General features: G+C 38.3%; 2 protein-coding genes across 5 annotated transcripts; both read right to left on the reverse strand.

The window, feature by feature from the left end:
* Window positions 1–2,174: 2,174 nt before the first annotated feature.
* Window positions 2,175–116,903, reverse strand: LOC114477912 (nuclear factor of activated T-cells, cytoplasmic 1-like). 4 transcript variants are annotated; one of them, XM_028470601.1, is made up of 10 exons: window positions 88,254–88,600; window positions 79,865–80,951; window positions 77,795–77,954; window positions 65,193–65,395; window positions 61,899–62,071; window positions 59,875–60,015; window positions 49,230–49,285; window positions 46,635–46,767; window positions 33,679–34,350; window positions 2,175–3,760 (listed from the first exon to the last, which is right to left on the reverse strand). In XM_028470601.1, the coding sequence occupies exons 1-10, from the start codon at window positions 88,357–88,359 to the stop codon at window positions 3,705–3,707; spliced, it is 2,787 nt and encodes a 928-aa protein (XP_028326402.1). In that variant the 5' UTR covers window positions 88,360–88,600; the 3' UTR covers window positions 2,175–3,704. The 4 variants fall into 4 exon arrangements, with proteins under 4 accessions (XP_028326402.1, XP_028326403.1, XP_028326405.1 ...); XM_028470602.1 differs by lacking the exon at window positions 88,254–88,600 and adding an exon at window positions 85,922–86,055; XM_028470604.1 differs by lacking the exons at window positions 77,795–77,954; window positions 79,865–80,951; window positions 88,254–88,600 and adding an exon at window positions 116,874–116,903.
* A 102,518-nt stretch (window positions 116,904–219,421) lies between these two features.
* On the reverse strand, window positions 219,422–232,823 carry sall3a (spalt-like transcription factor 3a). The gene is made up of 4 exons (XM_028471346.1): window positions 231,790–232,823; window positions 222,087–225,227; window positions 221,481–221,818; window positions 219,422–221,043 (listed from the first exon to the last, which is right to left on the reverse strand). The coding sequence occupies exons 1-4, from the start codon at window positions 231,869–231,871 to the stop codon at window positions 220,612–220,614; spliced, it is 3,993 nt and encodes a 1,330-aa protein (XP_028327147.1). The 5' UTR covers window positions 231,872–232,823; the 3' UTR covers window positions 219,422–220,611.
* Window positions 232,824–288,358: the final 55,535 nt, after the last annotated feature.

Genomic DNA, 288,358 nt, shown 5'->3' on the forward strand with positions numbered 1-288,358 from the left:
GGTCAAACAGGGGAGAGCCGCCCAGGCCTGCCTTCCATCACTACGGGGATTGAAGCCTCATAACTTTGCTGAGTGGAAAAAGTGCAGAGGACTGGCAGGTGGTACACAGGAGCGTGGCACAGCTCCCATGGTGAGGAGCCTTTTGACTCATAAGTACCCACCACTAACAATACTCTCTGGAAAACACAGGCCTCTGCATGCACACACACACACACACACACACACACACACACACACACACACACACACACACACACACACACACGCACACACACACACACACACACACACACACACACACACACACAACAGCAGCCCGTTGCCTTTAATCCTGCAAATGTACATTGTGGGTGGGAGAAATTACATTTTTCTTTATTCTTTAAACGCTTCCACCCCTGTGACTCATTGTCTATTTTTTTGCTCAAATACAAAACACATTTTAATCTTTCATATTCCACTTTATCTCAGTCCAAGAAAATATACAGATCTTTAATGATTTTTAACATGAATTAAATTGTTTAAAAAAGCATCCTTCACTAAAAAGTAAGTTAATAATAATAATAATAATAATAATAATAATAATAATAATAATAATAATAATAATAATAAAAACCTAGGATTTATTTTGACATACGTTCATTTTCAGGAGATGGTTGGTGAAAAATTCATAATTATTAAATTATAAGTAATACATTATTAACGAATTAAAGGGTGCACCCAGTAGCATTTTTAGTTGGTTCAAATTTTAATGATTTACGAACTTAAATTTTAAATATATATATATATATAAAAAATGGTGCTTAAACAGTATATTTAACAATATAGTCTAATATTTTAAGATGTTTATGGAATAATGGCAGTGATTCAGCATGAAATGTTAGCAAGGTTGGGGTCAATTAAAATTGTAATTGATAAATCAATACAATTATGGCATAATTGTAATTGTAAAACTATGTTGCTGTCATAATCAGAATTTAATTGTAATTGAGTTCAGACGATTTAGTTTGTAATTATAATTGCCATACAAATTCTATAAAAAATGTGAAATATGATTTATAATAATTTAAGGCAAAACTGGGGAACCATGTTACATTTCTACACATATGAAGTTAACAGTTATTAAAAATATGTTTCATATCAAGCTTTCCCACATTTTACCATTTAAAAACACATTTAATCTAGGGGTATGGTGACAAAAAAAAAGGCTCAGACGCTCTCACCAAAAATATTAAAAACCTAAATTTTCATTGATTAGGAAGCTTAACAAGGTAACCAATAGAATGAAAAGAAGTGAGAAGATAGATATTTGTTTTTAGTGTATTTTACAGCTGATTTAAGACCCATTATCATAAGCAGAACGCTAACACAAGATAAACGTGAAGTTTCACTAAATTATTTATTTCAGGTTCAGTAATTGTGATGAATTGTAATTGAACTTCAGTACTTGAGAACATAATTGTAATTGACTTTCTGAGGATAAAGAAATAATTGTATTTTAATTTTAATTGGAAAAAAAATGCTGGTCACTGTAATCGTAATTGAATTGTGATTGAACATGGGTAATTGAAAGCGTAATTGTAACTGAAAATGTAATTGACCCATCCCTGAATGTTAGTTCCATTACCTGTTTATTTATTTTTAGTCTTTATTTAGTCTCATGAGCACGCTGAAGATGCTTTACTTATATTAATGTTTAACAGAAGTAGAGGTCGACAGATATGGGCTTTTCAAAGGCCGATGCAGATACAGAATTAAAAAAATAATAATTCAGCCAATGGCCAATATACTTTTTTTTCAAAGCACATTGATTATGAAAGACAATTGAAACACTCATATGATATAAATGTATCTTAACGTTTATTGAACTTTATTCCTGTACACAAAAAGTGGTCGATATTGAAAAAAGTCCACATATCGGCCCGACACATCGGTCGACCTCTAAACAGAAGGGGATGTACATTTTCTTGCTGCCAAATTGCAAAAAAAGTGATACGTTTTGTAGCAAATTATTTTGTGCAAAAGTGAAATCAGTGTAATTAAAAACACGTTCTTTAATTTAAAGTTCAGCTGAAAAGATTGGGCCATTTTCTCATGTGGAACAGTCAACACAAGTCATGGGTCACCATTGGGTCATTTATTAATTCCTTTTTGAGAACACATTAAATGCACTTAAAACACATTTCAATTTTTCATAAATATTTAATATTAAAGAGAAACTCGTTTCACCTTGTGCCCACACAGAAACGCATTACAGAGTTGCAATAACTTTGTAGACAAGAGAAATTTTAGTAAGGCACAAAATAGAAATTATATATAGTTCAGGCATGCTACTATAGTATAAATCTAACCTTGTGTTAGAAAGATTATCTGGAAGCTAAATAGTTGCCAACATTAGTACTACATGCATGCTACAAACAACCGGTAACATAAAAGAGGCTGCAGCTATAGTGGAGAAACAAAGATGTTAGTATGTAGACGACTACAGCGGAAACGTGTCATTATATTTGGTCTATAAGCAAGACAGTAAAGTGCATTATGTTACTTTTCCCCATGTTTGATCAAGGGAATTACAGAAAAGGGAAACTAGTGACAATAACTTCACCAAAGATAAAATCCTTTGGTTTACACCAATCAATTATTGCCAGTTGTTCAGTAAAAGTCCATTAAGTCTCCCAGATGGTGAGTCTACCTAGATAACGTCTGTGCCTATACACACTCAAACCTGCAGTGCAAGAGACAAATACATAGTCCACAAGGAGTCTCATTCAAACCCAGCACGTATGCATAACTTTGTTGAACTAAATCTCATCAACGTCAAGGAAACCAACTCTGTTCATTTTCATAACCCCCTGAACACCCGCAGCTGTTGTCATAGGATATGTAATGTATATTTCCTCTGATTGTCTCTGCATCTTTACGCTAGGATCTAGAGAGAGGACTGGAAGACAGGGACAGTGTGATAACCAAGAGGCACCAAGGTGACATAATGTAGAAGAAAAACATCAGAAGCGGAGCATGAGACGAATAGTAAGCAGTTACAATGAGCGTAAGGCGTAGATATGTTCAATTACAGGTTTATACAAAAGAGTATGTCACAAAACAATAAGTATAAATGAACATATATAGCAAATAAAATACAATTTGGATCTATTAACATACACCCTACGTAGTTCCCAGCCTTTTTCTTTTTTAAATTCTGTTAATCTGTAAACAAGTCTTTGAAATGATACAAAACGGTTTGCTCGTATAAAAACCTCTACTTAAGGTTACATTGAACCATCTACTGTCATCAATACCACTGCTGTAAGGCACTGATCCAGTTGTTGTTGAATGACTGTACAAAAACATGAACTCAAGTGATGAAACTTGACTTTTAATCGTCCTCTTAGCTCGTCCAGGTATTAGCATACCCATCGCTGTCACTCTGTCAAGACATTAAAGTAACTCAGTCTCATTGAGCTGGTTGGTCCACGATAAAGATCTGTTTGGTATTTAAGGCAATTGTTGACGCCAACTTTGCCCCTGAAATCACTTGCTCTCTCTTCTTTTAGAATTTCAACATGTTTTTACAGATGATGCCTTGCCGGTGACTGTCAGATCTTGAAGTAACGAGGAGCTGATGATGAAGAGATGTGTTCTTCATCGTCTGGATCTCTGCTTTCTAAGTGGAGGCTGCTGTTTTTGGTGCGAGTGTCTGTAGATGTCTACGCATGTGGGTGCACAGAGATGCTGGACAGGTCGTTCCGGATGATCTCATTAACTGTGAAGACAAAAAGAAGGAGTACATAAATATCATTTATCCACATCCAAATAACTGTTGAGATCATCAATGCCTTGCTCAATTCCAAAAGTAAATGGCTTCAAAGGGGTTGTCAACTTGATGCTCTGCAGGAACTACACCAAAGGCTAACCCTGTTTGCATGGTAGCAATGTGTCTAGCCTTTCTATCTGACTGTAACCTTATTAAAGCATGATTTCATTAGGTTTGGAAAGTTAGTTCAGGAACAGAAATGTGTGCTTGGAACCTGGTGGAATAAGTTCAATTCCCAGTTGCAGCAGAAATAGAATCAGAGGTCAAATCAAGGTTTTTCAGGAATTATTATTTTTTTCTGTCAGGAAATTCAAAAGTTATTTTACGTGAAAAACCTGGTCCGAATAAACGAAACCTCAATTTGAAATAATATTCAAAAAGCATCAAAGGGAATCAGCAGAATTCCTCTGAAGAAGACTGACAGTTGACAGTCGAGACATGTCAGGAGATTACATTTTTTTTTTCCTGAAAAACCTTGTCGGAATCAACGAAACCTCAACTTAACATGGCTCCTCCTGGGTTTCAGATTCAGACGTTATCTTAAGATGTTATGGATTTTACCTAAGCTTTCAAATCTAAATGTAATTCTTGATATGCATTTTCACAATAATAACATCCTAATGAAGACTGGGCCCAAACTTGGTCAGACCACTAGCTTCATGCCAAACATATTATTGTCATCAGTTACTCATATCAGACGCATACGCCCATCCACATTTGAAAGTCATCGTCTTGTCTTTCCTGCTCTAGTTCCTGTTGCCCGCGCTTTTCCCACAGTCGGGCAGACTGGGATCGGCTCCCAGCCATTATCTATTCTGTGTTCTTTGGCAAAACAGACGGAAGTGACACGAGAAGATGGCGAGGACCCCGAGACTTGTTGCCCGACACAAACAAGAAGTGTCGTCGTCGTGGAACTGGCTGTGATAACGGGATGCTGGTGTGGAGACAAACAGCGTCTGGTGAAATCGCCACCACAGCCGAGACAGGAAGTCCACCCACTCTGAAGCTCAAAGCAAGTCTACAGCTCGTTATCACAAGATACTGCTTAGTGATTGGTGACGCATCAGCAGTGATGCACATGCACAAACATAAATCTGGGTGTAGAAAAGAGCTTGTTACAGCTGCTTGTTACTGGTACAAAATAGAATTGAATATTATTTCATTTCTACCAATTTTATTAAAATGAATGTAACCTGGTATTTTATTTTGAAGGGGTGTAGTATCACATTTTTAACGAAGAAGTAAAATTTTTACGTACTTATAAAATGAATTATATACTTCATACTTTTATACAATTTATTATTTTTGTATTGCATTTTTTGTTCATGTATTGTTATTCTGCATGTTCTTCTTTCTTCTTCCTCTGAGGAAATCATCCTTCTCATGCGTAGATGTGAAAAATACCACAATTTCAAAAACAGAATGTTTTATTTTCTACCAATTTTATTAAAATTAATGTAACTTGGTCAAGGGTGTCCAACTTGTGGGTCAGGACCACAAAAGTGGGTCATGAACCTGTTTTTAGTGGGTCACAGGCAAAAAACGTATTTTATTTTGAAGGGGTGTACTATCACAATTATGGCAAAGAAGTTAAATTTTTATGTACTATTAAAAAGAATTTTCTCTGCTTTTATACAATTTATCTGCATTTTCTTCTTTATTCTTCTGAGGAAATCATACATCCCATGCGAAGATTTTTGGAAAATATCAGAATTTTATTTAAAAAAAACAGATTTTTTTTGTTTTTTTACAGCATTATTAATTTTGCCCTCATGTGAACAACTGGAGTCATTTTTTAAAAATCAGTTTTTCACTTAAAGAGCCAATAAATCATTGTCAAAAACAAATTGCCAACATCTCCATTTTCCTCCTAATAAAGTTGGGTTGACCCTTCCCTATAGGGAGGTACTGTATGGTGACGGTCACAAATAAGCAAAATAATGTATTACTTCATTTTTTTTGGTAAAAAAAAAAAAAAAAAAAAAAAAAAATCAATGATGTGGCAAAACAATTGCACTTGTATAGTGTTAACCTTAGATGACATATGCAGAAATGGTGGGATGGGGGAACAAATAAATTAAAAAACTGAAAAATAATGAATCATCCTTGGAATAAGACAATGATTTTATTGCTATTGTTAAAAAAAATGGGCTTCTTTAATACTACTACTAATAATAATAATATTAATTGTATGCAAACACACACACACACACACACACACACACACACACACACACACACACACATAGACAAAGACTGGTTGGGACTCATCTCCCTATCCGAGAGGAACTCCCATCGGAAAAATCGAACATGTGCCAATAGTGTGGCTGTTTTCGACTTCACTCTGCCTCAGGCGGCTAAACATGCATTTACATGCTAAAGTTATTTTTAGCTGTGCCAACAGGAGGCACAAAGGAAATGCAAGCGCATGTTGCAATTAAACGATCAAACTAAAGCGTCTCCGTGCAACTTCATCGGGTTGAGAGGACAAGGTGAGAAAAGCGCTTTAGGTGATTCTGACAAGAGACGGAAAACCCCATTTCTTGGCAGCTCAAAGCCACAGATGAAGAGAATTTACTGTTACTTTCAAACATAAAGCGGATCGGTTTTTAGTCATTGCAAAAAAAAGAAAAAAGTGACATTTCTTTCACCCACATATCACCTTATCGCACATTAAAGTTTCCAAACAACTTTCCATTATTGTGACCAATATTGTTCCATGTGCGACACTGAGAATAACAGAGAGCAGAAAGGTGAAAGGCTGACCTGTGGGTCTGAGTTAATGCGCTCAGACTTTTAAAAAACGCTTTAGAAACAGGATGTGGCCAACTTTTACCCTGCAAACACCATAATGCTATTTATAGCCGCTTAATGGGGTGACGTGACATTTCAGGGAAATGAGAGACACTTTCAAAAGTAAAGATTGATTGTTTGAAACAAACATAAAACAAGTCAAACCATTTAAAAACTACTTCACACCCCTGACTCTGTAACCTGACTCAAACACGTAATTTTGCTCTTTTTTTTGCACATAATTAAACTGTACAGTTGAGATTTTAAATATGTATATTTATATTGTTTTTAAAAGATGTGGCTTGTATAATAGATATTGTTTGCATATCTGTACTTGTATATTAAAGTATTTCTGATTCTGATTCACCTCACGACTTTTTCATCTGAAATGTCTTCATCCTGAAATATTCTACATTTTAAAGATAAACTTTACTGCAGTGTTGAATGGGGATTTACCTTCCATTAAATGACTAGATAACCACAAATATGCAACAAAAGAAAAGGGAGACAGACATGCTGGGGAACATTTTGTTCTGAGTGGAATTTGGCTTTGGAAATTGTGCTGCTTTTTATAACGTAAACAGACAATCAATCTCATGAATACGTACGATATGTAGCTAAAGACGTCTCTAACCTTTACGACGAATTAAAAAAAAAAAAAAAAAAAAAAAAAAAGAGCATCATTATTTGTAATACTGCATTTGCCTGAAGCACAATCTCTTGATATGCCTCCGAACCACCACTGGGAACTTGATTTGTCGGATTATTAATGGAAAGCAGAGACTGGGAGGAAAACTGCTCATGAATAAACAAAAACAGTGGAAAGTCGAGCCTCACAATATTCCCTCGGTGAAATAAACTGAAAACAAATGTGAGCTGCTAGTCATAAACGGGGACATGCTGCATTACCTTCGCTGCCCACATACTCCTGACCTGTCAGGACTGAAAGGTAACGCTGCCTAGTAATGGGATCTATTTCAGGCAGGTGGGAGAGTCTCACAAAGAAACACATTTAAATGGACAATTAAGCTTATTTGTGAAAGGCCTACAACTGTCGGCAGCTCGTTGCTAAACCTCGACTCCACTGGGCGTGACAGCAGGCTGAAAAAATGTTGACCTTGCTAAAACAACCTGTCTGTATCAACTGTGATGGAACATGACTTTTGCTGCTGGAGCTTCAACTGCACACGCAGCACGTGTCTAAGCATTACAGGTAGCTGTAGGGCAGGGCCGTCACACTCGTTTTAGTTCAGGGGCCAAATACGCAGCAGCTTGATTTCAAGTGGGCCCCCAGATTTTATGCGTGAAAAAGAGTAACTTGAACTTTATTATGCCCTAGTTTGCACTTCCACGTATACATAAAATACAAAATATGTAAGAAACCAACAGTATTCAAAACTGTGTTTCCATCACCCGTGGAAATGTGCAAAATCTAAATAGCGCAATAAAAACTGGTAATGGATTTTGAAAAAACGCTAAAAATTTTTTACGCTTTCATGAGGAGGAATTTCAGACGTTTTGATATTGAAATGTGCCACAAAAGCGCTATGGAAACACTTTTTCTGCAAATACACGTCACAGAGCGTGACGTACATGGTCACATGACCACTTCTCTATGGGAAAACATGACGCTATACATGTAGACAGAAAAGGAGACCAGGAAATTTTTCAGCATTATACTTAAAAGTTATAACTGCCACATTAGACGTGAAACGACAAAGGAATACGAAGGAGATTTGGAGCGTCCATCTTCCTGCAGCGGGATGAGATTTCACGAGAGTTACGAGGCTCCAAAACAACCTTCAATGGAAACACGTTCAAAGCGCAATTATACTTTGTTGACATTTAGAAACATTGCTTTTATTTTGCAAAAATCTGGAATGGAAGCCCAGCTAGTGATACATATCAGTCCTAACAGGATCTTCACTTTAAATTTCTAGATTTTGTGACCAATTTGTATTTAATTAAGGGAAATATTCTGTAATAATTAAAAAAAATTGAAGGATTTTATAAGTTTTTTTTCCAACAGTTTCACTTTAAAAATGACTGCCATCATGCAATATAAGCAAAAAATTGTTGCGTTTCATTTTCACAATAATTTTTGTTTCCTCTGTCATTTTTACTTTCTCCCATGAGCCAAATTGGATGATTCAAAGAGCTGAATTCGCCCACAGGCCATGAGTTTGACACATGTGCTGTAGAGCAGGGGTTCTCAACTGGTCTCACCCTGAGACCCACATTTTGCCATGTTGATTAAATCGCAACCCACTTTTTTTTAGAATTCCACCAACCAATATTTAGTATTTCAAAAACAAACATGTAATATTTTTTTAAACATAAATCTATACGTTTTCCTGCGCAACATTCACGTCAAAATAAAAGTTTCTTTCAAAATAAAAGACAAGTCCAACATAAGAGACATTAAGTATGTATTTTTGACCAGCTGTCTTCGACCCACTTTTGGGTCCCGACCCACCAGTTGAGAATCACTGCTGTAGGGGATCTTTGATTTTTTTATATAGGAAATGCAAAAGTAAGATAACAAGCCCAAACTCTTTAAAAAGCAGGAAAAAAAAAACAAAAAACTTGTGCATCAACCTTGAAAGTTCAACAGAAGTAAACTTCTGTCTGGCTACAAATAAAACAACAACACACCAAAACAAAGAAGTCGTGATTGAAGAACTTGGCCTCCCTGTTATCCAGTAATCCAAGCACAGGCGTTATGACTTCATTTGGCCACTTTGAGAGTTCAGTGAGAACCTGACCTGCACTGGGGATTTAGTTAGCATTGTTAGAGAGGAGCAGTGTGCTTTGGGGTTCGATAACAGCCGGGCTTCCTCAGAGAACAGAGGATGCCCTGTGGTCTGAAGAGATGCCGCGCCAGGAGGCCTGAGAGCCTCTGGGAGGTTCCTGCTGTCGTAACACGATCCTCCATTCGGTGGAATCAGGCCTGACTGGCAGAGATTGACTTCATCTATACCTCGGTGCTCTCAGCTGACTTTCTAAAACATGAACTTTGAACTGGAGGTTGTAACAGCAGCTTCCTTGCACTGACTCCTGAGTCTCTTGATACTAAAAGAGTGGAGGGCACCTTCCTGATCTGCTCTTACTTTCACTACATGAATAAATTGTAGCTGTGTTGAGGTCAAGGACCTTCGCTGTGTCGCTACGGGAGATATTTCCTCTGCTTGCTCGTACCTCCTGTAGTAGCACATACGCTCTGTGAAAACCAAGAGGTGGCTTCCTTCCATTGTGGAGCTCAGACTCTCAGCGACAGATGAGGAAGTTGGTCTGAGTCATCGAAGCTTTTTCAAGTAAACACTGATAAACACTGGCATCGAATCTGTGCCGGAGCAGAGAGGGAACAGGGGGAGGCTAAATGTGAAGCAGACTAAGAGCTAAACCTCATCTGAACTTGTCCTTTCATGTGAAATTGATTTGCTGGAGAGGCTAAACTAAAGCTCAAACTTACCAGCGAGAGACAATTGAATTTCCTGCAACATATTACTTTTGTTTACCCACTAGATCAAATTTTCTTTCGGATCCAGCAGAAACACTTAATGGACAATTTGCTGCCTCCTCCACACGCAAGGAGCTCAGACATCATCGCTTATTTGGCGCTCTAAGCTAGCATCATAAATAGGGAGCCAGTCAAAGGTCAGCGTACACACGACACAAGCAGGGAATCAAGACAGAGTAAGTGTAGAAATGAGAGGCGGGAGGTGCGATCATTATTCCTGCAGATAAACTCAAATGAAAGGAGACAAAGCGTTCCACTTATGTTTCATCCTGATAAAGTGCTTCATAAATTAATCTGAGCCTCGCAGGTAGACAGCTCCTAATCCATCGCAGGAATCCCTTTGGGCCTAATGATGTGATGATATGGACAGACAGCACATATCATTCCCACAGATAGGCTGATGTGTGAAGCCCAAGGCTTTCCCATGTGGAACCACTTAGTCTCCTCGACTGACAGTAGACGTGAACAGAAGGACGGAGACAAAAATAGCTTTTTTCTATTGTGTCTTACCTAAATCTGACAGATGCACTCACCTGTCTTAGAAAATTAATTCTAGAATAAAAAGCCTCTAGCTCCTTACTGTATATGACCTCTGTGAGGCTCCTTTTATTCTACAGCAGGGGTCACCAACCTTTCTGAAACTGGGAGCTACTTCATAGGTACTGTATAGTCTGAAGGGCTACCAGTTAAAAAAAAAAAAAACTTCTTTAAATACTAAATTTTCATGGTTTCACTTTAATTAGAGGTTAAGATAATAAGGAAGGCTATCAGTGACTTAAAAAGGTAGCAAATGTTGAGGTTTCAACATGAAACACTTTTTTCTCCTAATTTATGCAATCTAGGGTTGGGCAAAAAAAAGATTTAATCGATTTATCAAAAATTTGTAGATAAAAACAACTTATTTTGCAAATTCGAGTTAAAAAATATATATACACATATATGTATTTTTTTTAAATACACACACATATATATATATAAACATTTTTTTTTTCACCACAGTTTTTTCAGACTTTTTGAAAAAAATTGAAAATGATATCGAAACTCAAATTTTTCTTTAAAAAAAATCAGAGATTTTTTTTTAGACAAAATCGCCCAGCCCTAATGCAATCTTTTAATTTTTGTTAAAATTTAAAAAATAAATATCTTATATATATCATATTATATCTAACCCACCACTGACCATACACCAGATCTGCAACACCTAAATACATTTGTCACAATGTTTCAGTGAGAATAAACTTTTAAAGATGGTTAATTTAATACTAAAACTTCATCAGCAGTATTTAACTTTATAAGTACTGACTACATCTGTCATATTCATCTGTGAGTTTGAATCCTTTAAAGTAAATCAGACTTTAGATGAAGCTCATTGGTGACTAAAGCTCCTGAGGACCCCTCACATGGTCCATGAGGGCTTCCTGGTGCCTGTGGAAACCATGTTGGTGACCACTGTTCTACAGTAAGTCTGAAAGGTTTGTAATATATGTTCATAAAAATGTATATAAATTAAGATGTATAAGCTGCAGAAAGCAATATATCAAAGATAATTTGCTCAGAAAAAGATGTTAATGGTTGAAACTTCCACTAGACAGTTTGTTTTGGGCTCCACTGTTTATTGACATTGTCGGAGAAGGTTTTGCGCATTGCATTGTGGGATGTGGAGTCGCGGAGGCGGATGCATAAAAGGGATCTAGCTTCAGTCTGATGTCACGGGTATTACCGAGAACAAACTAGAACAAAACTGTTCTCCTTTTCTGGTGAAGAAACAAGAAATCACGGCAAGAATGGAATAAAAACACTTCATTCTTGCAAATGATCTTTGATTTATTGATCAATAAGACTTACACGGTAGATTTTTTTTTGATGAAATATTGTTTTTGTCCCACAGCTTTAACATTGAACTAAAAGCAGCAAGAATTCCTCAGTAACGGCCTCTACACAAACCTTTCTATGCAATATTCATTTCATATAGTTACAAACATTCTAAACAATAGGGAAGGTGTCACGTCAATTATATATTTGACCTACAATTTATCAATGTTGTTTCTGTGCTATTAAACTTTTAAGACTGATGTGAAGCTCTCTATATGCCAAATATATTTCCGTTATCACTTTATTTTAGGAGCCTGCATCAAAAGCTATGGACAACATCCTTTGTGAGACAATTCCACATGTTGATGATGAAGACGAGAACATTGTCAGTGTGTAAAGGAATTGGTTCGCTGCACAAATGCAAAGAGACAGAATAAACAGTACATTTAAATTGTCGATATTTCTACTGATGTTTTTTGGACAAAGATCACTGGCATTAGACGAGCAGGAAATGCTTTCAGATGAAGAATGAGCCATATGTGGACATATAAAATGTAATCTAAACCTATGCCTCCCTTTACAGACAACCTGGCCCAGCAGAGAGAATGCACCATTAGTTGAAATTAGAAAAATGTATCAGCAAATGATTATTATTATTTATAAAACTATTGCCCCAAATGAGAAATCTAAAGGCAGCAGCTGTCATTGGCTACGGTTACAAGATGTTTTTTTAATTCGGAATTATTTATTCCGAATTAAATCATTCAGAATTAAAGTGTTCTGCTTCATGTTTACATGACAATAGTAATACCTGAATTGAGGTTTACATGGAAAACTGGTTTATTTGGCTTTAGGAGCAGAAGGGAGAAATTAACTAATCACTGGTAAAAAGCCCAGTAAAACAATAACCAAGAATAAATAGTTTCTCCCTGGTAAAGACAGTAGCTCTAACAACTGGTAAAATGATAAACTGGTGATATTACAGCCTGTGAATGCAGTACGGGGATGCATTTACTCCGCCTCTGGGTCCTAGAGCCAGATCCGTGTGTGTTTAATACAGTAAGTCCGCGTGTGTCCGTGTGAAAGTTTGCATGTTTATGCTTCCGTCCATCCACTCTTTTCATTATATCCATGTCTTTTAAGGCTCTTTTAATTAAATAGTCTTGGCTTTAGTCCGGACGATTAACTTGGATTATGTCGTCATTGCAGTAAATTGCGCATGCGCAAAATGACCCGAACGAACTTAAAGCGGAATTAAGCAAGTTAAGTGTTTACAAGAAAGAAGAATTATCTAATTCGGAACTAAAATCGGAATAAACCAGCCACTTAATTCGGATTTAAGTTTAAATCAGAATTAAATTAGCATTGGGAATTATGTGTTTACATGGTCAGTTTAAAGAGCAATCAACTTTTATTCTGCTTTAAAGAGGAATTAAAGCTCCCATGTAAACGTGGCCACTTAAGGTAACCACCGCTGACGTGCCTTTTCTGGCCGCACTGGGGCAGAAGCTTTGTTTTTCATTTTGCCTGGTGTGCTCCGTCTCTCACCCTCTTACCTCATTTAATGAGCCCCCTACTCTCCGCCCATTTCCTCTCAGCCCAGGAGGCTGAGCTCTGTCTCCAGGGATGATGGGGAGGGAGGTGTTTTTGTTGCTGCCACTGCTTTCCAGTGTATCACTGACTTATCTAAATTTGGTAAGAAGCTACAAAGTGCACCGTTTGTAACAGGGTGTAATCAATAACTTTTTAAAGCAAGATGCTTGAAGCCAATTGATAATAATAAATTATGTGTGCCTAATATTTAGTTTTACTGTTCACAGTTGTAGGAAATTGAGCATATCCTGTTTACACAAGCCATAAGGTGAAGGAACCTACACCCTGTGCAGGTTGCTAGTCAATAATAGGCCAAATAAACAAAAAAGAGACAGAAAATCCCATTCAGATTTCAAGACTCACAAAGCTTTACTGTAGTTTTACTAACACACGGCGTCTTTCTAAAATCGAGGTTCAATTCAATTCAACTTTATTTATAAAGCACAAATTACAATAAAAGTCATCTTGAAGCGCTGTCAAAATACAAAATTCGTGAGAGAAAAAAAATAACCCAGGTTCAGAGGTGGCAGCCATCTGCGTCGACTGGTTAGGGTTAGTGGACAGAAGGATGAACGGAACAGGATAGAGAGATAGAACATCAGAGTGTCCCAGAGTAGGTTGTATCTGAAAATAAGGTATCCACCTTGTCATGTAGGCTGTACTGTAGTAAAGTAGTGTTATGGGAATAACGCCCTGTGTGAGTGAAGAGATACCTGTAGCACTTTATGCCATACTCTAGTTAGTGGGTATTTTAAGAGACCAGTTTTGACTGGCGTGTATCTTGGCTGGAAAATGAAAAAAGCCTCGATTATTGGCAGGACTCTTCGAGCAGTTAAGACACGCCGATTCCATACTGTATCTCCGAAGAACAATCCATCCTATGCTAACTAATGACTCAATACTCACTATACCTCTCTGTTTACAATTCTCTCAATCAAACCTACTCGCCACAGATGCTCGTTTTTATAGAAGGGGGCGGGGCAAACAGTGGTGGTTTGTGATGTAAGAAGCCACTAAATGTCACAAATCTCCATTCTCAGCCAATAGGAAATTTCAATTGTAAAAGCTGGCTTTCAACCAATAGAGGGCAGTCACTCTTCCATTTTTACAAACAAAAAAACGCCAGATTAAAAATGCTTTGACTAAAATGTCAAGAATTGCTAAAGTATCAATCAACAACAACTCCATACACAAATAGATTTGTTTTCAGCAGAAAAAAGTTTGGGGGTTTAGCATTCGGTTGGTTAAAGCTGTCTATTGCACAATATTTTGCAACAATAACCTGATCATCAGGGTATTAGAGGAAATGTTTATTATTGAAGGGTGTACCCCCGCCCAGCGCCCTATGAGAGCCGGAGATTGGCACCGGCAGACCCCCGCGACCCTGTTAAAACGGGAATAAGAGGGTATGAAGATGGATGGATGGATGGTTTATTATTGATTACTTTTTTAGTTTAATATTATGTAATTTATATAATGACTGGATAAAAAAAAAAAAAAAAAAAAAAAACACTTTAATTCATATAAAAAAAGAAGTTGAATATGTCAAACTCCTTTTCCCTGTTTTGCACTGTGCTCTTTAACTGTGAAAGGAAATATTTTAGATTAGCATTTAACTTTTTTTCATAGTGTTTCCAAACCGGGACATTATTTTATCTTATCTTTTTTCCTTAAGTATAAAATGCACATTCTTTTTTGATAAATACGTTGACTATTTTATTTCCTGTGGGTTAGACTTTGGGAGAAAACCTGAAGCCAAACCAGTTGAGAACTACGGCCTTACGTCAAGAAAGTCTTTTTCAAGATCTCAAGCCAAATGCTTTTTCGACCTCATTTTTTTCTTGGAAAAATTGCCTCAGAAACTCCAAAGTTTTAAAAAACCCAATCATAAAGGATAAAAAGGTACATTGAAGCTAAGTAATATAATGTAAAAGTAATACACACTAAACACACACATATGCACTTTGTGAGATATGAAAGCAGACACATTAAAAGCCTTTGCATGGCTCATTACCAAAGAGTTTACTGTAAAATGACACAGCCTGATAAACCTGTGAATGCTGGGATTGATCCTGAATTAGAAACGTATGCTGGTGCACGGAGGCAGATCCAGACGCCTCATGACTTCACTGGTTCTTCACCGCATCGGCACACGGCACGAGGAACGCGAGCATATTGAAATGATCAGACTTCAGTGGGGTTACAATTTTTTGGCTGTGCATTTGGCAGACCTGCGTACGTTATGATTTACAACTGCATTTGTATTCTGCTTCTTTAAATCACCAGCTGCCTGTCAGCTGGATCGTGGGATTTGAAGAATATTTTTATTTTCATTTTTTAAAAGAGAAATCATGCGCACCGTGTCCACAAAGTTTTACCTCAGTGAGGGCTTCATTTTTTAATAATCCATCATAGTTGGATGGTTCTTTCCTGTTGTTTTGTCTCTGTGTAGCAGTCTGTCATTGCCTTTTTAACTCCATCGGCTCAATGAACATTAGAGTAATTGCTCATGTAGATAGATTATAACTTTTGATCTTTCATATTGAACATAGATCCACGCGGGCTTTCACTCTTTGTTTCTTATTGAATGGAAAGTTTTCACCTCAATTTATATCATATTTTTGTCTCTTTTTTTCTCTCTCTCTTTCTCTAATTTATACCCCCCAGATGTGTTTGAACCAAAGAGAGATTGATTAAAACTGTTGGCTGTTGACTCCAAGATCAGCCCAGCTATGTTGAATCCTCAAATCTTGTCCTGATTCAAAGACAGAGAGGAAGACGTCTCCTTCAACCACATCATGAACTTGTTCCTTAAAAGTAATTTGAAAGGTGCAGAGAGGCACTCATAGTATCTGCTTTCCAACATCTTCTCTTTGATTTTTATAGACAGACAAACTGATCCATCTGGACATGTAAGGTGAACAATGGGCAGATCAACCACTAAAATTTATGAACCCAGAAATCTTTTGAAGACACATTTTCACCTGCTTCTGTTAGCCACGTCATAAAGAACAAACACGTCACGGAAGAACATTAGGGAAGCCCGCAATTAACACCTGCATAATTCAAACTGATCCTTTTTGACTATGATAAGCAAATCTAATGTTAATTTTGTAGATATAAGGCTTCTAAATGTCTAATAGAGGAGAGTATTTGCATGTTCTGAGGGTATATCCGTTACTAGAAGAGCATTGAGAGAAGTAAAGACTACAGAAATACTTTAAAAGGGCACTATAAAGAACTTGGACTAGATGTGCGACATCTAGAGGTGCATCTTGCACTCCCCTCCATGTACAGCTTATAACAGTACAGCTGATGCTGCACTCAACACAACTTGGAAATCCACATTTTCCAAGTTGAAAATTCCAATCTCCGTCATCAAACGCTAAACATCGAAATATCTCCCAAAACTGGCTGATCGAGATAGCCTTCACAATAAAGACATTAATGTTTGTGTGATTTGTGAGGGCAGAAATTCCAGAGTTCTGAGTAGCCTTGAATGCAGCATTACTGCTGCTGAGGTGTTTCTCTGTTTCCACACTTTCGCCCCCACCTGCTCCACGCCCTTTGACGTCATCCTATCAATGCCTTTAAGATAGACAAATATTTTACACAACGCCTCATGGTATAAAATGCTGTAAAACACTTTTAAATGTGGAAAAATAATCCATTAAAGCAGTGTTTTTCAACCACTGTGCCGCGGCACACTAGTGTGCCGCGAGAGATCGTCAGGTGTGCCGTGGGAAATTATCCAATTTCACCTAATTGGTCTAAAAAAAAATTTTGAAAACATATTAATTATTATCTGCAAATAATATACCATTGTCGAGTGTCCGTGCTGCAGTAGTGAATAAAGGTGCGTGCACACCGAACGCGACGGAAGCGATGCCGTTGCCTTAAATCGTCCCTGATCGGTAGTTTGCACATAGTGGTGCTTTTTTGTCAGTCCATCATTTCATCGCTCCAGCGACGCGATCACTAGGGAACTGTGTGTGTGTGTGTGTGTGTGTGTGTGTGTGTGTGTGTGTGTGTGTGTGTGTGTGTGTGTGTGTGTGTGTGTGTGTGTGTGTGTGTGTGTGTGTGTGTGTGTGTGTGTGTGTGTGTGTGTGTGTGTGTGTGTGGCCCCGGTAACAGGGTAGAGACAGAGAGAGAGAGAGAGTGTTGATGACGTCTTTTTTTTTCCTTCTTGCTCCGCTTCTACGGTTAAATGATCAACTTAACGGAGATATTAAAGGATGACTTCACTCAGAATGTGTTTGATCAGTAGTTACTGTGGTTTTAAAGAAATTTACCGCTTCAATTTTGAACCTGATACTTTGAGGAAGTAGAACAGCCTCCGCTGCAGCCGTCAGCACTGAAGCGGGAGCGGGAGGGAGGGGCTGCTGCCTCCGCTCTACAGACAGTGGAGGACGGGAGATATCGCTTCACGTCGCTTAAAAAGTTAAAATTTTTCAACTTTGATCATGCAAGTCGCGTCGCTGAGGGGGGGATAAATTGACGTTGCGTCATTTACATTGATTTTTAATGTAATCGCATCGCTTCAGTCACTTCAGTCGCGTTCGGTGTGAACCCACCTTGAGAGCGTAATCCCAAATATTATTGCTTCTGTCATAATAAGCACGATATTTCTGTGTTCCTGGTAATTAATAATTTTGGACAGAATTAGAGTTTGCAAAACACTTTGACGTTTTCTACTACCTTTAAGACCACATTGTTGTTTCATTTGTTATGTTCAAGCTGTATTTTTGAAGTGGACATGTTAAGTGCACTTTTTATTTGAAAGAAGAAATACAAACTAGATAGCGCAGATGCGTTTCGAGGGCGAAACGCCATTTTTGACCTTTGACCCAAGATGGCTGACTTCCTGTTTGGTTTTGGGCGGGGTCACAATGTAACTTTTTGCTCATTCTGGGGCGAAGACTACATGTGGCGATTTTCGTGCAAATCGGTCAGACCTGGCGGTCGTGTGGTTTCATCGTTTGTTTTGGCGGCGAAAACGCACGCATAGCGTGCGTTTTCTGTCCGTTTTTTTTCACGCCACCAAATTATCAAATTTTTCGCCAGGCCTGAGGTGCGTGCAAATTTCGGTGAGTTTTCGGGCATTTTTAGGGGGTCGAATTAGCGATCAAAGGCGGGCGGGGTATAATAATAATAATAATAGGAAATAAAAGCGAAAACAATAGGTTCCTCTGTCCCATTCTGGGACATCGGAACCTAATGATGATAAAGTCCTTTATTCTTTGTGTTTATTTGATTCCTATTCAAGACACTTTGATGAGAATGGCTATATTGTTAATATAGGCTACAGAGTATCATTTTTTAACATGTTGGTGTGCCTCGTGATTTTTTCAATGAAAAAAATGTGCCTTGGCTCAAAAAAGGTTGAAAAACACTGCATTAAAGAATAGACAAAATTCCAAGAACTATCCTAAAATGCAAATGGGTATCGTACACGCAAGTACATACGCTCCGCCACAGTATCTGCATGCCCTCGTCCATCAAAATGCAGTAAAGTGAAGGACATGTGAATGCAAAAGTGGAACAATTTTTCAAAATAAAACTTCCAGAACATAATGAGGGCCTGATTCCTGAGACTTTTAGATATCTCGCTGCTCCAACACACCTGAATCAAATGAATGGCTTGTTATCATGCTTCTGCAGAGCTTGATGTCAACGCATTGGTTTCAACCAGGTGTGTTGAAGCAGGGACACATCTGAAAGTCCCAGGAATCCGGCCTTCGAGGACTGGAGTTGCCCACCGCTGCTGTGAAGGAATGTTTAAACTCTAGTGCAGTCAATAGAAGAGCACTTTCTAGAGCGTAATCTCTAGTACAGTTTGAATACAGCGTGAATAATGGCTTTAATAAAGGCCATACAGTGAAGCAAGTGCACCAGACAGAACTTTGGTGTGAGTAACCGCTGTAGCTCGCTGTCGTCTCTCACTCTGTGCTGTGTTTTCCAGTCGTGGTTCATTCGTCTCATGCACAAACCAACATTTTCCGAAGGTTTTCGCATTAACTCGTGTCATACAGAGGCACATCTTACCATGTTTTTTTTTCAAAATAATTTGTTTAATGCCCATAAAGAATGTAGATTTCAGGGTATTTGGTGTTTCAGAAGCAGCAGAAAAAGTTCCTTTTTTTTGTTGTTGCTTGTGTAGTTTTTCTTTATGCCATTCTTTAAACAAAAAGGCTTACTGGGCAACAAAGAGGCTACCAATTTGTTAGCATGTTGTTTTGAGCAGAAGTGAGCTCAGTTGAGTGTAATCAGAGAGGCGGGGGAGCAGTTGAGGTTTATAGCTACCATGGGTCATATGTCAACAGTAGTACACTCACAGTTCAGTGCTTATGATCATTCCCTCCCCTGAAGTAAACTCATTCACCCACTGCTGGCTAAGTCTCTGCGCTGCGAGCGGCCACTGGTGGGAGAGGAAGAAAAGGTGATCTTTAACTCGGGTCGTGTTTTTCTTCCTTTTACTTCCAGCGTTTAGGCCTAAGAATCTTGGGGCTGGTAAAATCAGAACAGCCGTATGTTACTTTCACTATGTCAGATTTTCCCCTTTTTCTTAAATGTTGGTTGTGTGTCTGACTCTGTATCTTCCATGGCTGACATGTTTTCTCGCATGTTTGCTGATGCGTGTGGGCACATTAATAGGATTTAAAAGATTAAAACGTAATCTTTGTTCTTCGTCATTATGGGACTGAAAAGGAATTCTGAGGTATCTATCAAAAATGGGTTAAAGCCGTTTGTTTTTCAAGACACTGAATTGAGTCAGAGCATTTCTTTAGATCAGTGGTTCTCAAAAGTACCCCCGTACCCCCATTGTCCAGCAACTTGCTCAGAATACAAAAAAAAAAAAACAACTGTAGAGCATAATGATGAAATTAACGAGTGTTAACACACACTTTAACTCATTCACTGCCAGCCATTTTCAGAGCAGCCAACCCCATATTGCCAGGCATTATATAGGATTTTCACTGATTATTTTGTACTATGAAAATCTGAAATCTGAAACCAGATTCTGAAAGATAATTTTCTTTCTAGCTCGTTTTGTTCTTCCGCAATCAGCAGTTGAATAGAGGCAAGTTTCACACAAATCGCCAGTTTGTGACAAAAAGCTGAAAAAAACGGCTTTTTCTGAAAAAATCTCTGAAAAGTGACTTTGAAGCAATTTTTGTTTTTTTGCTTTAGGGACACCTCAACATTAGTTTCCTTCTATAAAACTACAAAAACAACACTGAGACCAGGCTTTTGATGGCCACATTATTATTATTTTGCTATCTATGTCAGAGTTGAATGGTTTTCTCAATAGTCCACTTAGGTTCCACACATGCTCTGGTCGAGTGTGCGCTGCTGTGCGCTACTGGAAACTTCAGCATCAACTCTCGTAGCGCCATTTCCTGTCTTGCAAACTCCTTTCCTCTCCTTCTGAGCTCTGCCCATCACGGGTGATCTCTCATCCAAAGGTGCGCTGCTACCACCTAAATGTCACCAATTGGTCACTACATCATGATAGAAGTTAGATATTCTCCTCAACGTTACTAAACCAAAAAAACCTCTTTAGGCAGGCAATGAGTAAAATAATCTAACTTTGTAGAAAGTTTTTATCATTTTTGGTCCGTGGGACATGACCTGAAATGAGAAATGTTCATGACTGTAACTTTTAACTAAAACTACATATTTTGAAATCCCCTTATTTTCATGCCTGTTTTGTTGATTTTCCACTCTCTCTCAAGTGGCCCGTCGTGTCACCGCAAACCCCCATTTGAGAAACACTGCTTTAGATAATGTGCTTCAGAAACTTTCTCATGGATTCTATGAAAAATCAACATCATGCTTTGTGTAAAGTATTAAGAATTACTTTAACATCATCTTAGGTGTTTAGTGCTTGTAATACCTCTACCTGTATACTATCAGATGATAAATCAGTTTACATTTTTATAAAACTGCTCTTTTTTAGTTAACAAACCTATTGATCTTTAAGAAAATCCTTGCATTTTAAAGTTCTTTATACTGTCGCTATAAGTGTTGCCAATTATGTAACAGAATTTTTTTTTAATAAAAAATAAAAATAAAAAGTCTGTATGCATCATTTGTAACAATTAACAGAACAATGGCTTTGTTACAACCTTACACAATAAAAATAAACCAATTAAGCATAAGCAAATTAATACTAAATTGCAGAGATGGGCAACTTTTATCACAGCGGAGGCTACAATACAGTGATAACCTGATTTGAGGGTCACATTATTGACATTAATGTCAGCATTTAGGAAAATTACCAATTTGTGTGTTTTCAGATTAGTCGTAGGGCTGTGGCTAGGCCTGGGCAATATATCAATATTCAAGACATATGAAGTTTTATATTTTGGTGATATTTAAAATTATAATATCGCCTTTATCAATCTATTTTTATTTTATAGCTTATTTTGTATTAAAACACTCGTTTTAGGAGTCACTACTTTTGCTACTTCTCAGAACAGCCTGAAAAAACTGAGTGCGTTCTATAAACCAGACCTTCCATACTACGGAACGCACTCACAAATGCTTTATGGAGTTATAAATATGGAGATTTATATTGAATATCGCCATTTTGAGAAAAAATATTGAGATATGAGTTTTGGTCCATATCGCCCAGCCCTAGCTGTGGCATTATATTATTGTTCTTAAAGAGATTTTAAAGGAGCTTTTGTTTTACCCTGACCATTACTCTTCTTTGCCTTCATGCATTCCTCCACTCTCCTGACTTTATGTCCCTCCTCCCTCTTCTTTCTGAAGTATTTGCTAATGGAAGGGACGCAAACGCTGCCAAAAAAATAGCAAAACCCAGCGGCTTTCCCCAACCTGCCAGGCTCGACAAGGCTTCTGACATCCGTCGCAACAGGATACCATTACAGTGAGCTAACAAAGTTCAAATACTTGGGAAGCCATTATCATGTGGTCTGAAAAGAAGACCTGTGCCTGTTTACTGATGCCACAGGTATTTATTTCCTTAAATACAAGCCACTCAGTGTGGCTAAATAGTTCAGCTGTTCTGTAAACCACATTCAGCATTCTGTGGTTGTCGGAGCAACATCACACCAGGACAGGGTGCCAACTACGACTGTAGTCCAGAAACAAGCACTGACCTTTGACCTCTGTGGAGTATCTTATATATGATCACTGTTTTAACATTTGAAGCCTGGATGAAGCATATTTTAGCTTTTTCTTCAGCGCATGCTAGTTGGAGAAGGCACGGCACATCATGCGCTCCATCAAGGGATCAAAAAAGAGAAGAAAAAAAAAAAAAGAGTAAAATGAGACTAAAACTAAAATTGATTTTTGCTGACTAAAAATGTACTAAAACAAAAGAAAACCAAAAGACTGAAACATGTCTTTAATTAAATCCAGTCTGACTATAGATTAAAACAAAATGTAATTTTTTTGGTAAAAGTTAACATTGCTGTTCACAGATCCACAATATTTTTCAAAGTTTAACATATCACAGTAACTCATTTTCCATTTAACTATGAAGACAACACATTTTTCATGGCCTATTTCTAATAAGATGCAGGCACAAATTTCAAACATATACACACAAAACTTTGTCATAACAACCAAACTTTAACAAATTATAATAATAACAGCAGAGATTTTACACGCTTTAGCAAAACCTCACAAACTATTTACTCTTTCAGGATCATGTGCTACAAATATTGGCATTAATCACACATACATAACCTGGACCATCTTGGGAGACACACATGACAGAGAGGAGAAACTGATTCTGCTTGAGTCAACAATTTTGAATGAATGAATAAAAATATAAATAATAGAAAAATATATTTTGAAATATATGTTAACATTTTTTTTCTTTTTATATTTTGCCATCTTTTCTCAACTTAATCTGCTGTTTCTGCCACTACAATCTACCAAAAGCCACGCCTCTACTTTTCTGCATTGCGAAACATAACAAGGTCGCTTCTGGTCGCATTGATATAAGTCTATGGGTCAGGTCAGAGCCAAAATCATATTTATCTGTTTGCTGTTGTGACACGCGGCCATGTTTCCGTGCACAGTTCCGCATTCACTTTGATTGACAGTCTCAAAAACAGGAAGTCGAAGCCTATTGGCTGGGCGCACTCAGTAATCGTTTCCATTTGTATAGAGGTCTATAGGACGAAGGAGGGACTTATATACATTAATGTATATTAATGACCACCGGCAGTAGACCCTAGTAAAAGACTAGTTAGGTATTTTTTAGCATTTCAAAAGATTCATACATAAACATAGATTTCTGGATATCAGCTTTAAGGCATTCTTTTGTGTTTTTGTTTGTATATTTTTATGTAAAAGGGAAATGAAAGTGTTTTGTGGTGTCACATTCACATAACATAAATGTAACTTAAAGTAGTGTAACTCAGTTACATTTTATGTTATATTTTTATGTCTGTAACTAGTAATACAAAATGTATCACAATTTGAATAGTAACTTGTCCAACACTGATCGCGGGGCAGCGTTTTCATGTTGCCAAAAAACAAATGAACGTCTCTACACGAGAGAGATAATATTCAAGAATGATCAATATGATTTTTGGTGGAAAATAGGTCATATGTTTTTTTAAACCCTGCAGTATAAGCTTGAATCGGGCAAAACTACACAACAGGACATCGTTATCGGCAATGGGACAAAAAAAAAAAAAACATCCAAACAGATTTTTGGGTTTGTCAAAACTACAGTGATTTCTTTTTTTTTTTTTTGCCAAATCCTGCTTTTAAAATCAAACTGTATGTAACAAATAATCTCATCGTCTATACCTACTTATCCTGAACAGGGTGGCAGGGGATGCTGGAGCCTAACCCAGCAGACATAGGATAGGACACCAGGTTATCGCAGGGGGTTGACAGAGACAAGTTCGAAGCCACCAGCGGGACTTGAACCCATGATCCCTGCACTGAGGCAGCAATACACACCAGTGTGCCATAATCAGTAGATGAGGCTTGAAATATTGCTACAGGCTGTAACTTAATGATCTCCATGTTATGATGCAGCTCTATTATCACAGATGTATGAAGGAAGGTCCAAGCAAAGCCACAGGCCTTGTCTGAGTCCTCACCCGCTGGGATCAATGCGGCCCAGTGGCTTTTCAACGCATGTTTCCTTAACCTCAGAATGTGAGCCACATAAACCACCGCCTCTAAAGGGCTGCGTCAGGAGAAACTAAGAAATGCATGATGTATGATGAAATGAAGTCAGCTTTAATGAATAGACTTTAATGTGTCTAAAGAGGGAAATATCTTGCGGCTTTGCTTAGCCATAGACTTTTTGATTGTACTGTTTGACTTAAGTACTTCAGTTCATTCATGCAAGACAAACATATTTCATAAACAGACTTAAGAGTGTATAACTCATCACAAAGATAGGTATACATCATTTAAAAAAATACCGTACATTTGTATCACATTTTTAAAGACTAGAAAAAAAGCCAAATAGTTCAGACATAATTTAGATCAAAGGCTGGGATCAGATTGTGATGGTTTCTAGAACTCCGGCACAAAAAAACCTAATGTTTTTCAGTAGTTTAGCTGTTCTTCTTTTGGGCCGACATTTCTTTTTTCAAGTACTGTTGATATAATGACGAAACAACTGGATCCCACACCAGATCTGTTAACTTACAGGTTGCCCACCCATGAACTCACAGACCTTGAAATGCCAGGTGTTGTTGTAAAATCTGAAATTCTAGGACTTATTGTGGTAGCACTTATTACTAAACCACTAATATTCCCAGGAGTTTTACAAAAACATGAAAAGTAAAATAATAATTCTGAAGGTGGAACAAGGAGGAAGACGAGAGCCTTCCAAAAAGAAACTGGGCTTGGGGCACGATTTCAAGAGGACTTCCACTAAATAGTAAAACATCAAAATACAGTACACGGTTTATGAATATCCAAATTCATTTGCTTTTCTTACAGCACAATATTAGATGCTCATGGCATTGGCAGACGTTAAATATTACCAACTCTTGCAACAAGGTGAAACGCTGAGTATGCAATTCCCAATTTAAGCTCTTGCCCTGATTTTTGAGCTGCTCCAGGGACTCCAACATCAGACATTTGCCTGATATGATATGTTGTTCTATCATAAAGTGTACATTTAATAAACTGTAGTGTGGTCATTTTAAGATGAAGTTAATCAAATACATTAAATATCTTTTTTTCATTCAAGAGATAAATCTACTTCTCTACCCCTGCAGACACTCATCTTTTCTTTGGAGAACACTCCTTGATTGCTCTTCAGTTTGTACTAATAGGTGATGGGAGACAAATTTGTCTAATCCATGCAATAAAAATAATGGTTTTTTACAGTTAATGGGAAGAAATTGAATCAAATCTCTTTTTGATCTCTAAAGTCCAATTGTTTCTTGCAAAGCATCAGGAGCCAATGACTCTCAAAAGCCAATCTAAGCGCACCCACCGATTCACTTTTTCACAAAGCAATGAAAGTTCTCCGGCAAGCCCGAAACTTTTACTTCCTACCTCCTCATGAGCTGCCAGGAAAATGGGATACCTAAGATGAGCAGACTGCAAAAACAACAATAGTAAAATCCTACATCCTCTTTGTAGTCATTAATAATAAAGAAGCCATCACGCATTTTCTTGTACCTGTCAATACCACTATGTGTAGACGGAGACTATGTTCTTAGCATTGCACTTAACCACAAGACAATGACCTCTGCTATTAGCTTGAGCTTGACCTGTTCCCTGAAGGCCAGCGGGTTAAAGGTTGGGGTGTTTTGAAAGCACATGTACTCACTAACAAGGCTTCTACCATATACTAGCTAATAGAGATGAAGGCACACATCTATCGTCTCAATCAGAGGTGAAAGTAACGGATTACAAGTACTCACGATACTGTAATTGAGTTGCTTTTATGGGTACTTGTACTTTTTTGAGTGTATTTCTAAATCAGTCATTTGACTTGTACTTAAGTACGTTTTAAAAGAAGTAAAGTAATTCATTAAATTTCTACACACAACCGTTACTGAGTAAATTATTTGTTTTCAAATGACATTGTGAAACAACTAAAACTTAAATGACCAGACAACAATCAAATGCGACCAATCAGAGCCGACCAATCAGATTAAAAGTAATGCACGGCGTTAAAACAGCATTGAACGGAGGTAATTTTCTCGGTTTTAGAGTTCATAAATGTTGCTATACTTAGAGCGTGACAACTTTTTTTTTAAAATCTGGAATTGAATTATTGTACATTATGACAAAACTTTTATTATATACAGATGCCTTTGTGGAAATTAAATAAAGTTCCAATTGTGCAAGATCTGGTCTCTTCCTTTTTAAGTTTATAAATGAGATGTTTACTGTATGCAAGGGAACCGTGGCAAGATTTATTACCAACCATATTACAAAGTAATTAGTAACTTTTACTTTGAGTACTATTTATTTGAGCGACTTTTTACTTGTACTTGATGGATTGGATTTGGTTGTGAATAGAAATCCTCAAGACAGTTTTTTCTCTGTAGGTGGGGGCACGTCGGGGCAAAAAAGGAAAAGAGACTCGACAACAACTCTGGATTTAGTTTGAGAAAAACAAACCTCGTTGGGTTTCAACTGCACCTACACTCAATTGCAGAGGAAACAATCACACAAAAAATTACCCAGTAGCACAAAGCAATCAGTGCACTTATGTCAAATGTCAAAAATCAGCTGTGGCTCTTTGCGATCGGTGTTTTTCTTATTTTTTTTTAGGGAATAAGGGTCCTTTTGTATTTCTTCCTGGGGCAGCTGGTAAAAATCTGGCTCTCTGATTAGCGGGAGCTCTCTTGCTGCGTGCTGCTGCATTTCATGACATACCCCATCACAGCAGCAGCTAATGAGACCGGACACACAGCAGCAGCCTTATAGTACACTAAACCCATTGTTTACTTGAAACACAAAGTAGACAAAAATATACAAACAAAACAACACAAGTATCCTAACGTGGGATTTAGGGGTGATACTAAAACCTGGAAACATTTTGGAAACATAAGCTACTGAAGACGGAGTAAATTCTGACCAAGTTTATCATTGTACCAGTTGTTAGCGCCATTATCTTTACCAGAGAGCAAAAATTTTTTCTTGGTTATTGTTTTCCAGAGTTTAATAGGACTTTATTTACTGGCGGGTAGTTCTTATTGCATATTATTTTATTACTGTGCATAGATCCTGTTAAGAGTAGGAACTAATCACTGGTAAATAAAGCCCAATAAAACAATAACCAGGAATAAATATTTGCTCCCTAGTAAAGACAGCAGCTCTAACAACTAGTACAATGATAAACTTGGTGATATTAAAGTCTGTACATGTAGTACGGGGCATAATTTACTCTGTCACTGGTATGTCTGCGAAATGTTTCCGGATGTTACTGGCATTTAGCCCCATTTTCTGAATTTAACTCAACGTGTGGTTGAATGAGTCTGTGTGTGTGTGTGTGTGTGTGCGTGTGTGTGTGTGTGTGTGTATGAGATAGTAAGAGAAGAAAGAGCAGTATGATGTCACCAGGACTGCTTTTTCAGACATGACAAGCCATGGCGTCATTTGGAGTCTTTTTTAGGTTATTAGCACAGATAACTAGGCTAAATGTGACTCAGCTCTTTTTTTTTTTTTTTTTTTTAAACCAAATCTATAAGATGATGTCATTTCACTGCCACATTTTCGCCTTGTAAAGTACAGAAAGTAAGCTGCGAGTATAGAAAAGCTACAGAACTCTTCGTGGAAGCACTACCGTGACTTGTTAATGACAGTCAACAAAGCACTGAAGCGTAGCCTCTCCACCGGAGGACTACGCCAAGCTCATTTATAGCCATACTGCAAGGTTTCCTAGGTGTGATGGGAACAGGTGAAAACCAACGTTCTGCAGGGTGAAAACGGGTGCTCCACCCACAATTTGGCTCTAAAAAGAAGACGTCTCATAAAACTTCAGTGCCGAGACCAAAATCAACACATCGTGCCCTCACCTACAGCAGAGGGAAGAGTTGAACAATTTACAGTGGAGACTTTGTATTATAGTCAGGGGGGGGGGTTACGTCTCTTACCAGTTCCTTGAGGTACAGTAGCTCACGGCCGATAAGTTGAGTGATTTCTCAGGGGCTGAATAAAATCAGGGCTAGGCCAAAGAGACACATTTCCTCTGGCTGATGAGAGCCGGAGGCCTCAGTGCTGGAGCGTGGGAGGTGCAGCACTCTTGGGGAAGATCAAGTGTGCTCTTTTAGACTCCAAATCACCAGCCCCCAATTGCTGGTGAGGAACGCTTTTCTACAAGCCTGGTGTTAAATCATTGCTGCTGTGGTGAGGTCATCCGCTTGTCTTCCTTCTCTAATGGAGAGCTAGTGAACGCTAGCAACCTCCATATGGACGCTAAGGATTGCAAAGGCCTGGGAGCTGTGTTTTTTTTACCCTTCTTTATTTCCACCTGTGGCTTATTTGGAGCAAATGGAGGTACGCGATGGCACTACACTGGATACTTGAGAGAGCAGAAGAGAGAGAGAAATTATAAAAAAAATATGGACATAAATCTATTAAGCAGCCGCTAAATTTATGATTTTCAACTTTGGGGTCAGGACACTATATGGCAGACAAAGGCAACTAGCGGTCCTCTGTCTAATTTTGTGCGACCCCCAAAACAAAATTGTAATTCATGAAGTTGGACGTTAAAACATAACACAAAACTCCAGAAACACAGAAAACTACAGCAAACTGGACAAAAAGACAACTAAGACACACTAAACAATATGACAACAAAAGCAACAACATAAACAAAAGCACTACAAAAACACACAAAATGGCACTGAAATTGCACAAAATGAGAGAAAAACACACAAGACAACAATAACACAATTTTTTTTGAAAAAAACACAATGACTTAAAAAAACACACAATAAGGCAACAAAACATTGCCCTATTGACAAGAAAATAGACAAAATGAATTAAAACTCAAATTGTCTAAAACACCAAGAAAACTCTCACAAAATGACTACAAAGGCTACCCTTGGTTCTTTTCCTCTATTAATACTCTGTGCTATTATATTAAATGCTAACGTAAATGTTGATAATGTGGTCCTCGGAACAGAAAATCCCATTTTTTTGGAATATATATATATATACAGGTATATATATATATATATATATATACTGTATATCTGAGCTCAAACATGATTGAAAACTAATTCAAAATTCAAAAACTAATTAAAAAAAAATGTCTTTGGGGTCGCCAGAAATTCTTGACATCAAAATAAGGACATGACACAATCCAAAAAAGGTTGTGAACCACTGCACTAAATACTGTTTCTTTCCACTTATTTACAAAATGAGATTCTTTAAAATGTGTGTTATCACTCGTTCATTCCATCATTATGCTCTATAGTTGTAGTAAAATATTGTAGTTGGATAAAGAGGGTACTTTATGAAAAACTTTGAGAACCACTGATTTGGAGGATATGATAGAGTCGTGCTTTAGAGTGTAGATCCTTCAGTCATATGCCATTACATATGAACACCTACCACGGATGAGCTTACCACAGATACCCGAGTAGACGTTAGATGATGCTCAAATAAAGGCCGACTCACTGTCCTTGGTGAATCAATAGGCATTTTTCTGCATCCCTAATGCAACTGTAATCACTGGCTGAATACATTTAGCCATAGAGCTGAGATGTATTGAACTCACTAAAGTGACTATGAATATAGTAATGGGCTAGAGCAACAGTTTATATGCATTTGACCAACTTTCATAAAGATTAAATAACCCCAGGCAAACCTTTTAGGAAAGGTAATCAAAACTAGAGTTTTACTGTATTCAAATCTCTCTATAAAAGTAAGGACTCTCTGTCTGTGTGTGTGTGTGTTCCTCAAATATCTCTACGGATCAGGGTCAGACTGACCTGAGAGTTTCAACATGGCTGCTGCTTGGTTCAAGGGTGTGCGATGTCGGATTTGTTTGGACTGCAATTATACTGTTAGTAAATTATTTCATAAATGCCGCAAGCATTGTCAACTGGAGCCACCACGGTCACATGCACACCAAAGCCAATCTCTGCACACCGTAGCCACGTGGGCAACGGAGCCAATCACTGGAGAGCCCACCTCCGGAGTCAACGGACGCACCGGTGCTTCACGTTTGGACCTGCAGCGGTATATTGCTCCCATTCTGTGCATCGAAACTGAATGTTGAGATTTATAACAATAAACAAGTCTGGACTGATTGTGTTCCGGTCTGAAGGGATCCGGATCCGCGAGGACAACAAATTGGAATCGGAATCTGTGGATGTTTGTGTGTAGCTAGCTGCTATATGACACACTCTTAACGTAAGTTAACATTAGGCCATCAAATCTTCACTCTCTTAGCCCTATTCATTCTGGATGTCTGGATACTGTCATCACTCATCTGTAGTTAAGTTAGGATTAGGTACTACTCGACATAAAGCTGTGGGTGTATGTCTCTCTGAATATGTGTGTGTGTGGGTAAGTACACGTGCGCCAACCTGTATGTTTTGCATGATGTGACATGCATGAATATTACATATATTTAATCATTTACAGTTTATAATTTAAATGACCCTCACTATCACAAATCCTCACCATTACTGAACAATTTCTCACTCTAATAAAATCATCACTGTGCTACAACAGCCATCATTCTCTGTCTATCTTACCATTTTATAACTTAAAACAAATTATTCAAAACTTAACATGTTGGTTTAAACATACTGAAGGCTTGCGTTCAACACCAATGAAACAGCATAACATGATAGAAAACACATTTATACTTATTACAATATTCAACCATACATACCCTTTAATTATCCTCAAAACAGAAATCTAACCAGATTTAGCCTTCAAAACACTTTCAAATATCATGCTGTTGCATTACTGTTTTTGCTGTTTTTCAATCTCAAAAAAGCAAAAGGCACCGGTAGTACTTTCACATTAGTGGAATAGGGTTCAACTCCCTGTCCTTGCTAAAAGCCAAAATATATGAAAACACAACAATAGTTATGACTCTACACATTTCACAACAAATCTAAATGCCACCCATAGCAATACTAACAGGGATTAGAGCTTAGCATCTCCGCTTCACAGCATGAAGGCTATCAGTTCATGCTGGGGTTGACCTTACACCTTTCTGTGAGGAATTTACAAGGTCTAGGACTGGTATCCTCTGCAGGGTGAACCCTGTCATGTGCCCACTGTATGCAGGGATAGACACCCGCAGAATAGATCATGATAAAAAAGTGAATGATCAATGATAAATATTACTTTAAGTCACTTAGTAGATGTTTCTTTTATGTAATAAAAAGAAAATAAAAAGAACAAGATTCCAAAAAAATTGAAAACTGTTTATAGAGTGATAAACAAACTACCTTTCACTCTGTTGTCTGTTTATGAGCTAAGGACTAATGTGACTCATCAGGACTGACAGCTATGCTGACAACAGTATTTCAACTCAATTACAGTTCCACAGCTAAACTCCCCTGGTCCCCTCATGCCTATTACCATTCTACTCCCAGAGCTGTTGAGTGAAGTGCGTAAGAATCACACTCATTTATATGTGAGTAAGTGTTCTTACTGTAACACACACACACCCGTACAAACACATACGCACACTTTGTCAAAACAACCAAATCGCACAAACATTGTTTGTATTGGTTGTATCAGATTGTTTTCCTGCCATAAACAGCACTTGAGGCTTCATGCATAAGGCAGGCTTTTTCTTAATGCAGACACAGTTGATTTTACTGTAGCGGGGGACACAAAAATGTGACAGTCTGAGGGCCACATTATCACCAACCTGAGCATTAATAAAGGGAACAAAAAGGTTTGTGGATATTTTCCTGTGATTTTTATTAGTAGTAGTTTTTCATCTTTTTGTGTGTTTTTGTTATATTTCTTGTATATTTCTGTAATTATTTGGTGTATTTTTCTTTTGTTTTGAGTGTAATGCATTTTTTTATGTATTTTTGTCATTGTTTTATGTATTTTTCTGTATTTATATAGTCATTTTGAGTGCTTTTGAAGTAAATGTGTTTTTACTGTTGTTTTGTGTATTTTTGGAGCAACTTTTGTACGTTTATGTTGGAAGCTGCACAAAAACAAATAGAGGGCCACATTTGGCCCTCGGGCCAACGGTTGTCCATGTCTATCTTAATGTGCACATCACGGCTACGAAATTCTGTGGTTATCTGCCCCTGTTGATGTCAAACCATTGGAGAATTGATAGGCATTTACGCACAAACACACATATTCACACGTTACTTTACTAGACAAAATGTGTAAAGGAAATGTGAGATGACCTTGTCCAACATGGACGTGTCCCACTCACCTATACATATTTCTCATGATAAACACACATTTTAATGCTAAAACTGAAAATATGCCATTATTGGGTGCAACAAATATGAACTGACGGTATAGGTAAAAAACTGCTGCGCGCACAGATAACAGGTTGCTGACCTGAGCAATGGACACAGACATGGAAGGCAATAAACCCAACCATCTGGTCCCTTGGGTGTGACTGATTTCATTGCTAAAGGGAGAACAGTGACCCCGCGGTCTCCCTTGATGACGACAGAGTCGCTGTGTTGACTCCAATGGGAAAAGAAACGGGAAAACAAAAGCCTCTGGCTTCTGCCTCCCAGCATCCCTCCCAGAAATACAGGGGGGAGGAAAGACGGGCAAACGGTCCGGTTCAGGAAACCCCTACCCATTGTTTTGCTTCCTTCATTAGTCGTTGTGTCAACAGTTTAGTTCACTTATGCGTGTGCCACTGTTTTTGTTCTGCTGCTCCCCGGCTGACCTCGGTGCTCTGATGTTTTGACAGATTGTTTCAAAATCCCATCAAAGCGATTACTGTTGTAAAGTCCAGCCGTCGAGTTGGACAACACAAGCTGGGCTCCATGGTACACCAAAAGCAAATAAATCTGCCAGGTCTAAAATTAAACAAATCTGCCGCCTGCATTTGGTCAGGAAGCTCTGAGAGGTGTAGCAGGGTGTGGTTATGAGTGAGGTCCTCTAGATAAGCTAATGGTGTTAAATGAAAGTGATGTGCTGTGTAAACAGCCGTTACTGGTGTGGACGGAAGGAACTTCAGCATACTCTTTCATCTAAAAGAACTCACCGTCATCAAGGTACATCTGGTCCAGTTCCTGGGGTTCCTGTTTGACAGCGATGGTCATTGAAGAGGGGCTGGCGTCCTCAGGTAGTTGGCAGGGTGAGTTCCCTTTGTTCTGAGATGAGTTTGCCGCTGCCTGCACCTGACTGGGGCTGTAAGCTGAAGCAAATGGACTCTCTGCAGGCCCACCAGGAGTGGATGGGTGGGATGCTGGAGAGGATGAGGAAGAGGGGCTGCTGTTGGGATAAATGGGATGGTAGCTCTGGGCTCCCGGGCTGTTGAGGCTGTTGGAGCTGCCATGGGAGTGAAGAATCTCTAAGGATGAGTTGTGGTCTGGTGACGGAGGGTGGCCTAGATTTGTGTGACCGGGGCTCTCTTGAAAGTGGGAGGCCATTGGACCTGATGCTGTTGTGTGAGTCGGGCTATTTGGCAGGCACTTGATGTACGCCACAGGGGAGAGATCGTGTAGAGTGGGACTGGAGCTGGGAGACGAAGATGGCATTGTGGCATGGCTCGGTGGACAGGGAGGGTAGGCACCAACTAGGCAGGCATCAGGATCAGCCACCGGCATGACCGGAGTGAGCCTGGTCTGATTGTAGTAAGGCTTTGAGTGCATGGAGAGCCCGACAGTCCCCAGAGAATCATAGTCATCATTGGGTTCTGTCTTTATTATCGGCACTGGGAGAAGAAAAAAAAAAAGAGAAAGAAAGGTGGGAGATGTTAAAAACGTGTGGAGAATCCACGTGGCAACCTGAGTGCTGGAGTCAGGCTGAGTAAAGCAGTGAGCAGGAACAATTTCCCTCCGTAATCCAAACAAACAACCAGTAGTGGATATGGGCTGTGGGTCAACTTGGCTAAGTACTCAGAGGAGAGAAAACCTTACACCCCCACCCAAACCACCACCCATCTTTACCACACTGTGAAGAAAAGCAAAAAAGGAAAGAAAAGAAAGAAAGAAATGATGAGTCATTAGTGTGGAAAGCCACAGCTGGTGTTAATCATGAATAAGAACTGTTTTCTTTCGACTCTCCTCCATCTCTGATATCCACTAAAAGTACTTTAAAGAAATGAGCTGCTGCTGTTGCTGCTGGAGAAGCCCGGGACCCCTAGGCTTTCTCCCCACTCTAAAAGTAAGTCTTGCTTTCACGAAGCAGGGATGGGGGCGATGATTTGATTTTGATTAGCGTGCCTGAGCTCCCTAACAGGCTGCAGAGCTACGCCTGCGGTTTGAGGAGCTTCAGACCTCGGCTAATGCAGGAGAGTGCCGTGACGCTCACCACTTGATCATTCTGCCTCCTCGCTTGTACTTTGTAGTCCAGCACAGACTGTCTCCTTTGTTTCCTGATTAGAACTTCTGAGTGACAAGTATCAAATAACACCTCTCGCGTGTCAAGAACAAAAGTGCCTGAAAAAAAGTTTCTCCTTCAAAAGCGGAGGGACCTTGATAAATTTTGGATAAACGACAGGTGGGATCGTCATTAACAAGCCCACTGTGGACTTATTATTGAAGCACATACGCACAGACTGCCAGCAGAACACAAACAGGCTGCTGTTAAGATACCCAGATGCATAGCAAAAGTCTCTGAGTCACAATGGACATACTGTTTCTCTTTCTGCACATTGTTAAATTAGCTAATGGGTGTGGTGAGCATTTAATGCCAACTGTAATGAGCTTTTGGCTAAACTCGCTCAAATGGACATCTACTAAAAGGCGTACAGTTGTCAGTATGAATACGGTGTTTGTATAAAACCAACAGGACTTTTTTGAAAACACAGATGAGTATATTGTATGACATTAAGACATATTTTTCTTCTGGTGTTGAAAGTGAAAAGCAATGAATCCTGCCTGTGTCCTCCAGGGTGCTGAGGTGTGCTGCAGTGATAACGCAGTAGTGAGCACATTTACGTCAACCCTGAGCTCTGGGACCTGGGTCAGAGTCTGGGGAAGCAATGTAGGGAGAGTCCCGTGATGCTCAGGGCTTTCATCTGTGCCGCGCGGGGAGTAGCAGGTTGGGCACATGGTCTCCACTACATCCTCTACCACCTCCCTGTGATTGTGTGTGTGATCTTTTAACCTGTATTTTCCTCATTAATGACCGACAAATCACTTTCCACTACAACCATTTTGGTTGTTTAGATTAGTACCGTACTCTGTGTTCAAATATAATTTGCAAAATATTTCTGATGAATATCTTTAGAAATAACAATTTACCAATAATACATATACAGTATGTAAAAATACTTAATATACTTAAAATACTCAGATAAGCTTTTACAATCACAGTACAGATTTAATGTTGATAGTAAAATGTATTTCTGATTAAAAAAAAAAAAAACATTTCTAAAGGACTGAAAAAGTGTCAAATTCACAACATTTTGAAAGCATAATTACTTTAAACCAACAAAGTAAAATCACTTTTCTAAATACCTAAAATATATTTATTCCAAAAGCTAAAAGCTTTGTACCATTTACAATGAGTTACTTCCTGCTTTGGCTCCACTGATCTGAATAAATTAGAGTTGTTTAAATGATATTTTTCAAACTGCCTTCTTCTGCATTGACAGTGTGACATTACATATTCAACTATAACATTGTAATGTTTCTTCTTCATTTTCTGACTGCAGCCAAAAAATAATGCTATAAAATTGACCTATTGCATTGTGGTAAATGATGGAAGGAGGTAAAAAGATGAACGGAAAGGAAGAACCTGATCAGGTTTCACTACCTGTTTAAACTGGAGCCACAATTTGAGCCTCCATCATGTTGCTGCTTCACAGAAACTATGATACCTGTCTTCTTTGAATCCAAATCCCAGGGGCCTCATTTATAAAACATTGAGTAGAATCTATACTAAAAGTGAACCTATGTAAAAAATCTGAAAATACAATACGCCAAAAAAAAAATCTGATTTATAAAACCACCTGCTCGCAATTTTCCCTTTATAAATCACAGCCCAGCTAGAAGTTGGCAGAGGTGAAGTCACTTCATGTTTCGCCATTGACACGCCCACATTCAACCATAAATGGTCAATGCAAAGGAGTTCATGAATAGGGCTGGGTACCGAAACGCGGTAAACGGTAGTAACCAGACCGAATGAGAACAAACATTTCGGTGCCCCGCCCCCCCCCCGGTCGTTGATCGTGACGTCAGTGCCGCTACTCATCAGATTCAGCACACCCTTTGCTCATAACTGATAGTGAGAGGATAAAAGACCACATGGAGTTTACTTAAAAGCTAAACAATGCACCGTTTGATAACTTACGTGACCCGGAGCCAAGCACATCAACAACAACAGCAGCCAGTGTCGACGCGCCCGGACAAATTGAAGTGAGTTCCGCTGCCAGTGTGATGCACATCATCACAGATTATAACAGCAGCCTTTCCTCTTCGGGTCAGTCTAGTAATTTAATGTCAGCTGATGGCAACCTGGCAAACACCGTTGCTAGTGTGATAACAACATATGAGCTGATCTTATTCTTCAACTCAGTGTTCGCTGACTTTCTGTTTAATGTTAAGCTCATAACAAGTTGTGTTTGTAGACAAAATGTTGAACCTAAGCTTTAAACACCAGATTTAAAAGGCACAGTTTAGCATTTACACAGGAATGCAACAGACTGGCTAGCTCAGGGGTTTACTTCAACCTGCGGCTCAGGAGCCACGTGTGGCTCTTTGACTCTTTCCTATAGCTTTAAAACAAAAAAAATTGAAATAAAGAGTTTTTTTATTTTTACAAAGGTTATTAACGATAATTGACAAATAAAATCATGGTAACAATATTAATCTCCAGTATTATATACCTTAATATATTATTGTTTTACTGGCTATTATTTAAATGTTTTTGTTTATTTATTATTTCCAAATGTTACTTGTATTTATATTATTTAAGGTAATATTGTTTTCAATTTGGCCCTGAAAATAAAAGGGTATTGTATTTTGACCAAGTGTATGCGGTTTAGTTTTTTTAAAAGTACCGGTTTAAGCACAGTTTAAGCACCGGAACTGTTTAAAAAATACAGAGTAGGCGCCGGGATCGGATAAAACCCAACTGATACCCAACCCTACTCATGAATGGTTTTTGCATCAAAACGAGCTGCTGACCAATGCGATTCTCCTAAAGTCTCCAAAGTGTTCGTGCGCCAGGTTCAGAGTTAGCGCACCAGTGCACACATAGTCACGCTACGGTTATTTTTTTATAAATCACAACCTTTGCCATTTTCAAGCACTGTTTTTAGCGTAATCAAGCTTTATAAATGAGGCGCCAGGTAAGAGCGAATGAGCCAAGCTAGTCAGGTTATTGACATACTTCAGTGACAGTATGTTACAGTAGTGAACACTGCTAACTTTTGTTGCACAAACTAAGCTCTTAATGAATTTCACACAGGTGCTGATCTGATAGAGCGACTGTTTTATACTCATTAGTTCAGACTTATTGTGATAATTGTCACATTTATAAAAGCAGCTTGTTGTAGAACGAGAACGTTTGTAGAAGCTACAGCTGTCAGCAGAAATATTTGTTTGGTTTTTGAGCAAATGTAGGATGTGCTTTAACTTAAAAAATACATTGAATCACTGTACAACACTACTTTGCTGAAGGATTGATGTTTTATTTTGTGAGGATGACCATTTTCACACTAATATTTTGTGTAGTTTGTGTTGTAGCCTGGCTAGATTTATACGGTTTATTTTCGTTAAATATGAATCCATCGAATGTTGTCTTTTATGAAGAAGTACTAAAAAGTAAATAATATAAATAGTAAATACTAAAATAGTAACTCGGGTTTGTTTTGATCAGACATAAGCCAAGTTTGTAATTTCTCCCACATTCAATGTCTTCACTCAGCAGAGGCCAAATACTAAAAGCAGCTGCTGGATTGTAGAAGTTTTAGTTCAGTGATTCTCAACTGGTGGGTCGGGACCCAAAAGTGAGTCAGGGACAACTAGTCAAAAAATAAATAAATACTTAATGTCTCTCATGTTGGACTTGTTTTTTCTTTTCCTTTTGACAGATATGCTGTAAAATGCATCTTGCACAGGAAAATATATAGATTATGTTTTAAAAAAAGATTTTATATGCGTGTGTTTTCAACAACTAAATTTGGGTCCCAGGGAGATAGTAGTTGAGAACCACTTTTTTAGTTTGTAAATCCATTTGTTCATACTTAACACTAGGGATGTAACGATTCACTCAACTCCTGATACGATTCACGATACTGGGTTCACGATACGATTCTCTCACGGTTTATTTTACAAAATGGGACTGTAGAAAAATGATGACTGAAAAATATTCCTTTATGTACTGTTTTCCTTTTATTTTTCATTGTCAAAAGAATCCCTTGATAAACTATCCAAAACAGTGCAATTTAACTAAAAATAAATCTTGAATGAAATAAATAAAGGAATAATACAAATGAAGAAGAAGCCTATTAATTTAAATTCTGGTTCTATAATAAACAATGCAAAACTGCATAATAGTTATTTTTCTCTTTAAAAGTGCAACTGAAAATGTATTTTGTGCCTTAACAATTGGACTTAAAAAAAAAAAAAACATTCAGTCATTTCACTGATTTACGGCAGATATTTGTTTGGACCAGCAGAGGGCGCTGGTAACCCAGTGGTCGGTTGGCATGCAGATATCTTGCAGTGAAGAAGAGATGCTATGCTAGCAGACAGGGCTGATAGAAAAACGTGACTTTTACAGATATTCACGTAATATTACAGATATTTTCGGTTCTACAGGGGTAAGGAATCATTTATTAACATGTTTAAAAGTAGAAGGCGGCCAGAAAGAAAGTATTAGCAGATTTTGCCCGCCGCCAAAACTTCTGGATCCGCCCTCTGCTGGTTAAAACAAGTACTGCGATTCAATTTTCACAGTATCGATGTGAATCGTGATACCTATGAATCGATTTTTAACTGCCTTACGATTAATCATTACATCCCTACTTAACACATATATAAATAAATAAATAGAGTTAATACTAAACTGACTGCTTGTACCCATGTGCAGTATTATAAAGAATAAAGTATGAAACAGATTATTATGCATGGCGATGCATCATGGAATCTAATTGAATCAAATCGTTGAATGATGTAATCATTTTGAAATTAAATCAAAGTCTTCCAAGATAAAAAAAAAAATGCATTTTAGTAGCAAAAATGACTCAATAACAGGTGGTGTCTGATGTGACACATCCAGCTGTGATGGTCACTGTGTGCTTAGGCACAGAATAGGTGAGACAAAACCCAAAGCTGCCTTCAGACACGACAAAAACAGTCCAGTCTCTGTCCGACTGTGCAAATAATTTACAACGAGCAGAACAATGTGTGCTTCATTTATTTTTCCTGCATGTGTCACAAAACATGTTCCTGGCGCTCGTTTCTCCAGTTCCAACCACAAACCGATGTGTTGAAGAAGGGGGAGCGGGCACTTGTTTGTGTTAAGAATAGAACTTGATATTATAGAGGAATCTCTAACTGGTCTGTAAAAATAAAGAGACTCCCAGAAATTTTCAGTGGTTGCTTCTTGTTCTTCTTCCTGGTGACGGTTGATTGGTGTATTTAGTAAAAAGTATTTCTTATTTGAAGAACTAAACGTCACATCTACAATCGCGCAAGACTGATCGGAATAGAACCTGGACGAGCAAGGTTCTTTAAGGGAGTCCAACAAAGTCACTTGTTTCACAATTGACCATTCAACTTTATATAGTACAAGCAATCGATCCACAAATACAGACTCAATCAACATGAAAAATAAGACATATATGAAAACTACTGTAACACTACCACAATCTAGTTAAATACAACAAAAGCCCACAACATCCAGGTCATCCGTTTAGTATCAGGCTGCAAATAAATAATCAAGAATAAAGTTCAATAAGTAGTGAATAGTCTTCTTTAGCAGAGCTGGGAATGATGGGAACACGAGGTTCTCACCGCAGGACTCAGCTCATCAGTTAAACGGTGTCACGTCTGTTAATAAGACATTACTACAATGATATTATGTGTATTATCATTGATATGGCTCTCATACCAACAAGCTATTCTCTCTCTTTCATTCTCTCAGACTTTGTACCCAACAATAAAGTGCATCAATGAGCTATACGCTAATCTAACACAATGAAGAGTTGGTGTTGATTGCACAGGATTAACTCTTAAAGCAGATCGCTTGGCTTTATTTGAGGAAAATTAAACTTGACTGTCTTTATCTGGTAACACTTTAAGTGAAGTTTTATACATAAAGGCTGACATTACGCTTAGCATGAATGAGGTGTCATGAAGGCTTTCATTAAGTGTCGTTCATTACCCTAACCCTACCTAACCCCACTCGATCCCTCCACCTAACCCCAAAATGCCAACATAGCTCCAAAGGTGTCATAATTTAGCTAACAACACTTAATGACAGCCTTCATGACACCTTATTCGTTGTAACGACAGATAATGACAGCGTAATGTCAGCCTTCAAGTAAAGTGTTACCCTTTATCTGTTACATGCTTATAAATAAATGTAGGACATTGGAATATTTATCATTCCTGTGAGAGCAGACACTGGCGATAAACTGAATAATGTCATTAAAATGGAATTATCCTCGTGGCACAGAAAAGCGTAAGAATGAGAAAACAGGAGCAATAGAAATTGAGCAGGTAAGTCGTTTGCTTTGGAATTGGATGGAGGTTAACAGATAAAGTTTCAATCCTGCTAACTAGCTAGCTCAGCTAGCTTTGGATAAACGCTCATAGTACATTGTTTATCTAAAGCCCACATGTTTTGCTAATTGACAGTTGGCTAATTTACAATAACCATGTGACTGGTTAATTTATTATAATGGTCTGCCATGGGACTGACATACTGGCGTGACATCACAAATACATTGTTTATATAAAAACAGGAGTGTGCCATATTGGTGTCATTGTCCAGTGACATTTACCGAAACTAAAACATTTGGACAATGAATGTGGTGTGAAAAAAAACTGCAAATGTAACAGTTTAATAATAAGAGCCAAACCTTTTATACATTATGGATGCAGGGCGAGAAGGTCTTATCTAATTATGTATGAAAAAGCTTTTTTTTATTACATTATTTATTGTTGTATAATTTCGTTCCCATACAAGTACATTCCTCTAAAATGCAGCTACTGGTGTTCAGCTCCGGTGCTTGCGTTTCACTCGAAGAACAACATGCTTGTCATGTGACCTAAATGGAAAATAAAGGTGGTTTTCACAAGCATCTGTGGCCCAGAGAGTGTTTGCTTCATCCTTCCGCTATTTCAAACAAGTCAGGCTATTTTAAGGCTGGAGTTTGCCTTTTTATAGAAAGGCAGACAGTGTGGGGTGAGAAACGCTCTGTGTAAACAACGTCACAGACCACATGTGTACTTGAAGTGGGACATCGGCCGGAAGAGGCTTTTCATACAGGCGGGATAAACAAAGTGATGACAACGGTGTACAAGTCTGTGTGTGAATGTTTGTGTGTCCCGAGCCCACCCCTGAGCCACAGTGATGGTTGTTACTGATTGTTGACACACACACACGCACACACACACACACATATCCTCAAAAGCAAAAAAAGCTTGACAAAGATTTCCTCGTTCTCTGATCCTGTACTCAAACTAGGAAATTATTACAGTAATTGTCACCAGTGAGGGTCTAATTAAAAAGATTATACACAAATTTGTGTTAGTGCCATGATTAGGGTTGGATAAATAAAAAGCATAAACATGTTTATCTATTCCCAAATGCCGTGTTAAAACCATTTTGGTGGATTACACATAAAGGAGTGTTTTTTTTAAAATGCTGTTTTGATAACTTAAAGCGACTTAACCACATAGACTCTACCTGTGTGTCATCCAAAGGTTGATATTGTGGCTTCTACAGAAACGCTATGGCTGAAGGCAAAAAAACTCAATCATTCACAGTAAGAAGGGAGTTTAAACACTTCGTAAAGGAAGTTTTCTGCTTTGCGCTCCAAAACCCACATTGTAACGCGCAGAACTTTTTTCAAAATTCAACTCACGTGACGTGTCAACAACTTGTGTGTTCATGGTGGAGTCAAAAACTAATTTTTGTGTGGAAACGCTTTCCTTCGACATTTGCTTGCGAGTACTTCCCAATCAGAGGATTTTCAAGAACAACTTTTGAACAAGAAACAGGAACAGTTTGAAAAAATGTCAAATGAAATTTATAGAATGGACTAAACAATGAAATAAAGATGTGTAATTCTATGTTAGTTTATAAGAAGACCTTAAAATTTTAAAATATCAAAGGTTACAATGAAAATTGATTGTTTTTGATTCTTCGGTTTAACCTATTATGTGTTTTGTAACTATGTACGAGTACTGATGTTTCATTGTGAATAATTTAGTTAATCCTATGACGGTACATGATAGGCAAAAATTCCTTTTTCGATTGCTTTTTGATAAATTATGTTATAAAAACATTCATTCGTTCATAAATATGAGTTATGTGGTTAAGCAGTAGTTAAAACACTGTCACGGGTGTGTGGTTTACTTTTAAAATCAGGTGGTAGTAAACTGTCATCGATATGTATTCTTTAGGTAAAAATAATGAATAAACAACAATTTGATTATTAATAAATAGGTTGCTCTGCTTGGGTTCTTCCTTCCTCTGATATTTTTCATGTTTTTTCGTTGGACTAGGACAGGGGTCTGCAACCTGTGGCTCTGGAGCCTCATGTGGCTCTTTGACTCTTTTGCAATGGCTCCCTGTAACTTAAAAAAAAAAAAAAAACTATTGAAATTTTTTTTTTTTTTACTGAGGTTATTAATGATTAATGACAAATAAAATCAAGATATAACAATTTGTTAACCTAAAAATAAATCATGTTGTGCAATGACTCAGCACCTTCCTACTTCACCTCCTGCAACATCTACAGACCATCAACTTTCCTGCACCTGTGGCTAACCTTAAGTTTTAAATCCCTGGTAAAATAAAAATAACTAAACCAACAAAAACACTATTGTGGAAGAAAATAGAGATTTTAATTGTGTGGGAACAGATTCATTTAACCACCAATGTGCAGGTCAAATATGCATGTTTTATGTGTGGCAAGAAATGAGTAATTAGCATGTGTTGATCACATGATCATGTGTTATCAAACTCAAGTTACTTTTTGTAGCCTTTTAAATACATTCAATTTAATTGCATTAAAAACATTTATATAACATTGTGTTCATGTAAACTGAGATGTGTAAGAATTTGAAGATGCAAGATACTGTTTTATTTCTTGACGTCAATTTATTTTATTTTCAACTGTTTTTAAGTTGCCGTGTATAGAATTTAATTCAGTGTATTGTCTTCATTGAGAAGGTATTTTTCGGCTCCAGGAGGACTTTAATCCAGGTGAGATGAGGCAAAATGGTTCCTTTGAGAGTAAAGGTTGCAGACCTCTGGACTAGAACTAACCATCCCACAGCCCAAGGGTTCCCCCATACTGCTTCCATAAACAATACTTGACTGTTTTAACATGTGGTTGACATAATATTAATACCACTAACATAACTAATTGAAAACATGATGATATAATATGATGCCTTCTGCTAAATCATGATGTCATCCCCGAAACCCATAAAACCTCAACATTTGAAGTTGCTCAGTTGCAGGTGATTGAGATGCAGTATAAATCATCTCATAAAGGGATCAAACTGACAATATATCTGTAAAAACTATGAAAATCATTTTTGCTATGAAGCATGAAGATCTTAAAAGTCGATTGTGTTTATTTCCTGATGAATTTACTACATTATCTTCCACTAAAATCACTAATACTCAGGAACACAACTTATTTATTATTAATTGTTTATACTTCGATAAACATCAATACATTCTAATCATTTATGAAAACCTTGAAAAGTAATGAACATACATTCAGCTTTTTAAGCTTCTTAAATGGGCAGTGTTGGCTATAATGTACTACAGCCATAGCTTGGTTGTGGAGGCCAAGCCTTCATAACAACGCCGCTTTTTGATCCTTCGATATCGACTCTTCCTGTTATTGTGAAGCAGAATTCATCAAGCGTTGGATTGTTCTCCCACTAATAATTAACGTCAGCTTGGGTTTAAGAGGTTAGTTTACCCTACAGAAGATCTGATGGAGTAATCTTAGTAAGATTTATTACACCCTGGTTAACATCCATGTGTAAAAAACGAAAAAAAAAAAAGTCTTACAATGAGAAAATACTTGTTTCAGCAAATCTGCTCCATTGATATTTACTGTGTATCTATGTCAACAAAACACTCCTTTTAGATAAAGGACTACTCCAACCAGCAAAGCATGTGATAGTTATTATTTAAAGTGTAAAGTTTTCGGATATTCTTGGTTGTGTAAATCTCATAATAGCTTCACAGCCATTTTGGCTGCAGCTCTTAGAAGTTAATTATTGCTCTTTGGCATGACGTTGGCCCTGCTTGTGTGGTCGGAGTGTATTTGGCAGTCAAAGACACAACCAGTGATCTTATAATTAAACCTGTGTTGATGCTGGGGGGGGGGGATAAAATAGAGACGCACCATAGAGCTGCTAAATAGCACTGTTGTGGGGGTGCAGCATGTATGTGAAGTGAAAGGGATAGGCTATATATGGCTCGTCTGTCCTGCACTGGCTCAGTTAGCCACAATGCACCAACAGGCATCTCCAAATAGGGCTCTGCTCCACTTCTTTCTCAGAGCTGCATCCAAAATTCTAATCACTTATCTGTTGCGGTCATGAATACATCTGCTCATAATCTAAATGTCACATCTTGTTAACAGCCCAAGGCCTTAAAACACAGCACATGCTATCCCTGAAGCAATAGACCCATTAGCCGCTGATCAATGAAAACAAGATACCTGTGTTTTGATCTAATTGATTTCCCTGTTTATCATGAGGGTGAGTGCAAATGCATGGTTGCTGATTGGAATCTTTAAACCTGCCAGGACCCTGAGGAGTCGGGTCGGTACGTTTTTGTGTTTTCGGAGCATCACTAATCCTGTCCTCAAAGTTGTAGGAAATAAATACATTTGCTCAATGAAAATTGACATTTGTATGTTCAGCATGATCAATTTTATTTTTATTAAAATATGTATTTTATTTACATCATAATATTATATAAATCATTCACCAATTCTGCAGCACTTAAAAACATTTGCCACAATGATTCAGTAAAAATAAATACTAGAACTTTATCACGTGCAGCAGTATTTAACTATACTAAATATTACCTAGATCTGTTGTGGAAAGTGACTCAGATGTTAGATGGAGCTCAGTGGTGATTATTATTGCAACAACACATCATCAGTAGGATAAAACTAACCTGGTAGTGTGAGGGCCCCTCACATGGTCTACAAGGGCTACCTGGTGCCCGCGGGCACAGTGTTGGTGACCCCTGACTTAAGATGATAAAATGTATCAAAGGATGTTTAGGTTTATTGGTGCAGTTGATAATCTATTTGTTCTTTTTGTGAACTCTTCTCTAAACTCTCAGCGATTCATTCTTAAGATTCCATTGTGAGAGTCGTCTATAAACACTGAGGCCGGGAGCACATGATAACACACTGAGGTATTCCTGCGTTTTCAGGTTGATCGATGAGTGACAAGGCAATTGCTCTCGCTGGTGGACTTTTGCACGTGTGTATTTTACACTTCATCGGAGCACAGGTGACATGGGGAGGTAGTCGGAGTGTGAACGGTGATTGACTTCTTTAAATCAACATGGCTTGGAGGCTCTGTCACTCAACACCAACACCTCATGGCTGCGGAACGCGGCTTTACTACAGAATAAACACACCTCATGTCTTCTGCTCTCACTCACGGGCTAAAGCCAAATGGCAGGTGAAACATCAAAAACATCCACTGAGGCTGACCGCTGACTTGTATGTACGTACTGTATAGGAGGTTAAAGAAGTAGTTTGTATGATGAATGCAAGGCACTGCATGGTGTCACTGTTAAAGAGGTGTGGGTGATGATTACCATTTGGAGGCAGGTAGGTGAAGCGCTGGTACTGGCTTCTCTTCCGCTTGCCGTTGCAGACGTAGAAGTTGACGTGCACTGGGCTTGATGTTCTCTGGTTTTTGTATGGTGGAATCTCCACAACAAGGGTGCACTAAAATAGGAATAAGAAGTTTTTCACTGTTTCCGAATCAAAACTGCGTATTTATACAAATACACACATAAACAAAAAAAAAAAACCTGTGACGAAATCACACTTTGATTTTTTGTGTCGTGCTCAGTCTTTTGATAACAAAGACCTTGTGCAGCACATTGATATTCAAATACCTGAAGTTATCATTGTTTCACTAAAGCATCTGGCTGGGTCTGATTTGAGCGAAACCACACAAAATGACAGAAAAAAAACACATCGTTAAAGGACAACAAAGATACACAAAAACGACTCCAAGAACACAATGACAGGAAAAATAAAACAAAAAACACACACACACACACAAGGACAAGAAAAATGCATTAAAGAACAAAAATAATACAAATAAAAAATACAAATTCAAAATAAATATAATATACAAAAGGAAAGCAAAAATACACAAAATGACTCCAAAAACACATGAGATGACAAGAGAAAAACACAAAATGAAAAAAAAACAAAGTTCTTACTTTAAAATTATTTTTACTTTCACTTCTTTACTTTTCTATTATTTCTATTGTATTATGTTTATATAGCACTATATTTCCATTACTATTTATTTTGTTGTTTTCTGGCTTCGAGAAATAAGTCTTGTTTTTATGGAAACATGAAAACAACAATAAAAATAAAAAACCTTTAACTTTAAAGAAATCCTGTTCAAAAAAGGCTCAGTTGTTAGGTTTTTAAACTATATCTAGTGTTCCTTGTATTTTGTTTAAATTAATATAATATATAATATTAGATCATTCTAAACCAATACAAGATCTGTTTTTTAATTATTTCTACTGTAATGTGTGCACTTTTTTTTTTTAATCCTTATTTATTTAACAGTATTTGACTTCTTTCTTTTGTGTTTATTATTTTTATTTGTAATATTTCTCGGACTTCTGTAACAAGTAATTTTCCCTTGCGATGAACACAGTATTTCTGACTCTGATAGTTATATTTTTCTCTTTGATTCACCTGGGGATGATCTGTATTTTGTGATCTTTCTTTGAATTTAAATGAAGCTCTATAGATTTGAGAATATGGCTTGCTACATGACTATAGACCTGTGGGGTTGCAGAGGTTAATCAACAGCTTTGTTTATTTTGCATCTGGCCTGCTTTTCAGATACATTTTCCAAGAGGAATCCAGACTGGGATGTGGCCCAAATGAGCTCATCTGGACTGTGTAGGTGCAGCAGCAGCAGCAGCAGCAGCAGAGCCCCAGAGGTTGGTCCAATGCCCATGTTTATCTCTGAGGTAACCCCAGGGTTTTAGCGGCCTGAGAAAGAGAGTGGTAGCTAGCTTATTTGTTTGCACAGCCAGGCCTATCTGTAGGAAGGCACAATCCCCCACCCACCCCCAAGACCATGGCAAGTCTGGACGGATGTGAACTGCATGATTCCTGACTAGTGAGTCTGATCCCTGGGATATTGTCACTCGCGTGTGGGTCTAAACAGGCCAGGGTGAGGACTTTTGACAGGAAGCAGGTTTTTGTCGGTCATCACAGTGTGTACAAAGGAAGGCTGGAGTAGAGCGGAGCGGAGGGAAAGGGGGGTGGAGGTGAGCTCAGCCCTGGTCTGCCCTCCAGATGATGAAAAAGTAAACATACAGGTGGCTGATTGAGTGGGCTGAGCGAGCGCATGCACATGCACATGGCTTTCCGTCTGGACTAACCAAGGTTAGTGTGCTCAGGACAGCCATAAAAACAAAGTCAGGCATCCAGACTGAAGTAGTTTAAAAGCAGCCTGGTAGAATTAGACAGCAGAAGAAGAAGACCAGTGTTTGGCTGCTGCTTCTTGTTTGTTAGATCCACAAATAAACACACAACAAATGTTGCCTGGCCATGAGCTGTGAGCACCCACTAATTTCCTTGCATCTGGGACTCTAAGCACCACACATCAGCTGGCCCTACAGAGCAATTAGACATCAGACATCATTACCTGAGTGAATAAACAACAACAGCACGAGAGCAAGAAGCTCTCTCAGTCGCAGCAGATGCATGAGTGTAAATCACCTCAACAACAAGCAAGGGAAGAGGAGTAGCTATGAGTGAAAGGCATCAGCATTATCAAACATACTGTTGCCATGTGCAACTACGCACATTTCACCTCTTTATCACAGACAGGGTGTTTAGTCCAACTGTCTACACCTCACCACAACTCGCTGCTGATTGTGGTGAGAGGCCTACGGTGTCTACGGTGTATTTTTAATGCATTTTTAAAGCATTGAATGAAGAGGTTTAGCAAAAATGATGATGGTCACAATTGCCATTTTCCCATCCTCATTGTCTTCCTTGAATTCTGTTCTGTTGCTTTCGCAAAGGTTACATCATGACGGCGACAGGTGAGGGTGAGATGGAGAGGAAAGGAGGAGGAGAAAGCCTCGAGGGAAAGTGGAACTGAAAACGTCAGCTGAGGCAGGTAGGTGAGAAGCACTTACAGGTTTGACAGAGTCCTTGTCCACTTTAGCTTCTGTCTCCCACAGATGATGCCCGTCTAGAAAAGAAAAGAGTTTTGTCTCGTCATCGTGCAGATAGATTATACCTCATATGGAAGGTAACTGTATTGGTCAGAGCACATTGATCATGGACTGTACGCTTTGGCTCACATTTAGCTCAATCTTTTCATAAAAACAGTTGATCATTTTAAAATTGGTCCATTTGTCATTGACTGCATAATCAAAGACAGTTTAATTCAGTGGTTCTCAAACTTTCTTGGCTCAAGTACCCCTTTCTCTTATTTCTGAATTCAAGCACCCCCTTTGTCCGACTTCAAATTTTTGCTCAGAATTCTATGAAAAAACAACTACAGAGCATAAAGATGAAATGAATGAGTGATAACACACATTTTAAAGAATCCCATTGTAAATAAGTGGAATAAAACAATAATTTGTGCCTCCTGAATGTATATATTTCTATAGTTTTTATCATTTCTGGTCATCCCTCACCTGATGTGGGGCCAAGACTGACCCTTGTATTTTCAGATTATGTTCCAATTAAGATCATTAAGATCATCCTAATTATTATGATTATCATTTCTAACAAAAAATAAACATCATAAAACTCCATATTTTTAATGTTTTGTTTGTTAATTTTCCACTTACCCCCTGTAGTACCATCAAATACCCCTAGGGGTACATGTACCCCCATTTGAGAAACACTGGTTCCATTAATGCTTTGATTCTTTTTGTTCTTTTGCTTTTCCTAAGTTCACAGACTTTGCAGATTTGGTGGATTTTGAGTTTCCAGTAACATTGACTTGCTTTGGAACTGTCACTCATGGCTGATACCTCCCTCTCTGTGATTGGCCCCTCCCTCTACACCAACTCCTATTTCCAGATAAAACCCTTGTGAATTCAATCAATTCACCTTTCACAAAAGCCCCGCCCTCGTTTTTGTGATGTCCGACATTTTCCTGAGTTGGTTTCATTTGGAATGGCTGTGCGTGTTAGCGAGTCTTTTTCAAGCAATACCTGCGCGATGTCCTCCAGATCCAGGCAAAAGGGGTTATAAAATGCTGTGGAGGGATATATTTAACATATTAAAAAAAGCAACGAAGGGGACATTAAAACTATTGAAGCGATTCAACGAATGGAAGCAGTAGCAGCAGCTCCAGGTCACAACTGACCTTTTTCATTCTTTTCACCTTGTTTACCTATATTTTTTATTCTAGGTGGGTTCCTTTATTTCTTTCAAACACAGACGCACAACCTGCACAATTTTTTCTGCTGTTTGTGTCGGCAATTCTTTGCGATCGTGTCGGTTGATACTGCTCTGAGCCACGGCACCATTGTTTACACACAAGATCAGCTGTTAGCACTCCGTGCTAATGCTACGCCAGCTTACACAACAAGACCCGACATCATCATGGGAAATGTTAGATCTATCTCCAATAAGATGGACAAGCAAGCAGCGCTAACCCGGCATTCAGGGACTTCACAAGATACGTGAATGTATGTCACCTTCTTTAATCAAAATCAAATCAAATAAAGCTCTATTTTCATTTTGCTGAACATACACATTAGTGCAGACAAAATGAAACAACGTTAAAAACACATCTCTCATCACTTCAGTTGTGTACATATGATTGGACAATTATTGTTTGTGGGTGGGGTTTTGCGAAAGGTCAATTGAAAGAAGAGAAAAACCCAAACTAAAAATGAACTGCCTATATCAACCCTATAACTAAATAGATGTTTTTCCAGAAGGCAAAAAGGAAGACTTTTGTTGACAAAAGGCTATTAATAACATTTGCCACCTCACGGTAAGTCCTGGTACTAATCTAATTCAGTGCCTTTAACTCTTAGTGCAAGCAAGAAAAATACTTGCATTTTTAATTCCATCACTGGTTATTCTCTTCTTGTTGTGGTAAAAAAAAAAGTTTTCCTTGCTGCCATGTAATAAAAAGCCACTGCAGCTGTAGGAAAGCCTGCAAAAGCTCAGCTTGCATTCTTGGGGTTTTCTTTCTGATTTCATGCCACACCTTCCAGAGAAAACACTCTGGGCTTTGCAAACGCAACCATCTCCAATCACAGTGATAGTTCTCTCTCTCCCTCTCTTTTCCCTTAAAGATAACTCATTAAGCCTAATGAAAACAGAAGGGAGAAAGAAAACTGTCTGTGATTTAAATCGGTGCTAACATCAGCTCATGGTCTGAATCTACACATATATAATTCCTGCATGATTTGCTGAGCTACGCTCCAAAATTCCAAAGCTAACAGATAAGCTAACTGATGTCAGTCTCTAGATAGATAACAGAAGTCCAACAGCTTAGGGAGATGTAAAAGTCTTGTTCCTCACTATGTTTTTCACATCATGTGGTAAATAAATAATACCAGCACGCTCGTCTTATTATTGGTGAGTTGTGGAAGAGGAGGCTCCTGGTCAGCTTTGTTATTCAGGGAGTGAGCATCAGTCGATATTTCTTCCCAAAATGACCACATTAAAATTCAGAAGAGCAGAAAAACAGACCAGGAGGGGATCAGATAAATGTTTTCTATTTAAACTGAGGGAAATAGAAGTTGCATATGGGGGAATGTGTATGGCTGAAATGGAAATGAAGTGGCTGACTGGGGAATAGTAGCTGCAATATCCCAGTGGAGCTTCCATAGTGCAGTGATAGCATGGATGTAGCTGGTGATTGGGATGCACGCAAGGAAAAAGTAAGGATGGGATGTTGAAAAGAGAATGAAAGGTCATTAGGAAAGAGCAAAGTCGTGGAGAAGGTCAGAGGAAAGAATAGAGAGCCGCGTTCCTCATGTTACGTCTCAGGGAACCTAGAGGGAATCTCAACCGCCTCCGCATTGGGAGACACTCCAAGAGGCAAACCTTCGACTTAGATTACATACGAGTAAACAAGTTTTTAGACTCTACATTCCTCTGGTTAACATTCCACTCATCCCTCACACCTTTACATCACTTTTCCTCCACTAAACCATGAATCCCATATTGAATATCAAACCAAAACCGATTCGTGTCAGGGCAACCAATCGCATATTTTGCAAGAGCTGGGAATGACTGATAACCACTGAACTTTCCATTCACTTTTCCTTCTCTGCAACATCTGCGAAATGCGTCTGTTGCCTACAACACCTCCTCTTTCACACAACCTCCACCCACGCTTAATGCACACACACAGATGCGGACACACGAATGCACGCAACCACGGTATCCTTTACCTCTGAGCAGGTCTTCTAATTCATATTAAGTCGAAGCAGTGCATGGTTTTTCAAGGAGTTGTATGTAGAACTTTGCCCCGTGTTTAAAAGCTTATGAACAAAGCTGAATTTAGTCTTAGTACTGAACAGTCAGTGAGTGTTTTAAGCACATGACTTACATCAAGATTTGATTCATAAGGGTTAACACCCGAATGTGAACAACCCACTCATCTATCAGGAAACAAGACCGCACACAGGGTGAGACATTTAAGAGTCACCTCTATTTCTGTGCTCTGGAGGATGTGTCATGTTGTATCCAACGTAGCAACAATTTAGCTGGGGTTGCAGTTTTTATTCAAACAACAACAACTATCATTGTTCATCTTTTTAGTCTGAAAAGTTCTAAAGAATTCAACTTGATCTTTTAAAGCCTGACGGATACTTCCTCATTAGGGATTCCCCAGACAGATGCACTCACATTGAACCCGACACAGAAAGACAGCACTGAACCCAGCTTCCACTGACCATACAGAGGTCATATGGACAAAAGGAAAAACGATTATACAATAATTAGACATCACTGAATAAACTACATATTTAGGGATTACATTTACATTTTGTAATTCACTTACTTTTACTCCTTTTCCCAAATGAAAAAAAAAATGCTCGGTGGATTTTCTCATAAATGATTCCAGAAGTCCAGCTGCTGCCTCTATCTGAACTGGTGAAACCGGAGTAATGCAGTTCTGCATCAGATTGAGAAGCTTTCATATAAATTTTGGTGTGACAGTAAATTTATGATCGTTTTATTGACAGGAAGTGCGTTATTATTGATGTATAACAGGTAAAGCCTGAGCCGACTTGACCTGTGGGGCAGCGGAGCGAGGGAGATGGAGCTCAGAATGAAATCCATTCTCTCTGTTGAGGATCCAGCCGTGTGGCTCGGAGTCAAAAACTGATCAAGTGACTCAAAGTGATGGCTTGGAATCATCTGGACAAGTACATTTGTATTATATTTGTAGGATGTATATAGCGCTCATGTGGAAGACATCAAAAGTGGCCAATGGTATGTTGGACAGCCTCGTAACAGCCACAGCAGGCTGTCAAATCACAAATCTGACAGCTGGAAATGTGGGGCAGATGTGTGAGATAAGATGGCCTTTGCCACCAAATCAAGAGTTTCAACGACGGGCAAACGAAACACGAAATATGACCTTTTTAAGGCGTAAACACTAATCCAAATACTCCTCACTGGGATGGTACTGACAGGTAAATTCTTCATTGAAGATGCAGAGGTCTTAGTTTTGTGAATTAGCAAAGCTACCAGATGTTCCACACACTACATGATCTTTTTGAAAAGGTACGTTATTTCACAAGCATAGTAATCAATTGTTTACTATTGTGAGCTATTGTTGTGAAAAGCTTGAGATGAAAAATGTTGTATATGTGTGTGTTTATTGAAATAAAGAGAGTTCAACTCAACACAGCTTGTTTATTTATAATTTAGTGTTTTATCCATTTATGGAAATTGCACCGATAATAAGGAAATGGCAGCAGCCCCAGGAATTAAGGAGAATTTTTTTTTCTTTTCCCAAATGAATGCAGATGTATCTAAAAGTGCACAACTATCAAGGATTGAATACATACTGTACACTGGGATGGGGGCTCCTTCTCATAAATATAAGGTGAGATAAACTATAATCCAGTGGTTCTCAAACTTTTTTGGCCCAAATACGCCCTTTTTCTTATTTCTGAATCCAAGTACCCCCTTTGTCCGACTACAACATTTTGCTCAGAATTCTATAAAATAAACACCTATAGAGCATAATAATGGAATGAATGAGTGATAACACAAATTTTAAAGAAATTAAACAGTATTCAGTGCCTCCCGAATAGATGTATTTTTATATTTTTTATCATTAGGGTCATCTCCTGCCTGGTGTGGGACCAAGACTGACTTTTGTATTTTCAGTTCATGTTCTAAGAATGATCATTTCCATCATCATTATTATTATAAACACTATAAAACCCTGCCTATATTTTTTCTGCTCTCATTTGTTCATTTTCCACTTTCTTCTCTCAAATATTCCCTGTGATGCCATCGTGTACCCCAAGGGTACACGTACCCCCATTTGAGAAACACTGCTTTAATCCACTGCAGGCATAGAAAACAGTTTGTGATAGACGAGTGAATAGTTGGATGAATGGTGAACTTGATCCATCACTATGATAGCAGACTTCAGGAAGAACCCAGTTTTTATTGGAGAGGAATAATTACCGAGGGGAATTGAGTGGACTAACCTATCCTAATGTTATATATCGGACTAGACTTCCCCCATCTGCAGATCAGGGGCTGTGTGGTGCTGTCGAGCTTGGGGCAACACTCCAATCTATCCAGATGTAAAAACCATCCGGTACACCAGGGAATTCCCTCCCCTCCCCTCTGAGTCAGTCGGTGCAGGCTTTCTCCTCCCCTCCACTCCCTCTGTTTATCCGTCTGACTCTCTTTCTTTTTTCCCCGCTGCCAGCGATCCTTCCATCCGTGGAAAGCGGGGCAAGCCAGAGCACACACTCCGATAGGTGCGTCAGGTATGGCTTCCTAGTCTCGTGCCAAGAGGAAGGAGTGTGAGCACTAACCACAACACTTACACAAAATCCACGCGCATGGAAAGCAACAACAAAAAGTCAAGCAAAGCAAAGAAGAAGTGGGGGAAGGATTCGGAACACCCACACTGTGAACACTGGAGGGACTACTGCTCTTTAATATAGGGAAGAAATGTCAACGTTTATTAAAAATCTTAAGTATTGCAACAAAAAAATGTAGATGCAGGGTATAATTAATCTATCAACATAGAGTTTAACTCTTCAGAACATTCACCTCCTCTCATATTGTAGGTGAAAACCCCCCATTATCTCTTTACTTTCTACTCTATGTAGCACAACCCAAGCCTTTAACAGAGAACGCTGGATTAGTGCCGATCAAACGGAAGCTATTTTTTCTGCCTCACACTTCAGTCTAAGGGTCTCGTCTTTTCCGTTTCTCCCTCTGCAGGGAATCCTGTGAGGATGATTCACTGAAAACACTTCCTACTGAACAAAGCAAACAGGCCCGCAGGCCGACTACTACTGTGGGCACACACCAACACAACAACAAACACAACGCACACACACACACACCCAGTGGATGCACAGGGTTTGCATCAGGCATCCTGTGGGTGATGAAGGAGAGCATTGGGGATGTACATGGTATTTAAAAAGTCCAAGTAATTATTTTTCAAGGCACATTAAGGTTTCCCGCTGAGCTCTGCTCATATGATATTGGAAGCTTCTTCAGGGAGTTCAAACCCTCCAAACAACAAAGACGAGAAAGTATGATTTCATATTACGTAGGCTACATATTTAGACATGGATTCCAACTTCTTAAAATAAAGAAAGAACCACATTACGGTCATAAGTGCTTCAGTGGTAAATCGTTTGTTTCACTTTTTCTTGCCATTGTAAACCAGAGGTCAATCATATCGATCACATATACATTCTGAACAACAGTCTAGAAAGCCCAATGACTAAAAATTACATTTTATATCAATCATACGGTGGCTGGGAAGTGTCAGGTGAATGCATTTAAAGAAATGAACACAAATGCAAACAGGTCACAACACGAATGCAAACCGGCCACAACGGAAGTGTTTCCGACGGACCGGTATTACAGTCGGACGGGTATTATGATATGATAGCCTGATATGAAAAATAAAAGAGTATCCTAATCAACTTTCACTTACTTTCATACGCATTTCGATGTCTTCTTCTTGTTCTTCTCTGTTCTGGTGGGTTAAAAACATCCTCCAGAAACGTGTCCGTCTGTAATACCGGTCCGTCGGAAACACTTCCGTTGTGGCCATTTTGCATTCGTGTTGTGACCTTTTTGCATTTGTGTTCATTTCTTTAAATGCATTCACCTGACACTTCCCGGCCACCGGGTTTCCGCAACGGAAGTGTTTCCGATGGACCGGTATTACAGACGGACACGTTTCTGGCGGATGTTTTTAACCCACCAGAACAGAGAAGAACAAGAAGAAGACATCGAAACGCATATGAAAGTAAGTGAAAGTTGATTAGGATACTCTTTTATTTTTCATATCAGGCTATCATATCATAATACCCGTCCGTCTGTAATATCGGTCCATCGGAAACACTTGCGTTGTGGCCGGTTTGCATTCGTGTTGTGACTTGTTTGCATTCGTGTTGTGACCTGTTTGCATTTGTGTTCATTTCTGTAAATGCATTCACCTGACACTTCCCAGCCACCGTACAATCAAAATGTTTTAACACCAAAGATACCAATCAAATGGAAAAACCATCGTTCTACTTCAGGGTTTAAACTCAAACATAGGTTATGCCGGCGTGGAGCCTGTAAAGAAATCAAGAGTGGCATTTGTTAATGGATTACTGACATAAGTCTATGCTAGTTTGACTTTGTCTTTTTTTATTGTTACTTCTATGATCCTTTTTTTGTGTCCCATTGTCTGTACACTGTATGTCATTGTATGTTAATACTACACATGGTTAAGAAGGCCAAGAGCATACTGTGCAGAGGAGCGAAATCTGACAAATTCAGAGCGAACATTATAAACTAAGATAATTCCTCCTTAGTGGGCCTCCTTAGTTTCCAAAAATGTAATACTTCATTTAAACAAAGCAAAAAATAATATATAAAGGTATAATTCCATTTTATCAAATGTAATTTATAAAGGATGTAGGTCTTGCTACTGTCTAACAGACAAGCTTAGGTTGGTCCAATTGTCTGAAAGTCAAGATGTTATTTACCGGTACAAATATTTTCATGAAATGTATCGGATTGTGACTGTTAGATATTACAATATGAGGGATCTTTTATTATTATTATTATTATGGGTCAGAACTGTAAATGCAAGCTGGCTTGGAAAGGATGTAGCTAAATTTGATCTTTATTTGCATGTCAATTTTACATTTATTTACATTCTACCTATTTATTTTTACAAAAATGCCACTGCAAAATATATTTGACATTTTAAAATATTGAAAAGTTTCCTTTATTTGTACTGCAAACAAATGCTACACCTTCTACCACAGATTGCTTTTAAAGTAATCTCATTACAAAGTGTTACAGTAAGTAATGTAACAGAGTGTTTAGGAAACACAATAATTTAGGGCTACTTGCATTCTTATTTTTTTCGTGTAGCTGTGTAAGATGCGCGTTACTCTAATTTGATTAGATTACTCGTTACTGGAAAAGTGTTCACAATAAAGTTATTTATCCAAATCACTGTAAGACCATATTTATGTCATTTTCCTCACGTTTTCAGCATGAGGACAACTCACATTTACATTAATATGACATTAATATTTTAGAAAAAAAGATATTTGTGTTTAGAAAAGTCATGAAAGACTGTCTATTTTATATCTTGTCAGGAAATACATTATTGACGTTACTGTTACAAATGCACTTCTAATAAAGTGAGTATTTGCAAAAATAGTTATTCAGTTATACGGTAATTCACATAATAATTCATGTTTGTTGGTTTACTTTAAACAAAACCTTCAAGGGGCCAAATTGGCCCCAAGTTTGAAACATCTGCTTTATAAATTCTTTGACTGTTTGTAAACATTGTGAAGTATTTTGGTGGGCGGGGCTTAGCCTGGAGGCAAAACCACAATTGTCTTCGTTTTTTTGAGCACGAGTGTCCACTGGAATCCTATAAAACTTCAATTTACGTAACTATTCCTTCTATTCTGGCACCCTAACACACAACAAAGCTGTAACATTACTAGCCTCCACAGTCTTTAGCCAACGGCGTTTCCTGACGTGGGCCATTAAGGGGTCTATAGAATCCCTCTACTTGAGGAAAAGCAGGGTGCGGAAGACTTCATATGATTCTTCACTACTTGAACAGATTGCCTGTAATCAAGTAACTTATTCAATGACAAATCTGTGATTTTAAAGAACTAGTTATTAAGCTTGTAGCTAATGAGAGACACTGAGTATTTGGAATAACGCCATTTAAAATAACGGCCTTAGGTAACGACGTTTTGTTCAGTAACGGGATAGCACTGCTATCCAAAAGCACCCCTGGCTTCATATGCAGCTCTAGTGAGGAGGTGGGTTAAAAACAAGGTGAGCGATTATGATTGGCTAAGGCGCCGTAATGTTTCATGGTAGCCAATCAGAGCCAGCGTTTTTATACATGTGCCAGCACACGCGCCACACACACAACCAGATTGGTGAACGTGGAGAAGTCCGATAAAAAGTTGTCATTTTTAAGGTGGCGATACAAACACTACTTTAAATTAATTGTGATCAAACGCAAGAACGTGCATGTGAAGTGTTCATTATATCCAGGAGTGAAGACTTTGTAAACATCCGTTGTAAGCAACTCACATTTAATGAAGCACCTCACGACACACGCATCTAAAAAATCTGAACTCTTTGACATAGATCAACTTTTTTTTAACAGTAACGCAAATAGTTACTTTTCTTGGTAATGAGTTACTTTTATTATAGAGTAATTCAGTTACTAACTCAGTTACTTTTTGGAACAAGTAGTGAGTAACTATAACTAATTACTTTTTTAAAGTAACGTTCCCACTGGATACACCTCATCATTATCACTTGATTTGTTGAGGAAAAAAGCCATAAATTAAAGCTTAGAGGCAAGACTTTTATACTTTATAGAGTTTTGCCCATATTTGTAGGTGACATCTGAAGACTATCGGATGTTATTGTGCATAAACAAGTATTACTTGTTCCTTGGCTGCTCATATTTATCAATCTGGAGAAACAGTGCTCTGCTTTATTGCTTTGATTTGATGTGTGTAACCAAGGAAATGACGGTAATCAGTCATCATCTCATACTTCGACTTGATCAGTACTGTTTTCACCATCAAAGCCGCCCACACAGGAAGGAAATGCGTGTTCAGAGCATTTGGGTGAAAAAGAAATCACCAGCCACAGGCCACTGGAGTCACTGTCTCGCAGAATGGTTGCAGGAGACATCCAGTGAGAGGTGAGTGAAAGGGGTTAACTGTCAGCAGCAGGGGAAGTGAAGGGGAAGGAGGGACTGCAGGGGAGAGAGGGAAAGTGAGAGAAAGAGACGTCGCACATGGCTCATTTCTTAAGTTGTGGCGAGCACCAGTGAACAGGCAATGGAAACTTCAGCAAATGTAAATATGCTTTGGTTGAAAATATAGTGGCTTAATGCACACCACATGTGTATCTCTGGCTGGCCCTGCTGTATTTTGACGGGAGGAGAGACTGAGGGACCGCAGCCAAGGCCGGGGGATGGGAGGGAGGGAGTGGAGGGGTGGGTCGGGGGGGGTTTGGACTGAGATTTGAAAGAGATATTAGGAAAGAAAGTGCAGGCCAGTAGAGATGCTCTGCTAAAGTGTGGCTCACCCTGTGCCTTTTCCACAAACACCACCTTGGACTCTGGGAGGAAGTTGAGGCCTGTGAGGAGCATCATTTTGCCTCCAGTGGCTGGAGAACTGTCCACGCTCTGCTTCTCCACCAAAGGAAGCTCCTGAGCTGAACGCTGGGCTGAAGAGAAAACAACACACAACGTTGGCCATTCATTCATCACATGTAGATTCCTATAGAGGTGAAAGTACTCACGCTACTGTAATTGAGTTGCTTTCATGGGTACTTGTACTTTTTTGAGTATATTTCTAAATCAGTGATTTGACTTGTACTTAAGTACGTTTTAAAAGAAGTAAAGTAATTCATTACATTTCTACACACAACCGTTACCGAGTCTGTAAATATGCATATATCGGTATCCATTATTCTTTTTTCTATTTATATTTGCAAGTTCTATTTTTGTTTATGTTCTATTATTGTATTGTTTATTTTCTCTTCTTTGCACTATTTTCCAGGCGTCTTCTGGGTTTTTCTGTGTGTTGCCTTCAGTTGTCTTTTTTTATTGAGCAGTCGCGATTTTCCCCACTGTGGGATGAATAAAGATACTCAAGTCTAAATTATTATTATTTTTGCTTCAAAATGATTAACAGAAATTGCGAAACTACGAAAAATGAAGTGACCAGACAACAATCCAATGCATCACATCATAGACGACCAATCAGATTAAACATAATGCAAGGCATCAAATCAGCATTGAATGGAGGTAATTTTCTCAGTTTTAGAGTTCATAAAAGTAGCTATACTTAGAGACTGAGAATCTTTTTAAATTTTGAATTGAAATAATTAATATACAATATAAAAATAATTTTATACAGATGCCTTTGTGGAAAATAAATCAAGTTCCAATTGTGCAAGATTTGGTCTCTTCCTTTTTTAAGTTTACACATGAGATGTTTACTGTATTCAAAGGAACCGTGGCAAGATTTATTACCAAAAATAAACTTGGGGGGTGAAAGTTACAAGTAAATTTTACTTTGGGTACTATTTCATTAAGCTACTTTTTACTTGTATTTGAGTCTTTTATGTATGAGTTACTTATACTTGTACTTGAGTACAATTTCAATCAAATAACAGTACTTCTACTTGAGTAGAATATATCAGTATCAGTACTCTTTACACCCCTGGATTCCTATCAGCTGTGAGAACTCAGCATTGCAGCAGTTTTTAGTGATGCAAACCTTAATCAACCTCCCAGAAATCATCAATACTTTTGACGTTTTTAGCCAACAGCTGTTCTTTCAGTGACGTTAAAATATGCATGATTGGGCCTCATAATATTATTACAGTCAGTCAATTATTCATTGATTTGACTCTGGCAGCCTTCACGCAACCACCTGTTTGACTTTAAATGGAATGAGACAAACTAGTCACTGTAAACCACACTCACTTTTTACAAATTTTTGACGCAATTTGACATCAATAAAAAGGACAGCTAAAAAAATAAATTAGATAATTTCAGGTAGTTTACTATGTAATTGAAACTCGTACTTGCACTTAGTTGAAGCTTGTGGAAGCAAATATTCTTTTATGATGAAGTAACCACAGATTATAATCCACATTGGTCCATAAACTCTGCTGCCAGCTGAGTAAACCTAATTGGCTTCTTCAGGTGCAAATAACATCACACCTTTATGCACAAAGAAATGACAGAAAACTGAGCTTTCCTTCAACGTATACATGCAACTGTGCCAAAGCTGCAGCTGGCAAAAGACCTTTAAAGACCCAGTGTGAATGGATTGGTTTTACCACGAAAGCTTGTCTATTTAGTCATAAAACATAGATTTAAGATAGATAATGTGCATTTTGCATCTATTGCCTTGATGAATGATTTGAATTATCTCATACTGTGGGTAAAATTACTCCATCAGGTAATAAAAGTCGTAGCTTAGTTTATTGGATTACATCAGTAGCTTTCCCCTTTTACTCATTGAGAAAGTCAAGTTTTAGAAAGCATTGCCAGTATAAGAGTTACGCTCTGCAAAAGTGTGTTGTTCAACACTTACAGCATTCAATGGGATTGGAAGCAGCCTGCAGGGATACCGTCCTTCCGTTGGGTTGGGTTATGTGCACGCGGAACACCAACCTAACGCGTGTGTTTTTACGTCCGATGTCTGTTTCCCCTTTACGAAGCTCAATGTCCGAGTTGCGCAGCTTTAGGATTCCTGCGCAGTCGATTCTAGGAAAGAAGCAAAAGAGACCCAAATGTTAGGACAAGTTTGGAAATTCAAAGAGAAATGTGTTCCCTTGAGAGAAAATTGAATTTCAAGAGATTCTTTATTCAAATTGAGACGCAAATTAGAGTCTCCTGTCACACCATTTTTCAACTAAAAAGTCCTTGAATGGCAAATTTGGATGAAAACTACTCAAACTATTTTTGCACGCAGACACAACGGTCTAGTCTGTATTGTCTCTCTTCACAGACTGCACAGTTCGCAATTTTTGAATTCAAAATAATAAAGTTAATTGTTGCCACATGCTGCAACTGTCTGTCTTCATTCATTTTATTTTACAGGTTGGCAAGGTGTAGAGTAGGTTACTTTCCTTCGTCTTCAGAGGAAAAAAAACACTCATGTGTAGCCGTGGCCTTCAATGAATTTAAATAAAACTCATGTGCCTGATAAAAAGCAAGGGAATACAAACGGGATATGGTTTGGCATTTTGGTTATTTTACATGATAGATTCAGGCTTTTTTTTTCTGGGAACACAGTGATTGTTAGATTTAATGGCACAAAATCTCCATAAATACAGTAAAAAGAGGCCAATGTAACACATTAAGTCACTTGTCTTTATTTTATTGGCATGGTCAAAGTTGGCATTCAGTTTCATTATTTTTTAAACTTTATCTAATCTGCACATTTGATCTTCTGCCTACTGAATTAGTTTTGGTCAATAATACTAGTTAGATCACATTCAATTCCAAAGTATGGCTAGTTATTGCTTCTAACCCATTGCAGTCATATGGGTAGGATAAATCAAACAATGTTTTATTTGGCTGAGAAACTAAAGAAATAAAACTAAAAGTTGAAGCTCTCTAAACATTTGGCTGCAGTTCTCAGTGCTCTACATCCCATTTACAGTTGGTTAGAGTTGGTTGAGAGCATAGTAATTAATTGGACATTTATTAGAACCACAAGACCGATGGTTAACCAGCCCTCCTAGATATGTAAAGCATAATGGATAATGTGGTAATGTTGAAAATAAAATGGCAAAGTGATGCAAATTGTTAAATCTTTAATGCCCAAGGCCACAGTCCAGGAAGAGAAGATCTATATGTTCCATAAATTTCATGATAAACCCCAGAAGTTAAAAACACATGAATCTAAATCTCCACCCTAGCAATGCATTACCAAACATTGGAAGAGTGGGAATTTAAAACCAAAATGGTGAAAGATAAATTAGAGGTGCAGGGAAAGGTAATGGCCTTATGTAACCTGAACTCACATACAGAGGTTTAGTTTGTAACACAAAGTTCTGGGCGGCACTCCAGTTATTCACGACTGCACAGTCTGAAAGGAGTCCGAGGACAGGAGCTGGTCCCTGGATGCACAGCAGAGAAGTCTATAGAGCTTTATATTAAAAAAGTGTTATTTTTTCTAAATGTAAAAAAAAATTGAATCACCTTTTGCTTTTTTATATGGCCTTATTCTGACGTCTGAATCCCAATCTGCGAGCAAAAACCACATTTCTAGCGTTGACCACTTCATGCTCCAATTGGAAGTGGAAATCATCCCCATACAGTATGTGAGCTTTCAAAACTAGATCTAATGGCCTCATTACCTGCCTTGGATTGAATTTGTATTCGACACATCAAAAATTTATTAAACAAATCTTAACACAACTGTTGTATCCTGGAGCCTGTGTCCAAGGCCAGGTAGACAGGTTATTGGGCTACCATTGGTCTAAGATGCTTCAATGGATGCAGACAATTTGAGGACAAACAACTCTCTGGATGTTTTTTTGATACATAATTGGTCTACTTAGTGAAATGTCTGCGATGCAGGGTATTCTCTGTTAGCTAAGGTTGGCTATAATTTAGCAAAATAGATTTTATGTTGTTGCAGAGCAGCTTGGTAGGTCTGTGGTAAAAGACTCTATGGGGCGGATTCACAAAATTTTTCGGGGTATTAAAACGTGTGCAAACGTCACTCCACGCGCTAAGAAAAGGTACAAACCCCAGGGAATCAGCACTGTGCGCCCACAGTCTATTTAGTGCATTTCCCTCTGATTAATATGTAAAGTAAGCAGATCTCATATGGGGCGCAAAAAAATGGGAGGAGGAAATGCAAATAAATGAGGACAGTGGGTGCAATGTAATTCATCAAACCAGAACTGTTTGTGGTGATTGTTTTATGCGCCGAGAAAGTACGATGCACAGGCAGGTGTAAACTCACACACAGAGATCATCTCCACTGAATGTTGACACAAAACACAGCGGAGATGGAAAAATATGCTCCAGTTAACCCAGTTAACCACTTATTAAATACACAATTTTCTCAAATTTCTCAATCAGAGTACATGCGGCAAAATTTACCAGTCTTCACTAACGTAACGTGACTGGTAAATATGAGTCTGACGCGACAGAAGCCCATGAATCACATTGAAGTACAGCTTGACTAGGTTGGCCCTTTAACGTTCTTATCTCGGCTATGGATTCAGTACAGATGGCAAGAATTAGCCATCTGTACTGAATCCATAGCCGACTACATGATAAAGTTCATACCGAAGCTCCATCATTGGGGTTCCCCTGTTTTGTTCATAAAATCCTTTTAACAACAGATTCCCACTTTTAAAATACTACGTACATTTTGAATCACTTAGTCATACTCAACTGCATCCATGAATACAATAGGACGTTGTTTACTGCAAGTTTTTTTAACTTCACAACAAACCCTGTCATGAACAGAAAGTTATTTTGAAACACTTTAATCAGTTTTGTTGTATCACTGCATTAATGAAGAGCCAGCCTCCTTCTGCATTGCGATGCATCCTAAAAAATGATTCATTTCAACAGTAAAGGTATTTTAAGAAACAAAAATCTACGAGAAAATGTGGGTGTTTTCTGAACACTTTCACAGCTTTGGAGATCATCTACAAACCTAATGATTAAACACAGATTAATTTGATTTAAGTCACCTGCCCACTCACTGTGTTAGAAAGTGTAAGAAATGAAACTATGACAAAGTTTGCCACACCAACCACACAGTGCACGGTTGGTGTGTTCCTTCAATAAAAAAAAGGGGTGCTTATATTTGTAGAAAGATGGATGGTGAACTTGTCTAGCTCTAATGAGCACTCACATGGCTTTCATGTTGTTTTCAGGCAGTAGAGGGATCTCAAGAAGTTTGGAGTTGGAGTGCATGACTTCATGGCTGGCGGTGGAGACCGTCTTGCCCGTGATGCGGTGGACCTGGTAGAAGGCATGTGGTCGCAGGAGGCGGTCGTCTGCGGTCCCGATGAACAGCTGCAGGGTGAGTGGCTCGCTTTCCATGTAACCGTAAAGCTGGCAGGAGAACAAAGGGAGCCAGGTGAGAGGCAACGTCAGGAGTGAGACTCGCGTCTCAGGCAGCCCCTCATTTAGGAAACACTGATTGAATGCACTTCAGCTACTGAGGGTTTAAGGAGTATTTAATGATAGTCCCGGACATAGTAGAAAAGGTTGTGAAAATACACAATTTTCCCTGTTTGCTGTTGAATGACTTAAAGTCCTTTTTTCGTGGTTTGAGCTTTAGTTACATTTATATTCCCTTACCTAAAGGTATAGAGAAAAATTTGCTTCTTTGGCTGGGATCATTTTTCAATGAGCCAAAAAGTAACAATGGCCTTTACAGAATACACGATAAAGATCAAAAAAAAAAAACCACACCCCAACCTCATAAAATGCTTTCACTTCTTAGGTATAGGAATACTGCCAATAATAATTTTCCACATGAATAAGAACCTCAGTGAAAATCTAAAATGAACACTGACTGTGTTAACACATTCTCTGTATCAGATTTTAAACCAATTCTATTGTCAATCTCAACTGAAGTATATTAAATGCAAAGTGAGTGCAGTATTACACTGAAAGTTTAAGCACATCTGATGCAAATATGTATGCAGACGAACCATCACACCCCCCTGCCTTTATGAAGCTCACAGACCACGTCCCACTGTGATGAAAAAGACTCCTGTATCAGAACCACCACTTCAAAAAACTCCCAGTTACTCCAGTGGGCCTCCATTAGCTTCTACTGCTTGGCCAATAAAAGATCAAATCATAGAAAAGAGAGAGAGAGAGAGAGAGAGAGAGAGAGAGAGAGAGAGAGAGGGGGAAAAACTCTCCATGCCAGGCACAGTTTGAGAGGCGGGTTCCACCATGCTTCCAATATAAACTGGGCATGCCAATTTAAATACAGTGGCAATATTGTTTTTATACCTACGTACAATATAGATTATTTATACATAATAATCATTGCATCATATTCATATTATCCTATTGTCAGTATCTTCATACTTCTACGCTAGAGAGGGGCGGCTTCTCTCACAGCGGGAGCCACAAAATTGTGATTGTCTGATCTGAGGGCCACATTATAAACATTCATGTTAACATTTGGACATACAGTGGGTACGGAAAGTATTCAGACGCCTTTAAATTTTTCATTGCAGCCATTCATTAAAATCAAAAAAAGTTATTTTTATTTCTCATTAATGTACACTCAGCACCTTATCTTGACAGAAAAAAACAGAAATGTAGACATTTTTGCAAATGTATTAAAAAAGAAAAACTGAAATATCAGTATTCAGACCCTTTACTGTGACACTCATATTTAACTCACATACTGTCCATTTCTTCTGATCCTCCTTGAGATGGTTCTGCTCCTTCATTAGAGTCCAGCTGTGTTTAATTAAACTGATTGGACTTGATTAGGAAAGTCACACACCTGTCTATAGAAGACCTTACAGCTCACAGTGCATGTCAGAATCATGAGGTTGAAGGAACTGCCCAAGGAGCTCAGAGACAGAATTGTGGCAAGGCACAGATCTGGCCAAGGTTACAAAAGAATTTCTGCAGCACTCAAGGTTCCTAAAAGCACGGTGGCCTCCATAATCCTTAAATGGAAGAAGTTTTGGACGACCAGAACTCTTCCTAGACCTGGCAGTCCAGCCAAACTGAGTAATCGTGGGACAAGAGCCTTGGTGAGAGAGGTAAAGAAGAACCCAAAGATCACTGTGGCTGAGCTCCAGAGATGCAGTAAGGAGATGGGAGAAAGTTCCACAAAGTCAACTATCACTGCAGCCCTCCACCAGTCAGGGCTTTATGGCAGAGTGGCCTGACAGAAGCCTCTCCTCAGTGCAAGACATATGAAAGCCTGCATAGAGTTTGCCAAAAAACACATGAAGGATTCCCAGACTATGAGAAATAAGATTCTCTGGTCTGATGAGACCAAGATTGAACTTTTTGGTGTTAATTCTAAGCGGTATGTGTGGAGAAAACGAGGCACTGCTCATCACCTGCCCAATACAATCCCAACAGTGAAACATGTTGGTGGCAGCATCATGCTATGGGGGTGTTTTTCAGCTGCAGGGACAGGACAACTGGCTGCAATTGAAGGAAAGATGAATGTGGCCAAGTACAGTGATGTCCTGGAAGAAAACCTCTTCCAGAGTGCTGAGGAGCTCAGACTGGGCCAAAGGTTCACCTTCCAACAAGACAATGACCCTAAGCACACAGCTAAAATAACAAAAGTGTGGCTTTGGAACAACTCTGTGACCATTCTTGACTGGCCCAGCCAGAGCCCTGACCTAAACCCAATTGAGCATCTCTGGAGAGACCTGAAAATGGCTGTCCACCAACGTTCACCATCCAACCTGACAGAACTGGAGAGGATCTGCAAGGAATAATGGCAAAGGATCCCCAAATCCAGGTGTGAACAACAATTCTACATTTCTGTTTTTTTCTGTCAAGATAGGGTGCTGGGTGTACATTAATGAGAAATAAAATGAACTTTTTTATTTTAGCAAATGGCTGTAATGAAACAAAGTGTGAAAATTTTTAAGGGGTCTGAATACTTTCCGTTACTATGTACTCTGCTTGGTTGGTTAGCTTCTTAAAAGGTGCACAGAAGTTAATTGAAAATGATATTGGCCAGAAGGCTTCGTCATTACAATATGCCTGTTACATTTCAAAGGCAAAGGATCAAGACAGATTTCCAAAAATCTGATTTTGAGTCAAAAAAGTCTGAACACTAAAGACCTGCCAGTTATGATGTGCCAAATGGTGGTCATGTGGTCAGAAATGTAACATTTGGGATTGGCTCAGGAAGCTTGCCAAAGCCTTTAGGAAGACTGCAGAATCCATCTGTGTGGACCTCTATGGACCCACCCAGGTGGTTGCTTGATCTTGACCACATGGACATTTTGTGAGGGATCATTTCTTCCAAACCAGGGCTCTCCAAGCTAAGACCAACGCACACGGCAGTGCATCACTACTGATCACTTTTCTTCTAGCTTGGTTTTAAGTGTAAACAGTGGTACCGCCAAATGGAATAAAAGACTCCTGTTGTTTATTTTACAAACTGAGTCATTTTACAAAATGCAGACCACATGTAACCTATGACATAATCTGATTAATAGGTTTATAATTGCCTTTGAGAAGAAACTGGGAGTGTAAGGAAGAGTGAAACTGATGGAAGACTCATTAGAGGTCTGCAGAAATGTAAGCTAATGGCTTTGGTTTAAAAGAATAATTGTCTGGATACAGTATTAGAGATTCTTTCATTGGATAAATATAAATGGATCAGTCTAAACTTGATGACAGGGTTTGTGGATTAGGAAAGAGTCATAGGATGTGATCTTTGCCTCCAAGTTGCCCAAATTTCAATATTGATTATCTTGAAATGTCTCCTCAGTCGAAGACTGAATTCCCATGTGCCCATTAAAACAACTTAAAAATCGTTTATTTAAATTGGATATGAAGGTAGTGATGAAGCTTAAGATGTCATTCATTGCTATCCCTAACTATCACGTTTTTCTCTCTCAGTCCTTGCACTGTCTCCTGTAGCTGTCCTGACCTGTGAGTTAGTCACACATGCTAGTCATCAGTGAGCAAGGCCAGGGTCAGGAGCTTCTTGAAGTCTTGGCATCTCCTGGGAGCACTTCATCTGTGCAGTGATCTCACCAGCAGACCCTGCTCCCCCTTGTTATATTTTACTTATGGTGTCACTAGAAGTAATTATCCATAGCCACACATGCTACTAGTTACTTACGCATTGGATTTGCAGGAGAGCTACGCTGCGGCATGAGGCACAAATCTGTAACGTCGGAGCGTTAAATTGCATGACGTTGCTATATGATTTAATAATAAAACACAGGCCAGCTGGGCTACAAAGCCCTGTCGTCTGTCACTTGTGCCCCAGCGGACTCCTATGGATCTCTATGTGACCCCCCAAACATTACCTCAGCTGCCACATGGTTGCAAAGAGGCCCACTGGAGAGGCAAAGCAGGGTCCTTCTTATCTCTTCACTCGTCTCGTGGTAGCATATGATGACAGTGGCATCTTCATGCAAAACCTCAAAATTGTAGTGACCTCACAATAGGGAGGAAGTGATTAATGAGGTAAGGTAGCCTCTTTCAGTGACGCTGGTCTTCCCAGCAGCAAGGGAAGGTGATCTAGTCCCCCCTCGGACAACCTCCCTTTATTTCTTCACCATATGTGCTCTCCTGACCCTCTCCCCACAATCCCGTCAACTTCTGTGAAACTCCTGTGATGATCACGACTGTACACCACAATCAGAGCGCAACACTTACTCCTTCATTTTATTCTCAAAGGGCAAATAAAAAAGGAGGAATGAGGACAGTCGACACACATGCACACAAAACCAAACTTGTTTTCTTTGTTTGACAATTGTATTTTCTTTTTTTTTGCTCAAATTTACTCGTGAACCAACGGTGCTTTCAAGGCAGATAAGCCTCAAAAGTAACATCTTTATACATTAGCACACATTAATAGAATTTCTTTTTTTTCACAAGAACTTACTGTCGTTAGCTCAGGTGCTACTGAAGCTATCCGTACAGAACACTCATTTAACATTTGAAACACTTTAAACTAACCAACAGAGAGCTAAATAAATTATCTAACACGTCCATATGAGTGGCTTCTGTCTTCTCAGTCTGTCTCCTGCTTATTTACCTTTTCCATCATTCAACAATGTATCGTTTTCTGTTGAAAGCACCCCACACAAGATGCAGTCTACATTTGGTAATTACAACCATAAATTGTAAAAAACTTTTGTCCACGCCCCCTTCTTTAGACACTATAAACCAAAAATGGCAACCCTGTTCCTGAAGCGGTTAAATCTTTTGTCTCTGCTGTTTTGTTTCTTGTTACTCTTCACATTAAACGCGACTTCAGCGACTCTGGCGACTATATTACATTCAAAATCAATGTAAATGGCGCAACAAGCGGCCTCCATTCAAGCATCGTGACTCGTGCAATTACATCGACTCAGCTGCCGTAGAAGTGAAGCCTTCTTCTGTCAGTGCTGCCTCCGATCGCCACGTCACTGGAGCGATGAATCGACAAAGTGAGCAAAAAGCGCAATTATGCTCAAGCGACTCAACAAGGGCGATTTAAGCAACTATAGTTCAGTGTGAAAGCACCTTTCCAGTCATATCTTATTTCCCTCATTAGGAGGAATTAAGACATATTCAGGTCCATTTATTTACTCAGCATTTACAATTAGACAACATAGAAAATAGGGATTGTCTCAAAAGAAGTGTCTGTTGCAATGGCAGATGTATGGCCACCCTAACCCTTTCATTTACTATACTCGAAAACGTTGTCCAATACGATGAGGACAAGTAAAAGCATTAGCTGCAAAAGTGGTTTTGGGTAAGACTCTGAACTTCAGTTGGTTCCCAGTGGAAGACTAGACGCTTTTGTCATCATCGGTGATTGATCGTGTGTGAATAAGTGAATGTGACTCATAATATAAGCTGCTTTAAGACTAGTAATGTGGTGATAAAGTGCTACATAAGCAGGGGCATTGCATGAACCATGATGAAGCTATGATATACTGTGAGCTATGAGAAAGGTCCATTTATTATAAAATGCTGTGCATCTCAATGTTTTGGATCTGACAGTGAGTGTTAACTGAGGCCACTAATGCTCCTAAAGTTACTCCAACCGTTCATTTTTTTGCTTCCGATAGTGCTCGTCAGGTCCAACCAATGAGCTGCTAATTTTGACCAGATGAGCTCGGTCCTGCTGTAACTACCCCCTTTCTGGCAGGAGTAGCCTACTGTGTATTCATTCTAAGATCATGAAAGTTTAATGCTAATGCTTGATTTGCAGATGTTTCCAGGCGCAAAATTCTCCCTCTGTCCACTCCATCTATTTACACCTCTCACTGCAAGCCTATGTTTTTGTTTTGTTTTTAATTTAAACCATTGCTAAGTGGGGGTTCAAGAAGAATCATTGCATATATGTCAGCTGGTACATTGATTGTGTAATTGTAAGCAGCTGTACTGTCTGGGTTTAGTTGTGATCATATGGAGCGTGAGCAAAGGAAGAACGAGGAAGTTATCCGTCCCATCATCACCACAGAATGTTATGATATTGAAAATATAACTCTAAACCCTTCTCCTTTATACTTTCCTTAGCAGCAATAATAATGATGGATTCACGAGAGGAGTGGTTTCATCATCTGTAAGTAAAATGTATATCAGAAATGTGTTAACCTTCAGTTTCCAAAGTAATCTTGACATTCTGCTGACTTCATCTGGCTTTGAAGGTTCAGAGAGTGGATTTTAAAATGTTAAATTCTATAAATATAAATTAGTTGTGTCTGGTCTGGCGAGGAATACAGTGTGAGTATAGTTCATAGGACTGCGGCAGACTGACTTCTATCCCTCAGCAGTGATTTCATCACCGCCTGGAGAAATGTCATGACTTGCAGAGGTCCACGTGGCGCAGAGAATTGAGGAGAAGAGGAGGGGGTTGATAGGTGGGAGGATGGGGCGTGGAGGGGGGAGGAGAAATACCACAGCAGATCCTCATGCTCCCATTTCTGTCCTCCACTGACACAGTGTACCCAATTAAATGTACACTCTCCAGTTTGTCTCTTCTTTGTAATGTTTCCAGTACCACATATTGAATGCATAATTCAAAGCTGCTGTGGACAAATATTTCTAAGGCCTCGTAGATCAACAAATCAAATATCATTTGCACAAATTAAGACGTAAAAGGTTAAAATTTCTACTTGAAACTTCATTTTGATCTGCTCTGTAAAAGCTCTTTTTGACATTGTCGGAAAAGTTTTGCGCATTCCATAGTAGGATGCGGAGTCTTGTGGATGGATGCATAGAAGTGTTTTTACTTTACGTTCTTGTGTTTGTCCCTAAAAACTCTGCCCAAATAACTTCTCAACACATTTCTGGTTTTCAAAGATTGAAAGCTGTGGTAAAACAATGACGGATGTTTATTTTGGGGTTTTCACAGAGAGATCTGAATCCAACCGACATTGATGGTCACGGGGAATACCGTGTAGAATGAACTACAACCAGAATGGTGTCAAGCAAATCATTATCCTCCTTTTCAGGTGAAGAAACAGAAGAAATTACTTTAAGAATAAAGCAAACACACTTCTATACATCCAGTTACAAGACTCCGCATCCCACAATGCTTTGTGCTAAACTTTTCAAACAACGTTAGTAAGAGAGAGTTTACGGTGGAGATCAAAACAAACTTTCAAGTGTCAATTTGTACATCTTTTTCCAAGCAAATCATTGTGAATTTAATGATCTACGAGGCCAACACAATGGGTTTATCTATTGAAAGTTTTAATCTCCAGCAGTTTAAACATATGCAAATATTTTTGTGCATTGTGTTTCCAAGGTAACAATACATAATTCTGTCAGAGACAATCAAATGTCGATATTCCCCAAGTTTATCTAGAATCAAGAAGATTATATTGCACCAAGGTAACAGTTTCAAGCCGAGGTCTAGACCAGTGATGGTCCACATTCCATACAACTTACAAAATGATTTTTTTTTCTCAAAGCGCAGAACGCCTTGAGAAGCATTAAAACCAAAGGAGAACCTGAGTAAGATGATGTCCGGATGACTACGGCGCAACCCACATGTGTCGTGCCTCATAAATCTGTGGGCTTTCCGGTTATCACCTCAAACCAATGAAAGCACAGCTTTCTCAACTTTTCCACTTGTTATTAAATGGTAATTAGTGGTAGCCCAATACCAGTGGAAGGTAAGCCAAACAAATGAAGAGCCACAATTTCAGAGTGGCATAAAAACTTATTTTGGCACAATGAATAATAGCCATGACTAAATTGTAACTGCTTTACTGGGTAGACCAGTGTTTCAAACACCCAACAAGATGCCAAAGTCAATTTATGAGCAATTAGCAGCAACAGGATGCGTCAAAATGAGTTATTTACCAAAAAAAAAATGGACAAACGTCTATTTTTTTTTCATTTCACCTACATTTTATGTCACATAATGTGGAAACAGGAGAGATGGGCCTCACGTTATGTATACCTTATATTGCCCTGTGTCTGCTTTGCATCTAATGAGAGTGTGTAATAACCATATCACTGCGAACTGTGATTATTCCATAAGAACTGGTCAATAGAAAAGTAATATATCTAATTCTGTGCAGGTGCTGCAGCCTGACATCAGAAGAACTTGGCAGACGTGGAACAACAAGTATACAATACCTTTAATGGTTCGAGTGAAATAAGTCAGACCAATTCCCATTTGTAACCAACCTTCTCTGGAAAAACTAAATTAATCAAAGTTGTAATGTGAGTCTGAGTGATGACAGTTTAGGTTGTTGGTTTTTCCTGTGCATGGGTTTGAAATTCATCCTTTTTGACTTTTGTCATAGCTGTGGTGAAGAAGATGAGCTTCTGGATTCCCCTTGGAGGCAGTGTGGTCTGCAACAGTACATAAAGGGGTCATTACTGGACCCCATTAATTGACTTGTGATACCACCCCTACTTAAAAGCAGACACATTATTGTGTATGTACCCATACATAATGGCAATAAAGGTGATAGATCGATAGTTTGGATACATTTTAAGAATTTCTGCCTAGTTTTAAGCCTAATTTCAGTCTTTAAGGGCCAAGAAATGCGTGCTTATTTTAAAGATTCTTGTTAAGTAAAAAAAAAAGTCTGCCTAGTTGTTTTGCTTGATACAAGATCCTTTTATTGAATTTATGATTATTTTGCATCTTTTTAATGGGGCTATTTTTGCACTTAATTACAAGTTCATCAACAATTTGATATATTTTTTTAATTTTGTCGGTATTTCCTCCATAGAAATATTGGTCGCTTGTGCTAAGACTATTACAGTATTATATATCAACCAGCTGGTATTGTCAATACATCACCCTCTCAAACATACAGTATATCACATTTATCATATTGGGTTAGCATGGGTTAAAGGTTTGTTAACTTTTTGACTGACTCACTATTAAGTTTTACAATGATATGCGACTGCATGTGCATAAGACTAATGTGTTTATCATTAGCATCACATACATCTATTAACTAAGTAATCTTAAGTATTCAAAAGTATGTTTTTTTTCTCACAACCACCTTCGTCTACCAATAAGTGTATATAGTCATGTTTCATTATTGTTACTCTTGCTTTCTAGCATGTTGCCACCATGTGTGACTCATGTATAGTGGAGAAATAAATGAAGAGTTAATGGTTAACTGGGAGCGACGTCCCTCGGTTCCCCCAGTGAAGTGAGGGGAGTGCAGGTGTGTGAACAGGAAAGACGACATCCGAGAAGATCCAGTGCATCCCCTTAAACAGAGCTGCAATGTTCAGCACTAATCAGCAGGATACGAAGCATCCCGTGGGGCAGCACCAAGGCCCCAGTGGCCTGGAGGTGAATCCTTCTCAAACACACGCAATTGACTGCGCCTCACCCATCCACTGTCTGCCACGTCATGACGACCTAGCATAGCATTGGGGACCTGAGCTTACTCTATTCCTAATGATTACAACAACACTATCACTCCCACACCAACACAACAAATAGAGAAAAACTTTCTGAATATACGAAGATTATATTTGTTTATTAGCTTTAATTTATAATTCCAGTAATTAATATTGATGTCTATTTCTTTCAGTGGGTAAAAAAAAAAAAAAAAAAACTGCAAAAAAGAAACCAGAAGCAAACCCATGCGCGCTTTACAAGAACATGCAAACCCCACCCAGAAAGTCATCTAACAACAACTATTCAGCTCACTTTTTCTTGAAAACTAAGAAACAAACATTTGTTATTTTCATGATTAATAAATATAAATATTTTCTATCAAATTCTTGTACACATGTATAATTTGTGTAGATTTGACCACACTTCATAAATTCATGATAAAAACATGACAACTAAAAATTTGATTAAATATTTACTGCATTTATATTTTAAACATTTCAATTCATTACAATTTGAACGTTTTTCAATAAAAGTTTAAAAAGTTATGTCAACACAGCTTTAAAAAGTAAATAAGAAGACATCCCGCACCAGATTGGTTCTCATTATAACTCCCAACCTTTTTCCAAATGTCCTAAATCTAACTTAGATGTATACATCAGAAAATATGATCACATCAGAATATAAAATAACTATCTTAAACAAAAAGCTGTCCCCTTTGAAGATACCTTGAACAGAGTAAAGAAAAACAGAACAAGGGCAATAACTAAGGAAGAACTCATTGCGCACTTCTCATTTTCGAACTCCATCAAGGTATTGATACCCTGAAGCCACACACCTAATTTGGTTATTATATCTTAAACAGTCCCCTTTGAATCGGACGGACGGATGCACGGATGGACGGACGGAGCTCAAACCTATAGCCCCCTTCCACATTTTTGTGGCTGGGAATAAAAATTCAATAATTTGTTTTTAAGATCAACAGTAAACTATTTGCTGTATTAAATACCAGTAAACATTTACTGTATTAATGTAACTTTTAAACATTTCAATTCAGTACACTTTGAAAGTTTTTCAATAAAAGTTTAAAAAGTTATGCCAACACAGCTTTAAAAAGTAAATAACCCAATAATTTGTTTTTAAGATCAACAGTAAACTATTTGCAGCATCAACCGTGCACATGGTATCAGTAAGCATGTAAGAAATAACGTGGTAAATACACAAAAATACACTAATGCATAAACAATTAATGCTAGCCTAAAAGTAAAGCGAGTGCTATTCATTCATTTCAGTTGAAAACTAATGTGACATGCTCTACTTGGCCCACAGCCGCTGGGTTTAACGCACGTCTGAAACAGTGAGTCAGAAGGCGGCACAGACTAAATCAAACACAGCCTCACCTGCCACAGCTGTGCAGACTGACTGGCTGAGTCTAACCAGCTTCTTTCTTACTGTATTATGTGGAACAGTGCAGCTGACGCTTGCATGTTGATATACAACAGCTGGGACTGAAGGGGAATAATTACCTGTATTTACAGAGAAAACCTGAGGGATGACAAGCGTGTTTGAAACACCCTCTTGGCCATCAGCTGTCATTTGCATTTGACACTGTGCACACCGGCCTGTGCTGACAACATGTATTTACACAACAGCTATGGCTTCTATGTCAAATGCTTACTTTGTGACCAGAGTGGACCACCAACCTTAAAAACACACAACACTTTGCTCAGGGTGAAGTTAGGAAATTAAAATTTTCATTCCAACTATTTCACAAATATTGAAAGTTTGTAAGATTAATGGTCATGGACTAAATCGCCACCTTGTCTAAATAACATGTCAGTCGGGCGTGATGACAACAAGGAGGTGCTATATGTTGTGCCACCGGTAGGACTTTTTTTTTTATGTGATCGCCAAGTACAATAGGCAGATGCACTAGGTATCCTCTTTGCAGAGGTGAACGTAACGTACTCACATTACTGTAATAGAGTTGCTTTTATGGGTACTTGTACTTTTTTGAGTATATTTCAGAATCAGTCATTTTACTTGTACTTAAGTATGTATTACAAGAAGTAAAGTAATTCATTACATTTCTACACCTAACCGTTAGAGAGTAAACTATTAATCTTTGTTTTAAAATGACCAACGGAAATTGTGAAACTACATTAAAAAAAAGAAATGACCAGACAACAATCAAATGAATCGCATCATAGCCGACCAATCAGATTAAATGTAACGCACGGTGCTAAAACAACATTGAATGGAGGTTATTTTCACAGTTGTAGAGTTCACAAATGCAACTATACTTTATTTTGAATTGAATTCATTGGTGTTATTTTATATTTAATATTACTGTAAAAAAAAAAAAACACATTTTGACAAACCTTTTATTTTATACAGATGCCTTTGTGGAAAATAAGTGAAGTAATGTAAGTAATGAGTTCCAATTGTGCAGGATTTTTAAGTTTATACATATACACATACATTACTGTATGCAAGTGAACCGTGGCAAGATGTATTACCAACAATAAATGTGGGGGGTGAAAGTAACTGGTAACTTTTACTTTGAGTACTATTCAATTGAGCTAATTTTTACTTAATATTTCACGTATGACTTACCTGCACTTGTACTTGAGTACAATTACAATCAAGTAACAGTACTTCCACTTGAGTAGAATACATCAGTACTTTTTACACCTCTGGCTAATTGTGTGTTCGTACTGCTGTCATTGAGAGTGGCCTTCAGCAGCAGGGTGGATTCATATTGCTGTACGTATATACTGTATATGGGCTGTAAATACTCGTGCACCATAACTGTCAAAACTGCCCTCAGTGGATCCCCTTTTAAGACTGTGGATAAATCATTCATTTTCTTTAATCATGTAAATATTCAAGTTTCTAAGCACCACCCAGGTCTTACCTGGTGTAGGCTTCTGAACACAATACTGAGGACATACCTGCACAACAGGGTGTCCTCCCGACAGCGCCTTCACGGCTCCTCGGCTCCCCTCGGTCTCATAATGGGCTCGGTGATGTGATTTCGGCTGCACCTCGATTTGTAGGTTATATGGGCCAGAGCAGGATGGAAGTTGCCAGTCGAGCGCAGGCAGAGACGGGCTGCACAACATGACACAACTGGATGTTATTGAGCGAATGTGACTTTTCCCCTCATAAATGGTTATCCAGATCCAGGGTTTTCAGGGCTTTTTAGACTGACGTTATAACCACTAAGACGCACTGAGTTTCTATAATATTTATTGGTTTGAAATTAACTCTACAAACTGAGGTTGCAGTTTTTTTTATACCTTTGGGGTTTGAGGTCACGCTCAGAGAACTCTGACTCAATAAGAACAGACAATTACGGTAATAGTCGCAAGGACACTGGAGTATTCCAACAGACATGATTAATTGAATTGTCATCATTGTCTATAATGTAATAATTTCAATCTGTCCCTGGTGAGTAATTCTTTCGGTCTTTGGTAATAATTAGCTGTTCTTTTAATGAGAAATAAATGAGAGACAAATGCACCAAGTTGAAGGGCTGTGTGTTTCACATTATGGTGTGACTGGTGGAAACAGACACAGCGAGTTAGCAAACAGACATTAAGGAGGGAAGACATATCCAGGACAGGAAGAAAAAGAAGAAAAAAAACATCTAGCACTAACCAGCATGTAGGATTCACTAAATGATAAGGATAATATCAACAAAGGACAGTACAATGGAGCACACACTGCTTTGTAGTATATCAGTTTTATCAGCGCTACAGCTGACCTCCCTCAGCATCTTAGTTCTCCAGCTGTAGAGTCACAGCTTCCCATGTGAACACCGTGAAGATATTTAAACCTAAACAAACACACACAAGACCCTATTTTCTCAAAACCGGATGCCTGGTAAACGCTAAGCCCTGACCTGACGGGTGGCTCGACTGAAACCAATCTCTGGGATTTTGTGGAACTTGCAAGTCTGTTTGTTGACCCAAAACGAACTGATTTCCCCCCGTAGGTTTTTATCTGCACAGTAAGCGCATGACATCACGTTAGCTACAAAAGATGGTGTGAAGGCACAGTTGCCCAGTGCAGCAAGCCGACTGATTAACTTGTGGACTGTTTTCCTCTTCAGCCAAGCCTGTCACCATTACTTCCTGTTGCTCACTATCTTAATCAAACACTTGATTTCCGACAGGAAAAGGGCCCTATTGGATTGGGAAAGAATTTCAAGTGTGAAACAAAAGGAATTAGAAACACTCAAAATGCAAAAAAATAAAAATGATATACTATCCTGTAACACAATAAAGGTTAGTATTGTTATTATAGTAACTGATATTCACATATAGATATTTATCTCTTAATACTATATAACGCAGCATTTTAGAGCAACAGGTGGCAACAAAAACAGGATATAATTTAAAGAGTAACTTTTTTTTGCTAAATACACATTTATTTGGGTATGAAGTAGAGCTGTTGATTCATCCTGGTCCAACTCTCATTATTATCAAAGTATTATGTCAAAGTATTTCAATTTGGCATATTTTGTTGTAAAATGTCAGAGTGACTGTCTTCTAAGGGTTGAAACCCAGCTATTACAAGTATTTTTTGCTATTGGCTGAGAACAAGATCATGTGACGTTTTGGGACCATCTTCCATGAGAAACAACCACTGTTAGCCCCGCCCCTTTTATGAAAACCAGCACCCGTGGGCTCTACAATCAGTGGTGGGTATGTTGGATTGAGAGAAGAGTGAATAGAGAGGTATTTTAAATAATGAGTAGCTAGTTAGCATAGCATAATTGTTCATTGGAGATTTTATAGTATAGACTGAGCGTGTCTTAACTGCTCCAGGAGCCCCGCCCATAATCAAGGCATTTTTTGAATTTCGCTCCTCGTGGCAGGTCAGGAGAAAGCAGGGGTTTAGTTACTTAGTTAAAATATCATTTTCTGTTGTTGTGTTTGTTAAAGTCTTTTTAGATAGCTTTTGGATGATTTATTTTTTGTTTGTGTTTTAATTTCTGAAACCAAGTCTTAACTCACCTGAGGTAAGGCTTAGGTTTAGACCAGGAGTAGGGATGCTGAGGCACATCCAGGAACCCTCCGCAATAGTTTTCTTTCTTCAGAGCCATGCGGTTTGGGTAATCTTCATGGCAGTGCTCTCTTTCATGACCCAGCTCTTCACCACGAGGTTCCACTTTCAGGCTCATGGACGGCGAGTTGTCCAGCATGGTCTTTCTGGTCTTAATTGGGATTCCTTCCCCCAGGTCAACAACTCCGTCTGTGGTCAAGGCATTGATGGCGGCCACAATAGCAGAGTTGGTGTACTGATTGGTGTTGGCAAGCCAGTTCTCATCAGTCACGCTAATCCTGGGGGAGCCGTATGGAGAAGGAGTTGGTGACTGGTTGGGTGAGGTCTGACAGTAAGAGTTGCCGTTGAAGCTGTATTTTCTCTTCCCTATTCCGCTGCAACTGCTAACCCCTCCGCTGCAGGATGGGGAATTTGGCCGGGACCCGCGAGGCTGTGCCGGCCACCCGATCTCTGCGACGGCTCCGATTTGAGGTGAGGTGGAGGGTGAGTGGTTAGGGGAGCCCACAGGGCCGGTAGCATGTGGACACGAGAGAAGCATGGACGGCCCTCTGGGGGAGACACATGGAGACTGCCAGGGGGAGTTCTGTGGGGAGTTGTCATAGTTGTAGAAGCCAGACTCATAGGACGAAGCATCAGAGTTACAGCTGCGAGATGAAAGGCTGCTCGCAGGGCTGAGGCAGCTGGGGTCACGGTACCCGTCTGCGTTGGGTAGAGTCAGAGTAACAATGGAGTTGACGCCTCGTTTGATGATGTGGTCCTCATTGCTGCTTCTCTCCTCTACCTCATCTTCTGGGTATTGGCTGTAAGCTGTGATCTCAATTCGAGGGCTTTCGAGGGCGGGAGCCCCGTTTGGTTTCAAGCCGTGGTAATAACCTGATGCAATATGAGTGTCGTTTTGGAGGCTGTAGCTGCTCTGATGGCATGAGGACACTGAGATGACAGGGCCAGACTGCAGAGTGTGGTACTGAGCGGCTAGACATGGGTTTCCCACACCCAAAGGAAGAGACAGGCTCACATTAGGAGCATAGCTGTATGCATCTGTAAAACAAGCACAATATACTGATTAGGAACCATCATTTATAATGGCAACTTACAGTAACACCTTAGGACTTTGCATGTTGGCGTGATAGATATGAAAGAACTGTCTGATAGTGATAAATAAAATTAAAACATTAAAGTAGAGTGAACACAGCATCATCTCCTAATGCTTATTAAAGTATATCTTAGGGGTGGGCAAAATGGACCAAAACTCATATCTCAATATTTTGTACGATATAAATATTGATAATTTTAATTCAAATAAAGTCTGACCAGAAAGAGGATTCAAGGTTAAATTTGCTGATACAAAATGCCACACAGGCACATCTAACTAAAAAGCAAGGGAGGTCTGTGTGTGTGTGTGTGGATGTGTGTGTGTGGAGCAAATATCTCCCCGACGCGGTGCAAGTTAGACCTGAAACTCGGTTGACGGGTTCCAAATACCCCGTGTGTGTATCTGTTATTTTGGAGTAATTTGGTCATTTCAAAATGTTTATTTTAATTTTATTTCACTTCTGGACACACACCGATCAGGTGCGTTTCACTATCGATCACAGTCTACGTGTGTTTGTGTGTGTGTGTAACGGACCACCGTTTAGTCCGGTAACAGTCTGTGTCACGACACCCGTCCATTGGGTGGTAGCTCCCACTATATGAATACATACTTCCGACGGTCACTGTACTTGACTTAAAAAAAAAAACATACATTTACAGAAAAATACAACAAAAATATGAAAATGGCTCAAAATACACAAAACTAAATATTTATACAAAAAATACACAATATCACTCCTGAATCTCACTGCAATAGCAACAAAAACAATCATTATACAAAAATACACGACTCCAAAAAAAATACATTACAAAAAAACAAATTAAAAAAACAACAAACATTTATGCACAAAAAGACAACAGAAAGATACACAAATACACATGACTTCAAAAAACATACGTTACAGAAAAATACACCATACAAAAAAATATAAAAGTGATGAAGTCATGCACATGTCCCATAGAATTAAACCAGGAAAATTGCACCCACATTTTGCACCCGCAAATATACCCCTTATGCTCCCACATGAATGCATACTTCCGACGGGCACTGTACATTACAGAAAAACACACCAAACAAAAAAAAATATAAAAATGAGAAAAACAACAATACATTTATCATGCGCAAGTCTCATAGAATTAAACCAGGGAAACACTATTTTACTTTGCACCTGCAAATATACCCCTTTATAATGCTACAGAGTATGTTATTATTATGCCCATAATTGACAACTCTTCTTAAGCTCCTACTATATGAATCCATACTTCCGACGGGCACTGTACTCGACTTCAAAAAAATAGATTTACAGAAAAATACACAAAATTACTACAATAGCAACAAAAACAATAATTATACAAAAATGCACGACTCCAAAAAAGCATACATTACAAAAAAAATTTAAATAAAAAAACAGCAAACATTTATGCACAAAAAGGCAACAGAAAGATACACAAATACACATGACAAAAAATATACATTACAGAAAAATACAATGCCAGTGCACGGAGGAGATGGATGTAGACACACAGTATTTATAATAAAAATATGCTAAATGTGTAAAATAAAACAAAAAACTAAACTATATCTATACAAAAAGTACACACAATTACAACAGAAATGCATAAAAATACACAAAATTAAATATTTATACAAAAAATGACAACAGAATCACACTACAATGGCAACAAAAAACTATAATTACACAAAAACACAACAGAAAGATGCACATAATGACTCCAAAAAACATACATTACAGAAAAATACACCAAATAAAAAAAATATAAAAGTGAGTTAAAAAAAAACAACACATTTATCATGTTCATGTCCCATAGAATTAAACCAGGGAAATCGCACACAATGTTTCATTTTGCACCCGCAAATAAACCCTTTATAACACTACAGAGTACAGAGTATGTACACCTCTTTGTACATCCAACCTTCAAACACATATTCATTTGGGCATAATTAACTCTACTGAAGCTCCCACGTGAATGCATACTTCCGACGGGCACTGTACTAGTATATTAAAAAACAGCTGCACAATATTTGGCCTTTTCTCCTCTAAGGGACAGCACGTGTGAGTGAGTTCTGTAGTGTGTCTTGCTTAGTGGAAGGTCTGGGTTTGGATGCACTCAGCAATCCATCCAACTGTGCTATTAATGCTGTTCTGAGAAATATCAAAAGCATTGACTCCTAAAATGGGTATTTTAATACAAAATAAGCCATATATATAAATATATATAATAATATATATAGGCGAGGTAATTGCAAAATAGACAACTCGATATATCTTGAATTTCAATATATCGCCCAGCCCTACTATATCTACCTGCAATATTGCTTGAAAAGTTGAAGATGAGATGGTTTCTTAGGCTAGAACAACATGGCTGCCTGTTGAAGAGGTACAGAACTAGACTTGTGCATGAATAATAAGACTAAAACATGCAATTGTGGATGGATATTGTAGTTATAGAAATGATTACAGTCGGTATACTGCCCCATTGTCATCACCACCCTGTCTTTTGGCTTTACAGTTGCTGATCCGCTAACATGAGGGATTTGATTTCAACTGGTAATCCTGCCAGTCAATTTGAACACTGTGTTCACTGCTTAAGGTTGTGGCATAAGATGAACTAATTCACAACAATAACTCGGGTCAAAGAGCCACTTTGTTGAAGCGCAAAGTGAGTGTTGTTTAAAGGTGAAACTGAGAGATAAATAGTTTCCTGGAGGTACGCTGCCCTGATGCAGGAACAAAGCGTAACGTTTTAAAATTCCACGACGACAACACGTATACACATTGTTTGCATTACGAATTGTACTTTTAAAATAAACTGTAATTTAAGTCTGAACAATGAAAAAGACCTTGTGACAAACAATAGTGAGCATCAAAAAAAGTACAAGACAAACACATGTGATGTCCAAGTCAACACTATAAAGAGGGTCAGGTTTGATGTTGATGATGTAAGTAAACTTTACATTAGAGCTGAAAACAGTCATTAAAGTTGGTTTTGAATGGATATAATTTTGCACATATTAGTCTAACTACTGTTTATATATATTTTTTTCTAGTTAATTGTTATTATTTAATGTTATTTAATGTTTACACTACTGGCGAGAGCACAGTTCACCAAGTCAAATTCCTCGTGTGTATAACTTACATAGAGTAACTTGGCCAATAAAGTTGATTCTATTCTAATCTGTGCAATATCGCTGAGACAGTATTTCGCTTGCTAAAAGTAAACGTTTTAAATTCTCGAAGTATGTGTTAAAGGGAAAAATTCTAAATACAGTAGGTGTGCGTATAATGTATGTGTATGTCTGGATAGGTGAATGTATAGTGGATTACATGAATTGCACAATGTATATTTTAAGATTAATGAAGGGCTTTTGCCTTTATTATGGTCATATATGTTTTACTTTTTACACATATGAAATTAGTCCTCTGCATTTGACCCATCCCTGAGAAGCAGTGGGGGCATTTGGGGGTTAAGGGGCTTGCTCAACATTCCACAGCGATGGCATGGGTGAGATTCAAACCGGCGACCCTCTGATTACAAGACCAGCATCCTTAACCACGAGGCCATCACTGCCCACAAATGAACTACGTCTCTTTTTATAGTGCTAATAAGTGTATATTATAAGAAGATTATTGTATAGAAATAAGTATAGTACTACTAGATATTACAAGAGGTAGAATCATTTAAGTTTACTTTATACTTCCTTCGAATCCTTTTCAAACATGTACAGGCTTCACGTGCAGGATTTAGTAACCATTATTCTCACTTTGCTTTGTTGGATTTTTTAAATAATCCTTATTAATATTATTATTATTTTCATTTTCATTGTGCTAAATACACTGCTGCTGTATTCATGTTCTGAAAAAAAAATAATAAATCCAATCAAAAGTTCTATCTGCTTACATCATGTAGCTGATCAGCTATGGTTGAACCAGAATGAATTTCAATAATTACTGGAGGCAAATATTTACAGAATCATATTCTAAAAGTTCAGCCAAATAAATATATAAATAAAACACAGACCTCACCCTTTGGACTAGATATTTTACACAATTCACAAAGCTCTGGCTACAACAAATCCATCATTATAGCCGGAACATCTGGAGGTGGTTAGCGCTGATCTCAGAGCAGTAGTTGTACTGTTGGAAGTTGCACTCTCGTCTGTTTGTTTTGATCAGTTCATCCAAGGTTCTGTTTGGCACGCCCTGCCTTCATACTGTATGTACTCTACAGGAATTCCTCCAGCAGTGCTGATGGATGCTTTATTTGATTGATTGCATCACTCACTGAGTGAATTAGGCCCTCCCCTGTGGAAAACTGACACCACTCTAGCATCACTCTGAGCTTGTGATTAAGTCAAGAAGACTGCTGCAGCGTTACACACAGATGCACCCGGTAAGTGCACACACACAAACAAAGAGCAGGTATACACAAACTAAAAGCAAAGGGAAGGCATTTGTGGCCTGGCAGATGCAAGCCTGTTGTAGTAGTTATAGCTGTAAACCTCACACCAGCCTTTTATTGATAAAGCCAATGGGAGTAAAGGTGATCACAGAGAGAAACGCTGCGCAGGGAAATCCCCACAATGCAGGATGCTATATTTGCTAACCACAACACTGTGTCACACGAAATGACAAATCTGTCACACCACATAATGTGTGGGTGGAAAGGGTGAATTAGTTTAAGTGAGGCTATTTTTAGAGGTGTTTAGGCAATGTGCAGCGGAAGTGGTTCTTAGCAAGTAGAAACAAGTCAGTTTTTTTTAAAAAAAAAAAAAAGATTTTTATGATAGTTCTGTATTGCCTGGGTCTGGAGAATATTGTCTATAAATCAAATTGCACTGAGAATAACATTAACAACAGATTTTCTTCCATTGACGGATGCAGATTGTGACCTACCTTTCTCATTGTTGTACTCAAACACGTAGCTAAAATCAAACTCTTGTTCCTCGTGATGGAAACTCATCTCCGTCCCAGTCAAAAACACGTTGCACCAACTCAGAAACCCAGTACGCCCTCAGCTCGGTCCGCTCTGATGCTTATCTGCCCTGCTTTGAACGTCTGCTGCCCTCTCCGCCTGTTGTGACACACCTCCTTACTTCAGGCCTCACTGACTACGGCTGGAGTTGAAACTGTTCTTTTTATATCCTTTAGATGAGTGTGAGTGTGTGCTGGAGCCAACTTGACTTTTCTAACACCAACGCAACGACTCATGTTTGGGGTTTACTTTTTTTTGTTTGTTTTTTAATCCTGCTGACCAGACTGTCTAGAGAGATTTCAGTGAACTCAGTGTAACGTATGTACATGAGTGAATAGCTGTGGTTTTGTGCTGTTAACTTAATAATAAGAAGAAAAAAAAAAGACTCTCACAAGAAATTATATTTCTGTCTTCCTCAATCATGTTTTTATGATCAAAAACAATTTTCCCCCACAAGGATGGCTGGGGTTCCTCAGGGGTTGTGGTTCAGAGCTAAGATTCAGAGTGATGGGACCCTCTGAGTGAGGGATAGGTGGTCGCCCACAGAAGTCGTCTGCAGCATGCGCGGCTAAGATCCCCCGAGGCCTCTTATCACACGCGGTTTTGCTTTGTACACAGCTTAAACACACACATAAGATTCTGAGTGCGCGCACGTGTGTGTGGCCGTGGAGCAGCTGTGCTGAATCTGTGTGTGGTTGTGCATGTCTCCCTGTCGAGTATAAGCTACCCAGCATCACTGAACACAGTGTGTCTGCTAACAATTAGAAGGCTTATAGTAGCGAGGGGCTGAAATAATAACTCGTGGGCTACACTCGACTCACTTATCAGTCTGCAACGTCAATGCTGAAAAAATGAAATCCTCAAAAATCCACAAAAAGTCTGCGACAGTGATATGGATTCAGAGACATGATGTGTGATTTTTGCTCTTATGTGAATTTGAATCCTGCAGTAAAACAAAAGTTGTCTTCTAAACTAGGGCTGGGTGATATATCAAGATACATCGAGTTTTCTATTTTGGCGATATAGAAGATTACAATATCACTATGTCGATATATATATATATATATATATATATGTAACTTATTTTATTTCAAAACATTTATTTTAGAAGTCACTGTTTTCAGTACTTCTCAGAACAGCATTAAAAGCACAGTTAGATGGATTTGTGAGTGCATCCTAACACAGACCTTCCCTTAAACAAGCCACACTACATAATTCACTCACACATGCTGTCTTTATAGGATAATTTGCCAAAAGTGGCACATTTTGTGCAACGGTTCATTAATAAATGTGCCTGTGTGGCATTTTTTAATCAGCAAATTTAACCCTGAATTTTCTTTTTGGTCAGACTTCTTTTGAATTTAAATTACCAAGACTTGTATCGTATCGCCATTTTGTGAAAAAAGTATCGAGATACGTGGTTTGGTTCATATCGACCAGCCCTATATCTAAACCTTATCTATTTAGCAGCTGAGCCTCGATCGACCTCTGACTTCTGACCTCCCATGGGTGCTTTGGAGAAATAAACAACTTTGATTTTCAGCTTTAATAAAAAGGGACAGCTTTGAAAAACCACAATTATTCCATACCTTATGAAAAAGCATGGTGTGATGTGTGGGCTATACCTGCAAAGGTGGCTGGCGACACCTGGTGCAGGACCTACTGTACACTTCCTGCCTGGTTGGATTCTTCTTCCAACATTTTCAGCAAAATGTTTAATCATTTAAAAAAAAAACCCATCATTTTACAACATAGGAAATTATCAAATGACATAAAAAGACAAGGGAGACAGTTTAGATAATCAGTGAGACATGTAATTTCACGACAGCGTTATCACAATATAAGGGTGTATGTCATTCATGACAAATAAAACATAGAGAAACCTTTTTTTTGCTGCAGATAAATCTTTGAACTTATTGATTTGTGGCACAACCAATGATTTCATATCAATAAAAGTGACCCAAATAAAGCTTTAAAGACATCAGCTTGACAATATTGTTGACTTTGTGGGAGCTATTTCTTTTATACACGCAAATTAGCTGTGAATGCCGATAATTTGCAGCATGCATTGACTTAATAATTCACTTAATTGACTTTTGCTTTTGCTCAGTGCCCTGCGCGTCCCTGGCTTGTCAGAGGTCTCAGTAAATTCACATTAGTTGCAGCTCCTGAAGTAAGTGCATCCTAAATCAGATGCTCAGACGTGCTAAGGTATACACATTAACGTAAAGAAACAAGCAGGATGCGTTTTACCTTCTTCTGCAGACTTCATGTCGGTGGTGAGAAAGCGGAGGTTCCGCTCCTTCTTTGCTCCAAAGCTCAACTTGGAATTGACGCGCACGCGGAGGGAATCCTGCATTCAACAAGGGATGCGCAACTTTCTCCTGCCAGTGACACTGAGCCTAATAAAGAATTCACTTCATGCACCAGTGAGGGAAAGCATAGCATGGACACAACTGATGTAAAGGTGCGCAAGAACGCGGAGAAAGGTGCGCGCAAACGTTGGTGAGGATGGGAGAGAGGCGCAGGTATAGGAGAAGGATCGTGATGTGGGTCCGGAGGTGCGCTCTGCTGTCTTCGGTCCAAGAGGAGGATTTAAACAGCCTCCTTTGGTCAGTGACGCAGCGCAGTTTGTCAGAGGGGCCGGAACCGGCGCTTTTAAACCTGGAAAACACCCTCTGAGCTCCGGCAGCGCCGCCCATCCACAGATGACGTGCCCAGGACCGCCTGATGATGTCTCCCACCGTGGGATCCCACCGGGGAAGGTGCGCGTGCGTGCACGTGTGTGCGTAAAGTGAATGGATACTTCAAAGGAAAGCAGCACAGGTTTATCTTCACATTTTACCAGGTGACATGTAGTCCTCACCAGAGGTGGCAAAAGTACTATAGTCTTCAGTACTCAAGTAAAAGTATAAATGCTTGAATTAAAAAATACTCAGGTAAAAGTTTTGAAGTCGCTCCTTTACTTGAGTAAAAGTTAAAAAGAAAAAAGTACATTCTACTAAATGTACTGTGTCAATCCATTCAATAATAAGACAGGGTTTTTAAACCAGCAAATGCCATATCTTTTTATTTATTTATTTATTTATTTTTTAAGAACTTGTAGAAAACTGGTACTTGTAAATCTGTTACATTTGAACCTGGAAAAATTTGCACTCATAAATACAAGATTTAAAAAAAAAAAAAAAAAAAAAAAAAAAGCAAATACCAAAAAAAAAAAAAAAAAAAACCAAAACAGCTTTAAGTTTACATTTTTTAAGAACTTGTAAAATAAAAATAAAAAAACTGGTAATAAAAATACATTAAATCTGTTACACATGGATAAAAAAAATAAATAAATAATTAAATTCTCAATTAAACCCCGAGCAGCTCTGAGTTTAACATTTTTTAAAAACTTGAAAATGTTAACCATAAAGGTAAGGGACCTGCCTAAGAAAAAAAAGCTCAAACTACCAACATTTTGCGTCTTTGTACGTCGTGACGTCATCTTCAAAGGTCTTAAAAGTAATAAGCTCATTTTTAAAATGTAAAGTGTAGAAAGTACAGATATTTGTTTAAAAAAAAAAGTAAGCAGTAAAAGTAAAAAGTTGCCAAAAAAAAAGAAAATACTCAGAGTACAGATACCAGAGAGAGAAAAAAAAAAAACTACTTACTAAGTAGCGTAACAATTAATAGTAGTATTTATACTTTGTTACTTGTCACCTCTGGTCCTCACCGCTCAATTTAATATATTTACTTTCAATTTTTCATTAAAGCTTATTGTAGTTTTATAAAGATTAACTTATATTTACGCGAATTATTTGCCAACTTTTTGGTTGTTTTTCTCATTTCCAATCAATAAACCTCTGAGACACTCTTAAACCATCATCAGTGGTTTTGTTTGAGATGATTCTTGGGACTAAACAGGGGTGAAGCAGTGATTTTAAAAGAGACGGTGATCTAAGAGTAGGGTAACCAGTGACTCCCAATTTAATTTATTAATCTAATTTACTAAAACCATGATAAAGCTGTTATTAAGTCTTCATTTTAATTATTTTTCCCCTAGAAAACATTAGGAGGGGACCCTTTTTAACCTTTATCTTTGGGCATTTTGCAACTTCCTTTGTCCCATTTTTGCCCCATTATTTGCTTTTTCAGGTTTTGGCTCCTTTTGCCAATAAATATCCCTTTTCCCTAATTTTTGTCCTTTTTTGCAAGTTGTTTTCGACACTTTTATCTAATTTTTGTCAATTCTTTAACCCTTTTTTTTTTGCCACTTTTCATCCAAACAAGCTACCTTTTGCCAAAATAAATAACACTTGTTTCCTTTTCCCCCTATTTTTTGCCCCTTTTTGTTCCAAATTTTTGTCCTTTTTCACTATTGTTTGCCACATTTTGCTCATTTAAGCTACGTTTTTCCCATTACATACCATCTGTTTCCTCTTTTTTGTCAATTTTTTTGCCACTCTTGACTGCTTTTGGCCCATTTTAGTCACTTTTCTTGCCACGTTTTTGCCACTTTTGGACCTGTTACTCATCTTTTTTGTCACTTTACTTACACTTTACCCATCGCTATTAACTGTTTACCTTCTTAGAACAGCGGCTTCTTCAAATGGCTGGCTGTGATTGGCTTGATCACCATTCAATCAATCAAACATGGATTCATTGTAGAATACGTATTGGTCCAGAGTATGAATTTTTATTTTCATGAAAATGCGGGTGTTGCATCCCCTAAGGGTGAGACGTGCCTGGGACTATATATAAAAAGCATCATATTGCAGTAACCCACTTTTACTGTTTTGACCTTGTGCGTAAACACCAGCAATCATATTGTTATTATATAGACGTTCAAATATGTCTGATCCTTGAGTGAAGCGTCTTCACAGTTTTGCTGAAAAAAACCAATGAAAACCGCTGACAGTTCAAACACATTGTTCCACTTATCATCTATCCAGGGATATTTTTGCTCAGATCCAGAAATGTGATGGATTTCATGGTCAGCTTGACACTTAGCTGTCACTTTGATTGTTCTACACATCCCCATTGATCCAAATATTAGCTTCCATTATTCAATTTAGTGGTTTGGAAGTTTTTGAAGGGCCACTATTGAAAATTCACATGGATTTTCTGTGTGATTTGATACCACACAAAGAAGGTTCAGAGGCACATATTAATCAAATGTAAATGGTCACTAAGCAGAAACAGCTGAAACACTGTCATTACACCCAAAAAAGGTTAAGTAAGTAGGTTAATGTTGGTGAGATTTTATTACAACTTTAAACAAAACAGTTTTTTTTTTTTTGTTTGTTCAGAAAACTCATTTTAAGTCATCATTATATGAATGAGTGATGGTGTGAAAGACTAATAAATAATATAATCATTAGAAATATAAGTAAAGTCCAATAAACAGTGCAGTTAAATATTTAGGCACTTTTGAATCATGTCCAAAGTCTTTTCCAAAGCGTCCCATGAGTCTGAATTGTAACTGGAAATCTAGAGGATGATGGGACATAATCAGAAGCAGACGGGCTTTCTGGGGGCAGGCGTGAGCAGACTGCATGGGGGGAAAGTAATAGTACACTGTGTTTTCTTTGCCTACAGTAGCGCTCTGGCGTCTGCTGTGGCTTTGGCCGTTTTGCATGTGTGAGTTTGGGGATGAAAACACAAAATTGCGTACTTAAGGAGATGAGTTATGATACAAAGAAGTGGAGGGAAAAAAGTAGCGGCACTGCTGATTGGCACTGTCAGCGGGTCTGAAGAAGCACTGGCTGCTGGACAGCTTTAAACCCCTGAGGTGGGGCTTATCATGATGGATTCTGTGATACTGAGTAAAGCACTGTTAGCTGCAGCCTGTCCACGAATGTTAGACCACTTCAGAGCATCTGCAATGACAGCCACTAGAACCATCAGCCAGGAAATGATCCCAAAAACTATGTGTGATTGAAGAACCTGTCTTAGCCTTTTATCAGACATGTAAAAGTACTTCTGGTGCCTTACCAGAATATTATAGATCTAGTGTAAGATTAAAGATGAAAAGGCTGACACTGTATTTCTACCTGCAGACAAAAAGTCATCAATAAAACTTCACAAAAAAGAATAATTTTTCTTCAGGCTTTGGGCCTACATACATGAGTTCTAAAGCATAGTTTTGGTTCATCCTCAGTAATCTATAATGTATCAAGAACTTCATCTACAATCCTACAAACTCCATAGCATTAACACTCAAGCTTCTTCTAATCCAGACATGGGCTACTGGCGACCCGGGGGCCCTCGCTCTAATGTGAAATGACTTCAAAATAATATACAAAAAAATTACAGAACAATACACCAAACTACTCCAAAAGCATACAAAAATGACATTATAAAAAAGAATTACACAAAATGATGGTCAAATTTACAAAATCACTACAATAACAAAAAACGACAACAGAAACACACAGAGCGACAACTGCACAAAAACATTTTTTCAAAATCACAAAACATTAAATATACACAGAAAATTGATATTATATGATAAAATCAAACAAAATGACCAACAACACAAACAAACAAAAGAAATACACAGAATTATTCAAATATGAACAAAAGACACAAAGGGCCTGTGCTACAAAGCTAGATTCCCTCTTATTGCGCTAACCTCGGTGTTTAATGGGTGCGTGCTGTACTACGAAGCTGGGTAACTTCTTACCGGGCTAAATCACCATGGTAACTTAGGCTGTACACCTATGAAGTGGATAAGATCTGAGCAAATACAAAAGTATAAGGGATAGGAGGGAATCTAGCTTCATAGTACAGGCTTAAATAGACCACAAAAACATACATAAACCTTTTTTCTTTCCGGTTTTGATGTTCAGATTGGTAATTTATTCTAAATGCTGGCGTGGATGGGGCCTTTGAATCAGAAAATCACATTTGTTTTGTCCAAACTCAGTTCTAATCACTTGTGAAGCATTAAGACCTTTCTACACATGTATATTTTGTCACAATCTATCATTTTAAATAGTTTCTGTGTTAATAACATTTACTTTCCATTGCAATATTTCATGTCTCTTTGATGATACGTTCTGCCAAACAGCTTTCTCTTTGCTTCAAATAAAAGAAGTGCTTCCTAACTGGTTGTTAGGAAGACTCTGAAAGTTCATCTGGAAATGTATGATTATAATTTATAGCCTTACTACATCTGCCCTTGTGACATTGCACGCAGCGAGTAGCCACAACATGTCTGTGGAGAACATTAGAGACACCGGAGAGATTTATCTTAACCCGTGTGCTTACACCAAAAAAAATGATCACTGTAAACACCGACATTCCTTTTGGAGTTTCACCAATCAAGTTGTTGGTCTTTTTGCCATTTCCGTACTCTTCCAAGTGACGTACCCACATCTACACGAGCCACAACGCAGATCACAAGTGTCTGATTCAGACATCAAGCTTCTCCCGTCTGCACGAGCTTCTGATTTCTGTGGTTGTTGTTGAATTTTGCTACGTCGCTGCAAAATGGATTGGAAATCTTTGTCAACAACTCCTGATGATATAATAAATGACAGGACGGTGTTTTTGGAGCACTAGTGGTGCATTTAATGCCAGCTTGTGTAATATTTACAACCAGTGGTTTGGCGCAGGAATCCAAACACATCTTGACCCGATCAGGATTCAACTCTTCTTGGTCAGGGATTTATAAGTGACTGATGGAGCAAGTTTTGACATGCAGAAGTAATCACATCCAAGTATTTCTAATCTGTAGGCGTATTTCCTGTCATTTTTGTTTGTGTAGACACCAGAAATGCTGCCTTAAGGAGGGAAAAGAGCTCTAGGAGAGATACAGTATTACCAAAGGCATTAACAACACTAAGTAGTGCAGCTCAATTTCAGAGGATGTGCACACAAAACCAAACTGATGCTCTGAGGGAATCAAATCTCAATTATTACAAAATATCCTAGGTTCCCAAAGTGTGGTATGGGTACCCCCAGGGGTACGCATATTGTCATTGGGGGTACATTTAAAAGAAACATTTAAAACAGTGTAAAAACATTGGAAACTAGAATATAAATAAAGCAACAGTCAGGAGCCTCCATGCATTGCAAAAAAAATGACACATTGGCCTCTAAGAATACCCACTTGTGGTTACAGAGAAACAGTCTCTTCAAAAAAATGCAAATATGATGAGAGCTACGTGCTTGATGACCTGTGCTACCACTTATTTGTGTGAAATTGGATTTTCAGCTTTGACAACAAAATAGAAAACAAGACTTTTCATGGAGAAAGATTCAACAGTCAGACTCTGTTCATCTTCTCATCCTCACCCTTCTCAATAAAGGTCCAGTATTAAGCTATTTTTCACCATTTCTAACTGTTCTAAGAACCGCAACAACATTGTATTTAAGGTTTATTTTCTCAAACGCACCTGTTTTCTGGAGTTTTAGCCCTCTGAAAAGTCACTTTCAGACCGCACCTAAAACAGGCTTCGGTATAACGACTACTAAAAGTGGAACTGGTTGTGAGCGCTTCGGACTATCTATATATTTGAACGTAAAGTTATTAACTGTTTTATCAACCTGCCTTTGCTGTTTGTTTTACCTGTGAGGTCGTTTGAGAGGGAGGAGCACACATTCTTATGTAGGGTAGGAGGAGCCAGGATTGTCAGGAGGAGGAGTTTCCGCCTTATGACTCATAATGGGGCAAAAATCAAACTCGCCCGTCTGGAGCTGACTTTTTACAAAATGTGGAATAACAAGGAAGGGAGGAAACATAACTTTTTCAACTTTGGCCCTCTGAATGAAGCTAAAGGAATGTACGTATATCAGTGAATTATTGAATACTGCCCCTTTAAGGTTGTGGTGAGTTGTATTTCACAGTTTCAGGGTGATATAAATATTTTGTATTACTGCTATACGTTCAATTAACACATTTTTTATTTTTATTTATTTATTTTCTGAAAAAAGAAAGATCGTTTCTAATGCCAGTAGGCTAATTAATTAATTAAATAAATTAAGTGATAATTCTAAATATAATATGTTTTCTGGTGTGCTCACAGATTATTATTGTTTCTAAACAGGATGTGTAACATTCAGAGACACATTTCACTGTAGGGCTACATTGTATATGACATGATATTATTGTGTTTTTAAGTGTGTCTGAGGGGTTACATGGCTTCAGGTTAAATGTCTGAAGGGGTACGAGACTGTGAAAAGTTTGGGAAACACTATCAATTTCGTCAGCTTGGATAGGAGTTACATTGTTTTTTTTGTGTCACTCTGTGTATGAGTAGTAGTTTGTTATCCAAGCCATGTTGAACCCTGCAGCCTAAGAGGCACTAGCAGACATGGTTAGCAGTCAATTGTTTTTCTTTGATTCAGTCGAAGCAGCAGTGGGGTTAAATGAAGAAGTCTGCGGTTACTGAAGGCAGGTTATGAATGACTACACACCAGAGCTGTCCTTAGGCACAGAGTACCCCACTTCTCCTTTTCTCCCTGTTGTTAGTGCACAGAGCAGCACACGTATCTCAGCGTGCACAATGGAGAACTGTTGGCAGCTATCTTAGGCATGTCTGGACAAGGCAGTATCTTTAACTACTTTGGATTTTATTTCAATGATTCCTCTTCTGAATGGGAAGTAGCATTTATGTCTGTCTAAGATGTGGTGCTGTCATTGTCACATGGGCTGTATCTAAGTTAGTGCTTGGAAAGATAAGTGGGACCAACAACAATAGGCCTACTTGGTGGCTCAGATTGTCTTGATTTTACCAATGATCAGCTGGCAATAATTTTACAAGAAAAGTGTCGAAACAAATCCATAATTTCATGGTTGTCATAGTAATTTGTGGCTTCCTTTAGTACTGGAGTGTGAAACTGGTTGTAGTTGAGATATGCGTCTGTTTGTTCCAAAGAAAGCCAGTTTGGAAATATTTTATCAACAAGCTTATGACCTACTACATTATTTAGTAATTGTGCTTCTCTTTTAACAATTATATCTCCAATACACTGAGGTTTTTACCCTGTACACAATCCTATTGTTGGTCCGATCGGAAGCTCTGAGGAGCCAAATTAGCCCCTCGACCTTGAGTTTTCACATGTGCTTTAGTAATTTAGACAAGTGTTTCATAATCTGGAAGTGATTTGAAAATTGTAATGTAGGCAGTTAATGCTGAACTGAGCAAAATGAAAGTTTGGTTGGATAGAAAATATCATTAAACTTGAGCAAAACAAATAAAATAACTTTCTGAGAAATGCACATTTACAGATTCAGTTGGATAGGTTACATTTGAAATGAAATAACATTTCTGGGGGTTACAATAGATGATAATCAGTGAGGGTTGGGTAGGCACGTTGCAAATGGAGACCACTAATGACAATTTCATATGTTTCTGCTGGCAGGTGTTAATTCAATTCAAATCAACGTTATTTGTATAAAACAATTTACAACAAAGTCATCTCAATGCACTTATCAAAAAAAAAAATTCATAATAAGAAAAAACCCAACAAGATCCACATGAACAGTATTTAGCCATCTAACAAAATCTACATGGTAAAACACCATTAAAGAAACATAAACAAATATTTAATATAGCCTCCATACTCTCCCAACAAGATATATCTCATGACATGGCAGCGCATCCGTTGTTTGTAGGGATGTAACGATTAATCGCAAGGCAGTTAAAAATCGATTCATAGGTATCACGGTTGATATCGATTTTCTGAAAATTGAACCGCAGTACTTTTTTTAACCAGCAGAGGGCTATCCACAAGTGTAGGCGGCGGGCGGAGTCTGCTAATACTCTCTTTCTGGCCACCTTCTACTCTTAAATATGTTAATAAATGATTTATTACCCCTTTAGCACCGACAGAATATCTGTAATATTACTTGAATATCTGTAAAAGTCACGTTTTTCTATTAGCTCTGTCTGCTGGCATAGCTTCTCTTCTTCACTGCAAGATATCTGCATGGCAACCGACCACTGTGTTACCAGCGCCCTCTGCTGGTCCAAACAAATATGACGTAAATCAGTACAATCACGTTTTTTTTTTTTTTAAACTCCAATTGTTAAGGCACAAGATACATTTTCAGTTGCACTTTTAAAAAGAAAAATAACTATTATGTAGTTTTGCATTGTTTATTATAGAACCAGAATTTAAATTAATAGGCTTCATTTTCATTTGTATTATTCCTTTATTTATTTCATTCAAGATTTATTTTTAGTTAAATTGCATTGTTTTGAATAGATTGTCAAGGAATTCTTTTGACAATGAAAAATAAAAGGAAAATAGTACAGTATTTTCTAGTTTTTTTCCCAAAAAAAAAAATTTGTCTACAGTCCCATTTTGTAAAATAAATCGTGAGAGAATCGTATCGTGAACCCAGTATCGTGAATCGTATCGGGAGTTGAGTGAATCGTTACATCCCTAGTTGTTTGTGTTGGAAACACAGAAACACGGAAAAAATGACAACAACAACAACAACAACTCAGAACAGCCTCAGTGACGCGCATCCACAAAGTCAATCCTTCCTTTTGTTCCATTCACTGTGAAAATATGAAACATTTTCTGACTTTATCTTTGCTGAAGGTCTGGTAACTCAGGTGTTGGTCTCCCATCTTTTAAAAGCTGTTATCCTGACTGTAGTGTTATCCTGCCCACTCACTAGAGAACGTAGCAGCAGCGGTCACGTGATATCAATTCACTAATGTACTATGAACTTACGTATAGCATTTAGCATAGTGCGGTTATGTCCAAAGGCAGCTATCTACGCTGCCTTTGGACGTAAATGGTTGTCATCTTGGGGACCTGACTGCGCATACGCAAACACGTAAAACCACGCCATGGGAACAGAGGCAGAGGAGCAATGTGCCTTTGGGAGGGGGCGTGGCCTCCCTCTGCCTTACAGCGGAGTGAGACTGTGCCTGCGTTCCAGGAAATAGCGCTGTTTAGTAATTTGGGCTATGAAACGCACAAATTGCTGACACTTTCAAACTTATAGGTACTGTAGGCTATTGGAAATGGAAAAATAAATAATTTATAATTATATTATAATTAAACAAATAATCAAAATATCAATTCACCCTTGGGTAGGCACTGCCTACCATGACGGCACGTCACTGATGATAATGATGATTGCTGTAAATAACAGATCAAACAATATAACAATACAAAACCAACATTATTTACTATTCATTAGTATATCCATAGCTACATAACTGTGCAGAGGTTTGGGGCAATAACTACATTAGTTCAATACATCCACTCATTCTGCAAAAGAAAGCGCAATTTGGATCATCCTTGGGTCAGAATATCTAGATCACACAGTCAAAACTAATACAATTCAATGATCTTGTGAATTACCAACGGCACAGCTAATATCTCAAGCCAAAAACAAAACAAAACAATATCTTACAACCAGGAAATATTCAAAATCAATTTACTGACAGTGGAGGGGCTTTAACTTTAAAGGAAAATGGAATTTCAAGTATAAGAGTGTGTTACCACAAGAAAAGGTTTCAGCGTTTTTATTTAGCCAGAAAAGTATATCCAAGGTATCTCTCCGTTACCTGGCTTCACCTAACCAGACATTCAACAATCCCATGAGCAGCTGTACTACAAAGCTGGTTATCATCATGTTAACGTAAGCCAGGTGATTTCAACCTGGCTGTGTCCACTCACAAAAGACGTTATGTACCATGGAGGAACAGACAATTATTCTTTAAAAGATAAGTTATCATGGTGATTTATCACGGTATGAAGTTAACCAGTGTCGTAGTACAGCACTCACAGAATAAATCCTGGAAGTTAGCGCGATAAGAGGAAATCTAGCATTGTAGTACCTGCCCTGGGTGATCTATATATTTGTTATCCAATGTATTTCATGTTTTGTCTTTGGTTTTGTGTGTGCATGCTTGTAGTTTACTAAAGACAAGTGTGCAGATATTTATGTATGTATACTCAGATTTATGCACAATCATTTCTTGTGGATTTTCATTTTGATGTAGATAATATTAATTATATTTTATTGGAACAAATAATTCATTATTGAATATCCTCATAGGACGTTGGATATTGAATTATTGATGATTTAAAAGGGGTGTAGTTGAATAAGTGAACATCGGATTTTCTTTCATTTGTATGTTTTTTTTCTTCTCACTTTAAGACTGTTCACAATTGTTTAATTGTTTCTTTATTTTGGTAGCATTTTGTCAAATATTCTAAATATTACTAAGAAACCAACTTCACACCAGCCTTCTTTAGCGCACTTTACCGCATTGAAGAGATTTTTGTCTACACTTGGCGCTGCAGGATGCAATCTGTGCCTTCTGTATAAAGTTTTGGCCCACAGGTCAACAGTTTAGCACCTGATTTTTGTGGAATGGAAAACACTTTAAGTGGAAAAACAGGGGAGATAAAATGAAATCATAAAAGTGTGATGATGTTCTCTGTGGTCTGCTCTGAATTAAACACAGCTCCGCAGGGTTTATACATCTGAAAGATGTTTTTCTAACTAATGATCCATTACGGCTCTCACTGTGTAAGTTTTCTTTGCCGCTGAATTGCTGACAACGTGAGTCGTGATAAGAGCTCCTCCATGGATAAAGTATTTTACCCACATGTGCGGCTAATTCAAAACGTGAGGCCAATAACATTTCTATAGGTCAAAGACACATTACCTAAGAGAACAATTTTCCCTCGTCTTTCTGAATACGAAAGATTCAGCATGAGCAGGAACATTTTGTCAGGTTTACGCAGACAGCATGATGTAACACCAGCTTTCTTTGACCTGCTGCAAAATCCATTCGTTTCTGTTATAAATGTGCGCTGTTACAGGCTTATCATTGTGTATGGTTTGATTCCTTGAGCCTATGACTGTCTCTCTAAGTCTATAACAGTGATTTAAACCCAAGCATTCTATGCCAAGGCAACTTTACTGCAGCACGGCTGTTCTACATTAAAGCCTTTATATGGCTGACCACAGCAGGCGTCCTGGTTAAACCAGTAGGTCATTCACTTGTTTCTATCTACTTTAAATTGAAGATACACAGTTGGAAGGATTACCTTTCATATTGATTCTCATCTCGTGGATTTATACCCATAGTTAGGCTGTGAACATTTATTTCAATGATTGCAAGTATTTAGCTGATCACAAGAGAAAAAAAATGTGCATTTTTATTTTGAAGGAGGTAGATACAGAGTACTGTATCTCCACTCTTCTAAAGTAGAAGTGTGGTTATTTTTTCAGTATTTTATCTTCGGAAAAGCTGATTTATGTTTACTAAAAACATTTTTTTTCTTCTTGATAGTTGCATTTTTCTTTTAGTTATTTTGAGGTAAACTGCTGCTCGAATAAGTGTTGTTTATAATTAGAATTCAGGCTGTACTTCAGTATTTTAATGTAAGCCTAACCCTAACCCTAAGTGCAATCAAAATCAAATCAGGTGGAAATTGCCAAATGACAGGGAATATACCCTCACATGCATGTTTCGGGACAATCTTACACATTTACATGCAATTGTCCGCTGTAGGTGGACAAGGAGACGTAAATGTCAATTATTGTGCAAAATATGATGTAATATGATGAACTTCAACTCCTGAAATGGAAATAGCTCCATTATATCTTAAAGACCTGTTCAGGTCACCTGTTCATCCAGGCAGAATACTCTGCTCCCAGTTTGAAGTATTAAGTGTCTCTAGAAGTTGAACAGGAGGAAGAGCGTACGGCTACCAGGCTCCTCGCCTTTGGAACCAGCTCCCAGTCTTAGTACGGAAGGCTGCTACTCTCTCCACCTTTAAGGCTCAACTCAAAATCTACTCGTTCGAAAAAGAGTATGAAGTATAAAAGCGTAAACCTAACCAATAAAGACAAAGACCTAAACCTAAATAATCCTCCTTATTGTGGTGGAAGAGTGGTGGAGGTTTGATGCAGGTGGAGTCCAGACAGACATGGTCATGGTTAAGGTGTAGCCTCATCTCCCACTTCTGACCCCTGCCAATAAACTGACCACACCGTCATTACATCTACACATAGTCCCCCAACAGGTGCTGTCCAGACAGACACAGTAGTGATGGGCTTGTAATTCATGCTCCACTTCTGACCACTGAAACATACCTACCACAATGCTTACACACTAATGTCCATGCCACACATTCACAACCCATACTCGTTCCACCCGCACATAGTCTAGCACCAGGTGTTTTCATGCAGGCAGACCTGCTAATGTTGTATTATGTTTGTCTGCAGTCTGTGCCTTCTCCTCACCCTTCTCTCTCTTTTTCTGTTTCAGGTGTCTTGATGCTGGAGCTGGCTGTGACACTACGAATGGCTTATTAAATCAGCTAAGGTTCCTTTGATAAGTTCCGAATCTGTGGTTCGCGGCTCAACTACTCTGTGATACTCTGATGTTCTATCTCCCTATCATGTTCTACTCTCTGTCTACCAACCCCAACCAGTTGAGGCAGATGTCTGCCACCTCTGAGCTGTAGGAGTGTGACGATATCTTGATATGGCGATATATCGCAATATTTTTTCGCACGATCGATTATCGATATGCTCGTGCTAAGCATCGATTTTTTAATTTTTTGGGGGGGATTTAAGATTTATTTTATTATTTTCAAAACCTTTTCTGCTTTTTCACTAAAATGTGCAGGAAGGTCTTCACAGAAATGTTGTCACTGTTTGTTGAAGGAACCAATATATTGTTTACTGGAATATTGCACTATAATGGTGTCAATGATAAGAAAAACCCTATTTTTTGTTTAATTTTTTCACTTGATTTTTTTTTGTCTTATGTCATAGATTATCGTAGATTGATTTCTGACCAATATATCGATAATCGCAGTATTGTCATATCGTGAGATGAAATGACTTACTGTTATAATTTGCACTATATAAATAAAGTTGAATTGAATGTAGAGATTTGTTACACAAATTAGTAACAAAGTTATATTATGCAGCTTTAGACCAATTATTTAAAGTCCCGAGATGTGATGGTTTAACATCACTATTGATTCTTAGATTTAAGAAGTATCTGCAAAAGGAATATTTAGGTAAAAACTATTTATGGGAGTTTGATGGCCTGTTGCCACTTTGCAAATAGGATTATATACTGTATCAAGTATTCTTGATTAAGACAGTAACCCACTGGTTTGCTTTATAGTTGGATAGGCACCTTGCAAGACCTTGTGAATGTGTGAATTTATTGTGCAGCTCTATAAAGTGAAACAAAAAAATAGGAAACAATTCAATTAAAAAAATAAATAAATGAAACAAAAAGAATAAAATAATTTTAGAATATGTTAAATTAAATATATGGTACAATAACTAAATTCCTCTTCCTTTTGTTTTCTTTTCTTTTCCCGTGTCTAGCCGGTGCTTTTCCTCTTTTCTTTGCCCCTCCGATGGGATTCCCTCTCCTGTTTCCTGCTATTTGTCCACGTTGCCTGGAAACCATGGCAGCTGTCCAGTTGGAGGGCTTTTTTTTTTCTTCCCATCTCTTTTTACAGGTTAGAAGGGTGACAGGTCAGCATATGGGTTGGATACTTCACACTTTTTAAGCTGACATTTTGATCTACAAGCAAACGTAATGGCTCCTTCGAATAAAAAGGTTTATTCACCTCTTTAACTTTAAAATGGTGTGTAAATGAATGTGTGTAATTACTTGGGGCACCATGTCTACGCCAAAGATACTTGGAGACACTTCCATCACTTGTTCAGAGGTTGAAGTGGAAGCAGAGTTCAAACCAAAAAAAATCCTCTAATTAAAAATAAAATTTTCAGTCTGCAAGTAAGCGTCTTTTTATCACCTTTTTTAAATTTATGTTTCATCAACACTCACATACACACGTCAAATATATCAAATCCTTAACCTAAGAGTTAGATTAGCAGGAGTAATTCATATAGAGTCCATGTTAAATTGCCTCCCGAGCTTTGAACACCCCGCCAGGGTCCCCCTATCTGCCGCGCCGACCCCCGGCAAACGGGGCCAACAACGGCGACAAGGCCAGGGAGTGGGTGGGGGGAGAGGACCACTGACGGGGAGAGGAGGGCGGCGGCGGCTGCTTTTCCAGCCGTGGCGCGAGCTCAGCCCCACTTTGCAACCCAACCCGACCAACCCAGCCCTTAGAGCCAATCATTATCCCTAAGTTACAGGTCAACTACTGTCTCCATACACAATTAAAAGACATGGGAGGCTGGCCCGACTGTTGTTTTTTCAACAGCGATGCAGCGTTTGTGGCCACTAGGGACGCTTGACATGAAAGCAGAGCCCTCTGAGGATGCTATATTCAAATTCATGCTAGCTTTTGAAAATGACCTACCCTGCCTTTAATGTAGAAAGGATAATGATATCTCAATCAGTAAGAAATGACAATGTTAATGTATGGGTTTGTGTGTATGTAGTGTTATCTCTGTTTTGAAAGTGTTTTAGTTTGATTAATGTGCTTCTATCTTGTATAATATTGTACAAAAATTGATAATATACAGGGTTCCCACACTTTTTTCATAATGATTTTTAAAAACTTTTAAAAAATATTTGACCAAGTTTCCATGATTTAGACTTGAATAGATCTTAGCGGTTCAGAACTATTAGAGCGCAAAAATGAGCAGGCGTTTCCAGTGCACTGTTGTAAGGTCTGACAGTATGCCACGGTTAGTAGCAAAAATGTGGCATAGCGAATGCAAGTTGTGTCCATCACTTATCATATAGCATCGTAAAATGATGCAATTGCCTTTGACAATCTTTTTGAAATATTCTTTAAATAACGAAGCATCAGCTTTTCAATGTAACATTAAACAACAACTAAGTGTTACCATATTTAATTATAAGATTAAAAGATTACAATTTCAATTAGCAGACACTTGTCTAAAGCAATGTACAACACAAGGTGTTAAGGGACTTGCTTAAAGTCCGATAGTAATAGCAAAGGTTGGAGTTTAAACATTCAAATAAAATAGGCTATATTTCCAAAAGTCAAATTATTCCATGATTTTTCAAGACTGGAAAAGTGTTTTTACAGGAATTTCATGATCGTGGGGACCCTGAATTTCAGTGACGTGCCGTGACCACTAGGGTTGGGTAGGCACGTTGCCAATCAAGACCACCAATGACAATTTCATATGTTTCTGCTGGCAAGTGTTAATTCAATTCAAATCAACTTTATTTGTATAAAGCAACTTACAACAAAGTCATCTCAATGCACTTATCAAAATATAAAATTCATAATAAGAAAGAAAAAAAACCCAACAAGATCCACATGAACAAGCATTTAGCCACCTAACAAAATCAACATGGTAAAACACCATTAAAGAAATAAACAAATATTTAATATAGCCTCCATACTCTCCCAACAAGATATATCTCATGACACGGCAGTACATCCGCTGTTTGTGTTGGAAACACAAAAACATGAAGAAAATGACGACAAAAAGAACTCCGAACAGCCTCAGTGAGGAGCATCCACAAAGTCAATCCTTCTTTTTGTTCCATTTACTGTGAAAATAAACAATTTTCTGACCTTACCTTTGCTGAAGGTCTGGTAGATCAGGTGTTGGTCTCCCATCTTTTAAAAGCTGTCTTTTTTCCTCAAAAGAAAGTTTCTTTATCGTCTCTATCGCTGTTATCCTGCCTACTAGCTAGGGCGAGAGAGAACGTAGCAGCAGCGGTCACATGGGATCAATTCACTAATGTACTGTGAACTTACGTGTAGCATTTAGCATAGCAGCGTAGAGAGCTGCCTTTGGACGTAAATGTTGTCATCTTGGGGAACTGACTGCGCATGCGCAAACACGTAAAAACACGCTATGGGAACAGAGGCAGAGCAGCCGTGTGCTTTTGGGAGGGGGCGTGGCCTCCTCCTGCCTTACAGCGAAGTGAGACGGCAGCCGTTCCAGGAAATAGCACGGTTTAGTCATTTGGGCTATGAAAGGCACAAAATGCTGACACTTTCAAACTTATAGGTACTGTAGGCTATTGGAAATGGAAAAATAAATAATTTATAATTATATTATAATTAAAACAAATAATCAAAATATCAATTCACCCTCGGGTAGGCACTGCCTACCTTGCCTACCCTGAAGGCACGTCACTGCTGAATATAGTATGTTGAAGAAGAAAAAAAAAATTCATCCTCTTACCCTCTTGGGGTGGTATGTTTGTCTTCCTCTACCAGAGGCCTGGGATTTTGCAGAGTATCTCAAGTGATCCTAGCACTGCACTTTTCTGGGGTCTCAGATATTGTTCTTAGAATCTGTTGGATCAACAATTCATCCAAGTTTGGGGGTCACTGTCCTGAGTGCTCCTACTACCACTAGGACCATATAGGCTTTGACCTTCTACATCTGCTCATTGTTCTTTGTGGGCTTGATACTTTCCCACTTTCAAGCGTTTCTGCTGTGCGAGACCAATGATCAGTGCCTCTGCTGTCTGTGACTCCAGCCTATTCCAGTAACTTCATATCAGCCACTTCTTCAATTGGATGGTGGGATGTTCTTTCTAGGAGTTTGTCCCTCCATGTCGCTTTCTCCTCTCGCCCGTTGTCCTCATCTGATGTTTGTCCAAGACAGTGGTGTGCATGTTTTTGATCGACCCTGAGGTTGAGAAACACTGATCTAAGACATTCACTGAGCAGCTTTTTCTTTGCAACCATCTTCTTGATGTACTCCTGGATTTTGGACATTTCATCCTGGATAGTTGATATAGAAGATTATGCTCACGAGTCCTCTGCCTTTTTCTTTCGGCTTAGTCTATTGCCTCCGGGTGCTGGACTTTAAACCATCCATGCATGGTGAAGAGCTTTCTTGTCTTGATATCAGTGGTCTTAATCTCCTACTTTGGTTAGTTTATGATCCGAGCTGGCTACCTGATTACTTTGCATACAGATTGATGGCTTGGACTGTGATCATGCCATCGGCAATTAAATACTAATAAAAAAACAAAAAACATAATTAAACAAAAGTGTATGTCAAAAATAAAGATACAATCAAAAGGTACATTTAAGTTGTGCTAACGTGGATTATTCTGACTGCTCCTTTTTAATTATTTATATGTAAATATATATAAAGATGTATGAGAGCAGCATTAATATCCCCATATTTCCCCTCAGGGTTTATTGTTTAAGTTTTGATCAACTTAATTTTAATTAACCTAATCTAAATGATCCTGATGACATAATTCCAGACCAAAAGGATTACACACAAAAAAATTAACGCAAGGATGCATTGATTATTTCACCACTAGGGGCCAGAATATTTTACTGTATCAGAAGTTATTAACCTAAGATGTTTCAGACTACAATCCCTGGCATCAATTTTCTCATCCACAACAACATGCAACTTTTCCCACGGACCTTCTGCAGCCCTGATAAGATCTGAGCAGGTGAAGCTGATCATGTTTTCACAGAGCCCCGCTGCACTTGACAAAAAACGGACGGAGCTTCACAGGCACAGCAAAGTTAAGCATGTAGGCACTGGTTGGCTCTATATTCAGGATTAAGTGATGATTTGCATAGTTTTTTAGACGGCGTTTTGGGTGGTTTAGATGCCGTTTCAAGTGGCCAGGACGGGAGGGGGGAGAGCGGTGCATCTAATGAGTGGTCCCCAGAAAAAGCTTCCTTTGCCTCACGATGATGGCATTTCATTCTGATTCTGCCCATTTCCGCATTTAAAAGTGGATTCCGATTGATCCCGTCCGCGATTCCGTTAACGTGGATTTTATAGGGCATCTGCTTCCTTCTCCCATAAGTCTTTCCAGTACGTTTTTTTCTCTGGTCGTAGTGGCTCTAATCTGCTGTTATTTCCAGACACTGACAACACCATGAATGGATCCATTGATAACGTCTTGTTTATTCTCCTGGCCTCCACTTGTTTGGTGTACTTCTTCAGTTGCATGGACGAAGCTATAAGTCTTTGTTTGGCAGTTTTAAATGCTTCAGGAATGGAGAGGTTGTTGTACTTTCTTATTGCCCTTTTATTCCCCATGTTACCACTGTGCAGCTGGCTGACCTCTCTCCGTGTTGCCTTTATTTTGGTCGCTAACCATCTCTTCCATGGAGGGAACTGGTTCTAATTTACATTCCCATTTTATATCCGGGCATCTGTAAGATCACTGTTGTATTGTGAATCAGCTTGGTTGTCTCTGTGATAGTTCAAGCAGCATTCACATCCGCTAGAAGATCTTCTGATGGTACTTTTATTTTTTTATATATTCCATTTGAGTTGAAAACATACCATAGGCAAGGCAAATTTATTTGTATAGCGCATTTCATACTCAAGGCAACTCAATGTGCTATACATGATAAAAAATTCAATTGTTTAAAATCAATAAGAACATTTAAAATCAGTAAAAAATCAATTAAAATCATCAGTAAAATCAATTAAAATCATCGGTAAAATCATCAACAAACACGTTACATCAACAACATGACCAAAAATCTCTCTCTCAATCATATGCAGTAAAGAAAAAAAGTGCCTTTAACTTTGATTTAAAAATGTTCACATTGGATTCTGACTTCAGCTCTGCTGGCAGTTTGTTCCACTTCTTTGCAGCATAACAACTAAACACAGCATACCATAAGGATGTATGTATGTCCAGAGTTTAAGTAAAAAAAGCATGGTTATTCTAACAGCTTCCAACTGTCAAATATTGTTTTGTGAGCCAATTATCATCTATCATGAACTCAAGTGCATAGCCCCACAGCAGGACACACTTTCACACCGCTGAGTTGGATATTTTCATGCCAATGTAAAAACACAGATACAGGTAAAAGAGTCTTAAATCTATATAAATACCTTCTTATAGTGTAATTATTTCAAGTGTTCACATCCTTGTGTGTTTTGTTGGATAAATGCTAAAAATATTCAGTCCATATCTCAAAAAGAAAACTGCTGTTGGTAAAAATCTTGTTCCACATTTGCATTTGAGAACACAGAGATTCCTGTCAGAGTTGTTGTGATTCATACTGTTATTAGTCAGATGCTTCCATTGATTCACCCCCATCTGGCTCGGCTACGATTGGGCCCAGAATGTATCACATGAGCATCAGCCACACAGTGAAACTCTTGGACCAGGCCTGACCTTCACATCTCCCACCTGATGGCTCAGCTAGGGGTCAGGTTCAAATTAGGCTGTGTTCTGCTTCTTAAGATCTTTACAAGATTTAGCAGCTGCAACACACTTAAAGATGCACAAGCTTGTGTAAAAAGTGCATAGAGGCCAAATTAAATGGTGTGTGTCTGGATGAAAAACTCATCAGGTCAGAATGACTCACAGGTGGCTGATTTCTGCAAATGTGCACATTCATACACAAGAGTCAACAGGAGAAAATGTTTCCCTCCCTCTACGATGGTTATACATCATAAAAAGGCCGTTGAGATTCAAACAGACCAAATAAAGTGTCGGCCCTCGGGGAGGGAAAGTGCTGCCCTGCAGAAGGATCCCTCTGAAGTCATTCCCTTCCATCCTGTGGCTCTCGAGCTTCTCCTCAGTCTGTGGAAAGTTGATCTTGTGGTGTGTTTTTCATTTGAGTCCTACAGTGGTGTTCCCGACCTCAGGCAGACATCCCAATCAGCAGGAATACCCTGATGCTGCAGTTTCTGCCCTTTGCACTGAAACCAAATAGCATAATTGTGTAATGAGGGATCCCTCCCCAGGAAATATACTCAAGAAGGAAAACAGGCTGCTGTTCTCACTGATAATTTAGATTGTTTATTATGAAAGCATAATCTGCAGTGAACAGCCTAAAATATAAAACATATAATTTGCTTTCTAACAGCTGTTAAAAATTTGGAGTCTCTTCTTTAAAGAAAGCTAGCAGCACTAAAAAACATACACATGAAGCACTTTATTAAAAATAGTTTCAAATGTTTTCTGTTTGTGAGTCAGAATCTCATGATTCATGATCCTGGATCCTGATTGGCCAGCATTTGTAGATCAACATCCTGATGTGGTGTAATTAATAAAACATTAAGGAAAGTGCTATAATACACATGTCTATGCACACAGACTGTAAACAGGATGCTACGCTGTGCTTTTCACTCCCTGTTCACTTTATGAGGCATGTGTAACACATGTAAACATGTTTAGGAGGACCTGCTGCAGTTCAAAATGAGCATCAGGGAGAAATAAAGGTGATTTACATGCATTTGAATGAGGCATGGCGTTTAGTCTAACACAAGCTGGTCTGACAATTTTAAAAACTGACCATTTATTTTCCCCCACAACCATGACATTCTTAAAGGGAATGGTTTATAAACAGGCATTGCATGGATCAGCAGTTTTCTGGCATATTGTTGAATTAAATGTAAGGAAAATATTTGAACCCGTGACATTCTGCATGTGCAGCAGCTTATTCGTTGTCATTTATATAAAGATCTCCTGTCCTTATTAAAACAATGTTCAATAAAAGTTATGAATTAATTTATACTTAAAAACACGAACTGTATAAAAAAAAAAAGAGGCAGAAATGTACAAACCTCATTTTCATTTAAAAATATTATTTCAAGACAACATTAATGCTGCTATAGTTGGTCACTGGCAGTATGATGAATTTACACCCATAGGTAAACTCATGTGTCTAACTCAAGGTCCATGGACCAAATCTGGTCCTTTAGACCATCCAATGTGGGCCGCAGGAGGAAGTAAAAATGACAGAGAAAGCATTCATCATTGTGTAAATTACCAAATAATTCAGCTGTGAATACATCAGTCCATCCAAAATCACAAATTCAATGAAGTTCCAAAATATTTACAATAATAATGGTTTGGATCTATACAGCGCTTTTTTCTCAACTCAAAGCGCATTACAGAAACCATTACTCATTCACACCAGTCACTCACATCAGTCATACCAGTTGTGGTAAGTTAAATTGTAGCCACAGCTGCCCTGGGGCAGACTGTCAGAAGAGTGGCTGCAATATGGCACTTACGGCCCCTCTGACCACTACCAACATTCATGCACAATTCATACCCAGTCATATGAGACAATGTGGTCAAAGTGCCTTGCCCAAGGACACAATGACTTGCTCTTTTCACATGACTGTAGTCTTTTATACAAAATAGATACTGTACTTATAACTATATACTATCAGAGGTGTAAAGAGTACTGATATATCCTACTCAAGTGGAAATACTGTTACTTGATTGAAATTGTACTCAAGTCCAAGTCCAAATAAAAAAGTAGCTCAATTAAACAGCACTTGAAGTAATAAATCTTGCCACGTTTCCCTATACAGTAAACATCTCATGTATAAACTTAAAACGAAAGAGACCAAATTTTGCACAATTGGAACTTAATTTATTTTCCACAAAGGCATCTGTATAAAACAAAAGGTTTGTCAAAATGTAGTATTTTTTTTAGTAAAATGACATCAATGAATTCAAATCAAAATTGAAAAAAAAATATTACAGCCTAAGTATAGCTACATTTATAAACTCAAATTGTGAAAATGAACCTGCATTTAATGCTGTTTTGGCGCTGTACATTAAGTTTAATCTGGTTGGTCGGCTATGATTAGAGCTGGATATCATGGCCAATTTCCTGAATCGATTCGATTTTGATTAAAAAGGTTTTGAATCGATTAATCATGATTAAATTTCTATTCAGTATTGATCTATCAAATTGTACTGGATATCAATTAGATTGTTCCAAACATCTGACTTAAATTAGGTTGGCTTACCCAGCAGAGCTTCATCTGCCATGTTTGCACTGAATTGTGCATTGAGCAGGTGCAATAGTCGTCTTTGCAAACACCAGACTATAGTGTGACTACTGGGGTTAGGGTAAAAAAAAAAAACTGATTTCAGCACCTGTGAATCAATTTTAGAAATTTTCAATGAAATCGATTCAAGATCAATTAAATCGATTTTTTCGCTCAGCCCTAGCTATGATGTGATGCATTTGATTGTTGTCTGGACAGTTGGGTGTAGAAATGTAATGAATTACTTTACTTCTTTTAAAACGTACTTAAGTACATTTAAAATGACTGATTTAGAAATATACTGCAAAACACCCATAAAGGCAACTCAATTACAGTAACATGACTACTTGTATTCCGTTACTTTCACCTCTGTATACTATAAAGGGTGTCCCAATTCGATATTGATATTGGTCCAAAAGCAGACAGAAAACAACTATCGGATTTTATCGGACAGCATCTAAAATCTCCGATATAAGCACTCCGATAAGTTTTTGTTGTTTTTGTACCCGCCCTCAGTTGTTCCCACCATATACTGACAGTAAAAAATAACTGAAGTGAACTTGATCAAGCCTTTTCTAACATTCCACACTACAAAATAAGTAATAAAAGTATAGTATAGAATCGATATCAGCCAACACACAGAGCTGCAATATTGGTATCGTATCGGAAATGAAAAAGTTGTATTGAGACATCCCTAATAAACTACATACTGTAACTACATTTTTTTTTTTTTTTAAATCCTACAATGTTTCGCAACAATCGCACAAAATTCCCCAAAAAAATTGCCAGAAAAGGGGCATAAAGTCAAGACATTAAGAAGTGAATATCTTGCACAGGCTGATATCAGGCTTTAATTGCTTGGATGTTTATGTAATTTCTTGAGATGAAACTGCTCAGTATTGATCGTTTTCCTGCATATTGGAGTTAAGGAATGGGGACATAATTTCATTTCAAAATACTGTGTATACTGGCATGTCTTTCTGATGTGTCGGTTAGTCATCCCTGGCAGCATGGGGCAGTCTTTCTCTTCACTACAATGTGTCACAACCTCAATGTTACCTGGAGAATTCTCCTGCTTTAGATTCTGGGAAACTGTGGATGCATAATCATGATCCAGTAAATCTATCATAAGAAGCAGCAATGGTGCCAAGAGAAAACAAACAAGCATGACGAGAAACACACTGTTAGCTACACACCTGTGCACACATGTCAGAAACCATTTGTGTTTTACTATGACTCCTTTCTCTTGTAATTGTGACCACAGATGTAAATACATCTGGACAAAATAACTCACCATGTTATCATCATCCACCTTCAAAGCTCTCGTTTCTCTTTGTTTCGTAGGGAAATAAAGGAAAGTCTTGTCAGAGGGAATCCCTGCTAGACCAGTTGAGAATTCACATCCACAGCAGCCCCTCGGACATACTTTCCCTCCAGCCATCCTATCCCAACATCCAGCATGACTCAGTGTCTCGGCTTCCCCGACTTCCCAGAAAGTCCTGCCAGGCCATGAGTGGGGAAAACTCCAGACAAAAGAGATTTCCCAGTTTTGAGTTGGAACGTCTGTGGATTGGTCGGAACACATTTGTGCTTTCACTTTTCCACAGTTTCGACATCTGCAAGGTGGAAAATTAACCCTGAAACTATCTTAATGTCAGCACAAGGACCAGCGCTGTGTCCCAGCCTCATTTTAGGATCAAACAGATGGCCAAGTACCAAAAAGCATCTTTACAGTTCACAAACATCTTCCTTTAAGATGTGCTTTGAGATAAGCTGGAACAACCAGACATGTTGCCAATGGCCTAATTTCAGGACACTTCTCAAAGTAAATGCACAAAATGACTCAATAATACAAAATGCAATGGCAACATACAAAACGACTCCAGAAACACACTAAATGACAAAAAATGACAACCAAAAAACAAAACAAAAAGCATCCCCTAAAAGAAGAAACATATTTAAATCAGGGGTCTTACCAGGAATTTTTCGAAGCATGGGGGATTTCGGCAAAATTTTTTGAAATTTTTAACTCTGAGGGCCAAATTTAGTGAAGTAAAGCTAAAGTTTGTTTTTTTGCTTTTTTTTTTAATCTTTGTTCCAGATTTATTTTGAAGCTCAAAGTTATTTCCTGAATTGGTGAAGGTGATGATGAATGTAAGTAAGTAATGTTTATTTATATAGCACCTTTCACAGACAGAGGTCAAGTGCTTGACATATCAGCTCATTCACACACCAATGGGACAGAGCTGCCATGCAAGGCGCTCATCAACCACTGGGAGGAACTTGGGGTTCAGTGTCTTGCTCACGAACAATTCAGCACATAGACTGGTATAAACCAGGATTGAACCCCCAATCTCTCAATCAGAAGACTAGAAGTCCCTTTTGTGTCCAAGTATGCAACAAAAGCTGGGTTTCAGTCACGTGATTATGGTGACGCACGGAGGGCAGGAAGTAAAAATGGAGGAAACTGATGCAGAGAGTCCGTATTGTACTGATTTGGATCCAGTTTCAAGACAAAGATACAAACATTTAATTCAATATGTTGGGCTTGACCCGTATCTTATGAAGATGAGTGAGTTTTCGACAGACTGAGCAGCTCCTTCAGTGACAGACTGAAACACCCACAGTGTAGGACTGAGCGCTCCCACAGGTCATTCATCCCCACTGCTGTATGACTGTACAATAAAAAATATCTATCCTACTACACCAAACAGCAGATGAAAGCCTATAAAAGTATGGAGGAATCTTTTTGTGAGCGGGTGGGTCCACAACCTCGGTACCAAACGGCTAAACAATGATTATCGTTTGGTCTTCGCCAAGGTGAGTGTTTGATCTTATATTATTTTATGTAGCAGCTAGCAGTAATGGCTATAATGTAAACAAACTTGCAAAACATCGCAACAGCGACGTTAGCCTGACAGTCAAGGATACAAGAGGTTTGTTTGTCACATACATACATCTATACTACTACTGAATAGTACTTTATTAGATGTAGTAAAATAGCATTAGGGTGTTCAGCTTTATGTACACAACATGCAGCAGGAATTAAAGAAAGAAGAATGAAATCCATACTAGATTACCAATAACTTAATCATTACTTAGTAAATGAGCATTAACGACAACCTAATTCAACATAAACAACCACCAAAACAAAGCTAGCTCGCTAACATACCTTTGACGAAGTGGTCGCTACAGACATGGGCATTAGGAGACTCTGCTTCTCCCGAAAGTAGACGTTGGTTTAAAATTCGCTTTTTACTGCGGTGTTCTGTGAGATTTTTACATTTTGCACCTTTGTGAATGACAATCTTCGATACTCCATAAAATGTCTTTCCCTTTGCTCGGTTAGAATGACTGGAGCAGCCGTAAATTACACAAAACGGGCATTTTTATTATTTCCGAATGCAGATTCTCAAGCTACTCCACTTCCTGCTCTCCATCTGAATCTCACGCTCTCGCGATGCAGCTATGTGACGTCACGTGAAATCAACCAATTATTCCGACGGTACCAATTAAAAAAGGAAAAAAAACAGAAAATCCCGCCTATGCTGCTGAAAACTGAACGCAGGTGTCATGGCTCTGTCGGGGAGAAAAATCACAACGCCTACGCTAAACAGCCCTGGCGAGAACCCTGCTGATGGCTATGTACCAAAAAGCATCTTTACAGTTCAAAACATCTTCCTTTAAGATGTGCTTTGAGATGAGCTGGAACAATCAGAGTATCTGATCAAAACTGACAGACTTTCTCTTGAGTTTGAGTCTAATGCAAACTCGGCCAGGGGGTTACATGTTGCCAATGGCCTAATTTTGGGGCACCCCTCAAAGTAAATGCACAAATTGACTCAATAACACACAAAATGCAAAAGCAATACACAAAATGACTCCAGAAAAACACTAAATATTGACAAAAATGACTACAAAAACACAAAACAACAAAAATATACAAAATGTTGACATAAATATACTAAGAATACAAAGGACAAAAATACATTCCTAATAAGAGGAAAATGACAACAATAAATCAATAATACACAAAATGAAAGTAAAATACCCAAAATGACAACAGAAATATGCAAAATAACAAAGAATACACAAAATCTTTTGTTTATGTTCGTTTTCCAGTGTTAATACTAAGATTGATCATAATTTAGATCAGGCAATTGCATTTTTGAGGCCTCCGCTGTGATAAGAGAACCACCTCTTGTCTAATGAGTGAAAACCAAAGTTAAAAAACAGCAAGTTTATTCTAAAAAAAAAAAAAGACATTTAAAATATAATGCCTATTCATTTTTCATCTTAATTTTTGTTATATATACAGTATGTTATGCTAAAACATGTCAATCCTAATAGATTAAAAAATTTATTTTGTGTAGTAACTAATCTTTTGATGCATTCTTTGGTTAGTGCTGTTATTTTTTTTCAGAGACTGTTCTCCAAAAATCTAATACTTCGTTAAAAACGAATTTGACATTTGTAGTCTAAATTTACATTTAAACATTTATGAACACAAAAATAAATGTCATCTTATACTTTGACTAAATAACTGACTGTTTAGTGATGATAAATACACTCTGCAAACACTGCACTGTTTCTCATGTTCTGCTTCCTGTTGGTTTTGTTTGCTTTTGCTGCCACCTGGTGGCTCATTGGAATAGTGTTAATATTAGAGAGTTTGAGAAGTTTTGACTTCAAATACAAGCATAAACATACTTTAAATTAATGTCAACATTTTGTTAGGACAACCTTCATAAATCTAGAAATACAAATACACAAATTATCATTTATCAACTGATGGATGGAGGGTAAAGTCTTTGAACAATGATTGCAATTTAGGGAAATTAGGCTTTGTATTTATCAACAGTAAGGCTTTTCTTCTATCAAGTTTAATTTAAAACTGAAAATGATGTGAAAATGAGCTGGATTTCTCCTGTGACACACAATAATATATTATGCTAACCCTGCATGTGTGAAATCAGCAAATTAAATCAAAATGTGATCATAATTACTAACTTTCCCTTATTTTAACACTTGACGGTTCTAGGTCATGCGCACAAGCAGAGTTAACAGGTCTGTGTGCTGCAGCATCATATTTACATAATGGAAATCTGACTCACGATATAAAGCAGAGGTTTCTCAACATGTGGGCTAGGACACCAAAGTGGGTCACAGAGTCATTTGCAGTGGCCTACAGCCTATTGTGTGGGCCGTTAATAGAAAAATGTATCGTCACTTTATTTTAAAGTTGATTAATTTATGGAGAAAAGTCTTGACAGCACAATGGAAGACTGTTCATAATCCCAAAAGACAACCTTTTTTCACAATAAAACTTAATTCTATCTACTTTTGTCTTATAATTACTTTTTAGTTTATGTATTTGTGTTGTGTGTGTGTGTGTGAGAGAGAGAACAAAAACTGACGCCATTTTCAGTATAAGAAGGCATATTCAACCATTTAGTATCATAACCTCAGTTCAATCTGCTTCATCTATCCATAATATATTGGAGAATTCAACCATTTTTTTCTTGGTTAGTTTCACTAAAACAGAGGAGGTTTTGGTCCCAAAGCCAAACCAGTAGAGAACGACTGACAAGAGTGAAAAGTGACTAAAATGGGCCAAAAGCAGTCAAGAATGGGCAAAAAAAAAATTAGCAAATACAGGGTATATAAAGAGGAATCAGGTGGTGGGTAATGACAAAGGGTAGCTTAAATGGGCAAACTGTGGCAAACAATAGTGAAAAGGGACAAGAATGTTGACCGAAAAGAGGCAAAATGTAGGTAAAAATGTAAACAAGTGGTATTTATTGGGCCAAGTGGCCAAAATAATTAAAGGACAAAAAAATTGGATGAAAGTGTCAAAAAGAACTTGCAAAAATGGACAAAAAATAGAAAATAATAACGATATGTATTGGCAAACGGTATCTAAAGTCGGAAAAAGTTTTGAAAAGGGGCAAAAAAAGAGATAAAGGAAGTTGGGAAATGGCCAAAAAAAAAAAAAAAAAGCAATAAAGTTTTCCCCTTTTAAGGTTTTCTGGGAGATAATAATTAAAATTAAGAAAAGAGCCACATGTTGAACATCACTGATAATGTAGTGGGGCTGGTCTGGACACAAAATACCAGGACAACACTTCCTGACAGACACACGTGGATCTAATGAATCATAAGAACGTGTTGCTTTATTTAAACTTTCCTCTTCATCCAGAAACATATAAAATTAGATATCCTACCTCCAACGTGTTGTGTTTGGGTTCAGTTAGCCTGTGAATGACGGGCCACGCAGGGAGCAGCTCGTGCTCTTGTGAAGCAACACTAACTGCTAATAATGAGCAGGTGCGTCCATCAGCTGCTCTGACACGTGACACGTGACACGTCACTAATAACTATGGAGGACTATTTAGAGGCTGCCTGACTGTGGGCCACGGACAGAAGACCGTCTTTTTCTCGTCCGCGGTGTCAGTCTGTGTCAGAAGCGTCATTAACACGGCTCAACATCAGCGCTGTGTGCACACGCGCACACGCACGTGGTCCCACGTTAGTGTTACTTTGCTGCCACCTCGTGGAGGAGAGGCGACACGTGCCGCCATCCACGAATCAAGATTTGACTTCACATCTGCATCAGTGTCACAGATAAAATAAAACATGACGGGAAACTAAAGCTATTTTATAATAAATCATTTTAAATCATTCTTTGGTTGTTTATTTGTTGTTTATTTTTTTATTTTTTTCTAAAAAAAAAAAAAAAAATGTTTTTCCTTTTTTAAATATATGAAATGAAACAAAACACAAGCAAATGTTAGATTTATGTTATTTCTTTATTTATTTGCGTATATGTGAGATTTATGTTTCTTTCTTTCTTTCTTTCTTTCTTTCTTTCTTTCTTTCTTTCTTTCTTTCTTTCTTTCCTAAAAAAAGAAAAAAGTCTAATATAATTATTTCTGGGCATCTTTGAAATATGTGAAATTAAAAAAAATATATTTTTAAAACAAAACACAAAAATTTTTTAGATTGTTATTTGGTTATTTTTGTTTATGTATAGGTCAGATTTACAGTATGTTATTTGTTTGTGTGTGTGTGTTTTTTTGTTTATTCCTAAAAAAGAGTCTGGTAACATTTTTATTTTTGAACTTTTTTTTTTTAAATATTATGTGAAAGTTTTTTAAACAAAAACAAACACATTTTAGATGTATGTTATTTTTTATTATTATTTTTTTGTTATGTATAGGTCACATTTATGTGATTGCTTTGTTTGTTTGTTTCTTTTTTTTAAGAAAAACATTGTTAATTTTGGACAATTTTTAAATATGTGAAATAAAAGATTTTTAAAACAAAACACAAACAGATTTTCGATTAAGTTATTTGGTTATTTTTGCTTATGTATAGGTCAGATTTAAAGTATTTTATTCGTTTGTGTGTGTGTGTGTGTGTGTGTGTTTTTTTTGTTTTGTTTATTCCTAAAAGGAGTCTGGTAACGTTTTTTTTTTTTTTTTTGGAAGTTTTTTTAAATATGTAAAAGTTTTTTAAACAAAAACAAACACATTGTTGATTTATGTTATTGTTTTGTAATATATATACTTAAAACAAAACACAAACACATTTTAGGTCAGATTTACAGTATGTTATTTGTTTGTGTGTTTTTTGTTAATTCCTAAAAAAAAAGTCTGGTAACATTTTTATTTTTTAACATTTTTTTAAATATGTGAACGTTTTTTATATATCTGAAAAGATATATATATATATATATATATATATATATATATATATATATATATATATATATATATATATATATATATATATATATATATGTTATTGGTTTCTTTCTTTCTTTCTTTAGAAAAAAAAAAGGTCTGAAAACATTATTCATTTTGTAATTAAAGAAAGTTTTTAAAGCAAAACTCAAACAATTTTAGATTATCATAATAATGTGGCCTTAAAATTGTACTTACCATAGCTGTAAACTGATTTCACCATTTTGTATCAATCTAATGCTAAATAAAGCATATTCACCATCATCATTCATTCAATAATTTGAAGGAAAAATACAAACACAATGAAAAACTTACTGCAGATCTACTGGAAATCTAGAGTTTAAACCAGGTCTGCACATGTCTGTGTGTGTACGTATATGTTATTCAGTTATGGGTCAAACTCAGCTGTGCACTTTCAACTATTGATTTCTTGTCCTTCAAAATCCACAACAAACATTCTGACACAAACCACCAGAAATACAAAGTTGTAGCCGAGGCCCAACCAGTGAATCGTCTCCTATTTAGTTTTTACATGTTTCCAACAATTCAATTAAAACACAGTCTTGAGGGTGTCATTTAGCACAGGGGTGTTTGTATTATTTCCCCCTGTATTAATACAAAACACATTTACATATAAATTATGTTTAAAAAACAAATTCCCAAATTAATTATAACTGTGTTTTAGGTTGCCAGGTTTGGTGTGTCGTCCTTAGTTCACGGCAAAAAACAACAACACGACAAATAGCAATGTTCATTTATTGTTTTGCTTATTTATAACCAACTAAATGTCAAGTTTGATTTGATTGGGATGACTCATTAAGACTCTGAACACAACAAAGCACTGCACAATAGTTTAATATGTTTACCCAGAATGCTTTTAGAGATGTGAACATGCAGCGCGTGAGCTCCGGGGTCTTATTTGTACATGTTTGCATTTACTGTCACACGTCAACATAATTGTTCTTTTCTGTTTTAATTAGAGGAGTGGAAGAACAAGTACATTTGATCACGTTTTGTCGTACGTGTGTCATCTTTCTTCCTCTTGGTCAAAACTCAATAAAATCAACACTGCGAGCACAGCATGAATGCACGTCAGCACACAATCATTTACCATGATGATTACTGACAAGCCCCAGCACTGTGACTCTTCATCATGTGCACCATTGTTGTAATTATGACGTATAGTCTGTACTCACTCCAGGGAAAGCGCTCTAATAAACCTGAGGTATAATAGTGTAATTAAATCAAGCCGCCCTGGGCTCCTATTGACTTGCTTAATATGGCCGATACAATATGACTGTTATGACCTGCTGCTCTCACACATCCATCCATACGTGTTAGCCCAGCCATAATTGCCTCAGCTGAATGAGAATGTAACGTATGGGGATAATAATGCAGCGCTAGCTGGAAGCCAGTTCGAGCCCCACACACGCACATGTTGTCATACATGTGCTAATTAAATGGATCAAAGCCATGTGCTGCGAATGATACAACACCTGTATTTAACGTCCAAATAAGAAGACAGTAATTGGTGCACTTGTGAACTTATTCAGAGGGAATCCTTTTAGCAGCTTTTTTAAAAAAGCAGAAGTGTGCTGAGATATTACTGCCAAGGCATGACAAAGATGTGCTAGTATTACTAGCACGCAGTAGTCAAGGACACATCAAAGCGATCAGTGGCAGTCAAAATATGTAAGGAGATCAAAATGAATTTCCTGTAGAAAAAAAGGTTGTCTGAATGAATGAAACCTTAAAACATATTTTTCAAAAAGAAGACAACATGAACTTGCTGGTATTACTACGCAGTGGTCAAGGACATATCAAAGCGCTCAGCAGATGCCTCTGAAGAAGACTGGTAGTTGACAGCCAAAACATGTCAGGAGATCAGAGTAAATTTCCTGTAAAAATAAAAAAGTTGTCTGAATAAATGAAACCTTAGCATATTATTCAAAAAGAAGGCAACATGAACTGCTGGTTTTACTACGCAGTGGTGAAGGACAGATCAAAGCGATCAGCAGACCCCTCTGAAGAAGACTGGCAGTTGACAGTTGAAATATGTCAAGAGATCAAAAAAAAATTCCTGTAAAATAAAACCTTAACATATTTTTTTTAAAAAGACAGAATTAACTTGCTGGTATTACTACGCAGTAGTTAAGGACATATCAAAGCGATCAGTGACAGTCAAAATATGCTAGGAGATCAAAGAAAATTTCCTGTGAAAAAAGTTGTCTGAATAAATGAAACTTTAACATATTTTTCACAACGAAGACAACATCAAAGCAATCAGCAGATGCCTCTGAAGAAGACTGGCAATTGACAGTTGAAACATGTCAGGAGATCAAAGTAAATTTCCTGAAAAAAGTGTCCTGAATAAATGAAACCTTAACACATATATGAAAAAGATGTCGGCCTCTTAGGGAAATATGAGCAATTTGTGTCAGTTTTCTGTATTTTTCACCTCATCACTGAGATAAACTGTGGATATACAGTATGTTAGTGTGATGCTCAGAGCACTGTTTCCCAACCATGGGTGTTGGACTGGGGAGGTACTGAGTACCCAGGGCCCAAGGCAGGGGGGCCTCTAAAGTCTGTTTTATATATATGCACGAAAATGCATTTTAAACATTTTTACATTATTTATATTGGAATGAAAAGAGCCCTGTGTGAAAATAAGCTGCTTGTTAGGCTGGTTCTTGGCCTCTGAATTCTTCTCTTTGAACAACGGCATCTTTTATATGTCAACATGTACAATTTATCCCGAACTAACAATCAATATTCTTTTGAATTTGAATTTGAATTTATTTTGACAGTCTTCAGAAAAACAAAAGCAGAACAAACAACACTCAATTGTCTAACTCTTCAGCCAAAACGGTGTAGGTTGAAGCAAAAGCTTATACAGTCACAAAAACTAAATATTAATAATTAATATGACTTAAAAAAACTTTTTAAACTGGTTCATGTTGGTGAAAATAGTTGAATCTTTTAAGATGCAATATTAAAACTAAGTGTTGATTTCCTTCTTTGCATGCATTCATAAATATTGTATATCAGTACATGTGTTTTTAAAATAAGTTTGAAACTGCATTTGACTTTAGGTGAAAAATAATGCAACGTTATTTTTTTCATTGCATTGATGTCGTTTGTCAACAGGTGGACAGGCTTTCTGCTGAGCACGTACGGTGTCTGAAATAGGCTCATAAAATGACTCATTATGTTGGAAATAAATTCATAAACATTTTCGAGTACCACATGCAACATGTTCAACTACCCCTACAGGTACACGCACCCCTGTTTGTGAACCACTGGCTTAGAGGGAGAGATGTGTGCATTTCCTCTGGTGTAACCTGTGACTTTTCTATAGTCTCTACCATGAAGCTTCTATTGGACACACACACACACACACACACACAGACACACACACAGACACACTATTACACACAGTATGTTGTTCAGCATATTTTGCAGTGAAGACAATAGTCCTCAGTCTGTTGGTATGATGGGAGGATGGTGCTGCTACTCACTGCGTATAATACAACACAACACATGCCGACCAAATGATTACTTCATACATTACATATTATTATTCATATTAAGAACACATGAACTCAGTATCGAACTACAATTACAAATGAAAATCTAAATAATGCATGTATTTTACAACATGGGCAAGAAATATCTGAAATATTTGTTTATGAAATTTAATTAAAATGTATTTCAATGAGGTTAGGCTTTACATATTACTTATTTAAACTGTACTGATTTCTTCTGCCTGTTTTCTGCATGTCTGTGTTTTGTGAAGATGTCATGCAAAGATTTGCTTCCAAAGGCAAACAACAAACAATATGAAATGTGAAAAATAGAATGAAAATGTAATATCTATTGTTCTTTTTTTTTCTCCTTTTGTGTTTTTTGTTTTCATTTGTGCGTGTGATTAAATACAATCACTACTGTTTTCCTCTCCTCCACTGATAATAGAAGCTACGACAAATCATATTTCGCTGATTTCTGCCCCACTGAACAATAAATAATCATGCATTCCTTTAATTTTTTTCTACTTTAATATTTTCTTGATTTACTGTAAACTTAACACAACCTAAACTACCGTGCAATAAAGGAAGAGACGATGTACAGAATTGATCAATTGGAAGAAGACATTTACTGTAAAACACACACACACACACACACACACACACACAGAGATGGTTCTCCAGCATAGCATGCCCTCGCTCTTGTTTAACACATTTACTTCTCAACTGTACAAGAGCTCTTGTGTGTGAGGGTGAGCGTTGCTCTCTTGTGTGTGTGTGTGTGTGTGTGTGTGTGTGTGTGTGTGTGTGTGTGTGTGTGTGTGTGTGTGTGTGTGCTGCAGAGGGAGAGTGGAAAACGCTCCATGTAAAACAGACAGAGAGGAAAAAGCAGCTGAAAGGAGGGTGAGCAGAGTTTTCTCGCTCTCTCTCTCTCCACTTCTACATGAGATCACTCGCTCGTGGCTTATGGCATTGTGAACAGTACACGGATTATTCATTTATTCTTCTCTAATCCCTAAATGATTTAATCTGTAACCTGATTAACCATGAAACAATTTAGAAATAATCTGTCAGCATTCAGAAACAACACTATGGTCTTATGAGGATTTATTTGTTGTTTCCGCTGTTTTCATTCTGTCACTTTCCATCTATTGCCTTTTTTTTTTTTTTGGACTCATTACTAGATTACGCCCTGGAAAAGGCGCAACTGGGGTCAAATGGCAAAGTGCGATTGATGTCAGGTCGCGAGCTGATGCATGATTAGTTAGATATATACATTCAGATAAAGTGTTGTCCTCTGATCTATTAGGAGCCGTTACCCTCTACGCCCCTGGACCCTAATGCACTCCAATGTATTTATGGTCAATAATTAAAAGGGAAAAGCATGCATTAAAACCAGTCTCTACTTAACAGATCTTAACTAATGAGATTAGGATAATGAATAGGGCACTTTAGAATCTTGGCCCAGTACAGTGGTCATTTTGCTGACAGCTGCTGATTATGACATGGTTCTAGCATCATAAGCCCTTTCTTACAGAGCTGGTTTAGGTGCAAGGATTAATGTCCCGGGAACAGGGAGGAAAAGAGGGCAGCCTATTTGTATGAATGCATGAGTAATAACCACGATGCTTTGACTCCTTTGTGTTTCTTTTTTTTTTTTTTTTTTGCACTTCATAATTCTGTGAGAAATGAGTGGCATTTTGTTTTTGCACGGTAAATCATCAGGGGATCTAATAGCCTGGCTTCGTCACTGAAAACTTTAATTAGGGTGGAAAGCAAACAACAGATCTTTAATGGTGGAATATATAAAATGTGTCAACAGGACAGAAAGAGCACGTGTGAATGATTCTGTAGCAGCAAAGGTTAATCTTCCATTTGTTCAGTGAAGGGTTACATCCCATTTGACCTCCAAATTGAACCTCCACTTTAATACCCTATCATTTCACTTTGTACTTTGAACCGGGGCTATATTTGGTGAGGACCATCTGTTTATTATTTAGTCGCTGCTTGGATGTGCAGTCTGGCTGCACTATAGGGAGTGAGAGGACTAGCAGGAGAGCCGCTCTACCTGGCCCGGGTAGAGGTTTTATGGGTCTCATCGGACCCATTAAAGCCGTGTTAACTTTGATAATCCCTGGCAAGAAGTTGGCCTCTGTGGAGCACTGAACAGGAGAGGGATACTTTAAAGTGCCACTGTTTAAAAGGTCATAACATCTCGTAAAGCTGTGTGACTGTGTTGTGGCTGCCCAGACTCTCTGAGAGGAGATACAAAGAACTTCTCCAAGTTTCAGAGTTCGCTGTGTTTTCAGTGACAGCACATCCCATTATCTCTCCTTATAGTCGTCATTAAAACCAGTTCTAGTGCAGTGGTTCTCAAACTTTTATGCTCAAGTAACCCCTTTCTCTTATTTCTGAATCCAAGTACCCCCTTTTGTCCGACTACAACATTTGGTCAGAATTCTATGAAAAAGCAAAAACTATAGAGCATGATGATGGAATGAATCAGTGATAATACATTTTAACAAATCCCATTGTAAATAAGTGAAAAGAAACAACATTTAGTGTCTCTTAAATATATATATATATCGTTTTTAGACATTCTGGTCATCTCCCGCCTGGTGTGCGACCAAGCCTGACCCTTGTATTTTTAGTTCTTGTTCTAATCAAGATCATTTTCATCATAATTATTATGATTTTCATTTTTAACCAAAATTTCACATTATAAAATCCAATATTTTGTAATGTTTTTTTTGTTAATTTTTCACTTTCTCTCTCTCTCTCTCTCTCTCTCTCTCTCTCTCTCTCTCTCTCTCTCTCTCTCTCTCTCTCTCTCAAGTACCCCCATAGTGCCATCGCGTACCCCCATTTGAGAAACACTGCTCTAGAACAATGGTTCTTGACCTTTTTTCGCTTAATTAACCCCGTTCTCTTATTTCTGAATCAAAGTACCCCCTTTGTCCAACTATAACATTTTGACCAGAATTCTATGAAAAAACAACTAGATCATAATGATGGAATGAATAAGCGATAACACACATTTTAAAGAATCTCATTTTATAAACAATTGGAATGAAACAGTATTTATTGTCTCCTGAATAGATTTATTTCTATACTTTTTATCATTTCCAGTCACTTCCTGCCTATTGTGGGACCAAGACTGGCTTGTTTTTTCAGTTCATGTTTGATTCAAGATCATTTCCATCATTACCATCATAATAATCATTTTCAACCAAAAATACACATTATAAAACCCTATATTTTTTATGGTTTCTTTGTTAATTTTCTACTTTATCTCTGTAGTGCCATCCGGTACCCCCATTTGAGAAACACTGTTATAGAACAGAGTTGAGTATTAACAAATAAAGAGTCAGTTTTGATGACTGGAAAGGATATAAATGATAGAAATAAATCTTTTGAGGAGCCACTAAATCAGTGTTTTTCAACCTCATTTGGAATCGCATGTAGTTTAAATGGGGTCGCCTGAAATGTCAGAAAAATTTAAATAGATTTTTGAAATTGAGTAATTATTCTTATTTTTAAATTTAAACAACACAATCTTAAACCACTGTAATTCTATACTTTCACTTTGTGAATCTAGTTCAACTAAAATGCAGTAAAAAAACTCGGAAACTAATTCAACTAACTAATTCTTTGGGGTCGGCTGAAATTCTTGATATGAAAATGGGGTCACGATTCAAAAAAGATTGTGAACCGCTGCATTAAATACTGTTTCTTTCCACTTATTTACAAAAGGAGATTCTTAAAAATGTGTGTAATCACTCATTCATTCTATCATTATGTTCTATAGTTGTTTTTAAATAGTTTTCTAAGCAAAATGTGGTCGTCGGACAAAGGGGGTACTTGAGCCAAATAAGTTTGAGTACCACTGATCAAGAGGATACATTTTACTTTTTGACATTTTTATTTTTGTTTTATTTCATCAGAAAGCGACCAAGTTACTCTGGAGCGAAAACACATAACTTCAGTCATGTCGTGCTCTTTCCAGATGCATAAGCATATCTGCTTATCCTGCAAAGCAGGGATCACTAACAGGTGTATGTGCGCTGCATTGCACTATTTGTTTTAATTATTATTCAAGTTAATAAAGCAACTTTCCCAGTCTGTTTAAAATAAGGTACATCATGCAAAAGACAATATGTTCCACCTCATTAATAATAAATTGTGGCAAAACCCTGTGAGGACGATTCATTTTCAGTTTCAATCTACTTTCGCTGTTTGTATGATTGCTAAATTCACACCAAAGACACAGCTGGGAGGTAATAAAGTGCACAGGATGCAATTGGTGATCAGTTACGTTGTTAAAAAGGGTTTGTCTTTGTTGCATTACATTTCAGAATTGGCGAGTGGTGCTCACGTGTTTTTACACTGACACACTTTGGTCACTCCTGCTGTGCTGCTGTGAATGTAGTATCAGTGTTAACAGAGGCCAATGAAAGGCAGGCCATCCTTTAACACGTATAAACACATTACGTAGAAAAGCCTGTGGAATCACAGGAGACATCAACATGGGAAAGTTATTTAAATATCAAAAGTGAGCATACAGTCTTTTTTTTTTGACAGTGAATCTCTTGTGGCTGAGCAAATAATTACAACATTAAATATTAACGAGAATGGCTGGTCCAGTGAAGACGGCCACATGTCTTTCTCATTGCAGTATACATTTAATATATATTGTATATACTGTATATATTTGCATACTATGACAATTAAACTGTCATTATAAAATGAAAGAGACAATTTGAAAAGGCTTGTTCCTGAACTGCTAAATAAAGCCTTTAAATCAAGGCCTATTGGATTAGAGTTTTAACATTTTCTGGATAAATAAAAACCTTCACGGACAATGTATTTAATGCATAAAATGACGACAGGTGTAATGATATTATGTTGCTTCTGTATAAAGGAGAGCATATGTGTATGCTGTATTGTTCACACATCTGCAATTTGAGTTGGTAAACCAGAATCGGCTGTTTTTGATTCCATGATGGAAGCTTGAAGCAGCGAAGAGCCATAGCATTTATAACAAGACATGTTATCTAATGTTAGAATTTCTATTTGAGGTGTCCCGATCCGATATTGATCACGGATATCGGTACGCTATCAGTCAGAAAACAAATATCGGATTTTATCGGACTGCATCTAAAGCGCTCCAATACGTTAATGTTGTTTTTGTCTCCGCCCTCAGTCGTTCCCAAATAACTTGAATTGTTGACTATTGTTCTCTGTTTGAGTAACATCATTTGATCAAGACTTCTCTAACGTTCCACACTACAAAGTAAGTAATAAAAGTATGCATGATTTGTGCTGATATCGTATCGGACAATACTCAAGGCTGCAATATTGGTGTCGTTACGAAAGTGAAAAAGTTGTATTGGGACGTCCCTAGTTTCTATTTATGAACGCAAGATCACAAGAAAATGCAAAAGATTTTTTCTGCAGACAAACAAAGTTCATGAACAAAACCTTGAATCAAAAAAAAAAGTTTGTATAAAAGCTAAAACCAATGAGCTTTGACACAAAAGAAGATGCAACACAAATACCAAGAGGTAGATGCAACTGTCACTCAAATGTTGGTAGCTGCAAAACAAGGTTGAGAACTGTCACGGCAAATTTGCGGTTGACCTCATTTGGAGACATGATTTATGCTCTGGTTGAATGATGGAGTCCAGTCGAAGCATGATGATTTTATAAAAAAAGATTTATTACAAAACTAAATAAAAAAAAGGAGTACAAAGAAGCTTCCATCCTGTTAGAATGAAAGGCGACCCCCAACAAGGATGGTCAAAAGGCTCCTGGGAGAGCAAAAAGAAAGACCCACTAACTAACAGTTTCACAGCTTAAGCTTTTTATACAGATAACAGAAAAAGTTACACCCTGAGGTGAGGAGAAGGAGGGGGTCAAATGCCCAACAGTGGAAACGTTTGAGGATGATGAAGACGTGTATATTATGAGGAAGGCTGGCGTCACTGTTATCTGTCCTTGATAGTGTGTGTGCGTGTATATCTGCATGTGAGTTTGAGTTTGGCCTTCAGCAGACACAGTGAGTTGCACTGTGGATACAATACGATCTGTACTGTTTAATCTAACATGACTCAGCTGTTCAAAGGTGCAAAGAGTAATGCAGTCATCATGTATTAAAACATGACAAATTGTACACATGAACATACATTTGATGATATGATGATGAATATAATAATTGCCATAACAGAACAACTAAAAGTACAACTCAAAAGTAATTTAATTTACGCTTGTGAAAAAGCGTTTATGAAGTTCGATAAAAAGGGTATTAAGTGGAGTCATCCATGTGACGGAACTGTGGGATCTACTGGATCCTATGATCTAACAGATATTGCCTGGACTCCAGAATTAACATCAAATCCATGGACTGGAGCTCATGCTGAAAATTATAAGCAAGGGTGCACATAAGTATAGTGCATGCTCATTAGTATTAATGTTAAACGCGCATTTGCAGATCAATGAATTTGGGATGAATAGAAATGAACAAAGTTTATCAGTTCTTACATTTAGGAGCTGACGACAGTGAGGAAAATGAGTGAAAGAAAATAGAGCAGTGTGGACATTTTATTGTCATGAACAGTTCCGAAGAAGAGTTTAAACTGTGACATCTACACATTTAATATGACACAGGGTCCACAAACAACCTTTACAGACATAGAAGTCCAACCATCTGAGACATTTAAGTCATATATTTTATCTTATTATCGTAGCTCTCTGATTGAAGTGAACACATAAGATCTTATACTTGTACAGACCATCATATTTGCCTGAATTTCTTTATAATAATTATGCTTTACAGATAATTTGGTATAAAAACTAAATTTAAAAACCTGGGGAGCCATACTTAAAAAGAAATAAAAATAATTTTTAATGTTTTTAAAATAGATGAAGACAGTCAAGAGGAGATAGACACCGCCGATGATGACATTCTGTACGATATGTAGGAAATGTTAGCATTTTGTGTATTTTTGTTGGGGTTTTTTTTGGTGCGTTGTCCTGGGAGGTAATTATTTCATCCGGCCTTTTGTCCATCCGTCTCAAAAACAGGAAGTCGAAGCCTATTGGCTGGGTGCGCTCGGAGATTGTTTCTATTTGTATAGGGGTCTATAAGACGAAGGAGGGACTTATATACATTAATGTATATGAATGACCACCGGCAGTAGACCATAGTAAAAGACTAATTAGGTATTTTTTCGCATTTCCAAAGAATCATACATAAACAAAGAATTCTCCAAAACTCCAGATATCAGCTTTAATGTGTATGATTGTTAGCAAGATATCTAAAATATTTCTGTGCGGATTTAAATCAAATTTGGTGAGCTGATGGACAATGTCAAAAGAAAGAACGAGTTTGATTGTGGCGATCAGGTATTGTAGATACAGTGTCCAGAACACATTTTGGAGCATAATGTGATTTTAGAGCACTTCCTGTTGGTGTCATTGTGCCTCTTAATTTGGCGGAGGTTTGCGCTCGCTTGTGAAAAACCCGACCAAAACAGATAAGTGATGTGCACCCCTGATATTAAGTTGGCTCTATAGATCACTGATAGATTGTACTAAAACTAGCTTTTGTACTTCTTCACAGAAAGGTTTGGAGGTCTTATAAGAAACACTTTTTCTTTGGTTTGTCTTTGTACTTTGTACTTACCTGGAATTTTTATCTCTTGCATCAAAAGCAGCGTCATTTCCCCTCTCAGTGCGTAAATAACTTTCCGTTAATAGTCAGAAACCACAAGCATGTGCCGAGAAAATTCCATGCTCCCTTCTGGTGGCGATTACCAAGAACGCAATGGCCTGCAGTCCAAACTATCAGCAACCTTTTAAGATCATCAGCTGCACAGTTGCTCTAATAATAGAAAGAGCAAAATAGAGATGGCACAGAGCTATTTAACATTCCCTTTGGGAAAATGGCTTTTGAAGAAACAAATGTCGGAATCCATGGCATGTGCTTTTCTGATGTATTGAGAGCAGTTGAAATGATTGGTATCAAATTATTATAAAAGTAGTCAACGTATTTAATTAGTCTTTGTACCTCAAAACCAGGAAAGACTAAGTTAAGTCAGTGTTAAATCCAAGGTATGGGTTGATTTAGGAGAGCTCCAGGGTCAAGACAGTAATAGCTTGTGTCACTGACAACGATTCACTCGTACCAAATCCATTGACAAAAGGACATGATTGGTTGAACCTGACTAAGCAGTCATCTCAACGCTTTATTGGCAGGCCGAGCTTCCTAATGCTCATTGTATAATAAAAAGCATTACAGCGCTGTTGGCTTCATCGCTGCTCGTCTTTTATTTTGAACGAATGCCAGTTCTGATAGCACTGGCACCAATGTGTTTACATCCCATCTTTCAAACAGATGCTAGAAACACAAAATTAGCCCCTACTTCCCCCTGCTTTTCATGAGAAAACTATACACATCAGCGTCTTGACTGAAAAGTGATCAATGAATTGGACAGCTAAGTCATTACAAAGGTATATTTCAGCATGGAGCAATGGCCATAATGAAGGAAAGGTCAACAAAAGGTCCTGTTCAAGCACAGAAACTGGCTTTATGATCGCCATTACATTAAAGGTTGACCCTTGCTTTATTTTCCATCACTGGGGTGAACCAACAGTGATTACAGGAGTAACTGGAAGATGGTTTAAAAGAGATGTTGAGGAGATAGAGGAGTGGAACGAGACGAGAGATGAGGAAAGGGAGAGGATGAGAGAATAAAGCCAATATGTGCGGTAGATTTCCTCAGTGTCACTGCTCCCCTGATCCCCCCCAGCCCCCCCACCCCCAGTCCGTCTCCTAGAAAATTAAATATTGATCAATCTCACAGGCCTTCCAACAATGAAGGAGATAAAGAAGAGTATTAAAGGAAATAAATAAATATACACTTGTATCAACTGTCCAAGCTGCGAGGAGGGGTGGGTGTCAGCAGGGTTGGGGTGGGGGTGGGGGTGGGGGGGGGGGGGGGGGTGCTCACAAGAAGGTATAGAAGCCAGGGAAACACTGGTCTATATATCAGACACACCCCACACACAGGAGGGGCTTTGGCAAGAAAGAGGACTTCTTTGTCATGTGTAGAACTGATAGTATAGTGAGAGATCCCCCCACTCCCACACCCACCCCCTCCCTTCTTTGAGGAGCATTATTGGTAAAGTTTCTGAGGCAGCAGGCCTTTGAATAATTAACAAGAAGAACATTTCTATAGCTCTCCAGATGAGAAAAGCACTTGAAGGGCTATTCTTTTTACGCTGAGGAAGAGGGACTTAAATATGCTTTAATAGTGCAGAGAGTATAGGCGGGGACTCATTTGACTTTTCAAGTGATAATAACTAACATTTACTTTCATTAAATAAAGTAGTCCAGTTTATCATTGAATGCTCTGGTGTTGCAGCGCATCGACGCAACACCTCAGCCTCTGCTGATCCAGATACGCCAATAAAGACGTTTAAACCAAAACTCAAAGACAAGTTTTAACCAAAAGTTCTTCCCCTACGTTGCGGTTATTGTTTACCGTTACATGAAGACCACTTCTACAGAGCTATTGACACATTACCGTACATCAAACATTAGCTAAATTCCCTAACAATCTGATTTTGATTCAGCAACAAAGCATATATCTTCCATCTTTCCTCAGTTAGATTTAACAATACTCGGCAACCCTTGAATCATACGGTAGCTTTGAAACATTTCTAACTAAGGATGTAGCCTAAAGGTTAGCTATACATGCTTTTGTGGTACTACTGATTCATTGCAACAGGTTATGCTTACAAGCTAGCAGATGAGTGTACATTATGTTGATGTAGCCTATGTCGATGCGAAGTAGTAGCGATATCAAGATTTCATTATGTACTTGTAACCACATTTGCAAACTCAAAATGAGGAAAAGGAAAATAAGGTTAACTAAACATAGGGTTCCCTATTAAATAATTCCCAGGTAAGCCCCACAATGAGGCTGTTTAGTCTCTTAAACAGTATTCAGCACAGGCCTAAAACAGGGCCTAACATTAATGTTTGTCATAATAAAACCAACATTGAAATAAAATATAGTGATTATCTGAAATGTGCCAAAGCTACGAAGCGTGTCGAGTAATGGAGGGGGAATTTCCGCGATGCGCGCATCGAGGCTTGCTTCATTTGGGGGGAGGAGTCAAAATGATGACAAACAAGGCCTCGCTGCCCAGCTGTACCATGTGACTGCTTTGGGAAGCGGTTCAGAGTTTCATTTACACGTGATATTTATGTAGAGAAATATATTATTTATTTATTTATACAATTATTTTTGTAATTCATAGCCATTCCCAAGAGCCATAACTATTTTTTTAAGGATCAATATACCGACATTCTATCCATACGCAGCGCCCCTTTCTGGCCAGTTTGGGTCACGTGATAGGTCAGTCATTGGTCAGTTTATGTCCCATGACTAGACTAACCTTACCCTAACCCTAAAAATTGTTGCGATATTAGGTTATAACCTAACCCTAACCCTAAACCTAACCCTATTCCTAAGATGCTACGTATGTGTACTTCGGTAACCGTACCAATTGCATCGGGAGTTGTCCGTACGGCAACCGTACAAATAGACGCTTTCTTTTTTTAATGAATCACACACTGTGGGATAGAGCTGCTTGTAATTATACATGTGGCCAGTAGGGGGTTGTATGATCATATGAAGCATCAAGAAATGAACCATTACTCGAATCTATTGGCTAAAGTGTTATGATGCCTCATGGATCAAAGCTGGCCAAAAAAAAATAAAAAATACTCAATGTCTGTCATGTTGGACTTGTCTTTTATTTTGACAGGCATGCTGTGAAATGCATGTTGCACAGCAAAATATATAGATTTATGTTTTAATAAAGATTATATATGTGTGTTTTCAACAGCTATTCTTGAAAAAAACTAAATATGGTTGGTTGAATTAAAAAAAAAATTAAAAAGTGGGTCGTGATTTGATGACAGGTCCCAGGGTGAGACGAGTTGAGAACCCCTGGTCTAGATTACCTAATTAAGGCCCACAGAAGGGCAGGGAGTGGCACATGCACCAATGGTGCATTCAAGGACACTGGTAAATGTGCAGTTCACCTCACTACATACTCAAAAGTCTAATCTTTGAGTCTAAATGTGTCAGTTTTGCTAAGCTAAGCTACGGTAAAGACTAAATAAAAACCCAAAATCACCCTCAGTATACAATGTGATCAGAAAAACGAATAATGTTTTACAACAAAAAAGGTCAAATTGGAGTGATTCTTATTGCTCCATGATTGATTCTCGGTGTATTTAATAAGGTAAGTATCACCAATCATCAAACGCATGGCGCTCCCACTAAAGATTTTTAAATCTACTTTATATGGCATTGTCACTGGAAGCTGCTACAGCTGTGATGGATTTTAACAAAAGCCCATTTCACTTTACTGACTAATGAACTGTTTGCGTTCGACCCCCCACTCCCTGCAGTGCTTTGTTCAAAGTCTTTTAAACAGCTCTGGGTTGCAGGTCCTTAAACAAATTATGACAGGATCTTCCTCGCAGATCGACCTTTGCTGACCTCTTATATTGCTGATATTTATTACCGTTCTCTCTCCAGATAACACTGTGCCTGCTTGAGTGTGTGTGCATGTGCGTGCGTGTGTGTGTGTGTGCATGTGTGTGCGTGTGTGTGCATATGTAGTAAATCCTATAGCGGAAGTAGCAAGGCAGCTGGTCATAAACGCCAGCTCTACAGGATTTCCACATAAAGAAATGCAACAGCCTCTCTATCGTTTCCCACCTCCCCTGAACCCCCCGCCCGTACTCAACCCCAAGATGTCGTTCTGCTCATGATCCGGAGAGATGTTATCGCTCCATTTAAGAAAGGGACAAACAAGATTATACTGTAAGTTATCCTCGATTATGGCTACAAATCTGGTGCCGGAGCGAGGGCAGTGGAGGAGAGTGAAAGATGATAAAGTAAACCCAACAGCTTTTCTTTGCCTCTCACTCCATCGCCTTTTATCCTCTGCACAAACAGATTTATGGGATAAAAAAGAAGAGCCCTTTGTGGACAGTGTATCTTTCAAAAACAGTCGGGTTCCAATGGGAGGGGAAGGAGGAAAAAAAAAAAGTGACAATGACATATGTCTTCAACAGCCTGTGCCTTTTCTCAGCGTATTGTGCGTGTGTATGAGTGAGCGTCTGACTATGACATAATCCCTCTTGTGGAATCAACAGTGGGGTGAGTGATTGTTAACAACAGAAAGGTGAAACGGGGTTCACAGAGTGAAAATAATGGTGTCAGCTTCTGGGGTTCCTGGATGGCTTTTAAAGGCCTCAGTGAGACTTCTTCACATCCGCTCCGCCTGGCTTCTGACTGCGCCTCATCACAAGAAAAAAACAAAAAAACCAAAAAAAAAAACTAAAAGTCTATTCATGTCATACAGTAGGAGCGAGGGGGCTTTTTCCCCGTCTCCTCTGCTGCTACAACCATCAATTTAGCTCCGTGGTGGCCAGTCAGCCTCGCTCTGTCCCAGCTGTGTTTGACACTATTTATCTGCTCTAGTGAAGCAGATCATTTTTGATTATTAACCTCCCACCCTCTTCCAACCATAAAAAGACCCTCGAAAAAAAAAAAAAGGGAAAAAAAATGAGCAAAATGACAACCTCACACAATTCCCACTAAGGCAATCAAACAATTGACTGTTACAGCTGCGGAGACGCTCCATCAAACCTTTCTGTCACACACACACACACACACACACACACACACACACCTCCTTTTTTCCACACACCAAATCCCTTTCCATCTCTCTTTCTTACTACCTTTTTCATCTGTCTTTCAATCTCCCCCCCCCCCTGCCCCCCCCCCCTCGTCACCCTCTGTCTTCATCTCTTCCTCTGCTTCTTCAGCAGCACCCTGCCCATTAAATTACAGTCCTCTCTAATAAAAGGTTGAACTTACTTTACCCACTCATGTGGATGAAGAATGTGCCAGTTCCCTGCTGTTCCAACTTCCTGCCTTCAGAATATTGAATACACACTGACACACACACACACACACACACACACACACACACACACGCAGCAGTGAGATCTGAGACAACTCAACGTTAACATTTATCTTTATCACTTAAAGTGTCACACATTCAACTCTCTCTCACACATTCAACTCTCTCTCTCACACACACACACACACACACACACACACACACACACACACACACACACACACACACACACACACACACACACACACGACCTGATGGTACTTTCTTTCCCCCCACGCTGCTTCCAACCTGTCTCCATGACATCTTCATTCCACACACACCGGTGCCATTACGCTTGTTGCCCATCCAATAAATTAAGCCCATTTACTCTTCTGAATTATGTTATGTTTATTGATGCTCGTATAATTTAATTTCACACAAATTCCATTAAAGATTATGCTCTCTGTCACAGAGCGGCGCTTCTAGGAGAGAGGGCGAATCTAATCAGGTTATTATGGATCTGAGACATGCATTACAGTTGAGGCGCGTATACACACACACACACACTCCCAACTGTCATTTTAATAATGCAGAGTCAAGCAAACAGATCAATTGTGGATGCAATGATGCTGTCAAATGGCACTAAGTGACAGGAAGCTTTCAGAGCTCGCTATCAAAAGGAAGTCATCTCTTGGGGATTATACAGTCCTTTGGACCCAGAGGGAATAAAATATGTCACCTCTGTAATAAAGCTGTACCACTGGATGTTCATAAACTCTCAAAAGCTTCATTAAAGAACCCTTGGCTTGATATATTTCTTCTTAACCCTCCAGAATGGGAAATTCAAAATCCCAAATCCCAAAAGATCATTTAGTTTGAGGCCGTTGAGGATCCATCAATTATTAATTAAAAAGCATTGCAACTATAATAAAACCTACGTTATGAATAACCCAGTTTAATTTCTGAAAAAAATGAATTACATAGTTTAATCCAATGGATCTCAAACTGTGGGGCGTGGTCTGACTTCATGACATCATGGCAAAAACAATAAATTATTATAAGACACAGAGGCAAGCTACAATGGCCTCACGTAAAGGATTTGGTGAAATCACCCAAAAGTTGGGGTCCAAAATAAGAATGTCGGATGAAAAAAAATGTTTTAGAATAAAACAGAAATCAGCTCTAACTGCATTCCCAAATGCACTTATGGGTCAATGAAAAAAGTTTTAAAAAAAAAAGCATTTTTTTCAGATTTCAAATGACTGTAACCCAAGAACCAATACATATATGTGACTAATCATTGGTGATTTGAACAGTCTATGTACATAGCTCAATGCTGATACATTTATAGGGAGCTGATGCATATGCAAAGTTGTTTACTGACGGCTTAAACATGTTCTAGCCTTAAACCCAGACAAACCTTTTTCCCAATTTTCCAGGAGCGAGCATGTCCACCAGAAAGGATGGATAGTGATTTATTAGAAAATGACCCAAAAATAAGGAACACATACCCCACTCACTAAATTAGCCATATCTAATATTTAAAAAAATCTGAATTTTTGGAGTCCAAAGTGCGTGGGATGCCCTAAAAATGTGTTGAAATGACATGGAATGAACCTCTTTCAATAAACATTAAGGGTTACTTGTTTGACCAATTTTCTTAATATTTTGTTGGTATGGAGTGGTTGATTATTTTTTCATGTTTCAAGGGACTGAATGACTTACAGTATTTCATTCACTTTGTTAATGTTGAACGTTGCCCGTGACAGCTTTTCATTCCTTGGAAAAGTTCAAAGGGTGACGCTTCACTGCAAAATGGAAGCTGGTGATGCTAACGTTACGTTTTGTAAGCCAATGTTTTCCACTCATGGGTAAGTGGACGCCGAGACGTACATGAGCAGATTCGAGGAGGTACTTAAATACATTTCTCAATTATTTTGAAGAAAAACTGATTATGTTCCATTGGTCATTTTATTTGTCCTTGGCCACGTGTGGACTGGACAACTTTTACGCACACCAACAAAGAATTTTTGGTCTGATTGTGTGAAGCTTTAGTATAATACAAAATTGTGAAGTTGTGGTTCGGGACCCAATAATGGGTCACCACAACATATTCAGTGGGTTGTAGGTCGTCAAGGAAATAAAAAATAAATAATAAACTATAATCTCAATTTAGTGATTTTACGAACGACTATTTGATTCTCACAATAACAATAGGTTTTGATGTTGTGCTACTTTTTGCCACATGCCATTTGCTAATAAAAGTATTTGTATATTCTAATTTTTGCTTTATTTCAGATGTTTTTAAGTTGATTAAAATTAATAATAATAATAATAATAATAATAATAATAATAATAATAATAATAATAATAATAATAATAATAATACGTTTTATTTGTATAGTGCTTTTACATTGCTCAAAGACGCTTTACAGAGATAAACAATAAGTAAAAATACAGAGGCATAGACTTAAGTAAAAAACACAATGTAATAAATAATAGGTAGACTACAAGATTAAATGGCTATACATTAAAAATGGCTATACATAAAAATGGTTATACATTAAAATGGCTTTACATTAAAATGACTATACATTAAAATGACTATACATTAAAAGCTAAAATTAAAAGCTAAAAGTTTTGTGTTCTAAAATACCAAGTGTTTGTCAGACTTTTATTGATGGAAAAAAAAAAAAAAATTGACAGATTGACTTTATTATCTGCAGTTTACATGCATTTAAAATGAGACATAAAACATCCATCCATTTTCTGACCCTCCTTTTTTTAGGGTCGTGGGGAAAGATATTATAGTTTTAAAAAATATAAAAAAAAATAATTAAAAAAAATCAAATTAGAATGAGAATATTGTATTTGATTTGGGAAATTGCTTAGTTTTAGTTTTAGATGACAATGAGCGGCTTATATAAATAATATGAAGAAGATGCAAACAGCTGATGTAAGCTATGGGTTCCTACACCGTATCTGAGCCAGCAAACTGAATAGCAGTGACTCGATGTGTTTTCAAGGCAGATAAATTATATTATTCACATCTTTTTTCCAAATAAAACCACAACCACAGTGTGTGTAGTGTGTCTTTCTACTCTTAACTACTTTTCCTTTTCCTTTCTGCTTACACTTCTCCTGTATAAAGTGACAGCCTTATTGAGAATAAGCTTGTCCCACACCTCCCAATAAGTCATTTGTAAGGCTTGAGGTAGAGATTATCAGGGTCCTGTAATAAGAAGCGTGTAGCCTGGGTCTACTGTGGCTTTGTCTTCATTTACCTGCCTGCACACGTGTTGTATTCAGGATTAATTTGCAGCTTTGATGTATTAAAAAGAGCCAGAGGATTTCCAGTGACATGCTCCCCAAGGTGGGCATCTTTAAAAGGAGCTTTTTCTTCATTCCAGCACTTAGGTTTATTACAGATCCCTAGTCTGTCCAATTTTAAAGAAATATGCCTCCAAAATAGTGGGATAATTGTTTTTACTGTTTTATGGAGCTTCCTGAGGGAAAATCAGACATGGCAACCGGAGCGTTTTTTTAATAAAACTGAGCAGTGCCTCTGCATGACTGAGACAAATGAGTTTTGTGCTCTTTATGTTGGAATATTTTTATTTTTTACTTCATTTATTTATTCATTTTTCATTTGAGCTACAAACTTCCCTAATTTATGATGTCACCATCTCCCAGTGCACATCGTCGTCATACAGCATCATTTGAGTAGCCTTGTCCTCATAATGACATGCACCACAGTGACTAAACAAGCAGCAATCCAAACACTTATTTATTTGTAGTTTCAAACAAAAACAAGAGCTGATAAAATAATGCTGAAGACACATCAGAGCAAACAGCTGGATTCTGCCACACTCTCACTGTTATTTCATTCATGATTATTAGAGGTGGACACAAAGATAAAAAGGTGTCAGCTGTAATAGTTTAACAGTGCCTGTTTTTCATGGTTAGAGTTTGGAGGTGTGAGTTTCAAACATAAAGCAAAAAAAATTCCATCTTATTTGGGATTTTTTTTTTTTGCAGTGGCTATCCGTATGGTTGCCGTATCGATATACCGACATTCTATTCGAACGCAGCGCCCCCATTGGCCAGTTTAGGTCATGTGATAGGTCAGTCATTGGCCAATTTAAGTTCAGTGACTAAGACTAAACCTAACCGTAACCCTAACCCTAAAAATTGTTGCGATTTACAGGTGAGGGTCATATAATTACAATATCATGAAAGTTGATTTATTTCAGTAATTCCAAGTGAAACTTGTATAATGTATACATTCATTACACACAGACTGACATATTTCAAGTGTTTATTTCTTTTAATGTTGATGATTATAACTGACAACTAATGAAAACCTCAAATTGAGTATCTAAGAAAATTAGAATATTGTGAAGAGGTTCAATATTAAAAACAGCTAATTAACTCAAAACACCTGCAAAGGCTTTTAAATGGTCTCCAGTCTAGATCTGTAAGCTACACAACCATGGAGACAGTTGTCCAAAAGACCACCATTGACACCTTGCTCAAGGAGGGCAAGACACAAAAGGTCATGGCTAAAGAGGCTGTCTGTTCACAGAGCTCAAGCACATTAATAAAGAAGCAAACGGAAGGTAAAGATGTGGTAGAAAAAAGTGTACAAACAATAGAGATAACCAGGCCCTGGAGAGGATTGTGAAACAAAATCCATCACAAATGTGTGGGAGATTCACTAAGAGTGGACTGCAGCTGGAGTCCGTGCTTCAAGAACCACCACACACAGATTTATGCAAGACGTGTTTCAGCTGTCACATTCCATGTGTCAAACCACTCTTGAACTAGAGACAGCGTCAGAAGCGTCTCGTCTGGGTTAAAGACAAAAAGGACTGGACTGCTGCTGAGTGGTCCATATTTATGTTCTCTGATCACAGTACATTTTGCATGTCCTTTGGAAATCAAGGTGCCAGAGTCTGGAGAAAGAGAGGAGAGGCACAGAATCCATGTTGCTTGAGGTTGAGTGTAAAGTTTCCACAGTCAGTGATGGTTTGGGGTGACATGCCATGTGCTGGTGTTGGTCCACCGTGTTTCCTTAGGTCCAAGGTCAACGCAGCTCTTTACCAGGAAGTTTTAGAGCACTTCATGCTTCCTGCTGCTGACCAACTTTATGGAGATGCAGATTTCATTTTCCAACTGGACTTGGCACCTGCACACAGTGCCAAAGCTACCAGTACCTGGTTTAAGGACCATGGTATTCCTGCTCATGATTGGTCAGCAAACCTGCCTGAACTTTACCCAATAAAAAATCTATGGGGGATTGTGAAGAGGAAGATGTGAGACGTCAGACCAACAATGCAGAAGAGCTGAAGGCCACTATCAGAGCAACCTGGGCTTTCATAACACCTGAACAGTGCCACAGACTGATTGACTCCATGCCACGCCTCTTTGCTGCAGTAATTCAGGCAAAAGGAGCCAAAACTAAGTATTGAGTGCTGTACATACTCATATTTTTCATGTTCTAATGTTCAGTTGGCCTACATTTTTAGAAATCTTTTTTTTGGTGTCGGTTTTAAGTAATATTCTAATTTTCTGAGATACTGAAATTGGGATTTACATTAGTTGTCAGTTATAATCATCAAAATTAAAAAAAATAAATAAATAAACATTTGAAATATATCAGTCTGTGTAATGAATGAATAAAATATACAAGTTTCACTTTTTGAATAGAATTACTGAAATAAATCAACTTTTTCATGATATTCTAATTATATGACCAGCACTTGTCGGGTTATATCCCTAACTCTAAACCTGAAACACTACGTACGTGTACTTCGGTAAACATACCAATAGCACCAGGGGTTGTCCGTACGGCAACCGTACAAATAAACACTTCCTATTTTTTACATAAAAACTTGACACGTTACAAATTTTAAAACATTTTTTTTTTTTTTTTTTTACCAGGTCTGCATATATTTTGTCAAAGGTTAACATCAGGGTTGGGGTCAATTACATTTTTCAATTACAATTACGTCTTTAACTATCCATGTTTAACTACAACTCAATTAAAATGACAATTATTACTTTTCCTCCTGAAAGTCAATTGCAATTACGTTCTCTATTACTGAAGTTCAATTACAATCAATCACAATCAATGAGCCATTTAATGAATAACCCCATAAAACATGACATTCTCTTGTGTTAGCTTTCTGTTAGCATCTCTTATGATAGCTGGTCAGTTTTGTCCCATGTCTTAAATCAGCTGTAAAATACACAAAACAATATTATCTATTATCCAATTTGTTTTTCATCTTTTGGTTACCATGTTAGGCTTCTTAATCAATGAAAATATTGATATTAATATTTTATGTGGGGGCGTCTGAGCCTTTTTTCTGTCACTATATATATAAATTATTTTTTTTTAATGGTAAAATAATCCACAAGAAAACTAACAGATAACCTTGATATGAAACATATTTTAATGATTATTAACTACGTATGTGTAAGCCATAGAACCGTAACATGGTTATGCAGGTTTTCTGTTTAATGAAATTGTAAACGACAGTTTTTCATCGAATTTCCAGTTACATTTGCCAATTACAATTACAAAGTCAGTTATCTGAACTCAATTACAATTCAATTAGGATAACAACACCAACAGATTTTAAAAATGACAATTACAATTAAAAATATGTCATCATTGCAATTAATTAGTAATGATGATTAGCAAATTTTACATATTATTGAGGAATATTTTTTTTTTTTTTACAATAAAGCTCGACATGTTTCATCTTTTCAAAACTTTTTCTGCATATTTTGCCAAACGTTAATATTATATATAGTTTAATCTTTTTGTGATAGCTATACATGCTTTATTCTGGCAAAAAAAAAAAAAAAGAATAAATAAAACAATACATTTATTATATATTATATTATGGACTATCAAGTTTTTATAAATTTGGTTAGGATATTCAATCTTTGATAAAACGCCCAAGCTTTTTAAAAGACTGTTAATACATGTCTTCTGACCGAAACTATTTTTTTTAAAATTTAAATTTTCAAAATGAAGAAAAAAACCACACCAGGGCTAAATGCTGGTCAGTGGGAGGATTTACCGCTCTTTCACACACTTTGGATAAAGTAGCCGTGCGCTAAGCTAAGAGAGTGCTCTGGTGCTGTCAGTGTGTCCTGAAGGGGGCGGGATGAAGTCATCTGGCCCTTCTTATGCAGTTAGTTTGTGAAAGAACGTCATCAAGGTTTAAACCTTGAGGTTATATTAGCCATTACACTATATATAAATATTATATAAAATGTAAAAAACCAGTAACACTACGTAGCCTGTTTTCAGATAAAGTGCGGATCAGAATTTTGGCAACTAATAACTAAAACAAATTTATAACAGACAAATGGCATACTCCGACACTACTATACGGTACAACTAAAGCAAAAGATATTGATGCAATAATACTACCTGGAGACTGAGTGATTTAACACCTTCACATTTACACATGGCATGTTCAGTGCAGGTTAAAACTGCATCTTAATGTATCATAATTTACTCTGATGATGAGGATCTTGGCCCCGCAGTGATAACGTGTTGCTTACAGCTGTAGGTTTTCACACGTGGTGGGAGAAGTAATGATGATTATAGTGCAGCGACAAGGTATTTTTATTTTTGCTGTCACAGTGTATGCATAAGTGAATGCAACACTGACTCTGGGAGCTGATACTGTGTTTGTAATGTGAAATTCATTTTTTGGTTATTAGGAAAAGTTCCATGTTTTTGTTTGTCATTAAAACATTAGAAAAATGTGGACTATTATTATACAGAAACACAGAATGACTGAAGACTTTTGCTGACAGGTCAATGTCTTCATAATCCTTTCTTTAAAAACATTAAAATCCAAAGTCAAGAAAAAACACGTATCTTTAAACCTATCGTAATAATTAGATGATTTATACATTTTCTCCCCATAGATATATTTTGATAGTAAAATAATTCCACCTTTCAAGACACACTGTAAAATGCCCTAATCCCAGTTAATTCTAATACAACTTAATGCTGCGGGAAATGCTCAGCAGTGACTTTTTGGAAAAGCCTTATTTAGGATTAATTAAAAAAAAAGAAGAAATTGTTGGGTTTCATGTCACCTGATCTGAGTTTGATTAAAATGCACACATTTTCCAGGCCCTGTTTTTTTTTTCATTATTATTATTATTATTTGGTGTAGTTTGTAAGCAATGCACATTCTCCAGGTAAAACAAACAAACAAAAAAACTGAAGTTGTTCTGGTAGCTGGAGAGGTGCCAAGGCACTTCTCGAGCACTGCAGAGGTGTCCTTGAGCAAGGCACCGAACCCCAACAATGCTCCCCTTCATTGTAAAGTGACTTTGAGTACCCAGGAAAGCGCTATAAAAAAATTGTTAAATAATCTGAATAATAAGTGTTTTTTTTTTATTATTATCAAAATCAATTATTTTTTCAGAATTATTGGTTACTCTAAATATATTCATTAATGTTTAAATTGTTCTCACTAGACAATTGCTCTAACAATAATTTAAATGTATGCAGAAGTGGCAGGTTCGTGAAATAATTTTTAACAATTAAAGTTTCATAGATGTACATTTTTCTTATATCAAACACATTCCGGGCATAGCCCTGCTAGTTAGCCAGTGACACAACACAACCTGTTAACCCATACAACATTGTAGTCCAACACTATTTGCCTGCGGGTCACCTATATGTGGTACAGAAATGCAGATATGTCAACAGGTCAGTGTTAATGTCCCTGCCGTGCTGTCGCTTACCAGATGTGCTGCGTTGTCCTGCACTACCGCATGCTTTGTTTTTGCTTTACGCACTAGTGGACATAGAAACACGTCACTATGGTTACTCCATCTACGAATCAAACCGGAAACCTATCTAAACCCCCACCTCCTGATCCTACAACCAACATCCCAATCAAACCTAATTATACCATATTGCTTTTCTTGTTCAACAATAAGGGGAAGTGCTGGGGGTGGGTCGAAGGGAGAGATTTAATGTAATTACTCAGACACTTTGTTCACAGCTCGGCATTGCAAGACTGAGATGCACCTGTGATGGAAGCTGCTTGTCAAAATGCCTATTGATGAAGCGTAAAAACCCAATTTGCAGTCATAAGGCAACCACCTTCCAATTATGTCAGTACCAGAGCATTCCTCAAGCCTAGCAACTCCAATCCTTCTCTCTTCTCTGAGTGGCTAGACCATTGCCCTTGGCAGACAGGTACGGAATAGGCTGCTCTCTGCATGCTGCCTTTAATGTTTTATTGATTTGCTTTAGCATACACCCCGATTCAACTCACACACTCTAACGCTATTGCCCTTTGTACTCGGAGCCTGACCTGCCCCACATGAAAATTACGTTATTGAAATATGTTAAACGTCTCGACCCCTCCACTGCAAGAAAATATCTCACCCGCTGATGGATCCTTCAGAAGCAGATTGGTAATATACGATCTCTACTAGCTTAATGACGTCTATTACTGCTATTCCATCACCCACTCAACCAATCAATCATATGAACAAGGTAGCATATCAAAGCAATGAATAAAATCAAAAGAGGATTAGAAGCATTTTCTCCTCAATTTTTTATGTCAGAAAGAAAGATGGAGCTGTGAGTTATCCCACCTTACAAAGCAGAATGAGAAACAAGCAAATGTAAAAAAAAAAAAAAAAAAGAGTTGTAGAATTAATGGCTAAAGGAAACGTCAACACAAGAAAAAACACATAACTACATTTAGGCCTCAGTTTTCTCATCCTACTTAATAAGTGAGCTAATAACGATCAGTCATTTCGACTCGGGGGGATCCAATTACATCCATCTTAAGATTGTATCAGAACCAAAGAGCAACACATATTTCTTTTCAAATCCCATTATAAGTAAACTCGGTGATTAAATCTAACTTTTCCAAACTGTGTGGAATGCTTGCATGACTTGAAAAATGTGTGTGTGTGTGCATTTGCACGTTTGCGTGTTTGTGTGTGTGTCTCACATGCTAATGATAAATATGTGTCTGCCATGTCCACAGACTCCCAGAGCAGAGGCAGGGGCCCTCAGAATACACAACAGGGACTGAGACAGCTTATGCCCAGACAATGTCAATAGCTCAAGGGTAAAATCATTTGTCACCACAGCAAATTCCCTCGAAATGTATACATTTATTATTGTCTTACTTTAATTGATTGCAAAGCAGCAAGAAACATACAGAGGGTCTTTTCTACTTGTCTATCTCCTTTACAAACTGTGCCTTACAAGAGCTCCAAGGTCATGCACATCTCATCTAAACAAAGAAAGGAAACGCAATTTTTTATCAACCTCAGTCTGTTATCAGACCGAAAGACAAATTCATCAAACAAAAGGCATTTGTTTACAATTATACCACAGTCCATAATGCACTATACTTATTTCAAAAAAAATAAACAATACAAACCTAAAGTGCTGTGAGTTGGAAAAGCAGGTGATCATTGTTTATAGGCTGTGGCTATCCGTACGGTTGCTGTATCAATATAACAACATTCTATCCTTACGCAGAATCCCTATTTTGGCCAGCTTAGGTCAGTCATTGGTCAGTTTAGGTCACGTGACTAGGACTAACCCTAAACCTAACCCTAAGACGCTACGTACTTGTACTTCGGTAATCGTACCAATAGCACCGGGGGTTGTCCGTACAGCAACCGTACAAATAGACACTTTCTTGTTTATATGACTTCAAAGGATGTTGTTATTGTTTAACAGATATTGAGTTGTAGGTATATCTACTATTTATCAAGCTCCATTTCAACTAAAACCAGTTGGAATCTAATTTGCAGGTTCTTAGTAATTGTGCATATGTTTAAGTGAAGGGCCAGTGGAATGCTGAAAGATTTGTCATGAATGTTTGTGTGAGTCTTATCCTCTTTCTCAGTATGACAGCCCGTATGTGTGCTGCATATTGTTAGCAGATCCAAGGACTAGTTTATTAATAACAACCACTGAAAAACTTTTACAAAATACTTGAGTGTGGCTTAAACACAGCTCCTAAATTGTAGTCTTTGACTAATTTAAAAAACAAACAAACTGGAGTGATACTCAACAGAAACTCCTACACTACTAATGCATTTTTAAATGTATTTCATGAATGAGAAAATAATGATATTATAACTAAAAAACTGCATTTTTTTTTGTTTTCTATCAAGCTTTTATAATTACCAGAATCATTTTCTGCCAAAAATGAAGGCCTTATTTTAGAGCATCTACAAAAGCTGATGGGGTTGAATGTTAAGTAGGCTTTAGGAAAAGCTAGATAGCTATAAAATACAGAGTACCTATCTAGCTTGCTGCACCACCCATCACCTATTCTAGTACATACAGTAGGTGCAAAAAGTTGTTGTATAAGGTGTTGTAACACAATCTGTAACTTGACTACATGGTGGTTCTGGTCTCTTAGGTGGAGCCACCATCAGCTGCCGGATTCAGTGGCTAACACAAAGTGGCTGAAGGTCATAAGCCATCGGAATAGCCGGAACAACCATTTTGTTGGGTGACAGGATTTACCACAACTACCATCTACGAGTCGTACTGTTAGACAGAGAGGGGTTCATATCTGGATACCACTGTACTTTACAGGTCTTAACTCGTTTCAGTGGCTCCACTATATGAAGCATACCACGCTTGGATCACTTGGTGTTATCTGGCTTTACAGTCTTAACTTTAAGGTGATCCTTAGACCGGGGACTCATAGGAAGTTGAGTGGACCGAACGAGACCCTGGCCTTGGTTGGGCGGTTGTGGTATGTAGTGTTTGTGTTAGCAGGCAGGGGCAATCAGTGAGAAGAGGGTCAGGGATTGATTTAGTTCAGCTGTAGCATCTTAACTGATCAACCCTTTGCTTTATTTTCCAACGAGTGGCTGGAACAATCATTGGTGCTCTGGAGGTGAGAGGAAACACACCAGTCGGTTGGTGCAGTCTGCAAGCAGTAAACTGCTGACGACAGGAAAAGACTGCATTACTCTGTGTCTAAGTTAGTTATCAACAGTTTTCTGGCACCTAGGGTGTATATTTAGATTAAAAATAATAAAACAAGCTTTACAGACTCGCTGACTCCGTGTCTATGGACATGGTACCTAAGCTGAAGTTCTGCTATGATTACATAATCTCTCAAACTGATTCAACTTGCAGTAAATGTGATGTCACCCACTTCTCTATGTTTTGATTTACCTATGAGGGGCCACCAGTAGTTCTCTCAGATGATTGTATTCCTTCCTCAGCACGTAGCCTTTTCTGCCTTCCCAGATATCAGATATCACTGCAGTTATATCCCTCAATTAAATTTTCATCCTTATTCAACTGCGTTGGAAACGACTGCAAATATATGCCGACATCTGTTTAAGAGCCACGCAGAGTCCCCCATGATATTTGCTTTCTATTGTGATCATTATCAATTGAATCTTCGAGTCATTTCAAAGCTAATGACTTGTGAGTGTTGTTCTGAAGAGGAGACCTTTGGGAGAAGGTACGCAGACTGACACTGGGCTCAGGCACGAGTCGCACACACAGCAAGAACAAGGGTTGAGGAGAAAACGTGATCACCAATCTGCTGAAATGCGTGCATAAAAGACCACAATCACACAGCGCTCGTCCGTGATTATATTCTAAAGTGCCAATTATGTTGTGTCAGAAAACTACAGCGAGAGGTTGACACTCTACAATAAAGCAAATAATTTCCAGTTGGAGGAACAGAAAAACGTTAATATGAGGGGTAGAAGATGGGGTGAGGAGGATCTCAGTTAAAGGAAGTCGCTAATAAGGTTTAATGGTGCGTGTCAGGAAGGCACAGTATGCAAGGGAAACACAGCTGGCTTCATTTTGTAAACTATTTTATATACACATCTATCCCGCTCACATTTATCAGCTGCTCTCAGGCCACTGGGGACAGTTTGGGAACTACAATCAGCGACATTTTCTTTCTGCCAGTCACTTACCAAGAACAGGGCATCAATGTTCTACCATGCTGCTTGAGTTCTATCCAATAAACATGAACAATCATACAATTCTATATCTGCTTATGCAGGTATCCTAAAGCCTATCCTGGCATAGTGTAGTGTTAATAAATGAAGGGCAACATGTTTAATATATAATGAATAAAGAACAAGACAGTGTTTCATTCGGTATTGATTATGCTATGTGGACAGATAGAGTCAGTGTATATAGTTCTTGAGAGTGGTACAGTTTAAATGTAAATGGTTCTTGCAATTTGAACCTTTGTTCAATATTAGAATTAAATAACTAGCAAGAAGGTGACCACATTATACACAATAGTCCCTTGCTATAATGCGGTTCACCTTTCGCGGCCTCGGAGTTTCGCAAATTTTTTTCTACAGTGCAATTTTGGATGCATTATTTTACAGCGTATGAACGCGCATTGTGTTCTGCGTCCTGATTGGCTAATGCTGCGTACACCCACCAGCGACACATCCAACTCTGTGAGTTTCACTGCCTGATGAAGTGTTTTTCTCCTCTCATAATCAAAAACCACCAGTGAAAAAAGCCGGTGTGATTAGCGGCTAATGCTATCCTAGCTCAGTGCTACAGAGATAACGTTGCTACTACCACCTCCTCGCTGATTCTCCTCCACGCCAAATCCATCCTAGTCCGGTCCCGGTTATAAAGGCCGTGTCATACAGCTCCAGGTGGTCACGCACAGCTTCTACTCCATGGTTGAATGGGTGAACAGACCGGTGTCCGTGTTGACATGACGTCATCGTCAACAAAGACTCTGACTGCATTCGGCATCAATGTCTGATCGCTAGCAGTGTGACTCTGAAGTGCTGCATGTTTGAAAGCAGGTTTATGTTTTAAAGTCTATGAAGGTTTGAACTTTGAGAGTGTTTAAACAAGAGATAAATGTTAATTCATGTAAGTGTATAAAGTGTGTGGTGAGAGGTTTTACAGCCTTAAAACATGTATAATAATAGTGAAAAATAAAGCTGACTACTGCGTGGATTTCGCCTATTGCGGGTTAGTTTTAGAACGTAAAGCCCGCGATAAACGAGGGACTATTGTATTAGGTGTCTCTGTGTGGTTTAAATTTTGATTTGAATTTGGAGTGGTTTTTGTCATTGCAGGAAAACGTTCATTGTCCACAGCAGAACAACTGCTCATGGCAATTGTGGAGAATGAAGATTTATCAGATGAAGAGAACGATCCCGCTGTGAATATATATACTCCATCTGATTTCAACCTCATGCCTGAGGAACAACAGTCTGGTGATTCTGAAGATGATCATTCACCACCGTATTCAAGATGATTCCGATGAAGATTATTCACCCCCATTGCAGCGGAAACTGATCACCATGTCAGTGAAGTTAGCGAGAATGAGAGTGAGCCACAACGTCCACAAGCACGCAAACGTAGGCGTGTCATTGTTATTATATTATTTATTAAGAAATCATCCCCATTTGAGGACATTGCTTTTTGAGAACAGTACTCTTCATAGAAAGCTGAAACTTCGTTTTTAGAGTAATTGGGACCTTCTGATCTCAAATAGCAAGGAACATTTTTAAATGCAACAATGAATGTCATTATACTTATTAGGTACAACTAATATCAAATAGCTAGGAGAAATGCAAAATGCTTACAAAGAAAACGCTTGGGTCTCATGTACAAATAACAGAGGTAGCTAATATACCACACAATAAAACAATAGCTAGACTATATTAAGACAGTTTAATACAGAAAACATATTACTAAAAGCATAGGTATGCAATGTATGTTCCACAAGCAACTTACCATTTTCCAAATATTAGCATGCATGCAATCCATATGGATAAAACATGGCAAAGACTCATTCTGTGTTTAAACTCACCTTATATAGTGCAGGAGATAGGACACCCCTGGGTGGAGACACGAAGGAGGAGGGAAACCTGATAGATGCACTGTACACTGGCAATGTAAAGACACACTGGAACCCTGACACTGAAATTATAGTCCAACAACATGCAATCTAACAACTATTGGTTTACAGGCACACAACAACTAGTGCCACACTAGGTCAACATCATGATGGACATAAAATGTGATTAAATACCAACAGAAGCAGCAACATGCCAAAATGAACCAAATGACAACATTAAACACCGGATCAATGCGCAAAACTAATCACAACAAACAACGCTATGACAAAATGTTAACTTTGAAATGTTTAAAAGTTTTAAAATGGAATAACTCTTCGAACTGTGTTACAGTACTAGACTTGTGTATTACTCCCCAATTTGTCTATTGACAGTTTTATAAAGAAAATAGCAACACTTCATTGGAGGTAAGCCACAACTAAAGATGTAAGATTTGTGTATTTATGTATGTAAGACAAATTAAGGGTAAAGTGGGTAAAAGTAAATATTATTTTGTATCAGAAATGCCCTTACCAGTGAAAAGAAAATGACTTCAACTGAGTTGCGTGAAATGTGTCACTAAAATGAAATACTTTGTCACATTGTTTAGCATGTGACATTCTTATTTATTGTTGTACTTTACCTTTAACCAGGGTACTGTACATTCTACTAAAGGATTTCTGTACTTTTGCCACCTCTGATCTTCCAAACTTACTGTGCATGTTCACAGTATGACTGACTTGTTTCCAAACTTCTGATTCATTGTCTTTTAAAGGCTGAGTGTTCAACTTCCTTGCAAGTGTTGGAATAATTGTCCATGTCACTGACAGATTTAGAGACTGAAGCACCAGAGGATAAACCGCTAGAAGGGACAAAGCTATATTCTCTGGCTCTGAGGATTTACACTGTACTGCAGAGAGGATAAGCCTATCATTAAATCATTACGATTGCAACCATTGAATGAAGAGACTTTTTTCCTTTTTCATTTTATTCCACAGTGTGGAAGGCATCCTAAAGATTGAACCTGTCCAACCACCTTCTTGCAGGTATTTTAAACTTTCATTGTTCTCACAATCTCAAAATGTGTATAATGTATAGTGCTTTTTTGGACACTCAAAGACGCTTTACATGGTGAATAAGACAAAACAAGACAGATGGGTTTTGAGTAATGATTTGAAGTTTGGTAGTGAGTCTGGGTTTCTAATGGGTGATGGGAGTGAGTTCCATAAGGTGGGGGCAGCAATGGCGAAGGCTCGGTCCCCCAATGTCCAGCGGTTTGTGCGAGTGATGGGAGTGAGGCGGTTGGTGTTGGCTGAGCGGAGGTGGCGGGTGGGTTGGTGTTATTGCAGGAGCTCGTTGAGGTAGGGCGGGGCCAGGTTATAGAGGGACTTGTAGGTGAGGAGGAGGAGCTTGTATTGTATGCGGTGTTGAACGGGGAGCCAGTGGAGCTGTTGGAGGACGTGAGTGATGTGTTCTTTACAGACCTTAGAGTCGCTGTTAGCTACCAATAAACGGGAAGAGATTCGTCATCTTTACAATAAGTGCTGACTAGACCACTGGGAGTGAGGGCCAAGGCCAAGGCAGGCTGACTTGATAATAATGTATCATGTTTTTCTGCAGCCAGTGTCTTCTCCTCGCCCTTCACTCTCTGCTCTGTTTCAGGTGTCGTGAAGCTGATGATGGCAGTTTCTGATCTGTGGTTCACGACTCATCTGGGACACTGATGTTCTATCTCTCTATCCTGTTCTGTTGGTGATGGCTGCCACCTCTGAACCTGGTTCTGCTGGAGATTTCTTCCTGTTAAAAGGGAGTTGTTTCTTCTCACTGTCGCTAAATGCTTGTTTATGTGGATCTTGTTGGGTTTTTTCTTTCTTATTATGCATTTTATATTTTGATAAGTGCATTGAGATAACTTCGTTGTAATTTGCACTTTACAAATAAAGTTGAATTGGATTTAATTGAATTGAATTAATGCTAAAGCTAAAGCTAGAGGAGCAAAGAGGCCATGGGCCACTGTTTGCTCATTAGCAGTGAAAAGAGCAAAGTGACTATGAGGAAAATGATGAAGTTCACAGCTTTAGATATCAAGAAAAACACTACAACTAACCTGTGCCATGTTCATTCTGTCATTACCTGTTGACTTCTGAAAATGTTACACATGATGCGCTTTATTATTTTTGTACAGTGTTTGGCTATTAGGAGCTTTTTTTATAAGCTGTTGAAGATTATTTTTAGATTGATATTTTTACTTTTAAATATCCACAAATCTGCTGCATTTAGATTTTTTTTTTTAAATTTTTGCACCACAAGGAAACTTAAAACTCTGGACATTTTATTGGTGGTTTAAGGTGTTTTGTTAGTTTGTCCTTTAGATTATTATCTTTATCATTATCTTTTGCCAAAGAGCTCAAAACAGGTCTGCAGTGCAAGCTGTTTCACACATTTAGTTTCTTTTTCAAATGTGAAAAATGAAAGTGATATAATTTAGTATTTTGGACAGCAATGTTCTAAACTTTTCATTTATATTTGAGATAACTACCTCATGTGCAGTTAAAACTACAAGTTTGTATTGTTTCATGGATATTGTTTCATGTTGGACAATAAAATAAGATGGGAACATTAATGATGTATGCTCCGTTATTAAAAAAAAAATTGTGATCGGCCAAAATCTGAATTGGTGCACGCCTAATTTAAACGCATTAAAGCAAGAATGGGAAGCCCACTTTTGCTTCAACCTGAGAATAACTGTGCAAGTAATCATAGGGAATGTTAAGAATGTGTATCATAGAATCATCTTTTTGTTGTTCCTTCTGTCACCCACCAGCTTGGTGGTGGCCTAAACAAGCACTGTAGTGCTGGAGCTTGCCAATGGTAACGCCAAGTGTTTATCTCGCCATGCAAGGTGCAGGTGACAGTAATTATCAGCAGATGACAGTGGCAGTCCCCACTGTGGAGCAGATGGCGATACAAGGGTTATGCATGTGGAGTTTCAAGAATGCGTTAGGGAGGGGTTGACGCTACCTCGGAAAGGGACGAGAAGAAGAAAATAAAGGTGTACAAAAAGAAGAAAGTAGGGCGTTATTAGAGCCACTGCGATGGATGAACACATCCCCCATGTGTAGAAGATACAAAAAAGATAAAAGTCCAGGTAATGCTTAGAGCAGCAGGTCCCCGTTCACACTGGGAGAATCTGATGTTGTCAATTTAGCTTCTTTCTGTTGGGGACTTGTGTCCAGCATGCTACGTTAGCTCTCAAAGCCTGTGCACACAGTGTAAACTTTATTCTTGGGCGTAAATGCTCCCATACACAAACACATGTGCAAATCACTATCCATAGACAATTGTGACCACTCAGGCAGACACATGATCAAAATCACATAAAGTGGCATTCTCTGTTTAAGGTCAGTGGAGGGAATGTAAGCCAGCATGAGGGACATTACCAGTAAAAGCACAAATAACAGGAAGGCAAGCAATTGGAATTTGTAGTTCTTAATCTACAAAGAAGTTTACATTTAAACTCTCATTGTTTACTTTCATCACCAATACAGACATTTATATGCATTACTAAGTTTGGAAATTCAAGCCAATTTTAAAACAATTGAAGTAGATTAGTAAATATCAAAGAGAAGTCTAAGAAATAAAACGCAGATGTATTTATGTAATTGTTCTTAACCCTCCTACACATTTTACCCTTGGGGTCAGTCTGACCTCAGGTATATTTGTCTTCAGAAAATGATTTTCAGAAAATTGATGACAAGTATTTGTGTCAGGCACTTTTTTATTTGTTAAATGTATAAATAACCCCTAATAATGAAACCTTAACCTGTTCTCAAGCATCACCATCAGGCCAGACTGTTAGAATTAATTTATCTTGGATAGTTTTCATCGAAATGTACTGACAACATTAACAACTACAAGAGTATGAACCCTACTGGCTGAGGTGATGATATGACCTTTTCTGCAGCGCCACCATCAGGTCAAACTTTCACTTTTAGAGTTAGTGCATCTTGAAAATCTTTCATTCTAATTTGTCACGTGTGAGCAGTAGGTCACACAAACACACAGAGAACTTGCAGGTGTGGAGATGTAAGGTCATACATGGGTCAAACAGGCAAGTTTTACACAGCTAAAACAGCTTAAGGTCAAATCAAACCCTGAGGAACACCAATGCGTGAAATATGTATTGACATTGAAAAAATATCATGATAATTCTTAAGGCTGCAATGATTAGTCGACATAATCGATTATGTCGACTACAAAAATTTGTTGAAGCAGATATTACTGCATCAACGCGTCGTTTAATCTTGTAAATTAAAGGTCCCTTATCATGCTATTTTTCACCCATCACCATTTGTTCTAAGAACCCAAAAAACATAGTATTTGTCGGGTGAAGTGATTGGCACACACTAACAAGTATTTCCCAACTACAGAGGGGACATTGCCATTAAAAATGAAATCCAACCACTTCCTTCTTGTGTCTTCGGCAGCTGGAGTTCGAAACAAAGCCCGATTCATCACTTGTGACATCACAAATTCAGATAATTTGAAACGGTGCACTTTTCTCTGTGATGGAAGACAGACAGACCACAAACAAAGGACTGGATGGATTTATTTCACATTTTGTGTGCCGGTGGACACTCAAGTTACCTCATATGTGATCAAAACACTGAAAAAGTGGATTTTTAATAATATGTCCCCTTTAAGTGGGATTTCTGCAGAGCCTTTTGGCTTCTCTCCCCAGACAGATGACGTCTCATGGCTGTTTTGATGTTGTTCTGGAGGCTGAATCCACACTCTGCTGCCACACGAGTCCACACGCAAGTCTGGAATTACAAGCTTCACTTCAGTCAAAGACTTGAAATCAGCAAGCATTTCTCTAAGTGAAGTGATCAGAGGTGTGAGGGTTTCCAATGATATTATCCATGACTCTTGTGGAATTCTGTGGAGGCAAATTCAGATCCAAAGATGAGGAGTCGCTGGTCAGATGCACACCAGGTTTACTGTCAAAGTTGCAATGGGATGAACTAACAAACAGACTTGGAGATGGCCTGGCCAGATACAAAGCTGTTGCAGCATGGTGTCTCACTGGTTTAACACTGTAGAGATGCTGATTACAGTAACCAAAACATGTTGAAGTGACTACATCCAAGAAAACTTGAGTAGGTGTTATGGAGCAGTAATGCAGGTACACAGATTTCATTGGAGCTGGCCTGAAGTTTGGACACTTTGATCAAACAGGCAAACAGTACTCTGAGCACAGGTCATAGTTAACAGCTAACAATAAGGCAAGAGAGGTTCTGGAAGTAGCCTCATACCATGGATACAGAATAACAAAATCTGTGTATGTGATTTTCAGAAGAATGTATGCCTTATTACATCAACAACAAAAAATAAAGTACATTTAAAAACTGCTACTGACATTATACAGTGTATGTTTAATGTCTTCAGCCTCTGCACTGGAAGTGTACACCATATAATCAATGTGATACTGTAAGTGTCCGTTCCATGGGATTGGATGTCTAGTTAAATGCCACTTGAAAAACCCCCATTAGTTCATTTCCCTCTTGGTTAATTAACATCTTGTCCTGACCTTTCCAACGGATGGATGCAACTTATCTTGAAAGTCAAGGTTACAAAACTATGTATCAAAGTAGACTGATTACTGATCACCTGGCTGAACTAGAGAGCCTTTGGCTCCATTGACACAGGTATGGGTATACGTACTAAAACATTAATGAAGTAGAATTAAAGAAGAAGTTGGTTGAACACGGGTAATGTTAACATATGTTTTACGGTAACTTGAATTCCCAATAATAAGAAAACCTTTTAAACCAACAATTTAAATATTTTTTTAGTCTAATAATAAAGATAATAAAACTATGGAAAAATTAAACAAGCATAGTTATTACAGTTAACATTGAAAATATTAAAGTGTGCTGACTTCATTGGGTAACAATTTACTTGAAGTTGTAAACATAAAAACTGACGTTACGCTGTCATTATTATGACATGACACCTGTCATCAGCATGAATAAGGTGTCATGAAGGCTGTCATTAAGTGTTGTTCGTTACTCTATCCCTTTGTTACCCTAACCCCTAACCCTAACCTACTGTTTACATACCCCCTACACTGATTTCTGCACTTCAAACACACATCCCATGCTCAGCTCATTCCATTCTTACCTGCACATAGTCTATCTCCAGGGTTAGCCAAGATGGCTCGGAGGTGGCCGACTGCATTCGGTCTACCCATTTCTGGTCTTTGGACACGTCTCAGACACATCCGACACTGATACACCTTCACAAATCGATGTATGGAACAGAGAATCCCGTGCACTGCCTCTGACTCCCCATAACAAACTGAACGGTCTAAAACCGGCTCAGGGGGTTTCATCGAGAAAAAATATTCACAAACATAACCCTACCTAACCCTAACCTCACTTGATCCCCCCACCTAACCCAAAAAATGCCAACATAGCTCCAAAGGTGTTATAATTTAGTGAAAGATGTCGTAATTTCGAGAACAACACTTGACAGCCTGCATGACACCTTATTCATGCTAATGACAGATAATGACAGCGTAACGTCAGCCTTATGTGTAAAACTTCAAGTAAAGTGTTACTCTTCCTTGTAGTTCACCTAATGGACTGATGCACCTGTCACTGGCAGTGAAATAGCACTTACCTGATCGAATGGACACAAGTACTCCACACATGCACATTCTTGCATGTGGTTTTGTAATTGTCTCAGTTTATATAAAAAGAAGAAGATTCATTTCATACAATGACATCCTGGTGTTCTCTGCCGTCTGTAACCACAAACCCCTCCATATGTGAGGATAAGCAGCGACGTATGAATCATGCTGCTTCTCCATGATCCATACAAGTCCCTTTAAACCAGCACATGATGCCTATTCATTACGTCAAAGTGTGGAAGAGACATTTCTATTACCACACCAGATGTCCAAATCAGCCGTGTTGTTTCAGTGCTTACTGTGTTCAGCCTCTCCAGTCCCACAGTTTATTTATGTTGGGAAGCTCTGGCAGCCAGGGGGGGAGTCCTGTCTAATTGTGAGCAGCTGTAATATCACAGGGCCATCATTAAGAGGGCAACGGCTTTGTACATGCATTCATAATCCGCCCTGAAATGGAATAGCTGTAACGTCCGCCAACCGCTACTGAATTACCAGATTGTTAGTGCGGTCTGAATTTTACACTTTGTTTATGAAAGACTAAAAGGCTCGACATGATTATCACCCACAACAGTGTGATGTTTCTCCAGAGAAGTGGTCGTGGGCAGGGCAAAGGCCCAAACTGAACCACCAGAGGGATGCTCAAGCTATTTAGGTGCAAAGTGGTTTGTATAATGCTCAAGATTTGGTCAAATAATAAAGTAACTGCTATAAAATCATCCAAATGTGGCCAGCTGACTTAAGAACAAAATGTTTTCCTCTGAAAACGCAAAAGTTTTAGTCAGATTGTGCAAGGAATCTCTATGTGGGAAAATAGGAGCAGAAAATAACAAAGAGAGCTCAAAGCTAAGTTAATTCAAACTGTTTATACAACAAGACCAAAAACGCAGTGATGAAATATCGACAAATAATGTCACAATAACATATTCATTTATATATTCTGTTGGGACGGATGCGTATGCTTCCCTCTTTCATATCGCCTTGTTGGTGTTTGAATTCGTCATTGCATGTCAAGTCTCCAAAGTGTTTTCATAATCTGGTTTTATCATAAGCAACACCGGCCAGTGTTGAAAAATGAAGTCAAAAAGACAACAACTCGGCCGCCGGCGCTATCCGCTCAGCAAGTGGACCACACACAGTGTTTCTGTTAAAGAGATTCCATAAAACAGATATTAGAATACAAGCGTGATGCAAACATACAGTCTACCTCCGCCCACCAGCACTCAGGACGCTTTCTGTCAATGTTTGGATTTTAATAAACAACGGCATCATTCGGCGTTTCTTTTCAATATGTTTTTGATGCTGCAGATGCTAACGGACTTTGCGAAACTTCAACGGATCACGTTCTGTTTTGCGGATGAGTTAATGTGGAGAAAGAAAGAAAGACGATCTGTGAATCTTATAAATACGCCTTTCATGTTTTCTGTGTAACAATGATGAGTGATTGTCACCATGGAAAAATGCAAATTAGACAATGGAGCTTTGATTTAGTAAAAACAATTGTGAGGTTCAATATTTCATTTTGTTTTGCATACTTTTGAAGCAGTTGCATTTGAAGAATACAACTGAAACTCTGACTAGGGAGAGAGATACTGAATCCCTTCACTATTTCCAGACACACTTTACATCTTCGTCTCTTGTTTGTTTATGTTTCAGGGGTTATTCAGAGTGGGTCCATCTCAATTTTCATCAGAGCACATGCAGATTATTATCATCTCTTTCCACACACTGATCTAAAATCAGCTCATTCAATATTAGAGGTGAGCAAAGAAGACACTCTTTCAATATTAGATGACAATGACGGGAAAAGTTGGAGGGCAAATAATAAGCTTACAGACAACCACCCTCAGAGCACTCACAGTGATAATTGCAATCGGAGAGGTGTGAGTCATGGCCGATGACTCATACATTGATGGCTATGCAGCCATTGTAAATATTTTATTCATGTTCAGCTTTTTTTTAGTCGGTTATTTTTACAACACGGCTGCAAATAATATGAGTTAAAGTCATAGGGAACATGTCATACGAGTGTGAAAAGTTGTTGCATAAATACCTCAAATAAAGTCACTTGCATGATCTCTAGAAAACTTTATTAGAGCCTGATTCCTTTTCTATAGTGCGTGCATTGGATGTGTGAGGACAGTTAATAAGTGATAATAATATCTACTGTTGCATGGCACAACTCTCTATTTAGTTTGTGAGGAAAAAACAACAATGGGACAATACAGGAAGAAAATGATAATACATATATGATAACAAAATGTTTGCGCCGATGCGTCGTTCGACCAAAACAAAGATGGCGGTGCCGGAGAATAACTGTAGCGCGAGTGGCTCCTCCAAGTTTTAAAAGTGTAAGGCAGTGAACGCACGCACTCGTTCCTCAAAGGTAGCTGTACCCCGTAACCTTCGTCCTTTATTCTGGGTGTGACCGGACGGCAGCGCATCGACGGGACAAGCCGTGACTTCAGCGGCAGCAACAGCAGCTGCACGCGAGCACACGCGATGAAAAAATACATTTACATACCACTGTGATACCCTAGTAGTCCGTCCTGATTTGTAAATTAAACACAATGTATGTTTGCTGTACACATAGGCATCTATTGGAGTGCAAGACACACACACACACAATTCTTAAGATAAAAGGAAAGTTTATTTTAATGCTACTTCTGACACTGAATGCATTATTTTGTACTTTTATATTCTTACTTGAACTTTATTTTGGAATTTTGAGTTGAAGAGCAATGAACGTATATTGCAATTTTTTTCATTTTAGATGTAAATCAACATGTATTAATTACTTTTAATCAATTAATGGGGAGATAATCGATAATCAAATCGAGTCGAATGAAATCGAACTGGAAAAATTAATCGTTAGATTAATCGATGCATGGAAAAAATAATCACGAGATTAATCGTTTAAAAAACCTCCCCAGTGGTCCAATGGCGGTTAGCAGAGAAAAGCGTCAGAGTCATTAATAAGGCTGCCATGTTGGCCTTTGTTTTAGTCCAGCTATAGTAAGGGTGCTTTCACACATGCCTCTTTGCTCCGCACCATGCTTCGCTTCCTCGGATACTCTGGTCTTTTTGTGATAAGTGAAAGGTCACTGGAACTCTGGTGCGGAGCAAACAAGCGAACTCTGGTCATCTAAAAAACGTAGGTCTCGGTTCGGCTCAAGCGAAGCATGGTGCGGTCTTTAACCATGTGAGAAAGCAACCAGGAACAAACATAGGACTTTACATTGAAGCACAATTGTATCGGAACAACTCCGTCAGTGACAGCTCAGCAGCGGCTGCAGCGCCGCTGCGTGCCTCACGTCAGGTAACAGACACGAGCACACATTCACAACGCAGTGCTCCAGCAGCAACACACACATATCCATCCATCCATCCATTTTCAGAGTCGCTTTGTCAGCACACACAAAAACACATCACATTTCCTCACACCCTTCCGTATTTCTCCAACATCATTCATTTATTTCACTCATCTCTGTTTTCCCAAACTGTTCACGTGATCAGCGATGGCTGCACATTTGACTGCTCTGTTTCATCTGCGTTTACATTCACATATCTTCACATTTTACACATCCTTACCGGTAAGTTACCTGTGACATGACTGCTCTGAGCGCTGCCAGATGGAGACAGAGCAGAGTCATCTCTGTGTTTATGTAGAGCATTAGCGCAGGTTGTGGCATTGTGTGATTATGGGTTATTTTAAATTATTATTAATGACTTTTCTGCGGGGATTGTTTTAGGAAACTTAGGAAGAGAAACCAAATATAGGACATAACAGCGCGACTGTCAGTAGTGACAGGGCAGCGCCACATCGTCACGACATTGGAGGTTGAAGTATTCTGTCCAATCGGCGACCGACCGTTTCGCCTGCGTGACGTAGTTCAGAAAGTTTGGTGCGTTTGGCAAATAGAATGTGTGAAAGCGGACCGGAGCAAATTAAAATGCAAAAATGTTGCAGATTCACCGCCTGAATCGCACCCGGTCCACCGTATTAATGTGTGAAAGCACCCTAAGTGTAGTATGATAAATGCACAATAAATGCCCCAAATGTGTGTGTGTTGAGTCAGTCTCAGGGGTTCGGCATAGGTCAAGACACACAATTATAATTCTTTTGTTTCAGAATATGAACTTATAAGAAAAAATTGGCAAAAGGCTTCCAGTTGTGTGTCCGTTCCGTTCAGCTCACTCGTATTATAGGTGACATCTTTCAATCCCTTCATACTGACTAGGTCGAGCAAATAAAGAAAATGGTTGGGTGTTCAAAGGAACAGGAATGGAGTCAGGGTCCACAATCCATAATTGGCAGTATCAAGTTGACCAATTCCAGTCTACCATTGGCTAAACCAAAGGAAGACTTTGTAAATGCTGCATGATAATGATATGATAAACTGTTTTATTTCAAACAAATGCAATAATACAAGAGACAATATTACAATGGCTTCCCTCTGAAAAAACAAAACAAAAACAAAACAATAATTACATATATTACTAATCATAGTCCCCACTACCCTGATAAATGGGAATTAGCAGGTTTGAAGATGGATGGATGGACTAATCATAGTAATAATGGAGTTGGGGAATACAAAAACACACATCTGAATTCAAGATGACAAAATTGTATTTTATTTTTCCAATAACAAAGGGTTCAGTGAATACACTAAATGTTACAAACTCAACTGTTTCAGACGTTGACTTTTTCATCTTATTGGTAAGACTTATATAAGTTGCGGTGCGTCAGTAAATATTTCATTGTACATGCCTGGTTAACATTTTGCGTGTATGCGTCTCTACTTGCTCTAACTTTTACTTGAGTTGATATGACCTGTCTGTCTTTTCAGAACAACATGCTCCGTCTATGTTGTCCTAAGGCTGATCAAGGTCAGACCAGGAGTTTGCAGGATCCGTGGTAGCAGTACTGTGCGAGTGTGTAACTGTGTATGTTTGTGTGTACTGTGTGAGGTAGACGGTGAGAGGGATGCCTCCAGACCCCGATGGCTCCGGTTGCCTGAGCCATGACCGCTGGGGTGGAGGAGGCTAGCCACAGATCGATCATGGCCGAGCTGGATCCCAGCGATAGTGGATGCAGTGCGCAGAGACTGAGTGACATAAACCCAGACATCTAAGAGTCCCATTAGCAAGACAGTCGTCCATGTCCTGACGCCCCCCTTCACGCATCCTCACCCCCGTAGCCAAAACTGGCATCATTTGAAAAACAAGCTCAGGAGTTCAGTCAACTTCTTGAAGATGAGTGAAGTGCACAAAGGGCATCGGCTAACTGTGATATATACAAACCTGTATGTGGATAGATGTGTAAAGAGTACTGATACATTCTACTCAAGTACAAGTAATGTTAATTGATTGAAATTGTACTCAAGTACAAGTACCAGTACAAGTACAAGTACAAGTACAAGTAAGTCATCTATAAAATACTCAAATACAGGTAAAACATTGTTAAATTAAAAAGTACTCAATGTGAATTTTACAAGTTACTTTCACCCCTCATGTTTGTTGTTGGTAATACATCTTGCCACGGTTCCCTTGCTTACAGTAAACATCTCATGTATAAACTTAAAAAGGAAAATCTTCATTTGTTTTCCACATAATCATCTGTATAAAATAAAAGGCTTGTTAAAATGTACAAATATTTTAAAAATAAAATACACCAATAAATTCAATTCAAAATGATAAAATTCTCAATCTCTAAGTATAGCTACATTTATTAACTCTAAAACAAAAAAAATAAATAAATAGCCAGCATTAAATGCTGTTTTGGCGCGGTGCATTACGTTTAATCTGATAGGTCGGCTATGATGTGATGCATTTGATTGTTGTCTGGTCGTTTCATTTGTTGCAGTCTCACCATGTCGTCATTTTAAAACTAAAAATAATGATTTACTCAGTAACAATTTGGTGCAAAATTGTAACTAATTACTTTACTTATTTCAAAATGTTTTTAAGTACAAGTAAAATGACTGATTTAGAAATAGTACCCATAAAAGCAACTCAATTACAGTAACGTGAGTACTTTAAATCCATTAATTTCACCTCTGCATGTGGAACATTTGTTTTTCTGTAATAAACTGATGCAGGTATCAGGGTTGGGGTCGATTATAATTGTAATTGTGTAATTGATCATTAATTACAATTCTACAAAAACTGTTCATTACAATGTAATGAAATGCAAATCTGGTCAACCATTATTAAAATATGTTCTCACTTCGCACTACCTGTCACTACCCTTCAGGGTCATTTTACCATTTAAAAAAAATATAAATCGAGGGGTATACTGACCGAAAAGTGCTCAGACGCTCACATCAAGAATATTAATACCAATATTTTCATTGATTAGGAAGCCTAACAAGTTAACTAAGATATGAGAAACAAAGTAGATGATTGATAATATTTTAGTATGTTTTACAGCTGATTTAAGACATGGGTCAAACCTGACCCATTAGAGATGCTAACAGAAATTTAACACAAGAGGATACAATTTTGGGGATTATTTATTTCAGGCACAGTAAGTGTGATTAATTATAATTGAACATTAGTAATTGAGATCTTAATTGTAATTGACTTGGAAAATGTCACATATAGAGTTATGTGAAGCAGTAGAAATATGTTTGTGAAAATGCTTTGTAAAATGCTGTATAAAAGAAAGTACATGTGTATATATATACACACATATATATATATATATATATACGTATACGTAAAATAATTTTTGTAACTTCAATTGAAATTGGGAAAAAATGCCATTCACTATAATCATGATTGAGTTGTAATTGAAGATGTAATTGTAATTGAAAAATGTAACTGACCCCAACTCTGGTAGATATAACTTCAAAGCTTCCATAAATCAGCAGATAAACCACACATGTGCATACATGCCTCCATGTTTACTCACACAAGCGCATCTTCCTATGTGTACGTTTGCATCTGTTTACAGCGGGCTGGGTGGTGCACAGATACTTTCTCTACAGTCAGCTTTTCAGATGACACGCTGTGGTCAAATTGTTGTGGATAATTCCTAAACACATAAAAAAAAAAGAAGATGACCAAACAGGGAGGCCACACACAGAGATGCCGCTGTGACACATTGCTTATTGGGCTCCAACCCAGAGGCAGAGCCAAGACTGAGTGTTTTATTACTCAACTACTCTCCATAATCCAGCATATTTACATGTCCTCAAGATGAGCTTCAGGGACAAAAGTCCTGCCCACAGCCTCCATCATTCATTGTTGATGCCTCTGCCTCTTTCTGATGACGGGGCCACAAAAGGGAAATGCTGTCTTTACAGGCCTCAATGATGGTGATTTCCCTGCATTAATCCTGTTGAATGTTCTATAAGTTCTATAATGTTTTCCCTTAAACGTGTAGTTAGTGAGAGCTTGAAGAATTGCAAGTTCTCATTCGTTCTATTCTATAGCACTTTGACCATTTGACAACAAAAGGATAACATGCTGTTTTGGTGAGACAGAAATTTGAAGGGAAAATAATTCAATCGTGAAATCAAACATGCACGGCACTGATGTTTAATATTTCTGTCATTAACACATGGGATGTGACTTGTCAGTTCAGGAAACGCTCTCTGGCTCAACCCTGCGTGTGGCCAAGAGTAGCGGCCATAAACAAAGCTGCTCTTTGTGGCTCTTCTTTATTCACTGACTACTCTCTCTCTCTCTTTCTCACACACACACACACACACACACACACACACACACACACACACACACACACACACACACACACACACACACACACACACTTCTAACATGACTCAACTGTTGCTTAACCTCCTAAAACTCTCTTTGCCGTTGTGCCTCACAAGAAAAGTGTGGGACAGCCGAGAAAGAAAAGTGAAAGCAAAGACTATCAGTTTTCAAAAAAATGTGTTAATATTAATAACAAATACCACACGCAAAATGAAATACACATCGTCTGATTATCTGAAGACATGAAAACAGTTGGAGCTTATCTTCAAAGCAGATGTTGGGAATGTTATTGTATAGTGTAAATTTACATTGTCGGGTAAAGTAAAATATCCTGACATTATATAGCGTATGCATATTTTTAAAGGCACACTGTGTAACTTTTGGCCACTAGGGGCGCTAGACCTGTAACTTTCAAGTCAAGTACCCCTAGTGGCCATGAGCGCCGCAGCACTGTCGCAAAAATCAACAAACAGTCGGGCCAGCCTCCCTTGTCTTTTGATTGTGTATGAAGACAGTAGTTGGCCTGTAACAGCCGATGCCGCCCTCCTCTCACCGCCGCCGTCGGCCCGGGACTAGGCCCTCCTCATCCCATGTGACTGCTGTAAAGTGAAAAGTTCTCCAGGTCACATGACCTGGCCAAAGACAGTCTGTCTCTCCACACTAACATAGTCAGTATTTTAAGAGGGAAGCCCCGCTGGAAGCATTGATATTGTCAAGCGCTGTATATTGGCCTGAAGAGTCATTTAAAATAACTCATATGGGTCAACTCTTTAGGTCAAAAAGTCTGCAGTGTGCCTTTAAGGAGTTTGTTTTAGTGTTTTAATAACATTATTTAAAGGAGCATAGGGCAGGATTTGTGAAAAGCGTTGAAGACCAAAAAGAACGAGGTCACACACATATTTCCCCATTGCCTTGAACAAACTCTGTGATGCATTTTGAACTGCAATTCATGGTCCAAATTTCCAGCACAGTCCTGCAGATGTGACGACAAATGACAATTAATGCGTGTCCTCGACCGAAAGAAGACAAAGAGAAGACTGTTTGGTTCCGCGGAGACATGCGTGGAGGTCTTCAAATCAATTTACCTTTATTTATATAGCACCAATTACAACAATAGTCATGCACCTTTCATTTTTTCAATTGTCTAAGCTTGCATTGATTTTAAAATCAAGAAGTAAAATAAAGTAAAATAAAGTGATAAAGGAAAGATAGTGAGATATTTCATTAGTGATAATAATGATGGATCTGTGGCTCTGTTTGGTGGGTGGGGTTTAAGTAGCTCTTATGTATGGGTGTTGCTAGATTGACAATTGTTAGCCATGACATTTTGCCTTTTCAGAAAATAGCCTTTTTATTATTTATTTGGATTGGGAAACTTCAATTTAGAAAAATAAATCAACATGATCCTGATCTGTACCTGTATATATTGTACACTTAGGTTGAAAGACAAAGTGATGCCATGCAACAGCCTAGGTATCATTGTGAGATGTCAGTGTCTTGTCCAAAGACACAATTATGCATGTTTTTCAACACAAAAACATGCATAGAGAAACTTAAAGCTGCAGTATGTAGAATCGTGGGACGCCTCATGAACATGCACAACTGTGGAGCTCCTTGCACTTTTTTTTCCATAGAGACTGGTGATGAATATCAACTTTATCTTGTGTTTGGAGAGTTTTCTGATGTTTTAGAAACATGAAAGTATGTACCACTCACTTCTGTGAGGACAGTATAAGAGGCCTCTCTTCCGCCACAAAGCTTTTCATACCGAATACTGGTATATATTTTTGTTATGATGTGAATTTTTAATATACCCCCGTATCGGTGTATTTGATTACACAACTTTCGGAACACTATGTTGCGCCGCGTTTCAGACCGGACCGTTTTCAACGTTGCACTTCTAAATAGGAAGGTAAACAGTAGCGCTCTGGTGTTAATTGCAGTGTAAATCATACGTGTAAATCAATCAATCAGTCAATCTTTTATTTGTATAGCGCCATATCATAACCAATGGTATCTCAAGACACTTTACAGTAGAGCAGTCTTAAGGACGGATTCTTCATTTCATGGATACACACATATGCATATATACGTATATACACATACATATGTATCCCACACCCAACATGAATTCATCATGGCGGCAAGGAAAACCTTCTGTTAAGCAGCAGGAACCTTGTGTGGATCCCATTCCTATGATGAACAGCCATCCACGTTATGCTGTGTTGGGTGTGTGCAGAGGAAAGGGTGGAGACAGAGTTGTTGAGACTCTGTAACTCCACACTGAGGATCCCACGGACCTGCAAGACAAAAGCCAGAAGGAGTACAGGAGCAAACACACAAGGGAAGAAGCAGACATAGAGGGAGTGTTTGAGAGAGGAACGGGACCCTCTCCGGTCCCTCTCTAACCTAAATGACCTCTCTCTTAACGCCCTCTCCAACCGAGCATGCCAGACCCCCCCACCGGCAGTCTATGCCTATTGCATCTTAACTATGAGCTATGAGCTGGTTCCTAACTAAAAGCTTTACCAAAGAGGAATGTTTTGAGCCTAACCTTAAAGGTAGAGAGGGTGTCTGCCCCCCGAACCGTGGTTGGTAGATGGTTCCAGAGAAGTGGGGCCTGATAACTGAAAGCTCTTCCTCCTATACTACTTTTAGAGACAAATAGAACAACGAGTAGTCCAGCATTTTGAGAGCGTAGTGTTCTGGGGGGATTGTATGGCACTACAAGCTCCTTGAGATAGACTGGTGCCTGTCCATTTAGGGCTTTATAAGTGAGAAGAAGAATCTTGAATTCTATTCTATATTTTATGGAAAGCCAATGCAGAGAGGCTAATATAGGAGTAATGTGATCTCTTCTCCTAGTTTTAGTCAGTACACGTGCTGCAGCATTTTGCTGAAGTGTCTTAAGCGACTTGCTCGGGCAGCCTGCTAAAAGAGAATTACAATAATCCAGTCGAGAGGTAACAAAATCATGGACTAGCTTTTCGGCGTCGCCCTGAGACAGGATAGATCTGATTTTAGCAATGTTACGGAGATGAAAAAAATAGCAAGATGGCGCCGCGGATGGCTGCTGTAGTGTGTTGGTGCGCACTTTTTTGTCTTGTTTTTGTCGTAAAATCCGCAACTGGCTGCTCTTATTCAAGAGAAGAGCTCTTGAACGTCAGGGCAACAATCCCCAAAGATTTATTTCCCACTTTCATCGCTTCCTCTGTGGATTTACTGGGCATTTTACTCAAAGGTGCGCTCACCTTTGCTCACGCAGTGAAGCGCCATAGGAGAGGAAAAAGAGCTGGTGCGCTTGTGCGCCTCCGCCAGCGCGGCCGACTTACACCGTTACCGGGGATATTCCTCTCTAACGTGCGCTCACTGTGTAACAAAGTGGACAAACTCCAGCTGCTGTTGGGTAGAAACAGAGACTTCTCCTCATCTTCTGTTTTGTGCTTCACGGAAATGTGGCTGTGTGGAGCGGTACCGGACTCTGCGCTGCAGTTGGCCGGCTTCCAACTTCACAGAGCGGACCAAGACGCGGAGCTCACCAGGAAGAGGAAAGGTGGAGGAATCTGCTTTTATGTGAACAGCAACTGGTGTAACGACGTGACAATGATCCTTCAGCACTGCTCTCCTCACCTGGAATCCTTGATTATCAACAGCAAACCCTTCTATTCTCCCCATGAGTTTGCTTCATTCATCCTGGTTGGTGTGTACATCCCACCGTCAGCTGATGATCGCGAGGCACAGCGCACACTCGCCGACCAGATCCTGTGCATGGAGCGGACCTACCCGGACTCTTTTATCATTGTGCTTGGTGACTTTAATAAAGGGGACCTCTCACACCAGCTCCCCAAATATAGACAATTAATTAAATGTCCGACCAGAGAGGAGAAGACACTGTTTCACTGTTACACCACACTAAGCAGTGCTTATCACGCCGTTTCCCGTGCTGCACTGGGCCTATCGAACCATGTGATGGTCCACCTGATTCCTTCATACAGACAGAGGCTGAAGCTCTGTAAACCTGTGGTGAAGGAATCTAAACAGTGGACCAGTGAAGCAGTAGAGAAACTCCAGGAGTGTTTGGACTGTACTGACTGGGATGTTTTCAGGTCTGCGAACAGTTCTCTGGATGAGTTTACAGACGCTGTGACGTCCTACATCAGCTTCTGTGAGGACAGTTGCATTCCATCAAAGACCAGGATGAGTTATAACGATGACAAACCCTGGTTCACAGCTAAGCTCAGAGGGCTGAGGGCAGACAAAGAGGTCGCTTTCAGGAGTGGAGACAGAGCCAGGTACAGAGAGTCGAAGTACACGTTTGGAAAGGAGGTGAGAAAAGCCGAACGTTTTTACTCAGAGAAGCAACAACATCAGTTCTCTGCGAATGACTCGGCTTCTGTCTGGAGAGGGCTCAGGCAAATTACAAACTACAAGCCCAGAGCCCCTGCTGCTGCTAACGACCTCTGCCTGGCCAACAGTCTGAAAAACTTCTATTGTAGATTTGACAGACAATGGGACAGACCTGACTCCAACCCCCCTCACACCTCTGACCAGCCTCACTCCAACACCTTCACCCCCCACATCAAAGCTACAGTCTCACCACAGCTGCTTACAGAGGCTCTCTCCTATCTTCCCCCCCTCCTCCCCCCCTCCTACAGAGACACCAGAGAGATGTAAATAGACTTTACAGGAGACAAAACCCCCGTAAGGCTTGTGGACCGGACTCTGTCTCTCCTTCCACCTTAAAGCACTGTGCTGATCAGCTGTCTCCAGTGTTCACAGACATTTTTAACACCTCACTGAAGACATGCACCGTACCAGCCTGTTTTAAGGCCTCCGCCATCGTTCCTGTCCCTAAGAAGCTGAGGATCACAGGACTTAATGACTACAGACCCATCGCTCTGACATCTGTGGTCATGAAGTCCTTTGAACGCCTCATGCTTTCCCACATCAAGGACATCACCGACCCCCACCTGGACCCCATGCAGTTTGCTTATAGATCCAACAGGTCTGTAGACGATGCTGTATACCTGGCTCTCCACTTCATCCTCCAGCACCTGGACTCCCCAGGCTCCTACGCCAGGATCCTGTTTGTGGACTTCAGCTCTGCTTTCAACACTATAATCCCAGCTCTCCTTCAGGACAAGCTTTCCCAGCTGAACGTGCCAGACTCCACCTGCAAGTGGATCACAGACTTCCTGTCTGACAGGAAGCAGCACGTGAAGCTGGGAAAAACCATCTCTGCTCCCTGGACCATCAGCACTGGATCTCCTCAGGGCTGTGTTCTTTCTCCTCTGCTCTTCTCCCTGTACACCAACAGCTGCACCTCCTCTCACCAGTTGGTCAAACTCCTGAAGTTTGCAGACAACACGACCATCATCGGTCTCATCTCTGATGGAGACGAGTCTGACAACAGGTGGGAGACAGACCGGCTGGTGTCCTGGTGCAGCCAGAACAACCTGGAGCTCATCGCTTTGAAGACAGTGGAGATGATAGCAGACTTCAGGAAGAATCCAGCCCCCCTCACCCCCCTCACCCTGGGAGACTCTACAGTGAGCTCTGTGGAGTACTTCTACTTCCTGGGGACCATTATTTCAATCTATCCCTTCTGGAAGAAGGTTTCGGTCCATCAGGACCAGAACCTCCAGACACAAAAACAGCTTCTTTCCCTCTGCCACCATCCACATGAACACACCCCAAGTCACCCACTGAACCCCCCCCCCACCCGATCACCACCTCCATGATGACATTATCTGCTGCACTGTTTATATATATATATCCTATTTATCCTTTATTCTCTATCTATCCTTTATTTATCCCTCATCCTTTATATTTATGATTATTATTATTATTATTATTGTTGCTGGGTTGTTCTTTGTTTTTTTTCTTTATTTTTTTGTGCACCAACTACCAAGACAAATTCCTTGTACTGTCCTTAAAACTGTACATGGCCATTAAAAACATTTCTGATTCTGATTCTGAAAGAAGGCAGCTCTTGAAGTTTGTTTTATGTGAGAGTTGAAGGATAAATCCTGATCAAATAGAACCACAAGGTTTCTAACAGTTGTGCTTCGTGCCAGAGTAATGCCATCTAGGGCAGTTAGGCTAGCATAGGTTTCTGTAAGGTGTCGTGGGCCCAGTACAATGACCTCAGTCTTGTCTGAGTTAAGAAGAAGAAAATTTTGGTCCATGAAGGCCCTAATGTCCTTTAAACAGGCCTCAAGTTTAGATAGCTGATTTGTCTCACCTGGCTTCATTGATACATACAGTTGGGTATCATCAGCATAGCAGTGAAAGTTAACAGAGTATTTTCTCATAACATTACCAAGGGGGATCATATAGATACAGAAGAGGATTGGACCTAGCACAGAGCCCTGAGGAACCCCGTAGCTTACTTTAGTGTACACAGAAGACTTATTATTCACGTGTACAAACTAGTACCTATCAGATAGGTACTAGTTTGTATATATCCTATTTATCCTTTATTCTCTATCTATCCTTTATTTATCCCTCATCCTTTATATTTATGATTATTATTATTATTATTATTGTTGCTGGGTTGTTCTTTGTTTTTTTTCTTTATTTTTTTGTGCACCAACTACCAAGACAAATTCCTTGTACTGTCCTTAAAACTGTACATGGCCATTAAAAACATTTCTGATTCTGATTCTGAAAGAAGGCAGCTCTTGAAGTTTGTTTTATGTGAGAGTTGAAGGATAAATCCTGATCAAATAGAACCACAAGGTTTCTAACAGTTGTGCTTCGTGCCAGAGTAATGCCATCTAGGGCAGTTAGGCTAGCATAGGTTTCTGTAAGGTGTCGTGGGCCCAGTACAATGACCTCAGTCTTGTCTGAGTTAAGAAGAAGAAAATTTTGGTCCATGAAGGCCCTAATGTCCTTTAAACAGGCCTCAAGTTTAGATAGCTGATTTGTCTCACCTGGCTTCATTGATACATACAGTTGGGTATCATCAGCATAGCAGTGAAAGTTAACAGAGTATTTTCTCATAACATTACCAAGGGGGATCATATAGATACAGAAGAGGATTGGACCTAGCACAGAGCCCTGAGGAACCCCGTAGCTTACTTTAGTGTACACAGAAGACTTATTATTCACGTGTACAAACTAGTACCTATCAGATAGGTAGGACTTAAACCAGTTTAGAGCAGTCCCTGTGATTCCAAGTAATTCCTCTAATCTCTCTAGTAGAATATAGTGATCTATAGTGTCAAAAGCTGCACTAAGATCTAATAAAACCAGCACTGAGAGTCGTCCTTCATCTGAAGCCCAGAGTAGATCATTAGTTACTTTAACTAAAGCAGTCTCTGTGCTGTGTTGAGCTCTAAAACCTGACTGGAAGTCCTCGAACAGGCTGTTGTTCTGAAGGAAGTCACAGAGCTGAGCCGCCACAACTTTCTCAAGAATCTTTGAAATAAAAGGAAGATTAGATATAGGCCTGTAGTTTGCTAAAGTGCTGGAATCAAGAGTAGGTTTTTTGAGAAGGGGTTTGATTACAGCTACTTTAAAGGACTGTGGCACGTAGCCTATTGATAGGGATATATTTATTGTCTCCAACAAAGATGGGCAGACTAGGGGAACAACTTATTTAAACAGCTTGAAAGATATGAAAGACACAATTGAAAGCTCTGAAGCTGCATGTGAGCATGTGCCTGTGTGCGCATGCCTCTGCTACAGGAGAACAACACTCACAGACATGGAGGCACGGTTAGCTTAGCATGTCGGCAGTTTGGCAGTAATACACAAAAAAGAGAGCAAAGGATCGCAATTTGTAATTCCTATAACGCAGAAATAAGTCCTGGTGGAGCTGCAAACAAAACGCTACCTTATTTACCATAAGAAACCACCACACCACTGAGTGCGCAGCATTTAAAGCTAGAAATCAAGCTGATGCTAAAACTAAGCTAGCGCGGCAAAGAGCCATTGGGCTGCTGTTGCAAACTTGTATTACTACTAGTGTGGAATTATTCTACAATATTGACTCATGACAGTAAAATAGACCATCCTAAGTCAGTCTACAGCAGTAATTCATCTCTCAACCAGTAGAAAATGCTGTGAACACCTGATTAATATGCTTGAAAAAAAAAAAAACACCATCATATACCATGAAACGGTTAGAATTTTGAAAAATACCGTGATATACATTTTTGGCCCTAAATCCAACGTCATGCTCCTGGATTTCTAAAGTCTAAATACAGGGCCAAGAGAAAGAGAATAGATTCCCTGTCCACTCAGAACACTTTGGATTATAATATGCGCAAAAGTCATTATGGATTTTTGACCAAATGATGCCAAAAAAAACAACTTACTGTATACTGTATACTCACGGACCTTTCTGTGCTGACTATGAAATATTCCAGCATGCACGCTTAGATAAACAACAATAGAGATAATATTTCTCTATTCACATGTAACACACACTACACCCAGACACACACACAAGCTTAGAATACAGAAGCATGGGTGGTTCTTATAGACCAAAAGTCTATAAGAACCACTACCCTGCTTTGTCTGGGGTCTTTCTTCTTCTGCCAGCACGCTTGGCACAGGACCTCAGAACCAGCGCTCTATTTTATGTAACCTTATAACTCTGCTTTTAATAATAATACAAATACTCATTTGAGAGCAACCAGAAATCTCCGGTGGTTATTTGAACATCGCTACCAAGTGGCAACGAATGAATGAGAGAAAAGTTCAACAAAATGTGTGAAAACTTTGAGAGGCCTAATAATTCACCTTTACACAGTTAAAGAATCAGGATTAGCATTGCTAGTATTACTTTGATTAACCACAGGTTGAGCAGGACAGCAATAGGCTGGGAGACAATGAGATAACATTGCATCAATCCTCACTCTACAGCACTGGCCTAATGCATTCTCCATCTCACTCACTGTAATTGCAATGCAATGATGTCAGCATGACACGTGAGACTGAACGCAGGGCAGTGTTGAATAAGCTGCTGCTTATCTTGAGTATCAAGAGCACAAAAACGTATCTGAGACACTCTATGGGGTGTCAATTTAATCATGCTTAAACCTGGTATCGCCTTCCTCTATGATTCCACCAATGACAAAGAGTCTTGCATACTGCTTTGCACTGAGCATCGTCATGGCTTATTGTTTGATACCACATACACATGTGTGACTGACTCACACTTACATAATACACTTCTCAGGGGAGCCTTGATAGATTGTTATGTGGCGGTTTATCAGAATTATCCCATACAAATAAATAAAAAAAGGAGTTTGAACTGCTCATTCAGGCTAAAGCCCTTTCTACAGTACGTGTGTAGGGTATGTGTAAAATAACATTTTACAGAAAGACCCTGGCGCACCTACCACAGGCCCCCGGCCTCATACAGTAGCTGCTCCTGCAAACAAGAAATAATTCATATGGCTTCCCACAGAGGAGTGGGTGTCCTGTTCGGCCTGTCGGCTCCGCTGCCTGTCTGTTATCACCTGCAATTGAAGTAATCCACAGGACTATTATATCGCAGCTTTTTGTACAGGAGAATAAGACTGCAACACCAACGCCACCTCTCCTCCCGCCCATCCAATAGATTCATACCTGTAGAAAGGCGACACCAACCAGACCAGCTCACTCTCAGCACACACTGCTCAACATGGACTGATGAATGTGAATACCACTGGTCATTTTGATTCAGTTTTAGTCATATTCTTCTGACTAAAATACAACTTCATTTTTCTCAAAATGTATGCATCAAGACTATCGGTATTTCAGTTATAGGCTGCATCCAAATAGTCCCTGCTATCTCCTTTCCTATCCATTTTTCCATAACCCCATGGATGATCGTCACAGGGTTAAGGAAAAGTGTTAGGAGAGGAGTTAGGAAAAGGTGATCACGTTTGTTTTGACAATCAGACGCACTCCCATGGTCGCGCCTCCTGTCCTCAGAAAATTGGAACGCTTTTATCATGGCCACCACTTAAACACTTCTGAGGTTCAAGATCAGTGGATAGGAAAGGAGATAGGAGGAACTATTCTGATGCTGCCATAGTCTAGTTTTAGGCTACGAAATGACATTAGGATTTTAGTCGACGAAGACATACTGGATAGAATTTATGCATTTTTTTATAGATTACTATGTATCATCCTGTGATGGTATTCATGATTGTAAATACACACAGACAGATTTGTTGTGATCAATGTGTAAGACCACATGATCACTTGAGTTTTGATGGATTCCGTGCATTGTGACCAAAATATTATTGCATTTTTTTCATTAGTCATAGTCTACTGTAACTATGACAAAGGCCTTTATTTATATCAAATTTTCAATATTGTACTTTATGTATTATAAGCTCTTCAGACTCATCAATTATTGTTCCTAGTTTGGGATATAGTGGATCAGGTGGCTAGTGTTGTAGCGTTTAAGACCGGTCTGGTCTTGTATCTGACTCGAGAGCATTTTCACCCTGTCTTGTCTCGGCCTCCGACTGGCCGGACTGTCAAGACATCTGTCAAGACCAGATGTGGTTTGCTATTATTTAACTCCCTAATGAGATAATAAGAAGAAGCAACTGAAACTAGAGGTGTAATCGGGCCTAAAACAAACTAGACCCAACTTGGCCCAAACTCGAATAAAGCCTGAACCTGTTACAGCCCCACACTATTCAAATCTGTGCGTGCACATGTAGAATCAGGGCCGCTGGAAGTCATTTTGAACATGGGGTGCTGTGAAAAAATTGTTGGTTTGTTTTTTGACAAAAAACCTATGAGCCTATAAGCCTATTTAGAAAACATTTTAAAAATAAATAAATGGATTGAGATTCACTACTTTATCGTCATATACACTTCAGTGCACACAGCCAGGGTCTGTAATGCACAGACGTCATCAGTTCTCAGATTAATATATGCGCTATTAGTTGAACTTCACAATAACGCTAAAACAATGTAATAGATTTGGTCAGTTGACATGAACCTGAGTCACTGCACCATCTATGTTTATGTCACGCGACTCTATTAAGGCTGGGATACACTGTGCGATTTTTTCAATTGTTGTACTCAGCTACAGCTCAAACTGTGCGACTCAGATGCATAGTGTGCGCAGCTCACGATGCATGTTCTCACACTGTACGGACCGTCACCCTGACACGATCTGACTGCTCACACTGTACGTTCATACACAACACGTCGGGGTCTTGTTTCCGGAAATGCAACGTACAAATTAGAAGAAGAAGAACTCTGAAGCGTCACCATTAAAACAGACGAAGAAGAAAAACCCGGAAGTAGAGAGATGCTCCGAAATCTCAGCAAAAAGAGCTTTAAAAAAGAAAAGACGTCAACTTGATGGACCAGGAGCTGGCTGGACAGACATACGCACGACAGTTCGTCAATTTTACAGCGGTCCTACGGTGTTTGCGCATGCGCAGTGTGAGCGTTTACGGTAAGCCGGTCCGTGGCACTGCTTCAACTGTGCGATATCCTCACGAGGAGTGACTGGATTTCAAACATGTTTGAAATCCTAACGTATACTGTATACTACACGATGCACGACACACGATTTAGCAGAGACTCGCACGATCCCTCAAAATAGTCGCACGAGTCAAAAATAGGCCGAAAATGGGCCAAAAATCGCACAGTGTATGCCTGCCTTTAGCTCCAGAATTCTTTTATGCACACCACAAGGAAATAATCTATTTAAGCACTTTTTTTTTTTAAATCTTGTGTAATAGACTAGTCGACAAGGATAATAGTCAGTTAGCAACATATACCTTGGACAAACATATTCAAGGTGGAGAGAACTTTACAATCTGGACTTGGAGTGGTGTGGGTCTCCTCTCTGCTCTGACCTGCAGCGGCTGGGGGCTACTGTAAACCTGACCACAGGTGAGCTTTGGGAAGGGGGAGGGGCTCACAGCAGCACCCGCTGCTCGTTGAGGACAGTGACAACAAAGTGATACGTGCCTTAATGTCAGAGTCTCTAAACCATCCGAAAACTCTCCAATAACACAAGAAAAAGTAGCGAGATTTGTCAATAGTCGCGTTTGAGAAAAAAGTCGGTCAGGCGAGTTGAAAAGTTGCCAGATTTAGTGACAAAGTCATTACAAACCGCTCCACAGTCATGCCCATTTAAGAGGATGTCAGTGGATTCAACATCTAAGGAAGGTAGGGCCGAGGGGGGGCTTGACTTAGTCTCGACTTCCAAAAGTCTCCGTCTTGACTTGTTCTTGAGACATTCTGGTCTCGAGTACAGCACCACATGTGGTAGAATGGGTTGCTTTCTAATCTGAAGGTTGGATGTTCAATCCAAGGCTTTGTCCATCCAAATGCTCAGAGCAAAACTCCTCTAAGTTTCTCCAAAATGAAGAGCTAGCACCTTGCACGGCAGCTTGGGCAACATTGGTGTGTGAATGCTGTGCATAAATGAATTTCATTAACAGCTATGAAAAAGTTATTAATATTAGTATTAGACTCAACAATCAGTATGAAAAACATTTACAGACCTTGATTGACTGATTATACTTTATTAAGGCCATGACTGACTGTGCCTAGAACTTGTGATGCTGTTATCAGACAGTTTTTTCTTACACTGTTTTGGATAATGCTGACCAGAACTCTGGATTTAATGCACAACTTTCAAATATTAGTCATGAAAAAATTGTGTTTAACAAACAAATGTTTGCACATTTTTTAGCAGAATATAAATATATTATTCCCTTTCGGAGTCTTTTCTTATTTGTCATCTTTTTTAATTATTTTATCAAATTACTTCTGTGTGCATTAGTCTCTAAACCTTTTTGTCATTTTTATTAAATCCTTTAAAACAATTTGGACTACATATGAATTTGTTTGAAAGGTGCTGTATAAATAAAATTTGATCTGATTGATTGATTGATATTTCTTTTACAGTTAAATATAACTGAGTCTGTAATTCAATCATGCATTTAATGGGAAAACCGAAAACAGAGCTACTCTAAAATTCTTCTGACACCTCTGAAAAAGGTTGAGCTACGATAAAGCAGCATTTAGGAGGTTTAATAATTGAACATGCTAATAACGCTCACTCGCAGAAATATCCATGCTCTCACTGCCTCTCAGGTTGCTACAGGGCCAGAGAAGGGATTGTATGGGGAATTGTCAACATTCCCATGATGAGTCTGAAGACCCTACGGTCCAGAGGAGGTGTTGAGAAAAGGTGGGGGCCCAAATTGATTGTAAATGCTAAATTATTTAACCGCGCCCCTCACCGTTTGAGTGAGTTTCTTCGGTTACGTTCAGAAGCGCTTTCAAAGCAAAACAGGAGAAGATTATCTTCCACGGGCCCCCTCGGTGGCCCTGAATGCCACTCATTAACGAGACAAAGCATCTACAGGCTGGACACAGGACGACAGGCACACTGGTAAAAAATTAACAAAACACCTTCACACACACACAGCGAGGAATTCTGATACACACGTGAAGGCATGCTCGCCTAAAGTGCTGCTGACATTGATATCTCATAGCTGCGAGCACACACTGGCTAGCTTCCAAAACGTGTGCACTCACTGCGCAGGATTACAAAGAAGAGGAGCAAATTTAAATCAATGAGTTCGAAAGTGCTAAATTATTCTACTTTTGTTTAGTTTCCACAGCAATAACACTAGTCTCTTAACACTAATCCCACCAAATACACATAAAGCTCATGAAAGTGTCGGCGCTTTGATATGCTTCATTCATTCAAGTGTAACTGAGAAGCCCTTTGCTCACTTGAAGAGCAGATACTTTTTCAAAGAACAAAACAGAGAGAAGAATGCAGGGAGACATAGATGGCAGCTAATCCTTGGCCTTAAGCTGTTAAAACATCCTTGCAAAAATGTCTATGCATTTTTTTTTACCTATTCACTAATCATGCAAGTTCATAAAAACAGACAAAATGAAACCAATCTAGCATTTTATAGCCAACCTTTTCTTCTATTGGAACATATTTTTCGTCTAATCCCTCAGTAACCGCACATTTGAAGAAATCTAATGGATGTTCAACGAAGGTAAACTAGTGTAAGTTCTTTACAGTGTTAGGGACTTGTTATAATTCAGCCTGACTCCAATTACAGAAAATACCAGTGACCTCATTGGCCATGATAAATCTATCTGATCTCATTAAACAAGGAGTGGGTGAAGCTTTCAGGAGCACTGTAATGTACTCAGCATGAAGCCAAATGAGAGGGGTTGGGATGCCAGAGATATGACTGCAGAACCACAGGAAACTCTAGCTCAGCGTCACACGCACTTCTGCCCGAGCTATCATTAAATGGCTTGCTGAAATTTTAATTCTCTGATCACATTAAGTGGTTGTGGAAAAGGAAAAAAAAAACTCTTGCTGGTGTCATCCCTAAAAGAAGACGATCAAGAAGGTCCTTCGGAACGAGCACCAGTGTCTTATGGAGACTTAGGTTACACCTTTGCATAAGATGATGCGTCTGCGTGTGTGTGTGTGTGTGTGTGTGTGTGTGTGTGTGTGTGTGTGTGTGTGTGTGTGTGTCAGGCGGTTTCACGTCCTGGACATCCTCACTGTCCCCCATATCACTTTGCAACTTGCAATCAAGTGGCAGGTCACCCCATAGAGGGTGATCTCTATATTCTCTATATTCAGTTGCGGAGTCACATTTAAAGCAGAACTAAGTAATTTTTTCACCTTAACAAATCCCCACCCTTGCCTCCGACCCGGTGGCAAAAAGTACTGCTTTATGGCAGCCCAATACAAACTAATGCTAGATTATATTACACGGTTTTCTACAAATTCACTTTTATCAAACTTACATCGTGGCAGACCCAGCAAAAAAAAGGCAGAGAAGACCTTTGTCCGAGGAACGTAGCAACTCCATGCAGTGACAGCTCAGCAGCAACACACAGCAATCACGTACCGTCGTCACGGCAACAGGCATGCACACTCTTGCAACCCAGCACTCCATCAGGCAGCACACACACACAAATATCCGTCCATCTATCTATCCACTCCCTTCCGTATTACTCTCACATGATTCATTTATTTTACTTGTCTCGCTTCCTCATACTGTTCACATGGTCACATGGGACTATATGTGTGAAAGCACCCTTAGTGTCACTGTTGTATTAGGATTTTTCAGTGATCGGTTGCTACCATCTTGGGAGAGCAAAGGTGTGCATGTAGCTGTGGGGTGGGGAAGGCGGTGGGGGGTGCAGAGTTTTTACGACAGTGACATAACCAAAAGGGACATTTAGGGGGAGCACTCAGTTACTCAGTTCTACTTTAATTTGGGTGGCCAGGGTGAGACTATCACTCTATAGTAGGGATGTAACGATTCACTCGACTCCCGATACGATTCGATTCACGATACTGGGTTCACGATACGATTTACTCACGATTCATTTTACAAAATGGGATTGTAGACAAATGATGACTGAAAAATATTCCTTTATTTTTTGGGGGAAAAAACTATACTATTTTCCTTTTATTTTTCATTGTCAAAAGAATCCCTTGATAAACTATTCAAAACAATGCAATTGAACTAAAAATATATCTTGAATAAAGTAAATAAAGGAATAATACAAATGAAGAAGAAGCCTATTAATTTAAATTCTGGTTCTATAGGTCTATCTGGTATATAAACAATTCAAAACTACATAATAGTTATTTTTCTTTTTAAAAGTGCAACTGAAAATGTATTTTGTGCCTTAACAATTGGTCTTTAAAAAAAAAACAGTCATTTTACTGTATTTACGTCAGATATTTGTTTGAACCAGCAGAGGGCGCTGGTAACCCAGTGGTCGGTTGGCATGCAGATATTCCACCAGTGAAGAAGAGATGCTATGCTAGCAGACAGAGCTAATAGAAAAACGTGATTTTTAGAGATATTCACGCAATATTACAGATATTCTTTTGGTGCTAAAGGGGTAAAGAATCATTTATGAACATGTTTAACAGTAAATGGCGGCCAGAAAGAAAGTAGTAGCAGATTCCGCCCGCCACGTCCGCTTCTGGAAGGATTAATATTTAGCGCCCTCTGCTGTTTAAAAAAAGTACTGCGATTCAATTTTCAGAGCATCGATGTGAACCGTGGTACCTATGAATCGATTTTTAACTGCCTTACGATTAATCGTTACATCCCTACTCTATAGGGGTGGTAACAAGTAGATACCTGAAATGTGTTAGATATTTTCATAATTATTAGTGTTACCATCAACATAGGGCAACGCAGGGGTTTTGAAACAGGGGTGTTTGTGTGTGATACCACTTGCTGGAACCAACTAAAGTACTGATACACATACTCATTCATATCGCATCTTGTTTCAATGACCACTCCAATAGAGCTTTCGGACATTTCAATCGAACATGCGTACGTTTTTGTCAAAAAACGGTATCAACTACCCTCGAACCATTGACTTCCTTTGAGCCAGACGTGTTTTTAGTCCTTAAAACATGGCAAACCATCACGCCTGGTGAACATTGTGCCACTAAGGACCGTACAAACCATATGTATGCACTCTGGAAGAGGAAACAGGATAAATGAGATCTACAGGACCCTAATTACGGTACTTGGAGACGTATCTGTGATCCACAGTTTGTATTTCATACATTCCCTACTGAAACAAATTAAATGTGGACAGATAAAGTAATTAAATGGATGATGGAGTGATGTGTGTTTGTGTGTTCGCATAGAGGATAAATACTGGGCAATCAAGAGCCAAAAAACATGCACCCCCTTTTTGTGCCATGTCTCAAACCCTTACCTGGTCAGCAGTTAGAGTCAGATCCCATAGCGTTCCTTTGAGCTAAATCCTCTTTATTGTTGATATACTAGTACATATAGAGGAGCCCAAGTAGCTCTCGGCCACTGTCTCCGTGCTACAAGTTCATCCTTGAGCTTACACCAAACGTTAACCATCTTTCTTTACATTATTCTTTCAGCTGCGTTACCTCTCCAGTGCTTAAAATTATATTTCGAATATCTCTACAATTGTAACAAACCTGAGCAGTTGTGTATCCCAGAATGCAGCGTGCGGCTGAGATGTCCGAAAGGTCTATAAGAAGCTCCTCCCACTGAAAGTTTGTTAGGCGCTGCAGTGAAATGCGTCTATGCGGATATGGCGGTTAGATGGAACTAATGTTGTGGCCACTACCCTTGTCTATATGGCTGTTGATAATAATCTCTACATTTGAAATTTTAATCTGTGTTACAATTGGATTTCACAAAAATCTAGGATCATATTTCTTGAAGAGTGCTTATCTTGAGAACTCACAAGTTTCGGTCCCTCAAGTTACGATTATAATATAGTATCATTAGCATGAATAGTAAGACTAGTGAACATAGGAAAATAAACACAGCATAATCCAAAGTGATTAAAGGGTCTGGTTGTGTTTAGCCGACTAGATGAGGGCCTTTCTTTGAATAATTTCTGTCTGATAGTTTCCTCTTCCAGTGCAGAACATAGACATTAGGTCAGGGTTTCTAAAGCCTCTTAGGGAAGAATATTAACCACTGATAAACCTGAGATTATTTACAACAATCATCATTTACTCTCATCTGAACTATATATGCCTTAACATTTAATTCTTCTTGATGATTTTAGTGTGTGGTTGGCAGGTTCTTTGCCCAGCTATTGCATCCTGCAGCTTAAAAGTTTCATCAAAATTGGCCACATTTGGGATCAGGGAATACATCCATTCGACTGTAGCAAACTACAGTATATATATATATATATATGAAAAAAAAAAAAGAAAAAAAAAAAAACTACTGTTAGTTTAGAAAACAATTTATTAAATTCAATATTTAAGGGCATCTAGTTTCAAAACAGAAATTGCAATTCACTGATTTATTCTCTGAGTTTTAAGAATTAAGGTTAAAGAACCATCATATTCATTTGAAGGCATAGGGTCATGTTCATTTTATTTTTTTATTTGTTAAGAAATCTTCCATCTTTATCCTGAACATTACAAGCAAATCACTTTCTATTGACGTTTGCGTACTATCCCCAAACTCTTACATGTGGATAATCGTTTAACTGGTGACGTTGCTCCAAACATATACACATCTTTAATCCATGTTACCCTTCTTGTTACTTTTATGTAAAAACAATACATTTTGAGCAAAACTGTTTGTCCTTTTTCAAAATAATTGTTTTATTCTTTCTAAAACAATGAAATTAATATATTGTGCTTTTTATTGTAATATTGATTTTTCTTTTTTCACAATATATTTAGGGGTGAGTATTGGCAAGGATGTTGCAATACGATAGGCATCGCAATACTCAGGTCACGATATGATAATATCACGATATATCGCAATACCCAGTGAATATCAAAATTAAACGTAGAGATGAAAAATCAAGTTGGTGTATAAGTTCATCAGAAGATACTGATCATTCAGAGGACAAATTGAGGCAAAACTATTTGCTTCAAAACACCCTATTTATTGTTTATTATTTGTGTTTTTGCACATTTTCAATGAAAAGGAGAAACAATTATAATTTCTCCTATTCTGTCAGATTTTTTAAATAAAAAATTGATTTAAAATTTGCACCCAAAAAAATCGTGATATATCGTGAAATAAATTTTTTTTTTTTCACACCTCTAAATATATTACACATAAATCCCTGCTTCTATGTTTCGGTTCTCTCACACAATCACAAAAGGGCTCATAAAAGTCCTAAAGGCGCTGAGTCATCAAATGAGGATATTTTATCCAACAAATGTGGGTTGGATTCTGATTTACACGCTCGTTTGTAAAACACTGGATTACTGATGCAGGTCATCTGAATACATAGCTCTTTTAACATCTGCTCTGACCTCATTAGTAATTACAGGTCACGCATTATGGAAATGGCTTTTACGTGGGTGATTGACAGGATCAATCCTGTGTCAATATTTTTGATGTTTCGTCAATTGTTCTGCATTCATTCATGCCGGAGGAAGGAACACTCCTTGCAATAAAGTTGCCTGATGAAAAGGGAAGGTAATCTCCTCATTGTCCCCGTATTCTGCTGAAAAGAAATGACACTGGGCAACTGCCAAATCAAACATAAACAAAGCAGGGACCTTCTTACCCTCTGGCAATCCGATGAAAGCTGGAACCACTGTTTGTGGGGAGGCTTTTTTTCTTTCTTTCTCTTGGCCTAATTGATACTAGTTTTATCCTGTTGCAGTCCACTGGGAAGCCAAAGGTGATGTTTTCATAGGAGGATCGTGTAAATAAAAGCTACATAAGGAGAGGACCCCTGCCAGCAGAGCATCATGGGAAGGGGCTAGAGGCAGAGGCCACACAAGAAGTGGACGACAACAGCAAAAGGTTAATCGTGAACATCGTGATGCCTGTGCCTGACTTCCCTTTGACCCACGTTTAATTATTGGGGGATGACTTCCAAGTTTGCACTGATTGTTTTAATCAGTGAGAATACCTGCACCCAACACCCAACACCCAACACTATATTTGTACTGATTAATATTTATACCACATACTGTACATCAAACTCAAGGCTCTAAAGGGCCCACATCTGGCTCTTTACACCAGTGGTTCCCAAAGTTTTTTGGCTCAGGTATCCTCTTTGTCAGCTACAACATTTTGCTCAGAATACTATATATAAAAAAACAACTATAGAGCATAATGATTAGATGAATGAGTGTTGACACATGTTTTAAATAATCTAACTTTGTAAAAAAACTAAACAGTATTTAGTGCCTCCTGAATAGATTTATTTCTACAGTTTTCATCATTTCCTGTCAACTCTCACCTGTTGTGGGACCTAGTCTGACCGTTGTATTTCAGTTCACGTTCTAATAAACATCATTTTCATCATCATTATAATGAATGAAATTTTTATCCCCAAAAATACAAAGTTTATTTAATCTTTCACTCTCTCTTTCTTAAAACTGATATATGGAGTTTCTGAGAAATCTATGTTCATATATGATTCTTTTGAAATGCGAAAAATACCTAACTAGTGTGTTACTATGATCTACTGATGGTGGTCATTCATATACATTAATGTGTATAAGTCCTATAGACCCCCATACAAATGGAAACGATCGCCGAGTGCACCCAGCCAATAGGCTTCAACTTCCTGTTTTTGAGACTGTCAATCAAAGTGAATGTGGAACTGTGCACGGAAACAAGGCCGCGTGCCACAACAGCAAACAGGTAAATATGATTTTGGCTCTTATCTGACCCATAGAGTTATATCAATGCAACCCGTTGTGACCTTGTTATGTTCTGCGATGGGCATGCAGAAAAGTAGAGGCGTGGCTTCTGGTATATTGCAGAGGCAGGGGGAGGAAGTGAGGCTGTTTAGGGCGGGACATCAAGACATTTCTCAGAAACTCCGGATATCAGCTTTAAGTACCCCCTGTAGTGCCATCGAATACCCTCATTTGAGAAACACTGCTTCAGAGCATCTGATTTTGACCCGCATGAAAAAGGAAAAATTACATTAAAAATGAATCATTTCAATGACCAAATAATTAAGTTGTAGATATATTAACCCCCAAATACACAAATTCAATGAAAATTAACAATATTTAACATCACATTTCACTCTCACCTTAAAACAGTCAACTCTTCCCCACCCCTCCCATTTTTCTACCCTGACTCCCTCTTCCCTGTTCCCTTCCCCCTCGCCTAGGTGTAACACTGCCCTCTTTTTTTTTATTTATCAATTAATAAAGTGTTTCTTACCCTTCCTTAGGGAGGGCTAGGGATGGTCACAATTACGCAATACATTCCATTCATTTATTTAATTGCAATTATAAAACATGCATTGCACTATATGTAATATTGACCTTCGACAGCATGTATAGACTAAAAAAAAAAAAAAAATGCAAGAGCTCACAGTGATGGCAGTACTTTTATTCATTTTTTTAATTTCTTTTATTTCAAATCCTGCAATTTTGCTCTAATGATTCCACAAAATGTCCCTAAATTAATTAATTTTAAAAAAGGTAATTAAAAGAAGGACATTTGGTTAGATTTAAACCCACAAGTTAATCTAAACAGTTGACCTGTGTGCAACTAAAGCTTACTAATACCTCTACACCACACATTGGCAACTGGCGGTCCGGAGGCCACATGCAGCCCATGGCTTCATTTTGTGTGGCCATCACAGGAATTGGACAACAAAAAGACTCCAAAAACACTAAACTACAGAAATAATACACAAAAATAAACTGCACAAATACACAAATTGACTGTAAAAAGCATACAAATGACAGAAAAATAGTAAATACACAAGACAACATTGAGATGAAAGAGACATATATCCATAAATTACTCCATAAACACACAAGGCGACCTCAAATATATATCAAAAGAAACACACAAAACAACAACAAAAATACACAAAATAAATAAAAAAAAAAAAAAAAAAAAAAATCAACAAATGATGACAAAAATACCCACCCCCACCTTCGGATAAGACAATCACATTTTGGTAGCCCCCTCTGTGATAAAAGTTGCCCATTTTTGCTCTACATTGATTAGCTACAAGAGAAAGCTTTGTTAGTAACCTTATAATCAATAACATAATTATCAAAAATTGTGATACCACTCTCAGCATTCACTGTTTACCATTGCAGCATGACAGAGTTCACACTTTATTCCTTGGACTGATTATGTAAAAGGTGAGAAAAATGTGAAGCTAAAGCTTGGAATGCATTTGACCTCCTGTGGTATTATCTGATTACATCGCTGGCAGCTTAACAATGCTACACTAAAGAGAAGCCGGGACGGCAGCAAGACAGAAAATACACACATTCACAAAGATCGGCTGGTGAAAACCTTTTTACTGAGTGAAAGGCAGCTTAGGGGGAGGCGTAGAAATGTGTATAAAATGTGCCAGGGAATTGACTGTTGAAAGAAACGAGGAGTGCAATGCCAGCAAAACAAAATCTGTGACTTATTAAATCTGAACTGATTTAAAGATGATAAAAAAGTAAATTTTTATATTAATAAAATTCACAGCAGTATATGAGCAGAATGACACTGGCTCCCAGTTCAACACACAATTAAAACGTCTTAGTGCCCCCTTTAATCGCTTTTTAAAAACTCAATAATTGGTGTTGTTTATCTTGTGTTTTTTGCACGTTTCCTTTAATACATTCTTTACGATTCGTGAAGTACTTTCTCAACTCCCATCTATCTGTACCTAAAGTTATTTCCCTAACATAGTGTGAGTCACAAACGTGTCATAGGCGTAATAAAGACACAGCCTCTGCCCTTCTGCTTGTTGAGAAGGAGCTAATTGTCAGTGAGTTGGCAGCTAAATAGAACAGGGGACTTTAATCTGAGCACAATGACAGGTTTGATTGGTCAGTAAGAGGTGGGGTATGGGTGTAATGGGGGGGTGGGGGGATCCTTCTCTTGTGTCGACGGAGAACAAACATAAATCTTCTTCAACAATCTATTTCCTATCATACTTATTCACAGGGGAGATCTCAAAGTGGTCTTTACCCTTTCTGTCAATGGCTGCCCTCATCCATCAATTTCATAGAGAATTATACCTCAGATCAATGTAGTTCACGACCGCTGAGCATTCGTTGAGAGGTGCTGGAGGTTTACATGGTGGGGAGGGGAGAGGAGAGGAGGGGAAGGGGGACCGGGGCTCTTCATGTTCTCTGAGGACGACGGATACCTCAACTTTTCCCTACCAGTCACACCAGGGTAAGTTGCACTGAGCACAAACAAACCAGTGATTTTCTTAATCAAGCTGGGCTCAACTTTGAAAAGCAAAGTAAAAAAAAAAAAAAAAAAAAAAAAAGAAAACACAAATAAATGGGAATTGACTAAATGAATGGTGCCATTTTCTCAAAAATGTTTTAATTCTCTCAGGAATTTATATCCACCAGTTATTTTCTAATTGGATTTAAGCACTTGGGTTGCCATTACTTCACAGTGTGCAAATTAAAACTTTATGTGAAATGGATGCGTATCCACCAGAGCTCGTACAGCAGCAGGCAGTGGGCACGTCAGAAAGTACTTTTAATTTGGAAAATAGGCTGTTTTAAGGTTTTTTCAAAAAATGCTCATATAGCTGTTAAAGTAATGATGCCTCAACATCAATGTTCCTATCAATTATTGACCAACTCAAGTATGTAAAAACTGCAAATCAAATGTTCCATTTTGCACCAAATGCATATTTTGTGTTTGTCATTGAAAACAAATTGTGTCTTTATGACAGAAAGGGCATAAAAACATAGAAAATACAGAAATATAATGGGAGTATAGGTCTGGAGTTGTTGAAAAGATATGATGAGAAAAAAAAGTGGGGAAAAATATTTATATATGACATTTTTATAAAGGGTAGTGTTGTGGTACCTAAACTCATAGAGTGGAGGTTTTTCTGATAAATGCTCATAGCTCTAAAAGTAATAATGCCTCAAAATCTATGTTCCTATCAAATATTGACCAACTCAAGTCTGTAATAGCTTCATAATAAATGTTCTTCTTTGCACCTCATCTTTTTTTTTTTTAAAAAGTCAGTGGCTATCTGTACGGTTGCCTTATCAATATACCGACTTTCTATCCTTACGCATTTTTCCCTATTTGTTCAGTTTAGGACACGTGATAGTAGTGTTGTGTTCAAGACCACCCTATCCGAGACCAGAATGCACCGAGACCAAGACAAGACCAAGACTTCCGGGAGCCGAGACCGAGACCAAGACCATAAACATTCTTTTTTTAAATTTAAAAAAATATATAAATAAATGAAATTATGACATGGTTCGACATTTAAATAACAGTCTTTCTTTAGTTTTAGTTTCTTTTAAATACATTTGATGGACAAAAAAAGGTGCCTGCAAAAAATTAACTAAAATATTGAAACTATTACTGCTACTGATAAATTCACAATTCTTCTACACATTCAGCTGAATGTACAGCAAGTGTTTAAAAGTATTTCTGAAAAGAAATAACATGGCTGGTCACCTACACACCGCAGAGTGTTTCTTCTTTGCTGTGCTTTTACAAATGTATTCTTTGTGGTTTGCGAAATCAAATTTCACAACCAACAAGTTAGCGGACATGTTTAGCTCCCGCCTCTCTCTCCTGCTTGTGTGTGTGAGTGTGTCACACACGTCACTCAGTCACATTAAGGAAGGTTGGGGTCATTATACGGAGTGTATTAAAGAATGAATAAAGGATTGTTTTAGCCCGTTCTTCTCCTTGTTATTATCACATTATTAAAAAGTTTTAAAATAGCAGGAATTAGTGCTGGTCTCGAACGGTCTGGGCAGCCCCAGTCCGAGACAAGACCGAGTCAAAATGCTTCCAAGTCCGAGACGAGACCGAGACCTTTAAAATTTGGTCTCAAGACCGGTCTCGAGACCAAGACCGGTCTTGACTACTACAACACTACGTGATAGGTCAGTCATTGGCCAGTTTAGGTCACGTGACTAAGACTAATTGTTAACCTGAACCTAACCCTAACACTAACCCTAACTGTAAAAATTGTTGCGATATGGGGTTATAACCTAACCCTAACCCTAACCCTAAGCCACTACATGCTTGTACTTTGGCAACTGTACAAATAGACACTTTCTAAAAAAAAAAATGCAATTTTGTGTTTTTGTCAATTGGACAAAAATGTGTTTTTATGACAGAAAGGCATACAAACAGGAAATACAGAAATATAATGAAAACTTTGTATCTATTGTTAAGTCTGCAGTTGTTGAAAAGATATGATGTAAAAAAATTGGGGAAAAAAATGTATATTCAACATTTTTATGACATTTTATGAAGGGTACCGTTTTGGTACCTAAACTCAAAGAGTTTAAGTTTTTTTAAAGGTGCCCGGGGGTTGATCCGTACATGAAACAAAAGATGTGAATGAAAAAGCATTGTTGACTCTCAAACTTCATCTGTAGGAGATACTTTTCAAAGTATCGCAATTTAATGGGGAAGACACGCTAATAATGTGTGTGAGGGACAATACCCCATCCCTCCATTATAGAATATTTAGCAATACCATTACACACCCTCTGACAAAGGTATTTCAGCTGCATAATGGAGCTAAGAAGAGCCATAGCACAAAGCATAATTGCTCCTTCTGAAACATTGATGAATTAAATTAAAGTGTGGGTGGGATCAAATTCATAAATCAACTTACAGTACCTTTTGCTTCTACAGCCTCTTTGGACACTAAAGTAAATGAATGAGGTATAATTGTGTGTATCTTCTCACTCCAGCATTGTTTCCAATGAATTTTTTACAAAGGCAACCATTAGCTACAAACTAATGCCAGTTAAGCCTCAACAAAACTGAATTATTCAATCTGTCAGCCAATATCCTGTTACAGCCTTCTTATGAATAGTTGATTGAGATGACAAGGCTTATGATACAGTCAGGCCTACTGTGGCAGCTTGGGTTTGGTAGATGCAGCGTTATGTATAGGCCCGTGGTACAAAAGGTCAGCTCCCACAGGGTTCATTCATCGTGCTTCAATGGTTTCCTTACAGGTGTGTGATCACATAACCTGCCATAACTGCCTTACGTATCCACAGATGCTAAATATCAGGTGATGGGACGATTATTTGGAGTAGCTGATAATGAACAAAGAACAATTAGAGGAATCGTCTTTATTAGATATTTCAGGACAGTTATTGATGCCTTGGGATTGTCTTATGTTAAGGCTCAAAGACAATGTTATTTTTACCTCCGCCAAGCCACTGATATGTTCACCTATATTCATTATCCCCCACCACAAAATGTGTAAGGGGGATATAGGTTTGTGCTCCGTCCGTCCGTGCATCCGTCCGACCAAGTTAAAGGGGACAGCTTTTCTCAAAAACTATTTAAAGGGTCCATGTTATGCTAAATCAACTTTTCTGTGCTTTATTCATGATAAAAGTGCTATTTGGGCTTCATACACATGGCTAAAGTGTTTTTTCATTGATTCCCTCAATCGTTAGTTTGAGGGTGATTTGCTCCTTTCTTACTGCAGGGTGAGCCCAAACACCTCGCTCCAATTTGATGATGCGTTCAACAATATCAACGCGGCACTGAGCTGGAGAAGCCACGCCTCCAAGAAGCTCTCTGCCAGGCTTGACATGTTAACAGACACGCCCACAAAGGTGAGCATTTCAGCGTCCTTCGTGCAGTGCTGTGTATGTATTTTCTACAGTCTATGTATGTACCGGGGAACGCCCCGCCCCCACGCTCTGCCTTGTGTTTATAAAGCAGCATGAGCTCGGCTACGTGGAGTGGGTGGGAGGAGGGCTGTTCTCTGGCGGAGGAAGTCAGTGTCCTGTCTATAGACATGCTCACTCTCGAATATGCATAAGTAGGACGCAAATCAGCCTGTTTGTGTAGAGTTGCTCAGAAAGTAACTTTTCAGAGGCTAAAACTCTGAAAAACAGGCGATTTTGGGAAAATAAATCTCAAATATTATGTTTTTTGGGTTCCTAGAACAAATGGAGATGGGTGAACTGTGAAATGATGGGTGAGATGTGTGGCTTCAGGGTATCAATCCTTGAATGAATTCGAAAATGAGAAGCGCACACTTATTTTTTCGGGAGGTTTTGCCCTTGTTACGTTTTTTTTTTTTTACCCTGTTCGAGGCATCATCAAAGGGGACAGCTTTTCTTAGAAACCGTTTAAGATAGTTAGTAATTTTATATTCTGATGTGATAATATTTTCTTATGTATACATCTAAGTTCTTAGATTTAGGACATTTATGAAAAGGTTGTGAGTTATAATGAGAACCAATCTGGCGGGGGATGTTGATGACTATGTCTTCTTGTTTTTATTGGTTTGTTTATTTGTTTGTTTGCAGGATTACATCAGAAGTATGTCCCAGATTTTGACAAAATGTGCATGAAAGATAGACCCTACAACATGGAAAATTCCATTACATTTGGAACTGGGTCAAAATACTGATTCTGGATCATGTTTAAAAAAAATAAAATAAAAATATCTTAATCTCATTGTTGATGAAAATTCATAACTGACTGACATTTATGACATTTGGTTGGTTCCTCAATTACTCCACTGAGTTATCTGGATCAGATCCAGATTGCAATTTTCATCAAGATTTTTCATAAAAATGGGGCGGCCCATACATGTTGAATAAATGTTGGACTGGCTGTCGGGTTGGCATTGCTACAATTGATGTATGTGGACGTTATGGTGATTTACTGTCCGTACAGTGCTGGTATGTAGCAGTTGTTAAGAGTTTGCTCTCAGTATGGATTACACTTTGACATTAAATACAATGCAAAAAAAAAGCAATGTCATGATAGTGAGGAGTAAAGAAGAATTATCTTAAATTATCTTTTCCTGAATTCACCTTGTCGGACATTAAACTTAAAGTCTGTCATGTGGTGAAATACCTGGGGCACTATACTGTATAACCGCTGGTAGATGATAGAGATATTTACAGGCAGTGTTGTATGCAATATGCACACGCCAACATGCTTATTTGTAAGTTCTCTATATGCTCTGTAACTGTCAAAACTGCCCTTTTTAAAGCATATTGGACTCCAATGTACACTGCCCACTTGTGGAGGCATTACAGAAAAAGCAGTATGCATAAACTACAGGTGGCATACAATGATGGTATGATGATTGTGCTCAAGGTGCCCAGCTGGAGCAGTGCAAGTCAAATGTTTGCTACTGCTGCTGTAACCTCATGTACAGATGTACAGTATGTGTCGGTTAACATATTCTGTAAATAGCATCATTTGTTTTCTGACCAACCCTGTTCAAAGCTCAGTTAGGCTCTTTTCCAGTCTGTGGAAACACTTTCGTTTATATGGCTTTGATCATTCTTTTAATGTCTGATTTTGTTATGTCTGCTATGGACCTTGCATGTGCCCAAAATAAAGTGTTGATGATGATGATGATGATGATGATGATTTGGACCTACTGTACTGTTATTAATAGGAATACACTTTACTTCCAAGCCTTTAAAGTGTGAACAATGATAGTATCATGATCACTGATCCAGATAACTGCACTTAATATCTGCAGATAAGTTTAGATTATTTGGCGCTTGGCAGAGTTTTGCACTGTGTGCTCTTGTTATTATTATTAGTGAGGATGCAGTAGGCAATATTATTGATTTATTTGTTTATTTATTAGTCTCTTTATTGATTGAATTATTAATATGATCATTATCATTATTGATTCTCATTCCCACCACTCCTTACCACTTCCTTACTATCCTGCACTCACCATAATCACCTTGATTTCTTTTACGTCATAAACACTCAAACACTGAAATAAAACAAGTTCCAGAAGGATTGGAATGTGATGAATTGTTTGTTAACTTAATCAAAAAAAGAAAAATTATTACTGTGAACACCGTTCACCTGTTTCTCTTCCTCATGGAACAAGTAAGTGGAGTTTAGGCAGCGGCTCAATTGATCCTGTCAGTGAACTCAGGCTCATCTCTTGTTGGAAACCCTACTTCTTTTCTTTTTTTTTTTTTTATGTTGGCACTTATTGTTGTTTCCCACGTTTTAAAGGGATGTAATGTAACTGTAATTATAGATCAGTCACTAGAATGTATAAAAATACATAAACACTTGATAAACATTTTATTCTTACATTAAAATCTCTTGTAGTTGCATGCATGCACGTGTACACGCATGCATGCACGCGTACACGCATACACACACATACACACACGCACACGTACACACACACACACACACACACACACACACACACACACACACACACACACACACACACACACACACACACACACACACACACACACACACACACACACACTTAAGACATTAAGTCCTCAACCTGGACTGGGCTTGTGAGAGGTATTGGCATGTACACGAGATTGATGAAAATTACTTCCCGAGCATTTATTTCTTCTAATACCTCTGAAAGAAGAGTGTGCACTCAGGAGATATTTGATCTGAATTAGGGAAACTGATGAAGCAATTGATTAATTGGAATTTAAGCCATCAGTCACCGGAGCCATTAGCAGCATCATTTACATTCCAAACAATCAGCTGATGGCCCAATAGGACACGTAGTATTAATACGCAAGAGTCAATGTGATACTGCCAGGACTCGCCACCAACACTTATTGACGAGTACAATGACACTTTAAATCCCCACTTGATCAAATTGCATATATTGGTGGGATTTCTACACAAATCCAATGTGTCTTATGACATTTACCCGTAGATGTGTGATCCTTATCTGATTTTGGATAAATTAATGGTAACTTCAATTCAATTCAATTCATATCCCCTGATTCAATTCATATCCCCTGATCTTTCCGATGTATTGCAACATTATCAAGTGTTAGATACAGTTGTAGGAATGTAATACCTGACAAAAATTCTCCCTAAGGAACAGTAGAAATATTTAAATCGATTCAGACTAAATGGTCATGGCATATATGTATAATATCACCATTATCTATGAATATATATATATATATATACTGTATATTTACCTAATGCATCTGCATATCATAAGTATCAAACCAGATTGTCGATGTGATGGTTCTTGTCCATGGGTTAAAACAACTTTTTGGAATCAAATATTCTCATTGATATAATATTTTTAAATGTTTCTGATATTTCCAGTACCCTAACTAGTATTTATCTAGCTTTACTCCAACACAACATGCAGCATCTAGATTAGTGTTAGAACAAAAATTAAATGTTAGTGAGATTTGAGTATCAGTTTCCCTGAGGTCCTTAAAGTCTGTCATTTAATTCATCTTCCAGAAGAGACTGAAGAGGAAGGCTATTAGTGAATGTGGCTCACTATGGTCAGTAGAGTTAAAGCACCATAATTGTCTTCCATGGGTCACATGCCAAGAAACATTTTGTTTTCCAAGATAATCTGAATAAAAAAAATGGCTCCGGGCTTTAAGTCGCCTACCTAGATGATGCTTGATACAATACTGATTAGTACCTTTTTTAGCCAATAGCGTGCCTCTTTCCTTATAAGGCACGTGATTGTCAAATCAGAGAATGCCTTGGGGTCGGCTCAAGTTTGGGTCATATTAACCATAACAAAATGAGTTTTACTGCATTCCTGTGAGTTTATACTAGTATCTACAATCACCTGCTCCTCCTAACTGCTCCATGTCTACATATCAATTCACAACATTTCATGGTCATTTTTATCTATAGGGAAATCAGAAATAAATAAACAAGCGTAATGTATTGTTTTGGATACTTCATGTTAGTTACCTTATTATTTTCATAGATCTAATGTAAATGGACTTTAACCACATTCCCAGGTCAGTAAAAAGTCAATGTGCTTACAAAAATGTAATTCAAAGTGATTCGCAATTCAGAATTGTACAAGCTATATGACATCGCTGAAAAATCAGCAGATAGTTCACTTGGCCATATAAGGCACTTCCTTGTTTCTGAATTGAAAAAGTAGCAACCGATACCATACCTGTCAAGTTTTGGATTAGAAAATGTGGGACATTTTCTGGCGCCCGCTACGAGCCGTCCCACCAACCAACCAAGCTCCAGCATCTGATAAATTTCAAGACAGGTGTACAAGAGATCCAAATAACCCACTTTTAATCTGGAAGGCCGACCTTTGTTGACATTGTGACACTGTGAACATTTCTACATTATAAAACAAATTGAATTGATGAAATCTGTCATAAATATGAAATAGTATAATATTAATATTATGTACATGTCATATACATTCATGTGTATGTCTGTATATGTGTGTATGTATGTATATATGTTTGATGTGAATGTGTAAACTGTATATGTAAAATTTGTGCAGAATAAATATATATTGAATGTATATTGTGAAAATAGTAATATAAGTTCAATATTTTGTGGAAAACCTTGTTTTGTTTTGCTGTGATGGGGTAGGTACGTATAAACTGTGCTTCAACCTACACCCTTTCGGCTGAAGAATTGTACAATTGAGTGTTTGTTCTGTACTTTTTTGTTTGTGAAGACCGCCAAAATAAAAAGAAAAAACAGCTTAAATGAAATCATAAATGGTTATATGAAGCACGTTTGTTTATTTAATATACTTCTAGACTTAGACTTCTTCGTTTTTTTTTTTTTTCGCATAAGTGCCTTCTTCACATCCATCCATCTCTCTTCTCAGTTGTTTCTGCTGTCGGCACTAATCCCACGAGAACTGCCACCCAGGCCACTTCAGGTGGGCTCGTGACAACATTCAAAGCAGCGGAATGTTTTTATTTATTTATCTTTTAATCATTATTAAATGATAATAATACAGGATATTCACGGGAGAATACCAATAGGGGTGGATGGCAGAAAAGAGGGGTAAAGTACGCTAGTTTCCTGGCCAATACGGGATACTTGACAGATATGACCGATACTAGGAGTGGGAACCTCTGGGCACGATACCGATTATCTCATGATAGGACGATACTGCGATTAAAGATATATTGGTCAGATATCAATCTACAATAATCTTTGACATAACAAAAAAAAAAAAAAAAATATTTTATATCTCTGATGGACAGTAAGTTGAAAAAGTGTCCTATGAACTGTGACACTATTTTAGTGCAATATTTGTGTAAATAAGTGTCAACATATCAATGTAAATGAATAAGTATCTCCAATAGTGCTTTCTGTAAACAAAAAAATAGGGTCTTTCTTACCAGTGACACCATTAAACAATACATTGGTTCCTTCAACAAACAGTGACAAAAATGTCAGTAAAGACTTTCCTGCACATTTTAGTGAAAAAGCAGAAAAGGTTTTGAAAATAAGAAAATAAAAGCATATCGATAATCTATCGTGTGGAAAAATGTCGCGATATATCGCCGTATCAAGATATCGTCACACTCCTAACCGATACCCTGGGAAATATTTCATTATCATTTCATTATTTGTCAGGATAACAAGTGTAACTAACAAATGAGTCATGAGTAAATTATGCACTGATTTTCTAAATAACAGGATCTGCAATGAGTTACACACAATGCTGTGACTCATCAACCACCGAGTATGACCTTTAACTTTAGTTTCTTAAGACTACAAATAGTTTTTTTTTTTTGCTCTCACGCTCTGGCACAAATGTACAGAGGCAAACATGAATTACATGGCGGGCTATATGATTCACAGAAGGCACTGATTGTTCTTTCAGAGTGCCCATTACAGAGGCCTATCATTGCAACATCAAGCCCTCCTTCCCATTGACACTGCTGACGTTTTCCCACTTGGCCGTAGCCCCCTACTGACACCAATGCCAGTAAAGCTTCCTCCCTCTCATCCCCACCCCCACCCTACCCCTTCTCTCTTCTGCTCTCACATTGTTGGATATTGCTGAAAAAGTTACTCATTAGTTGAAACAGCAGTGTTGTAATGAAATCTGCCGGCCCCATCAATAGTGTTTACTGTTGCCAGTTTGCTTTGCTTCATGCTTTTTAAACATATTTGTTAGTTTGTGTGTGCTGCAGCAAAACATCGCCCTAATGATGTTTGGTCTAAGCAATACAAATTTCAGCCATATTCAGGTGCACATAGATCACAGAGCTGCGTTTCTAAATAACCAGCTTATTATGTGGCTTATTTATCATCACTTCATTGGATCATACTGATGGATTTTCCTTAATAAAGCCTCGTGGCTGACTGTGTGAAGCGGTCCTCTCTGACTGGTCTCTCTCTCGCTCTCTTTTTTTTTTTTTCATGACTTGAAGTTCTAATTAAGTAGCCAGAGTGCTAAGTTACAGAGAAACATCCAGTGGGAACCACAGCAGACAGGCTGCGGCGCTGCAGCAGCAGGAGCAGCAGGCCTACTCACTGCCATCATTTCCTCAGACGGGTGTCAAAACACCCCCAGTCTGCCTCCCGTCACGTCCCCCATGCAGCAATAGGATGTGAGCCTCTGAGAGGAAAGATTAAAGTTTTGTGGAAGCCCTCCTGGCAGCTGCACATGCCCCAAAGATAAACTTTATCCGGCCGCATGTGCTAAACTTTGCTGGGGCCATTTGTCATCTTCCAAACTAATACATTTCCAAGTGCCTTGGATTTTAGACAAGAACATAAGGGTGGTCACCACACAGCTGTTCTGCCAAGGGTTGGCTTTTTTTCTTTTTTAATGTTTTCAGATCATTAACTTCGATTACACATGGAAACAAAAATCCACCAATATTTTATCTTTACTATTACACGTTTAATCCACATGTTTTTACATAGTTTTCAGGGAAAAATCACACAATTTTGATTATTTTTAATACCCAATTATGAAGTGCGAATGTAGTGCTTGTATTTAGAGCTGCCTTGAAGGGAATTATTGTTATTCTATGGTTTCATGTCACCATGGGGTCACAAATTATTACCCACCGCGGTTTTTCAGTTTGTCATACTGTATTTTATTCATTCTTTCTTTTTTTTTCTTTACATCAAACAAACCTGGTTTTGTTTGATGTATGATTTATTTTAAATCATTAAATTGTAGTGACAAATCAAATAACATTAGTTAATACAATAATATTATCCAAAAGCCTAATTTAATATCCAGAGATGATAAAAAATGTGATATCGGATTTTCTACCAATATTGGAAAAATCAATATGTGCTTTTGATTGACACAACACATTACAAACAAATATGACACTTTTTACATAAGTAAAGTTGAACAACTATTCTTATTATTTTGTTGTGTTGGGAGTGTACTGTGAAGTGCAACTTGTACACCTGCTATGACCGCACGCTCAATCTCCGCTGCTGGGAGGGAACCAGTCATACATATCACCCAGGCAGGCATCGGTGAAGAGGTGGGTGGGAGTGGCTGTGTGTGTCTCTGCTTGTGTATTGGTTGAGGTTACAAGGGGCGGGGTCAATTAGAATATGTGCAAAACATTTAGGTCCAACATTTAGATCTAGATTGAACATTTAACATTTAGATTTAGATTGAATATTTAGATTTAGATTTAACCTTTAGATTTAGATTTAAACACTTAGATTTAGATTCAACATTTAGATTTAAACATTTAGATTTAACATATAATATTTACATTTATATTTAAACATCTAGATTTATATTTAGTATTTAGATTTATATTTAACATTTAGATATATGTTATTTCTAAATGTTAAATCTTATAACATTTAGATTTAGATTTAAAATTTAGATTTAGATATAGATTTAAAATTTAGATATAGCATATACCATTTAGATTTAGATTTAAATATTTAGATTTTATGCTTTTTTTAAACCTCTATATATGTGGTTAAATGTTGTGTTAAATGTAGGAAAATGTGCTAAATATGAGAAAAGTGAGATAAATAATGAAAATGTGTTAGCTACAACTTTTATACTAAATTTTTACACTTGGCACTCCATACGACATCACATTAAAACTAGCCTTAACCCTTCATTTCCATGGAGATAAATAATATGACCTAAATGTAGGTTTGGGGGATGGGGGTCTACGTATTGCCTATATCGGTGTCGGGTAATATCATTAATCAAAAATGTAGTGCTGGACATTATTGGAATATCAGGTGTTGCTATTATCAAACATACCGAGTAATATCCTTTATAATAATAATAATAATAATAATAATAATAATAATAATAATAATAATAATAATAATAATAATAATAACATTGCACTACACATGGTGTCTTAAGTTAAGTAATACGTTTCAATATGAATTTATAATAATAAACAGCTGTTGTATCCTGCTTACCGTTTCTACACAAACACATGGACACAAATCAGTACACGTTGACGCACAATGCCAGCCTTCATGCCTGTGCCAGCGAGCCATCTGGTCAGAACATGATCATCATATGCAATCTGCCCACCCAGGCTGGCACTGATTCACCAGAGCAGCACTCCAATTACCCTCATCATGCCAACAGAACAGAAAAATACTAAACATTGCACACGTGCATTCACATGAGACACGTGTCACAATAGGACCCACCTGTGATTTGGGGAAGCTTTGTTCTATCTCTCTATCCTGTTCTGTTGCTCCTTCTGTCCACTAACCCCAACCAGTCTACGCAGATGGCTGCCACCTCGGAACCTGGTTCTGCTGGAGATCTCTTCCTGTTTAAAGGGAGTTGTTTCTTGCCACTGTCGCTAAATGCTTGTTAATGTGGATCTTGTTGGGTTTTTTCTTTCTTATTATGAATTGTATTTTTTGATGAGCGCATTGAGATGAATACCTTAAACCACGGTTATACAAATCTCTGCGTAGCACAAACCAGAATTTGCTTCATACTATTAGTGTTGATTGGATTCAGATGTTAAGCTGGTGATCATAATACAGTCACTATGGCTTTGTTCGAAATATCATACTCATGTACTACTCATACTAAGTCTGATGTCAAAATTATCATGCAGTGCGCTCACATTGAATAGTAAATGGACTTGATTTATATACGGAGCGCTTACAAAAAATGTAGCTCATTCACCCATTTACACACACCAATGGGACTGAGTTGTCATGCAAGGTGTTAGTTGACCACTGGGAGAAACTTAGGGTTCAGTGCTTTGCCCAAAGACACTTTGACATATAGACAGGTATAAACTTTTAATTAGAAGATGACCCCTCTTACCACATGAGCCATGGTCGGCCAGAAAGTACAGTATGGCAAGATTGAGTATGCGAGAAATACCCAAATGTGTACTATATCGGGACATTATTAAAATATGCAGAGTGGGCACACTAGTCATCCTCACCCACCCCATGATGCATTGCATTTTCAAAACAAAAGCATCTCTTCTTGTCTTCCATTAGTTTTTAACGCTTTTGCAAGTATGGTTCTTGTTTTGAAGTCAACCAGAATTTTTGTCAGTAGCACAATGGCAGGTGTGACCACATGTTGATATTCTACTTGGTCGCTTTCTCACTTAAAATGCTTTCAGAACTTTCAAAGGTGGAGAATCAACGGAGATATTTAGCCTCAGTGTGCTTCAGGTTTTTGTCGTTGTTGGTTCGAAATGCATCTTGGGAAACTTGGAAGTATACTTAGGAATGGTCATCAACCTAATCCTCCTAATCATACTTGTAGTATAGTTGGTAGTAGTAGTAGTGTATTCTCAGATATTGAAATTTGCTAACCCATGTTGTCTCTGTATAACGATATGAACCCTATGCAATAATGAAAAAAATATCCTCAAATAACTGAATAGTCCCAAAGTGTAAAATCCAACTAAACTTTTTAAATGATGGATTTTCCTCCTGGCCTCAACCTGCAGTAACCATAATATCTGTGGCCCCTTTATCATTTGATAAGCCCAGTAGCTCGGGTGCGATCTATCTTTCATCCCGTCTCCCTTTTGATCATTTTAATTTTCCTCATTTCCAGCCCATGCTAATGCTCTCCCTCTGCTGTATGATCCATGAACCAGGAGCCTCAGTGGCGCAGAGTGCTAGCAAGGGTCACTGTCAATTATATCCATTTAATACCCACTTATGTCTCCAACGACGTCTTCCTCCTGGGGTCATGCAGATTTCGCCCTGCACTTTATCCAATAATCTCACAGAATATAGGCTTGGATATTCCAAAAGATCAATGTCATTAACAGGGAGGCACAGAATGCATTTGATTAAAGATGTAATTAGTACAGGCTTGAGGAGGGATTACTCTTATGCACAAAGAGGCAAAATCCATTTAGTATCAAAATTGCTTAAAAAATGGACACCACTCGGATGATTTCTGCAGCTGATGACCACCGTGATGCATTTACTGCCACTAATAACAGGGAATTAGAGCTCATATACATAATAGTGAGGTTTAACTTAGACGGATAGAGCAGAGCACTAAGTGTGTTCTGACTTTGGGGTTGAGTTTACATCAATGGACAGATGTTATTCTAGTACTAAGGCAGCTGGACTTCTTTTTTTTTTAAATTGAAGATGTTTCACATATCATTGAAGAATGTCCAACTTTTATTTTCTACATGTGAGGTGTGTGAAGGCATTTGAGGATGTCTCTGAGGATCAGGGAAAGGTGACACTGAAAGCGGCGCATTAAGATGATGAGCGTTTAATAATTCTGACACTCAGTCTGGGAAATATCAGCTGCAGATCACTTTACAGGAAAGCTGAACAGTAGAGGGTGAGGTCTGAATAAACACTGTGCTTATCTTCTCAATTTGTTTCTACAGAGTCAATGTTTTGTCTTTGGTCATTTGTTGTGCTTGCAAAGTTTTAGGCTTAACAATGAGATAAGAAATAAAAGAATTATGACTAGGTGAAATTGTATTCATTTATTTATGTATGTATAACAAAATAAAATATTAAACAACAATTATTTTCAAGTGTATACAATTCATAATGCTAAATAATAAAAAAAAGCATGTCCAGAAAGACAAATTACTTTGTTGTAAATTGCGCTATACCAATAAAGTTTAATTGAATTGAACTGAATTGAAAGGAGTAGGAATAAGCAGAAGCTTTTCAAGTCCTTCCCCTTCTTACTCTCTTTTATTGCTTCTCACCAGTGTTGGGGTCAATTACATTTTTCAATTCCAATTATGTTTAATTACAACTCAACTAAGTGTGGAGTGAAAGAATAATGCCTTAATTCTGTAAAGCGACTTTGAGTGTCTATGATAAAGCGCTATATAAAACTGATGCATTATTATTATTATTAACTATGATTACGATGACTGACATTTTTTCCCAATTACAATTAAAATGACAATAGTTATTTTCCCCCTAAAAGTAAATTACAATTACGTCCTCAATTACTAAAGTTCAATTATATTTATTGAGCCTTTCATAAATAGAAATAAAATGTAACCTTCCTCTTGTGTGTTAGCTTTCTATTAGCATGTCCTATGGTAACGGGTCGGTCTTAAATCAGCTGTAAAATACACTCAATAATATTATCTATTGTTTAATTTGTTTTTAATCTCTTGGTTACCTTGTTAGACTTCCTTATCCATTACATTTTGGGATTGATATTTTTGGTGTGAGCGTCTGAGCCTTTTTTCTGTCAGTATACGCCTCGGTTCCATTTTTTATTTATTTTTTAAATGGTAAAATGGTAGTGGGAAAACTTCTGAAACATATTTCAATCATTGTTAACTACGTGTTTGCACGCCATAGACTTGTAACTGGGTTCCCTGGTTTTGTATTTATTTAAACTAGTACAGTGCCCGTCGGAAGGAGTGGGGGCTTAAGTAGAGTTGTCAATTATGGCCAAATGAGTATGTGTTTGAAGGTTAGATGTACAAAGAGGTGTACATACTCTGTAGTGTTACAAAGGAGTATATTTGCAGGTGAAAAGTCAAATAGCTTGTGCGATTTCCTTGGTTTAATTCTATGGGACATGCTGATGATAAATGTGTTTTTTTTCCTTTTTTTTAAAATATTTTACATTTGGTGTATTTTTCTGTACTGTATGTTTTTTGGAATCATTGTGTATTTTTGTATCTTTCTGTTGTGTTTTTATGCATTTTTTGTATAATTATTGTTTTTTTGTTGTCATTGCAGTGTGATTCTGGAGTCATTTTGTGCATCTTTTTTTGTGTAGTTTTGTGCCTTTCTCTTGTCATTTTGTGATTTTTTGTATAAACATTTATTTTGTGCATTTTGAGTCATTTTCATATTTTTGTTGTTTTCTGTAATGTATGTTTTTGGAGTCATTTTGTGTGTTTTTGGAGCCTTTTTGTATATTTTTACGCATTTCTGTTGTAGTTTTGTGTACTTTTTGTATAAATATTGTATAGTTTTTTGTTTTATTTTACTCATTTAGTATATTTTTATTATAAATACCTTATGTGGGGTGAGGGCGTGTTTTGAGATGTGTGTGTGTGTAAGTCGATATTAGTCCTGCTGGCTCCTCCGTGGGTTCTCTCTCACACATACGCACCCGCATCAGCCGTGCGCATGCACATACTCCGTCAAAGGTTGTTGAAATGCATGTGTAGAGAAAAAAAACAGATCCGCTAGAACTATTTGAAACTTCTGGGAACTCGTCCGTTGTCGCAGCTCTCTCTCTAATGGCTCTGTGTGTGTTCAGCATGTATATAGCACGTGGTGAAAATATCAGCGTTTATAATGCCGTATCCATGGAGAAATGTGCATTTTTCGCCATTAGCTTTCGACACAGCCGCGGCCATTTCCCGCCAATAACTTCTGGGTCCCGTCCGTCCGGTCTAAACAGCAAGTGGTCCAACTAACATGAAAATAAACATTTTGAAATGTAATCACCAAAAAAGGAACAATCAAAAAGTATTATTCCTCAAAAAAGAAGTCCACAGGAGCTCAAAACTTGTGAAAGAGCCTCTCTCTGGTGCTACTCCAGGTCTTCAGTGAGCGATTGGCTCTGGCTGCACACATGACTCTAGCTCGCCACTGTGATTGGCTCTGGCACGCACCGGAGGGGGAGGGGAGCTGTGCAGTGAAAGAGATATAGATGATGCGCTAGCGCCCCCTCACACTGAGGTCAAAAGCTGAATAGGTTTCACTTCTGGGTGAACGTGAATGTGCCGTCCGGGCAAAATAAAATTAAAATAAACGTTTTGAAATGACCAAATTACTCCAAAATAACGGATGCACACACACTCGTAGACCTTTCTTCCATTATTGTATAGATTGTAAATGACTTGAATGAGTTGAATTTCCATTCCAAAGTCAATTATCTGGACTCAATCACAATTCAATTATAATTACAACAACAACAGATCATTTTCAATTACAATTAGTTATAAGTATATCCTAATTGTAATTAATTCTCAATGTCGTAATTACAATTGTAATTGACCCCAACCCTGCTCCTCACCCTCTCATTTATTCACTCACTCATCCAACCATTCATTCTGAAGATGAAGATGAAATACCTCCATTTCAACATGAATTCCTTGCTGTCACAATGTGTGCCTCACTTTTAAGCTGTTGCTTCACACATTTCTTCACTGAAAGCAATCTTGGACTCCAGTGAAAAACCTGTTGCAAATCATGTGAAAGGCTACAGACAAAATGACAGCGCTGAGGAGAGTTCCTGTGGCTTGTATTGGATTGCATCGCCCTGAAACTCAAGCCCGTGTGGTAACAGGGTACAGCCACTTCATGATGGCAGGATAAACCCCATGATAGACAGTTGAGATATTTTATATAATATCATTAAGGAGATATTCATTATAGAGGGCAGTTTTTAACTAGATCGAGATATCTGTATACAGACGTGAATGTGACAGATTATTGAAGTAATCACGTGACTGTCACTGAGTTGCTTTTATGGGTACTTGTACTTTTTTGAGTATAAATCTAAATCAGTCATTTTACTTTCAAAGAAGTAAAGTAATTAGTTACATTTCTAGACCCAACAGTTACTGAGTAAATAATTATTTGTTGTGATTATTTTTTTATTTCTGTTTCACGAACATGAGCCATATGTTCTTAGTCGGACCATTTCTGATCAGCCACTTTCTTGGGTTCAGGTTGGAGTTTCTACCTATTGGAGAAAACACACGTTTTCTCCAAAAACGTACACACAAAAAGAACATAAAAACATGCAAAAAGACATTGTTTTTGGAGTCATTTTTGTACAATTGTACAAAGAACAAAAATACACAAAATGACTCCAAAAATACACAAAATGACTACAAGTATAGATAAGATGTAAAGAAAAACATTCTAAATGACAACAAAGATACACAAATGGACTCCAAAAACACACAGTACATACAGAGTATATATCTGAGTCAGTAATTTTACTTGTACTTAAAGGTGCAGTTTGCAACTCTCAGATCCCTCTTTCTCCCTCCCTCCCCATTGCTTTCTTGCCCTGCCTCCAAACTTCCCAAAGTCCCTTCCTCAGAGGAGCTAACAAGCTAATGTTAGCCAGACAGCAACATTACAGTGATAAAAATTCTCTGTTAAAAGCATATTATTGCAGCAACAACACAGTCTCACTTACAGCAGCCCACACGGAGGCAGCTGTGCGCACATGAACAACACATGCACCACAGAGTTCTAGTGTAACAATTACAAATCAAACATAATATAAATTAAGCAGCAGTAAATACTTTTCAAGCAGAAAAGTCACCAATTGCATCTTTTACTCCTCGAGACCATACGCTGTAAAAAAAGAGGAAAGGGGCGGGGACTGTGAGCAACAGCTGTCAGACAGCCCATCAAACACAATCCTGGCTCTGATTGGTTCTTTTTGCTCGGTCACGTTGCAATCTGGCAATCTGCCAAAGGCTGCAGGAGCAGCAGGGGACTCAATGAGCCTGTTTTTTCACACAAACTACTAGTTTGATGCAAAGCTGTCCTTACATAGTGACAGCTTTAGCAAATATGACAAAAAGTTACTTTTATAAGAGTTGCAGACTGCACCTTTAATCAAGTTTTAAAAGAAGTGAAGTAAATTGTTACATTTCTAGACCCAACCGTTGCTGAGTAAATTATTATTTTTTGGTTTTTAAAATGATCAACGGACATTTTGAAACTACAAAAAATGAAATGACCAGACAACAATCAAATGCATCACACCACAGCCGACCAACTAGATTAAATGTAAAACATTAGTTTTAGAGTTCATAAATGTAGCCATACTTAGAGCATGAGCATTTTTTTTAAATTAATAATTTAATTTATTGGTATCTAAAAAAAATTTAAAAAAAATGATAGTTGTACTAATAATTGATTTGGTCTCTTCCTTTTTAACTTCATACATGAGATTTTTACTGCATGAAAGGGAACCGTGGTAAGATTTATTACCAAAAATAAATGAGGAGTGAAAGTAATTAGTAACTTTTACTTTGAGTACTATTTAATTGAGCTACTTTTTACTTGTACTTGAGCATTTTAAGGATGACTTACTTGTACTTGTACTTGAGTGCAATTTCAATCAAGTAACAGTACTTCTCCATGAGTAGGATATATCAGTGTTCACTAGTCTTTACACCTCTGTATAGCATCTTTGACACAGACCTACATGGAATTTGTTCATCAAACCACAGTTCATCAAACATTATCATAACAATCAGTTTGTGGTTTGTGTATGCTGATGGAAAAATGGGAGGGGAAGGCAACTGCACAACGTCTGGCTGATTTCACTTTACAACTCACTACTGAGCCGCCGTGAGTGCAATGCATGCTACAACCTTTCTCTGTTTTCCATCAAGCTGCTGTGTAGTGGTTATGTTAAATGTAGGTGGTAAGCTCATATATCTAATTATACAATAGCCAAACATTTTTTGTTAATGAAATGGAAGGAGTGTAATTGAAAACTTGGGCATAATTATTGCTTGGCGGGTGGTTGGCTTTGGAAAATTGCACGTGTAGGAAGAAGTCTCAGCAGGGGTAACCGTAACTTATAAATCAAGCATTTGAAATTTAAAAAAAAATAAATAAACAGTTACAGGAGGGGGCACATGCATACATACCCGAACATGTTGATGCAATTATCTAATGCTAATGCGGCAATGTTAGCAAAAGGTGATTGTGATACATTTAAATAAACAATATGCTGCTTAAAAGCTGATATCCAGAGTTTCTGAGAAATCTATGTTTATGTATGATTATTTTGAAATGTGAAAAAATACCTGACTATTCTTTTACTATGGTCTACTGCCGGTGGTCATTCATATACATCAATGTAAATAAGTCCCCCCTTCGTCCTTTATACAAATGTAAAAAAGTGTTGTGATTGCCCAGCCAATAGGCTTCGACTTCCTGTTGTGGACAATCAAAGTGAATGCGGAACTGTGCACGGAAATAAGGCCATGCGTCACATCGGCAAACAGATAAATATGATTTTGGCTCTTACCTGATCCATAGATCTATATCAATGGGACCCAATGCGACCTTGTAATATTCCACGATGGATGTGCAGAAAAGTAGAGGTGTGGCTTCTGGTAGTTTGGCACAGGCAGTGGGAGGAAGTGAAGCTGTTTAGGGCGGGACATCAAGACATTTCTCAGAAACTCCAGATATCAGCTTTAACCCCTTTTTAAAAATCCTTTAAGGATTTATTGTTAAAACATTTGAATATGACTTAAAGCTGCAGGACACAAATTCTTTTTATCTGATAAATCAGTAGTATAGGCCTCATCAATAAATCAGAAATCATTAGTTTGAACAAAATAAAGATATAAAATGTTAAAATTGCTCCTGGAAGATTTGGTTCTCCTCTCCGCTGTAAACACTCATTGCGCATAGCATTAGTTTAGGCAACCAACAGCCCAGATTGGCTCCCTATTGGCCAAAACATACAATGACTGCTGCCTCATACCTCGTCAGCATCTCAGTATGTATCCAACTAACTGGGTGTTATTTCATTGTCATTAACATCTCTTCTGCTCTGTTCCAGGGGGTTTCTGCGAACCGCTCTCCTTGCTTTATCCTTTAGCTAGGGCTCATGGAAGGTCAGGGAGGAGTGCGCTCCGGTGTCCGGCTTTCCACGTAAGCACGCAGAAAGGACAAGGAGGTCCTGGAACAGACATATACTGCCAAATATAAGATTCCATGCACATCAATGTAAAGCGCTTGAGGGCGCTATATAAAATTCAATGCATTATTATTGTAAATAAATCATTTCTTTTGACTATATTGACATGTATGTGCATTGCATTGTGGGATTTGGAGTCCCATCTACGGATGCATAGAAGTGTTTCTACTTCATTCTTCCCGTGATTTCTTGTGTTTCGTCACCAAACGAGAAGGACAGTGATTCTCACACAATTTTTGTTGTAGTTTGTATCTAGTTGGTATTTTCTGTGATCTTGTAATGAAGTAAAACCACTTCTATGCATCCAATTCTGTAACTCACACACATCCACCAATGTGCAAAACTGTCAACAAACTGAGTTTTTAAGGTAGAGATGAAAACAAACTTACGAGCAGCAATTTGAACCTTTTATACACATTTCTTTTAAGCAAATTATCTTTGTCTTTATCTGTTAAATTTTTTTTTAGCAGGTATCAGTTTTAATTTGTTTCATTTTCTGTAAAGAAACTATGAGTTGAATACCTTAAAACATCACCTCATAGGTCTTAGCGCCGCGAAACCAGAGTAGCTGAGACGTATAAAGCCAGGTTACAACAGCTTGGCAGCCACGCTAACAATGTTTGTCACAACTGCCCTTTTTCCATCTGCAGCTCAAATGGGAGAAGTCTGAGAAATATGGGATTACCATAAGTTATTTATGACGCTGAAACCCAAGAGCCCTCTTTATGAAATCATCTCCGCTGATTGGGCTGTTCCTTCGTCCTGCAGCATCTGATATGATTTCCAATGGACCGACATCAAAGTGGCTCGTGTAAAGTATGAGTAGTTTTGCACACATTCAATCAAAATAAAGATCGTTATCGGCATCACGCTGATTGACGTGAGCGGACTGTTTTGAAACAGATACCTCGGCTGTCATGGTTGGTATGGATTTTTTTCTTTTCAGAGATACAGCTAAGAGGAAAAAGCATGCGGTCTTTACACTCAAGTGTTCTTTAGCCTCAGAAAGGGAAGTAGAATCACAAAAGGAATTCATTCATAGCGTAGATGTATCTGAGTTCTTTATGTAAGAGCGTAGTTACAGCACCTTTTTTCAGGGAAGGCTGGTAACCTACACCGAGAAGTGAAATACACAAGGATGCAATCAATGGCAGTCCATACTTAATGAACTTCCTGACCTTTAGGAAAATGTATACTGCTTAACCAGATTCTAAGTATTTAATAATTTAGTTAGAGAGTAAGAGAGAGGAGCATCTCTCACCCAATATAGTCGTGATTATCATTTGGTCCAGAGACCATGCTTGACGTCACATTGCTTCGGTCCACAGAAGGAAAAAACAACCGTTATGGACACATCCATTTAAGTGCATTTTATTAAAAAAAGATGAAATTCATCTTCGGCTCTGGACTAATGGGAAAATCTATTCAGACACCTGAACTCCCCAATGATGGTCCGAGACGTACAAAGCCATTAGTGTGAAGATTGTGGTCAGTGAGTTTGCTTGCTTTAAAAAAAAAAAAAAAAAACGGCACATGGAAGAAGTTGAGGCGAGTGGAGAGAAAAGAGAGAAGACACGACAGTAGCTTGATCTGCTATTGAGATCTTCTGAATGGGAGATCATAGTTGCATTATTGATGATGCTCAGTTTAAGTTTCAGCTCCAGAGGAAATGATAAGATGTAGTGCAATTGTCTACTGTGATCATGGACAGCTTCGTCCTACATACCGTCGGATTCTTTTCAAAGTTTTCAACCTGTCGAATATGCGTCTCAAACAAAGGCACAGATGAAGGATGCTGTCAGTAAAAACATGATGTTTCTTAAGGCCCTGTTGACGTGACACGGTTAAGCTTCTATTTTCGTTTTCGTTTCCAAAAAATTCCGCATTCACACGGCAATGATTTCAAAACGATCTTTGTTTACATGAGACCACGAGAAGAATAAAAAACGATGTAGTAGGCATGCCAGGCCAATAGATGGCGATAAATTAAAGCTAGGGTAGGCGATTTCCTCCAGATAAAGTTTATTGTTTACTTACTGCTGAATGAGACATGAGACAACAAAGTTTCAACGCATTACAAGCGATGAGCTGAGGTCTGCTTCTGCAGCAGCTGGGCGAGGGGGGTAAAGGCGGAGCCATCAGGGAGGCTACATTCAAAATCATGCTTGCTTTTGCAAATCGCCTACCCTACCTTTAAAGCTAGCCACGCAGTGCGCATGCTTGTGACACAGAAAGTGTTGTTTCCCTGTTTAAACGGAGACGGGAGGGGGGTAGCGTTTTCAAAAACTTCCACTCTGGAGCCCGTTTTTGAAAAGTTCGGTTTTCAAGCATCAAAACACCATTGCATTGTAAATGGACACCAAAAACGCAACAAAACATTGGTTTCAATCTCTCCCCTCTGGAAGGAGGTTTCGGTCCATCAGGTCCATCCATCCTTTATATTTATATTTATCATGATTATTATTATTGTTGCTGGGTTGTTTGTTTTTCTTTGTTTTTTGTTTCGTGCACCAACTACCAAGACAAATTCCTTGTACTGTCCTTAAAACTGTACTTGGCCATTAAAACATTTCTGATTCTGATTTCTGAAATCTCCACAGTTTGATTCAAAATTGACTAAAAATGATAACTGACTTCCATTATTACAGCTCCATGCAGGATGTGTTTGCATGAATTGACACATTAGAAGCTAGGTGTGCCAGTGATGCAATTGTAACGTAGTACATGAACTAACATTCAAAAAGACAATCCAGACTTGGAGAGAAAAAAAAATCTGCCTCCTCAATCCGCTTGATTATAATTGCAGCGCTTACGGTATTTTCTGGCCTTGCACATGTGATCAATAACCTGAGGCAATTTTAAGCGTGATCAGTTTGGATGGATTATTGCCTGGCAGGAAAGCTTTCACATTGATCTCCTCATCATGTCAATCATTGACAGTGACAATGTTGAACTCTTCAAATTCTGTGCATCAGCAAATGCTGAGTGGCATCGAAGACACTGAGATGTTGCTGAAGCTATTGGTTGCTTCTTACTTTAAGGCATTTTGCTGAATGATGGAAAAACCATTGGCTTTATTGGTGATACGGGTGGGAAAAATCAGTATGATGAGAAAATAAATTAGTACAGATAAAAAAGACATCTCCAGATTTAAAGCTGCTGGAGACGATACATCACATTTATTTTTATACAGAACCAGTATTTCACCCAAAAGTTCTTCTCATTCACTACTGATGCCAGTGTGACCTAAACACAAAGTTACATTTCTGCTTTTTGATTCTGTTTTCACAAATTTAAGATTGCTAGTGTTTATACGGTTACTAAAAGTTTTCGTCATAGTTTTCGTCAACAACAATATCCTATCACTACCGGTAATTTTTAAAAAAAATGCATGTGAACAAAAGCTAAATAAAAATATATCATTTAGTTGACTAAAACTAGACTGAAATATTCCTGATGACTAAAACATTTTAGTAAAAACACTGTTACGACTAAAACTAAATCAAAATTTGCTGTCAAAATTAACACTGGCTGTTGGTAATTTATTAGATTTATTGATCTTTGGTGCTTACACTATGTCTTTATCGGTGTTATCCTCCAAAATCTATCTTTAGCATAAAGATTAATAAGAAGTCCAGAAAGCACCATATGGACAAAAGTTTTCCAGCTAATAGTCAAAGGTATCAAATACATAATGTGGAGTTGGTCCTTTTTCTTTGACGTTGTGCCCATTTATTCTTTAAGGTATTTATGATGTAGATAGAGGTCAGGGCTCTCTGCAGGTCAGTCCAAACACATCAAAGCATGGATTTATGGTCCTGGATTTGTGTATTGGAGCACAGTCATGTTGGGATAATAAAGAGCTTTTCCCAAACTGCTCCCACAAAGTTGAAAACGATGCCTGGTCCCAAATGTGTTGTGATGCTGTAGTATTTGGGAAGTTGGGCTTAACTCACAGATGACGTTTGCGCTAGTAAATAAAGGGGCGCCATCTTAGTAATGCTCATTTACCTGTTATGAAATGTAGAGCGCACAAGTAGGAATGGGACGTTTTTGGAGATCAGATTTTACCCAATTCCTCCTATGAAGGAAAGCCAGCGTTTTCTACCTTTTTTTTCTTTTGGGATGATATAAAATAATATATCTGTATTATTTTTTACATTGGACAAAGAGCCAAAAACACAACAGCTCTTCAGCATGGTGAAACATTTTCTGTTACAACTGGAGTCAATAAGATTTTAACGTTGTTTTACCTCAAACAAATACGGCGACTGGCGTTGCTAGACAGAAACGTCACAACTTAACCGGAAGCCTGACTTCCCGAATTAAAATTGCCCTTTACTGGAGATAGGCAATCTCGCCCATACCGGGAAACCCCCGTATTTTACCCCTCTTTCCCGCCATCTTCCCGTATTAGTATTTTCCCGTAAATATCCCATATTTTAATGTAATAATAATTAAAAGATGCCTTACTAAACTGAACACTGTCACTAGCCTCGTGAACTGCCACATGAAATGGCCTGAGTGTTAGTTCTCACGAGATTAGTGTCGACAGCGGCAACAACAAACCCGGAAACAACTCAGAAGAGAGTTGATGAATGAAGACGTTCCAGCAAAAAAAACAAAGAACTGGTGGAAATACGTTGTAAAATATGACAGAGTTTATCTTCCTAAAGAGCAGCAGATGGGACACACTTACACGTTCTGTTAGATTAATAACTGAGATTTTAACGTCTCCCACAGAGGAAGGAACAACGCAAGTCACCATGAAAAATCAGCCAATCACAAGTTCCATAAATATACACTGCTTTAAAAAGGTGTTAAAGAATGTGAAGTTTGTAATAAATATGTCTAATAAGTCATTAGTGAATACCAGAGAACCACATGAGTGAGCATGAGAAGTTAAAATAAAATATATAATGAAAATAAAAAGTAAATGTCTATCTTAAAGACAAGCAATGTGAAATGAACAGTAAATATGCAACGTGTTGACTTGTATATAAACTGTAAGTATATTAAATAAACACATGTGCTTCATATACACATTTATGTTTTTATTTAGGTTGTTTTATAATTTAGGAATTAGGGCTGGGCGATATATCGAGATTTAAGATCTATCGAGTTTTCTATTTTGGTGATATAGAAAACTATAATATTTCATATATCATATGAAACAAAATACTAGTTTTAAGAGTCGCTGCTTTTACTTCTCAGAACAACATGTAAAGCTCAGTTAGATGATTAATGAGTGTCACATATTGATCAGCTGTTTGTTAATAAATGAGCCTGTGTAGCATTTTGCATCAGCAAATTTAACACAGAATTGTCTTTCTGGTCAGACTTTATTTAATAAAATTATTTAGATTTATAACATATATTACTATTTTGAGAAAATATATTGAGATATGAGTTTTGGTCCATATCACCCAGCCCTAGTAGGAATGTTCACAGCATTTCAGTGTTAATAAAGATCGACCTACCAGATTCTAATCACATCATTGTATTTAGTAAGTGGGTGACAAGTGGGTATTTTAGATTTCTTGTACATCTATCTTAAAATATAAGGGATACTGGAGCTTGGTTGGGTGGGTGGGACGGCTCGTAGTGGGCTCCAGAAAATTTCCCTTATTTTCAAATCCAAAACTCGACAGATATGATCTCGCCTAATACCTAATAAACAAGTGTGACCAAAGTCTCACTCCCATTCTGATCTCTGAAATTGTGTACTTGTACTAAAAAATATGATGTCCACATCAAATATTCATTAATTTGATTGTTTTAGTTTATCATTATGTTTAAAATGGTATAACCATGTCTTGTGGTGTTTTCCAAGTGATTCCAATAGAACTACACTGACAGTATTTTTTTTTTTCCAAACAGCCAACACCAGGAGCTGAAATCTCATCTTACGAACAGTAGATAGGTGCAAGTGCTTGAAATCTGTGTTGAGAAAATGGGGCTGGCTGGTGTAACACAGAGTGAGTTGTAATATACTCATTTTCCCCCAGCTGGAGCAGGCTAGCAGCATGTAACCGATAGTTTCCACATGCATATTTTACACCACAGCTCAGGTGTTTTATTTCAGCTCTCACAAAGCACTGAACAGATTTGACAAAAGGAAACTAAAAGATACTTAAGAAAGAAGTTTATCTTAAAGTTCCATCTAGGTGGAATATTTCTTTCAAAATCCTTCTGTAGTTGTGTGATTATAGTGTGTTTGTATGTCTTTTTTATTTTTATTTTTATTTTTTAAACGCAGCTAAAAAGCCTCCAAGAAACCACTTTATTTAGTTTCATTTATTTTAAATGCCCTTTAAAAACCATTTTAGAAACATTTATTTTCAACATGTGATATCATAATTTTTCACATGCCTATTAAAAGATTTAACATTTATATCCCAGAATGTCTATTGTAAAATGGCTTATCATAAGAGTGCATCACAATGCATTTGACAACATCACAATTACTGGCAACTCTATGGGTCCAATACAGCAACAACACAGTTCACCCAGACGATTAGAGCTGATACAAGCCAATATTTATCATTGCATAACTCAATTGCAGACCTCAATTTTCTCATAATGGCCTCTGATAATGAGGAAGCTGTTCTTGATCATGTGACCAAAGTGGAGCCTAATCATTGGATTGTTACAGTAAGTCATGACAGTTTATTGGCATGGAATTCCATAATGGCACAGATCAATATCAGCCCAGGAGGCTCCCTTCTCAGCCGGATTTGACACATTTGAATAAGTGTTGCTGAGGGGGAGCAGGCTTGAGGATTTAATCCGTCAGCAGCGCAATAACATGCTAACTAGAGGGATAGTCATCTTACGAGGAACAATCCCCAGACAGCACAACTGCAACAGCTGGAAGAAAGAAAGAAAGAAAAAAAAAACACCACCTCAGAACGCTCCATCTGGTAGAACATGGCTTTAAAGCAGATGCCATGGAAACTGCTCCAACAAATAATGCACATACATTGAGAAAGTAAAGATACAATCAAGCTCCTGCCCTTCTCCCCGTCCTGCTCCTTTGAGATCTCTGTGTTGGGAATAATATAAGGCTTGAGGGAGTGGGTCGTGAGATAAAAGGCCACATCACAATGATGATCTCTATCGATCTGCAACCTTGGGCACACGGAGGAGGTCCAACATTTGTCACTCGAAGCTGAACCCAATAGCTCATCCACAATGCTCTCTGATAAATTGGCCCTGTTTGCCAATTTTGTTTAATTGATGACGTGCTCCCTTTCAGGTGGACCACTGCTCCCACCTAAGTACTTGCTCATTGATTTTTCTAAAAAACACTTCTACGACTTTGTAACCCCTGCTTTTAGTGGCTTCCTTGGGGCACCTTTTCTAATTTGACATGATTTTGAAGATTATTGTTAAATTTTTTTTACTTGCCGACATAAAACTTCTACGTGAGCCCGTAAATAGTTTTATTCGAGCGCCTAAAAGTTTTACGTGAGTACATTAATAGATAAAATATGCTGGGTTTCCATTACAGATTTTCGCTGGTTCCTGGCTCCTTGGGGCTTTCTTGGGTGTGTATGTGGGGGGGCGGTGGCTGCCTCTCGGCTTGGGATCTTGGGAGCGTATGGCCTGGGGCTTCTTGGCCCCCACTCTTTCTGCTGGCCTGGCTGCATCTTCGCTTGGGCTTGCAGTAGCGGTTTTTGCACATACATTGGTCTACGATGCACTGGCATGTCTTGGACTGTGGGATAAAACTCGTACTGGGTTTAATCTTAGACACCTTGATCCCAAATACCAGTTTTAGGTATTACCATTCACTCCTTCCCTCTGTCCACAGCCACCAGCATTAAACCTAAGCTTTACACTCGTCACCAGACAGGCTGTACTGATTACCCAACCCAATAAGCACAACTACAATCAACTCTTCCCCACCCTTTCCTTCCCTGAGTCTCTCTTCCCAGTTCCCTTCCCCCCCACCTAGGTATAACACTGCCCTTTCTTTTTAAATCCTCCCTAAAATAAAGCCTGTCTTACCCTTCCTTAGGGCGGGCTGATGATGGTCACAAATATGCAACAATATAAATTCATTTATTTAACAAAGATTGCACTTCTTGTAGTGTTGACCTTTGACAGCATGTGCAGACAAACAAAAAAAAAAAAATGTAATGCTCAAGGCAACCAAAAAACTAAATTCAAAAGGGCACAAGGAGGAATGAGGAAAACAGGATACAAAACATAGTACCACACAAGGAGGGTAACATTGACAACACACCATCCACCATTCTGTGTCCAAACACAGTAAATAGTCCAGGGGGCCTGATTAGAGAACGAGCCACACCTGGGTGCAAAACATGAGGCAGCTAATCACTACTAACAACCCAAACACACTGACATCACTGGGAGGTGGAGACACGAACAGGAATACCTGGGAATACAAAGACACAAGAGTTAACACAAGAGGCTAGACTCGAAAAACAGACTCTCAGAAAAACAAAAAAGAGGACCAAAAGTGCTACACAAACAAAACATAACAGACCCTGACAGCTTCTACTCATCGTATTTAGTGATTGATTTTGATCTGTCAACTCGGCTCTGGTGTAAACGGCTTGAATAGTACTTCTATCGACCAGACCATCCCTTTGAATTTTATACGATACCTTAAATTAGCAATGCAAAAAAAGAAGGAAAATAGGGTTTCATTTGAGGGCTCATGTTGCTTTAGTGGTTAGTAAGTCCACCTCACAGCAAAAAGGTCCTGGGTTCAAGCCCTGGGGTGGACGCTTCAGTCCTTTCTGTGTGGATTTTGCATAGTGTCCTCCTGGTACCCTGGCTTCCTCCCACAATCCAAAAACATGAATGTTATGTTGATTGGAGTCTGTAAATTGCCCATAGGAGTGAATGTGAGTGGCTGTTTGTCAGTGTGTTGCCCTGTGATGGACTGGAGCCCTGTCCAGGGTGTACCAAGACCAATGGAGATACAGTACCATTGACCTTGGTACACTTGGGATCTCCAGCTCTCAATGGGCATTAGGCTGGAGATAGGCACCAGCAGACTCCCGCGACCTTGAAAACAAGAACTAGTGGGTCAGAAAATGGATGGGTTTGATTTGGTTACAAGGGGTATGATGTAAAGATTGTTTTAGTTCCTGCAGCTGTGAACAAAGATGTGATCTACATGTAACACCTTACCTTGCTGCCACTGTTTAGGATTAAAAGAAAACATGCTAGTCATGGGTAGCTTTTGTTAGCACTGATGGCTGAGTGATATTTTCAGCGTTAAAGCTAACACGGCCCCGTAGCGAGGTATGGGTTTTTTTATTGAGACAGGTGAGTAAGAAGAAAATCAAAAAACAAGAGACGCTGCACCAACAAAGGCTGAGAAACTGTGCGGAAAGGCACACTTTTGGATTTAAAGCACCTATCTCCGATCCCAGAGCCTTGAGAATGGGATTGGATTACTGTCGGTTAGATTTACTTCTGTAGCTCTTCGCCACTACATCATCGTAGGGCCCCCTGCCTCTGGATCAATGGGGATATTTACTGCGCCTGTTTCAGGGAGACTTTCACAGTAGGCAGGGCATTAAACAAACAGCCGACAGCCCCGTCCCAATGATGGCTTGTCTGTTCACACTGTGCCATGCCCAAATGTTGCACATATTCACTTCTAACAGGTAGCACTCAAACACAAGTCAAGAGCAGATAAAGGAAGAAGACGAAAAAAAAAAAAAAACGCCAAGCAATTTGCTCTAAGGGCTGAATTAAGAGCAAAGCTGCCACGTTTCTTAAAAAGGCACAAAAAAGCAAAGGCATCTCATGTTTATTTAGATAATTAGCCTTGTAACGTGCACGCTCTGAAATTACACTTGTTAAAATCCTCTTAAATTGACACAGCTCGAATAATGCCATGTCTGCATTCCCTCACTTTCTCATAAACATTTGGTTTGTAACAGTAAAATGAAATTGGCCTTTAGATGTCAGACATTCCAGTGCATTGTGTTGCGTCGTGGAAAAAAAAAAAAAATCTCATGACTGCAACAACAGTAAAAAACAAAAGAATCTGGACCCCATGTTCTGCTGCTGCTCCTCCCTTTATGCATCCGTGGCTTTATTACTGCAGTTAAACAGGCCTCTTTCACACACAGAGATATATCATACATTTGAGAAGAATCCCCGCTCATTGCCCGAAACAACGGCCTTTATCCGCATGTGTACTGGCTTTCTGCAAAATCATCCACTTAATGCGAGCGCATGAGTGGAAGCACGAGAGGAATGTATTTCCTCTTAATTCAGATATGAGCTAAATAAGCGCCTCCACAGAGAGGAACAGTCAGTATGAAATTTCTTCATTACTCGACAATTTCACTGACTAAGCCTGCGTGATCAGCTGATAGCGCAGTGTCAAACAATGGGCTTACAAACGGCATTACCAAATGAGCCTCTAAGAGCTCCTGAGGGCAGGCTCAGCTCGCATCCATCAACATGAAAACTAATATGTGCCTGTTAAAGTGGAGGAGAAAAATCAGCATTTATAGCTCAGCGGTGAGTGCTGATGTTTGATGGTTGTTCAAAGGGGAAGCTGTCGTTTGATTGCGAGAGTGGAATCAGTTCACGCAAAGAAGGTGTGTTTGTCGCAATTACAGAAATCCTTCCAGAAATAACAGAGTTAGACAAACTGAGGTGTGATTCAAATTTTTGAGCTCCATAAAATATCTTGGATGACTTGCATTGAATCTTCCTTTCCACTCAGTTAATTTAAAGTGCGTAATTAGTATTTTTAACACAATGATTAATGGTCATGGTCTCCAGGCTGACGAACAGCAAGTCCAACATACTTTATTTAATATGTATTTATTTGAGGCAATTTAAGATGAAGGTTAAAGTCACATCTGCCATTTGAGACACTGTAGCATGAAACGCATTTGTTAGCATGAACGTCCATCCCGTACCTTCATTTCTAAGAGTGTTTGGTGCAGTTATAGCTTTGTGTATGTGTGTGTGTGTGTGTGTGTGTGAGAGAGAGAGGGGAAGCTGTGTCTTTAAGAAGTCTTGCTGAAAATTGGAAGGAGAATGCTTTGGTAGACACACACACACACACACACACACTTAGGCCACAGCATTAAAGCAGCTGCAGTATTTTGTTCTTGGACTATGAAAACACACATATGGACGCATGCACTCGCATCAGTCATATTTATCAAACGTGCAAATTTCACAATAAAAGGTTTTTGACTTTTGGTCTTTTCAACATGTACTTAAATCATTTTCTATAATAAATGGTGAAATTCCAAATCATATTTTAAAGATTCTATCATCAAAAATGACTTCAAAACATTTATTCAAGTCATACAAAAAACTAAAATGTAACCAACCATTTGAGAAATGTCATATATTAATAATAATAATAATAATAATAATAATAATAATAATAATAATAATGAGTTATGTTTCCTTAAAAGTCAAGCTCATCAATAACAAATAATAATAATAATAATTGTATTAATATCATTATTATTATTATTATTGTTATCAATATCATAGTTTATTGTATGTGCTCTAATTACTAAAAACACATGCAAATACACACACACACACACACACACACACACACACACACACACACACACACACACACACACACACACACACACACACACAACAAACCCAGAAACAATTTTAAAAGATTGTGATGTAGAACCAAACAGATGTAATAAATATAAAAATCTACTCAATCTTAAAGCTTTTTTGAGCTTCTGCATTGGATAGAAACTAAGATTTGCAAAACTGCGTTGGCAGTAGGTTTTTTAGGCTAAAGAGACAAACAGAAGGCAGAAAAAAGAGTACTAGATGAGAAAGACCATTATAACACAGCTGTTTTCTTTTGTTTTATTTAAGAAGGTTTTGATTGAGTGATGAGTTTGCACTCTGACGAGTAGCACAGATGCAATAACAGAGCTGACTCTGCCAATGGTTGTTGTGGTATGCTGAAAAACAAGGAAAACAGCACATGATAGATAGCTCAGTCAAAAGGTTAACGGAAACTCACAGACAAAAACGTCTCGTTTTTAAAAAGTGCATTCACAAACATGACAAATACTCTCAACTCATGATGTCTATTTTATGTGATACAAAATATGCATACCTGTTTTAGATTTGTCTTGATTTCTATACATAGATATTTCTTCAAAAGGATCACTTCTTTTGTTTTCTTTTTACAAAGGTTAAAAGCAGGGTTGTGGTCATAGCAGCTTCGGATATCTCTAACCTCTTTCCCAAGTAACATGTAGTCTTAACAGATATCCTAATAAAACCCACCATTTTTCTGTTCTTCAACTCAAATCACGTAATGTCTTTATTCAAAGAGATATTCAACAGTGAAGCCTGCAGTTTAGAAAAAAAAGCATCAATAAATGATGCTTGGGCCATTAAATATATTTTTGTATACCCGCTTTTTTGTCAATATCATAAATACTAAAGACACAAGACAATATTATCAGACAATGTCGGGGGAATAAATGTAAAGATTAAAATAGGTCAAACATTTTTTTCAAGTTTTCTGGTTGATGAGAAACAAAGTCTGGTGAGCACAGAAACACTACATTTCAGTCCTTTCTCCAGTCTGTTTCGACTCCTTTTGCTCTTTAAAAGAGCAAAGTTGTGAGGCAAAAGTCAATTCTGCTTCCATCAAAACTCCTTTTTTTTTGTTGGGAGTCCTATCCAGATAAGACTCACGCACCACAACTAAGGCAGGGTCCTGGTTTTCAAAGGAAATCATAAAAGCAGTCCAACCAACCGATGAAAACCAATAAGTACCATGCAAATCTTGCAAGACGACAATTTCTCGAACGAGAGATGATTCATCTTCGTTCGGACAAAATATCAAGTGGAAGGGAACAACAAGAAGGCAAAGACTTCTAAAGACTTCCATACTAGATACCATGTGATAAAAACCAAACAAAAACATTTTCATCTGTACATAATATAGTATGTGTGAGATAGACTGGATCAGCAGTTTCTTTCTCTTAGTCCTTGCTGAAAGCCTACCTTGGAATAACACAGAAAATGTTCTTCAATTGATCCCAATCTCTTTGTTCTCCATATACCTGGAGAAGGGTCGACTGGCTGCAACCTCCAAACCAGTCTTTTCCATGGCTGTCATTGTCATAGGAGGGCTGCCACCATGAACACGGTCCATTCCTCCGGGCATGGCAGCCAGTGAAGTGATCCCGGCACCACCAAGGCTGACGGGCAGCTGGGTGATTCCTCCGTTCTGAATCACAGAGATCTCATTGTTCTTCATGGCCAAGCCGTTGGTGATGGCTGCTGCATACTGGTTCCAGAAGCCTGGGTCAACGTTCATGGCCCGAGCAGCGAGGTCCTTCTGAAACATCTCACTGAACTTCATGGCGTCACCTCCCAGCAGGGCCATGGGATTCTCCACAGACAGTCGTCGACCTCTTCGGGCTGGAGCATTGTTCCACATGTGCGTTCCCATGTGAACCTAAAATTAGCAGGAAAAAAGGAAAAACGTTATTAACAAGAGCCCTGAGAAAATGCAAACCTACACCAAGCGCCAAATATTGCCAGTTTTCTGGATCAATGATCCTGATCATGGTACCATGATCATTCACACTTTAAAGGCTTGGAAGATTCTTTTAAATATCAAATTATATCAATATCAGTCAATTAAGAACTGATATATGAATCTCTAAAATTTTGCCTATGATGAGACATCCTCTCCAAACTGTGTAAAGTCTACCTTTGTTTAACATTTTACCAAAATCAGTACTTTTGATGTAATCCTGCTTACAGACAAACAAACAAATAAATAAATAAACTAAAGTCAATATATAAGTACTCTGCTTTAAGTGACATCTGTGGATGTGATCTTTGGATGTTTGATTCTAAAAGGAAACTCATTTTACGTCACTGTAATACCTTAAGGTTTCCTTTTGTGGTAAAAGCCCTCCCACAAATAGAGCAGGCAAATGGTTTCTCTCCAGTGTGTGTGCGCTCATGGATCTGCAAAGCGCTGGCTGATGAAAAATTCTTCCCACACGATTGGCAGTTGTGCTGCTTGGGGGTGCGTCGCGGGGGTGGAGGAGCCAACATGGGGTTGATGCTGGTGCTCATGGTGGTCGGAGGAACTGCAGCCGGGACCTGGATGCCTAACGGCAGCTGAGAGCTGTCATTAAGAGACATAGGCTTGCCATGGCCATTCATCTCCATTTTGATCATATTTGATGCAGTGCTGGCCAAATTTGTGGTGCTGAGCCCTGGGAAATAGGAAACAAGTCAATGATTAAACAACTGTGGATTAAAATACCAAGTATAATAATACTTTTAAGCTACTGAGAACTATTTTACTATTTATTTCCAGAACTTTTCAATATTATAGTTCTTTTTGCCCTGTTTTTTATGAGGCAGAAACCTCTGATAACCCTTTAAAATTACCATATTAATGAAAAGCTTAGCATATACATACAAAACCCCCAAAAAGCACATTTGTCTTAGATTTGTTGTATTGTATTTTCACATACACACCTCGCTCTCTGTTTAGAAACAGCAGGTTGAAGTGGCTCTCCTCCTTAACAAAGTGTCTGGTTGGCTGAGTAGCAGTCAGGTCCAGAGCTCCGGTGCCTTCAGTTGCAGAAAGTGGTGATGGGGTGTCTGATTTTTCTGACTTCACTGTTGTCAAACTAGCAGAACTGTTCTCTTGTCCCTCATCTGCTGTCATGCCACTGCTGTTATTGTTGTTGATAGTAGTGGGGGACTTGGATCGCTGGCTCTCAGAGTGACTGTGAGCTGGAGACAAATGTTGCATGGAGCCAGAGGACTCAGATAAAGCTGGGCTCCCCATGCTTTGACCTTCAGCATCCCCAGCTGCAGAATAGGAATCAGTGGTAAAACAATTGGTTTCAACTCCAAAGCTACAGCCGTTTTGGGTCGGCTTCTGACCAAAAGATCGTGCCAAGTTGACTGTGGAGTCAATCATCTTCATCTGGTTCTCCATTGCTGCTATACTAGAGATGATGGAAGTCGGTGGGGAGCTCCCAGGTGAGAAAGGCTTACATGGGTCAATTTCATCTCTTATATCAACTTCATCATCAATAGCCTGCTCCATTTCATCAAGCAGATCGTCATCATAATTACTCATTGCATCTAAGCTCTTCTCATCAAAAGAGAGGTCTGTTTCCATCTCCTGCAGGTTTTCAGGAAGAGGGGTGTTAGGAATTTGACCACCCATGTGCATGCGAATGTGCTGCTGCAGCACAACAGCATTTGTGAACTTCTTCTGACATATGGGACAGGAATGCTGGACCCGAAGTGGCGGTTTAGATCTGTGTACACCAAAGTGTGTTTTCAGGTTTCCTTTGGTGGTAAATGCTCTCCCACAAATCTTGCATTTGAAAGGCCTCTCCCCCGTGTGAATGCGATAGTGCATCTTTAGCGCACTCTGACAGCTCAGGACACGGTGACAGATAACACACTGGTTGGGATCAGTCATCTTCTTGTCAATATTCTCAACAAGCTGCTGTAACTTTGATGTCTCTGAGGTTTGCATAGAGTCAAGAAGGCCCCCAAAGGGAAACTTGGCCTTAAACTGGTCTGATAGCATGGGAAGGACAGGATGAGAGACTGGGTTAACAGCTGCATTAGGACTTCCAATCGGCTCAGTAACCTGACCATTGTTTGATGTTGTTGAGTTAAGACTGGTGGAAAGAAGCACTTGAGTTACCGTGGTTGTGGTGGTTGTATTATCTCCAGGTCTAGTAGAGCAGCTCGGAGGCAAAAGGATGCCTTCAGGCTTCAGAAGAGGTGGTGCATCATTCCCTAAGCTGGGTTTTGGAGAGGGCGAGGTATTGGTTATGCCAGAATCAATGACAATATTTGGAGACAATGACGCACAGTCACTTGAGGTTGGGGATGGTCTCTGCGGAGATCTGTTCAGTGGAGTGAGACTGGGCGATTCACCAAAACCTCCTATCATACTTGGGAGTGTTGGAGGCAACTGAAGCCCGACTGAGGTGGGAACAGTGGGCAGGACAGGTTTGCTATCCAGCCATGTTGTTACTGGTTTTTCTGGGGGTAGTGACATACCGTATGGAATGCCTGAGCTTGTGGGCACATTGTCCAGGTACTCTGGCACCGGGTAAGGATTCATCTGAATATGTGGATATTTCTCTTTGTGTCTCTGGAAGTGAACTTTGAGATTCCCCTTTGTGGAGAAACGGTTCCCACATATGTTACATTTGAAGGGCCTCTCTCCAGTGTGGGAACGCAGGTGGATTTGCAGGGCGCTGTCACTACCAAATACCTTGGCGCAGAAACGACACTTATGCTTAAAAAAGGGGTCTTCAGAGGTGGGCTTACTGTCGAACACAGAAACATTTGGGGGCTTTCCTTTACGGTGTTTCATCAGGGCAGAGAGGGGGTCGAGTGCATTGGCTGTGGCTGCTATGCTGGCCAGTGGATTGGGAAAGATAACGCTGCTGGAGGAGCTGTGAGGTATCAGCGGTAGATTGGAGGCAGAGCTCATCAGGCTGCTGTGACTGAGTGTGGGAGGAGTTGTTGTCCTAGAAAGCGCTGAGCTGCTGCTCATGCCACCAGCTCCTGTTAAAATACTGCTGGTGCTATTACTAGTGCTTGTAATTGTGGATGGGCATGAGGGTAGAAGAGATGACAATCCAGTAGCACTCAGTGGAGGAAATATTGAATTATTCGAACATGTATTTGCAGACAAAGAATTAGCTGGCTGACTGCCACCTTGTGTTGTTTGTGAGAGAGGAGCCTCTATCGGTGAGGTCAAAGGTGAGGGGCCTTGACCATTAAGAGTAGCTGGCAACCTCACCGGCAGCTGATGGACAGGGGGAGTGATGAAGTTGTGCAGTTGGAGCTGACTTGCAACAGGAGGGATGCAGGAAGACACAGGGCCCTGGTTTCCAGCTGTAGTGCTGCGATGGTGGTGAAGAGCAGGCTGTGCAGCAGGCTGCCTGTTCATCAGAGCCACCTGACTCCGAATCTGTTCTATGAGCTGCAGCTGATGAATCTGTTGCTGCTGAAGGGCCATCAGCTGGTCTAGGATCATAGGGATAGCCATGGTGGAAACTCCACTGGCCGCTGCTGCTCTTACACTTTGCGAAAACTGGGCAACTGCCACCCTGGTGCCATGCAGGGTTTCCAAGGTAACGTTGGTGTTTGGCATGTTGTAGCTCGACACAGCAGAGGGCACAACGTCATTGAGCTGAGGTAGGGAGCCGTCTGGCTCAGGGGATGTCATATCTCTCTCTTCAGGATCTACAATCTTTTCAGGAGAAAGCTCCAGCTCCATCTGCTCATCTTCTTTTTCCAGGACGCTGACCTCATTTAAAGCTGTCTCTGGAATGTCATCCCCCTCACCGGTGGGGCTGTGACCGCCCTCCCTTGGGTCTTCACTGTCAGCTTGCTCACTGGGGCAGCTGGGTACGGGGGAGGGCTCAGAAGTGTAGTCCTGGGAAGGGTAGGGTGTCTCCTCATTGTCATTCACGATAAGCACCAGGGGGTTTTTGGTGCAGTTCTTTAAATGTTCACAGAAATCTGACCACTTGAAGAACTCAGCGCAACACTTCTCACATACATGGGTCTCCTCACTGCCACTGCGGCTTTCATTTCCACTGTCGGCGTCATCCAGCACGGCACCTTGAGCTAGAGGGGGTCATGTGGGTGGGAGAGGAAAAAAAAGGAGGGGAGAGAGACAAGAATTAATGAATAAATAATCAATATAGAATCTACACATATTTTGCAGTGTCGCGCTGCACAGATTTAACCTTTGGTTTTTTTTCCCCACTCTTTTAACATAACCAGAATCAATACTCTTTTTTTATTTATTTATTTATTTTACTCTGAACAAATTGCCCCAGTTCACCAATTCTCAAGACCCAGATTTGTGCATTAGCACTCTCTCAATACAGCCAGCTAATAATTTTCTTTGGGCAATCCATCAAATTATGAGGGCCTATCAATTGTGGATACTGCTGCTTAATGAAATTCCATAGAACCTATTGATTTCCAATATTTCATACAATTCACAGCTGCCTCATCTGTTGGGTACAAATCAGGACTTTGATGGCCCCATTAGGATTCCCCTCTGCTATCAAGCTACATCATTTCCATTTGGATTTCAAAGGCCCGGGCTTTTTCCTTTCGTATTGCAAAGGTAATACAATAACAGAATTTCAGCAGGATTTTTCTTTATGATTTTGGTAAAAAAAAAAATACTATGCAGAGATTAGTTTAATCACTGGTTGTTAAATGTTTTAAACTATAAACGTGGTGGTGAAATTCTAAAATCCACTTTTATTTTTTATCCCCGTCACATTCTCTCTTACATTTTCCTTGCTTGTGCCACGCTGGGAACATTTTTGATTAGCTACTTTCCTAGTGCTAAGCAATCAATTCCTCTTTCACAGGCAACCGTCAAAAGTTAAGATGGACAAAATAGACAATTGTTTAAGACAAAAAATGTGAAATTAACTGAAAAACGTGGAAAAACAGCACACATTACACCTTTGAGCATAGATTGTGTGTGAGGATATGTACTCAATCCATATTGTGGCATTATTTTATTTTTTCAAATTGGTACATATATCTTATATATACATATTAATCAAAATGGGAATATTTCATTTTAAAAAAAATAGTTAGGACAGATTTTATAGTAAAAAAAAAACAAATGTATGTCTTAAAAACTTAGGCTAAAAAGAAATAATTAAATAACTGGTAAATATAACTGAAATTAAAATATGTAATCATTCAATGTAAATATACATGGATATAAAACTATATATATAAATGTATAAAAAAATAAATATGTATATAAAACTATCAAAAAGAAAAAGGTATTTCAAACACAACATAGTTGTAAGTTACATATTGCAGCTACCCCTGTTAAAAAAAAGACTTATTATGATACAGAAGGAAAAGTCATGCTAAAGGCTTCCCAGTCCCACACTATTAAAATAAAGCACGGAAATATGTTGTCACCCCCCTCTTTAAACTCCCAAAATATGGTTCTGCTCAGTTTGCTCCACAGTATCAGTGCTTTGTGAGTGAGTAATCACCAGATTCATACAGCGCTAATGCTAATTTCAAAGGTTAAAGTGCTGCGCAGCGCAATGAAGCAGACATGAGGCATTTGTACCAATTACACCGAGTCATTAGCAAAGAACATCGTCACTTCTCATCGTATGTGGCTGAAGAAGGCAATGGCTATCAAACGTCTGGTATCCCGGGACTGAAATAAATGCAAAGATTGTGGTTAAAATCAGCTCTAAGGTCTCCAAATGAGAGCTTTCAAGAAAGGATTTTGGAGCAAGTAGTTCACATTTGAATAAGTGATTACAAAAATACACAAATCTAAATTGTTTTACATATTTTTTTTTTTTTTAAACAAACTTTAAAGACCATAAAAAATACAAATACACAAAATAAAATGTAAAAAAAAATCAAACAAAATGGAGCAAGTAGCAGGTCTGCCACATGTGAAAACAGGCTGGAAAGCTGCTTAGGACAGCAGCGGACAGCTAAACTCATTTCCATAATTGAGGGTTGAAAGGTCAACGTAAATGAGTGCGCATTGTGCTGAGCTGATTAGTTATTAGAATGGTATTACTGTCAATCTCTTTTATTCAGTCATACAATTACAAGTGGGGGGCATTGTATTCATCTGACCTCACACACACACACACACACACACACACACACACACACACACACACACATTCTCTTCATACATAGATTCAAAAAATCATTATGCAACTATTACAAAAACTCAGCTACCTATTACGTTAAAAAATTCAAAAAACTAAAATCAAAAAGTCAATTTAATAATGAATAAAGAAATCCACATTAAAGTTTGTAATTGTTCTAATCCATTCCAGTGGTTCATATTAAAGATCTTTTTGCCGTTTTTTATTTACAGGAATTCAGAAAGCTTTGACATTTTCGCTTTGTCATCTACAACAATTTTATACTTTTAAATAGAAAGAGAAATTATATATTTTTTAAAAGTACTGCTACTGCAAAAAATACACAATAATAGTTATTATTTTGCAGATTAGGAATGCAACGTGTTTGATGTAAAAAGTAAGCGTGGAACATAATTTTCTTTGTCTTGGTTTACATTAAATATGCAAAGTTTGTGCACAGAATTAGTGGTTTCCTCAATGTTTCCACATAATTTGCTCTTTGTCCGTTTGTGAAAACGTGTGTGCGTGCGGATATGGCGTACGTGCACACGCAGTAGAAAGCTGTTGTTATTGATCCCCTATAGAATGGGAGAAGAGAGGGTGAAAAAGAGCACGATCCACTCTGTGGTGTTTCATTCACGTTAGTCTACGTTTACCAAATGCAAATTTCAAACCAAGTGGAAGAGATTACTCCAGGCCACTAAATGTGAGTGTCTACTTTCTTGCTCGTCAACCTTTGGAATGTTTGGGAAAAACCACAAAATCTGACGAATCCAGAAATGTCTTCATGTTTTTTCTACTTTTCTACACCGAGCACTGAGGCTCACACTTGGGTCATGTTAATGCGCGGTTCTCGGTTTTAAACCTTTTTTTTTTTTTTGTACAGTAAGAATTTAAGTTCTATTTATACACACGAGTTGTGTTCCTCACTGCCTTTAATAAGGTTCTCACTGAGGGCTTCAGTGGCCTGAATAAGGAATGTATCACTGTAGTTACTACCAAAGAGCCTGTTTGATGACATACTTGCCCTTAAAATGTCTCTTATTTATGCATTGTCGCACATTTTTAAATATCCACTTTTTTTTAATTAAAAAGAAGAGTTGTGGTTCCTTTTTCCTGCTCTCCTACACTCCCTGGACCGTAATCTACGTGTAGTTACATCCGCGCAGCCTCTCCTCCCATGATTCTCTGCCCCCTCGGACAAATCGCGCAGATGCTGGAGAGATCAGCTCGTCTCTGTGCTCCAGTGGAACCGGCCTGGTCCGGTCATATCTGCACTAACAGGGGAGGCCATTGTCATTGTGATGCCAAGCAGCCAAAACATTAATGATTTGTTTGTGCAAGCATCCACTATACAGTATTCAATGACGACACTCTGGTGTCCACCATCAGGCTCAAGAATTGTAGATGCAAAGGAAGAAGAAAGAAGCTTCAACATCTCCGCAGGCCAAATGTGGATTTAAAACCTACTTCATCTCCTTTGTAAATGTCTTTCTTTATACTTAGTTTTCATTAGCCTAAAAGGGAACACACTTTTTGAGGAATCCTTTCAAACTAAAGCTCAAACACACTCTTCTTAATCTCCCATTGTCTCCTATGTGGAACTGTTCTTGTGCTTTCATGTCTGGTTCTTCCTTTCAATCTCACATATTCGTGTGTGTGTGTGTGTTTGTGTGTGATCGTGTGTGTTTTGTTGCTGAGTAGTAATTAAGACTCAGCTATACTTGAGTTATATCACATCTTTGGCACAACTGTGGGTGGTCCCCCCCAAAGGCCTGCGCTCAAAAATATGGATTACACTGAAAAGGCAAAACAAAGGCAAACTGCAGCTGAGGAGATGGGCACCAAATATTACAGTGTAACCGTCACTACGCACGTTTTTTAATGTTTCAGAACATTTATGAGCGAAGATGAGTGTCCAGATGATTTCTTGTAAGGTTGGAAATAACTTTTCTATTTGTCAAAAGCAACATCAGTGCACATCTGCAGTACACAGACCACAGCAAGCCTGGACCCTATGGACCCACGGTGGGGAAAGTGGCGATGTCTTAAAAAGCAAAGTTTCAACTCTTACTTTGTGGGACGTAAATGAAACAGACGAACAAGGTCAAATGCACACGTGTTCTAATTGTAACGGGAACTTGACATCTCGCGGCAGGATCTGGCTGGCAGAGATCCGAAGGGTGTGTGTGTGTGTGTGTGTGTGTGCGCGTGTGTGTGGGGTGGGGTGGGGGGGTGTACAGAGGTTAAGTCAGCAAGCTTTATAAAAGCACTCCTAAGCCGGACCCCCACACCCTCTGCCTGCCACTTCCATATTCACTCCAACTCCACATCTTCACCTCTTCTTCTCATAAACACACGTCGTCTAACCCTAAAAAAAACCTGTTGGTGCAACATTTTCAGGTATTTACGTGTATCCACATGACAGTGAAATAAATATTATTAATAGATGAGACAGGATTCATTTAAAGCAACTGGGAAAACTCAACATACAAGAACTTTGCACGCAACTTCTTTAACATTATCGCAGATTGTGTGTTTTCACCAAAATGCCACTAATGTTGAGTGAGTGAGTGAGTGAGTGAGTGTATTCCTATACACACAGACAGAACGCCCCGGCTTTCTCTCAACAATCAAGCCAACAAATATAGATTTCAGGTCTAAATCAAGCAGGTAGTGACAGTCCGAACTCAGAATTCTTTCAGCGTTACATGCCATGATTTGTCAGAGCAAACAATCGATAAGTCAGAAGCTGCAGCACAGCGACGAGGAGCATGAGAATCCGATCCTGCTGCAGCGGCACCCTGACAGGCTGACATTTGTAGCCGTCGTGTAAGGTGGCGTTGCATGGTATGTTGGGTTTATTTAGGTAAGTATGGGCTCGCTGTGCACGGGCTGAATGGATCACAATGGTTTCACCGCTAAAAACAAGCAGCTCAGTTTAAAAGAGCCAATATTTCATCACCATTACCAGCACGATGACACTGAGTATAGGAAACTTTCTCTATCTCTGTGTGTGTGTGTGTGTGTTTTACAGTTCAGAAAAAGATGGCAAAAGGGATATTTGTTTTTTTTTTTCTTCGTAATTCATCATTCTTTCCTCTCCTGTTATTAATTATATCTAATCATTGTTCATTTAATTTCATTTAGATTTTTTACTATCTGAATAAAACAAATAATACATCTTTTTTTTTCATTTAGTTCATATAAGAGAGCCAGCTGAAGGATGTTTACAATCTCTCACCAAAGAAAAAGCTTTCCCATACTCATATTTTTGTTTTCAAGATGGCAAAAAATAACAACATAATTTAAAATGAATGTAGGAAACAGACATATTTGTGATTCACCCTGTACATTTTCCCATGTCAGGGGAAAACTGCTGCCCTGTTACATCACACTTCACTATTCTAAGAAAAGCTTTGGGATGTGAGTCTGTATAAAGGACTGGGTGTTTTTACATTATAAAGGTTATTAGAGAATCCCTAAAAATGATAAGTGGGAAACAAATTCACGAACGAGAATAACGTAAATTGATTAGGTGTAGAGATGTTTTAGGGGACAAATCATGTACTTTATAGAATTATATAGAATTAATACAAATCAGCTATTTTAAAAATGTTAATGTCATCTTAGAAAATAGCTGCTACATTATAGAATTAAGGTGGTTTCATATTTGAATTTAAAGTATGATATAGGAATATGATAAAACTCCATGGTCGTGGACGACCTTTGCAGGTAAATGAAATCAAGTGTGTTTAATTTATGTAAGAGGGCACACGCGCGCACACACGCACACGCACACACACACACACACACACACACACACACATTTCCATAACAAAACAAGTCTTTAAACTGCGGCGCAAACTGAGCTTTGCCAAAGATGCGCAAAACACAAACGAGAAAACGTTAATGTGTATATATATATATATATATATATATATATATATATATATATATATATATATATATATATATATATATATATATATATATATATTTAACATTTTGTTTTCTTTAACAGTGAATGTGTCTGTTTGATTTGGACCACTTTCTGTGATTTATAATGATTTACAACACGAGGAAAAGCTGTGCGCGGATTTTGGTAATGCGCGCATTATTGCCTCGAATTAGGCTACAAAATAAAAGTTCAATACAAAATAAATTTCAAAAAACGTAAAAAAAAAATAAGGACGAAAACATATTAAACTACAACTGGCCTAAAATGTGTAAAAGTAGGCCTTCAAAAAAGGCCTTTAACGTCCAATACAAATACAGTTATTCTACACAAAGATATAGAAAAAAAATTGTTGCTGCATAAATAAGTCATTTGTCCAAAAAATAAATAGGTTAACTAACATTTAATACTTTAAAATATATATATGTTTTTTTGTTTTGTTTTTTTTTAAATAAGGAAAATGTTCCAACACTATTTTTTTTATCCGTTAGTGAAACAAAGATTTTTGGGTGAAACTTGAGTGAAAGTGTAAAGATGATGGAGAGAGGAGTGTGGAGCTCACCGTGCTCGGAGATCACCCCGGTCAGTGCGGGATCCTCGTCCGATTTGAGGTGCTGCGGCTTGGCTTGCTTGCGTCGGGACATTCTGCTGCTGCTGCTGCTGCTGCTGCGTGTGCGCTCCGAGATGTCTCTGCGTTTAGCAGATACATCAGCGAAGAAAGAGCGAATGAATCAACACAGCGAAAAAGTTCTCTGACAGTCTTGTGAGTGAGTGAGTGAGTGAGAGAGAGGAGGAAATGTGGAATTAGCCCGAGCTGCTGCTGGTGCGCTCCGGATGGCGCATGACGCTCTAATAATTATGATAGTGAATAATGGCGATTAATGGCACCGCGTGTAAAGGTGGAGAGGATTGGCTGGAGTCCAGCGTTGAATATGCTAATGAGGGACGGACTGAGCAATTACCGGTTTCTCTCTCAGACTTGATCCGTCTCTCTTTTCTCTTTACTGTCCAACCTCTCCAACAACACAGCAAATGTGTTGTTGTGCCCGGCTCACACGGGGGTCTTCAACACCACAGCCTCCTCCTCCTCCTCCTCCTCTTCTTCCTCTTCCTCCTCTTCCTCCTCTCACCACCGCGCACTGAGTCCTGACTTCTACAAATCTTCTTCTTTCAACAAATCTTTCATCTTCTTCATCGCGATCTTTACTGAATCCTCTCAGAAAGTCTTCGCTCACTTCTTTTCTCGGTAACTTCTTCTTCTTCTCACTGTTCACATATTGCCCGGTTTGCAAGAAGAAGAAGAAGAAGAAGAGGAAAAAGCCACGTGTACAGTCCCGGAGATATTTCAAGAGTTTAAAGTTCAAAGTTGAAAGGTTTCATTCTGCCAGCGATGGTGTTGTGAGAAGTTTTCGATCATATCGCGTTTTCTTCTGCTGCGCGTCTCCAAACTTTGACGCACGACGCGCGCTCAGCATCCGTCCGTCCTCCTCCCGGTAACAGCCGGAGTGCGTGTGAGTGTGTGTGTCTGTGTGTGTGCGCGCGTTGGAATACTCGTGTGTCCCGTTAAGAGAAGCCGTCACGGTGTTTCTGGCCGCGGTGATCTTCATCCTGTGGCTCTCCTCCTCCTCCTCCTCCTCCTCCTCCTCCTCCCCTCGTGGTGTCTCGGTGCGCACTCCAAGCGCTCTCCAAGAAAAAAAAAAAAAAAAAAAAAAAGTGTCTCTCCGGGATATCTGACGACCAGACACGCGCACAGACACACGCGCGCGCGCCTTCATCCAACGTCTTCCCCGCTTTTTTCCTGACTTTTTATAAAGAGACAAACTTTAGAGTTGGCGTCTTCTATAGCAGCCCATGCACTCACAGTGGTCTGTCTAGTTACTGTGCATGGCTCCCTCTCCGTGCGCGCGCGTGTGTGTGTATGTGTGTGTCAACCCCCAAGCAGGGGCTCGATCGGCCCATTGCTTTCAGCTACCACTAGGATGTAGCACCACGTTACTGTTCACATCCTCCTCAGGTCATAACATTCAATGACTTTTGCTTTTGTCCATATTTAAGTTGTACTGAGCCAAGCCCAGTTTAAAAAGCAATACACGCAATGGTATATGGTACGAAAAAAACAAAACAGAAGTAATAATAATAATAATAATAATAATAATAATAATAATAATAATAATATAAAAGATAAAGGGAGGATGGTGGCAGAAGGAAATAAACTGTTTTGTGTCTGGACGTTTCCTTCTCAACACCATTGGATATCATTTCAGTGTGACATGTGAGAAGTAATGGATGCATATTTATTTTTACAGTTATATTCAACACAAATGCAATATATAAATAACTTAAGACAGTTTTTCTCAAATGGGGGTACATGTACCCCTAGGGGTATGCAATGGCACTGCAGGAGGTACTTAGAGAGAGGTTTTTTTTTTTTTTTATAATTCATAATATTTATTTTTAGTTAAAAATGATAATCATACTAAAATGTTATCAGCAACTCACAAAAAGACAACAAAAGAACACACACAAAAAGAAAAATATACTGAATAATAAAAAGAACAAACAACAACAACGTACACAAAATGGCACCATAAACACACACACCACAGGGGGAAAAAATAAAAAAATACTTAGAACAACCAGCTAAACACAGAACGACAACAAAAAACCCCAGAGAAACATACAAAACAACATTAGAAACAACCAAAGGACACCAAAAACACACACACTGAGAAATAATAATGTATATATTACCAACAACACAAAACAAAAACACACAAAATAAGAGAAAAATATAAGAACAGACAAACAACAACCAAATTACATCAAAAACACACACAAAATGATAGAAATGATTTGATTAGAATGTTCTATGTTTTAGTCAGACAAAGGGGGAAAATGGGGCATTTTGAGCAAAAAAAAAATGTTTGAGAACCACTGACTTAAGATAGACGTTATTTGTCTGTGTATTAAAATAAGATACTGTAATATTTAAGAAATGTCCTTTACTTTAAACCACCACTGATCTAATAAGGGAATAGTCCCATAGACATTCACTATTAGGATCAAATTGTCAAGAAGGATGTTATTATAATATAATTTTATGGTACAGTGTTTACATTTATTGTGTTTGTTTCTTTATTAAAGCAAAAAGTTTTTTTTTTTTTTTTTTTCCCCCAGTGATCCCCAGCTGCTTCCTGGGGCTCAGTCAGAGCTCAGTGTTTGATTTGTTGCTCCCTGGTGTTCACGTCATACGACAGACAAATCATTGGACAACAAGGTCGTCTATGAGCAAACTTTACCCCCCTCTCCATCACTCCCTTTGAAGTTATGTCCAAAAGGCCTGTTATTATCTAGTATTAATAGATGCAGCCCCAAGGAAGACAAAATCAGCTATTGATAATTGCAAGGAGTACACGGCAGCTACTGTATCGATCGGCGTGTCCTCCACTCCCCTGGTGCCCAGAGATAAGGAGACACACTCTTTAGAGCAATATAATTTCTTTTGACCTATCTGCTTGCTACAGACTTATGATGAATAGCCGGAGTGGCTGAAGTCCTTTATCACCAAAGTTACCCCTTGATATATTATTGATTCTTTATAACTAGCTCGCCACACAAAAATCAAACTGTCCACTTGGCCATCATCATCATCAATATCATCACAAAGGCTGGAGGAATGAAGATCCCCGCGCCTTTACAATCTCCTCTGTAGGCCTAATCTTTGGTTTGCTGATGATGAAAAGAGAGGAAGGGGAGGGGGGATGGGTGGGGGTGGGGGGCGGCTGGGTATCGAGGCAAGGTGCCATTTAAGACGAGCTGCCGTTTAATCCGCTAGACACACACACACGCACACACACAGAGAAAGCAGAACAGTGTGTGTCAAACACCTTGGACTTCTGGGAAAAGTCGTTTGCTGTGTACATTTTTGATCAGCATAATATGTTTCTGTCAGTTAATCTCTGTAATCTCCAAATTACGCACAAACAGAAAATTCACTCATTGAAAACATTAAAAATGGGGAGGGGTGGGGGTTATTATTAATTGAGGATAAAGGATCCTGTGCAGAGCCGAGCTCACAGCCTGTCAGACCGGGGCCACTCTCTCCATTCACCGAGAGGAGGGGGAGTCAGTGAAGCCACTGCTGGTGAAGGAGCAAAACGTGTAATCACCCAAACAACCACTTTCCCCCCCTCTGCATCGGTGTCGCAAGGTAAGAAAAATGCACCACTTCCTTTCCCAAAGCCAACCGGCCCTCCGTGCGTCACCAGTGTCCGTGCGCACTGCTGTAACATCCCCTCTGCTCTCCGCAGCCCGCAGGCAGCCTTTCCGTCTCCCCACAGCGGATAAACACACGCAGGCCCTCCAAACGCACCGTAAGGTAAGTGATAAACTTCAGTTACATTCACCTCTTTATTTCACTCAGCTTCTCGCAGCTATCTTTTCATTGCGTGTCCTGCTTTTTCCATCGTTGGCTTTTGAAATGTGTGTGTGCGTAACCGTGCGTAAAGTGGCGCAGTGTGGATAAAAAAAATAAAAATAAGCAGGTCACTCTTTCCAGTGTCCAATCAGACGTCTCTGCGCCGCCGCAACTGGTGCTCGGACGCATACACACACACGCACACACGCGCGCGCGCCTCAACGTAGACACACGCACACGAGAGGACGCACACACCAGGTTACGAGCAGCTATATGACATTCTCCCCAAGGCGTCATCTGCACCAATCAGAAGAAGGATGTTTATTTTTTTAATTTATTTAATTTTTTTTTAAATAACATTAACATATTAGACTTTTCTCATAATATTTAATACTTTGCACTTAATTAATTATGTATAGACAGACCAGACCACTGTGTAGAAACGTGTGATTTATTATAAGTGTATACACTATTGTAATTAATCTATTTTTTTTTTTCATTTACATTTAGTTCAATAATTAGTTTTGTCCTGCTGATACTATGCACTAATACCCTTGTTGTTTGGTGCTTCTTTTCTTTTTTTAAAGGCATAATTATATCACAATCATAAGTTTGGGTGTGTGTGTGTGTTTTTTTTATTTATTTATGGGGTAACTTTTAGAATAATTAAAAAATCCTAAATAACTTCAGGTTTTTGCAGGCATATTGTAAACTTTCCAAAATACAGTTAGGCTTACACGTATATTGCTCCAAAATATTAAATATAGGCTTTCAATAAGTGCCAATAAAGGATTATGGGTGTTTTTTTTTTACTCTAACATTGATCACAGAATGAGACAAAAAAAACAAAAAAAAAAAAAGCAATTAAATCTCTCAGAGCTGAACTCAACTCTAAATTCCCAGTTATCATATCAGGAGCTGCTCATCTTGTTCCAGAGACAGGAAGCGAAGATAAAAAGTGACAGGTGGGCTCGTACCTGAGATGAGTCCAATTTAATCTGACTGCTCCAATCGGATCTAATCGAAATGAATTGAATAAACTAATTTCTCCTGCTACTGTAATTAAATTAGTAGCCTGGGTGTAATTGGACACTGAGCTGACAATGAGAGGGAGATGACACACACACACACACGCGCGCGCACATGCACACTTTATGAATCAAACCCAAACATTGCAATCATTCTGCCATCGTTTGAGGTTGACTGACACTGTCTGCTAAGGTTTTATTAACATTAAATCTGCCATTATATCGTTCTAACGCTTTATGTGAGAGAACATTGCCACACTTAAAGCCCAGATTAATGACTGTACGGTATATCTCTGCTATCAACGTGGTCCAGGATGCAGTAAGGGGAAGAGGTTTTTACTGCTCTAAGGCCTCGGTCATCTGTGGCTCTAATGCCATTTCCAAGAACAATGAGCAGAAAAGGGCTAAAGCCGCACTGATGACAATCTCATTGGAATTCCTTGTCAGGTTTGACCTTGGAAAGATATTAGCCACTCGACAAGTGACTGTGGGTGTGAGGGGAGGGTGTGTGTGTGTGTGAAGGCGATGGAATTAGAAGGTGCGACGTGTACTGTGTGTTTTATTGTATCCATTAGGAATCAAAACAACATGCACGATATATAGAGTTAGGGGCCGTTTTAGGTTTACGCAGTATATGGGATGTTTGGTGGACGGCTAACTGTGCTTGTATGGAGGTGTGTGTGTGTGTGTGTGTGTGTGTGTGTGTGTGGCAGTGCTGAGATGGAGAAGCTATATGCTTGTGCTTGAGAGCAGCCAGATTAGTGGGCTTCAGGGATCTGTGGTCTATGATGTGTGTGCCGCGTTGTCTGCTCAATAGAGGCCTTTGAATTTTTAAACAGCATCAGTTACTTCATACTGTCATTGTTTTGGCACCACTTGCCTTGCTTAATCTTGGTGAGTGCATATCTCCACTGTCCTACAGTGCAGGAGTGTGTGTCCGTGTGTGTGTGTGTGTGTGTGTGTGTAAGAGGGGAAGCTGGCCGTTATAGTTATTAGTCTACTATTATAAACGTAAGCGTGCGTTTGTGGATGTGAGGGAACACTTGAACAAATCTCCGTGTTTGTGGCAGGTAAAGAGAAATAAGTCACATTAAAGCCAAATAAGCCAGAGTTTCCTCCTCCACTACATTAAAGCAGCACGATTTCAATACAACATGTGTCTGAGGTCTTTTGATCAATCATTGAATTATTTTTTCATTGCTTCAAATAGAATTGAAGCTGATTTTGACTTATTTTCTATTTATGGAGGAAAAAATTGCTAAAGAGTGAATACAACACATCAGATGTTTGAGGGAATTATGTTTTAAAGCTTTCCGTAAGTTTAGATGATTTTTTTGTGAAAATCTAATGGGACTAAAAAACAGTCTCTATTTTTATATTCAGCTACACAGGCATTATAATGTATAATATCATCAGTTTGCAGGTCAAGGTGATGTATGATGTATGTGAGTTAGATTAAATACGTTGATCAAACAGGAAAAAAAGTGCATGCTTGTATATTTGTGCATATATGTGTATATGTGTGTATAGATGTTTTCATTGCCTGATCTCATTAGATGTCTGAAGCTAAGCAGGTCTGTGCCTGGTTGGATGGGAGACCACTGAGTATTCCAGTGTGGGACAGTCACAGTGGCATCTGTCATTGTGTCCTTGAGCAAGGCACTTCACCCACATTGTCTAGTATGAATGTAGTGTGTGAGTGAGTGTTGGTGGCACACTATGGCAGCCGAGCTTCCATCAGTCTGCCCCAGGGCAGCTGTAGCTACAATAGTAGCTTACCACCACTAAGTGTGGCGTGAAAGAATAATCCCTTAATTCTGTAAAGCACTTTGAGTGTCTATGATAAAGCACTATATAAAATCCAATGCACTATTAAAATAAAACCAAATGACGTAAATTTGTTTTAGTTAATAATGTAATTGTAGAATGGATAGAATGGAGTATTCGCTCTCTTTTTTTGTGTGTGTTACTATGAAAATATTTGGGTAAATGCAGTGTTTCTCCATTCATGACACATAACTTCTACACTCAATATCATTCTAAAGGATTGTCATTATTAATGGTTATTGTGTCTTTTAAATATTGCTACTTAGAAATGTGTAGAATTTGACAGAATAAGGACATTATATGTCACTGACCTTTTGTGTCAGAATTTAATTTTTAAACAGCAGATGAACCAGGACCAGTGGTGGTCAGTAAGTACTGTACTCAAGTATTATTTTTGAGTACCTATAATTTACTTCAGTATTAATTTTTTTTTTTTGGGGGGGGGGGTACTATACACTTCTATAGTAACTCTCCTTACTCAGTACTTTTTCTCTCCTGTCAGCTCAGGTTTTGTGTTGCTTCAAGTTCTGATGCTGAAACGTTTCTGTGGATCCTTGTGCCAGTTCTACCAAACATTAATATATATCATGCTCGTCAGTGCGAGAGCCAATCAGAGAGAGGCAGGCAGGTCATGTCTAAAAGTGTTGTTGGTTGACTCTGTGAAGGTTCTCCAGCTGACCATCCATGGACACATTTTAGGATCACGTTCAAGGTTTTTCAAACCAAAAGCATCGATTTATTGTTGGCAATATAGAGTGTGGTTCATTAAACAAAAGACACACTAAACATAGCTTTTTATTAGTACTTTAGTGTTTGTTAAAAATATACCTAATGATGCTAAAATGTTACTACACATATAAGAAATATTTAACTATCCTTTATTTATATTGGTTATATTCTAGATATATTAGACTTCTTATCTTTATTTGTGTATTTTTGAGCCTATTTAGCAGCTCTTTATTCATTCTGTAAATCAGTGTTCCTCAAATGGGGGTACGTGTATCCCTAGGGGTTCGCAATGGGACTACAGGGGGTACTTAAGTGTAAGAGAGAGAGAGTGGAAAATTACCAAATTCATTTACTCTAGTGGTTAAGGATGCCGGGCTTGCAATTGGAGGGTTGCTGGTTCAAATCTCACCCGGGCCATTGCTGTGGGAGGTTGAGCAAGTCCCCCACCCCCCAGGTGCAAAGGACACAGGACAAATTTCATATACTGTATGTAATAACATATATGATGAAAATACAAAGGTCAGTCTTGGTGCCACACTGGTAATGATAAGAACTGTAGAAATAAATCCATTTAGGAGGCATAAAATATGAGTTCATTCCACTTAATTACAAAACAGGATTCTTAAAAATGTGTGTTTTCACATATTCATTCCATCATTATGTTCTATAGTGGTTTTTTCAAAGAACTGTGAGGAAATGTGTAGTAGTAGTAACGGTGGGTACTTGAGCCAAAAAAAAGTTTGAGAACCACTGCTGTAAATAATGGTGATTTGGTTTGTTTAAAGTGGTTTTATTAGTAGTTTGTGAAACACAACACTGTGTTTTTCAATTGTACTACTTTATTACTTTATAAAACACAAAACAGATTGTGCATCAGTTTTCTGATTTGCATTTATAAACAAATAAAATTACGTTACAGATTTTTTAAATAACTTTCAATAGTTACCGCTAAGTATTTTTGTATGCAAATACTGTACTACAGTACTTTTACTTAATATTTTGAGTCACCGTACTTTTCCTTGTATTGGAGTAGTTTTTGACAAGGAGAGTCTGTACTTTGACTCAAGTAACAAAGGTGAGTACTTCCTCTTTTTCTTACTGTGTGTTCGTCTCCATGGAGAAATATTTATACAGGGAAACTGTGCCTATAGTCTCTGTCTTTGTTCCTCCTCATGGTGACCTGCTAATGAGCTATACACTGTTTTGTATAGAGAGTCAGAGAGAGAAACAGAGCGTGCACGTGTAAACATTTAGACATTTTATCCCCCCTATCCTTAAGTAAGAGGCGATACCCGCCAAATTAAAAGGCCCAAAGTGAACCCAAATCAGGCAGTAACCCAACACCTGATCAAACACGAGCTTGGCCACGCCGTGTTTCTGTGTTTTGTGCTGCTAATGCTGCTAATGCTGCTAATGCCCTCTGCTGCTATCAGTCTGCCGTGTGTTTTGGAGGAGTGCCAGCCAGTGGAGGAAGAGCACCTATTTTGTGGAGAGGTAATTGCTACACAGTAGCCTCTGATTGCCAGGATCTTTCACCGGGAATGGCCTCGGTTCCCTTTTCACACACACCGACAGCCTGATTACAAATCATGTTATTGATTTGATGAGTGCAAGATGTTTGCTAATAACTGTTCTCATACCATCTGTTAATCTTTGTTGTGATTAAAGAGGTAATCACAATACCAGCTATACCCAAGACAAGCGCTCTCGTGCACGCAAGCTTCGGTCCCTCGCAGGCCTGGGGTGGGGGGGGTGGGGGGCGGACGGGGTTGAGGGGGGGCGTGTAACATCACGGATATCACTGATCTCCGAATGCAATTGAGTAATCTGCCCCACCCTCCACATAACCAATGTGATACAATAAAGAATAAAGAATTACTCCCTCACTAAAAATCCATTACTTGGTATAATCACACAAAATGATTTTTCTTAAATATGATAATAAATCACAGGCCTGGATCAATAGCACACGCACCAAGTGCTCTGCCCTGATAACGTATCGATCAATATTTAGTATTTAGATTTTAATTAATACCCCGGCAGGGCCATGGAGCCTGTTAACACCAGAGAAATATCAGCAGTGATAAAAAAAAAAAGAAAGAAAAAAGACCAAAACAAAAGGACAGATAAAAGGGAATGTGATCCTGTTAGCATTCCGCAGTTGTTCCTCATATCTGTCATTGATCAGTCAATTGCTGAGGCGTGATTAAGGACCCTTCAAAAATCAAGCTATGTGTGTGGGTTTGTGTCCTAAACGTGTGTGTTTACATGGTAACGTAGCCATTGATTGTGCTTCAGGATCACATACAAAACTGGTGTCACAAGTAGATCATAATGCAGATTACACAAAAACCCTTTGTAAACACAGTAACATTGACTTCATCAAACCATTTCAGTCTTATTTGAAGTAAGAAATAAACTCTAATGAATGAATCCTAATCTGTAAAATCCTGGTTACAGCCTTCATCTGTTAGGCAGACAGTTTGAGAGTGATGCACTTTTCAATCTGCACAGCCTGTACACACCACTCCTGTGTTCTAGGTGTTGCAGACATGACTGCCAACTGTTTTCCAATTGGATTGACTCGTGTGCCATTTGTAATTGAAATCCTTTTTGCTTTATAAACAGATTACACAGATAAATATAGTAGTATTGAAGGACAGCGTTTGGCTATGGGGGAATTACATGGCTAATGCAAGATTAATAAAACACATCGATGACTAATAGGATTCAGCAGTAATCTGCTTGCTTTTGACTTCTAATCTGTGCATCTTTACACCTTCTTCAATTTGAAACATTTTTTTCTTCATTAATTCTGGACTATGTTGTATAAAAAAAAACTATCAAAGCATCTAATCCTGAGTGTTTAGTGTAGTTTTACACAAAAAGAGAGAGCGGAGAACAGCCACTCGAGGTCCAGGCCATGGTTTTGAACTGACAAGGACATGTGTGCATGGGTGACAGATGGATTTAAGTTTCTCAAGGCTGTCTACTCTCTAACCCTGCTCAGTGGGATGTTTAGCTCTCAACGCAATAGTCCAGGAAGTGACAGTTTTCCTTTAATCTGATCAGTCATAAACCATTAAGTTCAGAGTGACATAAAGCTGTAACAGTCAGAGAAAGACCAGGTTAGCGACGTCACTGGAGACACAATGTGCAACCCCGCAACTAGTTTTAGTCTTTCAACGTATCAACTGAATTATGCAATAAGAAAGTTCTTATCATAGCGAAAACATGTCCACTCAATGGTAACATGCAGCTAGGAAACCATTCCTCTAATTCAAGTTGTCTGCATTCATCTGTATATCAGCTTAGCTCTGTTATAAAGCTCACACAACATGAAACTGGACAGCATTGGCCAATCCTCATTAATCCCTTCTTACTGTTGGGGAGACAAGGTGCCAATGAGGCACTGTGTGAGGCCTGGCACTGGGTGTGTGTTAGCAGGGTGAGTCAGCTGCTGCTGCTGAATTACCGTAATTGAATTAGAGTATGTGTGGTCGTCGAAATTTCCAACAAAGTAGGCGATGGCATGTAATGTGGCACGCTAGCTGTCTGCGTGTACAAACATTGTAACGGTCGCAAAACGCTGAGTCCAAATCATTAAATCTGAAACTAGCAGCATTAAAAGCATCATCAACGTTGATGATGTGTGGTTTATATTGTCTTCAGTATCGCAGCCAAATTTAGCAGAGCATTTGACTCTTTGAATTTGAATAGAAGTGCGTCTTTTGAGACATTTTAGCCAAAATATTAGGAGCACTTTAATTTCCTGCTGCCAAAACAACATCGAACCGTTAGACTCCAACGCATACGCGGAGTTAGCGAGGGGCAGGGGGAGCATTGCCCCATACTGGTAAATTTTTTTCCCCAAATTAATTTGAAAAAAATACAATTCTTCATATACAAATAGTTTAAGTGCCATCAAACACAATGACTGTACAAAATATATATGAATTCATTTGTTATTTTTGGCGCTCGAATCATGTGACTTAGTTTTTCCTTTGTTACGCAATTCTTCTCCACAATGTAATTGGTGAAGCCACACTGCGCCCAGCAGTTCATGCATGGTACTGCAGCAAAAATAAAGCAGAAAGCAGCCGCCGGCCTGATTTTTTCATGAATTTACAACATTAATCTAAAAATGAGGATATTTAATGACACGGTCAGCCTCACAGATCTAAAAAAAAAAAAAAGTAAGAAGAAATCACGGCGGAGATGCTTTCTTTTTGTAAAAAAGACCATCAGTTGTATTTTATTTTTTTTACAGCATTTTTACTGTGTTTTGGACTAAAAGCTGGAATTCATTGGATTTTTCAATGTCTTAGGACGATTTTGAGAAAAAAAGATGAAAAATATGGATTCAGTAAAACATTACATTGCTTTAAATGGCTTGTTTATGTCGCAATTTTTTTCCCATTTGACAAAATAATTAACTGTGTTTTCTCAGAATGATTATGTCTTAGAAGGGTTTATATGGTTAAAAATTAAAATTCTAAGCTTTCAAACAGTATATGATACTTGTGATGTGCTGCTGTATTCTAGAAGCATTTAATCCCCTAAGAGCGTGAATGAGTGAAAACATGCATTTTGACCTGTATTCAGGATGGTGGCGTCGACGACTGCCGACTCAGGACCTTGTGATTTATGACGCAGAACGAAATGTAGACAAACAAGAAGCGAACTGACTGAGAAACGCGTAATGCTGCGCTAAATGCAGAAATCTGAGCTCAGCAGCGGCACGTTGATACATCTCAAGCATGGCTGACCGGAGTAGGAGTTCCGACTTCTGGTGGCGTTCCAAGTCACTTTTTCAAGTAGAGGGTTGAAAAACACCAAGTTGTTACAAATGCAACATTGGGTCACGTTGTTAGATTGCGTTTGATCACGTGATGTTTCTGGATTGGAGGGAAAGCTCAGTGATGCATGATTAAAAGTGTTTCATGTCTGATTTATTTATTTATTTATTTATCCTAATGTGTGGGATCTGTTGAGATGAAATATCTCTTTAGATTTAGAAAACATTTGTGTGTACCACATTTAACACTGATATGAATGTCAGGGCGCCATTTTTTTCCAGCAGATAACTGTCTGAAAAATCACACCTTCGATAACTTGCACTTGCTTCATGTATTCTGATGTTGCATGTTGTGAAATGATTTTTTTTTTTTTTTTTTTTTTTTTTTTTTTAATGAGATTATTTAAAACAGGCCACTTTCTTTAATTGCAATGACCTGCAGGCTATGTAGCTCTATACACGACAAATTCTAATGCCCAGTGCATTTGGTCAAATTTAGCCAATTAACAACTGCTGCTCGTCTAGTGTATTGAACCACACTGGCTACTATTTGTTTGCATCAGTGAGCTTTGACTGCCCTGAACCCTGTGCACTCTAACCGACCTGATCCAGAACGTAAACCAAAGTAAGATTAATCCTATTCACTATCAATATTTTTTTGTTGAACACTTTTCATATAACTAATGTAGCACAAAATGCGGCACAAAAAAAAAAAAAAAAAAATGATTTGACACCTAAACAATAAAAAACAAGTTCATATTTGGAGTCTTGTCAGTTCCATTCACCCTTCATTCCAAAAAAAAAAAAAATAATATATATATATATATATATATATATATATATATATATAATATAAATTCCCTGAGTGGAAAATTTACATTTATCACAGAATGAACTCTCCCCTCTGATTTCCTATTTGTTCAATCTGTTGACAACAACAAAGCTCATTTTAAGACATAGATATCCAATCAACTTACAGCTGTTAGTTTAGAAAAGGAGAGATTAAATTCTCTTGACTGTGGTCATAACATTGTGGCTGGTCTGTGCACATCCAGGGATGTGACGTCATGTCCTGTCAATAGATAACAGGAGTGGATGGAAGTTGGAAAACAGCCGCTGGAGAAGGGGGATTTCTACAGACTCACTTTCATGAGGATTTACGGTGTTCATTTTGAGGGGCGTAGCCATTAGCCATACCTCATGTGTCAGAGGTGAGCCTAGCAGCTGTGTTAGCTACAAGGTTGTAATTAGCGCCTTCATTACATACAGTCCAATTAAAGGTGCACTCATGAATATTGTTATATTAACGCTGTGCTAATAAGGGAGGAAATCTGTCACTGGTTGTCTGCCACTAGTCGTAAATCCTCAGAGAATTGTCTCCGTTCTGTGTAGCATTCTAGCATCTTTAAGCTGTTGTTGGCAACCTGTGTCTTTCCAGCTTTAGTTGAGACGTTGTGCTTTTATTAGGCCTGTTTGGAAGTGAATCCAATACTGCAGTTAGAGAAGCAAGTGGCAATTAACAAAAATAACAGAAATGATTCTGTTTTGGTTGTGTTTGCTCAGCTGTGCTGACGACATTCTCTCATCAATTTTCTGAAGGCGATTTCTTAGCTGATGGTAGTTAATAATGATGTGTTTCATGTATTACCAATAAGCAAAATATGTTTACTGTACATTTGAAGTACTTTTTTATTTTATTTTGCACAATCTATGAGGAGCTGCCATGTTCCGTCAGATGTGACGTCAAGTGGTTGATCCCGATGCAGTGTTTACTTTACCTGATTTTTCTGATGTTCTTTTTTTTTTACATAGGCGGAGTTTGAGATTATTGCCAGATGGGCAAAAGAAAAAATAGAATTAAATATGGATGGTAATGGACTTGATTTATATAGCGCTTTATCCCCACACTGAAGCAGTCTCAAAGCGCTTTACACATCAGCTCATTCACCCAATCACTCTCACATTCACACACCAGTGGGACAGGACTGCCATGCAAGGCGCTAGTCGACCACTGGGAGCAACTTAGGGTTCAGTGTCTTGCCCAAGGACACTTCGACACATAGTCAGGTACTGGGATCGAACCCCCAACCTCTCGATCAGAGGACTACCCACTACCACCTGAGCCACGGTCGCCCTGAATATACAGACCGTCTTGAGATTCATGCCAACCACAATGTGTGTAACATATACAGTAATGCAAAAAAAAAACATTAGTAACATAATTGATAATGTTGACGACAAAAATTTGCATCAAGATACAACTTTGAGTGTTGCCAACTTACCACGATTATTAAAGCTTTACGTCATTATATTCAGCAACTTTTCACTCCTCCCTAGCGACATACAGTATCTCTCTACTTTTTTTCTTTTTCTGATGTATAGTTCCGGATAGGGATGTAACGATTCACTCATCTCCCGATACGATTTGATTCACGACACTCGATATTCATGATTTATTTTACAAAATGGGACTGTAGAAAAATGATGACTGAAAAATATTCCTTTATTTTTTTGGGGAAAAAAAACTATAAAAAAAACCTAATTTTGCTTTTATTTTTCATTGTCAAAAGAATCCCTTGATAAACTATTCAAAGCAATGCAATTTAACTAAAAATAAATCTTGAATGAAATAAATAAAGGAATAATACAAATGAAGAATTTAAATTCTGGTTCTATAGTAAACAATGCAAAACTGCATAATAGTTCTTTTTAAAAGTGCAACTGAAAATGTATTTTGTGCCTTAACGATCAAAATGTTCGATTAAAAAAAAAACAAAAAAAAAAGTCTTTTCACTGTATTTAGGTCAGATATTTGTTTGGACCAGCAGAGGGCGCTGGTAACCCAGTGGTCGGTTGGCATGCAAATATCTGGCAGTGAAGAAGAGATGCTATGCTAGCAGACAGAGCTAATAGAAAAACGTGACTTTTACAGATATTCGCGTAATATTACAGATATGTTTTGGTGCTAAAGGGGTAAGGAATCATTTATGAACATGTTTAAAAGTAGAAGGCGGCCATAAAGAAAGTATTAGCAGATTCCGCCCGCCGCCTACACTTCTGGATCCGCCCTCTGCTGGTTAAAAAAAGTACTGCGATTCAATTTTCACAGTATCGATGTGAATCGTCATACCTATGAATCGGTTTTTAACTGCCTTACGATTAATTGTTACATCCCTAGTTCCTGATACTCCTATGCGTACTCCTTTTCCTAGCCGACCACCCACAGAGCTGTAGTTCTCTCTATCTGCAGCTCTGATCAACACATCCCACCCCCAGACCATTTTACCAATACCACCTTAAATTGTATTCCTTCTAATTGAACTTGCAAAAAAACCTTAAAACATGCATTTCTGTTGATTTCCCTAACCAAATAATACAAAATGTATTATCAATTTTCTACTTCAAGGAATATGTTTGTTAAAACACATAATGAAATACAAAAATGATACGTGTGCTAATGGTGTCAGTAACTTTCAATTACCTGGCAGAAGCCAGATATATAATAGAAATATTCCTTTGCAGTGATCCAAGTAAATAATTTTATTTTAATCTTAATGAACATACATGAACGCCTCACTTTTTTTTTTTTTTTTTATTTCATTTCAGTTAAAACAATACTTAAACATAAAAAATATGGAAAAATATGTATTCTTGGAAAAGGTTTTCTGGTCCTTTCTGTGACATTTGTACCCAAGTACCGTAAGTTACATTTAGAAAAGGAGTCGTTAAAACAAAGGACAAACTCTGAAAAGATAGTGAAATGAAGGGAATGGAAAACAGAGGATGAAGATAGGATGAAGATAGTGGGAGCAGGAGGATGACAGACAGTTGTGGAGACAGGGTTGTTACTTCATGTAGGTTGCGGGCTGAGTCGACTGGAAAATTTTGATCACTTTAATTTACTATATCCAGCATTGCTTCTCTCCCTGTCCAGCACTCTTATCAAGCCCTGTGAGCCCGTATTGATTTTTTTATTTTCTGCCCAGGATAAGAAGACAGAGAGTTAGGGAGCTTTGGTGAATGGAGAACTTTCCACAGATTGCTGCTATTCTCCAGTTTATTGCATCCTGTCGTTTGTAGTTTCAGATGATGTCCAGTACGCCACGGCTGCTCCAGCCAATAAACAAGGTGACTAACAATGGAAAGGGGGCAGGCATGAAGAGAAGGAGACAAGCTAAACCACCACAACCACACGGATAAAATACAAGGGTGGAAGAGGGCATTTTATAGCCACAGGTTGCCTTTGTCTACAAGCACATGCAGGGAACAAAACTTTTATCTGTAAATGGAAGATGACTTCTGTTAGGAACAAACGATTTTGAATTACATTTTGTATAATGAAAATACAAATAAATAACCAAGTTTCGTTAAGTTGAACAGCCGTAGCTCAAATTAGTCTTTGCTTACCATTCAACACTTCAGAATGACCTTTTGGCTCCATCTTTGTTTTTTAATTGTAAATTGGGAATTATGACACAAAATGCTAAGTCGAGTTCCTATTCTCTGTCACACTCTATGCCATGAATTAAAATTCTAGCACCGAGGGCAAAAAAGGCTATTCAACGATTTTGTATATTCCTGCTATTGGTTCACATGTTCCTTTCTTAGGAAAATTAATTATCACCTTTGCCCCAAAGAAAAGTCAATTAAAAAGCAAAGATAATGGTTTTTCCCTCCAAAATGAAATGGAACAATAGTTCAGTCCCAAAATCCATTTCTTTATTTTTTGATAAAGTGTATATCTGACAAATTGTTGCATGATTTCTTTATTTTTCTTTAGGTCTCCTTCCCCTGGAGGCTGTGTTTTTGCATTTTGTGGTTTTGCGTGCATGCTAGCGCGTGTGTTCATTTGGAGAAAGGAGAGGGTGGGCGTGCGAGAAGAGATTAGTGACAGTCTGATAAAAGATGCCTCTTAAAACCCTAATTAAAACTGAATACCCCCGCGAATGCAAAGCAACATGCAATCTGCAGGTATTTCATTTAGAGCAACTATCCTAGTGCGAGGCTGTTTTTTTTTTTTTTTTTTTTTTTTGTGTGTGTGTGTCTTTCTTCATTGCACACAAATAGCTATCCTCCCCCCTTCCCATTTTATTTTTCACTCTCACACGTCTGCCGTCGTCTTTGTCAAACCTCACAAGTTTGCTCTCCTCTCATTCCCTTCATGTCAGACACAACGACAAAATCACATCAAAGTGAAGTACCTTGTAATGTGTCTGCTGTTTTTGTTTCAAAACTCTCCTAAGGTTCGGCTCATTAACTGTGAAAGGAAAATGAAAGCTACTAATGAACTGTGACCTCAACGTCAAATTTGATCAAAGTGCCTATCTATGAACCCAACTTTATTTCTTTTGCACAAAATAAGTTATTGGTTGCTTTATTATCTACTTATATAATCTATACTTTAAGTTCTCATGATCAACAATCTCACACACCAATTACCAGCTTATCGTCTGGACAACATAAGCTGGCCTTCTATTACAGATTTTTGCAAAAATAAAAGCAATATTTCTAAATGTCGACATAGTATAATAGCGTTTTGAACGTGTTTCCTTTGAACGTTGTTTTCGGCAGGCGCCTAGTAACTCCCGTGAAACCTCATCCCGCAAGACTTTGCCGCAGGAAGACGGACACTCCAAACCTCCTTATAACACTCTGTATTCCTAATTCTAATGTGGCAATAAAAAGTTTTAGGCATCCATACGGTTGCCGTATCAATATACCGACATTCTATCCCTCATTGGCCAGTTTAGGTCACGTGACTAAGACTAAACCTAACCGTAAACCTTTACCTAACCCTAAAAATTGTTGCAATATACTGTGCCATGTTTGCTCGGAGAACAGTGGTCAAGTGGCAGGTATGTCACGTTTTGTGACGTATTTTTGTGGAAAAAGTGTTTCCATGGCGCTTTTGCGACAGATTTCAATATCGAAACCTCTGAAAATCTTCCTCATGAAAACGTATAAACTTTTTAGTGATAACAGTGTTTTTTTTCCGAAATTCAGGCATTTCCATAACCAGTTTTTACAGTGCTATTTAGATTTTGCGCACAGCTATAGACAGGCAAAAGCTCACACACAATACTTTCCTCTTAATGGAAACACTGAGGGTAGGCTAACCATACACCTGCTTTTAGAATGTTTGAAATCCCGGCACTTAAACTCCTTAGTTACAGTTCTCTCCAATTTCCTCACTTTTTCTTCTGATTATCTCACTGAAGCAGATTGTTGTAACTCACTGCTCATGTCTCAGTGTGCTAAAGCAGAAGGGCACTAAAGAGCAAATTCTCCTGTCTTAGATCCAACCTGTGTTGTGGCTGCTGCTGTACTTTCACTTCCTGCTGTCTGCACTCGACCTCCATCCATGTTTCCTCCCATCAGCTAAAGGCATGTTGGTGAGGTTAATTGGGGTCTCTAGATTGCCTGTCTGTTTGTGTTTGCCCCGTATTGGACTGGCACCTGGTGTATACCCTCACCTAGCACCCATTGAGAGCTGGATACAGGCACCAGCAGAGTCCAAAGCGTTATAATTCCAGTGCTTTAGATTATTTCTTATTGATTCAAACTGTCTGTCTGGTGTCAGTGAAATGTTGGTTCAGTCATCGTTATCATGTGTTAACATAGCCATTAAAGTAAATTAGAGTGAGGGAACATCATGTGGTTTACCCTACCACTAGTTTTACCCTTAGAATTATTAAAATGCCGCCCTCAGTGTAAGTTAATCAAAAATGGGATATTCGTTTTTAAACTTTGTAGGAATTCTCCTGCATATACATATTTGTGGCTTTTACTTAAGGCCATTATTACCTCCGCCGACCAAGCAGGTAATAATACAACATCATGGATAAGCTGGTCTATAGGTTTGTAACATTTTATACCCATGCAAAAATAATGGAAACTATTAAAAAAAAAAAAACACACACATATGTTTTTAACCCTCAAAGACCAACAGGACAATATGAAGGAAAATGTACTTTTCAGTGTAATAGTTTATAGAAAAGTGGGCTACTTTGGCTTTGTAACATTTTACACACATGCAAAAATAATGGAATTTTTTATTTTTTGAAAAAGAGGGAAACAAAAAGGATAATGTTTTATTTTTGTAAGTTCAAAATGCAAATTGGGAAAATGCATAAGCGAGGTCCTACCTCGATACATCACCCAGATCATGATTATTAGTCTTTGGTAAACTTGAAAGATTATCAGAGATAATTTTGCATATAGTCACATCTATAACTATCCAAATGTACCCTAGGTTTTGACAATCATTTTACAAGCAGGACAAAAGAGTCAGTAAGTGAAACCGTAAAAGCTGTGTAGTAGTCTTTAACCTGAAAGGTAGACTTTACACCCAAGACAAAGACGTGGAAGAAAGGAACAAGACCCAAGGTAGGGCATCGGTGGCCTTATGAAAACAGACTTGTAACCGGAGGGTTGTAACCGCAATGTTAGTCATCTCCGTGGGCCCATTGAGCAAGGCCTCAATCCTTTTTGATCCTCAGATGTTGCACCGTGGCTTCCCACTGCTCATCAGAGATGGGCGAAACACAGAGGACTTCTACTTAAAAGAAACATAAATAATGATTTTAAAAAAATGTAGATAATTTTTCTTCAAATTCAAATGTCAGATATATCCATTGGCTCAGAGCTGGCAGAAACATGCAAGATCCATATACTCCCTTCTTATGTCTATAGCCAAAACAGATCTTAAATAATGCTAATTAGAAAGAAAAAAACGAAATCTCTTAATTTTTCTTAAAAAATGATAGCCTATAGAAATGATCTTGACTACAAATACAAGGAGGGAAACACTATAGTATGTGCTTTAGCTTATACTCACAACTCACAAACTATGGTACTCATTTTTTTTACTTGGCCGCCCACAGAGAATGTCAAGGAAATTGCTGTGGCTCAGGCTACTGTTTACTCATAAGGATATGGTCGATTTGAGTTGCTGCCAGAGCTATGCCCCTGAGTCACTTTACTGTATGTATTTTTTTGTTATCCATTCCCAGAACACCCGTTGAATCATAGCGCAAACAACTAATCCCCAGTGTGAAGTTTTAAAGCGGTGAGCAATGAACGTGTTTGCCATAGCTCTCTTTTTTAACCCGTCCACTTTCCATTCAGACTTCTATTAACTTCTCAGATAATATCTAGTCGTTTTTTGCTATCGATCCTTGTCATCATTAGATAGTCGAGGAGCTCGCTTTGACAATTTTGCCACATCTGCCAGAAGTGACAATCCCATGTGTTAAAAACATGTTTTTTTCACAATTCCAGGATCAATAAATGCTGTGAGCCAGCATGAGTGTGTAGACCCTAGCCAGTGTATAATGCACAATATGAAATATAGAGGAGAAGCTTCTTGAAAGATTAATAAGTCCTCATAGATCAATGAAAAGTATGAGCATCAATATAGTTCCCTCCCTGGTCACCACAGGTTATTCTTGCTCTCGGGCTCAACCCTTGTGCATGTGGGCGTGCTTTTGTGTGAACGAGGAGAATTAGATTTGACTGACGGTTACACTGTGATAACTCACTGAAAGAGTTCCTTTCACTAAATGGCAGAAATGTAATTTTAGTCTTAAAGAAATGAAATATTTTAAGGTATGGTCAGCAATTCTGTTCAGAAACACTTTTTTTTTTTTTTTTTATACTGGGTGAAATGTTCCTTCCATTCTGAGAGTCAAGACAGTGGCCAGGGTTACATGATGTTTTTTAATTCAGAATTAGTTATTCCGAATTAAATCATTCAGAATGAGAGTGTTCTGCTTCGTGTTCACATGGAAATAGTAATTCTGAATTGAGGTTTACATAGAAAACAGATTTATTTGGCTTTAGTTAATTCCGCTTTAGGTCTGGGGGTTGGGAAGGGTTCTGATTGGACAGGGGGTGAATATAAGTTTAATTCGGAATTTAATTATCATTAGGAATTAAGTGTTTACAGGGTCAGTTTAAAGAGGATTTAACTTTTATTCAGCTTTAAAGAGGAATTAAAGCTTCCATGTAAACGTGGCCATTATTATGTATTCAGAATCAGAACTTTTTAGCAGCTGGAATCCTGTAAAGAACTCTGACCAATCCCTGCCATTCAGTCTGAATGGAAAGAACCAATCAGATGCCTTTCAATAATTAAACCCACAGTAATGTGTGTGTAAGGCTTTTCTGTGCGTGATACACTGACTATAAAACTACTACTAAATGATTTAAACCCTGCCACCTCATGTCTATCTTTGAGGAGTTTGCATGTTCTTCCAAAGCATGGGTCATCAACATGGTGGCCGTGGGCACCAGGTAGCCCACATGGATCATGTGAGGGGCCCTCAGGCCTGTTCTGGAGCTCTCGTCACCAATGAGCTCCGGCTAAAATCTGATTTACTTGCCAGGCTTCAAACCCACACAGATAAATACAGATAATAGATGCAGTTAGAGCCTTAGTAGAGTTACATATTGCATTTTTAAGTGTCACAGATTTGGTATATGGGTTGTGAAGAGTTCTAAAACACAAAGTGGATCTTCAAAAAGATATTTCATAATGGTTAAATTGTACAGTAAAAAACATGTTGCATGTTTTACAATTATTTAAAGTTATTAGTGGCTAGTAAAACAGAAACATGAGAATTTCCTGTGAAATGTAATGAAAATGAAACAATTGCATAAATAAAAGGAAATAAGTTGTTGCATGTTGAAACTTCAAGTGAAAAAGTAGTATTTTTTTAAACTGGTGAACTATTCACTATTTATTTGGTCCTGTCATGAAAATGCAAACCAACATTGATTATTACATCAAATACTATCACAGCACAAATGAAACAGCAGTAAGAAGAATACAATTCTTATATTTCTGCCTCTTAACTTAATAAATACATAATTAATGACTCCACCAACATTCCCCTGTCAGTCCACAATATTTTCACTAATCTCTAATAGCCTGAAAATGGAAAATCACAATTTACAAATAACACACTTTGTCGACATTCTAAAGCATATTGCCAGATTTTTTCTTGAGCATTTCACGAGCTTTGATGTAGCTCTCAGTTTCAGAAAGGAAGGAACCCATTTAAATCATTTTATTAAGGCTTGCACATTGATGATTTTTTCTAAACAAAAAGAATGGGTGTTGTTCAGTATGGATGTATATATTCAGCCCCCAATGCCTTAACTTGATTTAAATAACATACTGCAGCCACACCTTAAATAATTGGACTTAGCCTGTAATTATCTTATTTTAATCTTTATGCATTTACTTAGAATACAATTACTCCTATAGAGCTATTGATATCACACTCATGTGCACTCACCACATCCAGTTTACCTTCCCGTCTAAAATAAACCCATTAACATAATTTCCCATGCTGAACTCTATGAGATACGCTTCTCAACATAGAGCGCGACAGAGGCGTGTTGTCATCCAGCTGACCCTTGAAGTGGCCAGATGAAGGGAAGAGGCGAGGAGGAGTTGGGGAAGGGGTGGGGGTGGTGGTGGGATGAGGGAGTGGAAGGGAAACTTGGTCCAAGGTCAAGAAAGCTAATTTGTTTCCTGCGTTCCCTGCTGTCTCTGACAGGCAGACCACACACTGCCCACACAAGAGAAGGGCCTTTGATGTGGTTAAGGGAGCATATCGAGGGGTTGAACACATAAGCTACTGCTTATAGATTACCAAAATAAAAAAATGTGTGCATATTTGGAGTTATCTACAGCAGGGGTTCTCAACTGGTCTCACCCTGGGACCCACATTTTGCCACGGTCATTAAATCACGACCCACCTCTTTTTTTTTTTTTTTTTTTTGAATTCAACCAACCGAAGTTAGTTTTTCAAAAAAAGCTGTTGAAAAATTACACATATAATCCTTTTTTGAAACATAAATCTATATATTTCCAACATGCATTACATTTTCTCTGTAGTTTTAGTTTCTTTTAAATACATTTGACAGAGAAAAAGGTGCCTGCAAAAAAATTAACTAAATTATTAAAACTACTACTGCTACTGATCACAATTATTATACATATTTGAAAACAATATTTTTATGTCAGCTGAATGTACAGCAAGTGTTTAAAAGTATTTCTGCCAATAAATAACATGGTGAAACTAAATAAAACAAACTCAAACCCTGGAACAGTCATGTGACAAATCAATCAACAGTTCTTGTTGAGAAAGAGTATTATTATTCTGGATACAGTGGAAACAGAAACTATAAAAAATAGTTATATTGTGAACCTATTTATATTGTAGGGAAGATATTATATACAAATATGTAATGGGAGTCTAAAGCCACAAAAAACACCACTTTAAAAAGATAATATACTAATATAAGACCTCTTTACAGTTATTTGAGTCATTGTGCACTTGCGCTTGACGCGCTGGTGACGACATAAACCAAGATGGCGGCGGCCCGGACTACTTTCATATAATGAAAATAGTGGATGGACAGAGGCATAAACATGCAGACTTTCACATGGACACACACAGACTTATTAAACACACAAAATGTTTCCGAGTCCGAGACGAGACTGAGACCTTTCAAATTTGGTCTCGAGACCAAGACCGGTCTCGACTACTACAACACTAGTAATTTGTAAATGTGTTGCTGTCTTTTGTGAATGTGTTTTGTGGAATAATACGGAAGCGGGGTGGAGGTGGGGAGGTTGTTTTCAAAATGAAGTAGGAAATAAATAAAAGGTCTGGTCCCCCCCAAGTATGAATATGTGTTTGTTTTTCACGTGGAGTCCGAATGGCGCCCGCTAGAGCCGAAAGGCACAACTTTTGGGCTGAAAAAAAGTGTTCATTTTGTGTAAAATGTTGGTATCATCGAACAGATTTTATTCCCCCGAGTCCGAATATGTGCTCGGTTTTCAGATAGAGTCTGAAATGGGCACACTGGGGGCCCCTTAAGGTCGGTGATGTTTTCCTCTTCCCTCCGTCAATGGATGGAACTACGCTTCGCCTTGAACACGGAGTATTTTATTTTGAAAATAATCCCCCCCATTTCCGTATGATTTTGCACAACAACATGTGCACAAATGACCCCAACACATTTACAAATTATAAAAGGTCAAAACAAATGAACAATTCTGGAAACACTTTTACCATTACAATGCACCATTTAAATCTGTTTCATAATTTGTAAAAGTGTTTTGCTATTTGTAATTTTTTTTTTTAGATAATTATGCATATTTGTTTTTAAAATTGCATATTGGTTGTGGCATTTGTAAATGCGTTTTGCACTTCTCAGCCACTGTAATACGTTAGTGAAAAAGAGATAAGATTTTAAACCAGAAAATAAGAACTTATAGAAAACTAGGACATGGAAACAATTTAAATCTGTTACCTTTGAAAATCTGGAGAATGTAGCACTGATAATCAGTACAATTTGTAAATAAAATAAAAAAAAAAAAAAAAAAAAAAAAAAAAAATCAGTACAAATGCTCAATAAAACCCTGAGCTTTGAGTTTAACATTTTTATGGAAAAATGGTCCATGGAATTCAATTAAATATGTTACCCTTTAAGAAAACCTGCAAAATTTTGCACTCATTATAGATAAAATGTTTAAAGAAAAAAAATTAAACCTTGAGCAGCTTAGAGTTTAACATTTTTAAAAGCTTGAAAACCTTCACCATAAAAAGTAAGAGACCTGCCTAATAGAAAAAGGCCTTAAAAGTAACAAGCTCATGTTTAAAATGTAAGGAGTAGAGATATTTGTTAAAAAAATAAGGAGTGAATGTAAAAGGTCACCAACAAAAAAAAAAAAAAAACTTAGATACCAAAAAAAACTGCTTAAGTACAGTATCAAAGTATTTGTACTTTGTAACTTTTCCACCTCTGTTTATATGTGACAACAAGAAACAAAAATAAGATGGTTTACTGCAACAAGGAGGCCTGAGCCTGTGTATAATCTGTGTGAAGAGGAAGAGAAAATGAATTTATTTACCACCTCAAGGCCAGCCCTGTAGTCTCTGTAAAGTGGATGTGTTCAGCCTTCAGTGGGATGGAGATAATAAACTGTAAACAGTGAGCTCTTACATTTGATAAAGACCACACTCTTGATTTCACAAGTGTGTTTCAGTCAGAAACATTTATTTATCACCAATACAAACCCTGACACTTGATTTAATACATGTGGTATTATGAGACTCCTGAAGCCGTCTTCATGGAGACAAGTTTGCTGACTTGGTGATGGATGAAGATATAGATTGATGGACTCGAGATCAGTTTTTTCCCTTTTTTTAATTAGCACCTGTGAGCTGTTTCCCATTAACACTACGCACATTAAAAATCCCTCTGCTTTTTCTAATTAAGCAAAGTGGAAACAGATTAGATGGCTTCTTTGAACAAAGGTCAGTGATTGCACTGTGTCTCTCTCCCCCCCCCCCCCCCCGTTTGTTTGTTTGTTTGGCCGGCACCCTGAGAGGCTGCCACTTCTTCCCAGAAAGTCACTTCACAATCACTGTTTGTTTTACCGACACGTTCCTTCATCTCTTTTTTTTTTTTTTTTTTTTTTTTTTTTTTTCAACACCACAGGAAGTGCAATCATTATGAGACAGCAATGCATATTTTGTTATTGCAATAAAATACATTGATTTATTTTATTGCTTAATTGTGACCATCACCAGCCCTCCCTAAGGAAGGGTAAGAAATCTTTTATTATAGGGAGGATATAAAAAGGGAGAGCAGTGTTACACCTAAGTGGAGGGGGAGGGGGGAGGGGAGGGGAAAGGGAGCTTCATCTCTTTTTAAATTCCCTGAAGACTAGGGATGCGAATCTTTAGGTGTCTCACGATTCGATTCGATTCCGATTCTTAGGGTCACGATTCGATTCAAAACTCTCGTTTCTTCTTGTTTTAACCGATTCTCGAATTTAAAATTGATACAATGCACAGTGTGTTGAGGCAAATTATGGCACCAGAACTATACAGTTTGTATAAGATCATTTAAATAAACTGATTCCAATGATGTAATCGCACAAAGGCAAACTTTAGACAAAGGGATCGTGTCATAAACTGTAAAGGTCTGAGTGAGTTTGTGTGTTTTGACCTAACACTGTTAGGTCGGAAGTCGCCATCTTGAAAGCCCATGGCCGACTAGTCTCTAGTAAGTTCTTGTATTTTCGGCTTGAAAAAACATATTCTTGTGAGTATGTTTAAGTGTACTGTTTGAAAACACTCCTAAGACTGTGTTTGTGAAGGTTAAGCATAAACGGTGTGTTAAAAAAATCACCACCGATCGCGGTAAATGTTAACATGAGCACATACATGAGTTTTCCCATAGACGTTAGCATGAAGCTAGTGGACTTTTTGTATAGTGGTATTTCTATTTACGAGAACACTAATATGTATTTGTACGTTTAGTTTACACTGGTTCATGGGTAAAGACTCTAAGCAGATCTACTGAATCAGAGTTTTTCTTAAAAACAGATAAATGATAACAAAAAAATCGATTTTTGAAGTGTATGAATTGATTCAGAATTGTGGATGAGTAGAATCGTCATTCTTATGTGAATCGATTTTTCCCCCCACCCCTACTAAACATGATCAGTAGATGATAATTCACCTCCGACTGCTGCCAAGGTTTTCTCTCTCTCTCTTTCTCTTTTTTTTTCTACTTCTGTTGCCTGTAGATGCTGGTTCTTCGTCAGAGGTGGGAGAAAAAAAAGAAGTCACTGCGTAGATTTTAGCTGATACGATATGATTATGAAATGTGTGGTAAGTCAGATTAAAGCCAAGCTGATGAAAGATAGTCATCATTCAGTGATGTCTCTGGAGACGCTTCAAGGCAGGACATGGTTGTCATCCGTCTTTAATCTCTCTTTCCTGGCCAATTGATCTGACTTCATATCCATTAGTCAGGCTTTCATAGGGGCTATAATGACCATAGGCATAGGAAGACGAAAAGAAAAGAATATTAAAGACACGGAAGAAACTGCATCGGTATCTGCAGGCTTTCAAAGCGGAACCTTTGGGTGTTTTTGGGAAATTAAATATTGGTTGGATTGTCAATGAAATGTCAAAAGGGTTTTTTGCGGTCTGCAACCTTTATTCTCAAAGGAGCCATTTTGCCTCATCTCACCTGTAATAAATTCCTTCTGGAGCCAAAAAAAGGCCTTGTCAATGTTTTCTTCAGTTGATGTATTTGTAGGGCTATAAATAACTTGAATTTAATAACAGTATATTAAATTTTTCCCTACACAAATCAAATCAACATTTTCCTCCAGAATAGTGTTTTTGTTGGTTTAGTTATCTTACCAGGGATTTAAAACTTAAGGTTAGCCACAGGTGTAAGGAAAGTTGATGGTCTGTAGATGTTGCAGGATCAAGGTGAAGTATAGGGAGGTTATTCAATTCAATTCAACCTTATTTGTATAGCGCAAATTACAACAAAGTCATCTTTGTGCTAATCAAAATATAAAATTCATAATAAGAAAAAAAAAAACCCAACAAGATCCACATGAACAAGCATTTAGCAACAGTGGGAAGAAACAACTCCCTTTTATTGCACAATGTGATTTATTTTTAGGTTGACAAATTGTTAGTTCATTTTTTTTGGTGTCAATGTCATTTATCATTAATACCCTCTGTAAGAAATAACAATTCATTGTTTTAATATTTTTTATAGCTATAGGGAGCCATTGGAAAAAGAGTCAAAGCGCTACATGAGGCTCAAGAGCCGCAGGTTGCAGACCCGTGGTAAATATGTCTGAATTAGCTTAATAATGATAATGAAATGAATCTTCTTTCCACTAGCTGTTAAAACATAATTTAAGACTAAATGTTGCCTATAGGAAATCGGGTATGTTGAGATCTACATAATCAAATCAAACTTTATTTATAGAGCGCTTTTCATACAGTATATAGAATATAAATCAAAGTGCTTTCATTAGAACCTTACATAGAACAAAAAATACAAACAATCCACAAGAAACCCCAACAACATCACACACACACACACACACACACACACACACACACACACACACACACACACACACACACACACACACACACACACACACACACACACACACACACACACACACACACACACACACACACACACACTTACACAAAGAAACGTATAATTAATTGTCAAATTGTTATTAAATTATTTGAAAAATAGAATTCAATAGTACATGTCATAAAGTCTGTAAACAAACACAAAAACATATGCTTACTGCTATATCTTATAGGCACCCTAATAACATAATGTTAGAAGAGGAATATTCAAAAACATCAATGTCATGATAAAACTTGATGGAACATTTTTGATAAATAAAAAACTAAAAAAATTGAATCTAAGATTGACAGACCCTAACACGTCCCTAAAATGAAAATAAAATGATATTAAAAACATGGAAAAAAAATGTACCGGCATCTCAAGGCTGTCAAAGTGGTACCTTTGTGTGTTTTTGAGAAATTAAATATTGGTTGGATTGTCATTGAAATTTCAAAAAGGTTTATATGCTAGAATTAGCTTAATAATGATAATTAGGTGCATGCTCTTTCTATTAGTTGTTTTAACTTAACTTAAGACTAAACAGTGCCAATGGAAATCTGGTATGTTGAGATCCACAAAATCCAATCAAATCAAATCAAGTCAAACTTTTCATATATAAAAAATAAATTAAATTACCTTATATCATGAGAACCTTACATAGAATAAAAAAATACCCCACGCAAACAATCCACATGAAACCCCAATAACATCACACAAACCCACACACAGAGACATAGAATGAAGGACATGAGAAATTGTCAAATTATTGTTATTAAATTATTAAAAATAAAGTTTGTAAGTGTGTAAACAAAACACAAAATACTAAAAAAAAAAAAATGCTTTCAAGATCTTAGGCACCCTATTAACTAAATTATTAGAGGTCACGGTCAATGGGTTGGGGTCAATTACATTTAATAACTACACATGTGTAAGCCATATAACTGTGACATGGTTCCTCTAGTTTTGCGTTTAATTAAATTTGAATTGACAGTTTTTATAGAATTTTTATGTCAATTCCAATTACAGTCAATTATCTGAACTCATTTACCATTTAATTACGATTACGACGGCCACATATTTGTTCAATTACCATTAATATTACACCATATATTGTAATTGATTATCAATTACGCGATTATAATTGTAATTGACCCCAACTCTGTTTGATGGAGTATTTTTAATAAATAAATAAATAAAAAACTACAAAATTTGAATCAAAGGTTGACAGAATATTTCGCACTATCCAAATAATCGTGACTCTATGTGAGTCCAAAGTGGACCACAGCGTCTGAGGGACAGCCTACCACGCTAATCTATAAATTCATTGTTCAATTTGTTGTACGATGACAATAAAAGTCCCTTTATTTACCTTTGCCATTATTTATCCTTTGTGTATGTTGGTAGTCTGTGGAACCTTTAACCGTTGTTTTATTAATCTCTGTTAGTGGTACAATGTAGGGTGATTACCTTTACCATTTCTGTGCCTGATTGCCTTCCACAATACCAGTGGAAAAAAGAAGAAAAAACTGTTACGCATGAAAAGATGCTGACAAAAGGAGCCAGACAGGAAGGAGAGGACGACAGAATTTAATAAAGTCCAACAAGGCAGAAAGGATTGCACAAGCAGTGAATAGTGATTCTTCTTTTTTACACCCCCCACCCCCTTTTCTTTACAGCTTCTGCCTACTTAAACACTTTTACACCTCGTCCTTTTATCTGCACCGGCATTCACAGAGAGAGGAATAGCTGGACACAAAGCTGGAGACACTCATTCCTGTTTTTTATTTGAATGTTGACCAAGGATGGTCACCATCTGTGCAAACTCTCCGTCTCTCTGTGACTCTCCTGCATCACCAGGCCATAAATATCTAATGCTTCTCAGATATTTCACACATGGAAATCCATCATCCTCCTCTCACTTGTGTCCTTTAGGAAACATTCACTGTTATTCTGTCTATGGGATGCCAGCGGCAGCCCAAAGTCACTCACAGCCAGGTGTAAATAGTGTTGATATATCCTATATTCAAGTAGAAATACTATTACTTGATTGAAATTGTACTCAAATACAAGTAAAAGTGAGTCATACAAGTCATGCAAGTAAAAAGTAGCTCATTTAAATAGTACTCAATGTAAAGTTACAAGTTATTTTTGCTAATAAATCTTATCACGGTTCCCTTGTACACAGTAAAGATCTGATGTATGAACATATAAAGGGAAGTGACCACATCTTGCACAGTTGGAACTTAATGTATGTTCCACAAAGGCAATAAAAGGTTTGTCAAAATGCACAATTCTTTTTTTTTAAATAAAATGACACCAATGAAGTAAATTCAAACCCAAAAAACTGAATCAGTCTCTAAGTATAGCTACATTTAAAATATCCAGCATTCAATGCTGTTTAGGTATGGTGCATTATCGTACGTTTATTCTGGTTGTTCGGCTATGATGTGATGCATACGATTGTGGTCTGGTCATTTCATTTTTTTTATGTTTCACAATGTATGTTGAACATTTTAAAACAAAAAAAAAAATAAATAATGATTTACTCAGTAATGGTTGGGTGTAGAAATTTAATGAATCTTTACTTCTTTTAAAATGTACCTAAAGCTGTAATCCGGAGTTTCTAATAAATCTATGTTTATGTATGATTCTTTTGAAATGCGAAAAAATACCTAACTAGTCTTTTACTATGGTCTACTGCCTGTGGTCATTCATATACATTAATGTATATAAGTCCCTCCTTCGTCCTATAAACCCCTATACAATTGGAAAAGATCGGCTTTGACTTCCTGTTTTTGAGACTGTCAATCAAAGTGAATGCAGAACTGTGCACGGAAACAAGGCAGCGCGTCACAACAGCAAACAGGTAAATATGATTTTGGCTCTTACCTGACCCATAGATCTATATCAATGCAACCCGATGCAACCTTGTTATGTTCTGCGATGCACGTGCAGAAAAGTAGAGCCTTGGCTTCTGGTAGGGCTGCAGAGGCAGTGGGAGGAAGTGAGGCGGTTGAGGGCGGGACATCGAGACGTTTCTCAGAAACTCCGGATATCAGCTTTAAGTACAAGTAAAATGACTGATTTAGAAATATACTTAAACATGTACAAGTACCCATAAAAGCAACTCAGTTACAGTAGTGTGAGTACTTGTAATCCCTTACTTTCCCCTCTGCTCACAGGAAACGGTGATCTCTGTCTGACCTAATCTCAAATCCTTTTGTCCTATTTTAGCTTTCTCTTATTCTTCATTGTAAAGAAAGGCGAAAACTGAGTTTACACTTATGGCTTGCTTGGTATCCCCCCACCACCCCCCACTCTCTTAAAAGCCTTCCACTAAGCTCAAACACACAGGGGAAGTGTTGAAAAACATGCCAGATGACTTTGGTTTCACTGATATAGATGCACAGCTTAGAGACAAAAGCGTTTGTTGAATGTTGTCATGTCAATAAGCCATCAGTCGCGCCGCTAACAATAAGTTAATGATTCCCCAGCAGTAATACATTTATGAATAGAGAAGTGTCTCCTCCAGCCCAGCGGGTGTGCCCATTAAAAGAGAGCATGAACAAAATAATTGTGATTTGCAGATAAAATCCACTTTAAAATGGGATTCCAACTGAGGAATTGTTGAAAGAGCGGTAATTTTCCACTAAAACGTGACACACACACACAGAGGAGCTCAGGAAATCACTCTGACCATGTGTGGATTCGTCTCCGTGCGATCCACTTCCTAAAGTCCCACATTTGAATGTCAAACATTTTTTAGACCATGTCTTTAATGTTTGAAGCTGAATTTATGGATTTTCCAACCAGTAATAAACTGTTAAAGGCTGATTACAGCTGTACTGTAGACTGTATTAAGAATAGATGGTGGTGGGGCTTAGAATTACGGCCATACATCAATCTCAGCTTCTCTCATGTAAAATTGGTAAAAAAGTAAACCAACTCACTCATGCTGCATGCATTTTTACCAAACCATATATTATGGAATAGGAAATTATATTTAGATTTTTAGATACGGTTACCGTATCAATATACCGACATTCTATCCGTACACAGCGCCCCTATTTGGCCAGCTTAGGTCACGTGATAGGTCAGTCAGACAGACAAAACCTTATCCTAAACCTAACCCGAAGCCTAAAAACTGTTGTGATATAGGGTTATAACCAAACCCTAACCCTAACTCTAAACCTAACCCCAAGACGCTACGTACTTGTACTTCGGTAACCGTACCAATAGCACCTGGGGTTATGCGTACGGCAACCGTACAAATAGACACTTTCTTTTTCATTGTGGAAGTTTGTGTAGTAGAACTCTTGATAGTATCTAATAAATAGGGGTAGTATGTTACACAGAGTTCACAATACAATAGAAAATAATGGGCTAATGATACAATATCTTATTTTTATAAAACACAAAAAACCAAAACAGTTGCAGTGTGAAAAATAATCATGCTTTTATTTGACTTTAACTCTGGAAATACCTACATACTTACTCTGGGTATGACCTTTTCAACTCAATAGAAATACTAAAAAATTTAAATAAACCATAACAATCTGGTGTGTAGTAGATTGCATAATTATATATATGATTATAATGTGACATTTTAATACCATGATATCTTATGTAAATAATGCTCCAATAATTCTAGGAGTAAAACTGGAGGGATGACCCAATGATATCCCCTATTCTATTTTTTAGGTGAGGTCATATCTCCCCATCCCCCGTTTTAGCGCCACCATTTTTATGTGGGGCCAATATGGTAAAAAGTGAGCTACATAATGGACCCCATTTGGGATCGAAAGTGTTTATTTGTACGGTTGCCGTACCGACAACCCTCGGTGCTATTGGTATGGTAACTGAAGTACGTAGCATCTTAGGGTTAGGGTTAGGTTATAACCCAATATCGTAACAATTTTTAGGGTTAGGGTTTAGGGTAAGGTTTAGTCTTAGTCACAAGACCTAAACTGGCCAATGACTGACCTATCACGTGACCTAAACTGGCCAAATATGGGCGCTGCGTACGGATAGAATGTCAGTACATTGATACGGCAACCGCACCGATAGCCACTGCCTTTGGGATTCCCAGATACGAGATTTTCCGCAGGTTCCATGTTGGCCCCAAGCTAACTGCCCCAATTGGTTTAAAGTAGGCTTCCACTAGGTTAGCGATAGGCCCGCGGTGGGCAAAGGTGATAACACCCACATTGGTCCGAGCTTTAAGTCGGATCTGGGTCCTTTATGGGGGCAGTATGGGTTTAAAGTACGGGTTACAAGTGGGATTGTCCGCAGGTTTCATGTCACTGACCTAAAAAGCATTTAGCTGAGTTTGGTAGATGTTGAAGTACCTATTCTTCTGTGCTTCACACGGATAATAAAACGTCTAGACACCAACTAACATGAATTTCCCTAAAGAATCAGTGTCGTCATTGTGAGAGCCAGCGTGAGTACTGTCCTTTAAATCAATGCCTACTTCTCTACTCTCACTTTATTGTACTTTGTGGTTTCCTGTTAGTGGCTTTTGTTCAAGAAAACCATCTGTCACTGTCATGGAGGAAATCTAACTTTTATCCAACTTCTTTCCTGTAAATACGTAGACATGTCAGTTCTTGTACGTGTCGTTGGTGTCATTTGTACCTCCAGTTTACCTTGGCCTCCAGTATTTAGTCCTTGTTCGATCACCTGAAGACACGATTGATACTAAGTTCAGAGAGAAGGTGCTTACGCTAGAGAGTAACAGAAACGTACAAATTCTAATTCAGATTCTATTCTATTCTTCTAGTATTTAAATTCCATTCTGTCCCTTTATGTTGAACATTTGGCACTTTAGAGGGAAGTCTCTGCTAAATGTGTCCATCTATCACTGCTTGTGTTTCCACTGCCATGTTATTGTCACAGTAAATTACAGGAGACACGCATCAGATAGGTGACAGATGTGAAACATCGACAGCCCAGTCTGCAACTTTCCCTCTATTTCTCTTTTCATTTTAACTCCTGTGCTTTATTTTCAATGGTGAATGCACATTTTCATTTGTTCATAGATTAAAAAGTGTGTGCTGCCTTTAAGACAAAACCTTCACATTTTACAAATAAATAGGAAAAATATGTTTTATTTATTTATGTATTTTTCAGATCAACACTTATTTGAATGTTAGTTGTTTTAACCCCTTATTAGAGAAGTGAACAAAATTCAAGTCTCAATATCACAAACATTTGATTGCAATATATATATATATATATATATATATATATATATATATATATATAAATATCAATAAATGTAAAAAAAATAATCAGGAAACCTAATTCAAACCAAAACAGCATGTTACCAAATTCTAAATATTAATCCTTCACTGAAACTTAATTACAAATTTTGAGTAATTCGCTGTTTTGCATCAAAATTATTAAAAGTTAAATCGTTTGAAGGAATCAAATAATCCAAAAATTGGATTAATCGATTTCTAGTCGAAGTAAGATTGGTAAGGATAATGCACATTTTTTTATTCATATATATTTATAATTTTGTCCTTTCTTTAATTTTTTTGGTCACTTTTCATCCAAATAAATACATTATTGCCCAATAAATACCACTTGTTTCCTTTTTTCCCTACATTTGGGCTCATTTTGCTCCACACTTTTGCCATTTTTCACTATTGTGTTTTTTTTTCATATTTTGCCCATTTAAGCTACCCTTTGCCATTAAATACCACCTGGTTTGTCTTTATTTGCCAATTTTTTGGCCACTCATGACTGCTTTTGGCCTATTTTAGTCACTTTTTTCTTGCCACGTTTTTGCTGTTAACATATCTGCCTCCAAAACATATATACATATATATATATATATGTGTGTGTGTAACTCCCTTGTCTCTACCAACAATAAGTGGAATTGGTTTCTTTATTCTGCACACCAGCCCACAACAGGTCTCAAAATAAAATTGTATCAATTCAATAAACCATAACAGCACAATCAAAAAAACTTTCTTTTAATTCTGTTCAACAATTTTCTTTTACTTGAGCTTGATTTATGACTTATAAGTGAAACATCTGATAATATTATTATTAAACGTTGAATGTCTTTGACTGTTGCACCTCAGGTTACATGACGGTAACGTCTTTTGTATTCCTGTATTCAACAAGTGTTTAAGAATGAAACGGAAACGTTTGTGCTTTATGTGTTCGATAAGTGTTGGCTCTACCTGGTGATGGGACACCAGTTGTTTTCTGAATAAGACACGGTCTACTGATCAAAAACATTAAACAGGAAGGTATTAATAGAGAGGTTGGTGAAGTCTAGATTTTAAATTGTTTTCAAAAAGCCATTTAAAAACGTCTAAATGTGACACAAACTTTCGAAATGACGCAAATCCCTGTAAAGATGTGTTTGTGCACGACACTGTGTTTTATTTTGTTCTATGCTATTAAAGGCTGAGGAGACACCAGAGAGGGACCTGTGGGGGGGGGGTTACTTTTATGTCAGCATGGCATGGCAAACTGCCCTGGTTACCATGGTTATGTGAGGGCTTTGGAAGAGCATTAATCACCAGGATTTAGGTTTTCTAGAAAAAAAGGTTTTCTATTCTAAAAAAGACACACACTCTCTGAGATGTCCTTTATGGAGCTGATTTATGATGTTTAATACATCTGTGAGTAGATCATGGGAATTGACGTTGGGGAGGTGATTAAAGAAGTGTATAGTTACAGACTTTAGGTGTACATTTAAGACCAAAATTAGCAACAAAAAAAAACTTGAATCATTAAAAGATTATAGAGTACAATCCATTTGGTACCCCATCAGCTTTTTCTTTATCGCGCTATCTGGAAAGACGTAGATGATGTGTGATGTGGCTTCACTTGGACCTGTGGTGAGTAAACGGAGCACTTTGTCTTTTAGTTTACACTCTATGACGGACAGGCGGCCGATAAAAGCCACATCGTGCATAAAAGAAGTATCACTCTCGCTGTTTCATGACTTTTCAGCAGCTATTTTTTTCTTGCTCTTTGTCATTGCTCAGAGGCTGTAGATTGATGGTGGTGTGATAGAATGACATTGCATTCTGGGAACTGGGGACTGTGGCAATAAATCTGTGGAGTTTCAGCTTCACAATGGCCTACTGTCTGGCCATCAGAGGGGAAGGAGGTTGTTACTCTAACACCCTAGTGAGCGGTCAGGGTAGGACCATTATGCTTTACTGGGGAGAGAATGAAAAAAAAAAAACTAAAATGAAGACACACGAGGGAAATGGTGTGGATGGTTAATGAATTATGAAAAACTAATAGAATTAAAAACATAAAGAGGATTGAAGGCAGAGAAAAAAACTCCTCTTGTGGGTGGAAATTTCCCACACTCTTCAGTTCCGACGATTCTTTTCAAGCCAAACTGTCAAATCAGAGCCGCGCACGTCTGTACTATCAAGCAAATAAAAATACACAGACAAATGAACGCTCCAAGTTCCTCATTGACCTTGGACAACCAGCTGTATTGTCAGTGCGGCTCAATTTGGCTCCCTGCACCCTGTCGCTATTGTGGCGCGAGTGTGTGTGTTTTTCCTCTCTTTCCCTGTAAGTAGTGTGTGTGTGTGTGTGTGTGTGTGTGTGTGTGTGTGTGTGTGGTGGTGGGGGGGCCACCAGCAAGAGTGTGTGTGAGTGTAACTGAATGCATTTGTGTGCACAAACAAAGAAAGGCTTCCACTTCAGATTTAACTTCATTGTTCAAAACCCTGTAAATTTTTCCGTACAAAAAATAACGTTTTGCACGGTTGAAGCATTACGTGAATGATCAACTAACCTTTTGAAAATAAATAACATTAATAGAAAAAAAACAAGATGCATATAAAAATGATCATTATTATTATCATTAGTATTAATTTATGTATTTATAATAATAAATAATAATAAGATGTATATAAAAATATCATTATTATTAATTTATGTATTTATAATAATAGTAATAATAATAATAATAATAATAATTGTAGCTATATATTTTAAATAACTTTTTAAATCTCAAAAGAGAGATTATAAGTTTAAGAAGAAGTCTTCACGCCCAGGTTTTCCACCTTTATCATGTATTTGATTGGTTCGATTATGATGTTTTCATGTTGTACACGTTTATGCAATATGTATCTTCTTTGTTTCAGTTTGCATATAAATTTAGTCAGTAGCAGCTTTTTAGTCAAATCTTACCACCAATTGATTTTTTTTTTTCAAAAATAAATGAAAATGAGGTAATAATGCAACAGCACCAAGGTGATGTCATTACATCAGCCAAATAATGGGCGTTATAAATAATTAGTAATGAAACTGCAACTGGTAGATAATGAGCCTCTTTTTCTTGATAGAGCAGATAAACAATAAGCCTAATAAATATGAACAGAGACAAACTGAGATGTCTTGATGAACTGCTCAGGTTTCTCTTTCTGTCTTTCCATTCACTGTAAATCACAGGTTTGGCCAATAAGGAGGTCATAATGTCATTGCTGGTTCTGGATGTAAGTGCATTAAGTGTACAAAGTGTTTATGTTTATGTCTAGTATGTGTGTGATCCACAAGTGAAAGTGCACATAGTGTTTATGCCTTGTGTTATTTAATCATATTGTATTTTTTGTTCTTTTATTTAATTATTGTTTGATGCTATTATATTTCCTGTTTCCATGTTTTTTGGAGCTGCTGCAACGTCTAAATTTTCCCCATTGGGGGATCAATAAAGTTTTTTTATCTTATCTTATCTTATCTTAAGTTAAATGTGTTCACAATTGCATAACAACGAAACACCATTCCCAGGATGATGTTGATTTTTATAGATATATACACAGCATATCATTTCAGATGGTTACATATATAATACTGACTGTCTGACTGTCATAATGCTCTGCTGATTTATGCATCTTTTATATATATATATATATATATATATATATATACTGTATGTAAATTTTTTCAAAGTCAGCCTGTCAGACACAGCTCTGCAATGTTTCTGCAATAATTGCATTAAAACTAAGATAACACAAAGAGGTGCCCCTGAGCAAGGCACCGAACCCCAACACTGCTCCCTTCATTGTAAAGTGACTTTGAGACAAAATAGGAAAACAGTAAAAAACTAAAAAAAATTGAAGTGACTGAGTACCCAGAAAAGCGCTATATAAAATGTATGTATAATAATAATAATAATAATAATAATAATAATAATCCTAACTGTGAAATAAATAAGCAAATAAAACTAGGTGTAAAACAAGCCAAAAATAAGTCTGTCCTATTTTGTGCTATATAGATATATGTTCTTACAATATTTGTGTCTCTTTTGTGCTCATGGTATAACTTAAAACAAGACAGGCTGGCTAAACAGAAAATGAGCTTATAATAATAATAACAATAATAATAATCATAATGAAAAACAGATTTTCTCCTTATTTGTGATTTGTTCTGCTTAATTATGTTAATCAATGTCGTTTTTATTGAAATGCCTATTGGTGCATGAAATGTCTTTGCATTAACACAAATATAAGTCACATTTCTACGTCACTGTTTGCTCCTCACAGACTGAACTATACTGTTTTGTGTTGTCCGTCCGCAAACGTCACCAAAAAGCTTCCATGCCTTTACGAAAGCAAACATCGAAAATCGTTAAATAAAATGTAAATCTTGTCAATTCAGTAAAAACAGTTAAGGTTTTGTTTATTCAGGCAAACAAATAAATGTCAGGAGATAACATTTCCTGAAAAACCTTCTCTGACAAGGCAAAAACAAACTTACTGGAATGATTACAGTTAAAAGTATTTTCCTCGTAAATACCAGAGTGTTATTGAGTGTAAAATATTCCCAGCATCCCTCTGATCGCCTGAGAATCCTGGTGCTTCGTGCTCAGTAGTGGGACTGTATATGTCCTCCTTGTACGTGATCAGGCCTGCAGCACTTGTCATCTCCCCGGTGGTGGCGGCGCGTTCTCCAATTTTTAGGTTAATTAATCAAAAATGATTTCTTTTCTCATTAGCCATGCAGTTGGTTTGCAATCTGCAAAATCAATGTTTTACAGATGTTTCCCTGGGTTTTGTTTTTCAAGACGGCGCTGATTTTTATTGGGTATAGATTTAAGAGGGAGCTGAGGGATTGTGAGTTAACTCAGCTGCACACACACACACACACACACACACTGGGAGCATATTATAAATAGTTGCACACGCTAACAGCAATGTAAATACAGTGCAAACAACACCAACGTAAGCACAAGTTTCGCTCACACTGGTGGGAATAAATAAAAAACAACATTTCTCTGCTGGGTGTCATCTGCTCATCTGACCGACACAAACACTAGATCCTGCTATTCTTTATTTTTGGATGGCACGGATTGAGTCGATTGTTGCCAAACCTGGGTGGGGGGTTGAGTCGCACACACACGCACACACTCTGTGACTCTTTAATCACATAACAGCTTCTGCTTCTAGTTCCTGTTGGTTGTAAACAAAAGTAATGTTGCATTTCCTGCAGTCTAGACATAACAACAAACCTGGCACAACCAGAAAGAGAGGAATGATTGTGGTGATGAGGAAGTTGTTGGTGCGATTCACCAAATAACTGGAAACCAGTGCCAAAGTGGGAAGACCAAAACGTTCACCAATATGCAGACTGGGGTAGTGTTGGGTATGGTCTTTGAGTTTTGTCCTTTTTGAGCACAAGTGGAAATGTCACTAGGTGTTTGATATTTAATCACTTAATAACATGTTATGTCATCAAATGCACCACAAACCCTTAAAGTAAATCCAGGCATTTATTTTTTTCTTTTCCTTTTTTTTTTTTCCAGCGAATCATCTTTTTTTTTTTTTATCACTTTATTCTTCAATGGAAACTTTCTAGCCCAGGAATGTGCCTGCTTGTGCCATCTGCGATGCAGTTGTTCTCCTATTGCGCAGAACATGTGACCATGCGTGCATACACCCTCAGTTCCACTCAACTACACAGGAAAAAAAAAAAAAAAAAAGAAGATGAAGCAGAGGAGCAAAGGACCCCAAACAGAAATTATTATTGATTTAATCACATAATCAGCTGCAAACACTTCAGGCCAAGATAGCAAATCCATAATAGCCTCCCCACATAACCAGCCTTACAAATTTACCATCAAAGCCCTCTGCGCGCACACAGCAAACACAGGAACCGAGGTCACCTTCAGTCGCTGGCAAAATATTGACTTTCTTAATGCTTCTATATGTTTTTGAGTTAAGCGTTATCAATCACCGATAAGGGTGTGCTGTCTCTAAAACATAACTCCAATGGCAGGGGATTACAGCGTCACTTTTCTTGTCATAATCTCATCATATCTGTGTGGGGAAAAAAGCAGAGGGCGGTAAAATCAATGTTGTCAGACGCAGACGTTTCCCTTTGTGGCTGCCTGAGTCCGTCTTTAGATCGGATATCTGAACGCTTTTCCAGCATTCACGATATCATGGTTTGTCCCACGGAGGCTAGGAAGGAGATTTAAAGAAAACTCTCAGCAAAGACCAAGACCATGTGTTATATTGTTGAACAAATGTCTTTAAATGTATTCCCTATACTTCAATGGCCAGAGATGGACTGGGACATTATCAGAGGATACCATGTAGAAGCTGTTATTAAGTCAGTGATTATCAACATGTGGCTCTTTATGTCTTCATTTTAATTATTATTCTCACAGAAAACCTTAAAAGGGGAACGTTATAACGCCTTTTTACCTACTGTATGACCTTTGGCCATTTTGCAACTTCCTTTGTCCAATTTTCAAAAAGTTTTGACTCTTTTTTTTCAGATTTTATCTACCTTTTGTCTTTTGTCCTTTATTTTTTGGCCACTTTTCTTCCAAATAAGTTTTAAAAACCAATAAATACCACTCATTTCCTTTTTTCACTTACATTTTGCCTATGTTCGTTCCACATTTTTGCCCATTTTCACTATTATTTGCCACATTTTGCCCGATTAAGCTATACCATTGCCATTACATACCACCTGGTTCCTCTTTATTTGGCCATTTTTTGGGTTTTATATTCATTTCTTGCCACGTTTTTGCCACTTTTGGACCATTTTTGGCCACCTGTCTGCCTCCACTTGCTTGTCAAAAAAAAAACGGCCCACCAGGACGATGCCCAGTATGCCACATGGCCAGTCCACCCCTGTCTACGGCTGATCTACAGAATCAAAGGAACTTTATTGAAATGTTTTTGAATGACAGGAGGAAGCTTAAGTAGAGCATACAGGTAAACCTAATTCTGCTCAGTGAGAACATGCAACCTCTGTCTATAGATCACAGTGCGAGCAATAGGACAGTAATGCAGAAATATTGCCCAGTAACACCAAGTTAGAAGGGAATTGTATTAAGTAGTTTTGTTATTTTATCTCTTTATTTTATTATATTAATTTATTAAAAACAAAACAATTTAATATAAACATAAATGTTCCCAAATGTCAAATGAAATGCTAGTGTTATTTAAAGACTATTCTCAAGGTCCAGTATGAATGTAGTGTGTGAGTGAGTGTGGTCGGAGGGGCCGATGGTTCACTATGGCAGCCTTGCTTCTATCAGACAGCTATGGCTACAATTGTAGCTTACCACCACTAACTGTGGAGTGAAAGAATAATGCCTTAATTCTGTAAAGCGCTTTGAGTGTCTATGATAAAGCTCTATATAAAATCCAATGCATTATTAATATTATTAAGGTCTTTAAGCATTTTTTTTATTATTTTTTTTTAATAAATTTTTGCATCTTATTAGTTTTTAAAACTTTGTGTCAGGACCCAACTTCACCTTCAAATCACAAGCTATGACCCAAACTGAGGAAAAAGTTCCACTTCAATACTAATGCAAATAAAGAGCAGTTTGATCATACAAATTATATATTTATTTTTGTTCTTTGTATACTGTGTTACTGCAAATGTGAATTTGCTCTCTGTGGATCAATAAAGATGTATTATTATTATATTCTGTTCTATTGTGTTTTTTTTTTTTTTTTATGACAGTGAAGACTAATTACTATTTATTTTAAAATTCTGGAGCAAAAATAAACTTTAAAAGTGCCATTTTTTTTTTTTTTTTTTGCTAACTCAATATAAATTGAACAAAAAAGAGGATTTGAAGAATTAAAAATGTATAAAACTTATATATATTTGTATGAAATTGATCTGTCTTCCTTTAAAAGTTGACCTTCTGCTTTCAGAAGTGTGAAGTGTCTCAGTACACCACCTTCAAAATAAAAGCAATTATTATTGAGAGGGTAATATTGCCCGAGAACCGCTGTAAAAAGGTTTGTGACCCAGTTTTGGGTCCAGACCCATAAAAAGAGAACCTTTATTTCAAAGAATATCATAATCCATACAGTCAATGACCACTATATCATTTTTATTTATTTATTTATTTATTTACGTTTTTGATGGTCCAGGATTTGCAGATGGGGTGATGATTGAAAAGGAAAGTCATGCCCAAATGAAGGCAAATCCTAAATAATACTTTCTAATGCTGATAGCGTCACATTAGAAAAGAACACAAACCTGTGTGTGTCGTCTTGAATCAGTTGTAAACCAACTATGAAATCTTTTGTTACATACGTCACTAAACACAATGTGGTTCATTTTGCATGGGTTCATAATAACCAGAGTGATTGTAACATTCAGCATCCATCTCTGCAGCGATCTATCCTTTCAGTTGCCTATCTGTGTCCATCTAGCCCCGAGCTATGGGAGCCTAATTGTTTACCAAAGGGTTGCGGCTCATTTGCTTCTGGAGATTGTGCCTAATTAACACTAACTTGTCTGAACACCGACGAGCGCTGTCCACTCCACTTTAATCTAATCTGTACTCTTTCAAAAAAATAATGAGATCATTTACACCTCATTAACAAGCAATGTAATGTCTGCGCATTAATCATAATGATTGCTTATCATTTCACTTTGCAATATTATCTCCTCTAATGAAACTGTTCACACAACTGCCAAGAGGCCTTAATTGGCCGTGTGAAATCACAAAGCACCCGCCAGCTTGCTGCGTCGTGTGTGAAGTTCTCATTTGCATGGACGTGTGTGTGTGTGGGTCCGTGTGTGTGTGTGTGTATAAAATATACTATGTATTTATAAGCTTGGAATAACATAAATTATGTCGTTGCTCAATCAAGTCATTCAGACCCGTTGAATCCAGTAAAACACATGAAAAGTGACTTTCTTCTCTCTCTCTCTCACTGCTCACAATTGGCTCTCGACCAAAAACTGGCCCCTGCTCTGTAAGTTGAGCTAGTAAATGGAAGGGAATACAAATCTGAGTGGCACAACTGCTATAATAAAGCACTTTTTCAAAAACAAATTTATTTACTCCTTCAGGGTTTATGATCCATATAAACATACTGTACTTCCGATGTTTACTGCACCCCGCCGTCTCCCTTCCGTTCCGTTTTGACCTTAGTCTGGATCCTCCTTCTCCACTAAAGGCTGCAAGGCCACAGCTGAGAAACCAAAGAAGAAAACTCCATGTGTTTTTCTTCTTCTTGAGACATACTGTAACTTTTTTTTCTTTTTAAAGTAATTTAAACCAAACACTCATCATGTGATCAATTTGTATCTATGAGTTTGTAAATGCATCTGTTTTGTAGCACAGTGTAGAGCAGTGGTTCTCAACCCAGTACCCCCTTTTGTCCAAGTACAACATATTGCTTATAGAAAATTATTTAAAAACAATGATAGGGCATATATGTTTGATAACACATTTTAAAGAATCTCGTTTTGTATTTAGTGAAGTTCCCCAACTTTTTGTTTGGTTCATGACCCTATTTTGATATCAATAATTTCTGTTCATTTTGTATTATGTTTGAGCACTGATATATATATATATATGTTTTTTTTACTGCATTGTAGTTGAACTAGGTTTATATTTCACAAAGTGAACGTACATAATTACAGTTGTTCAGATTGTGTGTTGTTTTAATTAAAAAAAAAAAAAAAAAAGAATAATTAATTAAAAAATAATAATTTCAGTCCACCCCACATGGGGTCCCGACCCCAAGGTTCAAAAACCCAGATGTAGTTGCTCCTGAATAGATTTATTTCTATAGTTTTTATAATTTCCGGTAATCTCACATCTGGGGTGGGATCAAAACTGACACTTTATTTGTTAATTTTCCACTCTCTCTCTCAAGTACCCCCTGTAGTGCCATTGCGTACCCCCATTTGAGAATTACTGGTGTAGAGGTTATGAGACATGGGAACTTTCTGTGTGTAGTTGGCATGTTCTCCCTGTACTTGTGTGGGCTTTCTTTGGGCGCTACAGTATCCCAGTCAAAATAAGTAATAATTGTGTAATTGGAGTCTCTTACTTACCACTGGAAGTGAATGTACCTGCAGAAATGGTCTCTTTCTATCTATCCCAGTCTGTTTCCCAGTGTACAGCCCTACATACTGGTGTGGTGTCCTGTCCAGGTAGGAAATAAGTTGGCATAGGCACTTGAGTCCACAGCTTTCTGTCCACGTCCGACAGGGAAGTAATTGAATCCAACTCGAGCCACTCACTGCAGGTCAATTCAGATTTTTTTTGCCCATATCTGATATTTTCATGTCAATGTAAACAGTACAATTCCGATTTCTTGAAATCCGACCTATAGGCCACCTTCATATGTTGATATAAATCCGATTTGTAACTGATATTTTGCAATGCGACTGCTTTCTGTGTGACGAGGTCGCATTCTATCCGACCTTTACATTATCAAAATGCGATAGCGTCATAATTCTAGGTCCCAGACCGAGTGGCAGGGGGAGGGGGGACACCCCAGTGGAGGATGTAAGTAAATAAGTAGACAGTGGAAGGAGAGTTAGTCCTTAAAATGTATAAATATTTATGATATTGTATATATTATCAGTGCCACACACACATGTCAAGACAAGACGCCACCATATTAACTTCCGTAAACACTGTTTCCAGCATCAGGACCTCTTTGGTGTATGCGGGTCACTTCATAGGAGCATTCCGTTCCTACTCTAAACTGATAGAAGATGCATTTAATGTGTAAATATGAATGAGCGCACAAAAAATGATTGAGCATTAAGACCTGCAGTGTGAACGTAGCCTAAGACATTTATCCCTAAGCCCAACAACAGTTAAAAGCCCATCGGGACCTGTTGGGCTCGGACATTAAAGGGGGGTATTATGTAAAAATCACTTTTTCAAGCTTTGCATCATATTAGTGTGTCATTACCTCCTGAAAAACATACCTCCAGTGTTTCTCAGATTGATTCATGTATTTTTGAGCAATCTTTAAATCTCTAGCCAGCAGCCATTTTCCTGCTGTTTTGCTCGAGGGGACGAGACTCCGCCTTGGGAACGAAGCCCCTCCCCCCTCCTATTTTCTTTTCCTTAGTTCAGCCAATAGCACACCCTCTCCGCAGATTGTGTGTGTGTGTGTGTGTGTGTGTTTGTGCGTGTGTGTGTGCACGTGTGTGTCGGTGATAGGGCAGAGATCTCCGTCCGTATGTTAGCATTGTATTGTAGCAATGTAGAAATTAGCCAAATACAGAAAAACAAAAGTAAATAAAATCCATGCATGTTTGTGTGAGTACTGAAGTGTTCATGGGCGTGTCAGACAAGTTTGGAGGTTCTGAAAGAGACAGAGGCGAAATCAAAGTGTCATGAATCGTGTGCTACAGAGAAACATTTCTTTTAAGTTTTTTTGTTATATTTGCAGCATTTTCTAAAAAAATGTGGGTAGCATAGTTATTTGAGTATGCTATAGAATGGCACTATGTGCCTGAAAAAATCATTTTACCCCACCTTTAATGTAAAATAATTAATGAAGTGCACTCCTAATGTTATTGCCCTAGTTCATCATTTCATAATATGTAAATATATATAATACATAGTATGGTTTTTCCTTAAAATGGGACGAATTGGGCCAAACTTGGATAACTGGCTTTGTATTTAAAACACTAAAACATGTACTGTACAGCAGTAGGAAAGATAAATGTTTCATTATGACCTGCTGTTGTTTAAGGGGACATCCTAGATCTTAATAGTATTTCCAGGTAAAGTAAAGAATTTAAATAACAACATCCTGTCAAAAATATTAAACATAAGGTAAAAATAAAAGAAGCTGAACCAAATTTAAAGTCAGTGTGAAATACTTGAGGCATCACAGCGGTGCTGTGTAGTGTAAAAAAAACCAGCAGTATGCTCATGTTTTCTGCTGTCAGCAGCTCTCAGGCTCAGTGAAAGGCTGTGCTAACATCCCCTCTATGACAGAGTCAAACGGCTCGGGCTGCCATAACCACGTGCTGATATGATTTATTCCCTCCCCGAGGAGCCCCCTAATGAACAGAGATGTATGGTCAGCAGCCCCGTACATGTAACCTCCGTGTGCTCAGAAGACGGCTGCTCTGTAATATGATAAGTACCATGTCGATAGCCTGTATGATATGCTAATCATACTAAAACACGGTGCCTCGGGCTCTCCCAGTGTTTATTTATGAAGGCTTGACCTAAGGGAGAGCAATAATCGGCTTTTCTTTGAACTCTCTAACCCCGGGAGCTGAGGGAACCGCCAATCACACACATCTGAGTCCCATAATTCCCCTACCTCTTTTCCTCTCCGTGGTCCCCCCCACCTCAACCCTGCAACCAAACGGTAGATTATGCAAACAGAACTGAGTGTGCATTTTCCTGCCTACATTTGTCCAGGTCACATGTCAAGCTCTCAAATCATTAAACTAATTATTAATTGGGACTGACATAAACAAGTTGTCAGCAGGCCCGCCAACCTGACTGTGTTCTCAGCTCAGCAAATATAAAGCATTGATCAGATGCAGCACACACTATTCTGACAGCCAGATTTGCACTTTTTCCTTTATGATCAATCACAGGAAGTGCTGACATGGAGTATGAAAAGTTGATACAGTGTAATGAAAACCAAATTGTCCAATGTTTTTTTTTTATACACTACATTAAAGCTACTGAAGACAGTAATTTTCATATTAGGTAAAGACATAGTGTAGGTTTCATAGACCAATAAATATCAGATCATTTGCTTCAAAAAAAAAAAAAAAGAAAAGATGTGAAAGGTTAAAATGGTCACTCCAAAGTTTGTTTTGAATGCTGTAAACAACAATTATTAACTTTGTCAAAAAAAAAAAAAAAAAAAATGCACATTGCATTGTGGTGTATGGAATAGGGCTGAACGATTTTAGAAAATAATCTAATTGCGATTTAATATGCAATTATTTTTTCAAGGGCCTCTTTTCATGTATTTTTCAATGAACACAAGCAATAAATCAATCTGTTTCATAATAAACAATTTAAGATTTATTTAAACTTTAAATAAATATAAAATATCAATTTTAAAGCACATATTACAACAATAAAGCAAACAAATCTGTGGCTTTACCTCTTCAACATATCTAACTAACTTCATGTTTCATGATACATGTAAACATGTGGACTGCACTTCTTAAACACTGAACAGAACAAGACAGAACAAGACAGGACAATATTTTTCTTTTCTTTTTTTTTTAAATTGCAGCCTTTGCAATTAGAAAATCGCATTTTATGATATCACGATAATATTGCAAATGCAATTAATTGTTCAGCCCTAATATGGAGTCCCGTAGACGGCTCCAGAGAAGTGTCTTTATGTCATTCTTACTGTGATATGTGAGGACAGTGATTGGCTTGAAAACATTTTTCTTCTAGTTTATTCCCAGTATTCCCTGGAATATGACCTCATTCCGCAAGACGTTAAACTACGGATGGCTTCCAAAATAAATATCTGCCATTGTTTTGCTGCAACCTATTCGTGAAAACACCAGAAATGTGTTGGGAAGTCTCTTTGGCACAACACAAGAAATCACTGTGAGAATGAAGTAAAAATACTTCTTTGCATCTGTCTACTGGACATCCCACAATTCAATGCGCAGTGGAGATCAAAAGAAACTTTCAAGCATTTTATTTTCGAGCAAATGATCTTTGATTCATTGGCGTATGAGGCCGACACTTTGTCTTTATCTCAGGGCTGGGCGATTTAGCCTGAAAAAAAATCTCAGATTTTTTAAAGAAAATTTCGTGTTTCGATTTGAATTTCGATTTTTATTTATTTATTTTTTTTTCAGTGCACTTAAAAATGACTGCAGACATTAGATATATTGTCAAAAGTGCAACTTTATTGCTGTGATTGTCCTCAAAATGCATAGAACAATCCTAAATTAAAAAGTAAATGAAACTGTCACTTTCAAGCTTTAACTCAGGTTTAAGCAAAAGTGCAACAGCAACTTCACAGTAGCTTAAATTTTCTGATTAAGAAATCAGATAACTACATATTCTGTAACATTTAACATTGCAATTAAACACATCGCACTACGGTAACCCACAAGGACGGAACGCCTAAAAGTAAAAAAAAAAAAAAACTGGTTGAAAAACAAATTTTCTTAAAAATTAAATAAAAAATAATAATTAAAAAATCGAATTTGAACAAAAAATGTTTTCATCTACAAATTTGATTAATCGATTGAATTGATTTTTTTTTTTTACCCTGCCCAGCTTTAATGTACAACAACTCTTGTTAACTTATTTGGTAAAATGTGCTCTACCATCCTGTCATTTTGACCATTTTTGTTAATGTTTAATATAATGGGGCGACTGTGCTTCAGTCCTAGAGTGGGTCGTCCAATAACCGAAGGGTTGGGGGGTTTGAAATGTGCTCTATCCAAGTCGTTGTCGTTGTGTCTTTGGGCAAGGCACTTTACCCACATTAACTCATATGAATTGTGCATGAATGTTGGTGGTGGTGGTCGGAGGGGCCGTAGGTGTGAAATGGCAGCTACGCTTCTGTACCACCACTGGTGTGAACCGTGTGAGTGAATAATGGTTTGTGTAACTTCTGTAATGCGCTTTGAGTCTCCTTGAAAAAAGAACTGTATAAATTTAATTAAATTATTATATTATTATAGAATGTTTGGATAGAATTCAAATTTTAGACTGAGGTTTAAAAAAGAAGATTTGTGAGCTGGATTTTAACATGTTCTTTCAACAAATCATGGTGTTTTTTCTGGTATGCCATAGATGAGCAAATAATGACAGTTGTAGTAAAAATACTATTTTATACTATACTCATTGACTACATTTATCTCTATTAGAGTGCATGTGCAACATGTGAGAAAGTCCATCTTAGTTGCAGACACACAACATCAACCCAGCATGTATGTTTTTGGATCGTTGAAGAAAATCAAAGTACCCACACACGATTAAGGACGGCAAAAAACAAAAAAAAAAAAAGCGTGAATGTCCTTTAGTGGATTTAAACCTCAGCCTTATAAATGCACTGCTGTGTCTCTCCATTTCAGCAGACAGCACTGTAATTAAAATTTGATTTGATTTTAAAGGACAGTGTGTTCAGCTCTTTAATGAGCGCTTGTTAAAAATTGTGAAAACAGCCTGGAGTGTTACTGTAGGTAATCCCTAAACTTTTTTTTATGGTTGCTTTAAAGATGGAATTTTTATACTGTAATCAAAAATATTAACGTTACCATATGTGGTTTATTATCCAGCTTTGTGGGAAGAAAATAAAATGTTAACTAAGCGGAATAAATTCATTCTCCGTACCGGCTTTAACCTGTACAGGGTGCCTCTCTGCTAGGGATACAACCTGGAAAAATACATTACGCTGGGACAGAAGCTCCACACGCAGCTGTCAGTGTTAAATTCTCATAATAGTCATACATGATCATTGGCTGAGTTTGAAATCTTATACTAACATACTACTCATACTAAGTCTGGCGTCATAATAAGTATGTAGTGCGGATACCCGAATGTATACTATATTGTAACATTTTCTGTGCTTTAAACATCATAAAAGTGCTAGTTGGGCTTCATACACATGCCCTAAGTGTTTTTTTATTAATTCCCTCAATCGTTAGTTAGAGGGTGATTTGCTCCTTTCTTACTGCAGGGTGAGCCCAAACACCTCGCTCCAATTTGATGACGCATTCCCACTTTGATGACAAATTTGACGCGGCCTGAGCTGGAGAAGCCAGGAAGCTCTCTGCCGTGATTGACATGTAAACAGACACGCCCACGAAGGTGAGCATTCCGGCGTCCTTTTTTTTTCTAGTCTACGTATGTACCGGCGAACGCCCCGCCCCCAAGCTGTGTCTCGTGTTTATGAAGCAGCATGAGCTCTGCTACAGATTGGGTGGGAGGAGGGCGGGTCTTTCTATTTCTATTCTACTTGCTCACTTTCTCACTTAAAATGCTTTCAGAACTTTCAAAGGTTTGCGAATCAATGGAGATATTTAACCTCAGTGTGCTTTAGGTATTTGTTGTAGGTTCGATATGCATCTTGGGAAACTTGGAAGTGTATTTCAGTGGGAACTCTCACCATACTAATCCTCCTCACCACACTTATAGTATAAAGTAAAAACTATATACTCATTGTGTTTGTAGTGCATAGTATGGAGTATGCCGTTTTGAACACAAACTCTCATTGTAAATAAAGGGCAACCTCCATCTGACTCCAGTGTGAATGTCTGAGTGACACAAAATGAGAGTTGGAGGCCACACGCAGCCTTCAACTCCAAATCCAATATCATTTAAAAAATGAAAAGTACTCAAATTAGGGAAAAACAAAGCAAACATTAATACATTTTGGACACACGTCAAAGCATTCGTGGAATAGTGCTGGAGGGTAACAGAGGAATATATTTGACAGTGAATTTTATGTCCAGTTGCCTCAACTAAAGGCAGGCATACACTGTGCGACTCCTTGCCCATTTTGAGTCGATTTTCGACTTGTGCGTCTATTTTTGTGATCGCGTGAATGTGTGTCGCACATTGTATAGTATACATGGGGTCACATGAAGCGATTAACACCTCACGACCATCTCCCAATCATCAATTGCGCAAACGCCGTAAGACCGCTGTAAAATTGACAGACAGTACTACCCACGTCTGTCCAGCCAGCTCCTGGTCCATCTCATCACCATTTTTTCTTTTTTAAAGCTCTTTTTGTGGAGATTTGCGAGTGTCTCTCCACTTCCGGGTTTTTCTTTTTCGTCTGTTTTAATGGCGACGCTTCAGAGTTCTTCCTCTTCTAATTGGTATGTTGCATTTACAGTGTTGTGTATGAACGTACAGCGTGAGCAGACAGATCGTGTCAGATTGTCGGTCCGTACAGTGTGAGAACATGCATTGTGAGCTGCGCACATTCAGGCTCTGCACACGAGTCGCACAGTTTTGAGCTGGAGCTGAGTACAACGAGTGAAAATGTCGGACAATGTATCCCAGCCTTTAGCTACCAGAAGCTAACCTCTGTGTGAAGATAGCAGGAAATCCTATTAACTCTTTCACTCATGAACATACTGACCTGGGGTGCAATACACATGTGTAACCGAGCACAGACACAGGGAGAAAAAACAAGCAAGGTGGACAGATCGCTTCTTAACAAGTTGTAAATAGTGAGTGTTTGCAGTCAATAGAAAAAACTGAAACTAAATCTGAAGAACAGATGGGCCAACTGTAGAATAAGTCTATACAAAGACTACCAGGAGCTCAAAACTTAACTGAAGACCTGTAAAGAATAATGACGTTGTGTACAATATGACCGCAGGGTTGAACAACAGCTCGGTGTGTGTCCACAGCGCATAAGGCCAAACTGAAAGGAAACATACTCACAAACAACTGAGCTTGTCACACTTGATGTGAATATATCAAAGTAATGCTAAGTCTGTACGCGTGTGGACCAACATTCCCTTAATTTTTTCTAAAGGCTGCTTTGGCCCATTGTTTACACAGAAATGCACTGTACTATATCACCATGCAGCCAGGAAGCACCACCTAATGCCACCTACTGATAGTGTCTATGTAACAATTACATTCCTGAGCAGCTCAACTGGAACATTTTGAGGGACACACCAGTTGATTATTCATGGAACATTCTAGTGTCATGGAAAATGTTGATGAATGGCAGTTTAGTGAGATTTTGTAGAGAACTGTGATGGTACTTTTAAATCTGTTTTAATTCAGTGACACAACAACAGAAATGTCATGTTGGTCAAAGACACTATTAGACCATGTAGACAGTGAGGAAGTTAAAAAAGAATTGGAATTATTAGCTTGAGCAATTTCCAGTATGCCGTTATTGCCCAACATATAATTTATTAACTTCTAATTTGATGCCTCACTGGATGTTCACTAATAAACAACCTCTGTGTAAAATAGTAATACTACGGTAATTTAACATCAGTATTGGAAAAATTCCATAGCAGTTTTAAATATTGTGTCTCAAACAAAAGCTGTATAGGCCTCACTGTCAAACTGTAACAGTACAGAATAAAAAAAACAATTGTACAACAAACATCAAGTATGACATTTGTAATATAGAATGTACATGTAGCGCAAGTTAATGAACACAGCTTGCGTTTATCCGTGAGCGAGTTAAATATGTACGAAACAGGGGATTTAGGTTCTATATTACTCTGTTAAAAGTCCAATATTATGTTTTTTTTTCATGTATCTCCATTTGTTCTAAGAACCCCAACAACATAGTATTTGAGGTTTATTTTCCCAAACTCGCCTGTTTTCCAGAGTTTTAGCCTTCAGTTTAATGACGCTTCTGGGCTGTTTTGGGGCCTTCAAGCATATGCATGAGCGGGCGTGTCTATAGACACTGACTCCACGCCACAGCTTTATTACCATAGCAAATTTTTTTTGCTATCCACATACTCTTGCTATTGTTTTCAGCCAAAAAACTGCACATTAAAAACACATGGATACTTTAGCGGCTGTTGTGATTGTGAGTCAGACAAAAGCTGCTTCACAGTGTTTGTGAGGCTGCAGCTGCAGCAGCGGAGCCTGTCATCTGAGTCAACTGTTTCAAATACTCACCGGAGCTGCTACGTCATTTTCTTGTCATCCTCTCCACAACTGATTACAGGAATAGTCCATTCAAGGTGATCGTCCACTGTTTTGTCCTACCGCTGCGTTGCATTGGGTCACAAACACGTCAAATCATCTAAAAGGAGATATGAAGCAATATAACAGTTACTAAAAATGGAACTGTTGTAGCTGCTCCTTGGGCGCTACTCCGTGGCTGCTCACTGCTCCTCTGTGAGGGGCTAAATGCAGAGCTTTACATATATGACAATGAAGTATAATATGAATTCTATATTAAACCACTGTTTGTTTTATTGTTTTACCTGTGAGTTAATTTGAGAGGAAGGAGCTCACATTCTTATAGAGTAGGAGGAGCCAGGAGGAGGAGTTTCCTCCAGGTGACGTCACGTTGCGAGAAAAACCCAACTCGCTTGTTTGGAGCTGACTTTTTACAAAATATGGAATAACAAGGGAGGGAAGAAACAGAACTTTTTCAACTTTGGCCCTTCTGAATGAGGCTAAATGAATGTACTGTATATCACTGTATCAAAACTATTATGAACGGAATTTTTCATAATACTGCTCCTTTAAATCACTGAAACACATCATAAACACAGTATACCAATGGAAAACACTAAAAGACATTGCTTGAACACAGAGAATAGAGGTTAATAAGCCATTATCAGCAGGTATAACTGCGTCAGGGAGTATATTCCCAGACTTCTGGTTTTGACAAGGTCCCAAATCCAGCCCTTCAATCATTTTTAGTCTTAAATTGTGGAAAGAACTCTCATTTTTGCTCAAAAACTTGCAATTTCTTTCAACAATTCCACAAAATTCCTCTAAACTCCACAACAATTTCTCACAAAATCAATAATTTTTGAAGTAAAAATCCTTCAGGGACTGATGTTCAAAACTAGGGCACAATGTTGTTGAAATGCCCCCCCCACACACACACACACCTAAAATCTATGGCCCACTTGAAATCAAGCTGGTCTGTATTTGGCCCCTGAACTAAAATGAGTTTGACACCCCTGGTTGAAAGGACCTGAGACCCAATCAAGCACAAAAAAATATGATTTATGAACATCAGCTTCACAATTGGTTTGAACACATCGACTTGTGGGAGATTATTAAGAGTGTCATAGTGAGAAAGTGTCTCACAGTGGGGGGGTGGATAAGAGCTAAGGCCTTGCATCTGTGAACTAGGAAACAAAGATTTGTTTGTGTGCCTCAATCACTCTTGCTCATGAAAGCAGACACTTACTAGAAAAAAAAATCCCCCCCACCCTTTTTTTTTACTTTCTCTCCGTCCCTCTCTTTTTTAGAGGAAACACTCTAAACCAACATCCTGGGTATAAATTTGCAAAACGCAATACAGGCCCGATTGTGTGTTGAGTAGATGTGGGGTGCATACGAATAGACCCTTTCCTCTCTCCTTCCCCAAATACTTATTCCCTCCACAACCCCCCACCTCTCTCTGTTTTTCACTGCCATTAATACACAAAAAAGTCTTTGAAGGGTTTCTGTTTTTTATTATAGGCCCCTGTCTTAATTTTATAAGCTGATGGTGTGAACCAAAATTAGCGGATGTGGCTGAAGGATGAAGAAGCTGATGAGGTTTTTCATGCCATTTTATTTTATTATTTTACAATGACAGCATTCCCAGCAACAATACAGTTAATAGTCAGCAAACAAAAGATTCCTGTGGGCCACAAGACACTGTCAGATGGTACCATTATAAAAAAACTCCATGTTATTTGACCGTCTCCAAATGTAGTTGCCTTTTAGTCGTGTCATTTTGTCGGTATTTAGCGGATTGGAGCATAGAGTTACATGTGCCCCACAGTCTACAGTATCCCTCCAAAGCCTGGGAGTGTCTGAATGAGAATGCTGGGAACAAGCGAAGCTTGGCACTATCACCAGGTCAGCACCAAGCCTCTCAGCCCAGCCCTGAGCACCAGGTGTTCCCGCGCATTCAAATGATACTTTTATTCATAGACCGCCCCTAAAACTCACAATTTGCAACTGAATGCTGATATAATCCTTGAAATATATGTCTCCATTAAAAAAAGTAGTCCATTTAGAAGAACAAGGCCGTCTTTGTGCAAGCCTTTATGTATATTTATCAAGGCGCTAAAAGGGAACCAAGGGTGGGGGTTAAGGAGAATGGGAATGGGGGGCTTGGAGGGCAGACTGTTTACATGTTAATTTCAAACTTAACAGCCCTTGTCCTGGAACAATTTATCCACTGAATGTAAATCAATTTCTTTCCCTTTTGTTATCGTCCTTTTTTGCAGACACTTGACTGTTGATGGAAAAATGCTAATTGCTGTGTGCATGGAAAGTTTTTGGAGCAGGATTACATTATTATGGCCTGTCCCCAGTGACAGGTGGCAGTTTTGTTGCTATGATACACTCTCGTAGAATAACCATTAGATCACTTACATCAACTCACCTGTAAAGTAAAGAGGTTTTAGTTAGCCTTAAAGAAAAGGTTCATTTGAATATAGTTTGTTAATCAAATATACTTGGACAATAAAGACATTTTTTATAATCTAATCTGGATGACATCAGTCCAGTTCACGCTCTGTTTCTCTTTCCTATTTGAATGTGATGACTTAAAAAAGTTTTTTTTTTCCGTATTTGAAAATGCTCTAGCCCTGTACACCCAGTCTGCTTTCACAATATCCCAAAAACCTACGAGATTCTAGGGAACTGTTGCAGGGTTAAGGGTGTGTTCACACGGATAAATCCTAGAGCAGCACAGACAATCGGTAACACTTAACTTTGAAGTTTTATACTGAAGGCTGACATTATGCTGTCTTTAGTATGACATGACACCTTTCAATAGCATGAATTAGGTTTCATGAAGGCTGTCATTAAGCCTTTGTTACCCTAACCCCAAACCCTAACCCTACCTAACCCCACTAGATCCCTCTACCTAACCCAAAAATGCCAACATAGCTCCTAAGCTGTGATAATTTAGCTAACAACACTGGTCGTTTCATTTTTTGTAGTTTCACAATGTCCGCTGAACATTTCAAAACAAATAAACTATAATTTACTTGGGTGTAGAAATGTAACAAATTACTTTACTTCTCTTAAAACGCACTTAAGTAGAAGTAAAATTACTGATTTCAAAATATACTCAAAAAAAATACAAGTTCCCATAAAAGCAACTCAATTACAGTAATGTGAGTACTAGTAATTAATTTCTTTCACCTCTGCTTAGTGTATTTCTTGATTCAAGTATTATATTAGAAGATCCATTGCTTCTAAACCCAGAAATAAAACAGATCACACACATTTAGCTTGAAATCTTTTCGGTTAGCACGAATAAAGCCTGATATATGGTTCTACGTCAAATCGATGCCATAGCCGCACGTAGCGCTCTGCTTAAACGTAGACCCCCTCACTATAACCCGATGTGCGCCTCCCAAAAATCCTGACTGTGCGTCGTTAGACGCAGAACGTATTGGCGGCTCACAACCT

The sequence above is a fragment of the Gouania willdenowi genome, chromosome 16 (assembly GCF_900634775.1).
Source record: "Gouania willdenowi chromosome 16, fGouWil2.1, whole genome shotgun sequence".
Taxonomy (NCBI): domain Eukaryota; kingdom Metazoa; phylum Chordata; class Actinopteri; order Blenniiformes; family Gobiesocidae; genus Gouania; species Gouania willdenowi.

Bases quoted from the DNA above. Each gene is read 5' to 3' on its own strand.
- sall3a (XM_028471346.1), bottom strand. From the start codon at position 231,871: ATGTCCCGACGCAAGCAAGCCAAGCCGCAGCACCTCAAATCGGACGAG. The intron at 225,228-231,789 runs GTGAGCTCCACA...GACCCCCTCTAG, and splicing joins CGGGGTGATCTCCGAGCACG to CTCAAGGTGCCGTGCTGGAT. The intron at 221,819-222,086 runs GTGTGTATGTGA...CCTATTTCCCAG, and splicing joins GTTTCTAAACAGAGAGCGAG to GGCTCAGCACCACAAATTTG.
- LOC114477912 (XM_028470601.1), bottom strand. From the start codon at position 88,359: ATGCAGGATTCCCTCCGCGTGCGCGTCAATTCCAAGTTGAGCTTTGGA. The intron at 77,955-79,864 runs GTGAGTTAAGAC...CATGTTGTGCAG, and splicing joins AAACCTAAGCCTTACCTCAG to CCCGTCTCTGCCTGCGCTCG. The intron at 34,351-46,634 runs GTAATCATCACC...TTCTTCTCCCAG, and splicing joins CACCTACCTGCCTCCAAATG to TGCCGATAATAAAGACAGAA.